Raw genomic sequence first — 276,488 nt, forward strand, 5'->3', positions numbered from 1 at the left:
GCCAATTTTTTTTTAAATAAATCCTTTATTTTAACACTAAATGACAAGTACAGTAATCAACACTGTCACTGTACTTCATATATATGTGACTGACATGTTTCTATCTATCTAATCTATGTGTGATTCTCTATTCTTTCTATTCTAAATTGTCGGGTACAGATGCTGAATTGCCGGCCGGCTTTCTTAAAGAGACGGTGCACGAAAACACTAATATTTTTTTAAATAAATCCTTTACACTAAATGACAAGTACAGTAAGCAACACTGTCACTGTACTTCATAGATATGTGACTGACATGTTTCTATCTATCCAATCTATGTGTGAAGCTCTATTCTGTCTGTTATAAATTGTCGGGTACCGCTGCTGAATTGCCGGCCGGCTTTTTTAAAGAGACGGTGCACGAAAACACTAATATTTTTTAAAATAAATCCTTTACACTAAATGACAAGTACAGTAAGCAACACTGTCACTGTACTTCATATATATGTGACTGACATGGTTCTATCTACCTAATCTATGTGTGAAGCTCTATTCTTTCTGTTGTAAATTGTCGGGTACCGGTGAATGCCGCTGATGAATTGCCGGTTTTTCATGTCATTCTACATTATTCTTAGTTGTTTTACTTCATGTAGAATTAACCTACAAGGAAAGAAAGGGTTTATTTTCATTCCGATATTTGTGTCCCATTGACTTGCATTGGTTTCCGGTATCGGAATCGGCGATATCCGATACTTTTTGGGTATCGGCCCGATCCAATCCGATACGATATTTCCTGATATCGGAAGGTATCGCTCAACACTAGTCACGGGTGATGAGGGAGTTGTGCAAAACCCTGCAGATCACACAACTCAGTACCTCAGTCTACCACCCCCAGACAGATGGCTTAGTGGAGAGGTTTAATAAACCCTTGAAGGCCATGTTAAAGAAGGTCGTGGAGAAAGACGGTCGTGATTGGGACTGTCTACTGCCGTACCTTCTCCATCAGAGAAGTCCCATAGGCCTCTACTGGGTTCTCCCCGTTTGAGCTGTTATATGGCCGACACCCCCGCGGACTCCTGGACGTAGCAAAGGAGACCTGGGAGGTGGAGTCTACATCCTCCAAGGGTGTAATTGAACATGTGGCCCAGATGCAAGAGAGGATTGCAGAGGAGATGCCCATTGTGAAAGAACACCTCCTCAAAGCACAAGAGGCACAGTCGAGGGTGTACAATAGATCAGCGAGGGTGAGACACTTAAACGCTGGGGATCGGGTACTAGTGCTGGTACCTACAGTGGAGAGAAAGTTCCTGGCCAAGTGGCAGGGCCCCTATGAAGTGGTTGAAAAGCTTGAAGACGTCAACTATACGGTCCACCAACCTGGGAGAAGGAAGCCCTACCAGGTGTACCACATCAACCTCATTAAGCAGTCGCGAGACATGGAGCCGGTGGAAGCTCCATGTCTGATGGCAAAGATTGAAACTGACGTGGAGGAAGTCAAGGTGGCAGAGTCGCTGTCACGTGCCCAGAAGCAACAATGTTGAGAGTTTCTGCAGCAGAATAGGGACCTGTTCTCAGATCTACCAGACTGTACTCAGGTCATAGAGCATGAGGTACTTACGGAGCCTCATGTCCGAGTGAATATGAAGCCATATCAGATTCCTGAAGCCCGCCGATAGGTAATCTCGAAGGATGTGAAGTGCATGCTGAATATGGGGGTCATCGAGGAGTCCAAGAGTGGCTGATCCAGTCCCATAGTCTTAGTGCCGAAACCAGATGGAGATTGGCGGTTCTGCAATGACTATAGGAAACTGAATGAAGTCTCTAAGTTTGATTCATACCTGATGCCCAGGGTAGATGAACCTATTGAGAGAATAGGGCCGGCCAGGTACATTACCACCCTTGACCTCACAAAAGGGTATTGGCAGATCCCTATGTCCCAAGAGGCCTAGGAGAAGACGGCCTTTTCAACGCCAGATGGGTGTTTCCAATACATCAGAATGCCGTTTGGATTGCAAGGAGCTCCAGCTATCTTCCAGAGAGCCATGGACCGGATTCTAGCTCCCCACAAGAAGTATGCAGCAGCCTACCTGGATGATATCGTGATCTACAGCCTGGATTGAGGTAGCCTTCTGAGCAAAGCCCAGGCGATATTCGATGCTCTACGGAAGGCGGGGTTTTCCATCAACCCGAATAAATGTGTCATGGGCATGGAGGAGGCAAGATATTTGGGCTATGTCATAGGTAGAGGCTTGAGAAAGCCCCAAATAAATAAAATAGACGCGATCCGGGGTTGGCCACAACCTTTCACAAAAAAGCAGGTCAGAGCATTCCTGGGCATCGTGGGCTACTACCGCCGGTTCATCCTTAACTTAGCCATAACAGCCGCCTCTTTGACAGACCTCGTTGAGGGGACAAAATCGGCTATGGCGAAGTGGTATCCAGAAACCAAGATGGCCTTCTAGGAACTCAAGCAAGCCCTGTGTAAACAGCCGGTGTTGGTGGCACCGGATTTCTCGAAGGAGTTTGTGGTCCAGACAGACGTGTCAAATGTCGGGCTGGGTGCGGTCCTTTCACAAGAGATGAACGGCGAAGAGCACCCCATAATGTCTTTAATCCAGAAGCTAACATCTTGTGAGAGAAATGACTCCATAGTGGAGAAAGAATGTTTGGCCATCAAATAGGCTAGACACTCTAAGATACTACCTCTTATGCAGGAAGTTTCAGGCTGGTGTCAGACCATGCCCCACTTAGGTGGATGAGCGAGAAGAAGGGGAACAATGCTCGAGTGACCAGGTGGTTCCTAGCTCTTCAGGAGTTCAGCTTCCAGGTAGAGCATATGTCTGGGAAACTGCATGGCAAATGGAAATGCTGATGTTTTCTCAATGGTCCACTGTATGTTAGCGGAAGGTGCCAAGCCCCCCGGCTTTGGGCAGAGGGGGGGAATGTAAGATGGCTGCCGGACATATCCTTCAGGGGATATATGTATCGCTCAGGTTGGCAGCTTCAGTGATGTAAAACCGGGAAAGCACGCTCCAGTACACATAGTGCTGAGAGGGTTAATATGGCGTATCAGGGCCGTTTTTTTCGAGCAGTCATAAGAGACGGGTGGGATTGGCTGCTCACATATCCCCACCCCAGGGTGTGTGTATAAAATGGAGACCGAGTGTCTCATTTAGAATCTGTGGCTGGAGGTGTGGAGACCTACAGCGTGTCTGTGCTACAGGACACTGTCTGTGAGCGAGTGAACCCACAGTACTATATGAACTAGTTATTTTCCTGTTTTGTTACTTTGTGTCGGACAAGGCTGTCGTTTGTTTACTTTGCAAGTGCGGTTTATGAAGCCTGAATAAACCTGCCCTGGACATTTTTAAAGAAACTGACCCCTATGTCTACCTCAAAAGCAGCTGAGTGAGTACCAAACCCTACAATATATATATATATATATATATATGTATAGACATTATATATATACATATATATATATATATAGTTATTATATATTATATATATTGTAATACAGCGGCTTGCAGCATTACTGTAATGGTCCAGGGTGTGTTTTGGCTGACCATGTACCTCCCCCTCAGGTGACTGATCACATGACTGTGACATCAGCACAGGTCCTGTGCACACAAAAGGTCTGATCACATGACTGTGACATCAGCACAGGTCCTGTGCACACAGAAGGTCTGTTCCCTGTGTGGGACACCGGTTATAAGCAGTTATGAAATGTAATAAACTGCTGGATTGTGAAATACCGGAAAGACATTGCATGTGTGCTTTAATTGACCCGGTGAAGCGAGTGTCCCCCAGCATGATGACTAGCGCAGCCTTACATGTGGTTGGAGAATGCGGGCAACTGCAGCCCAGTTGCTAGGGGCAACTACAGCCCGGTTGCTAGGGGCAACTACAGCCCGGTTGTTAGGAGCAACTGCAGCCTGGTTGCTAGGGGTAACGGCACAGGACGACGAGTGTGGATACAAGCATCTTGCTGTAACTCGGCGGGGTTACAAAAATTGTCCTCGCACTCAAACCTGGTTTGCTGTGGCTTGGTGGGGCCACGAAAATTTTCCGGGGAGAGCGGTGTGAAGTGTCTAGTGTGAATAGTGTACCGCGATGGCCATGAATGGTGCAGTATCTCCAGATGGAATGGAGAAGGGGTTAGATGACCGGCTGCAAGCATCCTGCAGAAAAATAGAGTGTCCTGAAGAAATGCAGGAGCAGATAAAGATGGCTGTGAAGGGAGCAGCAAAGGAGTCTGAAGCTATTGAGCGATTAAAGTGCCTGTTAAAATCGCAGCAGCAGGCATTTGAGAAACAGCAGGTATTGGAGAAACGACAACAGGTCGTGGTGCAGGAAGGGCAGGAGATGTTTGCCCGTTACAGAAAGGCGGCAGCGGACCATTCCTTGAGTTCTCCTGGGGCGACGGTACTATCCCAGAGTGCCCGGGGAGGTGGTAAGAGATGTTGTGAACTGGGTCCTAAGACTATTGCTGATTTTTTTTTTTGTAAAAATCCCCCTACAGGCGTGGGTGTCCAAAAGGGGGCGGAGTCTCAAAAGGGGGTGGATTTTCAAAAGAGCATGGAGTATAGAAAACCAAAATTTGTTGCTGGTTGTGGGTTGGTACGGCCTAAAAATGACAATTTGACCATTGATAACGGGGTAGCTCCAGTAGAAGGGGTTAACGTCAAGGTGGGAGGTGACTTGTTGGTCCACGACACCATGGGGAGTGACACAGACCCCACAACTGATGGTGACACTATGAAAGTAGAAAGAGAGTCCAGTCAGGAGGGGCTAGACAAGGGGAGAGAGTCCCCCTCTCGTCGTCGACGGCGCAAGGGCCACAAAAAGGTTGCTCCTGTAGTCTTTGCTGAAAGTGAAAATAAAGAAAATGTAATACTGTGTGTCTTTATTCTGAGTGTGGATCCTCCTTTAGAAGCAGAAGAGGAGGTGACGTTGCAAGTAGCAACCTCCGGTAAAGTATCAGACAACAATGAAGAGTTGGATGCAGTTCTGCAGATTCGTTACAAGCAGGATGATCTACTGGGACAGAAGGATCAGGAACCGACAGCCCTGAAAGAGGAGGTGGCCAGTCATGACCAAGAGCTGGAGCCTGTCAGGCAGCAGTATCAGAGTGACGTACAGCAACTAAGGAAAAACCTGGAGAACGGGTCCTCAGACCAGCGGAGTCTGCAGTCTGAACGGCAGAAAATAAACCAGGTTGTAAGGAACTTGCAGCGAGAACTGGAAGAAAGCAGCGAGGAAGTTAACCAATGGAAGGAAATGTTCCAGGAAATTAAGGAGGACCGCCACAAAACCAAGGAGGAGGTTTTTCAATTGGAGATTGGCAAAGCGGAGTGTGAAGATGAGTTGTGCGAGGTGAAAGATCGTTTCACCCTGGTACAGTTAGAGCTGTACCAAGTGAAGAAAGAGCTGTGTGAATCCAAGAAGGAGTATGGTGAACTCAGTGGGGAACTTCAACAAATTAAGAGAGACTATGAGGATCTCCTCAAAGTTAAGGACAAACTAGAGGATGATAAGGCGGATGCAGACCACATGCGCTAAGTGGTTGAGACCACTCTGCAGGACACCCATGATGAAAATGATGATCTCCGCAGAAAGACCCTAGGTCTGGAAGCTCAGGTGAAGGAGCTGCAGACGTTCTGTGATAATCTCCAGAGGGCAGAAACGTGCCTTAAGGAAAGAATCAGCAAGATGGAAGCTGAGCGGAAAAAGATGGAGGAGTCTATCGGAGAAGCCCTAGACCAGGGCCAGGAGTTGGCTACTGGAGATGGGAGGTATGAAGCAAATACCTCCTCGAATAATGCGAGCTCGGATGATTCAGTGGATGTAAGAGCCGAGATCAAGGAGCCCAAGGAGAAGCTACAAGCCCATTTGAAGTAAGAGAAGCTTGAAAGACTGGCTGTCGAGAGCCAAGTGGGCGAATTGGAGACAGAGAGGTCCGAGAGAACTCTACTGTTAAAGGAGCAGTTGAATCAGGAAGAGCTTCAGAGATGGGCTGCTGAGAGGCGAGTAGCTGAACTAGAGGAAGAAATTGTCGAGCTCAAAGGTCGCCTGGAAAAGTACCAATCAGTGAAGGAGGCCTCTTTGGAGAAGGAAAGGGGCAAACAAGTTGCGCTTAATCCTTTATACCATGTGAAGGTGGACCTGAGGAGAATTCTGGAGTTCATAGTGGTGAGGCAGCTCAGGGGAAGTATACAGGGTGAAGAAGCTGAAAGTCAGTTGTCCCTGAAACCTGATCCGGTTGATCGTCTGGAAGCCACTGGTGAGACAGAAACTTCTCGGTACAAGTGCCTCATAGATGTACCCGAGGATTTGAGAGAAGAATGCACCAGTGAGTCCGTGCATGAAGAGTTTAAGAAGGCCATGGGAGCCTGTAAGGTGTACTCGACCTCAGAAGCTAAACAGCTGTTGGTCCTGTCCACAACCGAAGTCATAGTGAAGAGGGTGGCTATCCTAAGTGACGTACACTGGCAATGTATTCTCACAAAGCGGTTTGTCCGGTTGAAGACGGAACAAGCCATTAGACAACTGGAGCTTATAAGAAAAGCTCAAAGTCTGCGTCAAGAGGTCATCCGGGTGCCTCATGCTCTGGTAAGAAAGCTCATTGGGAGAAATGGCCGAGCCATGCAGATGATGGTAAAGAAGTCTGGTGTGATGAACGTAAGCAGTCCACGTGATCGACAGGACTGGATACCAGATGAAGACGCCATGGTGTCATTCTCCGCTGTAGGAACGGAAGAAAGTCTCGCATATATACGCATGCTGATGGAGTACCGAGTGACCTACCTGCGAGAGGTAGAACAGTTGAATCTTGCTAGACTGCGAGTGGAAAGACAGAATCGCCTGAGCAGCAGAAGATGGCAGCGGTCTAGAAATTGTGAGACCAGACAGAGAAAGGGCCCTTCAAATAATAGAACGGCTACAGAGAAGTTAGAGACTTTCCAAGATGCCCTGAGGATAGTGGGTGTGGGTTTAGAGGTAGTGAGACCTCCAGTAACTCAGGTCTGAGTGGCCCATACAAACAACCCAATAGAGTACGGGACAGTAGGGAGTCGAACCGGACCTTAGATAACAGGGCATGTGAGCCACACTGCTGTATTGACCGCTGGGAGCGGGGGAGGTCTGACAAGGTTACGACTGACCGCTGGGAGTGGGGGAGGTCTGACAAGGTTACGACTTGGAAATGTGACTTGACGAAGTCAGTGACAATGACAGATGGTAGGTACCTAAGGAATGGGCTAATGTCATTGACTAATGTTCCAGGGGCTGAGCAGCACAATTGTCAAGTACATGGTCTCTGTGTGAACTGTGAGTTATAATGTGATTGTGTATATTATGTGTTCAACCCCACAAGTTTGAACAGAGGGGGGGGGTATGTAATGCAGCAGCTTGCGGCATTACTGTAATGGTCCAGGGTGTGTTTTGGCTGACGATGTACCTCCCCCTCAGGTGACAGAACACATGACTGTGACATCAGCACAGGTCCTGTGCACACAGAAGGTCTGATCACATGACTGTGACATCAGCACAGGTCCTGTGTGCACTGGAAGATATATAAACCCTGGTAGTTTTGAAACAGGTGAGAAAGGCGTGAGGCCTGTTCCCTGTGTGGGACACCGTTAGAGTGTGAGGCCTAGTGAGGCCTAGTAAAGCCTGGTGAAGCCTGAAAGGCAGAGGCTGGATATTATGTGTGTAAACATACCAGTAGCCTTTGAAGGTATGAGGGCTGGAGACCCCCATCTGGGAAGCCGTAAAGCCACAGCGGTGGCAGAACAAATCTGAAGCATCTAAAACCCGGCAAAGGTAAAACACTGCTTGATGTGGACATTTATATTGGTACCTTGCAGAAGGCTGTATCTGGAGCCAAGTGGACATATCTGTCACTGGAAAGGCTCTTGGACATTATATGTGTAATATGTCGGCGAGCCATTGAGATGGACTCGGTTATAAGCAGTTATGAAGTGTAATAAACTGCTGGATTGCGAAATACCGGAAAGACGTTGCATGTGTGCTTTAATTGACCCGGTGAAGCGAGTGTCCCCCAGCATGATGACTAGCGCTGCCTTACAATATATATATATATATATATATATATATATATATATATATATATATATATATACATTGCTCAAAAAAATAAAGGGAACACTCAAACAACACATCCTAGATCGGCATGAATGAAATATTCTCATTGAATACTTTGTTCTGTGCAAAGTTGAATGTGCTGACAACAAAATCACATAAAAATCAATGGAAATCAAATTTATTAACCAATGGAGGCCTGGATTTGGAGTCACCCCCAAAATTAAAGTGGAAAAACACACTACAGGCTGATCCAACTTTGATGTAATGTCCTTAACCCCTTACTTACCGGGGACGTATTAGCACGCATATTTGCGTACTGCCCGTTCAGTGAGGGCTGCTGCGCTGAGCCCTCACTGAACGGAGCACATGTCAGCTGATTCTTACAGCTGACATGTGCCCGCAACAGCCGCGGGTGAAATCGCGATCCACCCGCGGCTGTTAACATGTTAAATGCCGCTGTCAGTCTCCGACAGCAGCATTTAACGCGCGCTTCCGGGTAGCGTGTCATAAGCCCCGCCCACCGGCGACCCCGTCACGTGATCGCGGGTCGCCGATGGGCGTGCATGACAACCCAGGGTCTGCAGCAGACGCCTGTGGTTGTCATGATCTTGTCGCTATGAGCGCCACCTAGTGGTCGGCGCTCATAGCACAGGACCATTTCTGCTGCATGCAGGGGACCTGCTCGTCCCCTGTATGTAGCAGAGGCGATCGGATAGTTGCTGCTTCTAGTCTCCTATGGAGACTATTGAAGCATGCAAAAAGTAAAAAAAAAAAGTTTTTAAAAATATAAAAAAAAATAAAAAAATATAAAAGTTTAAATCACCCCCCTTTCGCCCCATTCAAAATAAAATATATATATAAAAAAACCTCACATACACATATTTGGTATCGCCGCGTTCAGAATCGCCCAATCTATTAATATAAAAAAGAATTAATCCGATCGGTAAACGGCGTAACGAGAAAAAAATTCTAAACGCCAGAATTACGTTTTTTTGGTCGCCGCAAAATTGCAATAAAATGCAATAACGGGCGATCAAAACATCGGATCTACCCCAAATGTTATCAATAAAAACGTTTGCCCGGTGCGCAAAAAATAAGCCATAAACCAGCCCCAGATCACGAAAAATGGAGACGCTACGGGTCTTAGAAAATGGCGCTATTTTTTTTTTTTTTTTTTTACCAAATTTTGGAATTTTTTTTCACCACTTAAATATGAACCTATACATGTTTGGTGTCTATGAACTCATAATGACCTGTAGAATAAGAAGGGCAGGTCAGTTTTAGCATTCAGTGAACGTGGTAAAAAAAATAAATAAAAAACAACTGTGGTATTGCACTTTTTTTGCAATTTTACCGCACTTGGAATTTTTTTTCCCGTTTTCCCGTACAGGATATGGTAAAACTAGTAATGGCGTTGAAAAGTACAACTCGTCCCGCAAAAAATAAGCCCTCACATGGCCATACTGACCAAAAAATAAAAACGCTATGGCTCTGGGAACAAGTGGAGCAAAAACGAAAATGCAAAAAAAGGAAAATGCTCCGGGGCTTAAGGGGTTAAAACAAGTCAAAATGAGGCTCAGTATTGTGTGTGGCCTCCACGTGCCTGTATGACCTCCCTACAACGCCTGGGCATGCTCCTGATGAGGTTGCGGATGGTCTCCTGTGGGATCTCCTCCCAGACCTGGACTAAAGCATCCGCCAACTCTTGGACAGTCTGTGGTGCAACATGACATTGGTGAATGGAGCGAGACATGATGTCCCAGATGTGGTCAATCGGATTCAGGTCTGGGGAATGGGCGGGCCAGTCCATAGCTTCAATGCCTTCATCATGTAGGAACTGCTGACACACTCCAGCCACATGAGGTCTGGCATTGTCCTGCATTAGGAGGAACCCAGGGCCAACCGCACCAACATATGGTCTCACAAGGGGACTGATGATCTCATCTCGGTACCTAATGGCAGTTAGGCTACCTCTGACGAGGTGGTCCCCACCTGCAGAACCACTCCTTTATTGAGGGTGTCTTCATAATTGCCAATAATTTCCATCTATTGTCTATTCCATTTGCACAACAGCATGTGAAATTGATTGTCAATCAGTGTTGCTTCCTAAGTGGACAGTTTGAGTTCACAGAAGTTTGATCTACTTGGAGTTATATTCTGTTCTTTAAGTGTTCCCTTTATTTGTTTTGAGCAGTGTATATATATATATATATATATATATATATATATATATATATATATATATATATATATATATACAGTACAGACCAAAAGTTTGGACATACCTTCTCATTTAAAGATTTTTCTGTATTTTCATGACTTTGAAAATTGTACATTCACACTGAAGGCATCAAAACTATGAAATAACACATGTGGAATTATATACTTAACAAAAAAGTGTGAAACAACTGAAAATATGTCTTATATTCTAGGTTCTTCAAAGTAGCCACCTTTTGCTTTGATGACTGCTTTGCACACTCTTGGCATTCTCTTGATGAGCTTCAAGAGCTAGTCACCAGAAATGGTCTTCCAACAATCTTGAAAGAGTTCCCAGAGATGCTTAGCACTTGTTGGCCCTTTTGCCTTCACTCTGCGGTCCAGCTCACTCCAAACCATCTCGATTGGGGTCAGGTCTGGTGACTGTGGAGGCTACGTCATCTGGCGTAGCACCCCATCACTTTCCTTCTTGGTCAAATAGCCATTACATAGCATGGAGGTGTGTTTGGGGGCATTGTCCTGTTGAAAAATAAATGATGGCCCAACTAAACGCAAACTGGATGGAATAGCATGCCGCTGCAAGATGCTGTGGTAGCCATGCTGGCTCAGTATGCCTTAAATTTTGAATAAATCCCCAACAGTGTCACCAGCAAAGCACCCCCACACCATCACACCTCCTCCTTCATGCTTCACGGTGGGAACCAGGCATGTAGAGTCCATCCATTCACCTTTTCTGCATCGCACAAAGACACGGTGGTTGGAACCAAAGATCTCAGATTTGGACTCATCAGACCAAAGCACAGATTTCCACTGGTCTAATGTACATTCCTTGTGTTCTTTAGCCCAAACAAGTCTCTTCTGCTTGTTGCCTGTCCTTAACAGCGGTTTCCTAGCAGCTATTTTACCATGAAGGCCTGCTGCACAAAGTCTCCTCTTAACAGTTGTTGAAGAGATGTATCTGCTGCTAGAACTCTGTGTGGCATTGACCTGGTTTCTAATCTGAGCTGCTGTTAACCTGCGATTTCTGAGGCCGGTGACTCGGATAAACTTATCCTCAGAAGCAGAGGTGACTCTTGGTCTTCCTTTTCTGGGGCAGTCCTCATGTGAGCCAGTTTCTTTGTAGAGCTTGATGGTTTTTGCAACTGCACTTGGGGACACTTTCAAAGTTTGCCCAATTTTTCGCACTGACTGACCTTCATTTTTTAAAGTAACGATGGCCTCTCGTTTTTCATTACTTAGCGGCTTTTTTCTTGCCATAATACAAATCCTAACAGTCTATTCAGTAGGACTATCAGCTGTGTATCCACCAGACTTCTGCACAACACAACTGATGGTCCCAACCCCATTTATAAGGCAAGAAATCCCACTTATTAAACCTGACAGGGCACACCTGTGAAGTGAAAACCATTTCCGGTGACTACCTCTTGAAGCTCATCAAGAGAATGCCAAGAGTGTGCAAAGCAGTCATCAAAGCAAAAAGTGGCTACTTTGAAGAACCTAGAATATAAGATATATTTACAGTTGTTTCACACTTTTTTGTTACGTATATAATTCCACATGTGTTAATACATAGTTTTGATGCCTTCAGTGTGAATGTACAATTTTCATAGTCATGAAAATACAGAAAAATCTTTAAATGAGAAGGTGTGTCCAAACTTTTGGTCTGTACTGTATATATATATATGTATATATATATATGTATTTATATATATGTTCCACCAAGAGTCCATACATACTAGACTGAACCACACACACACACAGACCGACAGAAAGAGACACACACACACATCCATTCACATCATTGGGCTGTCTGTGTCACATAGGACGGGTTCTCCAGAGAGAGATGCTCTTTTACCACTTACACTCTGACCAAGAGATTGGGATTCTGAACATAGAACTCTTTATATTAATTAAGAAGTACCTAAAAATGTTTAATAAAATAAGTTTTACAAAACTTGGGAGTCAGTAAGAAGAATGTTTTCATAGGATCATCTACTTAAATGTAATTTTTAACAAAGAGCTCCTATATACATCACGCTAAAGTCTATTTTATACAAAAGCTTCAATTTGAATTATTTAGCACCATCCTGGTGTTCCAAAATCCCTTTGACAACACTACCTGTCTTGTGTTTTTATGGAGTCACCAGAGTGCTCACTAGTGGAAATGTTGAGCTTATAAGTTCTGCCTGCCTGATAACTCTCTACACATTTAGGAGTTAAGGAGGTACCCTGATCCTAATTACATATTATAGATACCGTGGGTACGGAAAGTATTCAGACCTCTTTACATTTTTCACTCTGTTTTGTTGCAGCCATTTGGTAAATTCTAAAAAGGTCATTTTTTTCTCATTAAAGTACCCTCTGCACCCCATCTTGACTGAAAAAAAACAGAAATGGAGAAATTTTTGCAAATTTATTAAAAAAGAAAAACTGAAGTATCACATGGTCATAAGTATTCAGACCCTTTGCTCAGTATTGAGTAGAAGCCCCCTTTTGAGCTAGTACAGCCATGAGTCTTCTTGGGAATGATGCAACACTTTTTTCACACCTGGATTTGGGGATCCTCTGCCATTCTTCCTTGCAGATCCTCTCCAGTTCCGTCAGGTTGGATGGTGAACGTTGGTGGACAGTCATTTTCAGGTCTCTCCAGAGATGCTCAATTGGGTTTAGGTCAGGGTTCTGGCTGAGCCAGTCAATAATGGTCACAGAGTTGTTCTGAAGCCACTCCTTTGTTATTTCAGATGTGCTTAGAGTCATTGTCTTGTTGGAAAGTAAACCTTCGGCCAAATCTGAGGTCCAGAGCAATCTGGAAGAGGTTTTCATCCAGGATATCTTTGTAATTGGCCGCATTCATGTTTCCTTCAGTTTCAACCAGTCGTCCTGTTCCTGCAGCTGAAAAACACCCCCATAGCATGATGCTGCCACCACCATGTTTCACTGTTGGGATTGTATTGGGCAGCTGATGAGCAGTGCCTGGTTTTCTCCACACATACCGCTTAGAATTATCACCAAAAAGTTCTATCTTCGTCTCAACAGACCAGAGAATCTTATTTCTCATAGTCTGGGAGTCCTTCATGTGTTTTTGAGCAAACACTAGGCGGGCTTTCAAATGTCTTGCACTGAGTAGAAGCTTCCGTCGGGCCACTCTGCCATAAAGGCATGACTGGTGGAGGGCTGCAGTGATAGTTGACTTTGTGGAACTTTCTCCCATCTTCCTACTGCATCTCTGGAGCTCAGCCACAGTGATCTTGGGGTTCTTCTTTACCTCTCTCACCAAGGCTCTTCTCCCATGATTGCTCAGTTTAGCTTGGCGGCCAGGTCTAGGAAGACTTCTGGTGGTCCCAAACTTCTTCCATTTAAGGATTATGGAGGCCACTGTGCTCTTAGGACCCTTGAGTAATGCAGAAATTCTTTTGTAACCTTGACCAGATCTATGCCTTGCCACAATTTTGTCTCTGAGCTCCTTGGGCAGTTCCTTTTGAGCTCATGATTCTCATTTGGTCTGACATGCACTGTGAGCTGTGAGGTCTTATATAGACAGGTGTGTGCATTTCCAAATCAGGTCCTATCAGTTTAATTAAACCCAGCTGGACTCCAATGATGGAGTAGAACCCTCACAAGGAGGATCACAAGGAAATGGACAGCATGTGACTTAAATATGAGTGTTTGAGCAAAGGGTCGGATTACTTATGACCATGTGATATTTCAGTTTTACTTTTTTAATAAATTTGCAAAAATTTCTCCATTTCTGTTTTTTTTTCAGTCAAGATGAGGTGCAGAATGTATTTTAATGAGAAAAAAATGAACTTTTTAGAATTTACCAAATGGCTGCAATGAAGCAAAGAGTGAAAAATGTAAAGGAGTCTGAATACTTTCCGTACCGACTGTATGATAATTTTTTTAGTTTGTTAGTAAACCCATCATGAACATCCGAAGAATGAAGCCTGCAGGGAGCTCTTGTGCTGCTATTATTTGGCTATTATGAGGATTTTAACCCCTTCAACCATGGGTGACTTTCAGTTTTTTTCACTTTTGTTTTTTCCTCCTCTTCTTGCAAGATGCATAACTTTTTTATTTTTCTGTCGACATAGCAGTATGAGGACTTGTTTTTTGTGAGATGAATTGTACATTTGAATGACACCATTCATTTTTACTGATACCATTTTGGGGCAGACACAATGTTTTGATCTCTTCTTATTGCATTTTATTGCAATGTTGTGGCGTCCCAAAAAACATAATTCTGGAGTTTTATTTTTTTCTCGTCACTTTGTTTACTAATTGGGTTAATTTACTTTATATTTTGATTTATCTGGCTTTTACAAATGCAGCGATACCAAATACAGTTGAAACCAGAAGTTTACATACACTATATAAAAGACACATATGCATGTTTTTCTCAATGTCTGACACGAAATCAGAATGAACCTTTCCCCGATTTAGGTCAATTAGAATTACCATAATTTTTAATATTTGCTAAATGCCAGAATAATGAGAGAGAGAATGTTTTAAGGCATTTTATTACTTACTACAAAGTCAAAAGATTACATACAGTAAGATTACTATGCCTTTAAACAATTCTGGACTGCCCATATGATGATGTAATGTGTTTGGAAGCTTCTGATAGTTTTTTTTATCTGAGTTAATTAGAGACACACCTGTCAATGTCTTTTAATGCACACCTGAAACACACTGCTGCTTTGTGTAGCATCATGGAAAAGTCTTAAGAAATCAGCCAAGATATCAGGATGAGAATTGTGGACTTGCAAAAGTCTGGATCATCCTTGGGTACGATTTCAAGATACCTGAAGGTGCCTCGTTCATCTGTACAGACAATTATATGCTAATACAAACAAGATGGGAATGTCCAGCCATCATACCACTCAGGAAGGAGACGGGTTCTGTGTCCCAGAGATGAACGTGCTATGGTCCGACATGTGCATATAAACCCAGGGACAAAAGACCTTGTGAAGATAATGGCGGAAGCTGGTAAGATTGTGTCAATATCCACAGTGAAACGAGTACTATATCAACATGGGCTGAAAGGCAATTCTGCCAGGAAGAAGCCATTACTCCAAAAGAAAAAAAAGCCAGATTAATGTTTACAAATGCACACAGGAACAAAGACCTTAATTTTTGGAGACATCTCCTGTGGTCTGATGAAGCTAAAATTTAACTTTTTGGGCATAATGACCATCGTTACGTTTGTAGGAAAAAGGGAGACGCTTGGAAGCCTAAGAACACCATCCCAATTGTGAAACACGGGGGTGGCAGCATCATGTTTTGGGGTTGTTTTGATGCAGGAGGGACTGGTGCACTTCTCAAAATAAATGGCATCATGAGAAAAGAAGATTTTGTGGCAATACTGAAGCAACATCTCAAGACATCAGCCAGGAAGTTAAAGCTTGGGCAGAAATGGGTCTTCCAAATGGACTATGAACTGAAGCATGCTGTCAAAATGGTAAAAAAGTGGCTTAAGGACAGCAAAGTCGATGTTTTGGAGTGGCCATCACAAAGCCCTGATCTCAATCCTATTGAAAATTTATGGGCAAAGCTGAAAAGGCAGGTGCGAGCAATGCGACCTACAAACCTGGATCAGTTACACCAGTTTTGTCAGGAGGAATGGGCCCAAAATAAGACAAACTATTGTGAGAAGCTTGTGGTAGGATATCCCAAACGTTTGACCCAAGTCATTCAGTTTAAGGATAATGGCACCAAATACTAATGAAAAGTATGTAAACTTTTGACTTTGTAGTAAGTAATAAAAATGTCTTAAAACATTCTCTCTATCTCATTATTCTGGCATTTGAAATCAGAAATATTAAAAATAATGGTAATCCTAATTGACCTAAAATGGGAAAGGTTTATTCTGATTTCATGTCAGATATTGAGAAAAACATGCATATGTGTCTTTTTATGTAGTGTATGGAAACTTCTGGTTTCAGCTGTATGAGTTTTTTAATTGTTTTAATTCATAATTATCAATGTAACTCCTGCTGTAGATGCTGGGGGCCCCCAAGGGAGTGAAGGCCCTGGGCAATTGCCCATTTTCCTAGCTCTAACACTGAACCTGTATATAATTTCAAATAAACCCCCATCGCCCCCATTAAAAAATAAAGAAATGAAAAAACAAACATCATTGGTATTGTTTTTTCACAATGTCCTGATTTTTTTTTTAATGTTAAAATATAAAAATGCTTTTGCAAGTTAGGTATCGTTGTAATCATACTGATCTGGAGAATCATGTTACCAGGTTATTTTTGACATATGATGAAAACTGTAAAGAAAAAACAGTCGTAATGTGAGCTAGCTGCCACTAGGTTTTCATGTCATATATGACAAGTGTTTAATTAATTGAAAATATCAAAACTTTTTTTCAGCATTTTCATATTTATACCATTAATAAAATAATAAGGTATTAATTAATAATATTATGATGGATAATCAATATCAGATTGGTGGCGGTGGGACACCTGGTGCTGTCAGGATGTGTTCAGTTGCGGAGCGGAATTACACAGCATCATCAACTGTATAGTGGCCGATGAAGGGTATTGCAGATACACGGTTATTCATTTGAATAGGGGCAGATGCGCAGTACCTGGCAGCGGCCACTATATATTTGACGGAGCTGTGAAGTTTCACTCTGCAACTGATAACATCCAGCCGCCGACGAGTGCCGCACCCTCTCCAATCTGATACTGATGAACTTTCCTGAGGCCATGTAAGCATTTTCTGGCTATTGCAAATTTCTACTCTGTGTAAAATGGCAGCAAGTAGAGATTAGCAAACCTGAACTGTAAAGTTTGTGGTTCTTACCGGATAAGTATTCGGTGCTGAACCAAAAACATGGATTTCTCCTGAAAGTCCATTTTAGTGTTCGGAGTTCTAGGAGAAGAGAGAGAGGAGAGAGAGAAAAGGGGAAAGAGAGAGAAGGAGAGAGGGTAGAAGGAGAGGTAGAGAGAGAGAGAGTGAGAGAAAGGGAGGAGAGAGAGAGAGGGGGCGAAGGAGAGGTGGAGAGAGTGAGAGAGGGAGGCGAGAGAGAGGGGGAGAAGGAAAGGTAGAGGGGGAGAGAGAGTGAGAAGGTGAGAGAAAGGGGGAGGAGAGGTAGAGGGGGAGAGAGAGTGAGAGAGAGGGGGAGAAGGAGAGGTAGAAGGGGAGAGAGAGGGGGAGAAGGAAAGGTAGAGGGGGAGAGAGAGGAGGAGAGACAGAAAGAGGGAGATAGGGTGACAGAGAAGGGGAGAGATAGAGGGAGAGAGAGAGACCTTACTACGACTATTTTACAGCACCAAAGTTTGTGTCCCCATTGACTTCTATTGGGTTTGGGTTCAAGTTCGGGTAGAGTTCTGGTACCTGAACCAAACTTTGGACAAATGGTCAGCCGAACTGGGTGAATCTGAACATCCATGGGTCTGCTCATCCCTATCAGCAAGCATGATTTGACTAGCCTGGTGGGGTATCGAGAAAATCCCTGGTGGGCATTTGCTGAGGAGAGAGGGAAAAAAATATAAAAATATCTATAATATAATCGTCCAAGCGTCCCTCTGTCTGAAGCCTCTATAGACTGCGCATGCGCATTGCGCAGTCTGGCTCCAGACAGAAGAACGCTTGGAGCCGTTACAGGTGAGTGTATGGCGCCGGAGATCGCGGTATGCGTAGACACTGAACGCATACATCGATCTCCGGTGCCGAGAGGAGCGTTGCTGCGACGCCTCTCTTCTGGCCGGAGACTGTGGGAGGAGTGAAGGCGTCGGAATCGGCTCATGCGTATGGTGCTATCCGGCGCCATTTTACTGAAGACACATTTGCAGTGTGTCTTCAGCAAAATGGCACCGGACAGCGCGGTGCTCCGGCGCTGCACTCCTCCCCCGGCCTCCGTCAGAACAGGACACAGCAGCGCTGGAGCACAGGGAAGAAAGGTGAGTATAAGTGTTTATTTTTTTTGTATATGTGCAGCGTGAAAGGGATGAGGGGTACCATACACACCAGGATTGGGGGATGAGGGGGCCACACATACCAGTATTGGGGGATGAGGGGGCCACACATACCAGGATTGGGGGATGAGGGGTACCATGAGGGGTACCATGAGGGGTACCATGCATACCAAGATTGGGGGATGAGGGGTACCATGCACACCAGGATTGGGGGATGAGGGGTACCATGCATACCAGGATTGGGGGATGAGGGGTACCATGCATACCAGCATTGGGGGATGAGGAGTGCCATGCATACCAGGATTGGGGGATGAGGGGTACCATGCATACCAGGATTGGGGGATGAGGGGTACCATGCATACCAGGATTGGGGGATGAGGAGTGCCACACATACCAGGATTGGGGGGATGAGGGGTACCACGCATACCAGGATTGGGGGATGAGGGGTACCACGCATACCAGGATTGGGGAATGAGGGGTACCACGCATACCAGGATTGGGGGATGAGGAGTGCCATGCATACCAGGATCGGGGGATGAGGGGTACCATGCATACCAGGATCGGGGGATGAGGGGTACCATGCATACCAGGATTGGGGGATGAGGAGTGACATGCATACCAGGATAGGGATGAGGGGGCCATACATACCATGATTGGGGATGAGAAAGCCACGCATACCAGGATGAGGGTTTGGGTACCATACATACTAGGATTGGGGGATAGGGGGTGACATGCATACCAGGAATGGTGGATGAGGGGTGCCATCTATATCAATTTTGGGATGAGGGGTGCCATGCATACCAGGATGAGAGATGGGGTGCCATGCATAACAAGATTGGGATGAGGGGTGCCATGCATACCAGGATTGGGGGAAGAGGGGTGCCATGCATACCAGGATTGAGGGGTGAGGGGTACCATGCATACCAGGATTGAGGGGTGAGGGGTACCATGCATACCAGGATTGAGGGATGAGGGGTACCATGCATACCAGGATAGGGATCTGGGGGGGCCATGCATACCAGGATTCGGATGAGGGGCCATGAATACCAGGATAGGGATGAGGGGTACAATGTATACCAGGATAGGTATGAGGGGTGCCATGCGTACCAGGATTGAGGGTGAGGGGTGCCATGGGTACCAGGATTGGGGGTGAGGGATGCCATGCGTACCAGGATTGAGGGTGAGGGGTGCCATGTGTACCAGGATTGAGGGTGAGGGGTGCCATGCGTACCAGGATTGAGGGTGAGGGGTGCCATGCATACCAGGATTGGGATGAGGCGTGCCATGTATACCAGGATAGGGATGAGGGCAGCACATAACAGGATGGGGGAACAGGATTGGGGAGCACAAATACCAGGATGGGGGCAGCACATACCAGCATGGGAGACCATATACCAATAAAAATGTTTGCCACCCGGGCGTAGAACGGGCTCAATAGCTAGTACATATATATTTGTGGTGGAGAGAAGAGGGAGGCCAAAGGCCAAATGATAGACATCCATAATTATAAATATCGAAAAAAAACTTTATTATATTAATAATACATGCAAATTCAGTGGAATAAATAGATACATACAAAAAATTCAAATTTGAAAAAAGAGAGAATGCCGCACAGGGAGAGATATGCATTTATATGCACAAGAAATCATCCTCAACAGCCGGGGGAGCTGGAGTTGCGTGCACTGCCATGTCACCGCAGACCTGTCTGCTGAAAGTGATGTCATGCCGAGCTCCCTGCACTGCTGCTTCATGCCATAGAAGAAACAAGCCAAGGTAGTGTAATAATATTAACACCCCTAATATTTGTGGGTTTATATGCACCTGTATGTGTTGGTCTGCGTGTGTATACATGCACGTCTGCCTGTGCATGTCGGTGTGTATGTCTGCACGTGTGCTTGCCTGAGTGTGCATGACTGTGTGCGTGCGCACGTGAAGGAATCCACCATGGGGGTATCATACTGTGTTAGGGGGGCACTTTTATTGGCATTATACTTTATGGGGCAATAAAAGAGGACTCTGGGACTTCAGCAGGAGGAAAATTACTATGTAAAGGGCTGGAAAGTTGTGAGATCTGCCCTTCTGTGACCCCCCATTGGGAGGGGGGTCTAATTAGATCTTCTGTTATGGGGCCCCATGACGTCTATGTACGCCCCTGCCTGCAGGGGTTCTTGTGAACACTCCCAATTCCCAGCCCTTTCCTTAGTGGTAGGTGATTGGCTAGATCTGCCCGGTTAAGCGCACAGTCAGTCGCCAGCCCAGGCCAATGGCCGCACTGCCTGTACATAGCGCACCTAGAGCAGCGCGCAGAACACTGCCTGCAGCACAGCTGACAGCCGGCTCCGCCCACACCACACACGTGACTGCTCACATGGCATGACGTCAGCGAAGGTCCTTTCTCCCACCAGTGCCTGGTGCTGCTGTGAGGTACTGTACGGCTGTGTGGCCCCGGGGGTGCACGGGAGAGGGCGGCGCTCAGCTTCTCCGCTGTCGGACATGACAGCTCTGATATAAGTATACAGGAGTCTGGTGCGGTGTGACCTGCGCTGTACCGCACCACTGCGCAGGGAGAGTTGCCACAGTGTGTATACACGCAGTCAGTAGTCGCACTGTTAGTGTTTGGGAGCAGCAGAGCTGGTGTTCTGTCACTGTGTGCGCGACTTCATTACCCCATGCAGCAAACTGACAGGGGCAGATGTAACTGTCTTAAAGAAAAGAAAAACTGTCTGTTGCCCCTAGCAACCAATCCGAGAGCAGCTTTCGTTTTACCAGAGCTTTTTAAAAAAATGAGAACAGTGCTGTGATTGGTTGCTGTGGAAACAAAGGCATTCCATGGCTCTGCCCCATAAGAGCGGCTCCATGTACTGTATGGTGTGCTCTATGGAGGCTGTTACATCTGCGGCTTCTGGCTCCTCTAGGACAGCCGAGAAACTGAAGAACCCTCCAGACTGTAATCAGCTGATGCTTAGGAAACCTGGCGCTCATCTTCCCACTTTTGCACCATAACTACTGTCTATGGGGCTCTATTCACACCTACGTCACACATATAGGCCTGTGTAAATGACAGTAGTATACTACTAACATTAAAGGGGTCCTCTGGTGAAATCATGTTGTCACCCATCTGCAGGATATCCACAGGATAGGTGATGACTGCCAGGGGCCTGCACTGATCAGCAAGGTGAGGAACTTGTAACCCCTTTACAAGATGGAGTAGCAGGTCAGACACCTGATCTCTGCTCCATTCATCGTCTATGGGGGGAAAAGCCAGGTCCCCATAGGGAATGAATGGAGCAGTGGTCGTGCATGAACACTGCAGCTCCATTCTACCAGTCCATTCTGCTGATCAGTGCAGGTCCCAGCGGTTGGATCCTACCTCAGGTATGCTGTGGATAGGTGATGGCTTCTTTTCATTGAACAGCCCCTTTAAGGGGCACACACGCCTGTTTGGAGTCACTTAATTCCTGGCAATCAGTGGGGTCTTCTGAACAAGCCACCCCTGATGTAAACTGCAGCACATCGCCAAAGTTACTAGTATGAACAGAAGCCATGACAGATTTCTGATCACAGCCTAATATAAAAAATCCTCTCGAGCCTCATTCAGACGTCCATTTTTTTTATCTTGTACATTAAAAAAAAATTACCTTTTTCTGCTGAATCAGATTTAACTCCAGTTTTAGCCAACTGTATTTCATTTGTTTTTCTCTTAAACAAAATAATCCATTTCCAAGCCTCTCCTACCCATTAACCACCCGGGAATTTTTCATTTTTGCACTTTCATTTTTTCTTCCCTTGTTCCAAGAGCCATAAATAACTTTTTTATTTTTCCATTGACACAGCCGCATGAGGGCTTGTTTTTTGCAGGATGAGTTGCACTTTTTAATGACACCATCCATTTTACCATATCATGTACTGAAAATGGAACAAAAATTCCAAGTGCCACGAAGACCTACAACTCTGTCATTGTTTTCTGAGTTTTGTTTTAACGGCGTTTTTTGTGCTGTAAAAATGACTTGGCCACGTGAGTCTTCAAGACAGTTTGCTCTACGGTGATGCCAAAATTGGCCAGATTTTTATTATTTTTATGTATGCCGTATTTATTGTTATCTTAGTGGTGAAAAAAAAAACATTCTGAAAATTTTTCATAAAAAATTGTCAGCATTTTCTGAGATCTGTAACTTTTATTTTCTGTCGATAAAGCTGTAGGAGGACTTGTTTTTGGGGCGCTGAGTTGACATTTTTATTAATAACATTTTGGGTTACATATGATGATTTGATCGCTTTTTATTGAATTTTGGGGGGAGGTTCAGCAACTGAAAAGCCGGTTGTGGGGCGTTTAGCGTGCACTTTCAATAACTTTATATTTTGATCTGACTTTTTAGACATGATAACAAATATATTTAATTTATTTCTTTTAAATGGAGAAAAACAGTGATTTGAGTTATTATATATATATATATATATATATTTATATTTTTTTTTATTCTTACATATTTTTTTTAGTCCTCCTACAGAACTTCAGCCTCTGATTGTTTGGTGAATTATACTATATACTGCAATACTACTGTACTGCAGTATGTAGAGTAATTACAGTCTCCTATGGAGGTCAGTATGTGACGGACCTTCACAGGAGGACCAAGATGGCAGTTACAGGCTCAGCTGTCATGGTACTCCATTGGTTCCCAGCGATCATGCCAGTAGGGGAAGTGGGGGGGGGGGGCCCGTGATCAATGGAAGCTGGTATGCACTCACTGGCAATAACCTCATTATAATGCCATAGTCAGAGATTGACAGTGGCATTTAAATGGCTAAACTTCAGCGATCAGATCAAGCGCCAACTACTGCGGTAACAGGCAGATGCCAGTTGTGTAACACAGCCGGCATCTGCCTGGGATGAGGCAGGTTCAGCTTCTGAGCCTGATTCACGCTTCCCTTAGCGACTTATTATGATAATGTACATCATTAAGGTGTTAAAAAAAAAGATTTGATTGGGGGAGCTTGATCTGTAACATGAATCAAAAATGGACGGTTCCGTTTTTCTTTTTCTCAATGGATATTTGCTTCACAAAATAGCACAGATATGTTACCTGTCCCATAGACTGAGCAAAATACCCAGACAAAAGCCCCACATGATTACCGGATGTCTTTAATTAAAGGGCTCTCTATGGGTGAACGTTGCTCCTTGTCCTTCTTTGTGTCTGTGGGCACAGTTTTATAATGGCACAGAGCATCAAGGCAAGAACATTGGTTCCTGGGAAGGGGAGAGACAATGATTACCACTCTGTGGCCTCTCTACCTAATATTAGGTGCAATGTAACTAATGTGGGTACACACTAATAGAAATATGTAGTAAACTAGACATTCAGAGTCGTTGCTCAACATTAGGTCCAAAGATGAAGCACACAGAGCCGGCTGTGCTGGTAGCTGTGAAGACCATCCTGGTCTTCATCGTTCTCACATTGTAACCCTATTTTACAGTAGTGTGGAACCCCTTTAATAAGTAAATTGGTACAAAAAGTAACTATGGAAATCCTGTGTACAATGTGTAAGATCACTGACATTTATGATAATTACCTTTAATTCTGCTCTTAAAACCATATTTATCTCTCTGATAGATGGATCTTCAGTTGCCTTCCAGCGACCAAGTTATGGACCCCACTCAAGCAACCTTGTGTGATGCCTTCCAGAGAGACTTTCTGTGTTGCAGGCGTATCGGATCCTTGCCATGGAAGGTGACATTCGACCTGATTGCCTTGTTTGATCAGCAAAGTTACCGCTCCTACTTATGGGGACGGAGTTTCTTCACCCATCAGCGGTGGATAAATATCCATCAGATCCCCAGCTCTAGTTTACAAGCCTCATGTTAGTCAGTGAATTGAAAAGATGTCTTTTGTGATGGGACATTACTTCAGTAGGGGCACATTCACGCATCCATTACCTGTTTTTCATCCATCAGAAACGGAACGTTTCTCTAGCACGTGTCATCCTTGTTTTTCTCAAACCGAAGGAGGTAAACGCTGAACTTTTTTCAGTTGTCACATAGCAATGTATTAATTAAAAATGGATCAAAAACTGATGTAAAACACTACTTCCATTTTTTTTTTTATCTGTATTTAACGGGAACCTGTCACTAGAAAAAATGCTATTAACCTGCAAATATGGGGTTAATCTGCAGGTTAATAGTGTTACTAACCTGCCCAGTGCCCGCACTTACCCAAAGGCTGCGGGGAAGAAATGAATTTTATTCCCCCCGCATCATTCTGGTTTTGGTCATGGGGGCGGCGCAGGTTCAGTCATCGCTCTGAGTATACAGAGCAGCTGCTGTAACCGTCCCCCCGGCACTGACTGACAGCCGGCCGCAATGTAGAGCCATTGTCAGTCAGGGCCGAGGGCGCGGTTACAGCCGCACCGAACAGGTTAGTAACGCTATTAACCTGCAGATTAGCCCCATATCTTGCAGGTTAATAGCATTTTTTCTTGGTATAGTTTCCCTTTAACAAATTTCCATTAATCTTGAATGACAAAGTGTGATCCGCAAAAACAGATAAAAACAGGACAGGTACTGAGGTTAATGGAATGGCTACATGGATTCGGATGTGTGAAAGGTTCCATTAAATTCTATGGGTCTGAAAAGAGGACAAAACAAGAATGAGAAAAATGGATGTGTGAATGCAGCCTAAAGAGCAAATTCTATTGATCCCATGGTAAAGCCGTATCATACTAAGACCCACCTGCCTGGGAAAGGATTGTTCTCTATTAATACTCTTAAAGGGCAGCATGGTGGTTCAGTGGTTAGCACTGCAACCTTGCAGCGCCGGGGTCCTGGGTTTCAACCCCACCAAGGACAACATCTGTAAGGAGTTTGTATGTTCTCCCCGTGTTTGCGTGGGTTTCCTCCGGGTTCTCCGGTTTCCTCCCACACTCCAAAGACATACTGATAGGGAATCTAGATTGTGAGCCCCAATGGGGACTGTGCCGATAATGTCTGTAAATTGTCTGAATTGTAAAGCGCTGCGGAATATGTTGGCGCTATATAAATAAAAAAATATTATTAAAAAGATTATTACTCTTAATACTAAAAAAGCTGTTATTAAGAGTGAGCATTAGAGTCGGGGATCCCTGCATTCCTAATTTGCCCCAAAGCAGAGGACGAAGCAGAGTCTCTGCAGATTGTGCCTATTTATTTGATATTATCACATGCTTCCCTTCTCCAGGAATTGGACCATCAATTGAGCCTACAGCCATCATTTGCTCTCAGTGTTTTGGGAAAGGTAAGAACATACCTCTGCTAGTGATCGTTACTGATGTCCTGTACTTTTCATGAAACCAGCTTACAGCACTAGCTGTGCTTCAGTCTTGATGAAATGTACATAAATGACTGCTGCATCCCGGTGCCTGCATGTTTGTATGCTAACAATAATCTGTATAAGGCCACGGCCCCATTATTAGTATTTGGTCACTATTCGGTCAGTATTTTTTCTCAGGAGTAGGTGATAAATGCAGAATTGGTGACTTGTTTCTATTATACCTTTTCTCTGATTGTTCCTCACCTGGTTTTGGCTCCCACTCCTGAGAAAAAATACTGACCAAATACTGATAGTGGAGCCGTGGCCTTAGAGTGATGAAAGGGGTTGACCAGGATTTTTAAATAAAAAAAAAATTGGTTATAATGCAGGGAATTTTATAAAGGATCTAATAATCTGCAGCTTCGGTAGCCTCAGCTGTTGGCACAAAAACCGGTGGGCCATTTCACGTACACATAGTCGACTTGTCATCACTGCAAAACAGTTTAATACTTGACGATCCAACAGGGCGGCAGGGAATTTGCCAGACAAGTATTAGTTTTCTATATTTTTTTTCCTGCCTTGTGCCTATGTTTTAAATATTGTGGACAACCCTTTTAATCCTTAACCCTTTAAAGGAGACCTTTACTAAGGGGGTGTTTACCTGTACGCAATCCGAAGTTAGCCTTACACAAGTGGGAATATTTTTAATTAAAAAATGGTCTAAAAAAAGCCCTTCTGAAGTCAGTGACATAAGGGGTACTCCAGTTAGAGCAAATGTCTATTTTTCTATAATGAAAAGTTCTACAATTTTCAATTAAAGCTTGGGCATCAATTCTTCATGGTTTTTATGATATTTGCCGCTGTCATTCATTAGAAACCTCTATTGTTTATACAATGGCAATGGTGGATACAAATCGTCCCATGGTTATACGATGATCACATAGCTCTGCTACATGGTACAGTAATCGCTCCATCACATAGAGTAAACCGTAACTGCTCTTCCTCCACATAGCCTTTTCTAGGGGACATGGTGATCCCTCTAGAAACTAATCACACTATTGGGTAATTGTGTCTCATGCAGTCAGGTCATTGTGGAGGTTGCAGTTCTATTCCTAATAAATATAGTACAGTGCTGGTCTATGGTAGACTATGTATTACTTGGTTGCTAATGAGTGCTTTTCTTCTTCACAGACCATCAATCATCCAGTTTGTCAAAAGTGCCCGCCATCATTACAGTACAGAAGACTATTTTTGTCTGAGTTAATCAAAAAGGTGATCATTCACATTGTACATTTTGGTGAAAGGAGGTTCCCAGCTCAGAAACTGCTGAGACCATGTAGAGCCAGATTCCCGCCTGCAATCTTAAAGACCTTGTCTTTAAGGAGCTTTAGGGTTACCAAACGAATTGCAGTGTTGGTTATGGGAGTAAAAGAAAGTCAACTTTGGTTATGTGAAAGAAGTGCACAATTTGTGTACATTAGTCCCTCAAAGTCCCACACCCAGGGACGCGATTGACATTTCACTGATGTTATGCCACTGTTATCAGTTGTGCTGAATAGATGTCAGGTCTTTTAGGGTGGTTCTATGCACAGGATTTTGTGAGAAATGGTGCACTTACAGATTCATTTGCATAAGAATTCAAACTTGTTTTTTTTAGCCATGAAATATCCATTTGTGGCAGAAGAGTTATGTTTGAACTTGTCTTTTACTACCCTACCAGCAATGTATAGATTGCTGGGCAGGGTAGATTGTTAGATTGGTGATACTAAAACACCGGCCAGGTTGCCTTTAAAGGTTTATTCCCACAATCACATTATATTTTACACAGCACAGTAAATGCATATTTATTGCAGACCAGGCTTTACATGAATATTCTTTCTTGTACCTTTGTTTTTTTTTCATCACCATGTGCCTATCTTCACAAAGCTGAGTAGGCATCCTATTCTTTTCTGCTAAAGCTACATTTCCCAGCAGAACCCTTTTTCTCCTCAGTGCTGCACACCCCTCCCTCCCCTGTGTGATCATCACTGAATGGTGGCTCAGAGCTGTGCTGGAAAGCAGCTGACTGATAAATGTGTACAATAGCACTGGCTCCCAGCACAGCTCTCCTATACTGTTCTCAGCTCAGCACCATCGACCACAGGTATTTGGCACATCGTCCAGCTAATCTATGTTTAGAATACACTTTATTCCTCTGTACACTGTATGGTCCTGTACACAAATCTGCTTGAAGGTTTTTATTTTCTGCCGTCAACCTCAACATAGCTACATGTGAGTTTTGACATCATTGTTCTGTTATGTGGGTTCAGCAGCAATCATTTGCCCTGTTCTCTGCTCTGCCTACACATCAGAGCTTGTTATAAGCCGGCACAACAGAGCTGGGCTGTGTCTGATGCCTGCTGATGACAGATCAGTGATGTAAAGCTGCACTCCTGGTGTTGGCTTACAAATTCTGATGTAAAATACTGAACATGTGAATGTGGCCTTATCACACACAGCTCTGCGGAGAGCGGCCATTACACATCACACTGGTAATGCCCCCTTAATTTACAATAATCTCTGGAGGCCGATTCTCATGCAGTTCAGTGTCTGGCCCATAGTCCTAAACATTTCATTTACATATACAAAAAACTTGGATTTTTTCTGGAATTAGACATCCTATCGCAGACATCAAGGTATCATTTTATTCAGCTTCCTACGACCTACATGCCCATATAGACGGCCTAGAAGGGAGCCTTTAAGTGATTTATCAGGTGCTTTCACTGTAAAATGGGCAGACCACGAGTTAAAGCACCACTCCAGCCTGTTTTTTTTTTTTTTCAGTGCTGGAGTGACGCTTTAAATCTACGGCCCCTGCCCCCGGTCATATATTCGCCCTCCGATGTCTTCATAGTTTTTTCGGTGCCGCTCCGGCCCCCCTGCACCATCTTGTAACAGTAGTTTCTGATTGGACGGAAGTCAGAAGCTACGTCACATGCTTTCAGTACAAGTCTATGCGACCCAGAATGAGGCTCTCATAGACTTGTATTGAGAAGTGACCTCCAGCTCACTGCATGAAACACTGGACCTGCAGGCAGGTCACTTTTCGCTGGAGACTGACCGGAGTGACGCTGGAAAATGATGAAGGCGGCGGCAGGTGAGTATCAGACGGGGGCAGGGAACTTACATTTTAAGCACCACTCCAGCAGTGCAATAAAATAAAATGCTGGAGTTGTGCTTTAAAGGGAATCTGTTAGCTGTTTATGCTATGTTATCTGAGAGCAGCATGATGTAGGGGCAGAGACCCTGATTGCAGGGATATGTCAGTTACTAGGCTGTGTGCTATTTCAATACAATCACTGTTTTATCAGCAGGAGATTATCATTAGAGGACTAGGTATCTGTGCAAGTCAGTCAGGCTAATCTGTGTAAATCTGCCCCCACCACTGACAATGCCGACAATAAAGAGTTTACACAGGGAGCTGGCAGTCAGGGGTGTGGACAGGGTTATACACCTCAAGTTAACAAAGCAGCTCTTCCTCTTCCAGTCTACTCTGTTATAAGGAATCTGTTAGCTATGTAATCTGAGAGCTGCATGATGAAGGGATAGAGACCCTGATTCCAGCGATGTGTCACTAGACTGCTTGGTGCAGTTTTTCTAGAATCCCTGTTTACTCTGTTGTAGATGTAGTAGTGGTCAGAATACTGAGCGGTGTATAATCCTGCCCACACCCCTGACTGGCAGCATCCTGTGGCCGCCAGCTGCCAATCATTAGTGAGGGCCCATTTACACAGATCAGACTGACTGGCTTCCACTGGCAGTGATAATCTCTTGCTGATAAAATAATAATTGTATTGAAACTACAGCCCACAGCCCAATAAGTGACACATGCCTACTAACATCTTGCTGATTGACAGCGGGGAGCCGGCTTTCGATCAGCATGACATCGGCAGTGACGCCCTGTTGACAGAGCAGAGCAGAAGAAAAAAAGCTGCTTTGTTGATGTGACGTCACTGAAAGCCGCAGGAGCAGTCCGTTTCCACTCTGAGCCAGCAGAAATCGGCGGCGGGCAGAACAGGCAGGACGTTAGCAACTATCTGTCTGTAAGTTCTTAGTCCCATAGGGAGAAATTAAGCAGTGTCCCGGATAACCCTTTAACTTTATATGGCTTTGTTGTATAATGATTAAAAGTAAGACGCTCCGTAAATCTGCTGTGCTGCGCAGCAGATGAATCATTCTTTGTTTTCCTATATTCTACACATCGTCTATGAATAAAACACGTACATTTCTCTGTGGGTACAACTATATTGTTTCTATTTAAATATGAAGCTGCATAGTGAAGACGTATAATGTGCTGAGAATTATACATATTGAAGATAATATTAAGGTCGTAATTCTTCACTCTTCTCTGCAGCATGAGCGTACAGGAGCAGAACCTCTGGATGATTTATACAGTGCATTGGCGGAAATCTTAAATTCAGAAGACTCTGCAGTTTGCTACAAAAGCTACTGTTTGGTAAGTGGTGGCGTGTACACTAATGAGAGGAACAATGAGGCAGCAGTAACCTTACTGGAGGCAAGAATTATAACCTACAGAGACTTCTCGTCTTTAGCTTTACATGGTGTAGGGATTCACGCTCTCAGGAAAGCATTAGATAGCATTCACACAGGCAATATGGCTTGGTCCAAACATGCAGTTTTATTGCTTTTATAAAGCTCTTAGGGATTCAAAACCAAAAACGGCCTCTTCTTGACACACAGATATAACATCAAATAAACAGTTAATTTAGCAGGGCACATGTTAGTGCTTTCTTCCGGAGCAAACTTCATACACAGAAGAGGCCCAACCCCACCAGTCCCGGTATTCCCTTTAGCCTGAGCTCCAGCAGCTTCCAGCTCCAAACAAGTGTTCAACTCTGGGCACAGTTCACACTGAATAGGCTGCAGCTTCCACCCAGTCCAGTAGACTGCAGAGCTCCAACACACAGACTGCTCAGCTTTCCTAGCTGACCCATGAATTCTCAGTTCAGAGAGAGAGACCCCAGCACATCTCTCTGTGTCTTCTACAGCTCATATTTTGGCTGGTCACTCACAAGGAGCACACTTGACTCTGCTTCATCCTGCAGACTGACACCCCTAGTAACACAGGCCCCTGGTTCTTAGTCATTGCAAGTCAGGTGCATCTAATAAAGACCAGAAGTGCTAGGATCTAACCCTGTCCTACATGGCTTTGCCACATATCCGCCCCCTCTGTCCAAATCTGAGGACTGGCCACCATCTTACAGCACACAGAGTCTACAGGGCTCTGCCACCTGCACATCATGCACACAGGCTCTGCTGCCTATGCATATTACAAAGACACTCACTGCCTACAACATGCAGTCAGTCTAGTACTAGAAGCAAACCTACAAGACACCCAACTCTTGTACTAGTACCATACTGCTCAGCAGACACAGCCGCACACACAGCTCTTCTACACATGCCCTGACGCTGGTCTGTGCTCAGTACGCTACATCCTCCTCTCTAGCCAGTACAGTGAAAGGAAAATCTCGACCAATGACAATAGCATGCAACAAGTCCTTGACCATTCTCACTTGGTGGGACACGAACCACAGTCTGAGATTCATTATAGATCTTTATGCACCTGGTAACTAGTTTGTTTTTGTAGCTTGTGCAATGTCTTTACTAAGTCAGTTCATATGTGTGGGATGGATTACCGTCTCAGAAATGTCTGCGTTGGAAATCGGACACTTATGAGTCCCAGCACAGAATGACTGTTCACACCCAGTACAGGCTCTCGGTGCACCCTTCGTGTGGCCAAACATTTAAGTGCACCTTCTCACCTACTTGTTTCCTTCTATCTCTGGCTCTCTAAAACCTGATCTGTCAATCAAAGAAGAAGGGATGGAGATAGCGTGGGAAGGTGCACTTAAATGTTTGGCCCCCGCCAAGGTGGACCGAGCGTCTGTATGTGGTTTGAACTCTGTCATTCTGTGCTGACATAACCTTAAAGGCACTATGTTCACACTGTGTTTTCTTGGGTGATTGACAAGAGTATTTTTCTATAGTGTAAGACAAAATCAAATAGTATTCACCCTCCCCAGGTCCTGGTAATGTGAGCTGTTGATGTGTCATCACCGCTATAGCTAAAACACTGAGATTGGAGCAGAGAGCCCGTGCTGGACCTGGGGAGGATGAATATCATCTGATTTTGTTAATTTACATTACAGTAAGCCACTTTTCTAAAAGTGGAGATCCCTTTTAACTAAATGTATACGGCTGTGAAATGATTGTTCACAAGTTAATTATTTCTTATACAGTTGTTCAGCTATCCACGTCTATCTAAGGCCTAGTTCACATTTATCCTGCGCTCTTCACTCAGCATTGCACTAGAGTTTCCATCCAAATCCCCAAAAACGGGGTTTCAGACAGAGCCTCTAACCAAGCCATTCAGTTTATTAAGGCAAAGTTATTTCCGTCTCCTTTTGGCTTCGGTCCTGCGGTGTGTGCCTTATTTTTAGGGAGACAACATAGCATGGTAACCTATGGTTTAGTGTTGGCCTTAAACAGATGGGCACTGCCAGAATGGAGGCCAAAGTGACTGTGTACATTATTCTACTAAATGGCTTCATAGAGATTTAGATGCTGACTGAATGCAGTCCTCTATCCTAGCCTAATATGTATGGTCACTTTAGATGTGGTTTACGTTGTGAATGTTTGTTTTTTTACAAATTAAGAAATAAAACAGGTGAATTTTACCTGTCATTCAATGTAAAAGAAACCAGCCCCAATGGTTGCCTGCGTGATTTTCTTAAAAAGTAACCGTCATTTTAATTTTTATTTAATAAATCAATAGCACACATGACAATAAGCAACTTTGTAATATATCTTATTAGATATATCGGATTCTTTCTCCTCCTGGATTGATCTTTCTCTGTTAATACATGGTTAAAGGGAACCTGTCAGGTCCCCCGTGACCCCAGATCTACCAGCAGTTGGGTCTGTATACATAAACTCCCAGCCTAACAGTCCCTCTATGACATTACACACATAAACAGATCTTTAGAAAAAGTATTTCTAATGTCCATTTATGATATATAAATGAGACTTCACCTCCGATCATGCGCAGTGCGCCTCTCTGAAGCTGGCACGTGAACACCCGGCTTTAGAGGCTCAATGTAGTGAGGGAAAGAAGCCGCGCGCATACGTGAGGTTTGTACAGCTCTGGCGATGACACCGGCACTTGTAAGCCGTGTTATGACACCCACAGGGACCTGATAACATGCTAAGCTGGCTGACTAGTCTGGGGACACTAACGCCCCATGGACTAGTCAAAGCCCTCATTTACATATCATAAATGGACATTAGAAATACTTTTTTCTAAAGATCTGTTTGTGTGTAATGTAATAGAGGGACTGTTAGGCAGGGAATTTCCCATAACAGATATAGGAGAGGACAGTTGGTGCTCATAAAATTCTATGGAGGAGGGGAGCAGCTACAGGCAGAAACAGACAAGTTCTCCTAAAACGGCAGATACAGTTCTCCATAAAACTTTATGAGCACTAAGTGTCATCTTCTATCTCAGTAATGGGAAAGTCTGTATCTGAAGACAGATTTTACCCTTACATTGACAATTTTGAAAATGCGTTTTGAGAATGATAGATCAGTCATGGAGGTGAACGAAGCAGATTTCTTATATTACAAAGTTTCTTACTTTCACGTGAACAATTGATTTCCGAGCAACCGGTCACTTAAACCTCTATATCAGAATTTGATGTAGCAATCATTCCAAACATTCACCTTCTAAGATTTAATGAGTGTTGCCTACAGAATGCTGAATCCTGGCTTTTTTTTGCACCCATGTAAAGAAAATTAGTAGAAAATGCAGTCAATGCTCGGATGCTTCACTCTCAGTAACATAATAATATGGCTGCAGTGCAGTCTAATTAATCAAGCTTTCCCCATTGTGACTTGAGAAAAGGGCTCTTACTGTTATGAATTTCAATAAATAAAAGATACCCTTACATGCCTTCCAAACCTCTAAATAAATACAATTATGTAGGGCTCGGGGCATAACTATATGCGGCATCCCACATCACTTAAAGGGAACCTGATAGTGGATACATGCTGCCCCATCCATCATGTATCCGACATAGGCTGTATGATTTCAGCCATGTACAGTGCTCAGCATAAATGAGTGCACCTCTTTTGAAAAGTAAAATTTTAATCAATATCTCACTGAACACAAGAACAATTTCCAAACTTTTGACAAGACTGAGTTTCACAGAACATTTTTTAACCCATAACATGAAAGTAAGGTTAATAATATAACTTTCATTACAAAATCTTCAGTTTTATTCAAAGTGGTTCATGCAAAAATGAATACACCCCACATCAAAAACAACTACATCTAATGTTTTGTATGATATACATGATTTTTAAGGACACCACCGAGTCTTCTAGGCATGGAATAAAGAAGTTGGCGACATATTGCAATATCTTTTTCCATTCTTCAAGAATTACCTCTTTTACAGCCTGGATGCTGGATAGAGAGTGACTCTCAACTTGTCTCTTCACACTTTCCCAGAGGTGATCAGTTGGGATCAGATCAGGAGACATACTTGGCCACTGAATCCGTTTCACCCTGTCTTCAGAAATGTAACAGTGACCTTAGATGTGTGTCTGGGATCATTGTCATGTTGGAAAAGTGCACGTCTACCAAGGGCACAGAGTGATGGTATCATCTGCTCTATAAATATAGAGCAGTATATCTGTGAATTCATGATACCATCAATGAAGTGTACATCCACAACACCAGGAGAAATCATGCAGCCCCACGTAAGGGCACTGCCACCACCATGTTTCACTGTAGACACCATACATTTTTTTTCTACTCCTCACCTTGATGCCATATAGTTTTGAAGCAATCAGTTCCAAAAACAAAAAAAACATCGATCTTGATCTCATTACTCCAGAGTATAAAGTCCCAGAAGTCATATTTTTCAGCATGGGCATATTGTAAGCTGGCTTTTTGTGGGCTTTAGGAGAGGCTTCGTGGACGACACCTATGCATGCCATTCCTCTGCAGTGTGTGCTATATTGTGTCATGGGAAAAACTCACCCCAGTTTGGCTTTCTACTTTTTTAGCTAACTGCATTGACCTTGCTTGTCAATTTTCTTCAACCCTTCTCATCAGAAGATGCTCCTGTTTAAGTGTTAACTTCCATGGCTGACTTGGATGTCTCTGAGATAGTTACAGTTCCATTTTTGTTACATTTTTGTATCCATTTTGCTACAGTTTTCTGACTGATAAGTAAAGCTTTGCTGATCTTTCTGAAGCCGTCACCTTTCTTGTGTAAATAAATGTTTTTCTTTCTCCGCGCTTGTGACATTTCTCTACCATGTGGTGCCATTGCTGACAGCATGAAATTGGAAGGGGTTTTCTTTCTTAAGTAACACTCTTTAATAGTCATCTGTCTTCTGAACACCTGTTTAATTAATAATTAGACTTATCTGTGGTTGAAATCTTAATTAGAATTTTGAAGTCTAAACTCTAGCTTTGCTCCTAAGACTTTCATTGGGGTGTTCTAATTTTTGCAACATGGTCTTGAATGAATGTTAGTAAAATTACTTTGAGTGTGCAAAATAAAAAATGTTGTTTTCAATCAATGGCCCACATTTGTGGGAGTATTTTGTAGTATGGTGTCCTATCCCAGAGAAAATGTTGATTCTGAAAGGAAACAAGGTTTTCTAGCAAATCTGTAGGTGTGTACTTATTTACGCAAAGGACTGTAGGTTTGACTCAATCACTCTGGCGTTGCAGAGAAAAACATAGTTTAAAAGCTGGCGGGGGACCAAGTCGCACTGGAAACTAGTCAGAAAGACACCTGCTTCCCTGGAGTGTCAGGTCTTCTTCCTGTATGCATGTATAGGGAGAGACCTGTCAGTCATGGCTGAAATTATACAGCTATGAATAGGGCAGCATGTTTTCCGCTATCAGGGTCCCTTTAAAGAAGTTGTACACTACTTTACATTACCCCCCCCCCAATGTATCACCCTGGGGCCCCTAAGACTTTTTGTAAATACCTTCCGTTGCAGATACTCCCTGTGAGCGACGGTATTGGTGGCCGCTCACAGGCATCACGTGACCCCACGCTGACGTCACGACAAGTGAGACGTGACTCAGCGCTGGGTTCCCCGCGGTGGCTGCTGGGTTGTGGGCGGGGTTACCCCCGCATCACACCCAGCATCCACCACGCGCTTTCCCAATGACTGTGGAGAGGCAGAGCGCGCGGTGGATGCCAGATGTGACGCGGGGGGTAACCCCACCCACAGCCTGGCATCCACCGTGGAACGCAGAAGTCAGAGATCCCCGGCTGCTGCCAGCACTTGTCGTGACATCAGCGGATGTCAGAGTCTGCTGCAGCGGGGGTTACGTGATGCCTATGAGCGGCCAGTGATGGCGCCGCTCACAGGCAGTATCTGCAACTTAAGGTATTTACAAAAAGTCTTAGGGGCCCCGGGAGGATACATGGGGGGAATATAAAGTACTGGACAACCCCTTTAATGTCAATATCATTTTGTAATTTATGGTCACATTTGGTGACCATTTAGGTGACCGTTTTGAGCCCTTGTTGTAGATCATAGAATACCTTTCCAGTGTAATAAAAGTTGCTTTTCAGCCTACAGGGGACCTCGTAACATTATCTGAAAATGTTGCAATGATCTCAGGAGGAACCACGGGCCTAGTGACATGGGAAGCCGCTCTATCCTTAGCTGAATGGGCAATTGAAAATAATGAAATCTTCAACAATCGGTAAGCAAAGTTTTTGTTTATTCCACTCCCTTCACTAAATATCCTCTATATTGCTTTTGTTTAAAATAACCGCTGCCTAAATACTGTGGCTCTGAATTTGCAGTGATTGAGTCAATTAGTCCAAATAGTAGAGACATAGTCTTAGATAGATTTGTGAAATTCTATAGGAGTTTTTTATTCTACAGAGTTGAAGTTATTTCAGGCCTAAATCAAGATACACTGCTCAAAAAAATAAAGGGAACACTGAAATAACACATCCTAGATCTGAATGAATGAAATATTCTCATTGAATACTTTGTTCTGTACAAAGTTGAATGTGCTGACAACAAAATCACACAAAAATCATCAATGGAAATCAAATTTATTAACCAATGGAGGCCTGGATTTGGAGTAACCCGCAAAATTAAAGTGGAAAAACACACTACAGGCTGATCCAACTTTGATGTAATGTCCTTAAAACAAGTCAAAATGAGGCTCAGTATTGTGTGTGGTCTCCACGTGCCTGTATGACCTCCCTACAACACCTGGGCATGCTCCTGATGAGGTTGCAGATGGTCTCCTGTGGGATCTCCTCCCAGACCTGGACTAAAGCATCCGCCAACTCCTGGATAGTCTGTGGGTCAATGTGACGTTGATGGATGGAGTGAGACATGATGTCCCAGATGTGCTCAATCGGATTCAGGACTGGGGAACGGGCGGGCCAGTCCATAGCTTCAATGCCTTCATCTTGCAGGAACTGCTGACACACTCCAACCACATGAGGTCTTGCATTGTCCTGCATTAGGAGGAACCCAAGGCCAACCGCACCAGCATATGGTCTCGCAAGGGGTCTGAGGATCTCCTCTCGGTACCTAATGGCAGTCAGGCTACATCTGGTGAGCACATGGAGGGCTGTGCGGCCCTCCAAAGAAATGCCACACCACACCATTACTGACCCACTGCCAAACCGGTCATGCTGAAGGATGGTGCAGGCAGCAGATCCCTCTCCACGGCTTCTCCAGAATCTGTCACGTCTGTCACATGTGCTCAGTGTGAACCTGCTCTCATCTGTGAGGAGCACAGGGCGCCAGTGGCGACTTAGCCAATCCTGGTGTTCTGTGGCAAATGCCAAGCGTCCTGCACAGTGTTGGGCTGTGAGCACAACCCCCATCTGTGGATGTCGGGCCCTCATACCACCCTCATGGAGTCGGTTTCTAACCGTTTGTGCACATTTGTGGCCTGCTGGAGGTCATTTTGCAGGGCTCTGGCAGTGCTCCTCCTGTTCCTCCTTGCACAAAGGCGGAGGTAGCGGTCCTGCTGCTGGGTTGTTGCCCTCCTACGGCCCCCTCCACGTCTCCTGGTGTACTGGCCTGTCTCCTGGTAGCGCCTCTGGACACTACGCTGACACATACAGCAAACCTTCTTGCCACAGATCGCATTGATGTGCCATCCTGGATGAGCTGCACTACCTGAGCAACTTCTGTGGGTTGTAGAGTCCGTTTCATGCTACCATGAGTGTGAAAGCACAACCAGTATTCAAAAGTGGCCAAAACATCAGCCAGAAAGCATTGGTACTGAGATGTGGCCTGTGGTCCCCACCTGCAGAACCACTCCTTTATTGAGGGTGTCTTGATAATTGCCAATAATTTCCATCTATTGTATGTTCCATTTGCACAACAGCATTTGAAATTGATTGTCAATCAGTGTTGCTTCCTAAGTGGACAGTTTGATTTCACAGAAGTTTGATGTACTTGGAGTTATATTCTGTTGTTTAAGTGTTCCCTTTATTTTTTTTGAGCAGCGTATATCAGAATAATCTCTCTTCTCCGGGTACAAGAAGAATTTGCCTTGATTCCACATTTACTTTGGTAGAGCTAAAAGCGTCAGGGAGTTAAGTGTAATTTTCAGCAAATTTTTCATGTTGAAATGTACACATGATGTAATTGTGGCTGCAGAGCAAAATAAAACATTTTTTTTTTTTTTAATGCTTTTATGGAATGTAACGTACCTATAGGTCATGGTCGGGAAAGAGATCCCAATAAAAGCTTCAACTCAATCCACAAAAAAAGCAAGTCCCCACTCAGGTCCGTCATCTCTCAATGGAAATATAGGGGGCTTCCACAGTTCTGGTAGCACAAATTCTCTAGAAAAGCGCTATGGATCCTCGCCCCTCCCCAAAAGAAATCCAGCTAATTCAGCGCTCCCAAATCCAAATGCCCCCCCCCCCCCTCCCTTCTGAGCCCCTCAGTGTGCCTACACCATATTTAGCATCCACATGTTTAGCATTTCTGTAGCAATGAGAGCACACTTAATTTACGGGGTCCATGTCTCCAGAAGCACGAGCTGGGCATAATGTACTGGACACTACATCATACTGGGCACTAGAATGGCTGATTTGCAATTTTCACACTTCAACATCCTCTGCTGCTTATTTCTGGAAAACACCTATGGAGTCAAAATTGTCATGACCCTTTTAGATAAATTCCCAGAGAAATGTAATTTCCAAAATGCAGTCACTTGAGGGGGGATTCTGCACTTCTGGCACATAGGGGCTCCGTATATGGAGTCTGCAAACTATTCTATGAAAATTTTTTCTTGAATAGTCAAATAGTGCTCCGTCCCTCCTGAGTCTCACCGTGTGGCTAAGCAGTACTGTACAGCCACATATGGGGTATTGCCACATTCATTAGAAATTGTGTGACAATTTATGGTTTAATTTTTCCCAATGTGCAAATGTAAAAATCTGGGACTAAAACTAAATTTTAGTGATAAAAATGTAATTATTCTTTCTTCACCGCCCAATGGTATAAAATTCTGTGAGGCACATGTGGTGTCAATATGATCACTGAACCACTAGTAGTTTGTAAAATGGGGTCACTTATGGGGGGTTTCTGCTGTGCTGGCACCTCAGGGGCTCTGCCAATGTCACATGGCACCCTCAAACCAGTTCAGAAAAATCTGAACTCCAATATGGCGCTCCTTCAAAAGTAGTTTTCAACCAAATATCGAGTATTTGCGTACTCAGGAGAAATTACTTAACAAATTGTATCATTCATTTTCTCCTATTATCCCTTTTGAAATTTAAAAACTTGGGGCCAAAGCAACATTTTAGTGGAAACAATGGTAATTTTCCATTAACTCCGCCCAATGTTATACAATTCTGTGAATCGCCTGAGGGTTAAAAATGCTAAAACAACATTTTTGTGGGAAAAAGTAAAATTTTCATTTTTTTCTTCCACATTGTTTTAATTCCTGTGAAGCACCTGAAGGGTTAATAAATTTCTTGAATGTGGTTTTGAGAACTTTGAGGAGTGCAGTTTTTCAAATGGTGTCATTTTGGGTTATTTTCTGTTATATAGGCCCCTCAAAGTCACTTCAAATGTGATGTGGTCCCTAAAAAAAAATTGGCTTTGTGAATTTTGTTGGAAAAATGAGATCCAAGGGGAAACGTTTCTTCTCGTGGCGAGTGACATGCCAAGCCTTGCAATGTTTCTCTGGAAAATTAAGTATGCAGATTGTCTCTTCGGAGAGGAAGAGGATGAGAACTCTAGTGCCACCTATTGGAAGTAGCTATCCTAACAGTTTTAGAATTGCTACTTCCTGTAGGTGGCACTAGAGTTCTAGTCCTTTTCCTCTCTGAAGAGACAATTTGCATGTTGTAAGGCTGAGTTCACACGATGCGTATTTCATGCGTTTCCGCGGCGTTTTTGCAGTTGCGTAAACGCCGCGGAAACGCATGAAAAACGCATGGTAGAAGGGAAGCAATGTTCCCCAATTGAAATCCGCATGTGCTGTGCCCATGATGCGGATTTTTCCGCAGCGTAAACGCTGCGCTCAAAAATCCACAGCATGTCATTTAATTTTGCGGAAACGCGGCGTTTTCGCCGCCATTGACTTGTATTAGAACGCGCCAATTCCACAAGACTGCATCTGTACTTGCGTAATTGGTGCGTTCTAATGTGCGGATGGTACCCGAGTGTGGAGGAGAGGAGAGTCTCATCCACACCCAGGTACCATTAAAAAAGCTGTAAAAACAAGAATAAAATAAAAAATATATATATACTTACCATCTGTCGGCCCGCGCAGCGCTCCTGCTTGCTTCCCGGCACTTGCAGTGAGTTGTAGGACCTGCGGTGACGTCAGAGTCATGTGACGGGTCACGTGACGCTGACGTCGGCAGGTCTTTCAATTCAAAGTTGCCGGCAGCCGGGAGAACGGAGTGAGCAGGACAGCGCGGGCCATCGGAGGTAAGTATATACACTCTCTCGGGTCACACTATATAAATCCATGCTGTTTGCATGGATTTATATAGTGTGACCTAGTTGTCAAGCACTTTCCAGGTGATGCTAAAATCGCCTGGAAAGTGCTTGTCAATCTGCATGCGGAAACGCATGTGAATCTGCATGTGAATCCGCATGTATTCTGCAGGAAAAACGCATGCACAATCTGCATGCGTTTTTTCTGCCAGGGAGATGCAGAAATGATGCAGAAATTTTCTGCTTCATTTCTGCATCGTGTGCACATAGCCTAAAAATGAGAAATTGCTGATAAACTTTTAACCCTTCTAACTTCCTAACAAAATATATTGTTTAAAAATGATGCTGATATAAAGTAGACAAGTGGTACATGTTATGTATTAACTATTTTGTGTGATCTAACTCACTGGTTTAAGGGCATAGAAATTAAAAGTTTGAAAACTGCGAAAAATTTTTTTACAAATAAACGCAAAAAATATTGACTTCAATTTACTACCAACATAAAGTACACCGTGTCACGAATAAACAATCTCAGAATCACTGATATATTTTGAAGCGTTTTAGAGTTATTACCTCATAAAGTGACACTGGTCAGTATTGTAATATTTGGGCTAGTCAGGAAGGTTAAAATAGGCTCGGTTTTGAGCGTTGCTGCTTATGATTTGCCAGCATCATACAGGGAGGAAAAAAAGTACACATCCCCAGTGAAAACTGATTACATCGATTTGCTCTACAAGTCACTATTACATCCTGTGCCCAGTTTAACATGAAGGATAGCAGATTTGTTGAAATAAATTCTATATGTGATCATACACTTCAAAGGGGTTGTACCCGGTTTGGACTTAATACCTTATCCATAGGAAAGGGAATAACTTGCAAACCACTGGGATCCTCATCAATTCCAAGAACTGACCTTTAAGGCAGGTTTCACACATCCTGATTTTTCCAGTAGCAAAAAAACCTGTACTGGAGATGTCCGTGTGTGGCACACGTGTAGCACACGTACCGGCGCCTGGGAATCAGCGGTACAGATAGCGCTGTTCCCAAGCACCGGGTGCTGAACGCTGCCCTCATCATTGTCCCTTGCTTGCGCTGTGATCAGCGCAAGGGAAAATATTGGGAGTAGTAGTAGTCTGCTCCCGCAGTATCCATGTGTTAAAATAAGAATAAAATAATAAAATACTTATACGCACCTGTCCAGAGATGTCCCCCACTGTAATCCTCTGACGCCGAGAAGCCGGGGAGGAATGAGCTGCTCCAGCGAGCGGGCCCTAAGCTGTGCTAGGCTCAGGAGCGGTGTCCTGTCACTCAGTGAGAAGATTTTATTCTTAGTTTTAAACATGGACACTGCAGGAGCAGACTACTACTACTCCCAACATTGTCCCTTGCTGGTGCTGATCACAGCTCGAGCAAGGGACAATGATGAGGGCAGCGTTCAGCACCCTGCGCTTGGGAACAGCGCTAACTGTACAGTTTCCAGGCGCCGGTACGTGTCACACTGATGACACATGGATGTCATCCGTGTGTGATCAGCATGGGACATTTTGCGGACTGTGCGTGTAAAAAAAAAAAAAAAAAAAAAAAAAAACGGACATGTCTGTGTGTAGAGCACACGGTCCGTGGAAACATACTGACGTGCGCAGACCCATAGATTTGAATGGTAGTCCCATTGAGAATGAATGGAGCGAAAGTGCCATGCCTGATCGACACTCTTTGCACATGGGGATCTTTAGATGGGGGTCCCAGTCAGAACCTCAGTTGGAAGTTATCATTTGTCCATCCAGTCAAAACAGGGCTTTGCAGAGCCGCATTCCTGGGATCGCAGTCGGACCCCCATTTGTAATTTTGGGGAAAACCCTTTAGCTGAATGACCATTTCTCCTGACACCACCACAATCATGGATACTCAGCCTGGCTGGGTGTGTATGTTTGTATGAGTGGTGAGAGAGAAATCTAGTATGCCCGATCCTGCTTTTCTCAGACATCTACTGCCTGGTGGCCTTTATGCTTATATTGTCTTTAGCCAATAACAAAGAAATCAGTCAGTTCAGCCAAATTTTGGCTGTGTACCTACACCCTTATACTTCCCCTCTGGCTTCACTTTGTAAATCTTCCCTGATCAATTTCATTTTTATGCAAACTATTACCTGAAAATGATTGTCCCAAGCATTAATGATGATGCAATTATCTGGTGTAAATACCCCTTGTGATATGATTTGGCATAGACATACTAGATATCCACGTGCTGTATTTTCCTACTTTTCTAACAATTTAACTTTTGTTCCCTGTGTTTTGAGAACGATTCTAGAACTCGGGAGTGGAGTTGGTCTGACCGGACTGGTCATATGCAAGAGCTGTTATCCTAAGAAATACACATTCAGTGACTGTCACCAGAAAGTCCTTCAGCAGCTGAAAGAAAACATTTGGCTCAATGGCTTTATCCTGAGCGAAGCGCATTCAGTTACCAGCGAAAACCATAAGACTGTTCTATCAGTAACTGAGCTCGACTGGGAATCTGTTACCGAACAACAACTTCTTCACCTGGATGCCGACCTGGTTATTGCATCAGGTACTAACCACCTTAGTAAAGCTTCCTTCAGATACACCTTAGGGCCCCGATTCATTGACATGTTCACTCAGGCTTAATGCAGGTAAGTGCCACCTCCTAAATTAAGCCTCTCTTACAACTACTCTGAGTGGGAGTTGCATCAAATTGCTGAATTGCGCAAAAAATTGCATCATTTCAGTGAATTTTACACCAGCGTTCTAGCAAAAAAAAAACCTTGATTAATTAGGCACCTGGTATTTTAAAAATGCTCGTAAAAAAATATACATATACACTATAGATCATCCATTTTTGGGAATAGAATTTTTCTACATTAATTTTAATGCTGCTTTTTATTTTGTTATATTAGTAAAATGTGTTTTTTTTTTTGTCATTTTTAAGGCCTAATGAGAAGCATATGGGGAAAAACACTGTCTAGAGCATGTAACTTTACAAAAAAAATTATATAAATCATATACGTCATTAATGCCGGTTTAACAAATCCATATTTTGCAGTCCGGGTATGGATGGCATTCCAGTCCCCCGATCTGGAGTAGGTAGCCTCATATAGGCATGTTGAGTGGACCTGCGGATAGATCAGAAGTCATTGTCAATACACTGACATGTGAATGCATCCTAACCCCAAAAACAGCACCAAGACCCAGGGTTCATTAAGACTGTGCGAGTTGCGCAAACGTTTTGTAACATTTCAGAGTTATTCAAGAATTTTGCCGCAAACTATTTGGTGAATCAGGGTGCTCACCTGCATACATGTTATTCAAGGGAATTGGGCAGAGAGAAGCCGCTGGGGACCTGCCTGTCCAATTAGTCTTCATACGGCTCGGTCCCCGGTATGTTTTTCCCTAAAAGGCCGCAGTGGCAGAAATGATACAGCCAGTGTCTGATGCTTGCTGCATGTGGTTCAGGCATTATCTGTCAGGTTCCCTTTGAACAGGTCAAGCCATTGAAGTAAATGTGCTAGTTGTGTGATATATGAACTGACCTGGTCCGTTACAGAACGTGGCTGATGATCATCCTGAAGGGGAACCCCATTTATTTACTCTGAATTCCCTGACAAGTAACCCTTTTAATAATTACATGGAAACGCACTTCTGCATGGGAGTTTTAACATGTCCATGTTACCCATATGTTTTATTGTTTCTAGATGTTGTGTATGATCCAGAACTCATGACTTCTTTTTCAAGAGTATTAAAGAAGCTCTTCCATTGTACAAAAACTGGAGATAAGTTAGACGTTTATGTAGCCTCCACCATTCGTAATCCTGACACCTACAGACTGTTCCAGACGACATTAGGTAAGCGATTTGTGTCTTATTGAAACGACTGGTTGCAGTTACTTTATGAACACTCTGTATTAGAGATGAGCAGTTCATTTCACCCTAGCCTGGTCCAGCATCTGGTCTGGTCCTCTGTGGCAGCCGGTCTTCACCATAAGCGCCAGAGGGGCCCAGAAGTGAAGGTTGACTGGCATAGACGCCTGACCAAGGAAGTGCTGATCAAATTGCTCATTACTGCTCTGTATGTACAGAGTACTGTTATAACCATGTCTAATTAACACAGCACTGTGGTGAAAATGAGAAAGGGACATATTGAGATTACTTGCAGCAGGCTATGGCTAATTTACTGGATCCAGTAAGCAAAAAACGGATGGCTGATTAGCGGATCTGTTTTCCATAGACTTCAATGTTAAAAAAACGGATCCAGCATAGATCAGTTTTTTTAAAATTGGAATAAAGTTGTTGCAAAAAACTTTTGCCAAAGGATTGCTGCTGGATCTGTTGTAACTGATCACTACTGGACATGTGAACACCCCCTAAGGCTGCACAGCAACTGTGGCCACATGACTATTTGGCATAAAGCGCTGACAGATTGCAAGTTGCAATTAACTTACAATGGAGACTTTGAAGGCAAATCAATGTGTGACTTGCGAATGAAAAGCCAATAATACTGAATCTCTTGCAACAGCTGCAGTAGGTTGTGGATTATATTATTTGCCCTCATTGACAATCACTGGCTGCAAGTAGAAGTGCTGCACCTATTGCCATGTAGTGCTAGCATTAGGAAGTGTCGGTCACTTAAATGCCGTTTTTCCTGTATATTTGGGACAATGAGAATGACATGATATATTCTATGCGATGCCCATGATGGTAACTGAGGTCCTTAAGCATTGCTCTGCACTGGTCATTATGTGTGATGCCACTTGTTCTCAATCGTAGTGTTATAGGTGATGACAATCCTCTGTGCAATTTACAATAATGTCTTTTATTCTTCTTTCTCTCCCACTAGATGACACTGGGCTAAGCTGGCAAGTCCTTCCACACCACAGGAGGAATATATTTGCATATGATAAAAACTGTGTAGTGCAAATTCTGAAACTGACTTTAAAAATGTAGATATCTTTCCAAGAGGTTGAAAATGGGGCGTATAAAATGAAATTCTCCAACCAGGTCTCATTGGCCTCCATTGTATGGATCCTCGCATCTCTGGGACAGTTTTCCAGTAATGATCTGCACAGTGTTACACAGATACATACAAGCTGCTGCTGGTTGGCTGCTCTCAAGGAAACGCCTGTGACTATAGAGGAGACACGTACTGAATGACGAGGGCAGGCTGGCACAACGCACAATCTGATTACCACCATGGTTTGTTTTAGAACAATAAGCGACATGATTAGGGTTACACAGAAATTGCCGACAACCTTAATGTTACTGTGATGTAAGTCTCTGAATGTATTATTAAAAAGTTTTATGCTCTCGAAAATCTGGGAAATCAATTCATGAACGTTTCAGAAAACACACTGTATGTAGCATGGGTAGTCACCAAAATAATCTTTAATCTTACAAACCAATCTGATATCAACTCCAGGCAAAGACATGATAGCTGTAAGAAATCCCACCCAAATGACAGTAAGACTAAGCCAAGTAGAAGTGTTTTTGTCCGCTGTACGGCAGTGAGGAGAACCATCAACCATAACTTCAGCTGCTTGCCCTTTGGTCCTTTTCATTGTAACAGGTTTAGAAGTAGAGAATGGATCCAAAAACTGGAGTGGAAACAGTTTCTCAGCTCCATAAGATTTCGCTTTGTTCTCACTTTCCCTATAAAGATCATTGTACCCCACCAGTAGGAGATGCAGGTGTATATGTCCTTAGAGAAAGGATTCCCTCTTATGTTTTGCAGTGGTCTCTAAGTATTGGTAGGACGGTCTGATCCCAGCTTTCATCCCATCTCATTTGTTTCGATTCACGAAGATTTTGGCGAAACTGTTTCAGCTTGCTTGTAAAGGCCATAAATAACATCTGTGAAAAAAATAAAGGCTACATTATTTCATTCTTACAACCTGCATGATCATATATCAATCGATCACAGAGCAGCTCCATTACTGCAGTTGTGTATGTTCCTCCCTGAAAGACTGCAGCATTTCAGAGAAAACACTTTGGGACGACACATCTGGAAAGACTTGCCCGAGTCCACTGCACTCCCCTAGCCACACACACACACGGAGAGACCTGTCAATCCAGGGGAAGAAGCCACTGAAGCCACACCTTTTGGAGTAGTCATCCCAGTAGTAAGGACCCTGGCTGCCCTTTCAAAGACTTTTTTTTTCTATAACTGCCACATTTCCAAATATGTATATGTGGCTGCAATAAGTTGGTTTCTGATTCATCCTGCCCCTGGTTTGGACAGCCTTAATCATCAGACAAGTTCCCTTTAAGTGACCAGCTTATGTTACTTGTTAGCTTTGTCTATTAAAGTGCATCTGTCAGTGTATGTCGTTTACTAAGCAGAATCCTGCTGTCAGGTAGGCGCCGTTACACTGTGTAAAATGATACCTTTGATGATGAAATCCATTCAGTGGTTCTTTTATAATCTTTATTTTCAGTTCTGCCATAATGACATGCTAGTGCTCTGGGGACTGAGGTGTGAAATTGAACAATGCCTGTGCAACTGAATAGCAGACCATAGTGTGAAAGTAAATAGTGTCATACAAACTGAATGAATTGCCAGTGTCTAAACTATTCCTGAACAGTTCACCCCCCCCCCCCCCCACTATGCCAAAACCAGAATGAGATTTATTTTGTTATGTACATAAATAGAGGCAGAAGGACAGCTAAAAAAACGCAGCAAAACATGCGTTTTTTGACGCAGCTGATTTCCTGGCAGAGATCAGTTTTGCTGCAGATTTCTTACTGAAAAAAAAAAAACACAACATGTGGGAACATAGCCTTAATGTGATATGATTTTCAAATGGTAGACAGGTTAGGAGTTTGCAGTCAGTTTCTTTTTTACGTAAATACTGTTTTTTTTTTCTAAACTCCTTTTTATATGGCCAAAATGCTTGCAAAATCCAGCACCTTTTACTTCTCTCTTTAGGATCAACCCCTGATTTTGGCTTCAAAAGGAGAAAAATATAGTACATGATAGAACTGTGTGAATACAAATTTTCACACATTTGCAACACTTATCTATTGAGTTCAACATAGGACATCAGAGAACAAAAAGTTGCTTGAGGGTATGTGCACACGATGCAGAAATGCTCAGGATTTTTTCCTGAGCATTTCTGCATCTCCCTGGCAGGAAAAAACGCATGCGGATTGTACATGCGGTTTCCTGCCAGGGACATGCGGAAATGAAGCGGTCTTCACTTTCATTTCCGCATGCGGGTTGACAAGCGCTTCCCAAGCGATTTTAGCATCACTTGGAAAGTGCTTGTCAACTTCACACTATATAAATCCATGCAACCGGCATGGATTTATATAGTGTGTGAATGTCAAAAAATAAATATATACTTTACCCTCTGATGGCCCCCGGTGTCTTGCTTCGCTCGGTCCCGGCTACCGGCAGCGAAGACTGAAGGACCTGCCGACGTCAGCGTCACGTGACCCGTCACATGACTCTGACGTCAGCGAAGGTCCTTCTTCATTCAACCGCGAAGTGCGGGGAACCTAGCAGGAGCGCTGCGCCTGCCATCAAAAGGTGAGTATATATATATATATTTTTTATTTTATTCTTTTTTTTTTTTTTTTTTTAATGGTACCCGGGTCTGGATGAGAGTCCTCTCATCCACACCCGGGTACCATCCGCACATTAGACCGCATGAAAAGCGCATCAACATATACAGTGATGCGGATTCCATGCGGTCTAATGCAAGTCAATGGCGCCAAAAAAGCAGCGTTTCCGCAAAATTAATTGACATGCTGCGGATTTTTGAGCGCAGCGTTTACGCTGCGGAAAAATCCGCATCATGGGCACAGCACATGCGGATTTCAATTGGGGAACATTGCTGCCCTTCTACCATGCGTTTTTCATGCGTTTACGCAACTGCAAAAACGCAGCGGAAACGCATGAAAAACGCATCGTGTGAACTCAGCCTAAAGGGGTTATCCGGTCAAAACCGATTGACTTCTGAATCCCCACAATGTACACGCTGTGGGGATTTGCCGGTTTCAGACCCAGTAACAGAGGGTATGTATGCGTTATACATACCTCTGGCCAGTGGAGACATGCCCACTGGTCGTCCACATCTCTAGACAGGGCACGGCATCGCTCTATATAAGTGTATGGAGTGAGGCCGTACCCGCTGACCGGGGATATGTATAACTTATACATAACCTTCGTTACCGGGTCTGAAACCAGCGAATCTTTGCAGTGCATGTGCTGGGGGGATTTATAAGTCTGCAGACTTATCTGTTTTGACCGGACAACCCCTTTAAAGTTTGATTCAGCAGTATCACCACAGGGTGTGCCATTCCTGCAGCAGTTTGAATACAGCGTGGTATGTCATTGATGTAGTGTAAACAGATACCAATGGAGGTGCTTGAGATGGATAGAAAAATTGAGGGATTTTAACATTTTAAATCAGCAGTGGCCGGTCTCCTAGGCAATGATTACAAGCTCTTTGCTATAGAGCTTATAAGCCCTGCTCTGAAGCTGACTGGATACAGACAGCTCCTCTGATATTGCAGAAGATCTGGCTCTGCTTGCAGTACCTGGGGGCGCGCACAGCTCAGGCTGGGGGCGCGCACAGCTCAGGCTGGGGGCGCGCACAGCTCAGGCTGGGGGCGCGCACAGCTCAGGCTGGGGGCGCGCACAGCTCAGGCTGGGGGCGCGCACAGCTCAGGCTGGGGGCGCGCACAGCTCAGGCTGGGGGCGCGCACAGCTCAGGCTGGGGGCGCGCACAGCTCAGGCTGGGGGCGCGCACAGCTCAGGCTGGGGGCGCGCACAGCTCAGGCTGGGGGCGCGCACAGCTCAGGCTGGGGGCGCGCACAGCTCAGGCAACCCTTTTAAATGTAGTGTGGGATTTTCTTTTACTTGAAACCCATACAACAGCTACATTCCCTTTCACCCTCCGTCAGAGCTATAATGTGACGAGACAGAATGCATACCTTTAGCTGTGCAGCAAGCTCTTTGGAATCTTCAAATGTCAAACCATTTTCATTGTGTTTTACAAGTTCGTGCAAGCTGTAAAGAAAGCAATCATGCTTATTATTTCAGTGTTTTTGCAGCAATATATTGTGTGCTGCTGAGTAACGACCCACCGAGCCCCTCGTAAATAGCAACATTTTGTTTGTCAGTGAAGCTACATTGCGGACTGAAGAGAAGTGATGCTGCAGGTAGACTCCGCATTGTACGGGGACGCAGCACAGCTCAGTGGTGAGTGGTAGATGCTAGAAAAGCTGCATTTCCCCAGTCTACAGCACTAAGCAGAAATCTGCATACAGACAAGTACACAATGTGCACCGATACAACAGCAGTCACTTTGGGGTACAAGGATACCAGTACTATAGCAATGTGCAGTGGACGATCGCTCTGGAAGGTTCACTGCAGCTAAAATTGGTACATGTATATTTGTAATTTTCTTAAAAGTTCCCTGGTAGCAGAGTAGCATTGTTCATCTGGGTTTATTTAGGCTGATCATCATAAGACTACCATTTCCGACTTCAGGTGCCTCAAGAGTTTTTTTGGCTGGGGCAGTATCCCCACTGCATGCAATGCGTTTCCCCATGAAAATAGATACAAAGTCTCACATCCCTTTTTCTCATCTTTTAGAAGTGTACAACTGATGTCACTTCATCTTGGTAATCTCAGAAGTATATGTATGTACCAGAACAGGAGCAGGGCAGGATTCAACAGGCCAGCTCCTGCCGAAACAGCCGCCATCAGGGAACCCCAGCAGAACCCAAAAAACGTTAGCTATCTCTCGCTCTAGATATCTATCATAGTTGTTTGGGAAACTATATATATTTCCCAGACAATCCCTTTTAACTAGTGAGAACTTGCATAACCAAAATAAAAATTGTAAGAAGGCAAACAGGAAGTCTGGAGCTCAAGATGGACAGGTCATGAGCTACAGATGGAAGGTTGCTTATTGAGTTATTCTGCGAGGTGCCTGACCACACAGCTCAATGTCTTTCTAGGGCCAATGAACATTAGATGAAGGTGTGTGTTGTGAGGGGGCACTTGGAAACCCCTCCGAGCCTGTGCAAAGAGCGGCTGAAAAAAAAAAAAATAGACCTTTTTGTTGGATTCATCTATCCATTAATTACACGGATGACCATTCATCTAAATCAGGCCTGCAACATATGCGGCCCGCACAGCCGTATGGGAGACGCAGATCCCTTCCTCCTCTATCCAAACGTATTCACGTCTTTCAGACACGAATACATTTGAGCACTGGGGCAGAGCAGCACGCGTCAGTCCCAGCCCCGATGTGCAGCAGCGTGATGAGGTCAGCATGCTGCTGCCGGCGCCGCGCAGCCCGACTAGACGTCGCGCCGCGCAGCCCGACTAGACGTCGCGCCGCGCAGCCCGACTAGACGTCGCGCCGCGCAGCCCGACTAGACGTCGCGCCGCGCAGCCCGACTAGACGTCGCGCCGCGCAGCCCGACTAGACGTCGCGCCGCGCAGCCCGACTAGACGTCGCGCCGCGCAGCCCGACTAGACGTCGCGCCGCGCAGCCCGACTAGACGTCGCACCGCGCAGCCTGACTAGACGTCAGGCACTGGTAAGCGCTCCATGGAGGAGCTGAAGAATGTGCTTTAATTTTAGATGAGGGGGCTGGGGAGAGGGAAGGGCACAAAGGGGCAATGGAGGATGTTATGGGGTACATTATGAGGCAATTGGCAGATTGTGAAAGGGGGCATAATACAACGAGGGGCTGTGGGGACAATATGCAGAAAAGCGTTGTCTGAGAGATATGGAAAGTGGCAGTTTGGGGTGATAATTATGGAGAGGAGCTGTGAGGCTGGGATATTTTGCGCAGGAAGCACAATGAGGGGCAATTATTTATTCAGACGCAGCCTAGCAGATATTTATATTTATGGGGCAGTATAATTATACTTTTATTTTTAAGGGCACGGCGTCGGGATGTGCTGCTGAAGACAGAAGAGGGAAGTCTGCAAAGACGAGCTTTGGGCATGAAGGCTCATCATGACGTCTGGACAAAATGGAGAAGAAAAGTAGACTGGCTTCAATAAGAACAGATGTCATCTATAAGGTACGTGGATGTAAATATTTGTGATACTGTCTGTGTCTCATCAGTACTGTGGTTCCTGGATAGTTTGCAGTCTGATAATGACAACTCCCAGCATCTCTTTAAGGACATAATGGGAATTGTAGGTTCTTGCAATACAATATGCATGTATATGGGACTGACCTGACATTGCAAATGATCACTGTACTAAGCTTGGTGCTGTATAAATGTACTGACGGTGGTTCTGGGGCTGCATTCATGTACTGACGGTGGTTCTGGTCCCGCACTCATTTGCTGACAGCGGTTCTGATCTTGCACACATGTAGCAATCCATAACATGCTTCATGGCTATGTTGTTAAAACTTAAAAATCCTGAAAACTTAGAAATTTGAGATTATGAGGAGGATTTGGTGAGTTTCTGCTCCAGAAACTCGTAAAAAAAGTTCAAGTTAGTATGTGTTCATACTTTTTTTTTTATTTTTTAAGCAGAAACTTACCAAATCCTTATCAAATACTCAAAACTTGGTTCTGGTGATGTAACTACCCCTTTACATTTTTTTTGCGGCCTTTGGGATTGGTTCAGTATGGAAATGTAGCCCTTGGACCAAAATTGTGCACCCCTTCATCTAAATGGCCACCTTGTAATAAATACTGTCTTCCAGTATAATCTGCTGATGACAACTTTGTTTCACAAAATTAGTCTGCGGTGGTGGAATCTTCCCTTCATTTCAAGAGATTTTTTGCAATAAGACAAGCCCTCTACTCAGTTACTGACCCATCTGCTTCAGCAGAAATGCAGGGTTCTGCTTCTGATATTGTTAATGCTTCATAATGCGCATGTTCATCTTGGTGATCTAGGACATATAGTCAGTCCACTTGTGAGATCATCAGCGGGAGCATGGCTGGATTCAACAGCCCAGCTCCTGATTTGCAGACATAGAATATCGAACAGACCAATACTCGCCCTGCCCAGGACCAGAGCCATTTTCAGCGGCAGCTCCAGTCTTTGTTGACAGACTGCAGCACTGAAGTCACAATTACAGAGACTATGCCTTATGCAGTCAACCACTTAACTCAGTGATGATATCAATGTAGACAGCTGAGCCCAGTGATTGGCTGCAGCCGGCACATGAACTGTACTCATGGCGTTGCCGCTGCATCCTGTCAATGAAGACTGTGGGCGATTGCAAAAAGGTAGCGCTAGACATGGGGAGGGCAAGTATTGCAGTGTTCATTTTCCATGTCAGTAAGCCTATATTAAAAACGGAAATTATTCCTAGACAACACTAGCTAAAAAGATGACATAACAAGCTTTCTTCTAGGTTACTTACTGTTGTAGAACCAGGTGTGATAAGGAAACCCCAGTAGTCTTGAGAACTGGAACTGACTTTGGTCAATCTGCTGGCTAACAGTACAAAGATACTTTTCTGGAACACATCTACACTTGTATTTTAATTATAAAAAAAAATTACCATTGAAAGTTAACAGCACACACAGGGAGACAGCAGCCGAACATATCAACCACCTTCATGGGAAGGTCCAAGCTGCTAGATGACTTGTGAAGACAGACTCCTAGGTCAGCTGAGCCTAAAACAAAGACTTCTGGTTAAGGCATGGCTATAGTTTGTACAGAGGTAGACAAACATGGCCGCCTTCCATTGTTGTATCTGGTATTACTGTATCCACATCAATAGGATGTACTGTACGACTTGTAGAAGAAAGCAGACATTTCTCTAACATTGGGCCACTTCTTTTAAAATAACCTGAATTGCAGAAATACGTAGTGAAAAAGAAAAAAAAAAAAAAAACACTCCGATTATTTCCCTACCTAGTAATACAGGATAGTCTTCAGCTTCCAGCCAAGGAGTGCAGATCTGTATGTTCTCCAGTTGTAAGTTACTAATCAGCTTACAGTAGTATTCCTTCAGGGGCCCCTTACCTAAAAATGGTACAGGCACAAAATCACCACCAGTACATACATACTAGAATTCCCTCACAAGAATATTAAGTGTCATGGAATATGGTCCATTGTTGGATGACAGGGAGGGGTGAATCAATAAAAACTGATGCATTATGGCTCGTTCACACACGACCGTATTTTTGCTGTCCCTAAAAAAAGTGCGGACAGCACTCGGACCAATGTTATTCAATGGGGCAGTGCAAATCAGCGATTTTTTTTTTTTTTTTTTTTTTACTGACCAAATCAGCATGAGGGAGAGGAAAAAAAATTGCAGCATGCAATAGTTTCTGCCGTAAATCGGACGAGACTCAGTCATTCAGGTTTATGGGTACGAAAACAAAAAATAAATGCCATATGGAGGCACAGTACAGCATCCGTTTATGGGTACAATGAAATACTGTAACTTCGGAAATTGTAAATTGTCCTGTGAATAATTAATAACGTCTGCTGTAAAAAATGGATTGTATACAGACTGCACGCAGATGACGAGTGAAAAAAAAATTGTCAGAGTTTTCTGGATGAAACTAATGATTTTTTTTATAAACTCGTGAACCTACCCTTACAGGGAGGGTGGCTGGCTTAGCTATGAGTAGTCACCCAGCCCCCTTCTCACAGTGATTATATGCAAACATGGGAAACACGGTACTGCGTCAGGGTGCTTTCACACTTTTTTCAGATACCCGTTCATTGCCCCCGTCGGGGCTTACATCCGCACCCCCCACAAAATGGGATTCGGATGTATGCGCGGACGGGGTCATAGACTATAACGGTGCAGGCAGAGTGAATGTGGACTCTGACATGCATCATTTTTGGGCGTATTTCTGAGTGTCAGTCTCCAGTAGGCGTGCACGCCCAAAAATTATGCACGACAGAGCGCACGTTTGCTCTGCCAGCACCATTATAGTCTATGGCCCTTTGGCGCATATGTCTGAATCCTGACAGAGCCACTTAACGAGTGCTTAAACGCAATGTGAATGCACCCTTATTTAAAAGCCAGAAAAAACTCCCAGGAGTGGAGTTGAGGTCTTCAGATGGGGCACAATGGATGCTAGAAGTAGACTAATAAGTTGTAGAACTTTTGTGTACAGCACATTTTTAAAGTATAATATTTGTACCTGGACAACGCCATCAACATATAATTTATACTGAACGATGACAACCAGAAGAGCAAATCTCAAAATATAATGACAGAGTGGTCATTTTTATGAACCAATTTTTTTTTTTTTTTTTTTTTTTTTTTTAAACTATAGATATAATATTTCTGAAGAAAATCAAACTGGTTATATGTGAAAAAAAAAAGTTAATTTACCTGTTATAACACATACTAAAGAGGGAAGCTTGGATCCATTTGTGATAAACGAATCATAATCTAAAAGAGAAAAAAAAAAAAAAAAGTACAAATGTAATAATGTGTTGTCAATAAAATCTATTGGTGAAGCCATTAGAAAATCCACAATTCGATATAGGAGGAGAAATCAGAAAAAAAAATGATTCTGCTTATGGCTCTTACCATTCAGGTGAATCAAATAGCTCAAATCAGTAGACTGAATATTCTTGATGTAGTTTTACCCATGCTGAGACCCCACACATTTTAGTCTCTTTCATAAAAATACTAAGGCACCAGTATAAAAGGCAACATGTCAGAAGTCACCATCAACATTGTTTATACGCTGATCGCAGCATTATAATAAAGCTTTTGAAGGTCCAACTTAACGATTCTGTGTTTTATAAAATTTCTTCTGTTTGTCCTGTGTAAAAGAGCCAGGACAAGTTGGGGAAGGGTGGGCATCAATTCCCACATTCTAATCCTGGTTAGGATTCTCTAATAACACCCCCTGGGCATGAATGACACCTTACACCAACAATTCATAGCAGGACCACCAAAAAATCTCATGCATTTGAGTGACAGGCTGACAGTCCTACCATGACGTGTGGTGTGATTGACCTCATTTATAGAATCCACTCCATGGGAGGACCACCAGCACCATTGCTTTGTCATGCCTGCCATGCAAATTGTCTCTTGTGAAGACACCGGATCTTCTGTGGGCATAATACTACTCAGACAACACAGGGTGAGGGTTAAACAGTGTGGCAATACTTTAATGAACCACCAAACCGACAAAAAACAAAGAGCAGTCTCAGCAAATACCCAAGATGGTACAACATTACACAATCTCACCCTTCTGCTGGCCTGCCGAGAATAGAACACCTGCGACTTTGGGACTTCCAGCGCCGACTACCTCAACCAGTTGCCACCCCCCCCCCCGCTTTTGACGGGCCCCCACAGAGAAGGTAGCGGCAATCTTAAGAAGCCGACAGTCCATCGAGGTACAAGGCCAGGAGACCCGAGAGTTTCCATGGGGCCAGATGACCGGCTGATCCCAATCTGGCTTCTCCGAATGTCTACATGGGTTCCAGGAAACTGGAGGGTCCCACCTGGCAACCCCAAACAACATATCCATGGGGCCAGATGACTTCATCGTTCCAACCTGGTCTCCCCACATGTATCCATGTGTTCTCTGATGGTCAATAGAGCAGATCTGTATTCTTCCAGTCAGGGCCGTATACACTTAGGCCGGAATCATGTAGAATCCAAATCTGTCTCTCTCTGGATGGAGACATGCTACCAAGCTGCTGTTCTGAAGAGTCTCTGATTCTCCGCTTCTCCTTGATTCTCTTTGCACTTTGCAGGAGGATAAAAAAACCGTTTTATATTTACATATGTGGCTAAGATCAGTCACAGGTCAGGGGGAAAGGTGTCATTGTTTCAGCTAATCCCCCTGCTCTTGTAAATAAACTAGCTGGTTTAGTACTATATGCAATTATCATAGTAACAAACATCACTGTTCCCAAACACTGAGGCCATGTTCACACATCTTGGTTTTTTCAGTGTTTTTTTGATGCATTTTTTATGCAATTTTGCAGCTGCGTTTTACAGTACCAGCAAAGTCTATGAGATTCCAGAAATTTCATGAACACATATTGGTTGTTGTTTTTTTTTTTTTATCAGGATTTTGTGCTTTGCATGTTTTTTTGCAAAATAGAGTATGTCACGTCTTTCAGCATTTTTACAGCGTTTTTCACCCATTGGAAGTAATGGGTAGTGAAAAAACTCCTAGTGTGAACATATTTTCACTAAAAATGCAGCAAAACTTGAAGCCAAGTACAACAGTATGTGAAACATTTATTTTTGTGATTTTTACCATCTTGCCTTGGTCATTGAGATGGTAGTTTGTATAAGGAGAGTTTAAATTAAATTAGTGATGAGTACAGTGTCACAATCTGATTGAAAATTGGTTCCATGCCCAATCATTCTGCCTACTTTAGCGGATTGCGGCTTAAAAAAAAAATCTGTCCTGCGGTTCCCTTTTCCTTTTATATGTAGGAGATGGTTCTTCTGCAATTTGTCAAGGAATTGGACAGCGTTCCTCCCTGAAGATTTACCTAGGCCACTGTTACCTGATTGAGAGGATTCGTACATGGTGACCCTGCAAGGAGACTAGGAGCTTCCTTATGGCATATTCTACCGCTAGTAACTCCTTCATGTTCGAAGAAACTGACTTTTCTCCCCCTGTCCAGACTCCCTGGACCAGGTGATCCTCTAAATGGACTCCCCATCCCTTGGGGCTTGCATCTGTGGTAATAATCCTCGAAATCTGGTTTACCCAAGGAACCCCTCTGGCTAGATTTTCTGTGTTCGACCAGTAATGAAGGGAATGGGTCTTTACTGGAGATGATATCTTCCCTTCCAGACATACTTTCAAGGTAACTTCGTTCCTTAGAACATCCCACTGCAACTGTCTGGTATGAAACTGGGCCCATAACACTGCCACGATACATGAGATCAGAGAAGTCAGCAAGGACAAAGCCTTCCTGAGCGACATGGTGGAGACTTTTACCGCCTTGAATACCTTGCTGCATATTTTTTCTATTTTGCGCTCTGGAAAACGACATTCCTGATTTCTGGAGTCCAGCATGAGACCTAAAAAGGTTTGCGCTTTCAGGGGCTTTAGTCTCAATTTTTTTTGGTTTAACAGCCAACCTAAGTTTTTCATGGTAGTGCTGACCTTTTCTAGCTGAACGTTGCAGTGATGAACAAAACTGCCTATAAATTAGGAAGTTGTCCAGATATGGGACTACTAGCACATCTTTCTCTTGAAGGCGAGCAGCCACTTCCGCTATTAATTTTGTTAAGACCCGAGGGGCTACAGCCAGTTCGAACGCAGGCATTGTGTACTGGAAGTGTTTGATTTCTCCTTTTATGGTTAAGGCCACTCAGGAATTTCTGGTATTCAACATGCATCGGCACATGATAATACGCATCCTTCAGATCCAGGACAGCCATATAACAGTCTGGAAAAAGCATCTTTATGGTTGATCTTACGGACTCCATCTTGAACGTCTGAACTTTGAGGAATTTGTTCAGGCCCCTCAAGTTGATTATTGTCCTGAAAGTCCCATCTGGCTGTTTTATCAAAAAGAGGGAAATAAAACCCTTCCCTCTCTTTGTATAGGGTCCTACAAGAGGATGAACTTCTTTACCAAACCTAGGACTTCCTGTTCCAAGGTAGCTGTTCCCACGGTGAAGCCCATGGAGATGTCAGAATAAACTTTCCAAAGGAATAGCTTGAAACTTCAGCCTTGGGCCGGATCTCACTAGGTTGAGAATCCAGCTGCTTGAGGAAATTTTTTCCCAAGCAGAGAAAAAGAGGGATAGCCTCCCCCCTATCTGGGGACAGAAGTCACTGGGAAGATTTCTTTCCTTCATGGAAGGGACCCCCCAAACATAAATCTTCTACTTTTTTTTCCCTCCGATCATCCCATCTATCTTGATCCCTGGAGACTCTTCTAGGGTAATTCCAGCTTATAAAAGATCCTTTTGGAAAAGAATGTAAGGACAAATTAGGATTTTTTTTGCGATCTCCTGCTTTTTCCAAAATGTCTTCGAAGACTGACCCAAATAGGTATTCCCCTTCACCCATGATCGAGCATAGCTTTGATTTCTCTTGAATTTCCCCCGACCAGCATTTCAACCGGAGAGCTCTACGGGCTGTATTAGAAAGTGCCGCTGATCTAGCTTCCAGCCTTGCAGAATCCGCTGAAGAGTCAGATAAAAATGAGCTCCTTTCATTAACGGAATTGTGGTCAAAATACTGTCCCTAGTCACCTTATCCTCCAGCTGACCTTCCAGATGATCCAGCCAACCCATTAAAGGATCTGGAAGTACATGTTTCTGAAATGGGTGATTTCAGAGCTCCAGCTATCCGCCTTCCTATCCAGGGGATCCTTAAGCATCCTATCTTCAAAGAGTAAAGTGAACCTTTTAGATGCCTTTGAAACAGCTACATCTAATTTCAGGGCTTGATCCAAAGATGATGTCAAGGCCTCAGCAAAAGGATATTTCCTTTTAAACGAGGAAGTAAAGGAACCTCTCTTCATGGGGTTTCTTCTATTCTCTTCTGACGAGGGCTTGGATCTTTTCATTAACAGGGAAAGTCCGATGCTTCCTTTGTTCTAGGACCCCCAAACATGATATCCTGGGCAGATTTTTGGGCTTTCGGCTCAACAATACCCATTTTGAATCTAACTCCCATTATCAATTTATTTGTATCCTCTACAGTAAAGCACTTACGCGCCCCTGTACCCCCATCCGATGATGGAGTAAAAGAAGAGGAATTGGAAGACACGTATTCGCCCTCTGACTTGTGGGATTTGTCGGACTGTGGAGATGATCTCCAAGACTTTATAACTTTCCTGCCCCTTTCTTCCTCCCCATGACTTTAGGGAGTTCTTGATGTCCGCCCTAATGAGGAATCTTAATTCTGAGACTGACAAAGTCTTTTCTGGCAAGAACGGAGCAACCCTTCTTTACAAAGCGCACACTCCCTGTGATTAGACTTCATTATATATACTTCCTAGGTTCTCCCTGACAATAAATTGACAAGAGAAGCCTTAGTATAAAAGTGAACTTTCACAAAGATCACTTACCACTTTAATAACTTCTAAAAGGTACCAGATTCGGAGGAATCATATCACCAGACATATCCCCTCTGGAGGCTGTGGATTCATTCATTCTCTCAAGATCCACCTTACTGTAGCTGTGGCTTTGCTGACTGATCCTACTATCACTTGTGGTGCCACGCTTCCCATTGATGTTGCTACCGTTTCCGCTCAACATGCTCCTGCTGGGGCTCCCGCTGATGCTGCTGTGGCTGCTTCATTACTGCTAGAGGGACTGCCGGAGCATAGAATCCGCTCTGCTGGACCTGTGGGACCTGCCAGACACAGCCCATCCCTCCGTTGGTGCCTCTTACAGTCCTATCCCGTAAGTGAAAAATCACCTCCGGGTCAAATATTAGCAGTGCATTCGTCATCAGGGCGCACATCTTTGGTGTGCACCCACAGACCTGGAACGTGCTGGCTGACCACAGGGAATGGCGCCGCTACTCACACCTGCACATCAGTCAAGTCCCCCTGGGCTCACGGTGGTGCTTCCAGGACCCCTGCACCAGCCGCAGCATGGATGGAGCCACTGCCTGAATCGTCTGGCCAGACCTGGGTAAGACTTCTCCTGTTCATCCAGTACCACTGATCCAAATAAAGGTTTCCTAGCCAAGGACAGGAAACCAACTGATGCATGGGAGAGGTACCACCCTTTTATCTTGCTCTTGAAGTGCGGATTCCCTCTCTCTGTGGTGCCGCCATGGTTGAGAGAGGAAAAAAACACAGTATTTATGTAATGACAACAATTTTGTCAAAACGTCGCAGGCACCTCATTCCCACTAGCTGGAATGTCTCCAAGTCCAATTCACACATTGCACTTAAATCAAGTTTTTTAGCTGTTTTCCCTGTCACAGATTTCTTTTAGGTCATATGAATATCTGAAGATATTGCTCCAGATTCATTACCTAGTTTACAACTAGTGGAACACATAGCTACAAAATTTGAAAAAGTAGTTTGGGTCTCCAAATATGATGCAGGTGAAAACAAATCAAGCCTAAATTAAGAAGTTGCAATTTTGGCATAAAGCTACACCCACAAATTTTACACCTGTCAATAAAGTTTGGTGCAAATTACTTCAACTCCTGGTGTAAAATGAGCAACCTCAGTGAATTTGGGTCACATTCTCTGGGTTTTAGTGTTTTGTTTTAATCAGTAATAATACATCATACAGAACATTAAATACAGACCTTGCAGAGCACTTAGCAATACACTGAAGTCTTCATCCTCTGCAGAGACAAAAAAAGAGTGCATTGGGATAAAGTAGGCATTACACGCATATAACAATATGTACAAATTCATGGATCTCATGAATGTGTGGCACAAGAAACAGAAATGCTGCAACAAAGCTACCGAATTTAGGCCACAGTCACAGCACACACACTCCGTTTCATTGACCCATACATATATCCGTGTGTCTGATCCACAACACTCAAGAATATGTCCTATTCTCATACATTTTGTGGATCAGACTCAGCCAAAAAAAAAATCTGTGTATCAGGTAAAAAAAACAGAAGACATCTTTTTCACGTCTGCATTCCATGTTTTTTTTCACTGATCTTTTAAGAATCAATGGATAAAAGTTCAGACAGTTCATCTTCAGTTTTTGAAAACAATTGAGAAAAAAAAAAAACAGATGCAAAACGGATGACACATGGAAGAAAAACCTGTCTGTTTTTTACTGTGTGACTTAAAGAAGTTGTCTACTTCTTGGACAACCCCTTCTCATAGCCCGCGCTTGGCCCCGATGAAATTAAAAGCCTATACTCCCCTCCCGTGCTGGCGCTGTTCCAGCGGCGTCAGCACTCGCTGTCCTGGGGGTCTCGTGCGGTTGTTGAGACACATGACCCCGGCGCCCAATCAGCGCTGCCATCACTGTCTCCGCCTTCGGACAAATCGAACATGAAGAAGTAGTCCGGGCTGCAGCTGATCTCTTCCTCTTAATGTTCAATTCGACAGGAGGCGGGACAGTGATACCAGCGCTGATTGGGTGCCGGGATCACGTGACACAACAACCGCATGAGAGCCCCAGGGAGAGCGAGTGCCGACACCCCTGGAACGGCGCCAGTACGTATAAGTATAAGAGTATAAGCTTTTTATTTGATCGGCGCCAAAGATTTAGATCAAGAAGGGGTTGTCCTAGTCGAGGACAACCCTTTTAAAACTCTAAATAGGATAAAGCAAGTTGCACTCACCAATGGTGTAACTTCTTAATTAGAAATCATTGCAGAGCATTCTAGATGTTGGCGGGTTTGCGTGATTTATAATAAAGACGACGTTACCCCGTTGGTGAGTGCCACTAACTTTTTCCTATTTGGAGTCTTTGGCCACGGCCCCGCTATCAGTATTTGGTCAGTATTTGGTCAGTATTTTTTCTCAGGAGTGGGAGCCAAAACCAGGAGTGGGTGATAAATGCAGAATTGGTGACTTGTTTCTATTATACCTTTTCTCTGATTGATCCTCACCTGGTTTTGGCTCCCACTGATGAGAAAAAATACTGACCGAATACTGACCAAATACTGATAGTGGGGCCGTGGCCTTGGATGAACTCCTAATTTTATATGGAAAGGATTCAATTGTGCCTGTGAAAAGCTAATCGGATAATTGTTGCTCTGGGAATGGTGCCAATCAGTTTGTTTCTATGAGGATGTTTGAAGTTAGCCTTATCTATATAACTATTCAATGTAGAAATACTATTAAAAAAAAAAGTGTAAAAGAAACTTGTCCTAGGTTTTGCTAACCATAAATCACTATGTAGGGGCTAGGAAGACATTTTAAAAAAAATATCCACATATAACAGCAGTGAGAAAAAAAACTCTCCGCGTGATTGCCAAGAGTTTCTTCGACCGGCAAGTAACCAGTAATCTTGGCGGCAGAGCCTCTAATTTAGTCTGGTGTAGACTAACATATTTGTAAAGAACAGTAGATGACGCAGGAGTCAGAATCGTCAGGCCTAGATGAGAGGTGTTGCCATCAAGACCAGAGAATGTCTAAAAAAAAGTGGACACATTGGACCCCAAATCACGGTTTTCACCAGACTAGTAGTTGTGCAAAAATTTTGCAAGTTTTGGCAGTTTTATTCCCGTATCAGTCGTCTGTGTCATTTTTTTCTGAAAATGGGTGCAGTTTGGTGGGTGCATGGTTGAGCTCAGCTGACAAATTCAGCATAATCTACATCACAAGAGTGGAGTAAATTACAATTGAAATGTACTAGACCTATGTACTATAAAAGGTCCTATAAAAATGTACTAGACCTATGTACTATAAAAGGTCCTATAAAAATGTACAAGACCTATGTACTAGAACAGGTCCTAGACCAGGGTACATTTCTTACTCTGGCGCACAGCACCTGAAAGATGCACCAAATTCATTCAGAGCTGCACACCACTTAATGAATTTGGCGCACTTTACTGCAGCACACTCGTCATCAAGACTGGATACAAAATGCTCATTTAAGTGTAATTTGCATACAGCACAGTAGATAGTAAAGGCGTAGCCCAGTGGTGATAAACCAATAACCTATCCTTACGATAGCTCATCAATATTAGACTGGTACGGTCCAACACTCGGCATCAGATCCAGTGCAGTTGACAATAGAGGCTGGGCTGCAGTACCTGGAAACGGCCACTACACGGTGTAATGAGCCACGCTGTTCCAGCTATGTAAACTGTTTACATCCGACCACCGCAGGAGCTGATCATATTATTATTATTATAGGGCCATTTATTCCATGGCGCTTTACATGTGATAGGGATATACATAGCAAAAACATTTACATAATCTTAACAAAACGAGTCAGCGACTGGTACAAGAGGAGCGAGGACCCTGCCCGCGAGAGCTCACATTGTAGAAGGGATGGGTGAGGATACAGTAGGTGAGGGTAGAGGAGGTCATGCAGTAATGTGGTGGGGCGGTGGTTACTGCAGGTTGTAGGCTTGTCGGAAGAGATAGGTCTTCAGGTTTCTTTTGAAGGCTTCCATGGTAGGTGAGAGTCTGATGTGTTGGGGTAGAGAGTTTCAGAGTAGGGGAGGATGCGCGGGAGAAATCTTGTATGCGATTGTGGGAAGAAGAGATAAGAGGGGAGTAGAGAAGGAGATCTTGTGAGGATCGGAGGTTGTGTGCAGGTTAAGTACCGGGAGACTAGATCACACATGTATGGAGGAGACAGGCTGTGGATGGCTTTGTATGCCATGGTTAGGGTTTTGAACTGGAGTCTCTGGGCAATGGGGAGCCAGTGAAGGGATTGACAGAGGGGAGAGGCCGGGAAATAGCGGGGGGACAGGTGGATTAGTCAGGTAGCACAGTTTAGGATACATTGGAGGGATGCAAGAGTGTTGGAAGGGAGGCCACAGAGCAGGAGGTTGCAGTAGTCAAGGCGGGAGATGATGATGGCATGCACTAGTGTTTTTGCAGAGTCTTTGCTGAGGTATGCACGGATCCGGGAGATATTTTTGAGTTGGAGTCGGCAGGATGTAGAAAGGGCTTGGATATGTGGTTTGAAGGAGAGAGCAGAGTCCAGGGTTACCCCAAGGCAGCGAGCTTGTGGGACTGGGAAGAGTGAACAGCCACTGACGTTGAAGGATAGGTCAGATGGGGGATATGAATGAGAGGGTGGAAAGATGATGAACTCGGTTTTATTCATGTTGAGTTTTAGAAATCAGGCAGAGAAGAAGGATGAGATAGCGGACAGAAGACATTGTGGGATTTTGGTTAGTAAGGAGGTGATATCAGGTCCAGAGAGGTAGATCTGTGTGCCATCAGCATAGAGATGATACTGAAAGCCATGGGACTCTATGAGTTGTCCCAAGCCAAAGGTGTAGATGGAGAAGAGCAGAGGTCCTAGAACTGAACCTTGGGGGACACCGACAGATAGGGAGGGAGATGAGGAGGTGTTGCGTGAGTGGGAGACGCTGAATGTCCTGTCTGTTAACTATGAGGAGATCCAAGATAGGGACAAGTCGGTGATGCCGAGAGATGAGACAATCTGTAGTAAGAGGAAATGGTCGACTTTGTCGAAGGCAGATGACATCTGATCGGAGGTGGTGCTGAACCCCACTGATATTCTCCTATAGTCCTGAAACATCTCTCTAGCCTTTATAAAAGCATTTTAGGGTCATCAAGCTGGTAACTTCAATATTACATGTTAACCTGTTATTTATAGCAGAAAAGAAGAAACCAGAATACCTGTCCAGCTTGTACTGCTGATCAGTAGGGCAGGTCGTCCCTCACTGAATGTAACAGTGCCAGATGTAAGGTTTTTCTCTGTAAAAGCAGATTTTTCAATGTGGGCTTCATGGCTCTCTAATCTGGAAAAAAAAATACAGTCCTTTTAAAGCATAGTGAACATGACACTGTCTGTTCTGAAGGAGGTTATCTGCACATATAGATAAAGGGAACCAGTCATTACATTTCCCACCCCACAAGTACCCGCCTATCAGACCGCACGGTACTGATCATACAGGGAGAGCAATGCATAAAGATCATTTAAGAGGTATGTCTATTGAGAATGCACATAATATGCCGACAGTAGTGGGAAATCTGATGTCGGGCTCCATTTCATCACTGTTTTTGTTAACATGCTCAAAGCATATTTTGAACTTAAGTGTATAGACTAAATCTAAAAGTTTTAGTAAATCTGCTCTTTTATTTATGAAATCCAAGAATTTTGAAAACTGTACCGGGCTCTGAAAGGAGCGTAATCCACTGCGAGCTTAACGAAGAGCTGATGCTGGAGCTCCACTGGGGTCTCTTTAAATATGGCTGCTGGCTTATCATACAGAGTGATGGCTCTGCAATAGGAAAGAAATGGACGCAGTGATACAAGTGAACAGAAAATACAGGAATCAGTTCTCTGCATGTACAGATTTACAGTGGTGTGAAAAAGTGTTTGCCCCCTTCATTATTTCTTATCCTTGTGCATGTTTGTCACACTTAAATGTTTCAGAACACAAAACAATTGTAAATATTAGACAAAGATAACACAAGTAATGAAGGTCTTTAATAAGGGAAAAAGAAATCCAAACCTACAGGGCCCTGTGTGAGAAAGTGATTGCCCCCCCATCTTAAAACATAAATTAACTGTGGTTGATCACAAATTTGTTGTGATCTGAAACATTTAAGTGTGACAAACATGAAAAACAATAAGAAATCAGGAAAGGGGCAAACACTTTTTCACACCACTGTACTTCCAGTAGAAAGAACAAAAAAAACTTTATTTACCATAAAATCCTTTTCTTGTCCAATTTATTGGGGAGGCCTAAAGACCACAATCTCTGTTCTAGTTCATCCCAAAGGTAATGAATGGGTCTGCGGTCCAGGCTCTGTGCAGCCGGTCATGTTCTTCCACCAAACATGCCTTTATGGATCTTGGTTTGTGAACTGGGGAACAGAAGAGGGCCTTCCCCAACACAGCCAGAAGCTACAACTGTCCAATATGTCTTCATGTCGTGAACCATTAAAAAAACCTGCCCATGTTGTTCAAACCACGGGCAGCATTAATCAATCATAGTCTGGCTGCACGATTGCAGCCAGGTACATTTTTTTTTTTTTTGCAACACTCCAGCATTTCACAGATCAGTCCAGGGACCATTACCAGAGACAAGACTAGTCCTATGCCGCCACTGACAGGCCTTTCCCAGAGCCACTACAGATGATTGACAGGTCTCTCACTGTGGGAGAGACCTGTAAATCACTTGGAACAGCACTGGGAGAAGCCGGCAGGACTAGTGTCATCTCTGCCTATGGTCTCCGGCTGGAATTTTTTAAACTATATTTTCTGCGAAACACTGGAGTGTTTAAGAGAATATACCTGGCTGCAGTCGTGCAGTGAGACTGATTCTATGGTTTGGGCAGCATGAATTGCAAGACAAGTTCTCCTTTAAGATTTCCCATCACTGGAGCTAAGAGCTTAAAACCCTGAAAAACAACCCTATAACAGTATCCCTCCTCCACCAAACTGTACAGTAGGCACAATGCAGTCAGGCAGGCAACGTTCTCCTGGCATTAGCCAAACCAACACAGACTCGTTCATCAGTCTGCCAGCACAAGTTTTACTCCAAAGTCCTGTGGCGCATACTTTACACCGTTCCATCTATTACTTGGCATTGTGCTTGGTGATGTAAGGTTCGCATAAATGGAAACAAATGCCATGAAGCTCCCGGCGCACAATTTTTGTGATGATGTTAATGCCAGAAGAGGTTTCGACTCTGTAGTTATGGAGTCAGCAGAGCTTTGGTGACTTCTGTATCTCCGCACTCATTGACTCCGCTCTTTAACTTTACATGATCTGAGTATCTGCAGTTCCTAAACGCTTCAACTTTTAAAGGGAATCTGTCAGCAGGTTTTTGCTACCTCATCTGAGAGCAGTATAATGTGGAGACAGAGAACCTGATTCTAGCAATGCATCACTTAGTTTACTGGGTGCTGCAGTTCAGATACAATCAAAGTTTTTGGTTGTAGCAGAGCTCAGAAAGCAGCCCCCACCTACACCACTGATTAACAGCTTTCTGTGTACATTGTATACGTGGAGTTGGACTAGGATCCACATGAGCTCTAGTCCTGAAGTGTTAATCTCCTGCTGATAAAACCTTCATTGTATTGGAACAACAGCATGAAGCCTAATAAGTGACACATCCCTGAAATCTGTGTCTCAGCCCCTACCTCATGCTGCCCTCAGATTACATGTCAAAACCTGCTGACGATTCCCTTTAAATATCATCGCTCTCAGGTAAAGGTAGAATGTTTATTAATAAAGAAATGTCATGAACTGACTAGCTACAATGGAGGCGCCTATTACAAGCTCTCAAATCTTTAATAACATTTGTGACATTGTATCACCTGCCTTCCTCTATGTGCTGCAGCTTTTTTACATCTGAATCTTATACTCAGATACATCACATTTTGGGTCACACTGCATTTAGTCTTACTTTATTCTCCAGTTTTGCAGCAAATCTTCCTTCATGGCATTTGTTACACAAAAATTATAACTCGACAGTCTGCCAAATATTTTCTCATACCTGCAAAAGGAGAATTTTAAAAAATAGATATAAATTGCAGAAAAATTACAGATTTATTTGCAAGAAAAATGATGTAGGAGGTAAATACAGGAGAGTAGAAAAAAAAAAAGACTTCTGAAAGGCTGACTGTGCCTGCAACATCTTACAGCTGTAGTCAACATTATTGGCACCACTAAATATTATAAAATAAGAGGATACTTTCCGAAATAAGTGGATCTGAACCAATTGTGCAGCATTAGAATATTTTAATAACCAAATACATTAAACAGAAAAGAAATAAGAAGAAACATAGTATATGTCACGGATGGATCAAAGTTGTGAAGCCCTATTACTTGGTTGCTTCAAAAGTTTTTTAGAGCCATCTTTGCGCTTCTTGTGCCTGACTGCTGGGGTTTCTTCCACTAAAATTCTATCAAGCCCTCAATTTTCCCATTAACAAATTTCATCACTCTCCAAAAGATGTGAAAACTATATTCAGATCAGGACTCATTGCTGGCGAGTTAAGCCCTACACGACATAGATAATATCATGGCCTACGTCAGGTGGCCACAAAGGGTAGAAGGGTCAGGAGCCGTGCCTGCACCATACAAAACAGATATCGGCACAGCTGGCAACTGCCTATAACAGTGACTGGAGCTAGCTCAGATCACTACTGTCTAACCATTTAAATGGCACTGTCAATCACATACAGTTGCATTTAAATGGAGTGCAGATGGGCTGTTACGGCAGCGAGGGACCTGAAGGGCCCATTCTGTTTAACTCAAACCTAGTTTTCTGACACTTGGCAGCAAATTTCACTCCAAAATTCACCCATATAGTACTTGGATTTCATTCTTTCTGTAACACGCTTAGGGCTACCAGTCTCAGAGATGGCAAAACAGCCCCACAACATTATGGATCCACCATGTTTTATGGTTGGTAGGGTGCACTGTTCTTTATTGACTTCATTTAGTCAAGGAGCTCTAGTTTGGTTTCAATCGTACATAGAAAACGTTCCCAGAAGGATTGTGGTTTGTCTATGTCACTTTTGGCAAAGTTCAGTCACTTTTTTATGCCTTTCTTTAAGCAGTTTTCACCAATAGAGCCCTGTTTTCTTCAGTGTGCGGTCAGTCTGAAATTCTTTGGAGGTTGCATGTGGGTTTTTTTTTTGTTTTTTTTACACATTTTTTAACCAAATTTTCTAGGGTTCTCACCAATTTTCCTCTTTCCACCATGGAAAGTAGCAAACTTCTTCATAACATTTTGAACTGTTGAAAACAAGATGCCAAGGTCTTTGGAGATTGTCTAGCTGCCTTTAGACGGCTTGTGCTTGATGATGATAATATTTCTAGTCTGCTCAGACTGCTATTGCCTTTGCCATTTTGAACACAGAACAAGGAATTAAATTTCCTTTTTAAGGCCACGGCCCCACTATCAGTATTTGGTCAGTATTTTTTCTCAGCAGTGGGAGCCAAGAAGAATCAATGAAAAGGTATAATAGAAACAAGTGCACCAATTCCACATTTATCACCCACTCCTGAGAAAAAATACTGACTGAATACTGACCACATACTGATAGTGGGGCTGTGGCCTAAGCATGAAAGTCACCATGCATAGGCTAATTAAAGGGAATCTCTGAGAAGGATTTCACTCCCCAAACTATATACAAGTTCATGTTTCACTTTCAAAGACAAGTCAAGCATTACTTTTACATGGCCGCCAGTCTGTTCCTCCATTACTGAGAAATCAAGAGTTTGAAATGATATGCAAATGAGGCTGAAGATCTGAAGCCTCTGTCACTCCAGCTCTATTCTCCACCCAGCTACTCTAATTAGCAGATGAATTCTAATAGCAGAAGAATGAGGTGGTATCAGGCGCTGTCAGCTGGTGTTATCAGAATGCGGAGAGAGCTTGATTACTTTCTCAAATTACCTGATGAAGACTTTGGTTCAAAGTCAAAAACTCATTCATGTTAGCACTTTTAATACCTTATATTTTATTGGATGCTTCTATGTTAAATTAGTTTATTGGTTACAAAATGTAACAAAAGTATCAAACTCTACAAATTTTAATAACACCAGCTGACAGCACCTGATACAACCTCATTCTTCTAGTATTTTAATACGTCTGCCTTAACAGCGGTACCCTGACCAGGGAGACCCAAGGCAGGAAATATAGACTGGTGCTGTTCTCTTCCGCACAGACTTTGTCTCCTCTTTCTCTTTTACACTAGTGGTATTTCTCTAGCTGGTGCCTCCCTAGACCTCCCTTTTTGCCTATAGTATTAATCTAAACACTATTTCAGGAGAAATTTCGCATGGTGTACTTAATATTCAGGGGTGACCATGTTGACTACAACTGTGTTAGTGAAGATCCCACCCCTGGCCTAAACCTGTGACAATAACAAAGAGACGCTCCTCCACCCTCTCCATGATGAAGTGGCTGTGATGCCTTCAGGTAGACAACGGAGAGATGGAGGACATACACAGCTCACTCCTAATTTTCCTATAGGTGATAAAGAAACAAAACTCAAGCAAGACTGTTTCCTTAACTCCCAAAGAAGTGTGCTGAAAGAGCCAGGTACATGCACCACTACCTCACCTGGATGAGACAGATGGCGGCTACTTCATCAGGTGAGATGGAGGACTCAGTCACTTATGGCCTAGCCTGTAACAAATGCACTGTAATATCCAGGACAGAGGTATTCCCACCATAGCTAATCTTTAGTATTAAATCTTACACGTATACGAACCATTTTGCAACGCATACAATTGGATGTCTAGGTCCATTTGTGAGACTCATGATAGAGTACCCATAGTTATGCCAGTCAATGATAAGATGACATCTTCTCAGAAGACAAAAGAGCCATGTTACTGCTATGGCTGGTAATCCTGGAGGATTCTACCTTAAAGAAGACAGAAACAAAAATTATCAGATTGTACGAACAGGAAAAGAATGAATCAAGTAGAATCTATCAAGTCACGTCATCGTCCTTGTTAGCGGTGTTCACACTATCCCTTTTAATGAGACTTATCCTGCAGTTTTAACCTGATGGTAATCTGGCAGGAATCCACTGCTGAGCTATCACTGGGAATATGAAGCTGTTCTCAGTGAAATCCATGAGTTTTGTGTGATACAGAGCAAGGAGATCCTAGTAGCCACTCTTGGCGGTGCTTGATACCAGAACAGTAGACTAGCCCCCTTAATAAACTTTTGGACGCCTGCACACCTGCCAGCTTTTCTCTGGTGAAGCCACTTCAGAAAAATGCTAGCATTTTTCGCCATTGTTCTTGCGGTGGCTCCACTGCCAGCTTTTCTTCTCTCCTGCATGATGCTTCCTGCTTATGATTGGTCAACATCCTGCAGGAGAAAAAAAATAAACACTCCCAGTGACAAATATCTGCCAACGCTCCTTGGGTTGAAGGGGAAATTATCATAGAAGAAATACTATCTAATAATGACACGACGGAAAGGACAAATTAAAAAATAAAAACATTTTACTCTCTGCAGCTACTGTTTCAAGATGTCGCCAGTTTAACATGCCCATACCGGTGAAAGGTCATCTTTAAAGGGAATCAGTCACCAGGTTTCTGCTATGTAGTCTGAGAGCAGCAGAGAGCCTGATTACAGTGATATATCACTTACTGGGATGTGCATTGCTGTTTCAATAAAACAAGTGTTTAATTAGCAAGAGATTATCACTACAGACTGGGTGTCTCATGCCTCCTAGTCAATTGCTCTGTTTTACCCAGCTCCTACCACTAATTAGCAGCTGCCAATGTACAGTTTACACAGAAATCTGCCAATCAGTGGTGGGGGCGGGGTTATGCAGAGCAGTTGACCAGTAGGCACCAGACACCTAGTCCTATAGCGAATCTCCTGCAAAGCACTAACTTTGTTGAAACAGCAACACAGTCCAGTAAATGATGCATCACCAGAATCAGTCTCTCTGCCCCTACATAATGCTGCTCTCAGACTTCATAGCAAAAGTCTGCAGACAAAATCCCTTTAAATGTGTTATTCTCATCCATTTGACCTCTCCTACAGTCTGCAGTACAGAAAGACAGCAGGAGTGAAATAACAATTCCCAGCATTTCAGCTAAATGTAGCCCACTCCATACCTGAAGAAGGATAAAGGATGGGGGATCCATCTTCACTAGCTCCCAAAAGAGCTGAACAGCCAACACAATAACCTTTAGGACATACTGAAGTAATCTTGGTCCAACTAAAGAAAAATAGAAAAATGTGTTTTAATTTACTCACTTTAAAATTGGACTAAATTACAATGATAAAGCCTTAAAGGGAATCTGTCACCAGGTTTTTGCTACCTCATATTAGTGCAGCGTAATGTAGGAAAAGAGAAGCGGAATCCAAAGATGTATCTCTTAGATTACTGGGTGCAGCCATTCTGACACCATCACAGCTTTTAGATTAGCAATGAAGCAGAGCTGAGAAAGCTAACCCCGCCCACACCAGGCTCTGTATATACAATATCCATAGACAGTGAGGTGCCTGTCACAGGAGGGGGTGATGTCGGACCAGGAGGCAGGAGCTGATGGCTCACAGCAATGGTAAGCTCCTGGTGCTAAAACAATCATTGCAGGCAGGAGCTTGATAAGAGAGGCATTGTTGAAATCTGTGTTTTAACCCCTATCTCATGCTGTCTTCTTTACATTGCAAATACTTGCTGACAGATTTCCTTTAAAGGGGTATTATCAAGATGTCTCTTGAGCAGCTCAGAGCTATGCGGTCTCCTTACTTCCTGGTTTCTGGCAGGACAGGCTCTCCTCGAGTGACAGTTCCAGTTCTGATCAGCTGTCATGTGCCCCTAACAGCCGCGGGTTGAAAAAAAAAAAAATTGTGGAATGGCATTTTTTTGCAATTGTGGAATTGAGCTTTTCTTCAATTTCACCGCACTTGGAATTTTTTTTCCTGTTTTCCAGTACACTATATGGTAAAATCAATGGTGTCATTCAAAAGTACAACTCGTCCTGCAAAAAACCAGGTCCTCACATGGCCACATTGACGGAAAAATAAAAAAAGTTATGGCCCTGGGAACAAGGGGAGCAAAAAACAAAAACGGAAAATCGCAAAAGGTGGTAAAGGGGTCTTTGCAGTCTTTGTAAGGTACACCACAGCTCATTGTGAATTTGACAAGCAGGGGTTTCCATGCCCCTGCTTCACCCCAAAAGTTGCTACATTTTTGCTGCTTTTCAAAAGTTTTACACCAGTTTTCTGGCAATAAGGCTATGTGCCAACGATCAGGAAATGCTGCGGGTTTGACACTGTGTGTTTATACAGCGTCAAACCCGCAGCGTCCAGATGTTACAGCATAGTGGATGGGATTTCTAGAAATCTCATGTCCACTGTGCGTACATCTGAGGCTGCGAGTCGTGGGCACATAGCCTAAAAGTGTTAATGGATCGGGGCTTTTTTTTGCCATATAGAACGATTGTAGTAAAACATTAGAAAAGAGAGATTTTAGATTATAATATACACTGCTCAAAAAAAAATAAAGGGAACACTCAAATAACACATCCTAGATCTGAATGAATGAAATATTCTCATTGAATACTTTGTTCTGTACAAAGTTGAATGTGCTGACAACAAAATCACACAAAAATCATCAATGGAAATCAAATTTATTAACCAATGGAGGCCTGGATTTGGAGTCACCCCCAAAATTAAAGTGGAAAAACACACTACAGGCTGATCCAACTTTGATGTAATGTCCTTAAAACAAGTCAAAATGAGGCTCAGTATTGTGTGTGGCCTCCACGTGCCTGTATGACCTCCCTACAACACCTGGGCATGCTCCTGATGAGGTTGCGGATGGTCTCCTGTGGGATCTCCTCTCAGACCTGGACTAAAGCATCCGCCAACTCCTGGACAGTCTGTGGTGCAACGTGACGTTGGTGGATGGAGCCGAGACATGATGTCCCAGATGTGCTCAATCAGATTCAGGTCTGGGGAACGGGCGGGCCAGTCCATAGCTTCAATGCCTTCATCTTGCAGGAACTGCTGACACACTCCAGCCACATGAGGTCTGGCATTGTCCTGCATTAGGAGGAACCCAGGGCCAACCGCACCAGCATATGGTCTCACAAGGGGTCTGAGGATCTCATCTCGGTACCTAATGGCAGTCAGGCTACCTTTGGCGAGCATATAGAGGGCTGTGCGGCCCTCCAAAGAAATGCCACCCCACACCATTACTGACACACTGCCAAACCGGTCATGCTGAAGGATGTTGCAGGCAGCACAACCCCCATCTGTGGACGTCAGGCCCTCATACCACCCTCATGGAGTCGGTTTCTAACCGTTTGTGCAGACACATGTACATCTGTGGCCTGCTGGAGGTCATTTTGCAGGGCTCTGGCAGTGCTCCTCCTGTTCCTCTTTGCACAAAGGCGGAGGTAGTGGTCCTGCTGCTGGGTTGTTGCCCTCCTACGGCCCCCTCCGCGTCTCCTGGTGTACTGGCCTGTTTCCTGGTAGCTCCTCCAGCCTCTGGATACTACGCTGACAGACACAGCAAACCTTCTTGCCACAGCTCGCATTGATGTGCCATCCTGGAAGAGCAGCACTACACAAGCAACTTCTGTGGGTTGTAGAGTCCGCCTCATGCTACCACGAGTGTGAAAGCACAACCAACATTCAAAAGTGACCAAAACATCAGCCAGAAAGCATTAGTACTGAGATGTGGTCTGTGGTCCCCACCTGCAGAACCACTCCTTTATTGAGGGTGTCTTGATAATTGCCAATAATTTCCATCTATTGTCTATTCCATTTGCACAACAGCATGTGAAATTGATTGTCAATCAGTGTTGCTTCCTAAGTGGACAGTTTGATTTCACAGAAGTTTGAGTTACTTGGAGTGTTCCCTTTATTTTTTTGAGCAGGGTATACATGTATATGTAACACTTCAATAACACAATGTAACTCCAAGTCAATAACACTTCTGTGAAATCAACCTGTCCAGTTGTGAATCAACTTCTCCTGCTGTTGGGCAAATGGAACAGACAACTGGTAGAAATGATAGACAATTAGCAAGATACCCCCTATAAAGGAGCGGTTCTGCAGGAGGTGACCACAGACCATTTCTGTTCTCATCCTTTTTGGCTGTTATTTTGGTCACTTTTGCATTTTGTCATTGTTCTCACCCCTAGATGTACAGTAGCATGAGGTGGTGTCTCCAGTACAACCCACAGAAGTTGCTGAGGTATTGCAGCTCATCCAGGATGGCACATCAATGCAAGCTGTGACAAGAAGGGTAGAAGTGTCTGTCAGCACAGTGTCCAGAGCATGGAGCAGATACCAGGAGACAGGGCATGTGTACCAGGAGACGTGGAGGGGCATAGGAGGGTAACAACCCAGCAGCAGGACCACTACTTCCTCCTTTGTGCAAGGAGGAGCACTGCCAGAGCCCTGCAAAATGAACTCCAGCAGGCCACTAACATCCATGTGTGACACCCCTGAGGGTTCGGTCGCCACAGAGGTACTGCATATCACCCAGAGGTGTGGTATCTCACTCTCATTTAAGGAAGGAGTACAGCTCGGGACCCTAACACCTGCATCCAACACATACCCGCAATGGGGGTAGGGCGAGATTGCTCCTAAGGGAGAGCACAGTTCCGGGTCTCTAGTTGTTGGGAGGGGCTATGTAGTGGGTGTGGGTGGAGGAAGTAGCTTAGGGGAGCACATGGAGAAAGGTATAAATAGAGAAGCCATCTTGTTTAGAAGAGTCAGAACCGTGAGCAGTGAGTGAGACCAGTCTACAGTGAGAGGAGTGGAGCAGGGCTCTGCAGGAGTTCTGCTCAGGCAGAGGGCCAGAGGAAAGGCCCAGGATTGAAGGAGAGGAGCGGGAACGGCTCCAGGAACGAGGAAGGGACCCCAGGGGTATGGGCAGTGCTGGAGGCCACCCGTACGCCCGAATCTACCAGGAGGTGGAGGGGTCAGGCCACACAAAGGGGACCAGTCCCTCAACTAGCAGAGGACTTTATGACTCAACTAGAAACCGGAGGCTGCAGTATTTCAAGTCCTGCAGCCAACAGTCCATATCAGTCTCACCTATAGAGGACCCAGGGGACGGAACAGACGTCGCCCGACAAGGCCCACAGGTACCGGATTGGGACACTTGGTATGAGGTGCACTGGAGACGGCCAGAGAGAAAATACACAGAAGGGGGTCCCGCTAAGTACTCCGGAGATATCTGAGGGTGGACTAAACCCCTCCCTGAGTAAGCGCAGCATGACGAGGGAAGTTAACCTGGTACCTGTAACTTGGACTGCAACAACTGTGAGTAAAGACCCTGAGGACTGCACCCCCCTGTCTCTGTGATTATTATCTGTGCCATCACCCCTGCACTACAACGCCCAGCATCATCTACTTCACCTATAACATCTATTCTGCCCTGGAGCTAAGCTCTACTTATGGAGAGCCACACCAGCTTTGCTGCACTAACATCAGCTCCAGAGGACCTGCTCCGCAGCGGCGGCTCCCTTTAGCCGCATACGACAGGTGGCGTCACGAACTTCGTACATAAAAACTATAAAATCCCCTTTTTACTGACCGCCCTGGGTCACCGCCACTGTGACATCTCCCTTAGCAACGACCGGCCCGGCACCGAGTACCCCACGGCCCAGGAGGCGCGTCATCTTTGGCGTCATAAACAGGATGTGAACCCACCCGTTATCATCGGGTATTCTGCGCCTAGAGACTGTGTTTTATACTGAATGTGGCGCCCGCCCCAGAAGAACGGGCGCCATTATGTGCGAGCCAAAAGACAACAAGAAACCGCCTCCCATCGTGGGCCGGGTTCCAGAATGGCGCCAAAAGCGAGGCCCGCCCCGAGCAACAGTGACCATGTATGTGGATGTGTCCATCAAGCTGGGGGGGGGCGCCTCAAGGTGTGGCCGACAGCAAGTTGCCATGGATCTGCCCCCGAAAGGGGAGAGGAGAGAAGAAACCTGGGAGACAGGGCGGAGTCTCCAGGATTCCAGACAGACCGCACCCGGAGGGCAAGATGGAGAGTCAGGAGCCAGCTCCCATCCGTGGTCTGCAACAAGCGGCAAGACCTCTCACCTTGGAGGAGGCCACGGCGGAGCTATCCCTGGAGGATACAGAATTCCTCCAGGCGGAAATCCAGGAGTTGGGCCGGAGAATGGAGAGGGCCCAGCAGGACACCATTGCCGGCTGGAAAAAGGAGCTGCTGGAGAAGCTGATGATTCGGCAGCAGCCAGCGCTGCACTCCACCAGCAGCGCCCCAGCCCCGGAGGAACCTGAACGGAGCGAGGCGGAGGACGGCACAAGCGCGGCCACGGGAGCAGGTAAGGAGAGACTCCCTGTCCCGGGCGCTGAGAGTGCTAGCCTGCTCCTGGGCTCCCTGGCGGGACCTCCAATCCCGGGCGCCTGCTCCACCGACCTACCCCTGGCGGAACCTCCAACCCCGGGCGCCTGCTCTGCCAATCTGCTCCCCGGTCTCCAGGCGGAATCTCCTGTCCCGGGCACCTGCTTCACTGACTGGCTCCCAGACCCCCTGGCGGAAACCACGTTCCCGGGCGCTTGCTCCGCCGACCTGCTCCTGGGCCCCCTACCGGAGCCACCTGCCCCCGCACCCGAGTGGGTCTATGGAAACACCGCCTATGACTGGTCTGCCAGATATGAGGACCAGCAAGGACCCCAACTAGCACCAGCAACCCCAGTTACCTGCCCAGGAGGAGAAGAGTTCCGGTGGGATAACCGGGAAGGGGATCTCATGGGGTTCCCGAGGGAGACGCAGGGCCAGGCTCTCCGGAGGGAAGAGCATTGCAGGAGGGAGCTCCTGCAGTTGGAGCGGGAGCGTCACGACCGGCAGGTGGGAACGGACGGAGGCCCGGAACATGGCGGCCAAAACCCGGGCCCGCCAAGCAAGAGCTGCCACCCCTAGTCCCCGTCTGGAGGGGCTCATAGTCAAGTTCGATCTGGACGCGGGGTGGGGCTTTGTGAGGGAACCGCACATCGATCGAGACGTATTTGTCAACCGGCGGGATGTAGAACCCCACCTCCAACAGGGGCATCCCGGCCGAGACCTTTACCCCGGTGACTACGTCACATTTACCCGTCACAAGGGCGAGAGCGGCTGGTATACCCTCCAAGTATATCGAGTGGCGAAAAGGAGAGGCATGTCCCTGCAGCACGAGGCTGAAGACCCGGCTGGGTCAGCCTGCAGGAACCAGGAGTTCCCCCGGAGGGAGCATCCCTGTTAAACTGTTTATAGTTACCTGGAAGGGTACAACCCTGCCAGTTTACAAAGTTAACTTGTATGCATTTTAAGTTTTATAGTTACCCGTTCGAAAAGACTATAAGGTTATGGATGGTGAATGACCAAATAACTTTCATCTGTAAATAATTGCACTTCTTAAAGTGCCCCTTATTGGTTTTATGTAACAACGAATGACCCCAGAACAAAAACCCGTTTGGCGTGGCCGAAGACGTGGTCCAACACCTGGATCATCTATGCCCTGCAGCCACGCCCAGGGCCTACGTTGAGGGTTTTCGGGCGGGTCCCTTATGTTCACTGAATAGCACCTTGTTAAAAAAGGAATGGACACCCGGTTGCAGATCGTGCTGTAACCTGTTGAAAAATGTTTTATATGAAAAATGTTTTATGTGAAGAAATGTTTTATAAGTGTAAAGAAAGATGTTCTTTAAAAAGTCTCATAATGTTTTGATAAAAAAGTAACCAGTAACGTTCAAGAAAAAGTGCCTCCCATAAAAGGAAGAAATGTTATGTTTATGATCTTCTATGTGATGCATCTAAAAATTTTGCATGTCTGTAATGTACCCTATTTTAACTCTGTTCCAGCCTGCGGACATGCTGTGTTTTACCAGGGGGGTATGTGGCGCCCCTGAGGGTTCGGTCGCCACAGAGGTACTGCATTTCACCCAGAGGTGTGGTATCTCACTCTCAGGTAAGGAAGGAGTAGAGCTCGGGACCCTAACACCTGCATCCAACATATACCCGCAGTGGGGGTAGGGCGAGATTGCTCCTACAGGAGAGCACAGTCCCGGGTCCCTAGCTGTTGGGAGGGGCTATGTAGTGGGTGTGGGTGGAGGAAGTATCTTAAGGGAGCACATGGAGAAAGGTATAAATAGAGAAGCCATCTTGTTTAGAAGAGTCAGAACAGTGAGCAGTGAGTGAGAACAGTCTACAGTGAGAAGAGTGGAGCAGGGCTCTGCTCAGGCGGAGGGCCTGAGAAAAGGCCCAGGACTGAAGGAGAAGGAGAGGATCGGGAAGGGCTCCAGGAACGATTAAGGGACCCCAGGGGTACGGGCAGTGCTGGAGGCCACCCGTACGCCCGAATCTACCGGGAGGTGGAGGGGTCAGGCCACAAAAAGGGGACCGGTCCCTCAACTAGCAGAGGACTTTATGACTCAACTAGAAACCGGAGGCTGCAGTATTTCAAGTCCTGCAGCCAACAGTCCATATCTGTCTCACCAAGAAGGTAGCTATAGAGGACCCAAGGGACGAAACAGACATCGCCCGACAAGGCCCGCAGGTACCGGATTGGGACACTTGGTATGAGGTGCAGGGAGACGGCCAGAGAGAGGACACAGAAGGGGGTCCTGCTAAGTACTCCGGAGATATTTGAGGGTGGACTGAACCCCTCCCTGAGTAAGCGCAGCACGACGAGGGAAGTTACTGTGGTACCTGTAACGTGGACTGCAATAACCGTGAGTAAAGACCCTGAGGACTGCAGTCCACTGTCTCTGTGATTATTATCTGCGCCATCACCCCTGCACTACAACGCCCAGCACAACCTATAACATCTACACTGCCCTGGAGCTAAGCTCTACCTGTGGAGAGCCACACCAGCTTTGCTGCACTAACATCAGCTCCAGAGGACCTACTCCGCAGCGGCGGCTCCCTCTAGCCGCATACCACAGGTGGAGTCACGGGCTTTGTACATAAAAACTGTAAAATCCCCTTTTTACTGACCGCCCTGGCTCACGGACCGGGTTACCGCCACGGTGACATCTCCTCTAGCAACGACAGGCCCGGCACCGAGTATCCCACGGCCCAGGGGGCGCGTCACATGCGTCTGCTCAAACTGTCAGAAACTGACTCCATGAGGGTGGTGAGGGCCCGACGTCCACAAGTGGGTGTTGTACTTACAACCCAACACCGTGCAGGACGATTGGCATTTGCCAAAGAACACCAACCTTGGCAGATTCCACATTGGCGCCCTGTGCTCTTCACTGATGAAAGCAGGTTCACACTGAGCACATGTGACAGACGTGACAGAGGCTGGAGACGCTGTGGAGAGCGATCTGCTGCCTGCAACATCCTTCAGCATGACCGGTTTGGCAGTGGGTCAGTAATGGTGTGGGGTGGCATTTCTTTGGAGGGCCGCAAAGCCGTCCATGTGCTCGCCAGAGGTACCCTAACTGACTAATAAATATATTATACATATATATATTCTCAGTTTTGAAAATGGCTGCTGATGAAGGAGCATGTGACCAGAGCAGTCCAGAAGCCTCCTCCAATAGAAAATCAGTGCACAGAGAGGCTGCCTTTCTATTGGAGCAGGCTGATGGTTAGTCTGGTCACATGCTCCTCCATCAGCAGCCATTTTTACAACAGGATCTGTGTGCAATCAGCGAGAAGACCCTGTCACACTTCTATCCTGCCACGGTGTCATCTTCCCGACACATTGGTCAAAATGAAGATAACATGGACAGCCCTGTTAAACCCAATCGAAAAAGTGATGAAAAAAAAGACCGAATTAATAATGAAACCTCCAATGACACTGACCTCTTAGCACCTTGAAGTCGGACAGCGGATGAATTTTTATTTTCTGATTGTTCAAGACATCACTGTGAGGCTCGGTTTCTATTAAAATAAGAAAAAAAATGAACATGGTGTTCTTACATACAACATGCACAGTATATTACGCCTGCAGTTACTGTAAGGGTCTGTACCAGTGGCTTCCACTACAAGATAGCGCTAAAGCCCCATGTACAAGCCGAGCCTCAGCTTAAGTTCCCAGGATGAGATTTTAATGCTGTGCATTTTATCTGTGCACAAAACGCAGCATCTTACAGTTCCAAAAAGTTAAAAGGATTATAGAAATCTCACCCACTGATTTATTTATTTTTAAACACTGCGTGGCCTTAGAAAGACTAAGCACAGAATGACTGTTCCTACCAAATACAGGAGCGCAGTGCATCATGGCGGCCAATGATTTATACACACCTTCCCACCTGCTCTGCTTTCATCCATTTCCGCCTCTATGAAGCCAGAGCTGTCAATCAAAGAAGAGGAGGGATACTGAAGGAAAGCAAGCAGGTGGGAAGGTGCATATAAATGTTTGGCCCACCGAGCGGCGGGACTTAGTTTGAACAGTCACTCTGTGCTGACTGAGTCCCTTTAAAAGGAATCTGTCACCCCCTGGGACTTTTCAGACCGCTAATATGGGCATACAGGTGATAGGTATGTGAATCTATACTTACCTGTATGGCCCATATTAGCGGTCTGGTTGCTGTGTAATAGCTTTTTTATTTAATTATTTCTGCTAAGCTTCGTGTCCCCTAGACGCCAAGAAATCCCCGCCTACTAGCCCTATTTCCATACTCGCCCCAGCTCCCCTGCACATCACAGGGCCCTGTGAAGTGCAGTTCCCAGCCAGATCCAGCGCTGCTTCCTTTGTACGGACGGTGCTCTTCTCCCTGCCGTCAGTGTAGTGTTGTGCAGCAGGGTATTTGTGTGCAGGCGCTGGGAAGGCAGAGTGACTCCGGGGAGGGTGGGTGTGTTCTGACTGCTGGATCCGGGGGAAAGGAGGGGGGAGTCAGACTACTGGATCCAGGGGAAAGGAGGGGGGAGTCAGACTACTGGATCCAGGGGAAAGGAGGGGGGAGTCAGACTACTGGATCCAGGGGAAAGGAGGGGGGAGTCAGACTACTGGATCCAGGGGAAAGGAGGGGGGAGTCAGACTACTGGATCCAGGGGAAAGGAGGGGGGAGTCAGACTACTGGATCCAGGGGAAAGGAGGGGGGAGTCAGACTACTGGATCCATGCTGATCGGCAAAATAGGGAGATTTATCTCCAAACAAAGTGGAGCAGCAGCTCCGCTGATCACTCGTCTCTCCAACTATTCTCTATGAGGCAAACGGAAAAAGCAAATGCATTGCTCAGCAGCCCCACAGGGAATCATGGATCCATAACTGGGCACATACACCGCCTCCACACTATAATGGGCACAGGAGTGACCCGCTCTGGAGGCCCCACCTCCTCCCATTTACACACAGCTCTTCAGAGTCCTGTCCTACCAATCAGTCCCGGTCCCAGCAGTCATACACCCACTCATCAATAAGTTATCACCACTTCTGCGGACAGATACATTTTCTCCAGACAACCCCTTTAATTTGCGGGTAACATTCACTATTAGTTGTGATGTTGATGCACATTGCTCCTAATCCTGTGCAATGTGGCCCTACACCAGGTGACAGGTTAGGGTCACGGCAGCCAGTGTGTACAGGGACCACAGTCACATGACGTGCCGGGTCTGCTCACTAGAACACAAGCCCAAGTGCAGCTCAGCTGTCTCACCACGGAAGCCGGCGAGGGTCACAGTGAAGCCGTTTCTGGCCAGTGATAGGGCATGATATGTCATCCGAGGGCTGCGGCCCAAATCTCCCAGCACCAGCACACACACATGGGACGGACCGGGGGGAAACAGGACGGCGACACACAGCAGAGCGCCCACCAGCGTCACCGCGGGCAGGACACAGGGGCAACCGGACAGGAGCAGAGCCGCCGCCGTGCACCCCGCCAGTAGCGCTGCCCTCAGCCCAGCCATCCTCTATGTACAGCTCAGACCTGCGCCAGCCGACATAGCCACGCCCCCTCCTGCAGATTGGCCACTCAATTTCCGGGAACGTCGTGTCGGTATCCGTGCGACTCATACGTCAGCAGTGCGGGCCTCTTGCACGCTGTACAGTGGTGGCTGGGCACAGGACTGCGCTCACTGTGAGGCGAATGGTAATGGTATGGAGTCGTGTAGTGAGGAGCTCACCGGAGCCATTCAGTGCATTCACGGCTAGAGTGAGGGTGGTTATAGGAGCTCCACATAGACTCCACTCCAGTATTCTCAGTACAGCCCCGGCTGCAGGGAGGGGATAATGAGGCGCAGGACAGTGCCGGAGGGGGCTTTCTTCAATAGGAATTGATATATATTTCAATACTTTGTTCTGTACAAAGTTGAATGTGCTAACAAAATCACACAAAAATCATCAATGGAAATCACATTTATTAACCAATGGAGGCCTGGATTTGGAGTAACCCGCAAAATTAAAGTGGATAAACACACTACAGGCTGATCCAACTTTGATGTAATGTCCTTAAAACAAGTCAAAATGAGGCTCAGTATTGTGTGTGGCCTCCACGTGCCTGTATGATCTCCCTACAACACCTGGGCATGCTCCTGATGAGGTTGCGGATGGTCTCCTGTGGGATCTCCTCCTAGACCTGGACTAAAGCATCCGCCAACTCCTGGACAGTCTGTGGTGCAATGTGACGTTGGTGGATGGAGCCGAGACATGATGTCCAGGTGTCAATCAGATTCAGGTCTGGGGAACGGGCGGGCCAGTCCATAGCTTCAATGCACTCATCTTGCAGGAACTGCTGACACACTCCAGCCACATGAGGTCTGGCATTGTCCTGCATTAGGAGGAACCCATGGCCAACCACACCAGCATATGGTCTCACAAGGGGTCTGAGGATCTCATCTCGGTACCTAATGGCAGTCAGGCTACCTCTGGCGAGCACTTGGAGGGCTGTGCAGCCCTCCAAAGAAATGAAATGCCACCCCACACCATTACTGACCCACTGCCAAACCGGTCATGCTGAAGGATGTTGCAGGCAGCAGATCACTCTCCACAGCGTCTCCAGACTCTGTCACGTCTGTCACATATGCTCAGTGTGAACCTGTTTTCATCTGTGAAGAGCACAGGGCGCCAGTGGTGACTTTGCCAATCCTGGTGTTCTGTGGCAAATGCCAAGCGTCCTGCACGGTGTTGGGCTGTGAGCACAACCCCCATCTGTGGACGTCGGGCTCTCATACCACCCTCATGGAGTCGGTTTCTAACTGTTTGTGCAGACACATGCACATTTGTGGCCTGCTGGAGGTCATTTTGCAGGGCTCTGGCACTGCTCCTCCTGTTCCTCCTTGCACAAAGGCGGGGGTAGCAGTCCTGCTGCTGGGTTGTTGCCCTCCTACGACCCCCTCCATGTCTCCTGGTGTACTGGCCTGTCTCCTGGTAGCGCCTCCAGCCTCTGGACACTACGCTGAAAGACACAGCAAACCTTCTTGCCACAGCTCGCATTGATGTGCCATCCTGGATGAGCTGCACTACCTGAGCAACTTCTGTGGGTTGTAGAGTCCATCTCATGCTACTATGAGTGTGAAAGCACAACCAACATTCAAAAGTGACCAAAACATCTGCCAGAAAGCATTGGTACTGAGATGTGGTCTGTGGTCCCCACCTGCAGAACCAATCCTTCATTGAGGATGTCTTGATAATTGCCAATAATTTCCATCTATTGTCTATTCCATTTGCACAACAGCATGTGAAATTGATTGTCAATCAGTTTTGCTTCCTAAGTGAACAGTTTGATTTCACAGAAGTTTGATTTACTTGAAGTTATATTCTGTTGTTTAAGTGTTCCCTTTATTTTTTGAGCAGCGTATATACTCCTTGATGCTATGGAGACCGATGGCATGGGTCAGAGTGAAAACAAACACGGTATATCAAGTCTTAATAAGTATATTGTAGCAATCAGCAATTTAGTAATAAATGATAAGCAAATACAGTCTCTAGAAACAGATCTGATGTCTGTACAAACCGATAAGTATTCGAGGTCCAGAAATGCAAAGTCCAAAAGATCTGGAGCCCAGGCTGGGCTCCTTGCGGAGAGTAAGCCGAAGTGGAGATAGATGCAGGGCAGATCGGAACGAGTCGAATCCACAGACGAACTGCAGATAAGTAGCAGACGGGAAACCCCGATGATGAGAAGAGGCAAGTAATACAAGTCCTTCAAGCTTGGCAACAGGTGAAGCACGAGATACACAAGCAAAGGTATAGTGGACGGAGTCCTTTTATATTATATACAGCAAACAGGAAGCAGGAAATGTCAGACAGGAAACAAGATGGCCCCCGTGAAGTCGTCAACTCCCATCTTAGTTAAGGGCAAGACCAGGCAGAATGTGTGTGGTTCAGATCCTTACATTACTCCCCCCTTAAAAGATGTCCTCAGGACGACCTCAGTGCCGGTTTATTGGGGTATCTGCTGTGGAACTGTTCGATCAGGCGGGTAGCGTGAATATTCTCCTGGGGTTCCCAGGAATTCTCACATGGATACCCTTGCCATTTTATCAAACACCGAAGCCGTCTCCTATGGATCCGAGAATCGATGATCCTCTCCACGACAAATTCTTGTTGCCCGTCATTAAGAACTGGATCAGGTGGAACAGGTGTAAGTCCGGGAAAGGGATTTGGTACTACCGGTTTAAACAGGGAGACATGAAAAACAGGGTGTATTTTCAGAGATTTCGGCAACTTGAGTTGGCAGGCTACAGAACTTACTATGCTGCTGATTTTGTATGGCCCAACATACTTCTGCCCCGGCTTAGACATTGGAACTCTTAGTCTTAAGTTCTTTGTTGAAAGCCAAACCATGTCTCCTACCTTGTATGTCGGTGCTGGCTTACGGAACCTGTCTGCCACCCTCTTGTATCTCTCTTGGGCTGTAGCCAGCGTTTATTTCGAAACCTCCAAATTCTGTTGAAGAAGCGTAATCCGGGCGGCTACTGCGGGTACAGACATGTCTATCGGGAATCGAGGGAGAATGCTGGGATGGTATCCCTTGTCAGCAAAGAACGGAGACTGTTTGGAGGACGCACTCTGTGAATTGTTAGACGTAAATTCGGCCAACGGGAGTAAGTCCACCCAATCATCTTGTATTTGGCATACGTAACAACGCAGGTACTGTTCCAAGGTCTGATTCGTCCGTTCAGTTTGGCGGTTAGACTGCGGATGGAAAGCAGATGACAACTTTACCTTGATGTCCAGAGCAGCACAAAAGCTTCACCAAAATCTTGAGGTAAATTGAACCCCTCGATCCGATACCGCTTCATCAGGAACTCCATGTAGCCGAAAAACATTTTGTACGATAAGATCCACTGTCTGTTTGGCTGTTGGTAAACCGGTACAGGGAATGAAATGAGCAGCTTTGGTTAACCGGTCGACTACTACTAGAATAGTGTTCTTTCCTTTTGACGTAGGCAGCTCTACGATAAAATCCATTGAAATAGACCCCCCGGGACGAGATGGTATAGAAAGGGGTTGTAACAGTCCAGTAGGTGAGGAGCGGGGAACTTTTGATCTTGCACATACCTCACATGATGAAACGAAATGCTGAACGTCTTTCCGATAGGTTGGCCACCAAAAGAAGCGAGACACAAATTCCTGAGTCTTCTGGACACCTCTATGGCCAGCAATCTTAGAGTCATGCATTAATTTTAGCACACTTAATCTAACTGTTTCTGGGATATACAGGCGCTGTCCTGGGAACCAAAGTCTATTTTTCAAGGTTATATTTACCTGACAGGGTGGTTGAATCAGAAACGGATCTGCAGCGTATGCCTCCTTAATATTCGTTAGTAGATCTTGATTGTGTAACACGCCTGTAAAGTTACCTTCCGAGAGTATGGTTGTCGGAGGTGAAACCAGAGTTATGTCAACCGAGTGAATTCTAGACAATGCATCGGCTTTCCCATTGCGAGAGCCCGGCCTATAGGAAATAATAAAATTAAACTGATTGGGAAAAAGATTCCACTAGGCCTGTCTGGGTTTTATACACCTTGCCGACCTCAGGAATTCAAGATTACGGTGGTCTGTAAGTATGAGAATCTGTTGGGATACCTCCAGTAGTAGGGGTCTCCATTCTTTGAATGCAGTTATAATGGCCAACAGTTCTTTGTTTTCAACGTCGTAATTCCTCTCCGCAGGTGATAATTTCTGCGAAAGAAAAGCACAAGGATGTAAAATCTCTTTCTCACCTGTTCTTTGCGAGAGTATGGCCCCTATAGGACAGTCTGAGGCATCCCCTTCCACTATGAAGGCCCGATCCGGGTCCGGGTGTATGAGAATAGGAGCTGACGTAAACTTAGACTTCAACCTGGAAAATGCTGTCTGCGCTTGTGGCGACCAGACAAACGACGTCTTCTTCCGAGTCAGTTGAGTAATGGGTGCGACGAGCTCCCAAAACTTTTTAATGAACCGTCTGTAAAAATTGGCGGATCCAATAAATCATTGCACCTCCTTCACTGTCTTGGGAATTGGCCACTCCTGAATGGCTTGAGTCTTGCTTGCATCCATGCTGAGACCCTGGGGGGAGATAACATACCCCAAAAATTGGATTTCCGTCTTGTGGAACTCACATTTCTCCAACTTGATGTACAACTGATTTTGCCTTAAACGATCCAAGACTGTTCTCACATGCTGCTGATGATCCTCGATGCTGCTGGAAAAAATTAAAATGTCATCCAAATAAACCACAACAAAAATATCGAGTATGTCTCTGAAAATATAGTTCGCCAAGTGTTAAAATGTAGCCGGTGCGTTACGAAGCCCGAAAGGCATAACGAGATACTCAAAATGTCCATAGCGTGACCGAAAGGCTGTCTTCCTTCATTACCAGGGCGAATCCATACTAGATTGTATGCTCCACGGAGATCTAACTTGGTGAAAATCTTAGCGTGTCGTACCCTCTCAAGTAATTTGGGAATTAGTGGAAGCGGATAAGAGTTTCTAATAGTGATTTTGTTGAGCTCTCGGTAATCAATACATGGTCAGAGTGAACCGTCCTTCTTCACAAAGAAGATTAGGGCACCTGCTGGGGAGGAAGATGGGCGTATAAATCCTTTGGCTAAGTTCTCATCGATATACTCCTTGAGAGCTTTTAATTCTGGTCCGGCCAAAGGATAAATGTTACCAAATGGAATCACGGAGCCCGGTAGCAGTTCCACGGGACAGTCGTACGGCCGATGTGGCAGCTTGTCAGCATTCTTTCTACATACATCTATGAAATCTTGGTATTCTACTGGTAGATTTAAATCAACTGTGCGTGCTGACCTGATTAAAACTAGTTCTCCAGATGCTATCTGTCTTCCTGGAAGCTGTAATTCCTTTGTCTCCCAGTTGATAGTAGGGTTTTGCAGTTGTAGCCATGGTAACCCCAAGATTATGGGAAAGTGAGAAGAAATCAACAAAAACGACAGTCTTTCTGAATGATCCGCCCCCATACGGACCTTCAATGTTTCAAGATCTACCAGCCCGGATGCTAACGGGGACCCATCCACGCTCTCCATTAATACCAGTGAGATCCTCTTCTGTGAACGTATACCGTTTTTTTTTAGCGAATGTAATGTCCATGAAATTGCCGCTGGCTCCAGAGTCAACCTACTAGTCAGGAACTAGTAATCCAGCAGTATTGAATCCATATCTTGATGGGGATATAACAGTGTGAATCCTTCTTTGACCCATCCGAGGCCGAAGTAGTGGAACTTACTGAAAAAACGGCTGCATTCACAGGTGAGGATGCTTCTGAAGTACAATCGGAGAAGTCGGTATTCGTGTCGGTTACTTTATTCCTAGGAGAAATTGGGTGAGAACTTACTGAAGATACTTCTGAAAAGTCGCATTCGATTACCGCAGCCGTATTCCTGCGATTCTTACTGGGACAATTCGAGATATAGTGACCCGATTTTCCGCAGTAGAAACATAGATTTTCTCTGAAGCGATGTTCCTTGCGGGCGTCTGGGGGAGTTCTCCTAATTGCATCAACCTGCATAGGTTCCGACTCTGCCTGGAGAAAGGACTTATTTTGAGCTTCCCTGGAGGGAGAAGGAAGGGATAACAAGTTGTAGAATCTGCCCATCTCTCTTGCCAACGTTCTGCGAGACGAATATCTATCCGGATGCAATGATTTATGAAGTCACACAGGGCAACAGGTGATTCTCCTCGAGCCAGTTCATCCTTAATTGCAGCGGATAAACCCCTCCTAAAAACTGCATATCTTGCCGAGTCGCACCATGTAGTGTCCAGCACCCACCTCCGAAATTCCATTGCGTATTCCATGACAGGACGCTTTCCCTGCTGGAGGGCCAGTAATGCGGTTTCTGCCGTGATATTTCGATTGGGATCATCGAACATCTGACCCATTGCAACAATAAAGTCTTTCAGAGAATTTAAACATGCATCATTGGTTTCAATCAAACGGTTTGCCCAGGCAAGAGCCTTGTTGGTTAACAGAATTATTATAGTTAAGACCTTGTCTTGTTCAGTTAGAAACTGAGCCGCATGCGCTGTAAAATATAGCTGACACTGATTTAGGAACCCTCAGAATTTTTCTCGTTCGCCACCAAACCTGAATGGCGGGACCTTAGGGAAAGCCAGAACCAGAGCTGGAACCGACACTGGAACCGGGGCTACAGTCTCTAGTTGTGAGAGGCGAGTAGCTAACGCCTGAATGGACATATCGGCCACATTAGCATTATGGTTAAGTTGCAACTCCAATGCCACTATTTTTGTTTTAGTAGCCTGAAGCTCCCCATGAAGTCCTGTGATGTATGTGCATATTTTTCTCAAACGCACCGCCACAGAATCTGACCCAGCGAACTCCATTCTTTTAAAGGCTTGTGTATCCTGTCAAGTATATACTCCTTGATGCTATGGCATGGGTCAGAGTGAAAACAAACACGGTATATCAAGTCTTAATAAGTATATTGTAGCAATCAGGATTTAGTAATAAATTATAAGCAAATACAGTCTCTAGAAACAGATCTGATGTCTGTACAAACCGGTAAGCATTCGAAGTCCAGAAATGCAAAGTCCAAAAGATCTGGAGCCTGGACTGGGCTCCTTGCAGAGAGCAAGCCGCAATGGAGATAGACGCAGGGCAGATCGGAACGAGTCGAATCCACAGATGAACGGCAGATAAGTAGAAGACGGGAAACCCCGATGATGAGAAGAGGCAAGTAATACAAGTCCTCCAAGCTTGGCAACAGGTGAAGCACGAGATACACAAGCAAAGGTATAGTGGACGGAGTCCCTTTATATATACAGGAAGCAGGAAATGTCAGACAGGAAACAAGATGGCCCTCGTGAAGCCGTCAACTCCATCTTAGATAAGGGCAAGACCAGGCAGAACAGGTGTATGGTTCAGATCCTTACATAAGCATTATTATTATTAAGATGGGCGCATAAAATGCCAGACATCATGTATTGGGGCTGTGATCTTGTGTAACTGTCTCCCGAGAAATAATGAAACTCCGTACAGCAACTCCATTCTAGCTGTCTCACTGCAGAGATAACGAGATCGGCGTCCAGAGGTTCTTGATTTTTGTGCACACAGTACTATTTATAAGGACGTCCTCTGTACAGCAACTTCATTCTAGCCACCTTACTACAGAGATGATGAGATCGGAGTTGCTGCACTGAGTGAGGTTCATGATTCATGTGCACACAGTTCTGTCTATAAGGAGCAGCAGGCACAGGTGATAGCTGCCTGCTGCATCTACCACGTGTGCCCGCTGCTAAAGGAAATGAATATTCACTCTTCACGTCCATGGGAGTGGAGAGGAGTGAATATTCATTCTCTTTAATAGCGCGCACTGTCAATCGCAGCCGCCGGCTTCCTGCTGCGGCTCCACAATCCTGTGTGCCCGCTATTAGAGAGAATGAATATTCACTCTTCTCCACTGCCATGGGCGTGGAGAAGCGTGAATATTCATTCTCTTCAGTAGCGGGCACACAGCATCGCAAGCAGGAGCTGCGGCCGTGTTGACACTGCGCGCTATTAAGGAGAATAACTATTCACTCCTCTCCACGCCCATAGTCCCGGTGTGGAGAGGAGTAAATATCCCCGCAGCTCACCTCGGCATCTGAGGTCGCATGGCAGTGATGTCATGCGCTGCTCAGATGCTGAGATCAGCTACTGACAGGACGCAGCGCTGGAGCAGAGGGAGGAAGGAAGGTGATTAGAAGTGTTCACTTTTTTCATGTGTGCAGTGATGGGGGGCCATGTATACCAGGATTGGGGGATGAGGGGGCCATGCATGCCAGGGTTGGGACTGAGGGGGCCATGCATGCCAGGATTGGGACTGAGTGGGCCATGCATGCCAGGATTGGATATGAGGGGGCCATGCATGCCAGGATTGGGAGTGAGGGTGCCATGCATACCAGGATTGGGTCTGAGGGAGCCATGCATACCAGGATTGGGGATGAGGGGGTCATGTATACCAGGATTGGGGATGAGGTGGCCATGCATACCAGGATTGGGGATGAGGGGGTCATGTATACCAGGATTGGGGATGAGGGGGCCATGCATACCAGGATTGGGGATGAGGGGGCCATGCATACCAGGATTGGGAATGGGGGGGCCATGCATACCAGGATTGGGGATGAGGGGCCGTGTGTTATGATCTGCAACTAAGGGAGGGGTCCCTAAAAGTACTAAGGACTGGGAAAAAAATGGGACACCTCCTAACAGAAGTTGTTGCAGAACACAAAAGACAAACTGACAAAAAGTACTAGAGGTCCAAGAGGACCAAGCGAACTAGACAGAGATAGGCACTGAAGCACCTGGCTAGAGAGACAGTCAAACAACACTGAAGTCCAGCAAGGCCAGAAGGGCGGAGCTGGAATATATAGGCAGATGGTCACGTGACCGCAAAACACAAGATAGAAAAAACTAACAGGGGGTTCTAACAGTATCCCCTCTTTTATGAGGATCCTCTGGATCCTCCAGGCCTGTCCGGAAACCTCTTGAGGAAAGCTTTAACAAGCCTAGGAGCAGAGACATCATCCGTCCTTACCCAGGAGTTGTCTTCGGGACCAAAACCCTTCCAGGAGACAAGATACTGTAATCTCCCTCTATGCCATCTAGAATTCAAGATATGCGAAATTTCATATTCGCCGTCTTCCACCACAGGGGGAACTGTGACAGTGGCGTCCCTATCAGATACGTCAGCCTTTTTCAACAAGGAAACATGAAACACAGGATTAATCTCCCAGGAAGTAGGGACATCCAACCTAACCGCAGATGGGTTAACAACCCGAAGCACTTTAAATGGACCCACAAACTTAGGACCCAGTTTTTTAGAGGGAATCCTCAACCGCAGGTTCTTCGAAGACAACCAAACCATGTCACCCACAGTAAACAAAACTTCTTTACGTTTCCTGTCAAATTACTTCATGGACTTTTTGTTAGCCTCTTGAAGGTTACAACGTACATTAGTCCAAACTCTCTCCAAATCACCGGAAAAATTCTCCGGCACCGCCGACCCCAATTTGGAAAACGAACGAAAAGATGGATGTCTCCCAGTACAAAAATAAAAAGGAGAACACCCAGCAGCGTTGGATGTATGATTGTTAAGAGCAAATTCTGCGAGAGGCAGAAACTCCGACCACACCTCTTGATTGTCCGCCACAAAACAACGCAAAAACTGTTCAACATCCTGGTTCTTTCTTTCAGTCTGTCCATTAGACTCAGGATGATAACCAGACAAAAATGACAAATGGACTCCCAACCTGTCGCAAAAAGCACGCCAAAAGCGAGCCACAAACTGAGGTCCTCTGTCAGAAACAATATCCGTGGGAACGCCATGGAGCTTGACAATCTCCTTAACAAATGCCTTAGCGAGTTTCTTTGCGCAGGGCAACTTAATGAATGGAACCAAATGACACATCTTACTAAAACGGTCCACGACCACCCAGATGACAGTAAAACCCTCGGACACAGGAAGATCAGTAATAAAATCCATAGTGAGATGCGTCCAAGGAGCACTAGGAACCTCCAGAGGGCAAAGCAACCCCGCAGCAGGAGTATGTGAAGCCTTTGACCTAGCACACACAGTACACTGCCGCACCCACTTGATGACTTCCTTCTGCCATCCAGGCCACCAAAAACTGCGACTGATCAGTCTTTTAGTCTCCGAAATTCCTGGATGACCTGCCAACAGAGACTCATGACACTCCACAAACAAATCTCTCCTAAAGGCTCTAGGCAAGAACAACCTCCCATGGGGAGTGTTAGATGGAGCATCATCTTGAGCTTTCAGAATTCCATTCTCCAAAACGGAGTCCAAAGCCGCCACCACAACTCCTTTCTGTAAAATGCTCTCCTCCTCCTCGGCACCGACCGTAGGAGAGAAGCTGCGAGATAAAGCATCGGCTTTAACATTCTTAGTACCAGGGATATAGGTAACAGAAAAATAAAACCGTGGAAAAAAAAGTGCCCACCTAGCTTGACGGGCATTCAAGCGCTGGGCAGCATCCAGATAGATCAAATTCTTATGATCTGTGAAAACCTGAATAGGAAATCTAGCGCCTTCCAAAAAATGACGCCAATGTTCAAATGCGAGTTTAATAGCCAGCAACTCCCGATTTCCAACATCATAATTCAGTTCGGTTTCCGAAATTTTTTTCGAAAAGAAGGCACAAGGATGTACTCCACCCTTGTTCTCTTGAGACAAAACTGCTCCGACCCCCACCGATGAAGCATCGACCTCGACCAAAAAAGGCTTGGTCTCATCAGGCTGCATAAGGATAGGGGCAGAACTGAACCTCTCTTTGAGATACTCAAACGCTTCAATGGCCTCAGTAGTCCATTGGGCCGTATTCGCACCTTTCCTGGTGAGATCGGTTAGAGGTTTAACAATTACAGAAAAATTCTTAATGAATTTCCTGTAATAATTGGCAAAACCCCAAAATCTCAGTATAGATTTCAAACTAATAGGCCTAGGCCATTCCTGCAGAGCCTGAACCTTCACAGGATCCATCTCAAAGCCATCGCTGGAGACAATGTAACCCAAAAAACTAATTTTCTGCACAGCGAACTCACATTTCTCCAGCTTAGCAAAGAGTGAATTATCACCCAATAACTGCAAAACTTCACGTATACTCTGCCAATGGGACTCCAGATCTGGTGAATAAATCAAAATGTCATCCAAATACACAACCACATTCTTACCAATCAGAGGTCTCAGGATGTCATTAATAAGGTTCTGAAAAAATGCAGGTGCATTGGTAAGACCAAAAGGCATCACCAGATTCTCAAAATGACCTACCGGAGTGTTAAAAGCAGTTTTCCATTCATCACCCTCCTTCATACGTAACAAATTGTATGCCCCCCGGAGATCAATTTTGCAGAACCACTTGGCTCCCACTATCTGGTTAAACAAGTCAGGAATTAATGGTAATGGGTAGGAATTGCGTACGGTAATCTTATTAATTTCACGAAAATCCAGACATGGACGTAAACCTCCGTCCTTTTTCTTAACAAAGAAGAATCCAACTGCCACAGGCGACTTATAAGGTCTAATGTGACCAGCAGCCAGGCTAGTCTCTATGTACTCCTCCAAAGCCTTTCTTTCAGGGATAGTCAGATTAAACAAGAGACTTTTGGGAAGAGTAGCTCCAGGAACAAACTCAATGGCACAATCATAATCACTATGAGGAGGTAAAACTTGCGACTCCTCCGAAAAAACCCTCCAAAAATCTTGAATAGGTACAGGTAATTCCCCTTTTTCCACAGCCGCTATGCGACCATTACAACATTATCATAGCACTTGGGACTCCAAGACTTAATCACATTAGTAGACCAGTCCAATAAAGGATTGTGCAGTTTTAACCAAGGCAATCCTAGAACAACTGGAGAGGGCAAATTATCCAAAACAACCTAGTCCAAAATTTCTTGGTGAACTCCATTGATAGTGAGGGAAAATGCAGCAGTCTTGTGAGTAATACATTTCAAAGGAGTGTTATCAATTGCAACCACAGAAATAGGTGATGACAAAGGTTTGGATTTCAATTTACGGTTTTCCAAAAACCCTATATCAATCACATTAAGTGTTGATCCACAATCCACAAATACCTGACATTCAATCAAATCTCCCTGCAGAGTAGTACTCCCAGAAAGAAACACTCCTGCAGAGCGTAAACAAGCTATACGGGCGTATCTGACCTTTTTTTTTTTCTAAGCGACGCTCACAATAATTAATTAAATGATCAGCTTTACCACAATGAAGACATAAACCCTCGGCGAATCTCCGGTCTCTTTCCTGAGAGCGGAGTGACATTGCCCCCACCTCCATTGGTTCTCCGCTGTCAGAGCAGATTTTCTGGGAACTTGGACCTGACGTTACCGGAGTTTTTACATCATTCACCCTGGACCTCAGTCTCCTGTCCACACGAACAGCTAACTGCATAGCTTCCTGCAGAGTCTCAGGTGCAGGGAATGCAATCAGCAAATCCTTAACCCTTTCACTCAGACCAGCAAGAAATAAACATCTCAGCGCAGAATCATTCCATTTAACTTCTGAGGCCCATCTCCTGAAGTGTGTGCAATAATTTTCAACATCATCTGACCCCTGATTTAAATATCTAAGTTCTGATTCAGCAGATGAGATTCGATCAGGATTGTCATATAATAGCCCCATAGTAGAAAAAGATTCTTCAATAGAACTTAAACACGAATCATTAGGCTGGAGAGAAAAGGCCCAACCCTGTGGTTCTTTGCGCAAAAGTGACATAATAAAACCAATGCGCTGTGATTCATTCCCAGAGGATCTTGGTCTCAAGCGAAAATATAACAAACAAGCATTTTTAAAGGAAAAAAAATCTTGCTGTTTACCATAAAAAACATCAGGCAGTCCTACCTTCGGTTCGACAAAATGCGGTCCAGGACAGCTACTCACGTGTTGCTGAAGCTCGGCCACCTCCAGAGACAATATCTGCAGGCGTTGAGCCAACTTCTGGACGGAAACCATACTGATCCCCGAATTTCTTTCCTTTTAGTTTTTTTTTGGGCTGGACTTACTGTTATGATCTGCAACATAAACTAAGGAAAGATAGGGGAAAGCTGTCCCTACAGTAAGACTAAGCTGAATCCCTATGATGTAGCGGGCTGCCTGTTCCTTGTGAACAGACCCGCCTATGTCCTCGGCTAGTCTGAACGAAGACCTATAGAACTAAGGGAGGGGTCCCTAAAAGTACTAAGGACTGGGACAAAAATGGGACCCCTCCTAACAGAAGTTGTTGCAGAACACAAAAGACAAACTGACAAAAAGTACTAGAGGTCCAAGAGGACCAAGCGAACTAGACAGAGATAGGCACCGAAGCACCTGGCTAGAGAGACAGTCAAACAACACTGAAGTCCAGCAAGGCCAGAAGGGCGGAGCTGGAATATATAGGCAGATGGTCACGTGACCACAAAACACAAGATAGAAAAAACTAACAGGAGGGTTCTAACACCATGCATACCAGGATTGGGGATGAGGGGCCATGCATACCAGGATTGGGGATGAGGGGGCCATGCATACCAGGATTGGGGATGAGGAGCCATGCATACCAGGATTGGAGACGAGGGGCCTATGAATCCCAGGATTTGGGATGAAGGGCCATGCATACCAGGCTTGGGGATGAGGGGGTCATGCATACCTGGCTTGGGGATGAGGGGGCCATGCATACCAGGATTGGGTCTGAGGAGGCCATGCATACCAGGATTGGGTCTGAGTGGGCCATGCATACCAGGATTGGGGATGAGGGGGTCATGCATACCAGAATTGGGGATGAGGGGGCCATGCATACCAGGAATAGAGATGAGGGGGTCATGCATACCAGTATTGGGTATGAGGGGGCCATGCATACCAGGATTGGGGATGAGGGGGCTATGCATGCCAGGATTGGGGATGAGGGGCCATGCATACCAGGATTTGGGATAAGGTGGCCATGCATACCAGGATTTGGGATAAGGGGGCCATGCATACCAGCATTGGGGATGAGGGGCCATGCATACCAGGATTGGAGATGAGGGGGCCACGAATCCCAGGATTCGGGATGAGGGGGCCATGCATACCAGGCTTGGGGATGAGGGGGCCATGCATACCAGGCTTGGGGATGAGGGGGCCATGCATACCAGGATTGAGCATGAGGGGGCCATGCATACCAGGCTTGGGCATGAGGGGGCCATGCATACCAGGCTTGGGCATGAGGGGGTCATGCATACCAGGCTTGGGCATGAGGGGGCCATGCATACCAGGCTTGGGGATGAGGGAGCCATGCATACCAGGATATGGATGAGGGGCCGTGCATACCAGGATATGGATGAGGGGCCATGCATACCAGGAATGGGGATGAGGGGGCCATGCATACCAGGAATGGGGATGAGGGGGCCATGCATTCCAGGATTGGGTATGAGGGGGCCATGCATACCAGGAATGGGGATGAGGGCCGACTGCTGAATGCCCCTCATTACCAGTGTCCCTCTGACAACTCCTTCCAGGGGAGAAAGAAATGGTAAATGGGTGTGGCCAGGGGCGTGGCCAAAACTTGCAGCAGCGCACTACGCATGCCGCGCACTACGCATGCCGCATGATCTGTCCCTCTTTTTCTTCAAAAGTTGGGAGGTATGCTACAGAGATGACTAGATTAGAGTTACTGCACTGAGGATCATTTCTGGGCACAATATACTGTCTAGAAGTACGTCCTGCGTGTAGCAACCCCATTCTAGCTGTCCAACTACAGCAATGACCAGATCGCAGTTGCTGCACAGAGCTTCATGATTTCTGTGCACACAGTACTGTCTATAAGGATGTCCACTGTACAGCAACTCCATTCTAGCAGCCTCACTACAGAGATGACGAGATCGGAGTTCAGAGGTTCATGATTTCTGTGCACACAGTACTGTCTATTCTACAGGTTACGCTAAGGCTTCCATTCACATAAGGTTAAAGTTGTCAGGTTCTGTCAAATCTGATATGTATGGGGCCTCTCGACTCTCCTTCGATAGTGTATGTGAGAAAGGCCACGGCCCCACTATCAGTATTCGGTCGGTATTTTTTCTCAGGAGTGGGAGCTAAAACCAGGTGAGGGACAATCAGAGAAAAGGTATAATAGAAACAAGTCACCAATTCTACATTTATCATCCACTACTGGTTTTGGCTGCCAGTCCTGAGAAAAAATACTGACCAAATACGGATAGTGGGGCCGTGGCCAAAAGAGAAGGATTTGACGTGCTGGAATTGCAATGGTTGATCCTCTTGTTTTCTCTGAAGATAAGCAGCTGCCAGAGGAGCCAGACATCTGCATTCTAATAGCACAAGAACATTTGTCGAAGTGCCCCTGTGTATGTGATAGTCGGGAGAGATAGCTGTTGGCCAAAAGCTGTAGGGCTAACAGCTATCTAATATGTCTGAGGGCCTTAAAGGGACTCCGTCAGCATAGAATGACTGTTCAAACCAAGCACAGGCGCTTGATGCACCCTTGGTGCTGGCAATAATTTAAGCGCATCTTCCCACTTACTTGTTTTCCATCTATCTCCGCCCTTCTCTGGTTCTATAAAGCCAGAGCTTGCAATCAAAATAGAGGGAGAGTGGAAATATAGTAAAAAAAACAAACAAGATGATGAGACCACATAAATGGAGTCTGTCAGCACAGAATGATTGTTCAAACCAAGTACAGGTGCTAGTGATCCATGGTGGAGCCAATCTTTTAAATATACCTTCTCACCTGCTTGGTTTCCAGCTATCTCCACCCTTCCCTGCATCTATGAAGCCAGAGCTGTCAATCAAAGAGGAGAGTGGAGATTGAGGGAAAACAAGCAGGTGGGAAGGTGTATATAAATAATTGGCCTTGCTGTGAAGCACCGAGCGGCGGAACTTAGTTTGAACAGTCATTCTGTGCTGACAGAGTCCCTTAAATGTTTGGCCACACCAAGTGTGTACCGATCGCCTGTGTTAAATTTGAGCAATCATTCTGTGCTGACAGAGTCTCTTTAACTATGGGATAGGTGATAATTTGCTGATCAGTGAGTGTGCAACTGCTGGGACCTGCACCGATTGGCAAAACAAAGAATTTGTATCCCCTTACAAGATGGAGCGGCTGGCTGGATGCCCGAACCTCGACTTCATTCATTCTCAATGAGGTTGCTCGATAAAGCCGAGAGCTTGGTAGCCCTATAGGGCAAGGATGGAGTTCAGATTGATCATGCGTACTACTCAATTCTAAAAGAGATAAAGGTGCCCGATTCTGCCGATCAGTGTAGTTCCCAGCTGTTGGACACCCCCAATCACCTTTATGGATGTGAATAGGTGATAAAGGGGTTGTCTGATGAAAACAAGTTCTCTCTATTCATGCATGTAAGTATTGTTATAAGATACAGATTTCCCTCATAAATAGTGAGATTTTAGTATTATGTATGCCAGGGGTGGGCAACTAATTTTCCCAAGGGTCCACATGAGAGACTGCCACTGTTGTGCAGAATGCAGAGCCACGCTAGTAACATCACTGCACAGCCCCATGCAATGACATTACCTCCTTACCCACGTAGCCGCCCAGCATGCAGCCTCAGGAAAGTGACTTTACACCTTCCAGACGCAGCCCCAAGCTAGTAATATCACCCGCTTCCCCTCACAGCTGGTCAACATGCAGTTCCCCAGTATGTAACGTTACCCCCATTCCCATGCAGCCCTACAACATGCAGCATCATCAGCCCCTTCCCTGCACAGCCCGCAGCATGCAGCATCACCCTCTCTCCACACAGCCCCCCCAGCATGCAGCATCATCATCACTCTCTTCCCCCCCCACAGCCCCCAGCATGCAGCATCATGACCCCCTCGCCGCACAGCCCCTCCTCATACTCATAACCCATTGTTTATTATCGGGTCCATTAAACGTCCATTTTTTTATAACAAAACAAAGTCCTGCATGCTGAACTTTTTGTTCCATTCTAAAAGCAGAACCAAGACAGACCTTATAATAATGAATGCAGCCTGCTGCTTCCCTTGTATAACTGATGCAATACAGGGTCGCACCAACCATAACGGCAGGCCACGCGGCCCCTACAAGGTTTGTAAGCTGAGGGCCCGGCACCTGCTTTTCACCCCTTCTCCTTGGTTCGTCATCACAATTTCAGCGGCATTCACAGCTTGCAGATACCATTGAATAGAACAGTGGATCATGGAGCCAAAGGCTCCGTGATCCACTATTTAGCCAGTGCCTGTGAGTCAGAGACTCCATACAGTGAAGGCACGATTACGTCACTACATCCCTCCTGCAATATAGAGCCTCAGTACTCAAATTGCACAGACCTAATCTTCTTCAACCGGGTGAGGTGAGCAGTGTTTATTTTTTTAATGTCAGTAGCTGTGTGGATCCTCATATTGAGTGGGGGGTGGGCTGTGGGGGACATTATGCTAAGTGGAGGACTGTGGGGACATCGTACTGAGTGGGGGCTGTGGAGGTCATCATACTGACTGAGGGGTGGGCTGTGGGGGGACATTATGGTGAGTCTGAGGCTGTGGTGGACAAAATAGTGAGGGCCTGTGGGACCAGCATGCTGATTGGGGGGTGGGCTGGCATTGGGGGCCATCCTACTGAGCGGGGGGGTGATATTGGGGGCCATCATAGTGTATAGGGGCTGGTATATGGAACCATCATACTTACTGCAGGGGCGGGCTATGGGGACCTTCATACTAACGGGCTATAGGAGTATCATACTGAGGGGCAATAATACTGTGTAGGGTGCTGCGAGAACTATGATAATGTGTGGGGTGGAGGGCTGTTCTACTTTGGTCTCATCTGACCAGATCACCTTCTTCCACATGCTAGCTGTATCCCCTACATGGCTTGTGGAAGACGGTGCTCTGGTCAGATGACTAGAACATTTTGGGCTAATTGCAAAGTGCTACATATGGAGGAAAAATAGCACTGCACATCACCGTGAGAACACCAGCCCCACCATCAAACATGCTGTGGGGATGCTTTTCATCAGCAAGGACAGGGAAGCTGGTCAGAGTTGATGGGAAGATGGATGGAATTAAATTCAGGGCAATCCTGGAGGAAAACCTGTTAGAGGCTGCAAAAGACTTGAGACTGGGGCGTAGGTTCACCTTCCAGCAGGACAACGACCCTAAACATACTGCCAGAGCTAATCCAAAGATATCTGAGGCACCATAGAGATCCTTGTAAAAATCCAATCTTTATTCCAAAATATTTAAAACATCACAGCAGTGAGGAGACAAAAATAAAGTAATGTTTCGGCCAAATGGCCTTTCTCAAGACTAAAATACAGTCACGTGACTATATTTTAGGCTTGAGAATGGTCGTTTGGCCTTTGTATTGCTGCTGTTTTTGGACCTAGTGGGAGGCCCTGCCGAGTAGCACATACTCATCAATGATGCATGGAAATCTATACCATACTGCCAGAGATACAATGGATGGTTTAGATCAAAGCATATTCATGTGTATAAATGGCCCAGTCACAGTCCAGAACTAAATCCCATTGAGAATCTGTGGCAAGACTTGAAAATTGCTGCTCACAGATGCCTCCATCCAATCTCACTGAGCTAGAGCGCGTGTGCAAGAAGAATGGGCAAAATGTCCGTCCCTAGATGTGCAAAGCTGGTATAGACATACTCCAAAAGACTTGCAGCAGTAATTGCAGTGAAAGGTGGTCTTACAAAGTATTGACTGAAGGGGGCTGAATACAAATACACATCACAATTGTCAGCTTTATATTTTTTAAATATTTAGTAAACCATGTGGCATTTCCTTTATACTTCACAAATACTTGCTACTTTGTGTTGGTACATAACAAAAAATCCCAATAAAATATGTTAGTTTGTGGGTGTAACGTGAAAAAATATAGAAAAGTTCATGGGGTATAAATACTTTTTCCAAGCAGTGTAAGTTGAAGCGCCAAGGATCCAATACACAATCTGTAGCAGAGTTTCAAGCTTACCATGGGCTACTGATAGCACTGTCCTTAGTGCCTAGTACTGCTGTCTCAGAAACATTATTTAGGCCCTGTATGGATACATTTACTACAATAGAATTTCATTCTCTTAAGCAGAATTAAAACTAACAATGATTTCTTCTTAAGGAGGCATGAAATATGTAATGTACTGTAAGTGTGGTAATATACTCACCGATCGCCATCTTACCCAATTTCCAATGCTTCTTTGTTCCCCTTACCACTCACGTGGCTGAAAATCTGACTCACCAGATCCCATTGAGGTTTAGGTGTGAGCCGGACGTCGTCTTTATAATGTAAGCCTATGGAGCCTTGTATCTTTATAGAGAACTTGTCATGAAAAAAAGCATTAGAACTGGCTGTCAGTAAGTGCCAGGGGCGCAGTTACAGCTGCCGCTCACTATATACTGAGTGGTGCATAAAGCCGAGCACGCCCCTCTGACTGAAAGCCTGAAGCTGCCAGGAGGAATAAAGTTAATTTCTGCCCTGCAGCAGAGCTTTCAGTGCGGGCGTCGGGCAGCTTCAGAACGATATTAACCTGCAGATTATCCCCTCACCAGCTCCCTGCACCTGCACTGCAATACATGTCGCCGGCAGCTGACATTGACATGCCTGCTATGGCGACACATGACGTCACTGCCATGAGATGCCAATAACGACACACATCCAGCTGAAGTTGGCACCCTCTACCACCACAATCGTTACCCCCCTGCAGCCTGGACTCGTTGATAAAACCTGTATTATTCTGAGTCTTAATTTTGATCCATTTGTATAATTTTGATAATTACTGTATAGTACATTATTGAATATAGTTAATATGATTTTTGAATGTGCTCTATCTTTGTATCTGCCCACGGGTCCACTAACTTTAATGAAGCAGACAAAGTCAATTTGTGCCCCGCCTGATCTAATTTTCATCAGTGTCCACGTGGGATCTAAAATGAAATCAACCATGCTTTGGTGCCATCTCAAAAAGGCCTACACTGCTGAAAATTAGGTCAGAGAGAGCACAAAGTGACTCCATCTGCTCCATTAAAGTCAATAGCCCCATCGGCAGACTTGGCTGAACTCCATTTTTCAGGGCTTCAGATGGAAGTTCAGCATGGGGTGGCTCAGTGGTTATCACTGTTGCTTTGCAGGTAGGTGGGTTACTGATTTCAATTCCTACTAGAGACGACATATGCAAGTAGTTTGTATGTTCTCCTAGTGTTTGAGTGGGTTTCCTCCCACAGTAAAAAGACATGAATTTAGATTTTAACCCACAATGAGGACAGTGATGCTAAAGTCTATAAAGAGCTGTGGATTTAATGGTGCTATATAAGTTAATAAAATAAATATGCCCCACTGGAGCCACTGACGTGTGGCTAAAACGTGATATGGTCTGGCCTTTTGTGAGCTTTCATTTTAATTTTCTTCTAAGGGTATGTGTGTACAAAGTCTTTAAGATGCCAGTAGAGGTGTCAAGTTTTCCAAGGTGAAAACGCTTCAGGACAATGCCGGTAATCATTTTCCTGAAGCGGCGTCTTCGCTGGCATCTTTCAGTTGATTTTGAGTCTTTGCTCTGTACTCTCAAGTGTATAGAGTGGGTGGCTTCCAAATAAAGCCGCCCAAAGAATGAACATATTATTTCTTTTAACCATTTCAATGTTTCTAAACACTGAAGCACTTAAAAGAAGTGACATGAGCTGGAACATGTGCACAGCAATGGGGTTTTTACTAAGCTGTGCACTATGCTCATATTTTGCCGCACTTTTTCAGATGTGGAATCTTTTTCATATGGAATCTGCCTGAAAAAGACTCCGTGTGCACATACCCCAAGGTAGCCTTTACACACAGGTTTGCACTTCCTTTATTTTGGAGCAGTGCCCACTTATTTTGTTTATGCATGCTGCCAAACATATACCGAATGAAGAGTAGTTGGACTTAGTGGATTTTCTCAACGTGTGCACCAAAAGGTGACCATAGACATGGAGTGAACCTGCATTGTATTTACAGGATACATTGCATGTGTTACATCTGCTGATTTAGAGAAAATGTTCAAGGTTTGCTTTGTGGTTAAGCAGAAAATCAATTACTCTATATAACATTAAAGTCTATAGTTTCAAAATCCTTTTTCTCTTTTTAATAAGTGACTTATTGGAAATGAGACGTGTTGTGTTTCCCGCGGCTGCACGCTGAGCATCGGAGAATGAGCTGCACTATAAATGTTGAGAAGAAATACATATTGGGAAAAAGGCTACAAGAGTTTGTATTGAAAGTAAGCGACATGTTCCTATTCATACAGCCAATAATGGTGTATGTGGAGAGCAGCATTAAACTCTTCAGATGAGCCTGAATAGTCCTTAGGCGGCTGTAATGCTCCAGGAGTGTTTATATGGGGTAGGAAGGGTATTCAGACTGCAGTGCTTACAAGGCAGCGAATTGTTATGTAGACTTCATGTCCTTTGTTCCTTTTTTATTAAATTCATTAACCAGTTCACGACTAGGCCATTTACCCCTGTTCCTAACCAGGCACATGTTCGTGTTTTTTCGGACATGTGGTTTAAAGAGCTGTAACATGATTTCTCGTTTGGATATTCAAATAATAATCTTTGCATATTTTTTTCATGATACTTCATTTTTATGTTATTTTCATACTGCCTTTTTTATTCTTTTTACGATATCATAGAATCATAGAATCATAGAATCATAGAATGGTAGAGTTGGAAGGGACCTCCTGGGTCATCTGGTCCAACCCCCTGCTCAAAGCAGGATTCACTAGATCATCTCAGACAGATGTCTGTCCAGCCTCTGTTTGAAGACGTCCATTGAAGGGGAACTCACCACCTCTCGTGGCAGCCTGTTCCACTCATTAATCACCCTAACTGTCAAAAAGTTTTTTCTAATATCTAATCTGTGTCTCCTCCCATTTAGTTTCATCCCATTGCTTCTAGTCTTTCCTTGTGCAAATGAGAATAAAGATGATCCTTCTACAATGTGACAGCCCTTGACATATTTGTAGACAGCTATTAAGTCTCCTCTCAGTCTTCTTTTTTGCAAGCTAAACATTCCCAAATCCTGCAACCGTTCCTCATAGGACATGGTTTGCAGACCAGTCACCATTCTGGTCGCTCTTCTCTGAACTTGCTCCAGTTTGTCTATGTCTTTTTTAAAATGTGGTGCCCAAAACTGTACACAGTATTCCAGATGAGGTCTGACCAAAGAGGAGTAAAGTCCGATAATGACTTCACGTGATCTAGACTGTATGCTTCTGTTAATACATCCCAGAATTGTATTTGCCTTTTTTGCTGCTGCATCACACTGTTGACTCATGTTCAGTCTATGATCTATTAGTATACCTAAGTCTTTTTCACATGTACTGTTGCTTAGCTCTATTCCTCCCATTCTGTATATGCTTTTTTCATTTTTATTGCCCAGATGTAGTACTTTGCATTTTTCCCTGTTAAAAACCATTCTGTTGGTTGCTGCCCACTGCTCCAGTTTATTTAGGTCTTTTTGAATCCTCTCTCTCTCTTCTCTAGTATTAGCTATCCCTCCTAGCTTTGTGTCATCAGCAAATTTAATCAGTTTACCCTCAATTCCTTCATCTAAATCATTGATAAAGATGTTGAACAATACAGGTCCCAGGACGGAGCCCTGTGGTGCCCCACTTGAGACATTCATCCAGCTGGATGTGAAGCCATTTACAACCACCCTTTGAGTCCGATCACTAAGCCAGTTATGAATCCACCTAACAGTTGCCTGGTCCATTGCATACTTGGTCATTTTTTCAATAAGGATGATGTGAGATACTTTGTCAAATGCTTTGCTGAAGTCAAGATATACTATATCTACAGCATTTCCCTGATCCACCCAGTCAGTGATTCTGTCATAGAAGGAAATTAAGTTAGTCTGACATGACTTGTTAGTTACAAACCCATGCTGACTCTGGTTAATCACTTCATTCTTATCCATGTACTTACATACATGTTGTTTAATAATTTGTTCAAAGATCTTTCCTGGTATAGAAGTCAGACTCACCGGCCTATAGTTCCCTGGGTCCACCTTCTTCCCCTTTTTGAAGATAGGAACAACATTTGCTCTTCTCCAGTCTTCTGGGACTTCTCCTGTTCTCCAAGAATTTTCAAAGATTATGGAGAGTGGTTCTAAAATTTCTTCTACAATCTCCTTCAGTACTCTGGGGTGTAATTCATCTGGACCTGGAGACTTGAACTCATTTATGTTAGCTAAATATTCCCTCACAATCTTTCTGTTTACTGATAACTTGGATTCCTCTATTCCTTTAAAAGGACAGTGAACATCAGTTGATGTTACATTTTCTTTCTGAGAGAAAACAGATGCAAAATAGGAATTAAAAAGTTCGGCCTTCTCAACATCCTCTCTTACCATTTCTCCATTTTCATCCTGTAAAAATCCTATAGCATCTTTGACTTTTCTTTTACTTTTGACATACCCCCAAAATCCTTTTTTATTGCTTTTGACATCTCTTGCAAGCCTTAATTCATTGTCAGCTTTAGCTAACCTGATACGTGCCCTGCAGGATCTGCAGACTGCATTATAATCTTCTTTAGATATGCCTCCCTCTTTCCATTTAATAAACATTTCTTTCTTTCTTTTTAGCATGTGTTTAAGTTCTGTGTTCATCCATCCTGGTTTCCTTAAATGCTTCCCATTCTTCCTACTTTTCGGGATTGTTAACGATTGTGCTTTGAGAATCTCATTTTTAAAAATTTCCCATCCTTCCTGGACATTTTTGTCCTTAAGAACATCCAGCCATTGGATCCCTCCTATTCTCTTTCTGAGTCTCTTAAAATCTGCCTTTCTAAAATCTAACCTTGAAGTTTGAGTATTCACACGTCTTCCTCCTCTAGTTATCCAAAATTCTATAATAGCATGATCGCTGCCTCCTAGGGTCCCAGCCACCTTTACCTCCTCAACCATTTCCTCCCTGTTTATAAGAATTAGATCCAAAGTAGCAGATCCCCTTGTTTTCTCCCCTACCTTTTGGAAGATAAAGTTGTCAGCAAGAGAGGATAAGAATTTGCTTGACCTGTTAGTTTTACTTGAGAGAGATTCCCAACAAATGTCTGGATAGTTGAAATCTCCCATGACCACTACGTCATATTTTTTGGAGAACTTGGTCATTTGATACATAAAGAGTTCATCCATATATTCAGCTTGCCCAGGTGGCCTGTAGTAAATGCCTACAATGGTGTCCTTTCCGTTGTTCTCTCCTTGTATTCTTACCCAAACAGTTTCCACAGAACTCCCAGTCTCTGAAGCTTCAATCTCTGTGCAGATATACGCTTTTCTAACATACAATGCAACACCTCCTCCTCGTTTATCAAGTCTGTTTCTTGCAAATAAGTTGTATCCTTTTAGCCTTTTATTCCAATCATGTGTATCGTCCCACCAAGTTTCAGTGATTCCAATGACATCATATTCCTTTTCCTGCATTAGTAGTTCCAATTCTCCTTGTTTGTTGCCCATGCTTTGTGCATTTGTATAAAAACATTTTAGTTTGTGATTGGTTTCTCTTCCTCCCATATTTTTATTATTTAGATTTTTTTGTCTTTGTTCTTCTTTTCCACTTCCAGTAGCAGAGATCTCAATAGTATTTGTCAGCTGTATGGCTTTTTCTGGCCTTTTGCTTCCCTTCCCACATTGTTCTAGTTTAAAGCTCTTCTGATGAGTGTAGCAAGGCGATTTCCAAATACATGTTTTCCAGTCTTCGTAAGGTGCACCCCATCTCTAGCAAGTAGTCCATCGTATAGGTAATTCATTCCATGATCCAGAAATCCAAATCCTTGTTGACGGCACCATCGACGTAGCCAGTTGTTCACCTGTAGAATCTTATTCCACCTCATTGTTCCATGGCCATCCACTGGGAGGATGGATGAGAAGACCACCTGCGCTCCCAATTCTTTCACTTTCTTGCCTAAGTCTTCAAAGTCACTGCAGATGGTTTCCAGGTCCTTTCTTGCGGTGTCATTTGTCCCCACATGTATTAGCAGGAATGGGTAGTGATCTGTAGGTCTGAAGAGTCTTGATATCCTGTCAGACACATCTTTAATTTTTGCTCCTGGAAGACAGCACATTTCTCTTGAGGTTATGTCTGGTCTGCAGATAGCGGCCTCTGTTCCTCTTAACAGGGAATCCCCCATGACCACCACTCTCCGTTTTTTCTTCACAACATTCTTCTTTCTCCATCCAGGAGGATTCTGAGGGCTTACAAGGTTATTCATTGCTGGCAAAGTCTTATCTTGCTGTATTTCTTCATGGTTCTCCTGTGTGAGAGCCTGGTACTGGTTCCTGAGCAGTATGGGTGCTGACTGCCTCTCGATCCTCCTGCTTCTGTGGGTCACATGCTTCCATTCCTCTGTTTCGTCAGGTGCAGTTCGAATTTCTTCTCTTTCTGAATCATGAAGAGATAATTCTGCTCTGTCTAAGAACTCTTCACCTTCCTTAATGATTTTCAAGGTAGTTAACCTCTCTTCTAGATTTCGCAACTTTTCCTCCAACAGGGACACAAGCTTGCATTTCTGGCATGTGAAGTCTGGCTTTTCCACTGGCAAGTCTGTGAACATGTAGCAGGATATGCAGCTCACCAAATGGCTCCTGGACTCTTCCATGTTCTTATTGTTAATGTTCTGAAAACAGTGAAAAAAGCTTAAAAAAAAAGCTTCAAAATGCCGCGGTTTACCGATGTCCTCTTTTCAGCTCCAACAGCCAAAATCCAGTGTTCTTTGAGCTCGCGGAGACTCTTCACTTACCCCAAAATGCAGTGGGAATATGCAAATTATCTCCTCAGGACTCCTCCCCTGGACGACATGGATGGCAAATTAAAGTAAATACACCACATAGGATCACTGAAATACATTGTTAATCTTTCCATAATAGTTACTGTTATGTAACAATTATGAATCCAAAAAAAACAGTATATATGTCTTAAAAAACTAAGGCTATCATAGTAAATTTAGCTTAATGCAATATAAAGACAGACATAGTCAAAATATTCATATATAATCCTAAGAACTACATGTGCTTACTTGATTAGGGATTGATCCAGATGGGGAGAAATTGACATATATACTCTGTTTTTTGGATTCATAGCAATATGCTGCTAAACCATAGGTGATCTTGAGGGGTTATTTCAGCAAGCTTTTTGCATCATTATTTACGTTTACACTTTGCACCTTAAAATTTACCTGGCTGATACCCTGGCCACTGTATAATGGATATATCATAATGTATTTCATATTTCAAATGTTAAGGTAAACAAAATATTACCTCCTGTTCCCCCAGCCTTTCCAGATTTTTCTGAATCCTTAAAGGTGTATTGGCCATTAGAACTCATAGGGTCATAATTCTATAAATTACTATAATTGCTCCTTGATTCACATGTTGGATTTTATCTTTGGTCTTCCCTGCTTATTTTTATGTGTCAATCAACTTTTTATAATTTTTTTTGAACAAAACTTTATTTTTAGCATAATGAAAGCATATATCTCTTCATTCACCAGACTATTATTGTAGTCTGGGGACATGCTTGTTTGCATTCAATAGGAAATTGTATGCACAATATATTCTTTGTTGGACCGTTGTAATAAATGATCACTGTGTACAGAGTAGTGACTGTAGCCGAACTGGCACACCTCCATGGCTGAAAGCCAGAGAAAACTGGCGTAAAGACTTTGATGAATCGGCCTAAGTATTTTATTCAAATAAATATATATACAGTACAGACCAAAAGTTTGGACACACCTTCCATTTAAAGATTTTTCTGTATTTTCATGACTATGAAAATTGTACATTCACACTGAAGGCATCAAAACTGAATTAACACATGTGGAATTATATACTTAACAAAAAAGTGTGAAACAATTGAAAATATGAACCCAATCGAAATGGTTTGGGGTGAGCTGGACCGCAGAGTTAAGGCAAAAGGGCCAACAAGTGCTAAGCATCTCTGGGAACTCCTTCAAGATTGTTGGAAGACCATTTCCGGTGACTACCTCTTGAAGCTCATCAAGAGAATGCCAAGAGTGTGCAAAGCAGTCATCAAAGCAAAAGGTGACTACTTTGAAGAACCTAGAATATACAACATATTTTCAGTTGTTTCACACTTTTTTGTTAAGTATATAATTCCACATGAGTTAATTCATAGTTTTGATGCCTTCAGTGTGAATGTACAATTTTCATAGTCATGAAAATACAGAAAAATCTTTAAATGAGAAGGTGTGTCCAAACTTTTGGTCTGTACTGTATATATATGTATATGGCAGAGTACATAAAGACTTCTAATCTGTAGACACATGTCCACCCAGTGCACTTTGTTTCAACATTTGGATTGTTTTTATTAAGTAGTGAAGATAATAGGCTGCTATACTTTTTAAAACCACAAAAAAATAGAAATTAAAGTGTACTATTTTATACCAAGTCGGTATCAGGTTTTTATTTGATTTGCTCTTTGCCACAACAATGATTAATTACATCTTAATAGACTGTGCCCTTTTCCAAAGAACTTTAATAACCTTCTGGATCTTTCACTCATTGCATCCTGGCATTGTTGTATTGAAAAACTACACTTTGGAGAAATGGCCGTATCACTGTTTCCACCCCCAAATCAAAGCAATGCCGAGTTGTTAGTGTACCTGGAATGAAGACTACAGGGGTCTGGATAACATACATTAAGTCACCCCACATAATCCTGGGAGTAGGACTGTTGTGACGTTCCCTCATGAAGGCTCTCCTGTAAGGTCCTACGCACTGGTATCAGCTCCATGCTCTTGAGGCTGCGCTATGAGAGATAGCATACCTATTTGTGCCATCCTGGGGGAGTTAGACTACAAGTGCAACCTGACTTGGCAGCAGGTACTCATGCTACCAGTAGTGACATTCACATAAAGGACATAAAACACAAAACTAAAGAAAAATCAGTCTTGTGTGTCACCTTGCTGTTGCCTCTCCAGTGCACCTGTGGTCACTTTTTATTTGCTCCAAAGCAGCTGAAATTGATTCACTTCACTTACAGTATGCTTCCAAACTGGAGAGTGACAAGCAGAAGGGTAACAATGTTTTGAACATTTGACTTTCAGACCCCATATCTCACCACCCATTACTGCTTCAAACGTGAGACTACCATCATTTTATAGACAATTATCATGGTATCTCATACATAAATTTGACTTGCAACTATTTAGCATATGATTAGTTATGCAGATTCTTGTCATGTCACTGCATTGTTACTGTTTTGCTCTTAAAAATGTAAATTTAAATTTTTAATATTTTGTTAGTAATTTGTAAATCCACCTTTGACTTTTAACACTGCCTGAATCCTTCTGAGCATGCTCCCCATCAGATTCAAGCTTGTCTCAACTGAAATCTGATCCCAGGTCTCTTATACACGTTCCCAAAGTTGATGCATACTGGTAGACAAACTTGGGTATATATGCAGTTTTTTCTTTAACTCTACCCAAAAGTGATAGATTGAGGTGAGGTCTGGGGACTGTGGGGGCCAAACCAGCACCTCAACTTCATTGTTATTGAACCATTTTTTTGCCAATCTCGGCATATGGTTGTTGTCCTGCTGGATCACTATGTCGTTCTTTTCATACCCATAGTACTCGAGTGTACGAAGTAACTTGTCTTGTAGGATATTCACATATAGCTCAGCATTGAGACCATCATCGATCCTGGTCAAGTATCCAATGCCTTTGGTGGGGAAACAACCCCATACCATCAGGCTTCCTCCACCGAACTTGACAGTTCCTTTAATTTCTCCATCCATTAGCCCCTTTTTTCCCTTGTTTCTTACACTCTTACACTCTCCCACTTGCACCTATCAGAGCCTAGTCTATTGACTTTCGTCTCATCGCTCCAAATCACCTGTTTCCAATCTTCTACTATTCACTTTTCTTACTTTTTTGAAAACTCGAGCCGACACTTCTTATGATGATATTGAAGTCAAGGCTTCTTCACCTTTCTTTGGGCCACCCTTCCAGACTTGTGTAACATGCATCAGAAGGTGCTTGCATGGATGTTTGTGATCTCACTATTACGAAGCATACGAGCCACCTCCACTGCCGTGTTTGTCACACCAGAACTGATAGACCTTGTGATGAGACAACTTGTTGACTCTGATATTTTGCCTGGACGTCCACCTCTTGGCTTTTGAATGGATGGACTGACTTTATTTCGGATTCTTCCAGCTGTCATGTCACTCACATGATGCAGTTTGGCAATTTTCTTGGCCGAGAGATCACTATCAATGAGCTGGATGATGCTGTTTCTCTTTTCTTGGCAAATCTTTTTCATTGTTTCTCTTCGATTCGAACCAGTGACCTTTCACTTGGGAATCAACCTAATAACACACTAAGCTATTAGGGCATGTGAGAACAGGTTGTAATTTGTAGTATACGGGAAGAAAACGATTTTTCCACCATCAAGAGCAAAACAGTAACAGTGAAGTGACATGACAAGAATCTGCATAACTAAATCATATGCTAAATAGTTGTTAGTCAGATTTACATATGAGATAGCCAAGATGAAGGTCTATAAAATGATGGTAGTCTCATGTTTGAAGCAGTAGCAGATGGTGAGATATGGAGCCTGAAAGTCAAAAATTCAAAACATTGTTACCCTTTTTGCTTGTCACTGTATATTATTATTATTATTATTTATTATTATAGCGCCATTTATTCCATGGCGCTTTACATGTGAAAAAGGGGGTATAATACAAGAACAATTTCAATAATCTTGAACACAATGTGACAGCGACTGGTACAGGCGGAGCGAGGACCCTGCCCGCGAGGGCTCACAATCTACGAGGGATGGGTGAGGATACAGTAGGTGAGGGTAGAGCTGGTATGGTGAACCGGTGGTTACTGCAGGTTGTAGGCTTGTCGGAAGAGGTGGGTCTTCAGGTTCCTTTTGAAGGTTTCCACGGTAGGCGAGAGTCTGATACGTTGGGGTAGAGAGTTCCAGAGTAGGGCGGAAGCACGGGAGAAATCTTGTATACGGTTGTGGGAGGAGGAGATAAGAGGGGAGTAGAGCAGGAGATCTTGTGAGGATCGGAGGTTGCGTGCAGGTATGTAACGGGAGACTAGGTCGGAGATATATGGAGGAGACAGGTTGTGAATGGCTTTGTATGTCATGGTTAGGGTTTTGAACTGGAGTCTCTGAGCAATGGGGAGCCAGTGAAGAGATTGACAGAGAGGAGAGGCCGGGGAATAGCGGGGGGACAGGTTGATTAGTCGAGCAGCAGAGTTTATGATAGATTGGAGGGGTGCGAGAGTGTTAGAGGGGAGGCCACAGAGCAGGAGGTTGCAGTAGTCAAGGCGGGAGATGATGAGGGCGTGCACTAGTGTTTTTGCAGATTCATGGTTTAGGAATGTGCGGATCCGGGAGATATTTTTAAGTTGGAGTCGGCAGGAAGTGGAAAGGGCTTGGATATGTGGTTTGAAGGAGAGTTCCGAGTCCAGGGTTACCCCGAGGCAGCGAGTTTGAGGGACTGGGGAGAGTGGGCAGCCATTGACTATGATGGATAGGTCAGTTGGGAGGGTTGAATGAGATGGCGGAAAGATGATGAATTCTGTTTTGTCCATGTTAAGTTTTAGAAATCTAGCAGAGAAGAAGGATGAAATAGCAGACAGACATTGTGGGATTTTGGTTAATACGGAGGTGATATCGGGTCCAGAGAGGTAGATCTGTGTGTCATCAGCATAGAGGTGATAATGAAAGCCATGAGACTCTATGAGCTGTCCCAGGCCTAAGGTGTAGATGGATAAGAGCAGGGGTCCTAGAACTGAACCTTGGGGACACCGACAGATAGGGGGCGAGATGAAGAGGTGGTGTGTGAGTGGGAGACACTGAATGTCCGGTCTGTTAGGTATGAGGAGATCCAGGATAGGGCCAAGTCTGTGATGCCGAGAGATGAGAGAGTCTGTAGTAAGAGGGAATGGTCCACTGTGTCAAAGGCAGATGACAGGTCTAGGAGGAGGAGGACAGAGTAGTGTCGCTTAGATTTGGCGGTTAGTAGGTCGTTTGTGACTTTAGTCAGTGCAGTTTCAGTAGAATGGTGCGGTCGGAAACCAGATTGTAGGCGGTCAAAGAGGGAGCAGGAGGAGAGGTGGGAGGACAGTTCAGAATGGACATGTTGTTCCAGTAGTTTTGAGGCATAGGGGAGAAGTGATATGGGGTGATAGCTAGACACAGAGGATGGGTCAAGGGAGGGCTTTTTGAGGATGGGTGTGATTGAGGCATGTTTGAAACATGAGGGGAAGACACCAGTTGTTAGTGACAGGTTGAAGAGGTGGGCTAGGGCTGGGATGAAGATAGTGGTAAGGTTTGGGATGAGGTGGGACGGGATTGGGTCAAGTTTACAGGTGGTGAGGTGTGATTTGGAGAGTAAGGAGGAAAGTTGATCTTCAGAAATGGTGGAGAATGTAGTTTTGGAGGAGGAGGGTTGAGTAGGTGTGGGGAGGGGCTGTGGGGGCTTTAGGCAAAAGCTTTGTCTGATGGTGTCAATCTTCTGCTTGAAGAATGAGGCAAAGTCTTCGGCTGAAATAAGAGGAGAGGGAGGAGGCACTGGGGGACGGAGGAGAGAATTGAAGGTGTTGAATAGTTGTTTGGGGTTGTGGGACAGGGAGGATATGAGAGATGTGAAGTATGTTTGTTTTGCTGCAGTGAGTGTGGACTTGAAGGTAGTGAGGGACTGTTTGAATGCGATGAAGTGCTCATGGGAGTGGGACCTTTTCCATCTACGTTCAGCAGCCCTGGAGGCCCGTCGCAGTTCTTTAGTTAGGCTGGTGTGCCAGGGTTGTCTGTTGATTGTGCGAGTCTTGGTATGCATGAGGGGGGCGACCGAATCGAGAGCTGCAGCTGTTGTGGTGTTGTATAAAGTGGCAGCAGCATCTGCATCATGTAAGGAACTAATGTCTGTAAGAGGGAGGAGGGATTCAGAGAGAGAGTGTAGGTCAAGGTGTTTGAGATTTATCTCTGAAGTTTAAAAGGAATCTGTCAACAGGTTTTAGTCACTTAATCTGAGAGCAGCATAATGTAGAGCCGAAGACCCTGTTTCCAGCGATGTATTACTTACTGGGCTGTTTGTTGTAGTCTTCATAAAATCACTGATTTATCAGAAGTTAATCACTAGAGGACTAGTAAACTTGGTGCTATAGTCATGAGCTCTATATAACCCCACCCCCACCGCTGATCTACAGCTTTTTGCCTATGCACAGTGTAAACAGAAAGCTGTCAATCAATGATGTGGATGGGGTTATACAGAGCTCAGCATTCAGAAAGATCTGCAGCAGATAAAACTGTGATTTTATCAAAACTGAAGCAAGCAGCCCAGGAAATGATACATGACTGGAATTAAGCTTTTTATCCCTAATATCATGGGGTAGCAAACATCTGATGACATATTCCCTTTTATTGACTTTGGGTTATACTGTCATTCTCAAATGTTTTCTTAACTTTTTGGAACACAAATATGTTTATTTTTTTTTATTTCCCCCATCTATCCTTATTTTTTCTGCCCTTGCCTTTACCTGGGATTTTTTGACAAGACCTTGTCGTCAATAATATGATGCCATGGAAACCTGAGTTTATTCCATCTCACTTCATTCATTAGATTCTACTTCTGATAGTTGTTCATTTAGTTCTTTTCTTTTTTTTATTTTCACAGCAGCTAAATAAATTGCTGTCTTAACTACTTCTAATCCTTACTAGTTATAAGAGGACTGTTCTCTTATGTAATATAATAAAAAATAACACAATTTGATTTAACTTAAAAAAGTAAAAGTTTCTTATTGGGATTGTAAAATAATGCTGAATATAGTAGAAAACCAAAGGAGCACACCATTTAAATACCGATATAAGGAGACAGAGAGGCTCTAACCCACCCCATCCCTTTAAAAAAAAGTCAGAAATACAACAAAAGAGAGGACTAAATAGACAGGTACACTCCAAGAAATAGTTTTCAAAGTATTTATTAAGTATCCAATAGAGATAGTTGAAATCGTTTCATAGGTCCTGTGAATAGGTTAGTATCCTGTGGCCGTTGGATTCGAGTCCTGGGAATTGCCTCCTACCTACCGGCATCTGCAGCTCTTGTTTTGATTAATACAAGAAGCGATGTTATTTAGAAATAAATATTTTTTACAAATCCAAACCTAATTAGATTTTCCATTTAATTATGATATAAAAATATATATTCCTACGTCCGTACTAGAAGACTTAAGGAATTGATCTAACGTCAATTCGAGTAAGCCTCAATTAGAGGAAGGGTAATACAATAATGCCATCATTTACATTTCCTAGCTTTGCTCATTTTCATTTTAACCAAGATCCTAATATCATTATCTGGTCTGTCATTTTTCAGTGTAAATAGTGATAAAAGCCAGATTTGAATACGGAAGATTCATTACGTTGGCATGTATTCCTATATCCACTACCATTATTCATTAAAAAGCATACTATAATATTCTAAATAATTGAAAAAGACAGAGGCATTTACAGTAGACTTTTCACAACTAGATTAAAAGGGAGGGATCAATGTATCCAGGGATAAGAAGAACAAATGTTTACTCTTTTCTTGTGTGTTATTTGCAGAACACGAGAAATTATTTGTGAATAGCAACATGTTTACATGAGACAACAAGTTTCTTCCCTTTTGTCTTCATTTATATCTGCAGCCCTTTAAACTTTATACAAAGTAATACATTATGCACTTTATAAAGGGTTACAAAGGACATTTTGGAAAGGACATTCATTTTTATGTAGAGGAAATACATGTTGTAACTGACCATAACAGAACCACAATATCCATCAATGATTCTCCCAAAACTGGAGCAAGATTTCCAGTGTGAACACAGCCTAATGTATGGCTATGCATATCATTTTATAAAGCTTTGTTCACACTTACGTCATGGCATCTATTTGTAATGGACATATGATAGCTTTAATGGATCCCATGAACAAATCCTGATAGATCCCCCTGACTGATAAAATGGAGTTCATTAGATTTCCTACAGGTGATCCAGTATTTTTGACATTAAGAATAGCCCTGCGGATTTTTTTGCCTTCAAATATACCAGAACCTGTAATGAAAAGTGGTACTGTTAAAAAGAATTTGTCACCAAGTTTTGGCTACCTGATCTGTGAGCACCATAATGTAGGAAAAAAAAACCTGATTCCAGCGATGTGTCACTTAGTTTACTGGGTGCAGCAGTTGTGACACAGTCAGAGTTCTTAAATGTAGCAGAGCTCAGAGAGTTAACCCTGCCCACACCACAACTTTCTATGTACATTGTATATTGACAGTAAGCTGCTAATTAGAGAAAGGGGCATGGTCGGACCACGTGGCAGAAGGGAGCTAGTCTGGCAGTGATAATATCCTAGTGATAATACCTTCATTGTCCGGAAACAACAGCACACAGCCTAATAAGTGACACATCCCTAAAATCATTTTCTTAGCCCCTACCTAATGCTGACCTCAGTTTACATAGCAAAAATCTGCTGAAAGACTCCCTTTAACATTGCCGCACATCTGACAAATCACAGACACAGTGAATTATGCCCCATCTTCTTTTTTCCTTATATTGAAAGACATTAGTAGAGCTAATAACAGATTCTGCAAAACCAAGTTAAAAGAGTTTTTGGGAAAATCGTAAGTGCAGATATCTGATACCATTAATTTTTCGACATTTGATATAAGCATTATATACTGAAAGACCCCCAGGTATGTGCACACAACACCTTTCTCGAGCAGAACCCCCCCCCCCATTGAAAAAGTGGTATCTAAACGCGCAAAAGAATGAACATATACATTTCCATGTAAAAACAAGCTCTTTTGAGCTTCTTTTAAGCTTCATCAGGTTTTCAAAAATGCTTTGCGGTTGAAAGAAGTGACCTAACCATTCTTTGGACATTTTTTGCTCTGAATACGCTAAATAGTTTATACAAGTTAACAGGATGGTTCAAAGATGCCTGGTGTCTCTATGAACATTTGCAGCCATTTTTACTTGAAAAATCGCAAGTTTCATTGTTGAATGGAGTTAAAAAAACAACAACTTGAAAACCCCGGTGAAAAAAGGATGTCACAAAAATGCTGGAAAAAGTCTAGAAAACACCAACCAGTGGTCAAAAATGTCCAAAAAGCGCACAGGAAGTAAAAGAAAAATGCTAAAAAACACGCTTTAGGGGAAAAATAAAGCTGTCTATATATAACAGCCACGAGGTATCTCTTAAAAATATAACCTTTAATAAATCTCTAAAAAGAGTGTATAATAAATATCTCCAAAATCTGATACCAGTCCTTAATTACATCTTATTCATATCAAGATTGACAAATACAACCTCTAAAAAATATATCAGACAAGAGGCAGAAGATATCAGAATAGCCAAATAAATCTAAGACATATAGTGTCTGAACAGCCCTCTTAGAATGCAACCATATGACCTAGAAAAAGGCCAATAATTTCAAACCAATCCTGGTCAGCAAATGAAAAAACATAAAGTGTTATCAAGTATTAGTGACATGTGTAGATCTCACCCATTTTTTTGCACGTGGGCATCATTCAGGTTTCTTCATCCCATTCAGTCCATTGGTTCCTTAGAAGAAAATCTACCCTGTCGTGCCCCTGGTGTTAGCTCCCGCCCTGACAAGGGCAGTACCCAAATATGTCCTAAAACTGTCACCCACAAAAAAATCCCTCCCGACGCGTTTCTTCCTCCTTATCGGGGATTCATCAGGGGAGTGTATTTGGTATTTTTTGGGGAGCACCAGCCATACAAAAGAGTAAAAAAGTGACTCCGTGCCATAAAGTGCCAAGTGACTTAAAAAACTTAATAAACCTCACAATGGTGAGTGTCCATCTCAGTGGTACAGAATGCTGCTACCACTTTCCACAAATGCAAAATTGGGGGATGCTCACACATCAACCTTCTCAAATCAAACCTTTCAAATAAAGCTGGCGTTTCCTGAAGTGTCTTTCTCTTGGAAACTTGGAGGGTTTTCCTACCTAAAAAAGACATGTGCACATATCCTATCTTCTAATGAGCCTGATCTGTGATTCACATAGGTGCCCATAATTATAGGTTGTTGTGATACATAAGATTGAGGTTGCAGTGCCTGCTGAAGAGTGTGATTGAGCAGGTCCATTGATTCCGGAGTATCTCTGCTCTAGAATAAAAGGTTAATAAGCCATTAGAGCGAGCCCTCCCACAAGCAGAACAGAAGTTTTGCTGCATCCTATATACAGATGGTGATCTACTGAGCAAGCAGAGACTCCTACCTCCACTACTTGTGCACGGCAGCTGCAGGTACATTTCAGTTGACAATGCGGCTTCTACTTCTGTCTATGTCTTTAGCGTTATTCACTCCTTGTACGACAAATAATGAGAGCGCTGTAAGAAGTGCTACAACTGCCGTCTGGAAATCTGTACTACTTCTGAAGAGTGAATATGAGGAATTCAATCTAGACGGCGTGGCAGGCTTCAAGATCTTATTAGGTACAGTATGGAATTTACATAACTAACTCCACTTTATAGAAAACTTTTGCTGTAAATATTTGTTTTTGTTTTTTTTTAACTTTCCTGCAAGAACATTTAACACTTGTAGCAGTCATAACTCTGCTACATTGTAATTAAACATTTTTTTTTATGGTTATTTTTAGCAGTTCTCAGACTCATTGTAAAGGTAAACGGCTATATTCTAGTGTGAACTAATATGATAAAGAGACTTATAAAATTATTTCTGAATATCATTTAATAGAGTGGTGTGAACATATCTAGAGCCATTGGCATTCACCCTTTCACCCTCGGGCCATCTTCTGTTTTTGCCTTTTTGTTTTTTGCTCCCCTTCTTCCCAGAGCCATAACTTTTTTTATTCTTCTGTCAATATGGCCACGTGAGGGCTTGTTTTATTGCAGGACGAGTTTTACTTTTGAAAAACACCATAGATTTTACCATATAATGTACTGGAAAATGGGAAAAAAAATTAAAGTGCGGTGAAATTTAAAAAAAAATTCAATTCCACAATTGTTTTTTTTTTTTTTTTTTTTACCATGTTCACTAAATGCTAAAACTGACTTCATTGCTTTTGCTGTATGTTTGGCATTACTGTAGCGAGGAGAGCCCACTTAATGTACAGCGTGCGTGGCTCCAGAAGCACAAGCTGGGCACAATGCACTGGGCTCTACAATGCTTTGGACACTATATTGGCATATTTGCAATTTTCACTCTGCAACATCCAGTCTGTGCTTTTTTCTATAAAAACATCTATGGAATGCTACATTTTAGATGATTTTACAGAGGGGTGTAATTTCCAAAATCTGGTCATTTGAGGGAGGTTTCTGCTATTTTGGCACTTAGCAGGTCTGCAAATGTCTGCAAACTATTTTAGGAAAATCTGCTCTCCAAAAGTCAAACAGCTCTTCTTCCTTCCTGAGCCCTGTTGAGTGGCCAAACAGCTCTGTAGACTCTGTAGAGCCACATACTGTATGAGGTATTGCCACTTTCAGGAGAAATTGTGTTACAAATTATGGCACAATTTTTAGCTATTTTCCCTTGTAAATGTCACGATTCCTCCTATCTGAGTGTCTGGACATAGTGAATGACAGTTCTGCCATCCATTCTGGGAATCTTTCTTCTTTTTTTTTCATTTATATAGCGCCAACATATTCCGCAGCTCTTTACAATTCAGACAATTTACAGACATTATCATCACTGTCCCCATTGGTGCACACAATCTACATTCCCTAACAGTATGTCTTTGGAGTGTGGGAAGAAAGCGGAGAACCTGGGAGAAACCCACGCAAACACGAGGAGAACATAAAAACTCCTTGCAGATGTTATCCGTGGTGGGATTTGAACCCTGGACCCCAGCGCTGCAAGGCTGCAGTGCTAACCACTGAGCCATTGTGCTGCCCTGGGAATGGGATATGCTGAGCTGTCAGCATGGTGATGGACAGCTCAGCTGCCCAATTAGATGCTAGTGTCTGGAGTGACAGTTTAGTCATCTAATCATGACCAGAGTGTGCCGGGACTTCATCCATGTGTCTCTTATCCAAAGTAATTACCTGGCTATTTAATCAGCTCTCTGCCTTTGATTGCTGCCAATTGTATCTTTGCTCATGAGGGGTGCCTGTGCGTACTCTGTGCTCCTTGTCTGGTATTCTAACCTTTGCTGCTTGACATGGGATTTGTCTTGACCATCAGTTTGCCTAGCGCTTTTGTTGTGATCTGGTACCTTCTTGGAATATTGCCCTCAGAGTGTTTCCTGACTACGCCTTCATCTCACCTCTCTGTCTATGACGTACTCTCTTGGCTTTCGACCTCGGACCTCTTGGCTACCCAACATCATGGCTTATCCGTGAGCAGTGACTAACGAGACAGTAAACATGTTAAATCTGGGGCTAAAACTACATTTTATTGCTAAAAATGTAATTATTTTTTCATCACTGCCCAATAGTGTAAAATTCTATGACACACCTGTGATGTCAATATGCTCAATGCACCCCTAGATCAATTCATTGAGGTGTGTATTTTGTAAATTGAGGTCACTTATGGTGATTTCTGCTGATCTAGCACCTCAGGAGCTCTGCCAGTGTAGCATGCCACCCGCAAACCATTCCAGCAAAATGTACATTCCAATATGGTGCTTCTTCCCTTATGAGCATTGCAGAGTGCTTAAAAAGTAGTTCTTGATTACATATAAGATACTGGCAAACTCAAGAGAAATTGCTTAACAAATTATGTGGTCCATTTTCATCTATTACCCCTTTTGGAAATTAAAAATGTCGGCGTTAAACAACATTTTAGTGGAAAAAAAAAATTTTCATTTTCACTGCCCAATGCTATAAACAGCTGTAAATCACCCATGGGTGTAAAATGCTGCACCCCTAGATAAACTCCTTGAGGAATGTAGTTTCCAAAATGAGGTCACTTGTGGAAGGTTTCTGCTGTTTTAGCACCTCAGAGGCTCTCACAATGTAACATGGCATCCATAATCTATTTTATTAAAAATTGATCTCCAAAAGTCAAATAGTTTTCCTACACTTCCAAGTCCTGCCATATGCCCAAACAGTAGTTTCTGTCCACATATGAGGTATGAATGTTCTCAAGGGAAATTACACTACACGTTATGGGGTCCATTTTCTCCTTTTACCCATGTGAAAATGAAAAATTTGGAGCAAAATGAACATTTTAGTGAAAATGTAAAAAAAAAATCTTCTAGTTTCAGGGAAAATATATATTTTTGTACCGTGTTAGCCAGTAGATAGAAAAATATTAAGATTTGAGAGCCCTCAGTGGTTTATACCTTTTAATGGCTAAATAAAAAGATAGTAACAAGTTGCAAGCTTTCGAGACTACTCAGGCCTCTTCATCAGGCATAGAATTTAGGTTATACTATTACTGATGAAGAGGCCTGAGTAGTCTCGAAAGCTTGCAACTTATTACCATCTTCTAGTTTCATTAATTCATGTGATGCGCCTGAAAAGTTAAAAAACTTTCTGAATGCATGAATATGAATGCATGATGAATATGAATACTTTGAGGGGTGCAGTTTGTGGGTTTTCTGACATATAGTAAAAGTCACTTTAAAGTGAAGTGTTAACCAAAAATATAAGTTTTGTAAATTTCATTGAAAAAAAAATTGCTGCTAAATTTTTAACCCTTCTAACATCCGAAGAAAAAAAATGATCTAAAAAAATGACACTGACATAAAGTAGACATGGTCAATGTTATATTTTAACAGTTTTTTTGTGACATGACTATCTGTTTCAACCCCTTCACTCCCAAGCCTTTTTTCACCTTCCTGACCAGACCGATTTTTTCAATTCTGACCAGTGTCACTTTATGAGGTAATAACTCTGGAATGCTTCAATGTATCTCAGTGATTCTGAGATTGTTTTTACGTGACATTGTTTATTCGTAACTTCATATTAGTATTACATTTTTGTTGATATGATTTGTGCTTATTTACGAAAATGTAAAAAAATTTGACAAAATATCTGAACCATAATTTTTTTTGTTAGGAAGTTAGAAGGGTTAAAAGTTTCTCAGCAATTTTTCATTTTCCAGCAAAATTTACAAAGCCTATTTTTTTAGGGACCACGTCCCATTTGAAGTTACTTTGAAGGCCCTATGTGACAGAAAATACCCAAAAGTGACACCATTTTAAAAACTGCACCCCTCAAAGTGCTTAAAACAACATTAAAAAGTTTATTAACTTTTTCACACATAAATATTGCTTTAGCCCCAATTTTAGTTTTTTTTTCAGGCGAAAATGAACTGTATAATTTGTTCTGCAGTTTCTCTTGAGTACACAGATACCCGATATGTAGTGGAAAACTACTATTTGGGCACATGCCAGGGCTCAGAAAGGAAGGGCATCATTCGACTTTTGGAGTGCAAAATTGGCTGGAATAGATAGCGAACACCATGTTGCATTTGCAGGGCTACTGATGTACCTAAAAAATGGTAACTCCACACAAGCGACCCTATTTTTGGAACTACACTCCTCAAGGAAATTATCTAAAGGTGTGGTGAGCACCTTGATAAAACTGGTGCGTCACAGAATGTTATAACGCTGACCGCTAAAAATTATAAAATACATTTTTCCCACAAAAATGTTGCTTCAGCCCCAATTTTTTCATTTTTACAAAGGTAACAGGACAAAATGGACCCTAAGATTTGTTGTGCAATTTCTCCTGAGTACACTGATAACCATATTTGGCGGAAAACTACTCTTTGGGTGCATGGTAGGGCTTAGAATGGAAGGAGCATCATTTGTCTTTTTGGAGTGCAAAATTGGCTGGAATAGATAGCTGATGCCATGTGGCATTTGTAGAGCCTCTGATGTGCCTAAACAGTGGAAACCCCCCACAAGTGACCCCATTTTGGAAACTACACCCCTCAAAAAAACTTATCTAGAGGTATGGTGAGCACCTTGAACTCACAGGTACTTCAAAAAAATTTTATAATGTTGAGCCATGAAACTTAAAAAAATATTTTTTCCAGCAAAAATGTAGATTTAGGCTGTGTGCCCACAATGCATTTTTTAAGCGTTTCCGCAGTGGCAATTCTGCTGCAGAAACGCTTAAAAAACACTTGGTAGAAGGCCTGCCATGTTCCCCAATTATAATCTGCATGTGCCGTGCACATGCTGTGGAAATTTCCGCTGCGGATTATCATTGCAAAAAAAAACGCAGCACTACCAATTATTTTGCGGAAGCGCTGCGTTTTCGCCGCCATTGACTTGCATTGGAACGCATGGAATCCGCATCACTGCATCTGTAGATGCGCATTCCATGCGTTTCAGTGTGTGGATGGTACCCGGGTCTGGAGAGGAGGAGACTCTCCTCCGGACCCGGGTACCATAGAACCTGTAAAAAAAAGAATAAAATAAAAAATAAATATTATATTTACCTTCTGATGGCCCACGGTGTGCTTTTCTTGGCTTGCCAGCAGATCGCGGTGGACTCAAGGACCTGCGCTGACGTCATTTAGTCATGTGATGGGTCACAAGACACTGACATCGGCAGGTCCTTCAGTGTACTGCGAGCTGCCGGCAAGCCGAGAAGCTTCGGATAAAGACTCCGGGGGCCATCAGAAGGTAAGTATGATATTTATTTTTTATTTTTTTTACATTCTCTCAGGTCACACTATATAAATCCATGCTGTTTGCATGGATTTATATAGTGTGACCAAGTTGTCAAGCACTTTCCAAGTGATGCTAAAATCGCTTGGAAAGCGCTTGACAACCCGCATGTGGAAATGCATGTGAAGAACGCTTCACTTCCGCTTGTCCCTGGCAGGAAAAACGCATGTACAATCCGCATGCGTTTTTTCTACCAGGGAGATGCAGAAACGCTCAGGAAAAATCCAGGGATCGTGGGCTCATAGCCTTAGTCCCAAATTTTTCCTTTTCACAAGAGTACCAAGGAAAAATGGGCAGCAAAATTTGTTGTGCAATTTCTCCAAATATGTGGTGGAAAACCACTGTTTCGGTACACGGCAGGGATTGAAAGGGAAGGAGGGCCAACTGAATTCTGGACCGCAATTTTGGCTGGAATAGATTGCGGATGCCAAGACGGATTTGAAGAGCATCTGACATGCCAAAACAGCAGAAACCCCCACAAGTGACACCATTTTGGAAACTACACCTCTCGAGGAATTCATCTAGGGGTGTGGTGAGGATTTTAACTTTCAGGCGATTCACATAATTGTATAACATTGGACTGAGTCAATGGAAAATTACCAATTTTTCCACTAAAAGTTGCTTTGGTCCCAAGTTTTCAATTTTCATAAGGAATAATAAAATAAATTGAACCGTACAATTTGTTACGCAATATCTCCTGAATAATGTTAATAATAATATTTTTTCATTTTATTTATTTATTTTATGATGTTTCAACAATTTTTTGGTGGTCAAAACTACTTTTGACCACAAAAAAATTGGAAAAATATTTTGACAACAGTGCAAAGCTCAGAATGGAAGGAGCGCCATTGAGCAGTGAAGAAAAAAGAATTACATTTTTACCACAAATTTAGTTTTAACCACAAATTTACAAAAAGGGAAATGGGTAAAAATGGCACCAAAATTCGTCACAAAATTTTTGATGAACGTGACAATACCCCATATGTGTCTGAACAGTACTGCTTAGCCACACGACGAGTCTCTGAAGGGAAGGAGCGCTATGTGACTCTTGGAGAACAAATTATCGTAGCATAGATTGCGGACTTCATATACAGAGCCCCTAAGTGCCAGAAGAACAGAATCCCCCAAGTGACTCCATTTTGGAAATTTATACCCCTTTGGGAATTTATCTACAGGTGTTGTGACTATTTTGACTCCATGGGTGTTTTCCAGAAGCAAGCAGCAGTGGATGTTGCTGAGTGAAAATTGCAAATCTGCCATTGTTGTGCTCCGTACGTTGTAGTGCCCAGCTCATGCTTCTGGAGACATGGACCCCGTTAATTAGACAGGCTCTCATCGCTACAGAAATTCCAAACATGTGGACGCTAAATGTGGTTTAGGCACACTGGGGCTCCGAAGGCAGGGAGACATTTGGATTTGGGAGCGCAAAATTCACTGGATTTCTTTTGGGGGGTAAGGAGCCATAGCGCTTTTCTCGAGCCTTTGTGCTATCAGTAACATGGAAGCCCCCTATATTTCCATTGACAGATGACGGACCTGAGTGGGGACTTGCTTGTGTTGTGGTTTGAGTTGAAGCTTTAACTGGGAACATTTTACATAACATTTTGGATCACATTTATCCTGAGCTCTATGCTGAGCAGTTACATCGGGTTTTCCATCTACATTTCCAAATGACATGATTCAAATGAAACCCTTTTGGGATCCAATCACTATAATGAGGCAGCAGAGTTACTCTTGACTCCATCTGGCCTCTGTTCAATGGTGTCCTTTTCAGAAGGGTCTCCATCTGCCTCATTATAGGGAATCTTCTGCCGGGGTTTCGTCTGAATCACATATTTCAGAGATTTACACGGAAATCCTGGTAAAAGTGCTCAGCGTAGAACGCAGAATAAGTGTGAGCCGAGCCTTAATACAATCTTTGAAAGGCAGAATGAACAAGTCAACAGCAGGTGAAGAATTAATTAACTTTATTTATTTTTTATGCCGACTTTATTCTTCAGGTTGGTGCGATTACAGCGATACCATATTTATATTGTTTTTTTATGTTTGGCTGCTAGTATACACTAAAAAATGCTTTTTTTTTACAAAAAAAGTTTTGCATTTCCATATTTTGAGATCTATAATTTTTCTATATTTCTGCCAACAGTATCATGTGAGGGCTTGTTTTTTGCGGGACGAGTTGATGTTTTTATAGGTACCATTTTCGGACACATAACGTTTTTTGATCGCTTTCTATTCTGATTTTTGAGAGGCGGAATGATCAAAAAAACAGCAATTCGGTAATAATTTTTTTTATGCCGTTTACCGTGTTCTAAAACTGATATGACAGCTTTATTCTTCGGGTCAGTATGATTACAGTGATACCACATTTATATAATTTTTTATGTTTTAGCGGTTTTACAAAATAAAAACTATTTTGTAGAAAAAAGAATTGTTCCGAGAGCTATAACTTTTTTATTTTTGCATTGATGGAGATGTATGGCGGCTTGTTTTTTTGCAGAATAAGATGACGTTTTGAGCGATAGCATTTTTATTTACATTTGGCGGCTTTTTGATCACATTTTATTCCAGTTATTTTGGCAGCATGATGAAAAACCATAGTTTTTTTTTTTTGTTTTTTTTTTACAGTGTTCAGTGAAGGGGTTAACTACTGTAACAGTTTTATATATCAGGTTGTTTTGTACACGGCCATACCAAATATGTGAATTTTTTTGTTTTTACATAAATAAACTATTTATTGGTATAATTATTTTTCATTTTGTTTATAGATTTTGATATATTTTTTTTTATATCTTTACAATTTTTTTTTTACTTTGTCCCTCTATGCAACTTTAACTTGTATTACTCTGATCACTGGTATAATGCATCGCAATGCATAATTGCTGTCAGTGTTACACTGACAGAACTCCTTTTAGACCATGCTCCTGACATGGTCTAATACTCCACCATAGCTGGCAGACCCAGAGGTTGTCATGAAGACCTCAGGTTGGCATGACAACAATCGGCAGCCTGTGATGACATTGCAGGGATGCCATTTGCATGGGAGAGGGAACCCCCTACCTCTCCCAGCCTTTTAAACCCTGCAATTGCTATTGATTGTAGTATTTAGGGGTTTAAACCGGCAGGGGCACTGCAGGCACCGCCCCTGGTTGTGGCAGATGGGGTTCGGCTATCAATTAATTAAAGATGTTTTGGGGTTGTTTTGCTGCGTCTGGCACTGGTTGTGTTGACTGTGTGCAAGGCATCATGAAATCTGAAGATCATCAAAGGATTTTGGGTCGCAGTGTAGTGCCCAGTGTCAGAAAGCTGGGTTTGCGTTCTAGGTCATGGGTCTTCCAGCAGGACAATGACCCCAAACATACTTCAAGAAGCATCCAGAAATGGATGGAAACAAAGCACTGGAGAGATCTGAAGTGGCCACCAATGAGTTCAGATCTAAATCCCATTGAACACCTGTGGAGAAAACTTAAAATTGCTGTTGGGAGAAGGCACCCTTCAATCATGAGAGACCTGGAGAACTTTGCAAAACAAGAGTGTCCAACATTCCAGGTGAGAGGTGTAAGAAGTGATTGATTGCAGTTATTTATTCCAAAGGGTGTGCAACCAAATATTTAGTTGAGGGTGCCAACAATTTTGTCCAGCTCATTTTTGGGGTTTTGTGTGAAATTATGTCTAATTTGTCTTTTTTTCAGTTTTTCTGTGTTATTCCAAATCACACAAAGGAAATAAACTTGTGTATAACAAAATATGTGTAATTGCAATAATTTTCAGGGAGAAATACTTAATTTTCTGGAACAGTTTCAAGGGTGCTAACACTTTTGGCCATGACTGTATGTAAGAACATTCCACAGTTATTGCCATATAAAATGACACGTTTGATTTAAAATTCTGCCTGGTCAGGAAGGTGAAAACTGGTTTTGGAGGGAAGGGGTTAAACTACACTGCTCAAAAAAATAAAGGGAACACTTAAACAACAGAATATAACTCCAAGTAGGTCAAACTTCTGTGAAATCAAACTGTCTACTTAGGAAGCAACACGGATTGACAATCAATTTCACATGCTGTTGTACAAATGGAATAGACAATAGATGGAAATTATTGGCAATTATCAAGACACCCTCAATAAAGAAGTGGTTCTGCAGGTGGGGACCACAGACCACATCTCAGTACCAATGCTTTCTGGCTGATGTTTTGGTCACTTTTGAATGTTAGTTGTGCTTTCACACTCATGGTAGCATGAGACGGACTCTACAACCCAGAGAAGTTGCTCAGGTAGTGCAGCTCATCCAGGATGGCACATCAATGCGAGCTGTGGCAAGAAGGTTTGCTGTGTCTGTCAGCGTAGTGTCAGAGGCTGGAGGCGCTACCAGGAGACAGGCCAGTAAACCAGGAGACGTGGAGGGGGCCGTAGGAGGGCAACAACCCAGCAGCAGGACTGCTACCTCTGCCTTTGTGCAAGGAGGAACAGGAGAAGCACTGCCAGAGCCCTGCAAAATGACCTCCAGCAGGCCACAAATGTGCATGTGTCTGCACAAATGGTTAGAAACCGACTCCATGAGGGTGGTATGAGGGCCCGACGTCCACAGATGGGGGTTGTGTTCACAGCCCAACACCGTGCAGGACAGTTGGCATTTGCCACAGAACACCAGGATTGGCAAAGTCGCCACTGGCGCCCTGTGCTCTTCACAGATGAAAGCAGGTTCACACTGAGCACATGTGACAGACGTGACAGAGTCTGAAGATGCCGTGGAGAGCAATCTGCTGCCTGCAACATCCTTCAGCAGGACCGGTTTGGCAGTGGGTCAGTAATGGTGTGGGGTGTGTAATGCAGCGACTTGCGGCATTACGGTAATGGTCCAGGATGTGTTTTGGCTGACCATGTACCTCCCCCTCAGGTGACTGGTCACATGACTGTGACATAGCACAGGTCCTGTGCACACAGAATGTTTGATCACATGACTGTGACGTCAGCACAGGTCCTTTGTGTGTGTACTACAGGATATATAAACCCTTGTAGTCTTGAGACGGCGTGTGTAAGGTGTGAGGCCTGTTCCCGTGTGGGACGCCGCTAGAGTGTGAAGCCTAGTGAGGCCTATTGAAGCCTGGTAGAGCCTGAAAGGCGGTGGCTGGATCCTAAGGTGTAAGCGATCCCAGTAGCCTTGGAGGGCCAGAGGCTTGGAAGGCAAGAGTCCTGGAAGGCAAAGCCTGGATGTGGGATGAGACCACATACCAGTAGCCTTTGAGGGAACCAGGGCTGGAGAGCCCCATCTGGGAAGCCGTAAGCCACAGTGGTGGCAGAATAAGTCTGAAGCAGCTAAAACCCGGCGAAGGTAAAAGCACTGATTGATGTGGACATTTCTATAAGTGACTTTGCTGGGGGCTGCAACTGGAGCCAAGTGGGCCTGTCTGCCACTTGAAAGGCTCCTGTACATTATATGTAATATGTCGGCGAGCCACTGAGTTGGACTCGGTTATAGCAGTTATGATGTATAATAAACTGCTGGAGTGTGAAAATTGGAAAAGCGTGGCTGGTGTGCTTTAATTGATCCGGTGCAGCGAGTATCCCCCAGTATGATGACTAGCACTGCCTTACATGTGGTTTGAGAATGCGGGCAACTGCAGCCTGGTTGCTAGAGGGAACTGCAGCCCGGTTGCTAGGGGCAACGGCACAGGACGAGTGTGGATACAAGCATCTTGCTGTGACTCGGCGGGGTCACGAAAATTAAAGCATCTTGCTGTAACTCGACGGGGTTACGAAAATTGTCCTCGCACTCAAACCTGGTTTGCTGTAACTCGGCGGGGTTACGAAAATTGTCCTCGCACTCAAACCTGGTTTGCTGTGGCTCGGCGGGTCACGAAAATTTTTCCCGGGGAAAGCGGTGAAGTGTCTAGTGTGAATAGTATACCGTGATGGCTGTGAACAGAGCAGCAAAAGAGAATGAAGCTATTGAGCGATTAAGGTGCCGGTTGGGACCGCAGCAGGTATTTGGGAAACTTCTACTGGACATGGTGCAGGAACCGCAGGAGCTGTGGGCACCGTATGGAGTGGCGGCAGTGGACCATTCTGTGAACTCTCCGGGGGCGCCAGTATTGTCCCAGAGTGCCCGGGGAGGTGGTAAGAGATTTTGTGAACTGGGTCCTAAGACTATTGTTGATTTTTTTTGAAAAATTCCCCCTACAGGTGTGGGGGTCCAAAAGGGGGTGGAGTCTCAAAAGGGGGCGGATTTTCACAAGAGCGTGGAGTATAGAAAACCAAAATTTGTTACTGGTTAAAAGGCCAAGAAGCAGAGCATTCCCAAATCAATGTCACCAACCTGGTGATACAGCATATAATATTTCATTGAAGACTGGCAGGAATTAAGACAAACTGTGGGATCAGTTTATAAGAAGATAACAAATTTTATTCAATGTAATAAATATACAGCATAGAAACAGATCAGCTAAAAAGGTTTGGAATGACCAAAATTACTGCAATGGCACTATAGAGGAGGTGATAGAGTATCTATCACAAGAAAGAAATAATAGAGACACATTGGGTCCTATTTAATCTATGTAAGGCATCCTACTAATTATGGTGAACCAAAGGCTGCTCTGGCATGTTGCACAGCAATAAGATACATTCCTAGCGATCAATCAGAAGGATTATATGCAGCCTGATTCTATCTTTGTGCATGTCAATAGAAGACTTGAAAGAAATATAAAGCATAGGAATTACCTTGAGTCATGGTATGGAATAGAGCAAGTTATGCTGGGGACCCGTGCAGTAGCCTCGACGCGCGTTTCACCTTCCGGCTTCGTTAGGAGGCGTGTTTGAAAGTTAAAAGCGGGGGCTATTTAAATGAATGAATCTAGGCCACTAACGAATCGGCGCGCAACACGTCATGTTGCTCCGCCCCGTGGCGCGGCCAGCCGGCGTCCGCAGGAAGTGACGGGGAGGAGGACATGCGTCATCTCCCCCGTCACCCCGGCAACCCGCCCGGCCAGCGACGCCACATGGCGCGAGCAGCGCTTGCACGAGGCGCGTCTGCACTATGTGGAGGCAGATAAGATGGAATTAAGGTGGGTATATCTATATGCCTATGCCCATAACTAGCTGAGTAGTAGATCTCAATAAAGGGAAAGTGCGTCATACTATCTCCCATCAAGGCTTCACCCCTCGATACCTGTATAGTTATATAAGTGATCTTAAGGAATAATATATACCAGGTATTACATGTAATATTATACCCTGATATAAGGTTAATATCATTCATAAAAGATCTTATATCATAGGTGACAGTGCCATCATCAGTATGGAAAAGATCAAACAAGGTTGCACATGAAAAAGCGTATCCCCCACAAATAGCAAGTATATCCCTTTAGTTAGATAGGCAGTCATTCCACCAAAACCTGATATTGTTATAATCCACAGTCATACAACATCAGGAAAAATATAAAAGGGTAGAAATTAATTTCTGAGTATAATGGCTGTTAATCACATATGTACATCCATAAATATCAATAGAAAAATATCAATATAAAAAGTCCCATATATAAATTAAAGATGCGCATGCCAGCACTATATGTATGGGAACAGTCATGCCACAGATATATTATTATTATTATTGCTCCCAATCATATTGATTGCTCAGTCTTGCACATATAACCATGCGCACATAAAGATCGTATGCCCGCACTAAATAATGCGCGCAACAGAACGATGTACATGGAAACAGCCTTATTACGGATAATACTGCTATACACTAAGCAATAGTAAATATATTGACAAAATATTATTGTGTGTATAGCTGACCGCCATATAGTCCAGAATAGTAGTAGTTGCAACATAGTATACAGGTCAGATAAAGGGGTTTTCATAGCAGTAGTAGAAAATCTTCTTTTAGATGCTTGTCGGATGAAAGCAGATAGTTTAGGACTGTTGATCCGAAGACTGAGGGCAGGCAATATATCCTATGCTCTCCAGATAGCTGTATGATGGAAAGTCATAGCCGAGAAAATTCTAATACTAGAAAAAAGTCAGTAGACAAAAAATCAGACACAAATCCACATAAAAATGACATATATAGCCCATGCGATTAAAATAAAATGCAATCAATGTGGGTTGGTACCGCCTAAAAATGAAGATTTGACTGTTGATAACGGGGTAGCTCCAGTAGAAGGGGTTGACGTCAAAGTGGGAGGTGACCTGTTAGTCCACAAAACCATGGGGAGTGACACAGACCCCGTAACTGACGGTGACATTATGAAAGTAGAAAGAGAGGTCAGTCAGGAGGGGCTAGATGAGGGGAGAGAGTCCCCCTCTCGTTGTCGACGGCGCAAGGGCCACAAAAAGGATGCTCCTGGAGTCTGTGCTGAAAGTGAAAATAAAGAAAATGTAGTACTGTGTGCCTTTGTTTCAAGTGTGGATCCTCCTTTAGAGGCAGAAGAGGAGGTGACGTTGCCAGTAGCAACCTCTGGTACAGTACTGAGACAGAAGGATCAGGATCTGACAGCCCTGAAAGGGGAGGTGGCCAGTCATGACCAAGAGCTGGAGCCTATCAGGCAGCAGTGTCAGAGTAACGTGCAGCAACTATGGGAAAACCTGGAGAATGTGTCCTCAGACCAGCGAAGCCTGGAGTCTGAATGGCAGAAAATATACCAGGCTGTGAGGAACTTACAGCGAGACCTGGAGGGAAGCAACGAGGAAATTAACCAATGGAAGGAAATGTTCCGGGAAATTAAGGAGGACTGCCGCAAAACCAAGGAGGAGGTTTTGCAGTTGAAGCTTGAGAAGGAGGCGCTGCAGGATGAAGTTTCTGGGTGTGAACAAACCCTTGAACGACTGCGCGAACAGTTCAACCGGGAGCTGTATGAATCCAAGAAGGAATATGGTGAACACAGTGGGGAACTGCAACAAATTAAGAGAGACTGTGAGGATCTCCTCAGGGTTAAAGAAAAACTAGAGGATGATAAGGCGGATGCAGAGCACATGCGCCAAGTGGTTGAGACCACTCTGCAGTACACCCGTGATGAAAATGGTGATCTCCGCAGAAAGACCCTAGGTCTGGAAGCTCAGGTGAAGGAGCTGCAGACGTTCTCCAGAGGGCAGAGACGTGCCTTAAGGAAAGACTCAGCAAGATGGAAGCTGAGCGGAAAAAGATGGAGGAGTCTATCGGAGAAGCCACAGACCAGGGCCAGGAGTTGGCCACTGGAGATGGGAGGTATGAAACAGATGCCTCCTCAAATAATACGAGCTCGGGTGATTCGGTGGATGTAAGAGCTGAGATCAAGGAGCTCAAGGAGTCACTACAAGCCCATTTGAAGCAAGAGAAGCTTGAGAGACTGGCTGTCGAGAGCCGAGTGGGCGCATTGGAGACAGAGAGGTCTGAGAGAACTCTACTGTTAAAGGAGCAGCTGAAGCAGGAAGAGTTTCAGAGATGGGCTGCTGAGAGGCGAGTAGCTGAGCTAGAGGAAGAAGTTTTCAGGCTCAAAAGTCGCTTGGCAAAGTATCACTCAGGGAATGAGGCCTCCTTGGAGAAGGAAAAGGAAAAAAAAGTTGCACTCACTCCCTTATACCATGAGAAGCTGGACCTGAGGAGAGCTAAGAGAGTGTTAACAGAAGATAAATATGAATTGGAAGTGGTCAAGACGAAAATTCTTGAAGTTGTAGCTGTGAGTCAGCTCAGGGGAAGCATACAGGGTGAAGAAGCTGAAAGTCAGTTGACCCTGAAACCTGAGCTGGTTGATCGTCTGTAAACCCCTGGTGAGACAGAAACGTCTCAGTACAAATGCCTCATAGATGTACCCGAGGATTTGAGAGAAGAGTGCACCAGTGAGTCCGTGCATGAAGAGTTTAAGAAGGCCGTGGGAGCCTGTGAGGTGTACTCGACCTCAGAAGCTAAACAGCTGGTGGTCCTGTCCACGACCGAAGTCACAGTGAAGAGGGTGGCGATCCTAAGTGACATACACTGGCGATGTATTTGCACGAAGCGGTTTCTCCGGTTGAAGACGGAACAAGCCGTTAGACAACTGGAGCTTATGAGAAAAGCTCACAGTCTGCGGGAAGAGGTCATCCGGGTGCCTCATGTTCTGGTGAGAAAGCGCATTGGGAGAAATGGCCAAGCCATGCAGATGATGGTAAAGAAGTCTGGTGTGATGAGAGTAAGCAGTCCACGGGATTGTCAGGACTGGATACCAGATGAAGACGGCATGGTGTCATTCTCCGCTGTAGGAGCAGAAGAAAGTCTTGAATATATACGCATGCTGATGGAGTACCGAGTGACCTACCTGCGAGAGGTAGAACAGTTGAATCTCGCTAGACTGCAAGTGGAAAGACAGAATCGCCTGAGCGGCAGAAAGTGGCAGTCGTCTAGAAATTGTGAGACCAGACAGAGAAAGAACAGAACAGCTACAGCTGAAGTTAGGGACCTTTCAAGATGTCCTGAGAGTAGTGGGCATGGGTTTAGAGGTAGTGAGACCTCCAGAAACTCAGGTTTGAGTGGCCCATACAAACGACCCAATAGAGGATGGGACAGTACGGAGTCGAACCGGACCTTAGATACCAGGGCATGTGAGTCACACTGCTGTATTGACCGCTGGGAGCGGGGGAGGTCTGACAAGGTTATGACCCGGAAATGTGACTTGACGAAGTCGGTGACAATGATGGATGGTAGGTCCCTAAGGAATGGGCTAATGTCAATGACTAAGGTTCCAGGGGCTGAGTAGCGCAATTGTCAAGTACATGGTCTTTGTGTGAACTGGGGGTTATAATGTGATTGCGTATATTATGTGTTCAACCCCACAAGTTTGAACAGAGGGGGGGGATATGTAATGCAGCGACTTGCGGCTTTACGGTAATGGTCCAGGATGTGTTTTGGCTGACCATGTACCTCCCCCTCAGGTGACTGGTCAGATGACTGTGACATAGCACAGGTCCTGTGCACACAGAATGTCTGGTCACATGACTGTGACATAGCACAGGTCCTGTGCACACAGAATGTCTGATCACATGACTGTGACATCAGCACAGGTCCTGTGTGTGTGTACTACAGGATATATAAACCCTGGTAGTCTTGAGAAAGGGTGTGTAAGGTGTGAGGCCTGTTCCCATGTGGGACACCGCTAGAGTGTGAGGCCTAGTGAGGCCTATTGAAGCCTGGTGGAGCCTGAAAGGCGGAGGCTGGATCCTAAGGTGTAAGCGATCCCAGTAGCCTTGGAGGGCCAGAGGCTTGGAAGGCAAGAGTCCTGGAAGGCAAAGCCTGGATGTGGGGTGAGACCACATACCAGTAGCCTTTGAGGGAACGAGGGCTGGAGAGCCCCATCTGGGAAGCCGTAAGCCACAGTGGTGGCAGAATAAGTCTGAAGCAGCTAAAACCCGGCGAAGGTAAGAAAACTGATTGATGTGGACATTTCTATAAGTGACTTTGCTGGGGGCTGCAACTGGAGCCAAGTGGGCCTGTCTGCCACTTGAAAGGCTCCTGTACATTATATGTAATATGTCGGCGAGGCACTGAGTTGGACTCGGTTATAGCAGTTATGATGTGTAATAAACTGCTGGAGTGTGAAAACTGGAAAAGCGTGGCTGGTGTGCTTTAATTGACCCGGTGCAGCGAGTATCCCCCAGTATGATGACTAGCGCTGCCTTACAGGTGGCATTTCTTTGGAGGGCCGCACAGTCCTCCATGTGCTTGCCAGAGGTAGCCTGACTGCCATTAGGTACTGTGAGGACCTGGCCACTTTCTAAATACTTTTCCAGCACTGAGCACCCCTTTTTGTCAATCTTAATTTTTGGTTTTGTTAGAAATTTGCTTGCTGTGTTTTGTTAGTGATTTGTTTGCTCATCAGTTCAACCTCAGGTATCTATTCCATTCAGTGACCATATCTCCGAGACCTTGGACCATTATTCTCTCCATCACCACCTGAGAAAATATCTCCACTAAGGCACAATTAGCTAGGGGAGGGGTGAGCTCTTCTGCCGATTCAGGGGGCTGAACCCTGTGCAGGAGAAAGAGAAGATTCATTGCTAGTCGGACTGAGAGCTGGATGGTATTACGGGCTGCGGTCGTGATATCCATCATCCGAAGGAGCATATGCTGTGACTGCCAATATACCGGCGGGAGATACCAAAAGCTGTGGGCGAACCAAAAGTTGGGGGACAGTGGGTATCACCTGGTACGGGGCAGTGGAACTACTGATCCCAGGTTGGAAACTCTAGGACTAAGAGAATTGCCTGTTGGACATTTACCTGGAATTGCTGTTTACCGTGGTCGGAAGGAATAAAACTAGTTGCATCGATAATCTGCCTAGGTGATTATTAAAATTCACAACCGCACATCTTTACAAGTGGTGGCAAGCGGTGGGAACACCTATCTCTGGACAGTATACCAGGGAAAGTTACTGAGCGGTGACTTGGCAGAAGAGATGGTAGAGTCCATCTACAAGAGGCTCAAAAAGGAGGAGCTGAGAATTCTTTGCTCTGGGCGAGAGCTAGAGTGGTTGCCAGAGGATAACCGTACGAGCCTAATACAATGCTTGGACGATTGGGACCGTGAACAGCCACAGGAGGAGGTCAGTTCAGACGTGGAGGAGGGCATCTCCCTGAAGGGACCACAGCCCAGATGGCAGAGGATCAACGAACTGAGTTGAGGCGGCTGCTGGACGCGCTAAGAGAGCGGTCCACGGAGATGCAGCGGGCGGCAGTGCTAAGCAAATATCTGGGTGTGCATGTAGCGATACTGTTATGATCTGCAACATAAACTAAGGAAAGAATGGGAAAAGCTGTCCCTACAGTAAGACTAAGCTGGATCCCTACGGTGTAGCGGGCAGCCTGTTCCTTGTGAACAAACCCGCCTTCGTCCACGGCTAGTCTGAACGGAGACCTATAGAATAAAGGGAGGGGTCCCTAAAAGAACTAGGGACTGGGACAAAAATGGGACACCTCCTGACAGAAGTTGTTGCAGAGCAAAAAGACAAACTGACAAAAGTACTAGAGGTCCCAGAGGACCAAGCAAACTAGACAGAGATAGGCACATAAGCACCTGGCTAGAGAGACAGGCAAAAAACACTGAAGTCCAGCAAAGCCAGAAGGGCAAAGCTGGAATATATAGGCAGCTGGTCACGTGACCGCAAAACACAAGATAGCAAAAACTAACAGGAGGGTTCTAACAGTACCCCCTCTTCTATGAGGATCCTCCGGATCCTCCAGGCCCAGGCCTATCAGGAAACCTCCTGGGCAAACATTTAACAAGCCTAGGAGCAGAGACATCATCCATCCTTACCCAAGAGTTGTCTTCGGGACCGAAACCCTTCCAGGAGACAAGATACTGTAATATCCCTCTATGCCATCTTGAATTAAAAATACGAGAAATTTCATATTCACCGTCTTCCATCACAGGAGGAACTGTGACAGTGGCGTCCCTATTAGAAACGTCAGCCTTTTTCAACAAGGAAGCATGAAACACAGAATTAATCTTCCAGGAAGTAGGGACATCCAACCTGACAGCAGATGGGTTAACAACCTGAAGCACTTTAAATGGACCCACAAACTTAGAACCCAGTTTTATAGAGGGAATCCTCAACCGCAAGTTCTTCGAGGACAACCAAACCATGTCACCCACAGTAAACAAAACCTCTTTACGTTTCCTGTCAAAATACTTCTTGGACTTCTTGTTAGCCTTTTGCAGGTTACAACGTACATTAGTCCAAACTCTCTCCAAATCACCGGAAAAATTCTCCTCCTCCGGCACCGCCGACCCCAGTTTGGAGAACGAACCAAAAGACGGATGTCTCCCAGTGCAACAAAAAAAAGGAGAACACCCAGCAGAGGAGGATGTATGATTGTTAAGAGCAAATTCTGCGAGAGTCAGAAACTCAGACCGCACCTCTTGATTGTCTGCCACAAAACAACGCAAAAACTGTTAAACATCCTGGTTCTTTCTTTCAGTCTGTCCATTAGACTCAGGATGATAACCAGACGAAAATGACAAATGGACTCCCAACCTGTCACAAAAAGCACGCCAAAAGCGAGCCACAAACTGAGGTCCTCTATCAGAAACAATATCCGTGGGAACGCCATGGAGCTTGACAATCTCCTTAACAAACGCCTTAGCAAGTGTCTTGGCGCAGGGCAACTTAATGAATAGAACCAAATGACACATCTTACTAAAACGGTCTACGACCACCCAGATGACAGTAAAACCCTCAGACACAGGAAGATCAGTAATAAAATCCATAGAGAGATGCGTCCAAGGCGCACTAGGAACCTCCAGAGGGCAAAGCAACCCCACAGCAGGAGTATGTGAAGCCTTTGACCTAGCACACACAGTACACTGCCGCACCCACTTGATGACTTCCTTCTGCCATCCAGGCCACCAAAAACTGCGACTGATAATTCTCTTAGTCTCCGAAACTCCTGGATGACCTGCCAACCGAGACTCATGACACTCCACAAACAAATCTCTCCTAAAGGCTCTAGGCACGAACAACCTCCCATGGGGAGTGTTAGATGGAGCATCATCTTGAGCATTCAGAATCCCATTCTCCAAATCGGAGTCCAATGCCGCCACCACAACTCCTTTCTGCAAAATGCTCTCCTCCTCCTCGGCACCGACCGTAGGAGAGAAGCTGCGAGATAAAGCATCGGCTTTAACATTCTTAGTACCAGGGATATAGGTAACAGAAAAATGAAACCGAGAAAAAAAAAGTGCCCACCTAGCTTGACGGTCATTCAAGCGCTTGGCAGCATCCAGATAGATCAAATTCTTATGATCTGTGAAAACCTGAATAAGAAATCTAGCTCCTTCCAAAAAATGACGCCAGTGTTCAAACGTGTAGCATCGGCATCTCTGCCTTCTTCCAGGCAGAGACGCCGTCCCTCTCACCTCCTCGCTCCCCGCTCTCCTTCCCAGCCTGCTGTCGGCGCACGCAGCCCTGTAGCTTCGGCGTCTCTGCCTCCTGCCGGGCAGAGACGCCTTCCCTCTCACCACGCTCCCCGCTCTCCTTCTCAGCCTGCTGTCTGCGCGCGCAGTCCCCCGGGCACTGTGCTTAGGGCGCGCGCGCGCTCCCCCCCCCTTAAAGGGGCCGCGCGCGCCGTCCTAAGGAGTCCCCGGCCAATAGCCGAGGGTCCTCCCATATATAGGGCACCTCCTCCAAAATGGAGGTGCCCGAGCAAAGTTGTTGCACAGTTTCTGATCTCTGCTTCAGCCCTCAGGTCCCGCTGCTAGCCTGACTCTTCGTCCTGCCTGCCAGCCTGTTATCTGCCCGTTACCTGCCGAGCCTGCCTACCTGCTCACCTGGAGCGCTCACCTGTTACCTGCCCTGTCTGCCGGTCCGCTCACCTGGGAGCATCTGCCTGTTGTAACGGGTCTGGGAGGCGGAACCTCTGAGCTACTATACAAGGGGGCGGTCCTTGTAAGGGAGCGGGTGGCGACCAGGCAGGCAGTCACAGCAGGTGACCGGGACAGTCTCTAGAAGAACGGGCAGGAGGTCACGGCAAATGACCGGGGCAGTCTCTGGATGAACGGGCAGATGGTCACGGCAAGTGACCGGGGCAGTCTCTGGGTGAACGGGCAGATGGTCACGGCAAGTGACCGGGGCAGTCTCTGGGTGAACGGGCAGATGGTCACGGCAAGTGACCGGGGCAGTCTCTGGGTAAAGGGTTGGTACGACCTGTGGCGGCTGATGGTAGACGTGAGCTCCCAGGTGAGCAGGCAAGAGTCTCTGGATAAACGGGTGGTCACAGCATGTGACGGCGGAGCCTCCAGGAAGACCAACAGACAGGCGGCAGATGAGCGCTCCCAGGTGAGCGGGCAGAAGTCTCTGGACAGGCGGGTGGTCACAGCACGTGACGGCAGAGCCTCCAGGTAGGCTAACAGACAGGCAGCAGATGAGCGCTCCCAGGTGAGCGGGCAGGAGTCTCTGGACAGGCAGGTGGTCACAGCACGTGACGGCAGAGCCTCCAGGTAGGCTAGCAGGCAGGTAGCAGATGTGCGCTCCCAGGTGAGCGGGCAAGCTGGTCCATAGACAGACTGACAAGAGTTGGAAGGCAGACCGTCGGACCTCAGGCAAGCAGGCAGGTAGTTGATGTGCGCTCCCAGGTGAGCGGGCAAGCTGGTCCTTAGACAGACTGACAGGAGTAGTAAGGCAGACCGTCGGACCTCAGGCTAGCAGGCAGGTAGCAGAATATCAGGCAGGAATAAGACAGCAAGCTGGCAGGAATCTGGCAGGTATCTGGCAGGTAACTGGCAACGGGACCTGAGGGCTGAAGCAGAGTAGTGAACAGTGCAACAACATTGCTCGGGCACCTCCATTTTGGAGGAGGTGCCTTATATATGGTGAAGTCCTCCGGCCATTGGCCGGGGACTCCTTAGGACGGCGCGCGCGGCCCCTTTAAGAGGGAGGGAGAGCGCGCGCGCGCGCCCTAAGCACAGTGGCCGGGAAGGAGCGCGCGCTGCCAGCAGAGCGGGAGGAGGACGCCGGGCACGGAGCAGAGAGGTGAGGGGAACAGCGTCCCTGCCTAGCAGAGGGCAGGGACGCCGGCGCTACAGTACCCCCCCCCTTTAGGCCCCCCCTTTTTTAGGCCAGACAGAAATTTAGCAAGGATGAGAGGGGCATGGATGTTCTCCCGGGGCTCCCACGTTCTCTCCTCAGGACCAAACCCCTTCCAATCTACTAGAAAAAAGGTCTTTCCTCTTACCCTTTTGGTGGCAAGAATGTTCTCTACCTCAAACTCGTCCTCAGCAGAAACCGGAGCAGGAGGCGTACCTGTAGACTTGGAAAAAGAGTTAAGTACCACAGGTTTGAGGAGAGATACATGGAAGGAGTTAGGGATCCGAAAGTTGGCCGGGAGTTTCAATTTATAGGCCACCGGGTTGATCTGATTGATGACCTCCAGAGGACCGATGAACCGAGGCCCTAACTTGTAAGAAGGTATCTTGAGTCGGACATATTTAGATGAGAGCCAGACTTTATCTCCAGGACGAAATTGTGGAGGATCCAGGCGTTTTTTGTCAGCGTGTCTTTTCATCCGTTCGGACGACTGAAGGAGTGCGGATCGGGTACTCTCCCAAATGGAGGAAAATTTGCTAACGAGAGATTCCGCAGCCGGGTTGTCCACAGAGGTGGAGACAGGAAAAGGAATCCGAGGATGCTGACCGAAGACTACAAAAAACGGGGATTTGGATGAGGATTCGCTCTCGTGATTGTTATAAGAGAACTCGGCCCATGGTAGGAGATCCACCCAGTCTGAATGATGGGCATTAACGAAGTGCCGGAGGTAACTGGTCAGGTTCTGATTGATCCGCTCCACTTGACCATTGGACTGTGGGTGGTAAGCGGAAGAGAAGTCCAGGGTGACGTCTAGCAGTTTACAAGTGGCTCTCCAGAAGCGTGAGGTGAACTGTACCCCACGATCCGACACGATGTGGAGGGGCAGGCCATGAAGACGAAAGATGTGACGAATAAAGTCTTTAGCTAGCTCGGGTGCAGACGGGAGGCCTGGCAGGGGAACGAAATGAGCCATCTTGGAGAAGCGGTCAGCGACCACCCAAATGACCGTACAACCGGCAGAGACTGGGAGGTCAGTTATAAAGTCCATTGCTATATGCTGCCAGGGGGCAGCAGGTACAGAAAGCGGAAGGAGGCGATCGGCTGGCAGATGTCTCGGAACCTTGTTGCGGGCGCAGGACACACAGGCAGAAACAAAGTCTATTACGTCCTTGTGCAGAGTAGGCCACCAGTAGTGCCGGGTAATAAGCTGGAGGGTCTTTTTCTGACCGGCATGGCCAGCCAGTTTAGACGAGTGACCCCAGTGAAGGATCTTCTCCCGATCAGGTACTGATACGAACGTCTTTCCGGGAGGGAGACGATTTAGACTCACGGGAGCCACCTGCATTACTCTGGCGGGATCAATGATGTGTTTTGGATCTTCCTCGAGATCAGACACCAGAAAGGATCGAGACAAGGCGTCCGCCTTGACGTTTTTGTCAGCCGGGCGAAAATGAAGAACAAAATCAAAGCGAGCAAAAAACAAGGACCACCGGGCTTGGCGCGGGTTAAGTCTCTGGGCATGCTGGAGGTAAGCCAAGTTCTTGTGGTCAGTGTAAATTATTACCGGGTGAAGAGCCCCCTCGAGCAGGTAACGCCACTCCTCCAATGCCAGTTTGATGGCCAATAACTCTCGGTCTCCTATGGAATAATTGCGCTCTGAGGAGGAGAAGAGTTTAGAGAAGAAGCCGCAAGTTACCATCCTCCCGGAAGATGATTTTTGAGTAAGTACCGCTCCGGCTCCAGAGGAGGAGGCGTCAACTTCCAGGAAGAACTGCTTGTTGCCGTCCGGGCGATGCAGCACCGGGGCGGAAGAGAAGGCCTGTTTTAAGGAAAGAAAGGCCTCCTCTGCTTCGGGCGGCCACTCTTTGGGATTAGTACCCTTACGGGTGAGCGCGGAAATTGGGGCAGTCCAGGAAGAGAAGTGTGGTATGAAGAGGCGGTAGTAGTTGGCGAAGCCCAGGAACCGCTGAATGGCCTTCAACCCCTCCGGTCGAGGCCATTTCTCGATGGCAGACAGTTTCTCTGGATCCATTCGTAGGCCGGTCTGAGAAATAATGTAGCCCATAAACGGAAGCGAGGTCTGCTCAAAGAGGCACTTCTCGTATTTAGCGAAGAGGTGATTCTGCCTGAGCCTGAGCAGGACCTGACGAACGTCCCTCCGGTGAGTCTGGAGATCCGGAGAGAAGACCAAGATGTCGTCCAGGTACACCACTACGCAGGAGTAAAGAAGGTCCCGGAAGATGTCATTGACCAACTCTTGAAAGACGGCAGGAGCGTTACAGAGACCAAAGGGCATTACCAGATATTCATAGTGGCCGTCCCGGGTGTTGAATGCCGTCTTCCATTCATCCCCCTGACGGATACGAACCAGGTTGTACGCCCCACGGAGGTCCAGTTTGGTGAAGATTCTAGCCCCCCTCAGATGATCAAATAACTCCGGAATGAGCGGAAGGGGGTACTTATTCTTCACCGTGATCTGGTTAAGGCCTCTATAGTCTACACAGGGACGGAGAGAGCCGTCCTTCTTTTTGACGAAAAAGAAGCCTGCTCCCGCCGGGGAGGTAGATTTCCGGATGAATCCCCTGGCCAAATTCTCCTCAATATATTCAGACATCGACCGGGTCTCAGCAGCGGATAATGGATAAATACGCCCACGGGGAGGAGTAGTACCGGGTAACAGGTCGATAGGGCAGTCGTATGGTCTGTGAGGGGGTAGTGTCTCTGCCTCCTTTTTATTAAAGACATCAGCATAAGACCAATAAGGAATCGGAAGTCCAGGTAGATTAGCTGGGGTAGGAGAAGGACGGACGGGATGGACGGGAACCAGACAGGTCTTATGGCAGTCCTGTCCCCAGCGAAGGACCTCTCCGGTCTGCCAGTCAAGCACGGGTGCATGTCTCTGGAGCCAAGGTAGACCTAGCAAGAGGGCGTGAGAGAGTCCAGGCAGAACATGAAAGGAGATACTCTCAGAATGCAGCATTCCCACCTGCAGAGTAATGGATTCGGTGATGAGTTGGATGGGGCGTGGTAAGAGACCCCCATCCACGGCAGCAACAGACAAGGGTACAGCCAGAGGTTTGGTGGGGATGCGGTATTTCTCTACCAGGTACTGTGAAATAAGATTCCCGGCTGCTCCAGAGTCAAGTTGGGCTAGTTCGAAATAATGGTTCTCCCCGCAGACGATTGAGACTGACAGCAGCAGAGATGGAGAGGATTTATTCTTGTCTAGGTCGACCTCTCTGAGCGAACCTAGACACAGGCGTTTCCCGACCTCTCCGGGCAGGCACGGATCCGGTGCTCCTTACTGCCACAGTAGAAGCAGCTCCCCTCGGCACGGCGTAAGTCCTGACGGGTTTTGACCATCTTGGTCTGGTCGACCTGCATAGGCACAGGAGAGTGTACCTGGGGAGAGACGGAGGGAGTGACGGGTTTCTGAAAAGTAGGAGCTAGACGTGGAAACCTCCTCTCACGGGTGACCTCTTTGGCACGCTACTGGAACCGTAGGTCAATCCGGGTGGCAAGAGTTATTAGGTCATCGAGAGTGGTAGGAATGTCCCGACCGGCAAGTTCATCTTTAATACGGCCGGACAGACCCTCCCAGAAGACGGATACCAGAGCGTCGTTATCCCAGGCCAGCTCCGAGGCAAGGGTACGGAACCGTATGGCATATTGGCCCACGGTGAGACTTCCCTGACGGAGGCGTAGCAGAGATGATGCGGATGAGGTCTTCCGTCCGGGTTCGTCGAAGACTTTCCGGAAAGCCGTGAGAAAGGCAGGCAAGTCGGACACCAGGGGGTCTCCTCTCTCCCATAGAGGATTTAGCCAGGCCAGGGCCTCCCCGGTGAGATGGGACATGATGAAGGCAATTTTGGCCCGGTCGGAGTTAAACTGGTGGGACAATAGTTCAAAGTGCAGGGTGCACTGATTTATGAAGCCCCGAGCCTGGGCGGAGTCGCCTCCGAAGCGAGGAGGTGCAGAAAGCCGGGGTCCGGGATAGGATACCATGGTATTAGTGGGCAGCGGAGCTGCCGGATTGCGAGTCATGGCACTGGCGGAGGTTGCTGGCGGAGCAGTCAGAGTGTCCAGGTGAGAATTGACATTCCGCAGGTGACCCAGGATGGACTCCTGTTGGGACCTCTGACGGGACAGTTCATGACACAGGTCCGAGAGCGAGGGAGCTTGGGTGCCACCGGGTTCCATGGCCCGAGCAAACTGTAACGGGTCTGGGAGGCGGAACCTCTGAGCTACTATACAAGGGGGCGGTCCTTGTAAGGGAGCGGGTGGCGACCAGGCAGGCAGTCACAGCAGGTGCCCGGGACAGTCTCTAGAAGAACGGGCAGGAGGTCACGGCAAATGACCGGGGCAGTCTCTGGATGAACGGGCAGATGGTCACGGCAAGTGACCGGGGCAGTCTCTGGGTGAACGGGCAGATGGTCACGGCAAGTGACCGGGACAGTCTCTGGGTGAACGGGCAGATGGTCACGGCAAGTGACCGGGGCAGTCTCTGGGTAAAGGGTTGGTACGACCTGTGGCGGCTGATGGTAGACGTGAGCTCCCAGGTGAGCAGGCAAGAGTCTCTGGATAAACGGGTGGTCACAGCATGTGACGGCGGAGCCTCCAGGAAGACCAACAGACAGGCGGCAGATGAGCGCTCCCAGGTGAGCGGGCAGAAGTCTCTGGACAGGCGGGTGGTCACAGCACGTGACGGCAGAGCCTCCAGGTAGGCTAGCAGATAGGCAGCAGATGAGCGCTCCCAGGTGAGCAGGCAGGAGTCACTGGACAGGCAGGTGGTCACAGCACGTGACGGCAGAGCCTCCAGGTAGGCTAGCAGGCAGGTAGCAGATGTGCGCTCCCAGGTGAGCGGGCAAGCTGGTCCATAGACAGACTGACAAGAGTTGGAAGGCAGACCGTCGGACCTCAGGCAAGCAGGCAGGTAGTTGATGTGCGCTCCCAGGTGAGCGGGCAAGCTGGTCCTTAGACAGACTGACAGGAGTAGTAAGGCAGACCGTCGGACCTCAGGCTAGCAGGCAGGTAGCAGAATATCAGGCAGGAATAAGACAGCAAGCTGGCAGGAATCTGGCAGGTATCTGGCAGTTAACTGGCAACGGGACCTGAGGGCTGAAGCAGAGTAGTGAACAGTGCAACAACATTGCTCGGGCACCTCCATTTTGGAGGAGGTGCCTTATATATGGTGAAGTCCTCCGGCCATTGGCCGGGGACTCCTTAGGACGGCGCGCGCGGCCCCTTTAAGAGGGAGGGAGAGCGCGCGCGCGCGCCCTAAGCACAGTGGCCGGGAAGGAGCGCGCGCTGCCAGCAGAGCGGGAGGAGGACGCCGGGCACGGAGCAGAGAGGTGAGGGGAACAGCGTCCCTGCCTAGCAGAGGGTAGGGACGCCGGCGCTACACCTGTTACCTGCCCTGTCTGTCTGTCCGCTCACCTGGGAGCATCCGTCTGTTACCTGCAGAGTCCGTCAGCCCACTCACCTGGGAGCGCTCACCTGTTACCTGCTGTGTCTGTCATACCGCTCACCTGGGAGCACCTGCCTGTTACCTGCTGTGTCCGTCAGCCCGCTCACCTGGGAGCGCCCACCTGTTACCTGCCTGTTACCTGCCTTGTCGGTCTGCCCGCTCACCTGGCAGCGCCCGCCTGTTTCCTGCCAGCCTGCCTGGAGGCTCTGCCATCACTTGCTGTGACCACCCGCCTGGTAAACCTAGAGACTACTACCTGCTCTTCTGTCACGTACCGTGACCACCTGTCAGCTACCAGAGACTTCTGCCTGCTTGCCGTGTCCATCCGTCATACCGGTCAGTCCCAGCCATCTGACCCGTGGGAGCCACCTGCTCTCTTACAAGGTCATCCCCAGAGTAGCACCTGGTCCCTCAGCCCGGATCCTCCCTGGTCACGGTGTCATTTGCTGCCGTTAGACCAGGGTCGGTTCGGGTTGATACTTAGTCACGCCCCTCTGGGTCCCTCCTTGCACCTCGGCACAGAGGTTCCACCTTCCGGACCCGTAACAGTTTGCTCGGGCCCTGGAACCTGGTGGCACCCAAGCTCCCTCGCTCTCTGACCTATACCACGAAGTCTCCCGTCAGAGATCCCAACAGGAGTCCATCAACTCCCGCCTGGACACACTGACTGCTCCACCAGTAACCACCGCTAGTCGCACGACCCGCACCCTGGCAGCGCCGCTGCCCACCAATACCATGGCATCCTGCCCCGGACCCTCTCTTTCTGCACCTCTTCGTTTCGGAGGCGACCCCGCTCTAGCTCGGGGCTTCATAAACCAGTGCACCCTGCACTTTGAACTCTTGCCTCACCAGTTTATCTCCGATCGGGCCAAAGTGGCATTCATCATGTCCCATCTCACTGGGGAGGCACTGGCATGGCTTAACCCCCTGTGGGAGAAAGGGGACCCCCTGGTGTCCGACCTGTCATCTTTCCTCACTGATTTCCGGAGAGTCTTCGATGAACCAAGACGTAAGACCTCATCAGCCTCCTCTCTGCTACGTCTCCGCCAAGGGAGTCTCACTGTGGGCCAATATGCCATACGGTTCCGCACCCTCGCTTCTGAGCTTGCCTGGGATAATGAGGCCCTGGTGTCCGTCTTCTGGGAGGGCCTTTCCTGTCGGATTAAAGACGAGCTCGCCAGTCGGGACATTCCTACCACCCTGGATGACCTGGTGTCTCTGGCTACCCGGATTGACATCCGGTTTCAATAGCGCACCAAAGAGACCACCCGTGAGAGAAGGTTTCCCCGCCTTGCTCCTACTTTCCAGAGACCTGTCTCCTCTTCTGTCACTCCCCGGGCACACTCACCTGAGCCTATGCAGATCGACCAGACCAAGATGGTCAAATCTCGCCAAGAGTCACGCCGAGCCGAGGGGAGCTGCTTCTATCGTGGCAGTAAGGAGCACCTGATCCGTTCCTGCCCGGAGAGGCCAGGAAACTCCAGTGTCTAGGACCGCTCGGAGAGGTCGCCCTAGACAAAAGTAAGCCCTCTCCATCCCTGATTTTGTCTGTCTCTATCTCCTGGGGAGAGAACCGTCACTTTGAACTCGCCCACCTGGATTCTGGAGCCGCTGGAAACCTCATTTCCCAGTCCCTGGTTGAGAAATACCGGATTCCCACCAAGTCTCTGGCTGAACCATTGTCAGTTGCCTCCATGGATGGAAGACTCCTTCCGGTGACCATCCTGCTCGTCACGGAACATATAACCCTGCAGGTGGGAATGCTGCACTCTGAGGTAATCTCCTTCCATGTGCTACCCGGACTCTCCCACTCCCTATTGCTAGGCCTACCTTGGCTCCAGACACATGAACCCGTGTTGAACTGGCAATCAAGGTGAAGTACTCCGGTGGGGGCCGGCCTGCCATAAGACCTGCCTGGTTCCGGTTCGTCCGGTTCGTCCACCACCTACCCCAGCTAATTTACCCGGTCTTCCGGCTCCTTACTGGCCCTATGCTGACATCTTTGGTAAAAAGGAAACAGAGACATTGCCACTTCATAGGCCATATGATTGCCCGATCGACCTGGTACCTGGCGCCACTCCACCCCGTGGGCATATTTATCCGTTGTCTGCGGCTGAAACCCAGGCCATGTCTGAGTACATAGAGGAGAATCTGGCTAGGGGATTCATCTGGAAGTCTACTTCCCCGGCTGGAGTCGGATTCTTCTTTGTCAAAAAAAAGGATGGCTTGCTACGCCCCTGTATTGACTATAGAGGACTCAATCAGATCACGGTTAAAAATAAATACCCCCTGCCGCTCATCTCCGAGTTATTTGATCGCCTTAAAGGCGCCAGGATCTTTTCCAAGCTGGATCTACGTGGAGCGTATAACCTGGTCCGTATCCGTCAAGGAGACGAGTGGAAAACGGCATTTAATACCCGGGACGGACACTATGAGTACCGTGTGATGCCCTTCAGCCTCTGCAATGCTCCCTCCGTCTTCCAAGAACTGGTCAACGACATCTTCCGTGACCTTCTTTACTCCTGCGTGGTGGTATACCTGGACGACATCTTGGTCTTCTCTCCGGATCTTCCCACACATCGGAGGGATGTTCATCAGTTCCTGCTTAGGCTCAGGCAGAACCACCTCTATGCTAAATACGAGAAGTGCCTTTTTGAGCAGACCTCTCTTCCATTCCTGGGCTATGTTATCTCCCAGACAGGCTTGCGTATGGATCCCGAGAAGCTCTCTTCTGTCCTAAAGTGGCCCCATCCGGAGGGGTTGAAGGCGATACAGCGATTCCTGGGCTTCGCTAATTACTATCTTCTCTTCATTCCACACTTCTCGTCTCGGACTGCTCCCATATCTGCGCTCACCCGTAAGGGAGCAAATCCCAAGGTATGGCCACCCGAAGCTGAGGAGGCCTTCCTTTCCCTGAAGCAAGCCTTCTCCTCTGCCCCTGTGCTGCACCGTCCGGACTGCAACAAACAGTTCTACCTGGAGGTTGATGCTTCCTCCTCTGGAGCCGGAGCGGTGCTCACCCAAAAGTCTTCATCCGGGAGAATGGTAACCTGCGGCTTTTTCTCCAAAATCTTCTCCTCCTCTGAGCGCAATTACTCCATAGGAAACCGAGAATTGCTAGCCGTCAAATTGGCGCTGGAGGAGTGGCGCTATCTGCTTGAAGGGGCTCTATACCCGGTGATCATCTACACAGATCACAAAAATCTGGCATATCTCCAAAATGCCCAGAGACTTAATCCATGTCAGGCCCGGTGGTCTTTGTTTTTTGCCCGCTTTGATTTCATCCTTCATTTCCGCCCGGCGGACAAGAATGTCAAAGCTGATGCCTTGTCCCGATCCTTCCTGTCCTCCGATCAAGAAGAGGAGCCTATGCACATTATCGACCCCTCCAAGGTGATGAATGTGGCCCCCTTGGATTTGACTCGTCTTCCACCCGGCAAGACGTTCGTAGCGGTTCCTGACCGTGAGAAGGTTCTTCGCTGGGGTCATTCTTCTAAACTAGCTGGCCATGCCGGCCAAAATAAGACCTTCCTGCTCATTTCCCGGCATTACTGGTGGTCTACCCTGCATAAGGATGTGGTAGACTTCGTCTCTGCCTGTTCATCTTGTGGCCGCACCAAAGTTCCCAGACACTTACCAGCCGGTCATCTCCTGCCGCTTCCCATACCTGTTGCCCCGTGGCAACACATCGCTATGGACTTCATTACCGATCTCCCTGTTTCTGCCGGGTGTACTGTCATTTGGGTGGTCGCGGACCGCTTTTCTAAAATGGCCCACTTCATTCCCCTGCCTGGTCTCCCATCTGCACCTGAGCTGGCTAAGGACTTTATCCGCCATATCTTCCGTCTCCATGGCCTACCCTTCCACATCGTGTTGGATCGAGGGGTTCAGTTCACCTCACGCTTCTGGAGAGCCACATGTAAACTGCTGGATGTCACCCTGGATTTCTCCTCCGCTTACCACCCTCAGTCCAATGGTCAAGTGGAGCGGATCAATCAGATCCTTACCAGCTACCTCTGGCATTTTGTTAATGCCCACCATTCTGATTGGGTGGACCTCCTTCCTTGGGCCGAATTCTCTTATAATAACCACGATAGCGAATCCTCTTCCAAGTCCCCGTTCTTTATTGTCTATGGCCAACACCCCCGGATTCCGTTTCCCGTCTCTGCTTCTGTGGACAACCCTGCCGCGGAGTCTCTTGTCAGCGAGTTTTCTACCATTTGGGAGAGTACTAGGCCCGCACTTCTTCAGTCCTCTGAGCGGATGAAGAGATATGCTGATAAGAGACGTCTGGATCCGCCTCAATTCCGTCCGGGAGACAAGGTTTGGCTCTCCTCCAAACATGTGCAGCTCAAGATACCCTCCTACAAGTTAGGTCCTCGCTTCATCGGCCCTTTCGAAATCCTCAAGCAAATTAATCCAGTGGCCTACAAGTTAAAACTCCCGGCCACCTTACGGATTCCCAACTCCTTCCACGTATCTCTCCTCAAACCCGTTGTCTTTAACTCTTTTTCCAACAATCCAGGTACTTCCCCTGCTCCGGTTTCCGCTGAGGACGTCTTTGAGGTAGAGAGTATTTTGGCCACTAAGAGGGTAAGAGGGAGAACTTTTTTTCTGGTGGATTGGAAGGGGTTTGGCCCTGAGGAGAGAACTTGGGAACCCAGGGAGAACATCCACGCCCCGCTTCTCCATGAAAAATTACTTCCTGGCCTAAAAAAGGGGGGGGCATAAAGGGGGGGGTACTGTAGCATCGGCGTCTCTGCCTTCTTCCCCCGCTCCCCGCTCTCCTTCCCAGCCTGCTGTCGGTGCGCGCAGCCCTGTAGCTTCGGCGTCTCTGCCTCCTGCCGGGCAGAGACACCGTCCCTCTCACCACGCTCCCCGCTCTCCTTCTCAGCCTGCTGTCTGCGCGCGCTGTCCCCCGGGCACTGTGCTTAGGGCACGCACGCTCTCCCCCCCTATTAAAGGGGCCGCGCGCACCGTCCTAAGGAGTCCCCGGCCAATAGCCGAGGGTCCTCCCATATATAGGGCACCTCCTCCAAAATGGAGGTGCCCGAGCAAAGTTGTTGCACAGTTTCTGATCTCTGCTTCAGCTCTCAGGTCCCGCTACTAGCTTGACTCTTCGTCCTGCCTGCCAGCCTGTTATCTGCCCGTTACCTGCCGAGCCTGCCTGGCTGCTCACCTGGAGCGCTCACCTGTTACCTGCCTGTTACCTGCCCTGTCTGCCGGTCCGCTCACCTGGGAGCATCCGCTTGTTACCTGCCCTGTCTGTCTGTCCGCTCACCTGGGAGCATCCGTCTGTTACCTGCAGAGTCCGTCAGCCCGCTCACCTGGGAGCGCTCACCTGTTACCTGCTGTGTCTGTCATACCGCTCACCTGGGAGCACCCGCCTGTTACCTGCTGTGTCCGTCAGCACGCTCACCTGGGAGCGCCCACCTGTTACCTGCCTGTTACCTGCCTTGTCGGTCTGCCCGCTCACCTGGGATCGCCCGCCTGTTTCCTGCCAGCCTGCCTGGAGGCTCTGCTGTCACTTGCTGTGACCACCCTCCTGGTAAACCTAGAGACTACTACCTGCTCTTCTGTCACGTACCGTGACCACCTGTCAGCTACCAGAGACTTCTGCCTGCTTACCGTGTCCATCCGTCATACCGGTCAGTCCCAGCCATCTGACCCGTGGGAGCCACCTGCTCTCTTACAAGGTCATCCCCAGAGTAGCACCTGGTCCCTCAGCCCGGATCCTCCCTGGTCACGGTGTCGTTTGCTGCCGTTAGACCAGGGTCGGTTCGGGTTAATACTTAGTCACGCCCCCCTGGGTCCCTCCTTGCACCTCGGCACAGAGGTTGCACCTTCCAGACCCGTAACAAAACGCAAGTTTAATAGTCAGCAACTCCCAATTTCCAACATCATAATTCAGTTCGGTTTCCGAAAATTTTTTCGAAAAGAAAGCACAAAACTGAGACAAAACTGCTCCGACCCCCACCGATGAAGCATCGACCTCGACCAAAAAAGGTTTGGTCTCATCAGGCTGTATAAGGATAGGGGCAGAACTGAACCTCTCTTTGAGATACTCAAACGCTTCAATGGCTTCAGTAGTCCACTGGGTCGTAATCGCACCTTTCCTGGTGAGATCGGTTAGAGGTTTAACAATTACAGAAAAATTCTTAATGAATTTCCTGTAATAATTGGCAAAACCCAAAAACCTCTGTATAGATTTCAAACCAATAAGCCTAGGCCATTCCTGCACAGCCTGAACCTTCACAGGGTCCATCTCAAAGCCCTCGCTGGAGACAATGTAGCCCAAAAAACTAATTTTCTGCACAGCGAACTCACATTTCTCCAGCTTAGCAAAGAGTGAATTATCACTCAATAACTGCAAAACTTCATGTACACTCTGCCAATGGGGACTCTAGATCAGGTGAATAAATCAAAATGTCATCCAAATACACAACCACATTCTTACCAATCAAAGGTCTCAGGATGTCATTAATAAGGTTCTGAAAAAATGCAGGTGCATTGGTAAGACCAAAAGGCATCACCAGATTCTCAAAATGACCTGCAGGAGTGTTAAAAGCAGTTTTCCATTCATCACCCTCCTTCACACGTAACAAATTGTATGCCCCTCGGAGATCAATTTTTGAGAACCACTCTGCTCCCACTAACTGGTTAAACAAGTCAGGAATTAACGGCAATGGGTAGGAATTGCATACGGTAATCTTATTAATTTCACGAAAATCCAGATATGGACGTAAACCGCCATCCTTTTTTTTAACAAAGAAGAATCCGACTGCCACAGGCGACTTAGAAGGTCTAATGTGACCAGCAGCCAGGCTAGTCTCTATGTACTCCTCCAAGGCCTTTCTTTCAGGGATAGTCAGATTAAACAAGCGACTTTTGGGAAGAGTAGCACCTGGAACAAACTCAATGGCGCTATCATAATCCCTATGAGGAGGTAAAACTTGCGACTCCTCCTCCGAAAAAACCCTCCAAAAATCTTGAATAGGTACTGGTAATTCCCCTTCTTCCACAGCCGCAATGCGACCATTACAACATTTATCATAGCACTTCGGACTCCAAGACTTAATCACATTAGTAGACCAGTCCAACAAAGGATTGTGCAGTTTTAACCAAGGCAATCCTAGAACAACTGGAGAGGGCAAATTATCCAAAACAACAAAGTCCAAAATTTCTTGGTGAACACCATTGATAGTGAGAGGAAATGCAGCAGTCTTGTGAGTAATACATTTCAAAGGAGTGTTATCAATTGCAACCACAGAAATAGGTGATGACAAAGGTTTGGATTTCAATTTAAGTTTTTCCAAAAACCCTTTATCAATCACATTAAGTGTTGAACCACAATCCACAAATACCTGAAATTCAATCAAATCTCCCTGCAGAGTAGTACACCCAGAAATGAACACTCCTGCAGAGCGTAAACAAGCTATACGGGTGTAACTGACCTTTTTTTTTTCTTTACTTAAACGATGCTCACAATACTTAATCAAATGATCAGCTTTACCACAATAAAGACACAAACCTTCGGCGAATCTCCGATCTCTTTCTTGAGAGCGGAGTGACATCGCCCCAACCTCCATTGGTTCTCCGCTGTCAGAGCAGATTTTCTGGAAACTAGGACCTGAAGTTACAGGAGTTTTTACATCATAGACCCTGAACCTTATTCTCCTGTCCACACGAACAGCTAACTGCATAGCTTCCTGCAGAGTCTCAGGTGCAGGGAATGCAATTAGCAAATCCTTAACCCTTTCACTCAGACCAGCAAGAAATAAACTTTTCAGCGCCAAATCATTCCACTTAACTCTGAGGCCCATCTCCTGAAGTGTGTGCAATAAATTTCAACATCATCTGACCCCTGATTCAAACATCTAAGTTCTGATTCAGCAGATGAAATTCGATCAAGATTGTCATATAATAGCCCCATAGCAGAAAAAAATTCCTCAACAGAACTTAAACACGGATCATTAGGTTGGAGAGAAAAGGCCCAACCCTGTGGTTCTTTGCGCAAAAGTGACATAATAAAACCAATGCGCTGTGATTCATTCCCAGAGGACCTCGGTCTCAAACGAAAATATAACAAACAAGCATTTTTAAAGGAAAAAAAATCTTGCTGTTTGCCATAAAAAATATCAGGCAGCCTACCTTCGGTTCCACAAAATGCGCTCCAGAGCAGCTACTCACGTGTTCCTGGAGCTCGGCCACCTCCACAGACAATCCCTGCAGGCGTTGAGCCAATTCCTGGACGGAAACCATATTGATCCCCGAATTTCTTTCCTTTTAGTTTTTTTTGGGCTGGACTTACTTTTATGATCTGCAACATAAACTAAGGAAAGAATGGGAAAAGCTGTCCCTACAGTAAGACTAAGCTGGATCCCTATGATGTAGCGGGCAGCCTGTTCCTTGTGAACAGACCCGCCTTCGTCCTCGGCTAGTCTGAACGGAGACCTAGAGAATAAAGGGAGGGATCCCTAAAAGAACTAAGGACTGGGACAAAAATGGGACACCTCCTAACAGAAGTTGTTGCAGAGCAAAAAGACAAACTGACAAAAAGTACTAGAGGTCCAAGAGGACCAAGCAAACTACACAGAGATAGGCACATAAGCACCTGGCTAGAGAGACAGGCAAAAAACACTGAAGTCCAGCAAAGCCAGAAGGGCGGAGCTGGAATATATAAGCAGCTGGTCATGTGACCGCAAAACACAAGATAGCAAAAACTAACAGGAGGGTTCTAACAGATACCCCCACCCGTCCCAGTGCAGAGGACAATGGATAACAGGAGAGAGGGGCCTACATCTTTAAGGTACCGAGATATACCACAGTTTAATGAAGACCCCTCAGATATTGATGAACATCTCCGGTTATTTGAGAACCCCTGCCTGCTGCATGAGGTGTCAGTCCGTGATTGGCCCAGATTTTTGAGCGTTGGCCTGACTGGAAAAGCAAGAGAAGCTTTTAATAACTTGTCTTCGGTGGATCAGAGATGTTACTCTACCATTGGCAGTGCATTGCTAGAGAGGTATGCCGTCACGCCGGAAACCTACCGGAGGAAGTTTCAGGAGACTGATAAGCCCACTGCACACACACATAGGGAGTTTGCCAACACGCTACGGATGGCATGCACTCGGTGGATAGAAGGACTGGGGGCTCGGAAAGCAGAACATGTATTGGACATAATCATGCTGGAACAATTTATGTCAAAGCTCACAGGTAATTTAAAAGAATGGGTGGCAGATAGAAAACCACTCAGCCTGGATGAGGCTGCCAGATTGGCTGATGATTGGTCTGCCAATCGACCCGGGAAACGTGGAAGTACAGCCCCAGTGAGTCGGGAACCAGGGCTTACACGGAGGCCAGTGAGACCCATGGACCACCAAGAGGAGGCTCTGCGGGGATTTTGTACTTCACAAAGAGGGGGAGGTTTCCCAACCCCCCAAGTATGGCCCACATCAGGGCAACGAGGGTTAAGTTGCCATAACTGTGGACGCATGGGACACTTTGCCAGGGAATGCTGGGAACGTTCTAGCTCACATCATCCACGTCCCCAACAAATGAACACTGTACAGCAATGGGGCTGGAATACTGAGGGAGAGAGGATTCCACTACCCCGACCAGAAGAGGAAGAGGCACATGTGGTACAAGGACAAATGCAGCCGATCTGGGTAGAGGGCATGGAGGCTGTGGGGCTCCATGACTCCGGAGCCTCAGTCACATTGATCAAAGACCACCTAATACCAGACCAATGTATTGTTCCCGCCAGCCGGATGTTAGTCCATGTAGCTGGGGGAGAATCTCTGAACATTCGAAGGGCCCGACTACATTTAGACTGGGGTCACAGTCATGGAATAGTGGATGTAGGAGTAGTTCGGCACCTACCAGTAGATGTGTTACTGGGAAACAACCTAGGAGCAGGTTTGGTTTGCCACTGGGCCAATGTTGTAACCCGAAGTCAAGGACCAGTTCACACTGCATCAACCGAGAGGGAACAGAGCGATCTTGACATGCTGACAACCCCCCCGCCAGTGGTGAGTAATGCACAAAATACAACGCCTGTTAGCATGACAGAATGTGACCTGGGGGAGGTAAATGACATCAGGGAGGAGTTACAGGGAGATCCATCCCTAGCAGGATTGAGGAGTGCTGCCAAAGGGTCTGAAGAAGAGGGGGTCCGCATTATATGGGAAAGGGGGTTGATGTATCGGGTGACACGAGACACAGAGGGGCGAGATAACAAGCAGTAAGTGGTGCCGGAGAAATACAGAAAGGAAAATTCTGTCCTTAGCCCACGAAGGTCCATTAGGGGGACACTTGGGAGTGAGGAAGACCCAACGCAGGGTTATGAGCAGGTTCTTCTGTCCCGAGGTGACCCTTGAAGTAAAAAAATTTTAAGCTCCTGTGAGACTTGTCAAAGAGTGGGAGGCCCCCCGCGCAGAGCTCCTTTACAACCCATGCCATTAATAGCAGAACCTTTTCAAAGGGTAGGCGTGGATTTGATAGGTCCCCTGCCTCGACTTAGTCGCTTAGGGAAGAGATATATATTAACGGCTGTAGATTATGCCACCCGATATCTGAGGTAGCTCTCCGAGGAATAGATGCAAAAAGGGCGGCCCACGCATTAGTTGAAATATTTAGCAGGGTGGGTTTCCCGAAGGAGGTTGTTTCGGATCAGGGAACCCAATTCACAGGTGAGGTATTGCATACCCTGTGGAGTCGGTCCGGGGTCCGACCAGTGTTCACCTCTGCATACCACCCACAAACAAATGGACTCTGTGAGCGGTTCAATGGGACCCTGGAACGGTTGATCTGCGCATACTTAGAGGCAGAGGGGGGGACTGGGAAGAAGCTCTGCCCCAGCTCCTGTTTGCCTACAGAGAGGTGCCACAGGCTTCTACCGTTTTTTCACCATTCGAACTCTTATATGGCAGGCAGCCTCGGGGCCCGATAGACTTGGTGAGAGAACACTGGGAAGACTGATCCGATTCTGGGGGGGTGCCAGTTCTCCTCTATGTGAGGCAGTTGCGAGAGAGGATACAACACCTTGGGCGTCTTTCACGGGTACATCTAGGGGAGGTACAAGGGCAACAGAAAACTTACTATGATAGGGGCTCCCAGCCCCGAGAATTCACAGTAGGCCAGCAAGTGCTGGTACTATCTCCCTTCCGCCATGACAAGTTACTGGCCAACTGGGAGGATCCTTATACCATAGTCGGCAAAAAGGGTGCAGTCACCTATCGGGTAGCATTCGACACACACCACACCCAAACCAAGGTTATTCATGTTAACCGATTAAAAGCGTACCAGGCCAGAGATACATGTGCAGTAGCTATATGCTGTCCCCCTCCAGATGCCTCAGAACCTGATCCCCTGCTGGACTTATTACAGCACACCAAAGAAAAGGGAGGGGTGGAGCAAGTCACCTTAGGGGATCATCTCTCCCCTGCTCAATCCAGCCAACTACGGGAGTTATTAGACCAGGATTGTGGGCTCTTCTCTAACCAGCCTGGCCGGACCACTCTGACTGAGCATCAAGTGGACACTGGGACAGCAAGGCCGATTCGACAGCCGCTGTACCGAGTGGCACCCGAGGTTCAGCAGATGATTCGGAGGGAAGTGGAAGAAATGTTAGAGTTGGGAGTGGTGGTTCCCTCGTGCAGTCCCTGGGCGGCCAGCGCAGTCCTTGTTCCGAAAAAGGACCAGAGCACAAGGTTCTGCGTAGACTACAGGAGGCTGAACGAGATAACCATCACTGATGCCTACCCCATGCCCCTAATAGATGATCTGTTAGACCAAATGGGGGGAGCAACATTTGTGTCCACCTTAGATCTCAGTAAAGGATACTGGCATATCCCTTTGTCACCAGACGCCCAGGAGCGTTCAGCTTTCCTCACTCCCTTTGGTCTGTTCCATTTTACGGTCATGCCATTTGGGATGAAGAATGCACCAGCTACCTTTCAACGAATGTTGGATGTCATGCTTGCAGGCTGTCAGGAGTTCTCCCAGGCTTATCTGGATGATATTGCCATATTCAGTAAGACCTAGGAGGAGCACTTGCAGCATGTGAGGGAGATACTCCAGCGCATTCAGCAGGATGGGTTAACCATCCGGGCAGACAAGTGCCAAATGGGGATGGCTGAGGTCCTGTACCTAGGACATCGAGTAGGGGGTGGTATGATAAAGCCTGACCCAGCCAAAGTGGAAGCAATAACTCAGTGGCCCCAACCACACAACCAAAAGCAAGTGCAAGCTTTCTTGGGTACCACCGGGTATTACCGAAAATTCATTGCGGGGTACAGTACTATAGCAAAGCCTCTGATTGACCTGACGACAAAGAAATTCCGAAGACAGATAGAATGGACTGAACCATGTGAACAGGCTTTTGTGCGGCTTTAACAAGCCCTGGCGTGGGCCCCCGTGCTGGCTGCAGTCGATTACACCAAGAGATTCCTGGTGCAGACGGATGCCTCAGACAGTGGGTTGGGCGCTATCGTTAGTCAGGTGGATGGCACAGGGCAGGAACACCCAGTGGTATACCTTTCAAGGAAACTGTTAGATCGAGAGAAAGCATATGCCACCATAGAAAAGGAATGCTTGGCTATTGTCTGGGCACTGAAAAAACTATTACCCTATGTGCATGGGAGGGAATTCACCATAGTAACGGATCACAATCCACTGACCTGGCTGCACCGGGTGGCGGGGGAGAATGGGCGGTTATTACGATGGAGCCTGGCATTGCAACCGTTTAACTTTACCATTTCTCACAAAAAGGGGAGAGACCATGGCAACGACAAACTGAGGAAGCCCTGAACCCCAGTAATTGCCGCCAGAGGAAGGTGGATAGTCAATCCCAGGAAATGGAGACCAGCGCTGGGCGTGCTGGAAAAGTGGGGGAGGAGTGTGAGGACCTGGCCACTTTCTAAATACTTTTCCAGCACTGAGCACCCCTTTTTGTCAATCTTAATTTTGGGTTTTGTTAGAAATTTGCTTGCTGTGTATTGTTAGTGATTTGTTTGCTCATCAGTTCAACCTCAGGTATCTATTCCATTCACTGACCATATCTCCAAGACCTTGGGCCATTGTTCTCTCCATCACCACAGGTAGTCTCACATGCAAACCCATGGGATGGGTTCCACCTGAAAAAATATCTCCACTAAGGCACAATTAGCTAGGGGAGGGAGGGGTGAGCTCTTCTGCCGATTCAGGGGGCTGAACCCTGTGCAGGAGAAAGAGGAGATTCATTGCTAGTCGGACTGAGAGCTGGGTGGTATCACGGGCTGCGGTCGTGATATCCATCATCCGAAGGAGCATATGCTGTGACTGCCAATATACCGGCGGGAGATACAAAAAGCTGTGGGCCAACCAAAAGTTGGGGGACAGTGGGTATCACCTGGTACGGGGCAGTGGAACTACTGATCCCAGGTTGGAAACTCTAGGACTAAGAGAATTGCCTGTTGGACATTTACCTGGAATTGATGTTCACTGTGGTCGGAAGGAATAAAACTAATTGCATCGATAACCTGCCTAGGTTATTATTAAAATTCACAACCGCACATCTTCACAGGTACCAAGATGAGATCCTCAGACCCCTTGTGAGACCATATGCTGGTGAGGTTGGCCCTGGGTTCCTCCTAATGCAGGACAATGCCAGACCTCATGTGGCTGGAGTGTGTCAGCAGTTCCTGCAAGATGAAGGCATTGAAGCTATGGACTGGCCTGCCCGTTCCCCAGTCCTGAATCCGATTGAGCGCATCTGGGACATCATGTCTCGCTCCATCCACCAACGTCACATTGCACCACAGACTATCCAGGAGTTGGCGGATGCTTTAGTCCAGGTGTGGGAGGAGATCCCTCAGGAGACCATCCGCAACCTCATCCGGAGCATGCCCAGGCGTTGTAGGGAGGTCATACAGGCACGTGGAGGTCACACACAATACTGAGCCTCATTTTGACTTGTTTTAAGGACATTACAGCAAAGTTAGATCAGCTTGTAGTGTGTTTTTCCACTTTAATTTTGGGGGTGACTCCAAATCCAGGCCTCCATTGGTTAATAAATTTGATTTCCATTGATGATTTTTGTGTGATTTTGTTGTCAGCACATTCAACTTTGTACAGAACAAAGTATTCAATTAGAATATTTCATTCATTCAGATCTAGGATGTGTTATTTGAGTGTTCCCTTTATTTTTTTTAGCAGTGTATAATTAGTGGATGGCTCCAAAGCGTACGGTGGCCGAAGACTAAGAGTGTCACTTCTTTTAACAGCTTCACAGTTTCTGAACCCTGAACTGATTAAAAGAAGTAGCAATAGACTGAACATGAGCACAGCAATGTCGTTTTGACAGTGCTGTGCATGGTCTTTACTTACTGTAGCGGCTTTGTGGCGCTTTTTTCAGGAGCATACTAGCAAAATCACACTGAAAAAGTGCCACAAAACCTCAGCAAAAAGTGAACATAATGCACATCAATGTCAAAATGATATTACTGTGCACATGTTCACTCTTTTGTGCATAACACTGGGTATGTGCCTGAAAAAGAGTTAATTTTACCCAATATATTTCTGAATACCAAAACTATTTACATACTGCACATTGTGACTGTAATGAAAGTTTCCTTGTATTTCTTTTGGAAAGAAGTAAAGAAATGTGGTCCACATTGTATATATAATGCAATGCAGGGAAAGTGAATTATATATCACAGAATGGAAAGTAAATGTATTACAAACCTGAAACTTTTACCATCTTACTAATTATTTACTTAGTGTAATAAATAATGTACATTTTCTGATATTAATTCAACTTGAAAAAATTAGCTATAGTACCAGTTATGACCACTAGGTGGCAGTATGTATCTATATGTCTAAATATGGGCTGGGATGTGGGGCTGGTAATTGGCAGAGCATTGCGCTAGATTTTCAGTCTTGCCTGTCTTCTAATCAACTCAAAAGACAGCACAATTTACATTATTTAGCTACAAGAATAGAGGAACAAAATGCAGCCCTCAGGTTTCAGCATACAAAGAAAGTGGATTGAGATATTTAAAAAATGCCTTAAAACTTTTGTCGTTCATGCAAATACTATGAAATATGTTCATATTCATGCTGGGCCAGTGAGAAAAAATTACAGAACCTGTGTCAACGGCAGCGGGTGTGAGGTGTGCCATTTAGCTGACGCCTTGCTGCAATTTGTGGAATCAGAGCAAAACTCTGATCATGGATAGTGATGAGCGATCACTAAAATGCTCGGGTGCTCGTTGCTCGGGTCGAGCACATTGGAATACTCGTTTGCTCGACCCGAGCAACGAGCTCAATGTAAGTCTATGGGAAACTCGAGCATTTTTCAGGTGGCTCCCCCCGGCGGTCTGCAGAGGGCCTAAAAATTGCCCAAATCGATGGGAACAGTGCTCAAATGACATGGGAACAGCATGGGAAAGACCCCTGGAAGCATCTCTGACTCCCAGGTCACTGCTGTCAACAACGTGATCAGAGTATTACGCCACTTTTACGGACTCGCAATAAAACATGCAAAAAAGAAACCAAAATGAATTTTCCTGGGAAATATTTTATGGAACATCCTTTCCAGGGTAATGACTTGTATATGAGGCAAAATAAATAGCAAAACCAAAAATACTCCTCTACATCTTGAGCTATGTTCACACGTTCATACAGTGCTGAAAAGACATGGGAACAGCATGGGGAAGATCTCTGGAAGCATCTCTGATTCCCAGGTCACTGCCTAAAAGTGTGCCCATCATACGTTATCCTTGGCGCATGCAAAAATGCCTCCCGCTATGCACTTGTCATTGCAGACTTGCAACAATCACCGTCCATGTCCTTGTCCCAGTGCAGCGTTCAGTTGTCCCTACCCCATTCCTTGGAATACAAGCGCAAGTATGCAGCCAGCCGCCCACCCACAGGCTGCAATACTATACTGCCAAATTTTTGACAGCTGCTTGCACTTGAAATGTGGCCTATTAGGCTCGTGGAGGCAGAAGCTGTTCACAATCTTATGGCGGTGGCGACCGGTTATCCATGTCGTCTCCGCCTTCCACAAGCACGGGTCCCACAACATTACCCGTGCCCTCCCCTGTGCACTTACTGGGAAGGAGCGCCTAACCACAAACACGTGGACAGGTGAATGTGGCCAGGGACGGTACGGAGCCAGTCTACAGCTTTTTTTGTTGCTGAGAGTTGTATTTCACCACAGCCATATTCTTTAGCTCAGTGAAAGGACTGGCATAGAGGGAAACCGTATCTACTCTGGGTGTCATTTCTCCCAGGACGTCCTCTAAAGCAGCTTGTTGCAGAAGCAATAGCAGCCCGTCCAACATCAACTCGCACTTCTTGGTGGTACATTGACACACAAACATCTTTCTTTGCGCATTTAATTTCATGACTACAGAGTTGGGCAATGGCCTGATCTGTAATGTGGTTTGAGAAATAACATGCATAAGCAAGTCCGATCCACATTAAAAATACAGCCATAGAGTGTCCGGGAACCTTCCCCCACACTTTTCTTAGCCAGGGCTGCTTCTCGGCAGGGTTGGATGGACCCACCAGAAAACCAGAGACTCCTCCGGTGGGCCCTGGCTTCTCCTTCAGGAGAGTTCATAGTGCCAAGGTGAGGCCATGATGATGATAGAGGCAACCATCTGCTTAGTTTTCTGTTACTTGGAATGCAAGCGCAAGTATGCAGCCAGCCACCCACCCACAGGCTGCAATACTAAACTGCCAGATTTCTGGGCAGCTGCTTGAACTTGAAATGTGGCCTTTTAGGCTTGTGGAGGCGGAAGCTTTTCACAACCTCATGCCTCATGCCTCGTGTCCATACTCAGTCCCCAGCCGTCACTATTTCTCCCGGTGTTGTCTCCGCCTTCTACAAGTGCGGGTCCCTGAACATTACTGCTGGTACTTTTCTGTGGGAATTTGCTTGCTTCCTACCTGCCTGGAATATTTCCAGCAAACTATGGTACGATGCCATGGTATTAGCACTGCCGCCAGTAACAGTAGGGAAGCCATCTCCAATTTCCTTCTCAGGAATTTTATTTGGTAGACTGAGTGGCTGCCCAAATACATTAGTTTCTCACAAAGGAGTTGAAGATAGAGTGGCAGTAGGTGCAAGTTTCTCCAGCCTGCTAGATATTAGATGGTGAACGGCAGCACATTGGATCAGTGTTTAGCACTGAAGCCTTGCAGCGCTGGGATCCTGGGTTCAAACCCCAGCAAGGACAACATCTGCAAGGACTTTGTATGTTCTCCCCATGTTTGCGTGGGTTTCCACCTCAGTAGAAAAGCAGCCGTAGAGTGTCCGGGCACCTTCCCACACACTTTTCTTAGCCAGGACTGCTTCTCAGCAGGGTTGGACAGTCCCACACCTCTGGTGTGCTCTGGCTTCTACATCAGGAGAGTTCATGATAGCGCTAACTTTGCAGCTACTATGGGGCTCCTAAGCGGGGGAGAAAGGTGAGCCCTCAGAATCATCCTCTGGTGGGCCCAATGTTTTTCAATCTGAAACAGCTTCCCAGTGGGAGTTGTATTTTACCACAGCCATATTCTTTAGCTCGGTGAAAGGACTGGCATAGAGGGAAACCGTATCTACTCCGGCTGTCATTTCTCCGTCACCAGGTTCTGCCCATTGTCACACACGACCATGCCGGGCAGTATGTTCAGCGGTCAGAGCCACAGATCAAGCTGCTGTGTTACAGCTTTCAACAACTGTGCAGCACAGGGCGGTTTGTCACCTAAGCATTAAGCATGTTATCTTCAGCACAGCCTGTTGCCGCTTGGCCAAGGCAGTGCTGCAGTGCTTTCAGCTTGTGACTGATGTGGTCATTTCGGAGATGGAGGAGGAGGTGCAGGAGCTGAACAATGTGATTACATTGAGGTTACATTGGCGACTCTGTTTTTATACTAAAGAAAGATGCTACTGTTTTGGGTTTTTTTTACGTTATTTTTTAAGGCAAATGCATTCACCGGGAAATGTCATTTTAACATTTTACAACCTTATCTGCAATGTGGTGTGTGACACATCATCAGACACATCCTGTTTCATTGATGATGGAGGGACTCTGAAACACACATAGAGCAGGACCACAGTAACGAGTACGACATGTTCCCATTAGAAAGGAGAGAGTCTGCTATACAGTTATAGGGTATGCAGTGAGTTCAACAGCTGACCAAATTTAGGAAAAACCCCACTAACAATTTAACCCCTTAACGACATGTCACGTATTAGTACGCGCATGTTGTAATCCCCCGGTTCAGTGAGGGCTGCTGCACTGAACCGAGCACATGTCAGCTGATTATTACAGCTGACATGTGCCCGCAACAGGCGCGGGTGGAATCGCGATCCACCCGCGGCTGTTAACCAGTTAAATGCCGCTGTCAACCAGTTAAATGCCGCTGTCAATCTCCGACAGCGGCATTTAACTCGCGATTCCTGGAAGCGCGTCCTAAGCCCCGCCCATCAGCGACCCCCGTCACGTGATCGCGGGTCGCCGATGGGTGGTCATGACAACCCTGGGTCTGCAGCAGACACCAGTGGTTGTAATGATCCTGTCGCTATGAGTGCCACCTAGTGGTCGGCGCTCATAGCACAGGACCATTTCTGCTATATGCAAGGGATCTGCTCGTCCCCTGCATGTAGCAGAGCCGATCAAAAGAGTGCTGCTTCTAGTCTCCTATGGAGACTACAGTAGCAAGCAAAAAGTGAAAAAAAAAAGTTTTAAAAAATATGAAAAAAAATATATATATAAAAGTTTAAATCACCCCCCCTTTCACCCCATTCAAAATAAAATTATAAAAAAAACAACCACATACACATATTTGGTATCACCGCATTCAGAATCGCCCGATCTATCAATATAAAAAAAGAATTAATCCGATTGGTAAATGACGTAATGAGAAAAAAATTCTAAACACCAGAATTACGTTTTTTGGTCGCCATAAAATTGCAATAAAATGCAATAACGGGCGATCAAAACATCGGATCTACCCCAAAATAGCATAAATAAAAACGTCAGCTCGGTGCGCAAAAAATAAGCCCTCACCTGGCCCCAGAGCCCAAAAAATGGAGACGCTACGGGTCTTGGAATATGGCACCATTTTTTTTTATTTTTTTTTACCAAACTTTTGAATTTTTTTTCACCACTTAAATAAAAAAGAACCTTTACATGTTTAGTGTCTACGAACTTGTAATGACCTGGAGAATAATAATGGCTGGTCAGTTTTAGCATTCAGTGAACGTGGTAAAAAAAATAAAAAAAACACCACAGTGGTATTGCACTTTTTTTGCAATTTCACAGAGCTTGGAATTTTTTTTACCGTTTTCCCGTACATGACATGGTAAAACTAGTAATGGCGTTGAAAAGTACAACTCGTACTGCAAAAAATAAGCCCTCACATGGCCATATTGACCAAAAAATAAAAACGCTATGGCTCTGGGAACAAGGGGAGCAAAAAACGAAAATGCAAAAACGGAAAATGCTCCGGGGCTTAAGGGGTTAAAGAGACATAGAGCAGGGCCACGGTAATGACAAATTCCCATTAGAAAGGAGAGAGTCTCCCATAGTGTTGGCCTATGCAGTGAATGCAAGGGCTGCCAAAAGTTTGGAGGCACTCCAATGCCCCTTGGAAGAGACCTGGAGGAGGGCCTCATAAAAGGAGCCGGCCTCCTATACTTGTAATGCCCATGCACTAAATGTATGGGCTGACAAACATTTACCCCTGGGGGTATACATTAACATACTGTATAAAAAAAATTTTTTACGGGCATCATAAACACCCTTTAAAAAAATTATGTTGGTGTTGCATCACGGACCACGGTCACCCTGGTGATATGGTGGTGGAGGATGAGGAGAAGGAGGAGGACAAGAGCAAATAGCCAAAATCAGGAAGCATATACCCATGTCTGGGTGTGAAAAGGTGCATGGGAATATACCTCCCAAGAAAAGGCATTGGATTTGAGTTTATGTTACTCTGCTATAATTCGGTGGTGTTGAGAAGTCTGGCCCAATCCAGCCCTTGTTCATTTTTATAAGAGTCAGCCTGTCAGCATTTTCAGTTGACAGGCAGATGCTCTTATCAGTTATAATTCCACCAGCGGCACTTAAAACCCGCTCTGATAAAACGCTGGCGGCAGGGCAGGCCAGGACCTCCAAGGCATAGAGAGCCAGTTCATTCCACGGATCCAGCTTGGATGCCCAATAATTATAAGGCACAGCAGAATCACGGAGAACGTTCGTACAGTCGGCAAGGTACTCCCTCAGCATCTTCCCAAACTTTGCACTCCTTGTGAGAGTACCCCGCGCCTCAGGGTCTGTGCGAGGGGAGGGGCTGAGAAAACTCTCCCAGAACTTTGACAGTATTCCCCTGCCTCTGCTGGATAGAAGTTGTGCCTCTCTCGCCTGTACTCCTTGGTTGTCCAATGAAGTGTGCCCTCTGCCGCCAGAGTTTTCAGCTGGGAATTTTTTTAATAATTCCGCAACAAGGGCCTTCTGATACAGCCCCATTTTGGTAGACCTGTCCGCCTCAGGAATAAGAGATATAAAGTTCTCCTTGTAGCGTGGGTCTAGAAGTGTCACCAACCAGTAATGACTGTCACCCAAAATTTTGAGAACGCGAGGGTCATGGGAAAGGCAGAGTAACATAAACTCAGCCATGCGTGCCAGAGTGCTAACGGGCAAGACTTCCTTGTGCTCACCGAGAGGATGACTGACCATGCTCTCCTCCTCCTCCTCCTCCTCTCTGTCCTCTGGCCATCCACGCTGAACAGACGGTATGACAGCTGTGCAGATAGTACCGTCTATAGTGCATAAAACTAGCTCCTGTCCTTCCTCCTCCTCCTCTTCCTCATTGTCACCCAATCCACGTTGGGATGAGATGAGGCTGGGCTGTGTGTAATTACCCTGTATGGTTCCTTGCTCCATCTCATCGTGCTCCACCTGCAATGCATCCTCTTTGATTGTGAACAGAGAACGTTTCAGAAGACAGAGAAGCGGGATGGTGACCCTAATTATGGCGTCATCGCCGCTCACCATCTTGGTGGAGTCCTCAAAGTTTTGGAGGATGGTACATATGTCTGACATCCATGTCCACTCCTGAGGTCTTATGTGTGGAGTCTGAACTGAATACCGATGGCAATTGCCCTCTTCTGCTCACAAATCCTTCCCAACATCTGCAGTGTAGAGTTCCAATGCGTGGGGACATCACACACCAGTCTGTTAGCCGGTAGCTGCAAATGCTGCTGAAACACGGCAAGGGCGGCTGAAGCTATAGCTGACTTTCTAAAATGGGCACACAGGCGGCGTACTTTAACAAGCAGATCCGGCATCTCCGGGTAGGATTTGAGAAACTGCTGAACCACGAGGTTAAGCACATGGGCCAGGCATGGTACGTGTGTGAGCTCGCCTCACCTCAGAGCCGCCACTAGGTTCCGGCCATTGTCACACATGACCATGCCAGGCAATAGGTTCAGTGGTGTGAGCCACAGATCTGCCTGCTCTTTCAGAGCTGTCCACAACTCTTCAGCATTGTGCGGTTTTTCACCTAAGCATATTAGCTTCACCACAGCCTGTTGCTGTTTGGCCGAGGCAGTGCTGCAGTGCTTACAGCTTGTGACTGATGTGGTCATTTCGTAGATGGAGGCTGAAGAGGAGGAGGAGGCTGAGGAGGATGAGATTCAGGAGCCATAGACCATGGGGGCAACCCTGATTGGCCTAGGGCCCGCAATCCTTGGCGTTGGGAGGACGTGTTCTGTCCCAAGTTCCGACTGGGTCCCGGCTTCCACTATGTTAACAAATTGTGTGCCGTCAGCGAGTTGTACCGTCCCTGCCCGCAAGCACTTGTCCACGTTTCCGTGGTTAGGTGCGTAACTGCGTTGTTGAGGGCACGGCTAATGTTTTGGGACATGTGCTTGTGTAATGCGGGGATGGCACACCAGGAGAAATAGTGGTGGCTGGGGATCGAGTACCGAGGGACGGCTGCCGCCATCAGGTTGCGGAATGCTTCCTTTTCCATGACCCTAAAAGGCAACATTTCAAGTGCAAGCAGTCGTGAAATGTGAGAATTTAGTAGTGTGGCCTGTGGGGCGTTGGCTGCATATTTGCGCTTGCGTTCCAAGGACTGGGTATGGACAACTGAACGCTGCGCTGGGACAAGGACATGGACGTGCTTCCTGATGCTGCTACTTGAGAGTGTGCAACGACAGGTGCCGGGCAAGAGGCATCTTCGCGTGCACCATGGACAGGAGATTGGCTTGCATGCACAACAGTGGATGAAGCAATGGTGCCACCCGCAGACTCTGTTGCTGGACCCTGGGGTTCGGCCCACAAAGTCGGGTGCTTTGCTGCCATGTGCCTGATCATGCTGGTGGTGGTCAGGCTGGTCGTTTTGCCACCCCTGCTGATGCTGGCCTGGCAGGTGGTGGAAATGGCCTTTTTGGGGTTATCGGCAGAGTCTTTAAAAAACAACCAGACTCAGGAAGACCTAACAGTTGTACTGGCAACTTCCTTCGTGTTGGTGTTACGGGGAACGGTTGCCTGCCTTCTGTCTGCGGCCACCACACTGCTTCTTCCTGCCTGTTGGGGTGCTCTGCCTCCCTCCCCCTGTGTGATGCTGTCCTCGCTCTGCATGTCCTCCTGCCAGGTTGGGTCAGTTACTATATCATCCACCACCTCGTCTTCCACTTCCGCACCCTGGTCCTCCTCCTGACTTTCTGGTAATTGTCTCATATCATCGTCCACCTCTTGTGACACTTTCCCACCGTCGCCTTCGTGTGACCGTGGCTGCTCAAATATTTGGGCATCGCTACATGCGATCTTCTCTTGCCCCGCTTCAAGTGGACCGGGCGAGAGGCCCTAATCTATAATTGGAAAAGTGAACAGCTCTTCAGAGTGTCCAAGTGTGGGATCAGTTGTCTCTGGGCACTCGGCATGGTGGAAGGAAGGAGGATCAGGGTGAGGAATATGCGGTCCAGACTCACGGCTACTGAGACTTGACCGTGTGGAAGACAGGGTGGTGGCTAAGTGACTGGAAGCATTATCCGCTATCCAACCAACAACCTTTTGACACTGCTCTGGGTTCAATAGTGGTGTGCTGCGGTCCCTAGGAATTGGGTCAGGAAGGTCGGGCGAGAAGATGTGGGTGTTTGTTGTGGCACAATTTCAGCTTGCCCACGGCCTTGTCCTCGGCCTCTGCATGCACCATGACCATCACGTCCAGTTCCTCATCCCTTGCCACGTGCCTTGCCCATTTTAAATGGAGGACAGTATCTTCCACGCTCACTACAAATGACTTAGTTTGGCGCAAACTTATATGTGATCCGTGTGACGGAGAAAACAGAGTACCTGGCCTGTAGGTAAGTAGTTTGAACAGCAAACTGGTGTGAATTGCTTCACTGAGACACTGAAAGAAATTTTTTATGGAGGCCAGAAATGGCAGCATTTTCTGACAACGTATATGTGATCCGTGTGACGGAGAAAACACAGTATTAAATAGCTGGATTTCTAGCGCTGTAATATGGAAAGGACCTGGCTGTATTCTGCACTGCCAACAAGCAAATGGCGCAGAAAAATTGTGTTCTCTGGATTGCTTTTTAAGCAAATAATGAGGATTAAGATCGAAAAAAAAAAGTATTCCTGGCTCCAGAGACCTGGGCCTTTGTATAGAAATATCTAACAGCAGCAGAAGGCAGAATTGGAATGGAGCCTCTTGTATTATATGCACTGCAGTCTGCTATATACACTGCCTGCCTATATACCCTGCCTGCCTGATATCTCTGCAGATGGATTAGTTAGTCCTCAAAAGGACTGTTTGTTAAAATGGATATGTGTAATGTACAGTTTTTCTCCCTACACTACCTAATATACAAGCAAATCTCTCCCTGATGCAGCAGCAGCTCTCCCTACACTGTCTGATCCGGAGTGACTGTGACGAGCACAGTGGCGCCAGGTCTGATATAGGCAACCATGGCTGCGGCATTACAATGAGTGGCAGGTAATCCCTGCATGTTGATTGGCAGTCTAAAGAGCGCCAAACATGCAGGGAGGGGACCCGACCTCCCGCTGAGCAACCCCGGAAATACTCGGCGAGCGCTGAACAGTGAGATGCTCGGGCGAGCACCGAGCAGTAGCGAGCATGCTCGCTCATCACTAATCATGGACATTTAATTCATTTGATGGCAGGTTTAAGAGGTGAAACAGAGTTATCCTGTCGGCTGCCCCGCAGGGTGCCAATGGGATTATTTGGTGTCCAGAGTTGTTATGCATGACAGCACATCACTAGATACACAGGCCAAGAGGATGCCTGTCAGTCTTCAATACACTGCTATATAGAAGTATAGTAGTGAATGATGCAAATCAGCAGTCACATGGTCACATCCCATAGTGAGACTTCTCTATATGAGATAGTTAAGGGGATAATTTCACAATTAACATTAGTCACATGATAGGCGATCAATGACCAATCATAAGCAGGTAGTTTTTTTATATACAGTACAGACCAAAAGTTTGGACACCTTCTCCTTTAAAGATTTTTCTGTATTTTCATGACTATGAAAATTGTACATTCACACTGAAGGCACCAAAACTATGAATTAACACATGTGGAATTATATTCTAGGTTCTTCAAAGTAGCCACCTTTTGCTTTGATGACTGCTTTGCACAATCTTGGCATTCTCTTGATGAGCTTCAAGAGGTAGCTATCCAAACATAAGCTGGCAGCAACATACTGGGAAAATAAGAGCACACCCCAACAATAGCTTAGTCCATGCTCAGTGTGAGACATGTATTGCTAAACAGTGTTAGTCAAGATTAACTGACTGCCACAGATGAGAGCTGAAAGCAGTCAGTTACTCACACTCAGGTCTGCTGTTCTCCAGCACCTGTCATCACTCGATAGTGAGCAGAGCAGACTGTTTGTCAATGCTTGTCTCACACTGAGCCAGTTCTAACTTATTGTTGAGGGGTGTTCTTCTTTCCCCAGTGTGTTGCTGCCTGCTTCTGATTGGCCAGAGTCAGAAAGAGGAAGAAGTACACGCCCCCATGTTCGATAACTGTTCGTGCACCAAAAGCGTGTCCTGCATGTCTGGCGCTATTTAGAGCACCAATCATGCAGTAATTGTCTGCCACTCACTGTAATTTCACAGCCATGGTGGTTGTGGCATTACAGTGGTTGCCCAAATCGATGGGAACAGTGCTCACAGTGAAACATGAAAAGCCGGCAATTCAGCAGCGGCATACACCGGTACCCGACAATTTAGAACAGAAAGAATAGAGTATCACACTTAGATTAGATAGATAGAAACATGTCAGTCACATATATAAGAAGTACAGTGACAGTGTTGCTTACTGTACTTGTCATTTAGTGTTAAAGGATTTATTTAAAAAAATATTAGTGTTTTCATGCACCGTCTCTTTAAAAAAGCCGGCCGGCAATTCAGCATCGGTACCGACAATTTATAACAGAAAGAATAGAGCATCACACATAGATTAGATACATAGAAACATGTCAGTCACATATAGAAGAAGTACAGTGATAGTGTTGATTACTGTACTTGTCATTTAGTGTTAAAATAAAGGATTTATTAAAAAAAAAATTGGCGTGGGGTTCGCCGTAATTTTAGTCTCTAGCGGAGGTTAAGCAGACGGCTGGGGCAGATGTTTGAAGCCTGAGAAGGGGGTAATACCCACGGAGCTTCCCAGGCTACTAATATCAGCCCCCAGCTGAATACCTAGCCTTTACTAGCTATTAAAATGGGGGACCCCCAAAAAAACGACGTGGGGTCCCCCCTATTTTAATAGCTAGCAAAGGCTAGGCAGACAGCTGGGGGCTGATATTAATAGCCCAGGAAGGGTGCCATGAATATTGGCCCCCTGCCAGGCTAGAAACACCAGCCGCCCCAGAATGGTGCATCCATAGGATGCGCCAATTCTGGTACTTAGCCTCGCTCTTCCCACTGCCCTGTAGTGGTGGCAGTGGGGTAATAGGGCTGGGGTTGATGTCAGCTTATAATGCCAGCTGACATCAAGCCCAAGTTAGTAATGGAGAGGCGTCTATAAGACACCCCCATTACTAACCCCATAGTCAAAGTTAAAAAAAAACACAAACACCCAGAATAAAGTCCTTTATTTGAAATAAACACACAATTCTTTATTGTTCTAAATTAAACCATACTTACCATCACGCCCATTCCAGCTGAAGCCAATGTCTTCTGCAATAAAAGTAAAATAATAAAACAACATCATCCTTACCTTGGTTCCCACGACAGCTTCAGCTCTGCTATATTGACATGACAGGCTGGATCGCAGCCGATGGCATGCTTGCGCTCTGTAGTGTCTCTGAAGGATGACAAGCTGGATGGCAGCGCTCAGCTGTGATCCAGCCTGTCATCTCAATGCCATCCCAGCGTGGGAGAATTCTCCTGCTGAAGCGCTGAGCGCAGGAGAGTTTTCCCACGCTGTCAGTGACGTGCATGAGGTGAGCCGAGTTCATTGGACATGACCTCGACTCATCTGGATGCCGTCACAGCGAGACATTGAGGAGCGCAAGCATGCCTGCGCTTCTCAGTGTCTGTGGCGTGGCAAGCTGGATGGCAGCTTTCGGCTGCGATCCAGCCTGTCATGTCAATGTAGCAGAGTTGAAGCTGTCGTGGGAACCATGGAAAGGTAAGGATGAGGTTGCTTTATTATTTTACTTTTATTGCAGGAGATCGTTGGCTTCAACTGGAATGGACATGATGGTAAGTATAGTTTAATTTAGAACATTAAAAAATTGTGTGTTTATTTCAATTAAAGGACTTTATTCTGGGTGTTTGTGTTTTTTTTAAACTTTGACTATGGGGTTAGTAATGGGGGTGTCTTATAGACGCCTCTCCATTACTAACCTGGGCTTGATGTCAGCTGGCATTATAAGCTGACATCAACCCCAGCCCTATTACCCCACTGCCACCGCTACAGGGCAGTGGGAAGAGCGAGGCTAAGTGCCAGAATTGGCGCATCCTATGGATGCGCCATTTCTGGGGCGGCTGACGGCTGGTGTTTCTAGCCTGGGAGGGGGCCAATATTCATGGCACCCTTCCTGGCTATTAATATCAGCCCCCAGCTGTCTGCCTAGCCTTTGCTAGCTATTAAAATAGGGGAGATAGTACGTCATTTTTTTGGGGGTCCCCCATTTTAATAGCTAGTAAAGGCTAGGTATTCAGCTGGGGGCTGATATTAGTAGCCTGGGAAGCTCCGTGGGTATTACCCCCTTCCCAGGCTTCAAACATCTGCCCCAGCCGTCTGCATAACCTCCGCTAGAGACTAAAATTACGGGGGACCCCACGTCATTTTTTTTGGGGTCCCCCATTTTATTAGCTAGTAAAGGCTAGGTATTCAGCTGGGGGCTGATATTAGTAGCCTGGGAAGCTCCATGGGTATTACCCCCTTCCCAGGCTTCAAACATCTGCCCCAGCCATCTGCTTAACCTCCGCTAGAGACTAAAATTACGGGGAACCCCACGCCAATTTTTTTTTTAATAAATCCTTTATTTTAACACTAAATGACAAGTACAGTAAACAACACTGTCACTATACTTCTTATATATGTGACTGACATGTTTCTATGTATCTAATCTATGTGTGATGCTCTATTCTTTCTGTTATAAATTGTCGGGTACCGATGCTGAATTGCCGGCCGGCTTTTTTAAAGAGACGGTGCTTGAAAACACTAATATTTTTTTTAATAAATCCTTTAACACTAAATGACAAGTACAGTAAGCAACACTGTCACTGTACGTCTTATATATGTGACTGACATGTTTCTATGTATCTAATCTATGTGTGATGCTTTATTCTTTCTGTTCTAAATTGTCGGGTACCGGTGTATGCCGCTGCTGAATTGCCGGCAGGCTTTTTTAAAGAGAGTGTCTTCTGAGCAGTTTGTCAGCTTTTCTGTGTTTCTATGTGTTTTTGTTTGCCTGCCATTGGTTTTAACGGTGTTCGACGGTGTTCGACGAACAATTCCACGAACATCCCGGTGTTCGACAAACCGAACCGAACCCGAACACTATGGGGGTGGCTCAACACTAATCATCACCCATCCTGTGGATAAACCAGTTTACATTCTAACTTATATATGGTTTCTTTGGGGTCAGAATTCCCATTATTTTCCATAATCATTGGGCAGACTTTGCATAAGCAACAAATAATTTTTGGAGCCCTGGAAGATTTGTCTTGCAACATGGGTGCTGCGGCGCTTCTGGGTCGCTCCTCCTGCTGGTGGGGTATCGCTTCAGTGGTTCGGCACATGGCACAGCACCTTTATGGTCAAGGACCCACTAAGAGGTTCACTGTGACGTGTCACTGGGCTTCATACAGTCTGATTAGGATGTTAACTGAGAACCTCATGTTCAATTTTGTATATTTTTGCTCAGCTGCAATAAGTCAATGATTAGGTTTTGGAGATGTGGTCCAAGTCTTTTTCTACAGTTTTGTTATATGAATAATAATGTTTTGATTTTACAAAGATTAAACGGTTATGTTCTATAAAAGTTACAGGCAAATGTGAACCTTTTTCATTTGAGCGTGTTTAATAGCAGCAGCAATCTTCTATGACTGCACACGGCATCAAACAATTCTTCAGAAAGCCATGTGAAGATATGCAGCCATCAATAAGATAGAATCCTACACTTTTCCATACTTTTTAATTGTAATTAGGAAGTTTCTGTAATGAGATGCAGATTTCTTTTCTCCTTTTATTTTAGAGCAGATTAAAGGCACACTTGAAAGAGTTGATGCAATGAAGTACCCATACGCTTCCTTACTGATGAAGAGGTTGAAAAATGTATTAAATGAAATACTTGATGAGACTTCCTACTTTACAAAGCTAAGAGACCCCACATACTTTGAAGGTAAGACATCTTTTTATACAAGATTGGCTTTTTTTTATAATATACTTGAGTCTAGGTTTTATAGAGCTTAATACTAGTGTTGAGCCACCCCCGTAGTGTTCGAGTTCGGTTCGGTTCGTCGAACACCCGTGTGTTCGCCGAACTGTTCGTCGAACACCTTCGAACACCGTTAAAACCAATGGCAGGCAAACAAAAACACATAGAAACACATAGAAAACACCTTCAAAGGTGTCCAAAAGCTGACAAACTGCTCAGAAGACACAACTAACACATGGCAAAGTGATAAGTACTTATAGTCATGCGAAAAGAAAAGAGGTGGAGGAGTAAAAGGAGGGGGAGACACAGATATAGGCATGTCATGCCCTTCTAAAATCCAAAAAGTGAGAAGCCGAGACGGCCAGTCCGCTCCTGCCCGTGCCACCTCCGTGTCGCCGGGTTTGTGCCAGAGCCGCGGTGAACCCTGACGGCCAGCCCCCCTCTCCCAATACTGGTGCCTGTCCGCTGGTGGGTCGAGAGAGCCCCCCTGTGGTGGAGGCAGCTCTAAGCTTTTTAATTTAAATTGTCCCTCTAATTTAAATGAATACACTTTAAATCCACTTACAAGGATCTATTGGAGGGCAAGTCTCATGCCAGCAGCCGCGTAATTCCAGCTCCAGTAGCGTCCACTAAAGCTGCTGCAGTTAAAAAGCTTTTATAAGGATCGAGCTCGGCTGTCCACCGCAAGGCATCCTAGTGCCAGTCCCAGCCCCTATGCCTTGGGGTGCCTCCTGAAGCTCTTCACTAAGTATCCCGTGGTCCCGAAGCATTTCCTTTGAAAAAATTAAGTGTCCAAACTACAGGTGGTGTAGCTTGCTTAACAGCCGGGATAATCCGCTGACTAGCAGACACTGCTACTAGGCACAAAGTATTTCCTGGGCTAGATGCAGTTAAAAATTTGTAAGTAGATACTCTCGTTGGATGCTGAGAAAGCATTCCATAGAGTCTCCTGGCACGCCATATATGATTCTCTTAAAAAGCTTAGGGTAGGGGTCTAGGGGACCCTTTTATAGCCAAAATCACGGCCCTGTATCACAATACGTCACCTAGGCTGAAGATAAATGGAACTGTAGCACCGAGGGCTCGGTTGCTACAGACGTATTGCACCTCACCCAGAGGTGTGATATCTCACTCTCAGATAAGGATGGAGTGTGGATCAGGACCCGACACCTGCATGCATTACACCACATTGCCGTGGGGCAGGGCGACCAATATGCCCCTGAGATGGGCACGACAGTCCCTGTCCCTGGCTGGAGTGGGGGGAGGGAACACTGAGGAAGGGGAACCCTGCAGTGCAGGAGCAGGGAGGAAGCAGTTGATGGGTGCATTGAGAAGGGAGTATAAAAGGTGGGCACCATCTTAGTTCAGTGCAGAGAAGTCTGAGCAGAAGTGGCAGGGAGCAGGGGCTCTGCATGAGCTCTGCTCCGGAGGCGGGCCTAGTAACAGAGGCCCAGGCCTGCAAGAGGGAGAAGGAAGGAAGAGGAGCGGAGAAGGCTCCAGGAACGAGGAATGAAGGGATCCCAGGGGTGCGGACGGGCGAGTCGCCACCACACGCCCGAATCCACCTGCGTGGAGGGGTCAGCCAAAGGGGGAGACCGGTCCCCGAACTAGTGGAGGCAGGAAACGACCCTCAGCTAGAAACCGGAGGCTCTGACATTTTATGTGGCGCAGCCCCTTGCTCCACCCGCTAGGAAGGCACCACATAGGGTCAGGGAAACTGGCGCCAAGTTTACCAAGAGGAGGCCCGAGGCAGCCGGACAGAAGTGTTGGTAAGAAAGGCCAGACAAAGGACACACAAAGGGGGTCCTGTGAAGCGCTCCAAAGTTATCTGGGAGTTGTCTGAGCCCCTCACCTGGTGAGCACAGTACGACGTGGGCAGCCGTTACCTGCAGACGTGGTCTGGATAATAAGAACTGTGAGTAAAGGCCCTGAACTGCATCACTGACTCCGTGTCGTTACTGCTGCTGCCCTGCACCATCACCCCCATCCTCCGCATACACTGCCCTGAGGCTATACTCCTCCCGTAGGGAGTTATGCTACGCTCTGCTGCACCCACAACACCAGCCTTAGCGGTCTGCCCTGTAGCGGCGGTTCACTCTGACCGCAATCCACGGGTGGCGTAGTCAGACATTTAAACATCAAAACCACATAAATAGTTCCGCCACTGGTTTGACCGCCCTGAGCCACGGAACCGGATCGCCGCCACGAAGACTACAACCACCAGCATCCACCAAAAAGGGTCCGGCTCCGGGTGTCCCAAGGCCCAGGGGGTGCGTCAGAACATTTTCATCACCTTTCACAATCACCAATGGGACAAGGCAGGGATGTCCTCTGTCCCCTCTCTTATACATCCTAGTGACGGAGCACCTGCTCTCATCAATTCGCCATAACCCCAATATTAGGTGGATTGAGGTGGGAGGCACCGAGTACAAGTGCTCTCTATTTGCTGATGATGTCCTAGTATATATCACTCAATCACATATATCCATCCCTGCTGTTATGGCTGAAATAGATCACTTTGTTACATGGTAAAATTTTAAAATCAATGCAGCGAAGTCTGAGGCCCTCGATGTCTCCCTCCCTAAATCCATATAGGATTCCATCCAGTCCAACTTTCCCTTTGCCTGGCCCTCACAGGGTATCAAATACTTAGGAATTCCTATTCATAGAGACCTCTCCCATCTATGTTATCTTAATTTTGGGCCCTTTATTGAACAATTCCATACAGACCACGGTTGGCAAGTTAGAACTGTAAGATTCACTACGTGAACCACTGGTGTTTTGTGGAAAAGCACATGTACACCGCGTTCCAAATTATTATGCAAAAAGTGTTTAGGAGTGATAAGGGAAGAATTTGTTTGTTTGTCAGTTAAACTCATTGATGGTGATGTGTGTCAGGGCTCTTTATATCACTGTAAGCAATTGCAGACACCTGTGCTAATTAGTTTGGCAGGTGTGTCCAATGAAAGGCAAGACTACTTAAGAAGGCTCTCTCACATTATTAAGCAGCCTACATTTTCTGCCAAAATGGGAAAGAAAAAGGATGTGTCGGCTGCTGAGAAGCAACAAATTGTGGAGTGTTTAGGTCAAGGCATGACTACAATCAACATTGTGCGATGATCAGGATGAAGTGTCTTGGCAATCAAGAAGTATGTAGCTGATTCACAGTACACACGTGTGTGTGCTGATAAGGGCAAATTGAGGACTCTTTCCTACAGGCAATTACGTCAGGTTGAAACAGCAGCGGCAAAAAAGCCTTGTCATAGCAGCAGACAAGTTTTTGAAGCTGCTTGTGCCTCCAACGTCCCCCGAACAACAAGATGCAGGGTCCTTCAGAGGTTTGCAGCTGTGCATATGCCATCCTGTCGACCTCCTCTATCCACTTCACACAAGCAGAAACGGCTCCAGTGGGCCAAACATTACATGAAGACTGATTTCAAAACTGTTTTGTTCACGGATGAGTGCCGTGCAGCGCTCGATGGTCCAGATGAATGGAGTGGAGGATGGCTGGTTGATGGACACCCCACGCAAACACGGCTACAGCGCCAACAAGGAGGAGGTGGAGTAATGTTTTGGGCTGGAATCATGGGGAGAGAGATTGTCGGCCCCTTTAGGATCCCTGAAGGCGCTAAAGATGAACTCCATAATGTATGTGGATTTTCTCAAACAGCACTTCCTGCCATGGTTCAAGAAGAAGAACCGTGTATTTCACAGCAAGATCATTTTTCTGCATGATAATGCACCATCTCATGCTGCACATAAAACATCTGCATCTCTGGCTGATATGGGCATAAAAGGGGACAAACTTATGGTGTGACCCCCATGCTCCCCTGACCTCTACCCCATTCAGAACCTTTGGAGCATCATTAAAAGGAGTGTCTATGATGGCGGGAGGCAGTTCACATCTAAGCAACAGCTCTGGGAGGGTATTCTGTCCTCATGCAAAACAATTGAAGCAGAAACCATCCAAAACCTGACAAATTCAATGGACGAGAGAGTTCAGAAGCTCCTTTCGAACAAGGGGTCCTATGTGAAAATGTAACATCACCTAGAATAAAGTTTTGAGTTGAAAACTGTTTGATTTCAGTTTCTAACAACCTGCTAATGCTTATAATTTCAAAAATGACCATTTTTTTGGTCTTTATTAAAATGAAAAGGTTGATCGAAAAGTTTGGGGGATCTAAGAGTGTGGCAACCCAGTAGTCATGATTACTTCGAATTCTGACAATATGAGGGTCATGCTGCAGGTAGTGCAGCAAGAAGGCACTTATGTGTCTTGCGCATCTCGGAGCCCCAAAATTATTTTCCGGGCTAGATGCAGCTAAAAATTATTTTTAATTTTAAATCTGGTGAAGCTTATTATAGATGGCCTAATAGGATCAGTGCTGCACACTGCTACAAAGCCCAAATTATTTTCCAGTCAAGATACAGATAAGCATGATTAGTAATTTGAAAGCTTAAAACGGTTGGTAGGGTGATTTTAACCAATCATCAAGCTTTTACTCTCCCCAGGATGACACAGGGGTAGAAAAGTCATTTCGGATCCATGATTTGTTCATCTTTATGAACGTGAGTCTGTCTACATTATCAGTGGAGAGCCGCGTGCGCTTATCTGTCAGCACACCACCAGCAGCGCTGAACACACGTTCAGACAGAACGCTGGCTGCGGGGCATGACAAGATCTCCAAGGCGTAAGTGGCTAGCTCCGGCCATTTATCCAGATTGGAAGCCCAAAAAGAGCAAGGGTCCAGTGACACAGTCGTGGCTTCAATGTTTACTTGGAGATACTCCTGTACCATCGTCTCTAGGCGTTGACTATGTGTCAGACTTCTTGTCTCCTGTGGCCTTGCAAAGGATGGGCTAAAAAAGTGGTGAAATGATTCCGCAAAATTGATGTTACCAGCAGATACTGTGGTTCTGTTACGGTTTGAGTGCTGAACACTTGACGGTCCCACGGTTGGCAAGTTGGAACTGTGAGATTCACTACGTGCACCACTGGTATTTTGTGGAAAAGCACATGTAAGATTCTGCAACAGTCTCTGCTGATACTCCTGCATGCGTGCATCCCTTTCTATGGCAGGAATAATTTCTGCAAATTTACTTTTGTACCGGGGATCTAACAGTGTGGCAACCCAGTAGTCAGGATTATTTCTAATTCTCACAATTCGAGGGTCATGTTGCAGGTAGTGCAGCAAGAAGGCACTCATGTGTGTTGCGCATCCAGGAGCACCAAGTCCCTGTTGTGTTGGTGGCGAGGTAGCAATCATGCTTCCTTCCTCTGTCCTCTCCCCCCAACCTCGCACAACAGAAATGTGATCAAGGTCTCCCTCATCTGATGAGTCTTCCATCAGTTCGTCCTCCACTTCTTCCTCGGCTCCTGCACCTTCCTCACTAGTTTGGCTGCTACCATGCGCCCTGGTAAAATCATCTCCCCCACCCTCACATGCCTGCCGCCTTGGTGCTGCCGACCGTCTGGACCTTGCAGATGTTAGCCCTTCCGCATACAACTCCTCCTCCTCTACTTCCTCCACCTCCTCTTGTGCCACCACCTGACTCCGAATTCTGTTTAACATGTGCTCCAGCATGTAAATCACCGGAATAGTCATGCTGATAATGGCATCGTCAGCACTAAACATCTTCGTCGCCATTTCAAAACTGTGCAGAAGGGTGCATAGGTCCCTGATCTGAGACCACTCCTCCAGCGTGATTTGCCCCACCTCTGAATCTCGTTGGCCCAGGCTATACGTCAGAACGTATTGCACCAGGGCTTGTCGGTGCTGCCACAGTCGCTGCAACATGTGCAGAGTTGAATTCCACCGGGTAGGCACATCGCATTTTAGCCGGTGAAGTGGCAGGCCCAACGACTTCTGTAGAGATGTAAGTCGCTGAGCTGCGGGATGCGAACGGCGGAAGTGAGCACACAGCGACCGTGCCCTCTGCAGAAGGCCATCTAGTCTGGGATAGTGGGCTAAAAATTGCTGGACAACCAGGTTCAACACGTGAGCCATACAAGGCACGTGTGTGACATTGCCCCGGCGAAGGGCCGCACCCAGGTTTGCAGCATTGTCGCACACGGCCTTCCCTGGTTTCAGGTCCAGTGGAGACAACCATTCATGAAATTGGTTCTCCAGAGCTGACCACAACTCCTCAGCTGTGTGACTCACATTTCCCAGACATTTCAATGTAAAAACCGCCTGATGACGTTGAGCCCTACTGCCAGCATAGTAAAGAGGTGTGCAGGATCCCTTCTGCGCAGTTAGAAAGCTTGTGGCATGACCAGACAGGCTTTGGGTGCAGGTGGAAGACCGAGAGGAGGTTGAGGAGGCAGAAGCAGTGGAGGAAAAATGACATAAAGAGGATTGACGCACAACTCGTGGGGACGGCAAGACTTGGACAGCAGCCCCTTGTCCTGCTGTCACCATAGTTACCCAGTGCCCAGTCAGCGACATGTAACGCCCCTGTCCATGCCTACTCGTCCAAGTGTCTGTGGTGAAATGCACCCTGTCACACACAGAGTTTCTCAAAGAAGCGGTGATGTTGTGTGCGACATGCTGGTGGAGCGCAGGCACACCTTTCTTTGAGAAGTAGTGCCGACTGGGCATCTGGTACTGGGGCACTGCGACGGACATAAGGTCTCGAAAATCCTCTGTGTCCACCAGGCGGAAAGGCAGCATTTCTGTAGCCAAGAGCTTGCAGATGGTGAAATTCAACCTCTTAGCTTTCTCATGGCTAGGAGGAAATGGTCTTTTACTTGTCCACATCTGAGGGACCGAGGGCTGGCTATTGTGCTTAGACGGGGTTGATAAGGGTGTCCCCGGCAAACTGACGGTCTGTGAGGAAGATGCAGGCGGACATGTTAGGTTGCCTTGATCCAAAGGTGGTGCTATCGATGTCGGACAGCGCTCAAGACCAGCTGGTGTTACCACCTCCAAAGAAAATGATGACCTGCCAATCACGCTGGCTGTTGCGGGTAAAGAGGTGGCAGGTCTGCGCCCCAAAACAGGTGTGACTGCTGTCCCCCCAGTCACAGAGGATGAAGAGGCCGCGGATGCACAAGATATGGCAGACGGTGGTTGGCCCGGCCGGCTAGACCGCATTGTAGCACACTGAGCTTCCCACTGCAACTTATGCTTCATGTCCATGTGCCGGTTCATGCATGAAGTACTCAAACTATGTATTTTTTGGCCTCTACTTAGCTTTTGCTGACAAATGTTACAGATAACACGAGTTGGGTCATCTTTATCGATCTGAAAAAATGCCCAGGCTATGCAAGGCTTAGCACCCATGCGACCTGAAGAGCCACCACGACTTGTGGTGAGAGGCAGAGTTGTGTTTGAGGATGCAGTTGTTGACGTGCTTCCAGTACTACGTCTCTGTCCAGGAAGGCGCAACCTGACCTCGTCGTCACTAGCATCTTCCTCCACCTCCTCTGCTGACCTCATCTCTTGGCTGACTGTGGGTTGACAGTAAGTGGGATCTCCGACCTCATCATCATCACCCTGTGCGTTATCACACCCGTCGTCCTCAGAGCCAACCTGTTCCTGCCCTGACAAAAAACTAAAGTTGTCGCTCCAATCAGGTATTTGAGTCTTATCATCGTCTTCCTCATTGTCTCCACCAACAGGAGTTACAGTTTGGGAATGAGGGTCTACATTATGGTCAGAACCTTCTGCGTCTGGTCCTGGATCCGACTCATAAAGATTCTGGGCATCAGTGCAGATCATTTCCTCGTCTGGATTCACAGAAGCGCTGGAGTCGACCTCTGATTCCCAGGCTATAGTATGAGTAAACAGCTCTGCAGACTCAACCATCTGTTCTACCTCATACTCAGACGGGCAGCTGGAGATTTGGGAGCTGTGAGGAAGCAAGTGCGATTTGGGTGACACCTTTGAGGACTGGAGTATTTGTGATGTTGAAGTTGATGTGGAGGAGAGCCCACTTAAAGGAGCACTTGATATCCGTTGAAGCACCTGCTGTTTTTGTGCCTCATCTGGAATTTGTAGCGATTGGCGTGGCCGTAAGAAAGGGATCTTATCACATTGTCCGCTAAAAGAAGTAGACATTTTAGTTTGGCTGGAAGATGGTCTTTCTTCTGCACCTACCCCACGGACACAACCTTTTTTCCCCTTCCCAACACGCCTATTCCCCTTTCCACCAGCAGCAGGCCTTTTTCCACTCATTTTGGTGGTTAACTAATTCACAACTCTGGAGTTGTTTGCACAAAAAAACAATGGATGGTAACGGAGCAGAGCTGAGTGGCCAAACTGTGGTATTAGGCCAAAACTATTGGCGGGGTTAGATGCAGAAAAAAATTATTTTTAATTTGCAACCTGATGGAGGTCAGTATAGATGGACTAATAGACCAAGTCCCACACACCGCTAGAAGCCCAAATATTTTTTCAGAGCTAGATGCAGAAATTTTTTTTATTCAATTTGCAACCTGGTGGAGGTCAGTATAGATGGACTAATAGACCAAGTCCCACACACTGCTAGAAGCCCAAATATTTTTTCAGAGCTAGATGCAGAAAAAAATTATTTTTAATTTGCAACCTGATGGAGGTCAGTATAGATGGACTAATAGACCAAGTCCCACACACTGCTAGAAGCCCAAATATTTTTTCAGAGCTAGATGCAGAAAAAAATTATTTTTAATTTGCAACCTGATGGAGGTCAGTATAGATGGACTAATAGAACAAGTCCCACACGCTGCTAGAATCCCAAATATTTTTTCAGAGATAAATGAAGAAAAAAATTATTTTTAATTTGCAACCTGATGGAGGTCAGTATAGATGGACTAATAGACCAAGTCCCACACACTGCTAGAAGCCCAAATATTTTTTCAGAGCTAGATGCAGAAAAAAAATATTTTTAATTTGCAACCTGATGGAGGTCAGTATAGATGGACTAATAGACCAAGTCCCACACACCGCTAGAAGCCCAAATATTTTTTCAGAGCTAGATGCAGAAAAAAATTATATTCAATTTGCAACCTGCTGGAGGTCAGTATAGAAGGACTAATAGAACAAGTCCCACACACTGCTAGAAGCCCAAATATTTTTTCAGAGCTAAATGAAGAAAAAAATTATTTTTAATTTGCAACCTGATGGAGGTCAGTATAGATGGACTAATAGACCAAGTCCCACACACTGCTAGAAGCCCAAATATTTTTTCAGAGCTAGATGCAGAAAAAAATTATTTTTAATTTGCAACCTGATGGAGGTCAGTATAGATGGACTAATAGACCAAGTCCCACACACCGCTAGAAGCCCAAATATTTTTTCAGAGCTAGATGCAGAAAATTTTTTTATTCAATTTGCAACCTGATGGAGGTCAGTATAGATGGACTAATAGACCAAGTCCCACACACTGCTAGAAGCCCAAATATTTTTTCAGAGCTAGATGCAGAAAAAAATTATTTTTAATTTGCAACCTGATGGAGGTCAGTATAGATGGACTAATAGACCAAGTCCCACACACTGCTAGAAGCCCAAATATTTTTTCAGAGCTAGATGCAGAAAAAAATTATTTTTAATTTGCAACCTGATGGAGGTCAGTATACATGGACTAATAGAACAAGTCCCACACGCTGCTAGAAGCCCAAATATTTTTTCAGAGATAAATGAAGAAAAAAATTATTTTTAATTTGCAACCTGATGGAGGTCAGTATAGATGGACTAATAGACCAAGTCCCACACACTGCTAGAAGCCCAAATATTTTTTCAGAGCTAGATGCAGAAAAAAATTATTTTTAATTTGCAACCTGATGGAGGTCAGTATAGATGGACTAATAGACCAAGTCCCACACACCGCTAGAAGCCCAAATATTTTTTCAGAGCTAGATGCAGAAAAAAATTATATTCAATTTGCAACCTGCTGGAGGTCAGTATAGAAGGACTAATAGAACAAGTCCCACACACTGCTAGAAGCCCAAATATTTTTTCAGAGCTAAATGAAGAAAAAAATTATTTTTAATTTGCAACCTGATGGAGGTCAGTATAGATGGACTAATAGACCAAGTCCCACACACTGCTAGAAGCCCAAATATTTTTTCAGAGCTAGATGCAGAAAAAAATTATTTTTAATTTGCAACCTGATGGAGGTCAGTATAGATGGACTAATAGACCAAGTCCCACACACCGCTAGAAGCCCAAATATTTTTTCAGAGCTAGATGCAGAAAATTTTTTTATTCAATTTGCAACCTGATGGAGGTCAGTATAGATGGACTAATAGACCAAGTCCCACACACTGCTAGAAGCCCAAATATTTTTTCAGAGCTAGATGCAGAAAAAAATTATTTTTAATTTGCAACCTGATGGAGGTCAGTATAGATGGACTAATAGACCAAGTCCCACACACTGCTAGAAGCCCAAATATTTTTTCAGAGCTAGATGCAGAAAAAAATTATTTTTAATTTGCAACCTGATGGAGGTCAGTATAGATGGACTAATAGAACAAGTCCCACACGCTGCTAGAAGCCCAAATATTTTTTCAGAGATAAATGAAGAAAAAAATTATTTTTAATTTGCAACCTGATGGAGGTCAGTATAGATGGACTAATAGACCAAGTCCCACACACTGCTAGAAGCCCAAATATTTTTTCAGAGCTAGATGCAGAAAAAAATTATTTTTAATTTGCAACCTGATGGAGGTCAGTATAGATGGACTAATAGACCAAGTCCCACACACCGCTAGAAGCCCAAATATTTTTTCAGAGCTAGATGCAGAAAAAAATTATATTCAATTTGCAACCTGCTGGAGGTCAGTATAGAAGGACTAATAGAACAAGTCCCACACACTGCTAGAAGCCCAAATATTTTTTCAGAGCTAAATGAAGAAAAAAATTATTTTTAATTTGCAACCTGATGGAGGTCAGTATAGATGGACTAATAGACCAAGTCCCACACACTGCTAGAAGCCCAAATATTTTTTCAGAGCTAGATGCAGAAAAAAATTATATTCAGTTTGCAACCTGATGGAGGTCAGTATAGATGGACTAATAGAATGATGCTATGCCCAAAAGATTTTACTTCACTAGGTGCAGTAAAAAAATTGGTATTCTATACACAGGTGGTATATCTTGCAACACAGATAGGCTACTCCACTGACTAACACACCCTGCAATAGGCCAAAAAGGATTAGCTTTGCTAGATTCAGCCAAATGCTGTGAAAAAAACTTGCACAGCACTGGCACAGACCTGCCTGGCAAAAACTGATAGGAACTGATGTAACCTAGTCCTGAAAAGGACTCCAATTACAATTAGTCTTTACTCCCACAATCTATCTATTTAAGAGCACAGACCTGCCTGATAAAAGTCGTAGGAAATGCTGTAACCTAGTCCTTAAAAGGACTGCAATCACAACTATTCCCTACTCCCAAGCTATCTGTATATTTGTGCGAAAATTGGCTTGAAATTAACAAGGTATAGCGCACACAGCAACAGCGGTGCCGTCTAACACGCAGCTGCAGCAGTGAGAAAATGGTGGCGACGGGGAAAATGGCTTGGTCTTATAGGGCAAGGACATGTGACATACACTGCCAATGACACATGCCCTTGCTTGTGTGAAAAAAAGCACTTCGCTCCGTGTGTGCGCTGCTGATAGGCTGACAGATTGCACCTCCCCACTGCAAATGCGGGAAAGAGAAAAAAAAATGGAGATCTTCATTGTTCCTGCAGAGATCCATCCCCTGCCCCTCCCCCCGCCCCGCTGTACACTCAAACTGCGTATTAACATTAATTTTCATCATTACTGAGAAAAAATCCAGTTATGATTTTGGTGCACGAACAGTTATCGAACATAACCTCGAACAGCCGAATTTTTCTCAAATTGTTCGTGTTCGCCGATCGGCTCGAACACCGCCCAAAACAGCTCGAATTTGAGATTGGCGAACAGTTCGAGTAGAACAACGCTCATCTCTACTTAATACATTGAAACCATTTGGTTAGATGATAACATTTTCAGTAAAAAAATTTGTACTTTTTGTACTTTCTTAATCTTGGCCGACATTTCATAGATACAGTTATATGAAAAAGTTTGGGCACCCCTATTAATCTTAAGCTTAATGTTTTATAAAAATTAGTGTTTTTGCAACAGCTATTTCAGTTTGATATATGTAATTACTGTTGGACACAGTAATGTTAATGCTTTGAAATGAGGTTTATTGCACTAACAGAAAATGTGCAATCTGCATTCAAACAAAATTTGACAGGTGCATAAGTATGGGCACCTCACCAGAAAAGTGACATTAATATTTACTAGATCCTCCTTTTGCAAAAATAACAGCCTCTAGTCGCTTCCTGTAGCTTTTAATGATTTCCTGGATCCTGGGTGAAGGTATTTTTGACCATTCCTCTTTACAAAACAATTCCAGTTCAGTTAAGTTTCATGGTCGCCGAGCATGGACAGCCCTCTTCAAATGATCCCACAGATGTTCAATGATATTCAGGTCTGGGGACTGGGATGGCCATTCCAGAACATTGTAATTGTTCCTCTGCATGAATGCCTGAGTAGATTTGGAGCGGTGTTTTGGATCATTGTCTTGCTGAAAGATCCATCCCCTGCGTAACTTCAACTTTGTCACTGATTCTTGAACATTATTGTCAAGAATCTGCTGATACTGAGTGGAATCCATGCGTCCCTCAACTTTAACAAGATTTCCGGTGCCGGCATTGGCCACACAGCCCCAAAGCATGATGGAACCTCCACCAAATTTTACTGTGGGTAGCAAGTGTTTTTCTTGGAATGCTGTGTTATTTTGCCGCCATGCATAATGCCTTTTTGTATGACCAAACAACTCAATCTTGGTTTCATCAGTCCACAGGACCTTCTTCCAAAAAGAAATTGGCTTCTCCAAATGTGCTTTTGCATACCTCAGCCGACTCTGTTTGTGGCGTGCTTGCAGAAACGGCTTCTTTCGCATCACTCTCCCATACAGCTTCTCCTTGTGCAAAGTGCGTTGTATAGTTGACCGATGCACAGTGACACCATCTGCAGAAAGTTGATGCTGCAGCTCTCTGGAGGTGGTCTGAGGATTGTCCTTGACTGATCTCACCATTCTTCTTCTCTGCCTTTCTGATGTTTTTCTTGGCCTGCCACTTCTGGCCTTAACAAGAACTGTCCCTGTGTTCTTCCATTTCCTTACTATGTTCCTCACAGTGGAAACTGACAGGTTAAATCTCTGAGACAGCTTTTTGTATCCTTCCCCTGAACAACTATGTTGAATAATCTTTGTTTTCAGATCATTTGACAGTTGTTTTGAGGAGCCCATGATGCCACTCTTTAGAGGAGATTCAAACAGGAGAACAACTTGCAAGTGGCCACTTTAAGTAGCTTTTCTCATGATTGCATACACCTGGCTAGGAAGTTCAAAGCTCAATGAAGTTACAAAACCAAAAAAAGTGCTTTAGTAAGTCAGTAAAAAGTAGGTAGGAGTATTTAAAACAAGAAAATGATAAGGGTGCCCATACTTATGCACCTGTCCAATTTTGTTTGAATGCGAATTGCACATTTTCTGTTAGTACAATAAACCTCATTTCAAGGCCTAAACATTACTGTGTCCACCAGTTATTACATATATCAAACTGAAATAGCTGTTGCAAAAACACCAATTTTTATAAAACATTAAGCTTAAGATTAATAGGGGTGCCCAAACTTTTTCATATGACTGTAGCTTTTAATCAATTTTCTCAGAGATAAGTGTAATGATATTCTACTTCACTGTTCAGTAGGATATGATACAAATATCCGTCTGATATGCTCTGAAGCCTGACTAATGAAAGCCTGCACAGGTGTGGAAGCTCAGTCTGTACAGGGCCATCTGTTGTGTTAAATGCATTAGGACTTCAGAATATTCCTTAAAAAATGGCCACATCTCTACTCATGAAAATGCCGGCGATGTAATCTAGACCTAGGCACCCCATTTACACATTTGGTTCCTATGTTCCAAAATCAAACCATTATGGGAAATAATAAAACATTACATTGAAATAATCTTTAACCCCTTAATAACATCTGACGTACTAATACGCGTCTGTGCCCTGGGACTTAAGAGCCAGACCCGTATTAGTACGTCATCGCGATCGCGCCCGCACACAGGCTGTGCGGGCGCGATCGCTGCCGGGTGTCAGCTGATTGTCACAGCTGACACCCGGTACTATGTGCAGGGAGCGGTCACGCACCGCTCCCAGCACATTAACCCCCGCGATGCTGCGATCGAAGTCGATCGAAGTCGATCGCGGCATTGCGGGGGCAAGGGGAGGTGATCGGCGATACTCATCTCCTCTTCCGGCTTCCAGCGCAGTCTGCAAAGGCTTCCCGGGTGTTGCCATGACGACCTGATGTCGTCATGACAACATCCGGGTCACCAGAGAGCAGGAAGATTGCTTGGACATGCGCAGTGCATCTCCAAGCAATCTTCACACTGTGCACTTCTGACAGCCTTCATGGCATAGGGATGGTGCTCCATTCCTGTGCCATGCAGGCGATCAGAAAAAAAAAAGTGAAAGTCCCAGAGTGGGACAAAGTAATAAAGTGTATAAACTGTGTGAAAGTGGAAAAAAAAAAAAAAAAAAAATGTGCAAAAATATTATAAAAAAATAAAAAAATAATACACCAAAAATAAAAATATAATGTACCCATCAATAAATATTATTATAAAAAAAATTAAAAAAAAACAATAAAAGTACACATATTTGGTATCGCCGCGTCCGGAACAACCTGACCTATAAAACTGTCCCACTAGTTAACCCCTTCAGTGAACACGGTAAAAAAAAAAAAAAAAAAAACAAGCAAAAAACAATGCTTTATCACCATACCGACAAACAAAAAGTGGAATAACACGCGATAAAAAAGACACATATAAATAAAAATGATACCGCTGAAAACGTCATCTCGTCCCGCAAAAAACAAGCCGCCATATAGCTCCATCAGCCGAAAAATAAAAAAGTTATAGCTCTCAGAATAAAGCGATACTAAAAAATATTTTTTTCTATAAAATAGCTTTTATTGTGTATAAGCGCCAAAACATAGAAAAATGATACAAATGTGGTACCGCTGTAAACGTACTGACCCGAAGAGTAAAGCTGCCTCATCAATTTTACCACACGCGGAACAGAATTAAAAAAAAAAAAAAAACAATTCCTGAATTGTTGGTTTTTGTTTATTCTGCCTCCCAAAAATCGGAATAGAAAGCGATCAAAAAATGTCACGTGCCTGAAAATGGCACCAATAACAACGTCAAGTCATCCCGCAAAAAACGAGCCGTCACATGACTGTCTGCCAAAATCTGGAAAAATTATAGCTCTCAAAATATGGCGATGCAAAAACTAGATTTTACAAAAAATGCGTCTTTTAGTGTGTGACAGCTGTCAGTCATAAAAACCCCATATGATTCTGGCATTGCTGTAATCACACCGACCCAAAGAATAAAGTCGTCTAATCACTTATACCGCACAAGGAACGGCGTCAAAAATAAACTCTTGAGTTAGGATTGGGCTAGGGTTAGGGCTGGGTTTGGGGCTAGGGTTGTGCTGGGGCTAGGGTTGTGCTGGGGCTAGGGTTGTGCTGGGGCTAGGGTTGTGCTGGGGCTAGGGTTGTGCTAGGGTTAGGGCTGGGGTTGGGATTTTTTTCAAAAGTAAGAAAAAAAGATGACGATATGGCGACTAGTGTTGAGAGCAAGTGCTCGCTACTTGAGTTTGCATCGGGTGCTCTGGTATGCATTTAGTATCGTGGGTATTTGAGTGACATGCTCGAGTCTCTGCCCCATATGCTTCGCGGCCAAAAAACTTTACGGGGATTGCCTGCCATGCACGAGCGATCCCCGCATGTTTTTTTTTGGGTGTCTAATAACCGTGAAACATGCGGAGCAGGGACTCGAGCATGTCACTCGAGCACACGCTGTACATGGTGCATACCTGAGTACCCGATGCAAACTCAAGTAGCGAGCACTTGCGCTCAAGAATAATGAAAACTTATTCAATATGATGACCTAATGTAAACAAATAATGTGCCGTACCTCTGGGTTCAAAATGTTCACTATACACCTTAATAAAATCTTTGAGGGGTATAGTTTCCAAAATGGGGACACTTGTGGGGGAGCTCCACTGTTTAGGCACATCACGGGCTCTCCAAACGCGACATGGTGTCCGCTAACAAATTGAATGGAAAATCGGCTCAAATTGTTAGCGGACGCCATGTTGCGTTTGGAGAGCCCCTGTGTGTCCAAACATTGGAGCTCCCCCACAAGTGACCCCATTTTGGAAACTAGACCCCCCAAGGCACCTATCTAGATGCATAGTGAGCACTTAGAACCCCCAGGTGCTTCACAAATTGATTCGTAAAAATGAAAAAGTGAAAAAAAAAACACTTTTTCATTTTTATGAATCAATTTGTGAAGCACCTGGGGTTCCAAGTGCTCACTATGAATCTAGATAGGTGCCTTGGGGGGTCTAGTTTCCAAAATGGGGTCACTTGTGGGGGAGCTCCAATGTTTGGGCACACAGGGACTCTCTAAATGCAACATGGTATCCGCTAACAAATTGAATGGAAAATCGGCTCAAATTGTTAGCGGACACCACATTGCGTTTGGAGAGCCCCTCTGTGCCCAAACTTTGGAGCTCCCCCACAAGTGACCCCATTTTGGAAACTAGACCCCCAAAGGCACCTTTCTAGATGCATAGTGAGCACTTGGAACCCCCAGGTGCTTCACAAATTGATTCGTAAAAATGAAAAAGTGAAAAAAAAAACACTTTTTCATTTTTATGAATCAATTTGTGAAGAACCTGGGGTTCCAAGTGCTCACTATGAATCTAGATAGGTGCCTTGGGGGGTCTAGTTTCCAAAATGGGGTCACTTGTGGGGGAGCTCCAATGTTTGGGCACACAGCAGCTCTCCAAACGCAACATGGTGTCGCTAACAATTTGAGCCAATTTTGCGTTAAATTTGTTAGCGGACACCATGTTGCATTTAGAGAGCCGCTGTGTGCCCAAATATTGGAGCTCCCCCACAAGTGACCCCATTTTGGAAACTAGACCACCCAAGGCACCTATCTAGATGCATAGTGAGCACTCGGAACCCTCAGGTGCTTCACAAATTGATTCATACAAATGAAAAAGTGTTTTTTTTTTCACTTTTTCATTGTTACGAATCAATTTGTGAAGCACCTGGGGGTTCCAAGTGCTCACTATGCATCTAGATAGGTGCCTTGGGGGGTCTAGTTTCCAAAATGGGGTCACTTGTGGGGGAGCTCCAATGTTTGGGCACACAGCAGCTCTCCAAACGCAACATGGTGTCGCTAACAATTTGAGCCAATTTTGCGTTAAATTTGTTAGCGGACACCATGTTGCATTTAGAGAGCCGCTGTGTGCCCAAATATTGGAGCTCCCCCACAAGTGACCCCATTTTGGAAACTAGACCACCCAAGGCACCTATCTAGATGCATAGTGAGCACTTGGAACCCTCAGGTGCTTCACAAATTGATTCATACAAATGAAAAAGTGTTTTTTTTTTCACTTTTTCATTGTTACGAATCAATTTGTGAAGCACCTGGGGGTTCCAAGTGCTCACTATGCATCTAGATAGGTGCCTTGGGGGGTCTAGTTTCCAAAATGGGGTCACTTGTGGGGGAGCTCCAATGTTTGGGCACACAGGGACTCTCTAAATGCAACATGGTGTCCTCTAACAAATTTAACGGAAAATCGGCTCAAATTGTTAGCGACACCATGTTGCGTTTGGAGAGCCGCTGTGTGCCCAAACATTGGAGCTCCCCCACAAGTGACCCCATTTTGGAAACTAGACCCCCCAAGGCACCTATCTAGATGCATTGTGAGCACTTGGAACACTCAGGTGCTTCACAAATTGATTCATAAAAATGAAAAAGTGTTTTTTTTTTTCACTTTTTCATTGTTACGAATCAATTTGTGAAGCACCTGGGGGTTCCAAGTGCTCACTATGCATCTAGATAGGTGCCTTGGGGGGTCTAGTTTCCAAAATGGGGTCACTTGTGGGGGAGCTCCAATGTTTGGGCACACAGGGACTCTCTAAATGCAACATGGTGTCCTCTAACAAATTTAACGGAAAATCGGCTCAAATTGTTAGCGACACCATGTTGCGTTTGGAGAGCCGCTGTGTGCCCAAACATTGGAGCTCCCCCACAAGTGACCCCATTTTGGAAACTAGACCCCCCAAGGCACCTATCTAGATGCATTGTGAGCACTTGGAACACTCAGGTGCTTCACAAATTGATTCATAAAAATGAAAAAGTGTTTTTTTTTTTCACTTTTTCATTGTTACGAATCAATTTGTGAAGCACCTGGGGGTTCCAAGTGCTCACTATGCATCTAGATAGGTGCCTTGGGGGGTCTAGTTTCCAAAATGGGGTCACTTGTGGGGGAGCTCCAATGTTTGGGCGCACAGGGACTCTCTAAATGCAACATGGTGTCCTCTAACAAATTTAACGGAAAATCGGCTCAAATTGTTAGCGACACCATGTTGCGTTTGGAGAGCCGCTGTGTGCCCAAACATTGGAGCTCCCCCACAAGTGACCCCATTTTGGAAACTAGACCCCCCAAGGCACCTATCTAGATGCATTGTGAGCACTTGGAACACTCAGGTGCTTCACAAATTGATTCATAAAAATGAAAAAGTGTTTTTTTTTTTCACTTTTTCATTGTTACGAATCAATTTGTGAAGCACCTGGGGGTTCCAAGTGCTCACTATGCATCTAGAAAGGTGCCTTGGGGGGTCTAGTTTCCAAAATGGGGTCACTTGTGGGGGAGCTCCAAAGTTTGGGCACACATGGGCTCTCCAAACACAACATGGCGTCCGCTAATTATTCAAGCAAATTTTACAATCAAAAAGTCAAATAGCGCTCCTTCCCTTCCGAGCCCTGCCGTGCGCCCAAACAGTATTTTTTCCCCAAATATTGGGTATCTGCGTGCCCAGGGGAAATTGCACAACAAATTTTGGGGTCCATTTTTTCTTGTTACCCCTGTGAAAATAAAAAAAATTGGGTCTAAATTAACATTTTTGTGAAAAAAGTTAAATGTTCATTTTTTTCTTCCACATTCAAAAAATTCCTGTGAAGCACCTGAAGGGTTAATAAAGTTCTTGAATGTGGTTTTGAGCACCTTGAGGGGTGCAGTTTTTAGAATGGTGTCACTTTTGGGTATTTTCTGTCATAAAGACCTCTCAAAGTGACTTCAAATGTGATGTGGTCCCTAAAAAAATGGTTTTGTAAATTTTGTTGGAAAAATGAGAAATCGCTGGTCAACTTTTAACCCTTATAGCTCCCTATCAAAAAAAAATTTTGGTTCCAAAATTGTGCTGATGTAAAGTAGACATGTGGGAAATGTTATTTATTAACTCTTTTGTGTGACATATCGCTCTGATTTCAGGGCTTAAAAATTCAAATTTTGAAAATTGCAAAATTTTCAAAATTTTCGCCAAATTTCCGTTTTTTTCACAAATAAACGCAAGTGATATCGAAGAATTTTTTCCACAATCATGAAGTACAATATGTCACGAAAAAACAGTCTCAGAATCAGGGGGATCCGTTGAAGCGTTCGAGAGTAATTACCTCATAAAGTGACAGTGGTCAGAATTGTAAAAATTGGCCCGGTCATTAACGTGCAAACCACCCGCGGGGCTTAAGGGGTTAAAATAGACCTAACCCCTAGCCTAACCTCACTTAACTTAGATACCGAACACCAATTCATAGATACAAAACTCAATAATTCCTCATTTTATCAAGGCCGCCAAAATCATCATTGCAAGATATCGGAAAGATACAGAATCCCCTTAAATACTAGAATGGACGAATGAAACTTAATTACACATTAGAAAAGATTTGATTGTCACATGCCAGAAATAACAAGGCTCTTGAACATTGTAACAAATGATCAATATTTCAAATCTCAACCTAATTCGAATTAACATTATAACTCATTACCCATATTAAATTTTAATCTCAAATCTCATTAAACAAGAAAAATAACAAATAATGTTTAAGAAAAACTCACAATGGTCACTGAAATAACTTGAAACTGGCAAAAGTAAGTTTCAAAACAGACATTGTGTTTTGAATTGTGGTTCAAGAGAAAAAGTAAAAAACAAAATAAAACTAATGAAAAATGATCATACCCCTAGAAAAGATTGGAAATTATTTGGCCATAAGGACATGTTAAACTAAGGTGTGTCCTATAAATAGCATAACAGGTATCTACAAATTTGGATAAGTCATTCTGCCTATTTAAATGGTGAAAAGTAGTCACTGTGCTGTTTGGTATCATGGTGTGCACCCCCTGAACATGGGCCAAAGAAACCTATGGAAAGAGTTATAACCTAATCCCTTGCACCACTAATATAAAAACCTTATTGAACCACCTGCCACAAAAAAAGTAATTCTAGATCCACCACATAATAAAATATATATATAATCTATTAGATTATCTATTCACACATAGTGATATAATACATACAGTTGTACAATATAAAAGCATTCAACATTAAATCAAAGATGTAAATGGCTCAATATGGTGTAGATGTAAACAATCTGTTCCAGAAAAGTTAATACCATCCACAACTTGCTGATTCTATATGTTCCTAAAACACAAGGCAGGAGTATTTGCGGGTAATGCCCCAGCCAGTGGCAACTATCCAATGTGTCCATCTTTTAAAAATGGAGCCGCAGGTCGCCGGTCGTGACTTCACAACAAACTCTTACGTGTTTCAGGGCAGCACTGTTGTTATGCACATGCCCGGGCTGACTGGCGTGTGCGTGATTTAGTGATTCCACTGTGCCATGAACCGGAGAGTGCCTGGAGGGGCGTAACTAAGTATCAAGTCGATCCGACCAAGGTCGCACGACGGCTAACGACGCCGTGCACCAGGGAGGAACCGAGCAGAGGGACCAGGTGCAACTCCAGGCCAGACCCCGGACACGGCTGTTGACCCACACCGGGGAATACAGGAACAGGTAGGTTAGGCTGGCACACAGACAGGTGGGTATTTGCAGGCACGGCTGGCATGCAGACAGGTGGGCACTGGGAGGCACGGCTGGAGTGCAGACAGGAGGATACTGGCAGACACGGCTGGTATGCAGACAGGAGGGTACTGACAAGTATGGCTGGCGTGCAGATGGGGAGGTACTAGCAGGTTGGAGCACAGGCTGGATAGGGTCCAGTACAGACTGGGATTCAGGAACAGAACCGCAGATGCGGTAGACAAGCAGAGCAGAGAGGTACCGCCGGAGCGGTGAGCAAGGCAGAGCAGGCAGGAACCGCCGGAGCAGTGAGCAAGGCAGAGCAGGCAGGAACCGCCGGAGCGGTGAGCAAGGCAGAGCAGGCAGGAACCGCCGAAGCGGTGAGCAAGGCAGAGCAGACAGGAACCGCCAGAGCGGTGAGCAAGGCAGAGCAGGCAGGAAGCGCCGGAGCGGTGAGCAAGGCAGAGCAGGCAGGAACTGCCGGAGCGGTGAGCAAGGCAGAGAGGACAGGGCTCTGTTCACACTGAACAGACTGGAAGGGAAAAGCAGAACCAGATACTGTACACACAAGGTACTTGCAATGAAGTAGCGAGTGGACTCTAAACTCACAACAGAAGTACAGAGACATCCAGTAGGAGTTAGTTGCAAGTTCAGAGACTGCAGGAAAAGGGAAGGTAAGGACACAGAGACAAATAGGCTAGGAGACAGTTCAGACAGGAACTGACACTGAAACAAGATACAGGAGCGAGTCTGGGTATACAGCCTCCAGAGAGGCGGACAAACAGGCTAGGAGAGTGTTCAGACAGGAACTGACACTGCAACAAGATACAGGAGCATGTCTGGGTATACAGCCCCCAGGTTGGCGGAGGGGCAAGAACAGAACGGGACCTGGCACATCAGCTGCAAGGAGCCCTCTGAAGGTAAGAGTTGCTCAGGCACCAGCTTCAGGGTGGAGCTAGTTTAAATATCCAGTGACAGACAGCAATAGGCTGGAGACACATTAGGGGTGTGCCCACAGCAGCTACAAGAACCAGGAAGTAACAGGGCTGCCGCCCTAAGCAGTCAGGACAGGGACAAACAGATAGCAAGAACAGAAGCCAGGCTGGCAGACTGGACTGAAGATTAAGTTTGCGATCTTGCATAGTGGGAGATGGTGCACTATGCAAGTACGCCACCAGGTATGTTACAGTACCCCCCCCCTTACGCCCCCTCTTCTTCAAGCCTGCAAGAGTCATCTGAAGAGAATTTGGAGGCCAATCCTTCTCTTCAAGAGGATTACCTCTTCTGTCCATTAGAGGAAACGAATCTGGTCTCATCATCTTGGTAACTAGGATGCTTCCTCCCATCGAGCCATCCTCAGCAACAAATGAAGTGGGTGAAGTACCGGGAACAGCACACAGAAAAGTCTCTCTCCATTTGTTATCAGGTAGCACTCTGGTGGATTCAGGGGACAACTGGAGGTCCTCCGCCTGGTTGGAGGGGTGCAGAGATTCAGGGGTAACCACCGCATTGACGTTCACTTTGCCAAGCTTACTGGATGCAGTGGGCGGCGTACCAGGTACCGGGTGTAGGAAAGTCTCTCTCCGGTTAACAGGTAGCACCCCGGGGAATTCAGGAGACAACTGGAAGTCCACCGCCTGGTTGGAGGGATGCAGAGACTCGGGGTAATCACTGCTTCAAAGTACATTTTGCCAAGCTTACTGGATGAAGTGGGCGGCGTACCAGGTACCGGGTGTAGGAAAGTCTCTCTCCGTTTAACAGGTAGCACCCCGGGGAATTCAGGAGACAACTGGAAGTCCACCGCCTGGTTGGAGGGGTGCAGAGACTCGGGGGTAATTTCCGCCTTGATGGACGTAGGACCAGATTTATTAGAGACGTAGGGTCCTTGCTTTGGGACCATCTTAAGTCTGGTTTCAGAGATGACATGTCTGTGAGGCGGGATGGTACCTGAAGCCAGATCATTGGTACAATCGTCGAGACTGTGTGGGTACATTGCCTCCGCTTCTCCTCCTTCGGAGACTTCAGCGCACAGCGAGTCAGTGACTAGCAGATCTGGTGAAGAAGAAGAAGAAACTGCTGACTGTCCTGAAGATATGGGGACTTGACACCCCTTGTACCTTAGAAGTCCCCCAGGATACACCATACAGGGTCTCCAGACCTGAGCGGGCACTAGATCTCTCGGCTCTGGACGACTTGTGGGTAAACCAGTCAGCACCTGGAATGTAAGCTTCTTCATGTGTAATGCTCCAATCTGGAGCTTAATTTGTACAGACATATTTTGACTGTTTCTGAGTAGGGCTCGTCCTTCCGCTGACAATGCCCAAACCGGCTTCTGGAGTTTTCGGACGGGAATCAAACACTGACTCTTCAAGGCTTTAAGCCCGAAACTTCCGGTTAATCTGAGGCTTTTACTTTCCACGGAGACAGTCATGGTCATCTGTGGAGAGGAAACACTAAGGCCAAGGGCAGCCTCTCCTACAGGCCTAATGTCTTGGGATTCTCCAACCCTCTCTGGACAAAAACCGTTAGGGGGTCCCAAACAACCACAGTGGGACCGCAGTCCGATTTTGTGACTGAGTTACGGCCTCTGCTTCGCCTGACGAACATGGTCAACCTTCATGGATTCAGTGCGGGTAGCTGCTTCTGCAGGCTGGGGAACAAGGGGTCTTTGGGAGGACAGAACCTGGCGTGATGGTTTGCCTCTACGCCTTGAATGTCTGAACTGCCACTTGAGGTTGGGAAGAGAAGTATTCTGCAGAGCGTAGTCATCCTGTGTGGATTCTGGGTGGGCAGCAGTCTCTTCGGGCTGGAGAACTGGTGAGCTACCCACACACATTACCCATCGGGGCTGCTCCGGGATACTGGGAAGGGAAGCTTTAGCAGAGGCTTCAGGATTGGGGTCATCGAAGACCATTAGAAAGGCCACTAGGAAGGCCACTAGGAAGGCCTGCAGGTCAAAGACGATAGGATCCCATGCTTCACATAAGGGGGTGATCCATTTCAAGGCATCACCCGCTAGGTAGGACATCATAAATGCCACTTTAACCCAATCGGTAGGAAAATAGTGAGGATAAAACTTGAAATGTAGCATGCATTGCTCCACAAATGCACGACTTCGTTTTGGATCCCCATAGTACCGTGGCGGATCCGCAGGAACGAGTGCTGATAGCTCCATTTGGACTAGTGCGTACATCGCCTGGACATCAGCTTGCGAAAAATTTTTTTCTTGGAGCACGTATTCGCCAGACAAGGATTCAAATGTCTCTGAGAGCGAAGGGCCGTGGGGCTCAACGGGAACCATGGCCTGAGCAAACTGGCGTGTGTGTGATTTCGTGATTCCACTGTGCCATGAAACGGAGAGTGCCTGGAGGGGCGTAACTAAGTATCAACCCGATCCGACCAAGGTCGCACAACGGCTAACGACGCCGTGCACCAGGGAGGAACCGAGTAGACGGACCAGGTGCTACTCCAGGCCAGACCCCGGACACGGCTGTTGACCCACACCGGGGAATACAGGAACAGGCAGGTTAGGCTGGCACACAGACAGGTGGGTATTTTGGCAAGCACGGCTGGCATGCAGACAGGTGGGCACTGGCAGGCATGGCTGGAGTGCAGACAGGAGGATACTGGCAGGCACGGCTGGTATGCAGACAGGAGGGTACTGACAAGTATGTCTGGCGTGCAGACGGGGAGGTACTAGCAGGTTGGAGCACAGGCTGGATAGGGTCCAGTACAGACTGCGATTCAGGAACAGAACCTCAGATGCGATAGACAAGCAGAGCAGAAAGGAACCGTTGGAGCGGTGGGCAAGGCAGAGCAGAGAGGTACCGCTGGAGCAGTGAGCAAGGAAGAGCATGCAGGAACCGCCGGAGCGGTGAGCAAGGCAGAGCAGGCAGGAACCGCCGGAGCGGTGAGCAAGGCAGAGCAGGCAGGAACCGCCGGAGCGGTGAGCAAGGCAGAGAGGACAGGGCTCTGTTCACACTGAACAGACTGGAAGGGAAAGGCAGAACCAGATACACACAAGGTACTAGCAATGAAATAGCGAGTGGACTCTAAACTCACAACAGAAGTACAGAGACATCCAGTAGGAGTTATTTGCAGGTTCAGAGACTGCAGGAAAAGGGTAGGTACGGACACAGAGACAAACAGGCTAGGAGAGAGTTCAGACAGGAACTGACACTGAAACAAGATACAGGAGCGAGTCTGGGTATACAGCCCCCAGAGAGGCGGACAAACAGGCTAGGAGAGTGTTCAGACAGGAACTGACACTGCAACAAGATACAAGAGCGTGTCTGGGTATACAGCCCCCAGAGAGGCGGACAAACAGGCTAAGAGATAGTTCAGACAGGCCTGAGAATACAGAGAGGCTTCAGGGTGGAGCTGGTTTAAATATCCAGTGACAGACAGCAATAGGCTGGAGACGCATTAGGGGTGTGCCCACAGCAGCTACAAGAACCAGGAAGTAACCGGGCCGCCGCCCTAAGCAGTCAGGACAGGGACAAGCAGACAGCAAAAACAGAAGCCAGGCTGGCAGACTGGACTGAAGATTAAGTTTGCGATCTTGCATAGTGGGAGATGGTGCACTATGCAAGTACGCCGCCATGTATGTTACAACTGTCTCTTTCATCAGGAATGTCGAGTGCAATATCAGCCTTCTCCATTTAAAGATATCCCTCTTCTGTAAGTGATTGCCAGGATCAGGTGTGCACATACACTTAACTATTATTATTACATTGTACAACATCTAATTTACAAATATTTCTTTATCCCATAAAATGCCTACTCAAAAGCAAAATGTTCTATGATTTAACAAAAGGAAGAAAGACTATACATATAACATTGTGCACACCTATATAAAGAATATATAAACCTACAACTATGAAACACAACAAAGGTAAGTTTGAACAAATAAAAATTTTATTTCAACAAATATACAGCTATAAAAAAGGGGGAGCAAAAACCCCACAAGTGGAATAAAGATTGCGGCGGGTGTGGGATATAGTAGATACGTACCGTAAATATAATCATATGAAATTGATCATTGGGTATAATGGATGTAATACACCATTTAGTACTATTGTAGAATAAATCTATTTATAAACATTTAATTAAGTAGTGAAAATTACATCCATCATTAGTATGGTCAGTAGGTTAATAAGGTTCCATAAATATCTTTGCATAAGGTAAAATGTGCATAATGACAAAGTTATAATGCATTCACATAAATGTATTCACTCTCATTGATAAATAATGTTGATATTATTTTCCTCGTCAAAGCCCAGGTGAAACACGCGTTGGGAGCGGCGGTTTGTGCGTGTTGGGTCATTACATGCTGGTCAGTTGATTATTCCTCCTTCCTATTCACTTGCACTTTACCATCTATTTTGGTTTGTTTTCCTTTTCTTAACTTGCAAAATCTAGTTTATTGTGCAACATCTCTTCATATGAGCTGATTTATATATTATATGTATTTCTCAGATACTGCACTGTCACTTTATTATCAACATTATTTATCAATGAGAGTGAATATATTTATGTGGATACATTGATGGCCTGTCCTTAGGATAGGTCATCAATGATGTCTGATAGGCGGGGGTGCTGGCTGTCGGACCCTGGCCTATCAGCTGCTATCGGTATCAGCAGAGGCCGCCGCTGTCCAGAAGTAGTTACTTGCAGAGCTTGCTGTCTACTTGTAGTGGCAGCCGCAAGGTACTACACATCTTCTTCCTACTCAAATCAGTAGGAGGCGGATGTGTAGTACCTTGCCTCGACCACTACAAGTAGTCGACCAGCTCCGCAAGTAAGTACTTCCTGCGGCGGCAGTCACCGCCAACACCGATAACATCTGATCGGCGGGGTGTCAAGTGTTGGACCCCGACTGATCAGACATTGATGCCCTATCCTAAGGATAGGCCATCAATGTAAAAGTAGTGGACAACCTCTTTAAAGATTTGCTTATTAAGACTATACTTATTAAACAGTTTGTTTTGTATGTTTATGTCCAAACTAACTGCATTTTCATAATTCTGCTAATTCCAGAATTCCAAGATCTTTTTGGAGATCATTTCTGGATTCTCCCCACATCCTGGAACCAGACTACACCAGTATTGGTCTACAGAGATTTGATACCTGATGCATCTTTGTGCCTAACTGAACAATTCAGTGATGAATGTATTTCCTCTGTTTTGGGAAGCCTGTAAGTAAGCTGGTGTATGGTCATGATATTACTACAACTTTACATATCTGTCAAAGAAAAGACCAAACTTTAATGCATAAATGGGACAATCAGAATTAGGACTGAAAATGAATTTATATGGACTCGTTTCACAAAGATTTGTGATTATTGAAAAGCATAGCTTTCAGTGGTTTGATGAGTGTTGATCACAGTTCTACCTACAATAATTATAAGACTAAAAACAATAAGCTTATGTTACCCTATTTAAAGGGAGTCTGTCATCCCCAAAATGCATTTTACATTAGATATACAGTGATACAGAGGACTTTCTTTTATAAGAATCATACTAGCTAAGTACCTGTGTGCAGTTTACTCGTTTTCAAATATTTATATTGATTTATATTATAATAAGGAAAGATAAGGTAAGAATGGGGAAACATAGGAGAAAAAAAATTGGGAAATTAGGGAGGAATGAATATATTGGGATATAATACAGGAAGTCGTTTATATAATTTGGATCAATCAGCGTAATCCTGACAAACTCAAGAATAAGGGTTTTTCATGTTGTTCTTTACTGTTCTTTCCTCAGGTTACCGTCCTGTGCATAAAATAGCAGTTGTCAATGACAAGCATGCTACTCATAAGATGTGCATGCTGATTAACACAGATCAGCGCTGTTTAACACAAGTTACTTTTGCTCAGTAGCTACCAGGATAAATTGAACATATTGTAATATAGGGTCATTGTAAGGAAAGACCATCGGTGTGATGGTCTTTCAATATTTAAATCAATATTTAAAGGGAATCTGTCACTAGGTTTTTGCTACTTAATCTAAGAGCAGCATAATGTAGGGAAAGAGACCCTGATTTCAGTGACGTATGCCTTACTGGTCTGTTTAGTGCAATGTTTATAAAATCATTGTTTTATCAGCAGGAGGTTATCACATGTAGTCTACCCCCCCCCCCCCACCGTTGATTGGCAGCTTACTGCTTATGCACAGTGCATACGGATAGTACTCGGACCAATGTTAATCTATGAGTGACATCTCATCTGCGATTTTTTTCTCAGCTGAAATCAGGCTGAAAAATAAAAAATAAAAAAATCGCAGCATGCTGCGTATTGGCGCATATATCAGACAAGAATCGCCAATGCAAGTCAATAGGTGCGTATAAAAAAAAATCACACGGCACTTGGACCATGTGAGTGCCGTCCAATTTTCACCCATCGTCTCTTTAAAAGCAATTCATCAGCCGGTATATTGTAAAATCACAGCGGTACCCGACAATTTAGAATAGAAAAAAAGAACAACACACATAGAATAGATAGATAGAAAGATGTCAGTCACATATATCATTAGTATAGTGACAGTGTTGGTTACTGTACTTGTCATTTTTTGTTAAATTAAAGATTTTATTTAAAAAAAATTGGCGTGGGGTTCCCCGTAATTTTATACTCTAGCAGAGGGTAAGTGGACAGCTGTGGCAGATGTTTGAAGCCTGGGAAGGGGGTAATACCTATGGAGCTTCCCAGGCTACTAATATCAACCCCCAGCTGTATACATAGCCTTTACTGGCTATTAAAATGGGAGACCCCCCAAAAAAATGATATGGGGTCCCCCTATTTTAACAGCTAGCAAAGGCTATGCAGACAGCTGGGGGCTGATATTAATAGCCCAGGAAGGGTGCCATGAATATTGGCCCCCTCCCAGGCTAGAAACACCAGCCGTCAACCGCCCCAGAAATGGTGCATCCATAGATATCAATCCCCAGCTGTCTGCATTGCCTTTGCTAGCTGTTAAAATAAGGGGACCCCACATCATTTTTTCGGGGGGTCCCCCATTTTAATAGCCAGTAAAGGCCATGTATACAGCTAGGGGTGATATAAGTAGCCTAGGAAACTCCATGGGTATTACCCCCTTCTGAGGATTCAAACATCTTCCCCAACTGTCCACTTAACCTCTGCTAGAGTATAAAATTACGGGGGATCCCACGCCAATTTTTTTTTTTTAATAAAATCTTTAATTTAACAAAAAATGACAAGTACGGTAACCAACACTGTCACTGTACTTATAATATATGTGACTGACATGTTTCTATCTATCTAATCTATGTGTGATGCTCTATTCTTTCTATTCTAAATTGTCGGGTACCGATGTATTGTAACTGTACGGGGGCTGATGAATTGCCGGCTTTTAAAGAGACGGCGCGTGAAAATCGCATAGCATTCGCATGACACTCGGCCGTTTTTTCGGTCCAGAAAACTGAACTTTTTTCACACATATGGGTATGAGCCCGAATAGTCAGTATGGCATGATGACTCAGGAAACACATTAAGTTAAATGGTCAAAGTTGAACAAGCACAAAAAAAACACTACTAATATTGATTCATTCACTTTCATATAAGTCTAACAAATTTAATAGAGGTGAAAAGGTGTCAGTGCAATAAAGTAAAGCAAACGGTTGCAGAAAAAAGAAAATGGATGAAATGCATAGTTTTTAATTTAGAACTGATTTATTTCAAAGTGAGCTCACTACCTGGACCAGCAGGGAGCACTGTGCCCAATGTTTTAAGTGATACATGCAACATGCAACACATAGATAACATTTGGCTCCTTCAGCCTTGGTGGAATTTCAAGAATGCTGTTAATTTATATAAACATATGTATAACATTAGTAAACCTTAATTATTTTTTTTTTACTTAAGCAAAGATGACAAGGAGCCGTGTGTTGTGACTGCACCTTGCAAGAAGATGATGAATCAAAAAGGCTGCACTGGCTACGCATTGTCTCATCAGTTGTTATTTTTTATTGTTGGAAAAATGGTAAGTATATTAATTACAGTATGGTGTATTAGTATTTTGCCATTTTCTATCTATAATGACAGATGTACTTAAAGGGGTGTTCTCATGTATAAAGTTAACTTTAATGAACATTTTAATGAATAGATCTTGGAATAATAATAACTTCCACAATTGGATGTGTTTAAATAAAATGTTCCTGTGCGGAGATAATCTTATAAATGTGCCCCTGCTGTGTACTGTGTAATGGCTGTGTCTGACCGTACAGGAGCATGGTCTGAACATACCACAGCTCCTGGGCAAGGGGAGAAAGAGTACCAGTATAAGTGGATGGTTATGAAGAAGTAACACCAAAAGAACATGTTCTCAAATTCTTCTTGTCAGTAAAGCCGTCCTTTTCTCTGGGCAAAACAGCATACATAAGAAAAAAAACAGGAAAACACATTAAACACATTAAACAAAGATACCAAACACTTAAAGGGCTGGACCGACACTAATAGTGAATTTCATACTATACGTATACCTATTTTAATTACTAATCTGACCACTTTTGTAATGTACTTAATTTACAAATTTCCTACCATTCCCTTTCTACTCTAAATTCCAATGTTTTTTTTTACTCACTTCCAGTGCTCCCAGCATGTACTTGAGATTCTAAAACAGATCACTATCAGGGGGCAGGGTCTGCTGTCACTCACACAACATCCTTTCCTCCTTAGATGGAAGCATTATTGGTAGGCAGCGCTGTAGTCACTCCCCATAGTTGCTTTCCTTGCCCTGAAATGGAACATTGGACATGTCCTTTCCATAGATCAAGCTGTGTCTTTTCTCCGAGCATGCACTGGTTGTCAATTTCGTCGTATGCTCAGTATGGTTTCTGCACTCCTTCGCCGACTCACCGCACTCCTTCTTTGCACTCTTTCACCGGCTTGCAATTTCACTTTACTGTGCATGCAGCACTCTTTGACGCGCCCCCTGGGCCAGTGCTGTTTGGGGATTACCCGGAGCCGGATCTGATGGGGGTTGTAGTCTCCGAGTGGCGGCGACCCGGTCCGTGCCCAGGGTGTCAAACTCAGTGTGTGGCAGTCTTTACAGATGTTATTAGTTGTTCTTAGTGTCGACTACGCCACCCGTTGATTTGCGGTCAAAAGGCCGCCGCTGCAGCAGGGTCCGCTGAGGCTGGTGGTATATGTGCAGCTGTGGTAGTATGACCCCCAACGGGAGGGGTATAGCCTCAGGGGGTCAGGTGTAGAGGATGGTGGTAGTGGTGGTGCAGTGTGGATGGTAAGAAGACTCAGAGTCGGGCTGTGCAGTTCAGGGTTTTTACTTACTGCTGTTCTGTTGGTCACTCTGGCCTTGAGTGACCGCCCGAGCCGTGCTGCGTCCACCAGGTCCTGGACTCGGCCAACCCCCAAGCAATTCTGGAGCGTGGTCCTGAGCTCCCTTTCTGACTGTCCTCTCTACTGGCCGTTCCCACCAGGGGTCCACTTATGTCCGGCTCCCTCGGGTCTCCTGTTGGGTGAACCTTCTTTGGCTTCCCTGACCCTATGCTCGGTGTGCCTTCTTAGTGGACTTGGTGAGGGGCTGCTCCACATGTAATGTTGCAGCCTCCGGTTCTTAGTTGAGGGCAGTTTCTCTCCTCCACTAATTTGGGATCCGGTTCCCTTGCGTGCCAACCCTTCACCCTTCTGGTTGTATACTGGGTTCTTGGGGTTCCTTCTTCTCCCCCTCTGGGTCCTTCTCTTCTCCTCTCTCTCTTCTCTCTGCAGGCGCTCCTGGACCTCTCTCAGGACTGACTGACCCTCTACAGAAGACTGACCCTGATCTAAGATGGTGCCCACCTTATATACTCCCTCTATGTGTGAGCTCAGGTGACCAGCACCCAATGAGCTCCTAGCCTTACCCAGACTGCTCCCCCTATCTGCCCCTACACTACTGGGATGTTCCACCCCCCTCCCACTCCAGCCAGGGACAGACACTGTCGTACCTGCACATATACTGGTGGGAGTACCGTCGGTCTGTCCCCCGGAAATGGGATGTATGTAGTGTATGCAGCTATCTGAGCTCAGTCCCACACTCCATCCTTACCCGGGAGTGGAATACCACACCTCTGGCTTGAGGTGTAATACCCCTGTAGCAGCCGAGTCCTCAGGGTGCTACATCTTCATTTTGATTTTGATACCACATGCACAGTAAAAGATCTGGTGAGTTAGCGATGGAGCGTGGCAAACCTACGAAGGAGAGCAGAAAAAGGAGCTACGTTCAACCAGTGTAAAATAGCAAAAAAGTGGAAAAAAATTTATCAAAAAGACATATGTACCCCAAAATGGTGAAAAGTGAAAACTACAGTTTGTCCTGCAAAAACAAAAATCAAGCCCAGTCTATAAAATGAAAAAGTTATGCCCTCATATAGAATCCAATCCAAAATATATTTTTTTTACAAAAATTAATGGGAAAAATATATGTAGACAATTACATAAATTTGATATTCTTACGATCTTATCGATTCAGGGGAATAGAGTTAACGTGAATTATAGTCAATTTTTTGTCAGTCTTCCAAAACGCAAAGTACAAAGCTATTAACAAGCACTCCCAATAATTTTTTGTATTATCTAAACCTGTCTAAATGTGTATGTAATGTAGCGTAAGTGCAATAAAATACGTACCGATCACCATTTCCCCTAGTTTCCAGGGCTGCTTTGGTCCTCTTCTGACTCATATGACTTCAATTCCAACTCCCCAAATCATACAGGGGTTTATGTATGAAACCAGAAGTCGCTTTTACAATATAAGCCTATGACGTTTCGTTCTCACTACTCTGTAAAAGCGTCTTCCGATTCATACTTAAACTCCTGTCTAATCTGGTGAGTTGAAATTTTGTTTTTTTTAAATAAAGAATATGATCCACTATCATATTTTTGAGTGACAAAAGTATGTGATCCTTTAGGATTAGCAGATTTGAAGGTGAAGTTAGTCTGGTGTTTTCAATCAAGTGGATGAAAATCAGGAGTGAGTGGGTGACCTGTTTTATTTAAAGAACAGGGATGTAACAAAGTCTGATCTTCACAACTCAAGCCCCTGGAAGTATATCATGACACAAACAAAGGAGATTTCTAAGGACCTCAGAAGAACAGTTGTTAATGCTCATCAGATTGGAAAAGGATTCAAAACTATTTCTAGTCAGGCAGATGTTCAAATGGAGGAAATTCAAGACCATTATTATCCTCACTGGTCAACCAACATAGATCACTCCAAGAGCAAGGAGAGGTCACAAAGGAACCCAATGTAACCTCTAAGCAACTAAACCCTCTCTCACATTTGCAATACTAATGTATTATGAGTCCACCATCAGGACACTAAACAACAATGGTGCATATGGCAGGATTGCAATGAGAAAGCCACTGCATTTCAAAAAGAGCATTGCTACCCACCCGCAGTTTGCCAAAGATCACACGAACAAAGCCATAATACGATTATGATAAGGTTTGTGGACGAATGAGACCAAAATAGAGCTTTTTGTTTTAAATGAGAATTGTTGTTATGTCTGAAGAAAGAAAACCACTCAATTATAGCATAAAAACCTTATACTGTCTGTCAAACATAATAGTGGTATTATCATGGTTTAGGCTTGTTTGTTGCATTTGGCAGAGAACAGATTTCCATAATTGATGGAAATGAATATTTTTTTATGCCCAAAAATAACAAAGGTATTCTAGGAGTGATACCTTTGTCATTTTTGGGTATAAAAGTATCTACATCTGGCTAAAACACGTTACCACAATATAACTTTGTATTGTACATCATCATAATTGATGGAACAGTGAATTCTGAATTTTATCAGCAAATCCTATTAAACATGTCAGGACATCTACACATGAGTTGAATGTCAAAAAAAGTTGGTCGTACAGCAACACAACGACGCACAAATTGTTCTACAAAAGAATGGTTAATGAAGAATAAAAGTAAAATTTTGGAATGGCCAAGCCAAAGTTCGAATCATAGTCCTACATATAAATGTTCTGGAAGGACTTGAAGCGAAAAGTTCATGGAAGAAAATTAACCAACATAACAGGCTTAACTGTTTTGTAGGAAGGAATGGGCTAAAATTCCTCCAAGCTGATGAGCAGGACTTATAAAATACCGGAAAAGTTTTTATGCAGTTATTGCTACACAAGGGGGTCAAACCAGATACAAAAAGCAAAAGTTCACATACGTTTGTCAGTTACATGTAGGGGTGGTGGAGGCTATGGTCTGCTACCTGACACTCTAAGGGGTTAAATGTGTGTTTCTGAAGGTAGAACCCTCTGGGGCTGCAGTTTGGCCTAGGTAGGGATAACTGTATTGGCCGGCCCAGTTGAGAGAGGAGGGAACTGAGAATTGGTATCAAGTTCAGGATGTGACAGTGAGTCAATCGTGAGTGGTGACAAGCAGCAGGCTCAGGTCAAGGGCTGCTAGGGACAATGTGGGCCTAGAACCTTGGGGCAGTGGATTACCAGAGAATCCCTCCGCATGAATCCCCTTTCCTGGCCTGGGAACCTCGAGATAGACGTCGGGGCCTGGGGGCACATTTTCCTGTGAAGCTTCAGGAGACACAGGACTCAAACTCTCAGAGGCGGAGTGAGATGGAATCCGAATATATGGCTAGTGGTGGAGAAGAATCCCTAGGGCTAGAGATGTTAGCAAGTGGGATGCTCTACCCATACCTAGAACCAGTGCTGAAGTTGTGTCTGGTACCTGTGGGAAAGATGACAACTCATTGGGCCTTATCCTTTACATCTGCCTGTAAATATTGCCAGCCACCAAGTAAAAGTTTGGTTGTTTTTATGGATCTCACGTCCCCTGGGTTGATTGCTGTTCTGGTTCCAGTAGAGGAATTCCTGGAGTCAGAAGAGGTCTGTGGGCCAGAAGTAAGTGGGAAGCACCACATACAAAGCTGCACACCGGGACGGGGACACGTTTGGCCTGTTGGGTGCCAGAGCGAGCAGAGGCAGCAGCTTGCCTACGACTACCCCGCACGGGCACCTTACATACAGATGTGATATCGGTCATTTCTTCATATTAAAAAGGACAAAATCTGATACTTTTTACTTCTTTGTTTTATTTGGTTCTCTTTATCTACTTTTAGGACTTGTGGGAAAATCTGATGTAATTTTTAAGTCAAATTTGTGCAAAAATATAAAAAATTCTCAAGGGTGCACAAACTTTCAAGCACTACTGTATATGTTCATATTGCAGCTTGTAGCATGTAAATATCTGCAAAACAGACAAGAGAATCGAAAGAGTATTAGGCACTTTTATACAATAAAAAATAACAAAATACGGGTGTCCTTAAAAAGATGTATCAAAATGGAAGTGGATTATAGCATGCTGTTGAACTCTGACATCCACATGAACCTTTAAAAATGAATAACTAAACAAAACACTATTTCCACTAAGAAGAGCAATAAAAAAAATAAAATTCATTGATTCTTAATATATATGAACACTGCTCAAGGCTGGAATGCTGTGGGCTAACCTTTCTTGGATGAGATACCACTAAAGATGACCCTGGAGACTTTTTTCGGTATGTTTTATATGACTGTTTTATTTATTTTATTCACTCATTTAGCACCATTAATTTCACAGCACTATATTGACCTCATCATCACTGTACCTATTAGGGCTCATAATCTACATTCCCTATCAGTATGTCTTTGGAGAGTGGGAGAAAATGGAGTATCTGGAGGAAACCCATGCAAACACGGGGAGAACATACAAACTCCCTGCAGATATTGTCCTTGGTGGAATTTGAACCCCGAACCTTAGTGCTTCAAAGAAACTGTGCTAACTACTGAGCCACCGTACTTCCCAATGTTTTGTGCAAAAGGAAACTTTGTGATCCTTCTTCCATCATAGTATAAAGCCTGTCTCTCCGATTGTGTCTGAGTTTATTGCAAGCCATGTATGTTTATGTGGTCTACGGGAGAAGATTCTACATAGACGGAAGAAAGTTATGATAAAATGTAAGAATATATCCTGAGCAAAATAGCTTCTCATTTGCAGTTTTGGATAGTCACAAACCTTTTTATCCCTGTCTGATTCATATATAGGATACACAATACATACATAAAGAAATTACTTTTGTTTTTCTCTTCCACAGATACGCTGTAAGAATGATCTTTTTGTGAAGGATGGCGGATATTACACCAATGTATTTTGCTCCAATATGATGAAAAGCAACATAGAAATTCAGAACAGTGGTTACCCTTTGCATCATCAAGACCTTTTCATGGAAAATAGTAAGAACAATTGAAACATATAAACAAACATACAGCAAGAATTGATTTTTTTTTGCCTTAAAGGGATATTCCCATCTCTAAGATCCTATCCCAATATGTAGTAGGTGTAATAATAATATTATTAGCAAATACCTCCAATTAGAAATGTGTAGTTTTTCAGATTCGCCATGTCTCTTTCCTCATGTCCAGGCATTGCAAGACCTTAGGTATCCATGGTTATGACCACTAACAACTAGCTAACTGTCACTATATCAGTGGTCGTAACCAAGGATACCTAAGGTCCTGCAATGTCTGCACATGAGGAAAGAGACATAACGAATCAGAAAAACAAAACTACTTTTCTAATTGGAGGTATTTCCTAATATTATTATTATTACACTTACTATATTGGGATAGGATCTTGGAGATGGGAACATCTCTTTAAGGCTGTTTCCCCATGACCGTGAAAGGCTCACGTCCTTAGATTGGAAGACCTTGTCTGACCGCTGGGTCTCAAGAGCTGAGATAACTGGTTCATATATGCCTATGAGGCATTCAGCTCGGGTCAGGACACCTGCCGGTCAGGCTGTGTCGTCAAAGCACCTTCCGTGAAACCGGCCTAACAAAACATTCACTGGAATGTTTCCCCCTTTAAGTGTATGTAGGAAGTATGAATAACCTTCCACTTTACATCTTATGTGTTACTTGGGAAATGCAGTGAATTGAGCAGAAATGATTACTCCCAAAATTGTAAAAAATTGTGCCTATTGCCCTTCATATACTTTTCCTTTCTGCTGTTATAAATAAGATATGAACGTGAGTGACTAAATCTTCATAGATTGTTTTTCGGCTGCGCATATTTGACATGTAAACATGTTATTTCGGATTGATGCTCAGCGGAGAGAGAATAATGTTTGATTTACAGATTGTAATTTAATTGTGTGTCTGCTTAGTAACATGAAATATAGTAAGAAAACTAGGTTATCTAATAAGGTTTCCTGTCTTCTCTGTTGGGTATCACGGTTGGTGTCGGGAAATGACCTAATAATTATTAAAAAGTTGTGTGCTTTTTGGAAGAATACATTTTGGTCTTGAAAAATAACAAGACAATTATAACTAAATGATGTCTGGATAGAGTAATTTATTCTAATTCCACAATTTTTTTTTTGTCAAGTAACTAGCAAATACATGTTGTTCACAGTCAGAGTGGAAAAAAAGACATATCTGACCATCTGGACCTTACTTATAGTCCAACTATGAGTAAGTACCGGATAGTCAGGAACGCGTCAGTTCTAGATATGTCTTTTTCTCCAGTCTAACTGTGAACATTAGTGATGAGCGAGCATACTCGCAAGTACTCGGTACTCGCCCGAGCATCTCAGTACTCGAGATGCTCGGAGCTCGCCGAGTACTTGCGAGATGCTCGGGCGGATGCTCGGGTCCCCCCCCTGCAGGTTTATCGCTCTTTAGAGCACCAATCAACATGCAGGGATTGCCAGCCACTCATTGTTATGCCGCAGCCATGTTGGTTGTGGCATTACAGTGATTGGCTGACCACACAGCATCAGCAGGTTTATATCAGACCTGGCACCGCTGTGCTCGTCAGTCTACTCAGGCAGTGTAGGGAGAGATGCTGCTGAGCTAGGGAGAGATTTGGTTGTGTATTAGGTAGTTTAGGGAGAAAACAAGTACATTACACATATCCATCTCAGCAAACAGTTCTTCTGGGGACTAATCCATCTGCAGAGACCAGGCAGGCAGTGTATATAGGCAGGCAAGCAGTGTATATAGCAGACTGCAGTGCATATAGCACAATAGGCTCCATTCCAGTTCTGCCTTCGACTGCTGTTAGATATTTCTAGACAAAGGCCCAGGTCTCAGGAATAATTTTTTGGGGATCTTAATCCTCATTATTTGCTTAAAAAGCTATTGAGAGAACACAGTTTTTCTGCGCCATTTGCTTCTTGGCACTGCAGAATACAGCCAGGTCCTTTCCATATTACAGCGCTAAAAATCCAGCTATTTAAAACTGTGGTTTGTCCGTCACACGGATCAGATATAATTGCGCTGAAAATAATGCCATTTTTGGCCTCCATTCAAATTTTTTTTCAGTGTGTCAGCAACGTTTTCAACACCGGTTTGCTGTTCAAAATAGTTACCTACAGGCCAGGTATTTAAAACTGTGGTTTCTCCATCACATGGATTACATATAACTTTGCTCCAAATTCAGCCATTTGTAGTGAGCGTGGAAGATATTGTCCTCTATCTATAATGGGCAAGGCGCACGGCAAGGGACGGGGAACTGGACATGATGGTGATGATGATGGTGCATGCAGAGGCCGAGGCCGTGGGCAAGCTGAAATTGTGCCACAACACCCACATCTTCTCACCCGACCTTCCTGTCCCAATTCCTAGGGGACCGCAGCACACCACTATTGAACCCTGAGCAGTGTCAAAAGGTTGTTGGTTGGCTAGCGAATAATGCTTCCAGTCACTTAGCCACCACCACCACCACCACCCTGTCTTCCACATGGTCAAGTCTCAGTAGCTGTGAGTCTGAACCACATATTCCTCACCCTGATCCTCCTTCCTCCCACCATGCCAAGTGCCCAGAGACAACTGATCCCACACTTGGACACTCCGAAGAGCTGTTCACTTTTCCATTTATAGATTCGGGCCTCTCGCCTGGTCCATTTGAAGCGGGGCAAGAGGAGATCGCATGTAGCGATGCCCAAATATTTGAGCAGCCACGGTCACACGAAGGTGACGGTGGAAAAGTGTCACAAGAGGTGGACGATGATGAGACACAATTGCCAGAAAGTCAGGAGGAGGACCAGGGTGCGGAAGTGGAAGACGAGGTGGTGGATGATATAGTAACTGACCCAACCTGGCAGGAGGAAATGCAGAGCGAGGACAGCAGCACACAGGGGGAGGGGGGCAGAGCACCCTAACAGGCAGGAAAAAGCAGTGTGGTGGCCACAGACAGAAGGCAGGCAACTGTTCCCTGTAACTCCAACACAAAGGAAGTTGCCATTTGCACCACCTGCCAGGCCAGGATCAGCAGGGTGTGGCAAAACTAGCAGCCTGACCACCACCAGCATGATCAGGTACATGGCAGCAAAGCACCCAACTTTGTGGGCTGAACCCTAGGGTCCAGGAACAGTATCTGCGGGTGGCACCATTGCTTCTTCCGCTGTTGTGTATGCAAGCCAATCCCCTGTCCATGGTGCATGTGAAGACACCTCCTGCCCTGCACCTGTCATTGCACACTCTCAAGTAGCAGCATCAGGAAGCACGTCCATGTCCTTGTCCCAGCGCAGCGTTCAGTTGTCCATAACCCAGTCCTTGGAACGCCAGCGCAAATATGCAGCCAATGCTCCACAGGCCACACTACTAAATTCCCATATTTCACGACTGTTTGTGCTTGAAATGTTGTCTTTTAGGGTCATGGAGACGGAAGCATTCCACAACCTGATGGCGGCAGCCGCCACTATTTCTCCCGGTGTCCCGTCCCCGCATTACACAAGCATATGTCCCAAAACATTAGCCGTGTCCTCAACAACGCAGTTACTGGGAAAGTCCACCTAACCACGGACACGTGGCAAGTGCTTGTGGGCAGGGACGGTACATCTCGCTGACAGCACACTGGGTTAACATAGTGGAAGCCGGGACCCAGTTGGACCTTGGGACGGAACACGTCCCCCCGACGCCAAGGATTGCGGGCCCTAGGTCAATTAGGGTTGCCCCCACAGTCTACAGCTCCTGCACCTCATCCTCCTCTTCAGTCTCCATCTCCTAAATGACCACATCAGTCACAAGCTGGAAGCACTGCCTCGGCCAAGCGGCAACAGGCTGTGCTGAAGCTAATATGCTTAGGTGACAAACCGCACAATGCTAAAGAGTTGTGGACAGCTCTGAAAGAGCAGGCAGATCTGTGGCTCACACCGCTGAACCTACAGCCAGGCATGGTCGTGTGTGACAATGGCCAAAACCTAGAGGTGAGGCGAGGCATACCATGCCTGGCCCATGTGCTTAACCTCTTGGTTCAGCGGTTTCTCAAATCCTACCCAGAGCTGCCGGATCTGCTTGTTAAAGTACGCCGCCTGTGTGCTCATTTTAGAAAGTCACCTATAACTTCTGCCGCCCTTGCCTTGTTTCAGCAGCATTTGCAGCTTCCGGCTCACAGACTGGTGTGTAATGTCCCCACGCATTGGAACTCTACACTGCAGATGTTGGGAAGCATTTGTGAGCAGAAGAGGGCAGTTGTTGAGTACCAGCATTAACAAGGCCGTCGATATTCAGTTCAGACTCCACACATAAGACCTCAGGAGTGGACATGGATGTCAGACATATGTACCATTCTCCAAAACTTTGAGGACTCCACCAAGATGGTGAGCGGCGATGATGTCATAATTAGCGTCACCATCCCGCTTCTCTGTCTTCTGAAATGCTCTCTGCTCACAATCAAAGAGGATGCATTGCAGGCGGAGCACGATGAGATGGAGCAAGGAACCATACAGGGTGATTACACACAGCCCAGCCTCATCTCATCCCAACATGGATTGGGTGACAATGAGGAAGAGAAGGAGGAAGAACAGGAGTTAGTTTCAAGCGCTATAGACGGTACTACCTGCACAACTGTCATACTGTCTGTTCAGCGTGGATGGCCAGAGGACAGAGAGGAGGAGGAGGGCATGGTCAGTCATCCTCTTGGTGAGGACACAGACTTCTTGCCTGTTAGCAGTCTGGCATGCATGGCTGAGTTTATGTTATTCCGCCATTCCCATGACCCTCGCGTTCTCAAAATTTTGGGTGACAGTCATTACTGGATGGTGACACTTCTAGACCCACGCTACAAGCAGAACTTTATATCTCTTATTCCTGAGGCGGACAGGTTTACAAAAATGGGGCAGTACCTGAAGGCCCTTGTTGCGTTACTATTAAAAAAATTCCCATCTGAAAATGCTGGCGGCAGAGGTCACAGTTCGTTGGACAACCATGGAGTACAGGCGAGAGAGACAACTCAACTTCAATTCAGCAGAGGCAGGTGAACACTGTCAAAGTTCTGGGAGAATTTTCTCAGCTTTTCCCATCACACAATCCCTGAGGCGCGGGGTACTCTCACAAGGAGTGCAAAGTTTGGGAAGATGCTGAGGGATTACCTTGCCGACCGTACCAATGTCCTCCGTGATTCCTCTGTGCCTTATAATTATTGGGTATCCAAGGTGGATACGTGGAATGAACTGGATCTCTCTGCCTTGGAGGTCCTGGCCTGCCCTGCCGCAAGCGTTTTATCAGAGCGGGTTTTTAGTGCGGCTGGTGGAATTATAACTGATAAGCTCATCTGCCTGTCAACTGAAAATGCTGACAGGCTGACTCTTATAAAAATAAACAAAGGCTGGATTGGGCCAGACTTCTCAACACCACCGAATGATAGCATAACATAAATTCAAATCCAGTGTCTTTTTTTGGGAGGTGTATTCCCATGCATCTCTTCACATCCACACATGGGTATACGTTTCCTGATTTTGACTATTTGCTCTTGTCCTCCTCACCCTCCACCACCATATCACCAGGGTGACCGTGGTCCGTGATGCAACACCCACATAATTTTTTTAAAGGGTGTTTATGATGCCCGTAAAAAAAATAAATTATGCAGTATGTTCATGTATACCCCCCAGGGGTAAATATTTGTCAGCCCATACACTTAGTGCATGGGCGTTACAAGTATAGGAGACCTGCTCCTTTCTAATGTGAACATTTTTTTATGAGGCCCTCCTCTACGTCTCTTCCAAGGGGCATTGGAGTGCCTCCAAATTTTTGGCAACCCTTGCATTCACTGCATAGGCAAACATTATGGGAGACCCACTTCCTAATAATGGGAACATTGTTTTCAGGAGGCCCTCCTCTAAGTCTCTTCAAAGGGGTATTGGGTGCATTCTAATTTTGGACAGCCCTGTCACTCACTGCATACGCAATAACAGTATAGGAGACCAACTCTTTAGTAATGGGAACAATAAAACATAGCCAGCTGATGGCTCTCTAAGAATAGTGAGGGCTGACTCATGGCCCTTTAAGAATAATAAAGGCCGCCTGATGGCCCTATAAAAATAGGCTTTGTGACTTTCAGAGTCCCTCCTTCATAAATGAAACACGATGTTTCTGATGACATCTCACACACCACATGGCCAGATAAGGTTGTAAAATGTTAAAATTACATTTCCTTGTGAATGCATTTGTCATGGTTGAAAAGAATGCAAAAGTGCAAAAACGCATCAAAAACGCTACATGTGAACATAGCCCAAGGTGTGGAGGAGCATTTTAGTTTTTGGTTATTTATTTTGCTTTATATACAAGTAATTACCCTGGAAAGGATGTTCCTTAACATATTTCCCAGGAAAATCCATTTTGGTTTCTTTTTTGCATGTTTGATTGTGAGTCCGTAAAAGCAGCGTAATACCTCTGACAACGTTGTTGACACAAGTGACCTGGGAGTCAGAAATGCTTCCATTGGTCTTCCCCATGCTGTCCCCAAGTCATTTGATCACTGTTCCCATCAATTTGGGCAATTTTTAGGCCATCTGCAGACCGCCGAGGGGAGCCGCCTGAAAAATGCTCGTTTCCCCATAGACTTACATTGGGCTCGTTGCTCGGGTCGACCACCCGAGTATTCCAATGTGGTCGACCCAAGCATCGAGCACCCGAGCATTTTAGTGCTCGCCCATCACTAGTGAACAGGTTTTTAAATATTTTCTTATGAAGAAATAAAGACTAGAATGTTACTGAAAGTTGTACTTGTTGAATTTTTATAATTTACAATGGCTCCATCAAGTTTATGGGGCTACAGGTCGTCCATGAGTTTGTAGGTTTGGTCATTACCAGAATATGTATGTAAGTTGTAACAGCACTTGGAAGAAAAAAAAATTATAGTCTCCTCACCACTGACCACTCTGACCGTCATGCTGCTTGCCGCTCGCCATCATCTGGTCCTTTTCTTTCCACTGTTGCCTACCGCATCGCCGGTCTCTTCCGGCCGCATTCAGGCCACAGATGTTACTGTGCGTCATAAGATCACAACGTCAATGTGCAATAACTTCCAGGGCCTTGTTATGGCAAGAAGTCTTGGCCGTGCGCTACACTTTTTTTTTAACCAGTACTCACCTCTTTGGCAGTCTGCTAATTGCCATCTGGTCTTTTTTTTCCATCGTTGACCACACCGCCCTGGAGCTCACTGTGCGTCATAAAGTTGCAATGACAATGTGACTTTATGATGCTCAGAGAGCACCAACCCTGATGTGGTAAGATGTCCTGGCCGAAAGTAAGAGGCCGGGAATGAGGCGCATGATGTTGGAAAGAAGAGGAACAGTCAGTAGATGGAGAGCTCAGCGGTGAGGTGTATATTAGCTTTTTTTGTTTTTTTATTTAACTTACAACTAAGGGTCGAATGTAAGTTGGATGCTCATAAGAGCGGGATTGCTTGTGTAATAATAGGAAAGATTTAGTCTTTTGTATCTTTCTTGTTTAGCCATATTGAATGAATAGCATGATTGTGTAGACATTTATATTATACTAGATGGAGATCCGATGCTATCGTAGGGCGGTAATGTCACAATGGGGGCAGGCTTTGCAGCTTTGAGAATCCCCCCCTCACCCCATGTGCTCACCCACCTATCCACGCTCTCTTTCCCCCATGTGCTGACTTCTCCCGTCTGTGCTCTCTTCTTTGACCTGTCTACCCTATGTGCTATCCCCCTTGTTTGCTGTCTCTCTCTTTCCTGTGCTGTGTTCTGCCCTCATGTGCTGTCCCGTTTGAGCTTTCTCTCCCCCTGTGCTCTTTCTCTCTCCCCTCATGTGATCTCTTCTTTGACCTGTGTACCCCATGTGCTCTCCCCGTTGTCTGCTCTCTCTCTCCACCCCTATGCTGCCTTCTTCCCTCATGTGTTCTCTCTTTTGAGCTTTCTCCCTGCGCAGTAAATCAGACTGCCGCCATCTTTGTGCATGCAGATAGCAGCGGTCACATTAAAACTGCGCATGCGCTCCTCCTGTACAAAGATGGCGGCGGTCAGTGAATCATTCGGCTGATCCCGGCAGTGGTGTGTGCGGCGTGTTTGCGATGGTGTTCCGCTGGTGGTACCGCGCAAGAGGCTGGTACCACCAGCGGTTTCAATATTGAGACACCCATCACTTTGGGTGTCCCAATATGGTGAAATTCTGGGATCCAGACACATCTGCATGGAACAGGATGTGAAGACATTACAAGGTAAGTATATTTATAGATAATATTATAGTAATTACAGATCAAATTTGATTTCTATAATCTGCCTAGATACATGTTCTTCCTATGTATGTAGCTCCTTGTGCTAAAGAGAGAAACCTTGAGCTTTTTTTTTTTTTCTTTTTAAGATTTTTCCCTTATTCCAATTTATGGTTATGTATTTTTTATGTCTCTTTCAGCAGTTCTCTTTTATCTTTAGAATCTCACTTGGACAAAAGGATTACAATATGCAATACATGTGGCTGTGCTGTTTTATTAGAAGAAAGATGTGCTAGAATGGTTTCTTTAAATTAGGTGAAATCTTAAAACCTTCCATAAGAAAGGTACTGAAATTGTTTTACTAAATGTAGCGAGGTCTTCAAGGTGTCCTTGAGAAAGACCTTATGAACAATTCCAGGATTTTGGTTGACAAAGATTTGAAAAAGATATCACAGACAAGTATGAAGAAAAATGAAGACTACTTTGTGTGATTTACTAGAATATTCAACAGAATGAGAATACAGTGAGAATATAATACCATACAAAGCCTCAATTATCTCAAATTTTCTATTGAGTACAATAAACACTGTATCATATAGGCATTATACAAATGGAATTGTACAAAATACTAATTGCTAAAAAGGATATTTTTTTGAAAAGTCAGACTCAGGCCTCATTCAGACATTGGTGATTTCTCTCGTACACAAAATACCGGAGCAGGCGAAGAGTTTGGTGGTGAGATGAATATTATTATTATTGTTTTTTTGAACATCTGACATTCGGAACTAGGGGTCGTACATAAGTTGGATGTTCATAAGGCTGGGACTACCTGTATTCTAATAGGAAACCTTTAGCTATTTGTATCTTCATCGGTGTTTTGGATCGGATTTTCTTTTTATCCGCATTTCATCAGTAAAAAAAAAAATACATTGCAAATCTTCTCTCATCCATTACAATGTTAATTGTGGACAACACATGGATTAAACACGAATGTCAAAGTGTGCTATCAGTGACTTTCCACAGATCAATAGACTTGTATGGGTAATTTTAATCCTTGACTCGAATTAAAACAAAGTGTCTCCTTGATTTTTTTGCGGATACTGTGTCTGCAAAAAAACACAGACACATGAACAGCTCCATAGATTTTAGTAGGTATGTGATCAATCTGTAAAAAACATGGATAGAACACTCAAAGAGAATCTGTCACCAAGTTTTTGCTACCTTATCTGAGAGCAGCATAATGTAGGAAAAGAGACCCTGATTCCAATGATGTATAACTTAGATTACTAGGTGGAGCAGTTGTGACACAATCAGAGTTCTTAGATGTATCATTCAGGAGAGCTGAGAAAGTTGCCCCCACCACAGCTCTCTGTGTACATTGTCTATTGACAGTGAACTGCTTATCTGAGTAGGTGGCGTGGTCAGACAACTTGGCAGGAGGCAGCTAGTCACAGCAATGATAATGTCCTAGTGATGAAACCTTCATTTAAGTAAACAACATCACACAGCCTGATAAGTGACACATCTTAAATTATTTATTTTAACTCCTACCTCATGCTGTGCTCAGATTACATAGCAAAAATCTGTTGACAGATTGCCTTAAAAAGAAAAATGGACGTTTGAATGAGGCCTCAAAAGAAGTATGTCAATTTATTTGATAAATATAAATTTTAGCGTTTGCCAGCTATCATTAATATTGATTTCTTGATGAAATTGAACTTTTTGTTGTAATCTTATAAAATAAAACGCTTTTTTTCTGTCATTTAACCCCTTTACCCCAGAAGGCTGTTTGCATGTTAATGACCAGGCCAATTTTTACAACTCTGACCAGTGTCACTTTATGAGGCAATAATTCTGGAACACTTCAACGGATCCCACTGATTCTGAGACTGTTTTTTCATGACATATTGTACTTCATGATAGTGGTAAAATTTCTTCTATATGACTTGCATTACTTTGTGAAAAAAATCGGAAATTTTGTGAATTTTTGGAAAATTTTGCAATTTTCAAACTTTGAATTCTTATGCCCTTAAATCAGAGAGATGTGTCACAAAAATAGTTAGTAAATAACATTTCCCACATGTCTACTTTACATCAGCACAATTTTAGAATCAAATTTTTTTTTGTTGGGGAGTTATAAGGGTTAAAAGTTGACCAGCGATTTCTCATTTTTTCAACAAAATTTATGAAACCATTTCTTTAGGGACCACATCACATTTGAAGTGACTTTGAAAGGGTCTATATGACAGAAAATACCAAAAAGTGACACCATTCTAAAAACTGCACCCCTCAAAGTGCTCAAAACCACATTCAAGAAGTTTATTAACCCTTCAGGTGCTTCACAGGAATTTTTGGAATGTGGAAGAAAACAATGAACTTTTAACTTTTTTCACAAAAAATTTAATTTAGACCCAAATTTTTTTATTTTCACAATAGTAACAGGAAAAAATGGACCACAATATTTGTTGTGCAATTTCTCCTCAGCACGCCAGTACCCCATATGTGGGGGAAAACCACTGTTTGGGCGCACGGCAGGGTTCAAAAGGGACTTTTTGAATGTAAAATTTGCTTAAATAATTAGCGGACGTCATGTCGCATTTGGGGAGCCCCTGATGTGCCTAAACAGTGGAAACCCCCCACAAGTGACACCATTTTGGAAACTAGGGGAACTTGTCTAGATGTGTGGTGAACACCCTGAAACCCCAGGTGCTTCACAGAAGTTTATAACATTGAGCTGTAAAAATAAGATTTTCACATTTTTCCCACAAAAATGTTTTTCAGGCTCAAATTTTGCATTTTCCTAAGAGTAACAGGAGAAATTGCACCAGTCCATTTGTTGTGCAATTTCTCCTGAGTAAGCCTAATTTGCTTGAATAATTAGCAGATGCCATGTCGCGTTTGGGGAGCCCCTGATGTACCTAAACAGTGGAAATTCTCTACAAGTAACCCCATTTTGGAAACTAGACCCTTCAAGGAACTTATCTAGATGTGTGGTGAGCATTCCCAGGTGTTTCACAGAAGTTTATAATGTAGAGCCGTGAAAATAAAAAAAATCTAACTTTTTCCACAAAATGATCTTTTAGGACCAAATTTTTTTATTTTCACAAGGGTAAGAGGAGAAAATGGACCCCAAATATTGTTGTGCAATTTCTCCTGAGAACGCCGTATGTATATGTATATGATACCCCATATGTGGGGAAAAAACACTGTTTGGGCGCACGGCAGAGTTCAGAAGGGAAGGAGCACTGTGTGATTTTTTTAATCCAAAATTGGCTGGAATCGAGAGCGGACGCCATGTCGCATTTGGAGAAGCCCTGATGCGCCTAAACAGTGGAAACCCCCCACAAGTGACCCCATTTTGGAAACTAGACCCCTCAAGGATTTTATCATGGGGTATAGTGAACATTTTGAATCCAAAGGTACGACACAGAATTTGATAACATTAGGTCATCATATTGAATAAGGTGTCATTAGTCTTGAGCGCAAGTGCTCGCTACTTGAGTTTGCATCGGGTACTCGGGTATGCACCAAGTCTCACGAGTGCTCGAGTGACATGCTTGAGTCCCCGTCCCACATGTTTCACGGTTGTTAGACACCCCAAAAAAAAACATGCGGGGATCGCTCGTGCATGGCAGACAATCCCCAGTGTTTTTTTGGCTGTATAACAGCTGCAAAACATATGGGGCGAAGAACTTGAGCATGTCACTCCAGCACCCGCGATTCTCGGTGCATATGTGACGCCCCGAGGGCTCGGTTGCCACAGGGGTATTGCACCTCAACCAGAGGTGTGATATTCCACTCCCAGGTAAGGATGGAGTGTGGACCAGGGCTCAGTTAGCTGCATACACACACTCACCCCATTTCCGGGGGACAGCTCGGCGGTGCTCCCATTTATGCAAGCACAACTGACCATGTCCCTGGCTGGAGTGGGGAGGGGGGAGAGAACCCAGTGATGTAGGAGCAGTAGGGGACGGTTTCTGGAGCACAGGAAGGAGCTCATTGGGTGCAGGTCACCTGAGCTCAGAGACAGAGAAGCAGATAAAAGGTGGGAGCCATCTTAGTCAAGGGGAGAAGTCCAGTTCAGAGTTCAGTTCAGTCAGAGCAGACAGGGAGCCAAGGCTCACCCTGAGCTCAGCTCCACGAGGCAGGCCTAGAGAGAAGGCCGGGGCCAGAGAGGAAAAGAGAAGAATGAGAAGGAAGGAAGGAGAAGAGACAGAGGAGTAGAAAGGCTCCAGAAACAAGAAGGCTGAAGGGACCCTAAGAGAGCAGAACGGATAGCAACCGTTGCAAACCCGCGTTATATCGGGTGAAGGGTCAGGCTGTGGAAGGGTACCGGATTCCCAAGTTGGTGGAGGTAAATCATCCCTCAGCCAAGAACCGGAGGTCGTGATCATTTATTGGTGCGACCCCCCGCCAAACCTGCTAGGAAGGCGCGATATAGGATAGTGGGAAGCGGAGGCCAACGCTTACCCAACACGGTCCGCGGTAGCTGGACAGAAGTTTGGTCACTGGTGGGGCACGAGAAGCCAGAGAAAGGACAGAAGGGGGTCCTGTGCCATACTCCTTATTTGCCTGGGGATTGACCGAGCTCCTCACCTGGTGGACGCAGCACGGCTTGTGCAGTCATTGCTGACAGAAGTGACTTGGATAACAACTGTGAGTAAAAACCCTGGACTGCACCATTGGACTCAGTGTGATCTTTGCTGCGCCTGCACCATCACCCCCAGCATCCACCTACACTGCCCTGAGGCTACACTCTTCCCGTGGGGAGTTATCCTATCCCTGTGCTGCACACCAACACCAGCCTCAGCGGTCTGCCTCGCAGCGGCAGTTATCCCTGACCGCAATCCACGGGTGGCGTAGTCGGACATTCAAAACACTGATAAATAGACTGCCAGAATTTGGTCTGACCACCCTGAGCCACGAGATCGGGTTGCCACTACTACCCCCATCAGCACCGTACACCAGAAGGCCCGGTTCCTAGTGCCCCACGGCCCAGGGGGCGAGTCACATACCCAAGCACCCGATGCAAACTCAAGTAGAGAGCACTTGCGCTCAACACTAGTCGCCATATCGTCATTTTTTTTCTTTACCTTTGAAAAAATCCCAACCCCAACACTGCCCTAACACAGCCCTAACCCCAACACTAATACTGCTCTAATCCTTCTCCTAACCGTAACCCTAACACAACTCTAACTTTAACACAACCCTAACCCAAACATAACCCCAACACAACCCTAATCCTAACCGTAACTCTAATCCTAGAGTTTACTTTTTACGCCGTTCCTCGTGGGGTATAATTGATTAGACGACTCTATTCTTCGGGTCGGTGCGATTACAGAGATACCAGATTTATATCGGGTTTTTATGATTGACAGCTGTCACACACTAAAAGAAGCTTTTTTTTTTTGCAAAGACTAGTTTTTGCATCGCCATATTTTGAGAGCTATAATTTTTCCATATTTTGGCAGACAGTCATGTGACGGCTTGTTTTTTGCGGGATAAGTTGATGTTTTTATTGGTACCATTTTCGGACATGTGACATTTTTTGATCGGTTTCTATTCCAATTTTTGGAAGGCAGAATAAACAAAAATCAGCAATTCAGGAATTATTTTATTTATGCCATTCCGTGTGTGGTAAAATTGATAAGGTAGCTTTATTCTTCAGGTCAGTACGTTTACAGCGGTACCACATTTATATATTTTTTTATGTTTTGGCGCTTTTACACAAGAAAAACTACTTTATAGAAAAAATATTTTTTTTTTGCATCGCTTTATTCTGAGAGCTATAACTTTTTTATTTTTTGGCTTTTGGAGCTGTATAGCAGCTTGTTTTTTGCGGGACAAGATGACGTTTTCAGCGGGACCATTTTTATTTACATTAATGATTTTGATCGCGTTTTATTCCATTTTTTGTATGGCGGTATGATGATACAGCACCGTTTTTTGTGTGTCAGCCTGCTCTCAAAATGCTGCAATCGACTTCGATTGCAGCATTTCGGGGTTAAGTGTGCCGGGAGCGGTGCGGGACCACTCCTGGCACAGAGTGCCGGGTGTCAGCTGTCAGAATCAGCTGACACCGCTTCTGTGCGGGCGCGATCGCCGAGGTGTAATAATACGTACCTGTTATTAAGGCACATGGATGTATTATTACCCCTCACGTCAGAAAGGGGTTAAAGAGGTTATCCACTACTTTATCATTGATGACCTATCCAATTCAAATCAATAGGAGGCAGATATGCAGTACTCTACCACGGCCACTATCAGAAGATTGAGCAGCTTTGCAATTGAGCAGTACTAGCCACGGCTACCGCAGACACCGAGAACAGCTGATCGTCAGGGGTGCTGGGTGTCGGACCCTGATGGATCAGTCATTGGTGACCTATCCAAAGGATTGGTCATCAATGATAAAGTAGTGGACAGCCTATTTAATGTTCTGTTCATGATGTTTCTATTCTAGTATGGCTGCCTCAAACTAGCGCAAACACTCAAATTTTATAAAAATAATTGTCTATTGTCACCATTGCTCCAGTGTATAATACACTTTTCACTTCTGGGCAGCTCCATCTCCCATTGCTCCTTTATAGAAGCTTTGTGTAGGGTCCAAGCATCCTTAATAAAACTGTTATCCATATATGTTTCCAAGGGGTAGATGCGCAGGGAATTTGTATGCAGAACATTTGCGGCATATTATAATAGCAGCATTGTGATTTATTGAGATTTCTCAAAGTCTCATGCACTCTGCACAGAAAATCTACAATGTAAATTAACTGGCAATGCAAATTTGAAATTCAATTACAAACTAGAAAACATGTCGGCCCAACAACCACCAAAAGTCATACAATGTAAAAATATATGTTTTATTAATTACAATGACAAGATTTAAAATGGATCACATAGATCAAGGATGGCATATACAGCAGGAGAGAGTAAGAGGGAAAATGCCCAACACAATGTCTATGGGGCTAAAGGCACCAAATCCCAAACTAGAAACAGTTAAAAAAAAGATGTTGTTTATATACACTGAATATATTATACACAGCATAATATTGCACCAATTATATGGGTAACTGCAGTTCAAGAAGTTAATATAATACATACCATCCAAATAGAAGTTAGAGGACTCCCAGGTGGAGAGGGTGGTATGGATATGTGTCTACCATATTTCTTACTATGTGAGTGACGTGCATTATGTTAATTTTTTGGACTCTGGTTACCTATTTTATTGGTGCACTGTTATGCTACAGTCTTGCTGCTTAATTCACATCTCCATTGACACTGTACTTGGCATTTCCCCTCCTCCCTCTTCTTCGGTGTATGCCATCTTTGCCTCGTAGGATCCATTTTTAATCATGTCATGTAATCAATGTAACAAATATATTTTACTTCTTTTCACTTTTTATGGTCATTGGCAGAACCTGTTTTTTTAGTTTGCAGTTAGTTGCTGGTAGCAGATAGACCTATTTAAATGTCCATAATGTACCCTACTCAGTATTAGCACCCTGCCAAACATTTCACATAAATGTTTATAGCAGTGAGGGGCAAACTGCGGCCAGCGGGCTAAATCTGGTCCTCTGGGTGTTCTGAGACAGCCGAAGGGCTGAAACAGTGGTCCATGGGCCGCACCATTCCCTCGCCCGCCATTTATCCACCACCACGACCCGCTGTCACTGCTATCTGCATCCTCAGGATGCAGACAGTGGTGAATACATTGGTGGAGGACGCAGTCGCCAGCTCCTTCTTCCACCAACCATTTTTTTCATATGTATATGGGATATTTTCATGTGTATAGGTAGGTATGTAAGGGCTCATATTGTATACAGGAGGCTATGTGGGGGCTCATACCGTATTTAGGAGGCAATATGAGCGCTCCTAATGTATATAGGAGGCTTAATGGGGCTCATATGGTAAATAGAAAGGCTATGTTGGGCTCATATTGTATATCAGAGGCTATGTGGGGCTCATACTGTATATACGGGGCTATGTGAGGGCTCATATGGTATATAGAAAGGCTATGTGGGGGTTCATTATGTATACAGAGTGTTATTTGGGGGTCTTATACTGTATAGTTCTGGCAGCTAAATAGGAAAGGATTCTTTAAAGTTAGAGCTGTCAGACTCTGGAATGCCAACCACAAGAGGTAGTAATGGCAGACAGTATACTAGGTTTTAAAAAAGGGCTGGATGCTATTGACAAGAGAATATATAATTGGTGGAGAAAGGTTGAACTTGATGGATCTGAGACTTTTTCAACTTCTGTAATTATATATAGGAGGCTATGTGGGGGTTCATACTGTATATGGGGGGCTATGTAGGGGCTCACACTGCATATAGAGAGGCTATATGGGGGCTCATTGTATACAGAGAGGCTATGTTGAAACTCATACTATATATCAGTGGCTATGTGGGGCTTATACTGTATTTAGGAGGCTATGTATGGGCTCATACTGTATACAGGGGCTATATGGGGACTCATATTGTGTATAGAGAGGCTATGTGGGGGCTCATTCTGTATATAGAGGGTTATGTGGGGTCTCATACTGTTAAATTTCCAGGTTTTACTGCTGCTGTGCCCTGGGAAACCACAGACTAGATTTTGGAGAATGCTGGTTAAAAAAAACACTTGTCTAACATAACCGGCATAATACAACTGATCTATTTTCTTTCTTACAGACATTTCTAACTAATTTACCAAAATATTGTAATGCAGATTCCAGTTGCCATATTGCTTCCGGAAAGCACACTGGTCTTCTACAGTGGGGTGCAGCATGGCAGTATCATTTCCTGGAGTCTAACCCTATTCTGGGCAGTAAGCAATACACACAACCTACAGATAGACTGCATCTCCTGGTGGAGGTTCATATTATGTCCGTCAGGCCCTCAACTCATTTTATAAGTCTTTACGCCAAAAAAATGGCATGAATAACACCAGAGGGAAAAACTTTGGGTTCTTCTATCATATATTTTTACCTGGGACTGTAGTTCAGATTTGCATGAAATTTCAAAAAATAAAAGCACAATCACTTCACTGCAGAAATATTTTACGTTTTCAGACAATTTACTGGTTTGTCTTGCAGTCATGCTGTGCGGTTTATGTGGGTATTCAGACTTTTACAAGCTAGAATGGATGAATAAAATTATCAGCTGGCAACATCCGATCATTGGCTGTTTTGGTAATATAGGTAAGATTTATGGCTGTCATTTCAGCTCTCTGCATATACAAATTGTTCATCCATATGTTTCATTATGTTACTTAGTCTAGCAATTCCATTCCAGTAACAATTATCTTTTATTGCAAAAATTTCCTTGTGAAGCCGGATTCTTTTCAGCTAATTTTTAGAGCAAATGTATAATCACCGAGTTATTTGGAAATGATCAGTCTTACAATTTAATCAGTAACCTCTATAATTATATTTTTAAAATTATAAGTCAATGTCACACTGATTGTGTCAACCAATTAGGTGATCCCGTCTCCTCATTGAAATAGTTTGGCATAAACACAAACACCTGCCGTCACTGTAAATAGCTAGAAATACAATCTTAGAAATATAACTCATATAGGCAGCATTTGTAAATGGATTGTGATATTATACAAAACTTTCATCATGATTCATTATATAAATACAGTATTTAATACATATAGTGTGTATAATATATATAGAAATGGATTACTTCTAATTCTCAATAAGGGAACTAGCTATATTTCTCTGTTGGGGAGTGACTGCTAAATAACTATCTAAAGCCACGTTCACACGTTCAGTATTTAGTGAAATTTTTATCTCAGTATTTGTAAGCCACAACCAGGAATGGAACAATCAGAGAAAAGTTATAATAGAAACACGTCACCACTTCTGTATTTATCACCCACTCCTGGTTTTGGCTACAAATACTGATGTACAATACTGACCAAATACTGAATGTGTGAACGTAGCCTTATATATCTGTATTGTATCCTTGGTATATGGGCAGAAATTGATCTCCTCAAGTAGATAGGTGTCCAGTTTAACACCAATATACGTCCAGAATTTATTACCAATATTTCATTCTGCCCTAAAAATTAGTAGAGTCAACCCCAACCTCAACATTAGGGATCTTCTAATTATCATATAGCAGTATTGCACTGTACTCTTGTATAGTGTTGAGCCACCCCCGTAGTGTTCGAGTTCGGTTCGGTTCGTCGAACACCCGTGTGTTCGCCGAACTGTTCGTCGAACTGTTCGTCGAACACCTTCGAACACCGTTAAAACCAATGGCAGGCAAACAAAAACACATAGAAACACATAGAAAACACCTTCAAAGGTGTCCAAAAGCTGACAAACTGCTCAGAAGACATAACTAACACATGGAAAAGTGACAAGTACATATAGTCATGAGAAAAGAAAAGAGGTGGAGGAGTAAAAGGAGGGGGAGACACAGATATAGGCATGTCATGCCCTTCTAAAATCCAAAAAGTGAGAAGCCGACACGTTCAGTCCGCTCCTGCCCGTGCCACCTCCGCGTCGCCGGGTTTGTGCCAGAGCCGCGGTGAACCCTGACGGCCAGCCCCCCTCTCCCAATACTGGTGCCTGTCCGCTGGTGGGTCGAGCGAGCCCCCCTGTGGTGGAGGCAGCTCTAAGTTTTTTAATTTAAATTGTCTCTCTAATTTGAATGAATACACTTTAAATCCATTTACAAGGATCTATTGGAGGGCAAGTCTCATGCCAGCAGCCGCGTAATTCCAGCTCCAGTAGCGTCCACTAAAGCTGCTGCAGTTAAAAAGCTTTTATAAGGATCGAGCTCGGCTGTCCACCGCAAGGCATCCTACTGCCAGTCCCAGCCCCTATGCCTTGGGGTGCCTCCTGATGCTCTTCACTGAGTATCCCGTGGTCCCGAAGCATTTCCTTTGAAAAAATTAAGTGTCCAAACTACAGGTGGTGTAGCTTGCTTAACAGCCGGGATAATCCGCTGACTAGCAGACACTGCTACTAGGCACAAAGTATTTCCTGGGCTAGATGCAGTTAAAAATTTGTAAGTAGATACTCTCGTTGGATGCTGAGAAAGCATTCCATAGAGTCTCCTGGCACGCAATATATGATTCTCTTAAAAAGCTTGGGGTAGGGGTCTAGGGGACCCTTTTATAGCCAAAATCACGGCCCTGTATCACAATACGTCACCTAGGCTGAAGATAAATGGAACTGTAGCACCCTGAGGGCTCGGTTGCTACAGAGGTATTGCACCTCACCCAGAGGTGTGATATCTCACTCTCAGGTAAGGATGGAGTGTGGATCAGGACCCGACACCTGCATGCATTACACCACATTGCCGTGGGGCAGGGCGACCAATATGCCCCTGAGATGGGCACGACAGTCCCTGTCCCTGGCTGGAGTGGGGGGAGGGAACACTGAGGAAGGGGAACCCTGTAGCGCAGGAGCAGGGAGGAAGCAGTTCCTGGGTGCATTGAGAAGGGAGTATAAAAGGTGGGCACCATCTTAGTTCAGTGAAGAGAAGTCTGAGCAGAAGTGGCAGGGAGCAGGGGCTCTGCATGAGCTCTGCTCCGGAGGTGGGCCTAGTAACAGAGGCCCAGGCCTGCAAGAGGGAGAAGGAAGGAAGAGGAGCGGAGAAGGCTCCAGGAACGAGGAATGAAGGGATCCCAGGGGTGCGGACGGGCGAGTCGCCACCGCACGCCCGAATCCACCTGCGTGGAGGGGTCAGGCCAAAGGGGGAGACCGGTCCCCGAACTATTGAAGGCAGGAAACGACCCTCAGCTAGAAACCGGAGGCTCTGACATTTTATGTGGCGCAGCCCCTCGCTACACCCGCCAGGAAGGCACCACATAGGGTCAGGGAAACTGGCGCCAAGTTTACCAAGAGGAGGCCCGAGGCAGCCGGACAGAAGTGTTGGTAAGAAAGGCCAGACAAAGGACACACAAAGGGGGTCCTGTGAAGCGCTCCAAAGTTATCTGGGAGTTGTCTGAGCCCCTCACCTGGTGAGCACAGTACGACGTGGGCAGCCGTTACCTGCAGACGTGGTCTGGATAATAAGAACTGTGAGTAAAGGCCCTGAACTGCATCACTGACTCCGTGTCGTTACTGCTGCTGCCCTGCACCATCACCCCCATCCTCCGCATACACTGCCCTGAGGCTATACTCCTCCCGTGGGGAGTTATGCTACGCTCTGCTGCACCCACAACACCAGCCTCAGCGGTCTGCCCTGTAGCGGCGGTTCACTCTGACTGCAATCCACGGGTGGCGTAGTCGGACATTTAAACATCAAAACCACATAAATAGTTCCGCCACTGGTTTGACCACCCTGAGCCACGGAACCGGGTCGCCGCCACGAAGACTACAACCACCAGCATCCACCAAAAAGGGTCCGGCTCCGGGTGTCCCAAGGCCCAGGGGGTGCGTCAGAACATTTTCATCACCTTTCACAATCACCAATGGGACAAGGCAGGGATGTCCTCTGTCCCCTCTCTTATACATCCTAGTGACGGAGCACCTGCTCTCATCAATTCGCCATAACCCCAATATTAGGTGGATTGAGGTGGGAGGCACCGAGTACAAGTGCTCTCTATTTGCTGATGATGTCCTAGTATATATCACTCAATCACATATATCCATCCATGCTGTTATGGCTGAAATAGATCACTTTGTTACATGGTCAAATTTTAAAATCAATGCAGCGAAGTCTGAGGCCCTCGATGTCTCCCTCCCCAAATCCATATAGGATTCCATCCAGTCCAACTTTCCCTTTGCCTGGCCCTCACAGGGTATCAAATACTTAGGAATTCCTATTCATAGAGACCTCTCCCATCTATGTTATCTTAATTTTGGGCCCTTTATTGAACAACTCCATACAGACCACGGTTGGCAAGTTAGAACTGTAAGATTCACTACGTGAACCACTGGTGTTTTGTGGAAAAGCACATGTACACTGCGTTCCAAATTATTATGCAAAAAGTGTTTAGGAGTGATAAGGGAAGAATTTGTTTGTTTGTCAGTTAAACTCATTGATGGTGATGTGTGTCAGGGCTCTTTATATCACTGTAAGCAATTGCAGACACCTGTGCTAATTAGTTTGGCAGCTGTGTCCAATGAAAGGCAAGACTACTTAAGAAGGCTGTCTCACATTATTAAGCAGCCTACATTTTCTGCCAAAATGGGAAAGAAAAAGGATGTGTCGTCTGCTGAGAAGCAACAAATTGTGGAGTGTTTAGGTCAAGGCATGACTGCAATCAACATTGTGCGATGATCAGGATGAAGTGTCTTGGCAATCAAGAAGTATGTAGCTGATTCACAGTACACACGTGTGCGTGCTGATAAGGGCAAATTGAGGACTCTTTCCTACAGGCAATTACGTCAGGTTGAAAGAGCAGCGGCAAAAAAGCCTTGTCATAGCAGCAGACAAGTTTTTGAAGCTGCTTGTGCCTCCAACGTCCCCCGAACAACAAGATGCAGGGTCCTTCAGAGGTTTGCAGCTGTGCATACGCCATCCTGTCGACCTCCTCTATCCACTTCACACAAGCAGAAACGGCTCCAGTGGGCCAAACATTACATGAAGACTGATTTCAAAACTGTTTTGTTCACGGATGAGTGCCGTGCAGCGCTCGATGGTCCAGATGGATGGAGTGGAGGATGGCTGGTTGATGGACACCCCACGCAAACACGGCTACAGCGCCAACAAGGAGGAGGTGGAGTAATGTTTTGGGCTGGAATCATGGGGAGAGAGATTGTTGGCCCCTTTAGGATCCCTGAAGGCGCTAAAGATGAACTCCATAATGTATGTGGATTTTCTCAAACAGCACTTCCTGCCATGGTTCAAGAAGAAGAACCGTGTATTTCACAGCAAGATCATTTTTCTGCATGATAATGCACCATCTCATGCTGCACATAAAACATCTGCATCTCTGGCTGATATGGGCATAAAAGGGGACAAACTTATGGTGTGACCCCCATGCTCCCCTGACCTCTACCCCATTCAGAACCTTTGGAGCATCATTAAAAGGAGTGTCTATGATGGCGGGAGGCAGTTCACATCTAAGCAACAGCTCTAGGAGGGTATTCTGTCCTCATGCAAAACAATTGAAGCAGAAACCATCCAAAACCTGACAAATTCAATGGACGAGAGAGTTCAGAAGCTCCTTTCGAACAAGGGGTCCTATGTTAAAATGTAACATCACCTAGAATAAAGTTTTGAGTTGAAAACTGTTTGATTTCAGTTTCTAACAACCTGCTAATGCTTATAATTTCAAAAATGACCATTTTTTTGGTCTTTATTAAAATGAAAAGGTTGATCGAAAAGTTTGGGGGATCTAAGAGTGTGGCAACCCAGTAGTCATGATTACTTCGAATTCTGACAATATGAGGGTCATGCTGCAGGTAGTGCAGCAAGAAGGCACTTATGTGTCTTGCGCATCTCGGAGCTCCAAAATTATTTTCCGGGCTAGATGCAGCTAAAAATTATTATTAATTTTAAATCTGGTGAAGCTTTAGTATAGATGGCCTAATAGGATCAGTGCTGCACACTGCTACAAAGCCCAAATTATTTTCCAGTCAAGATACAGATAAACATGATTAGTAATTTTAAATCTGGTGGAGCTTATTATAGATGGCCTAATAGAATCAGTGCTGCACACTGCTACAAAGTCCAAATTATTTTCCAGCCAAGATACAGATAAACATGATTAGTAATTTGAAAGCTTAAAACGGTTGGTAGGGTGATTTTAACCAATCATCAAGCTTTTACTCTCCCCAGGATGACACAGGGGTAGAAAAGTCGTTTCGGATCCATGATTTGTTCATCTTTATGAACGTGAGTCTGTCTACATTATCAGTGGAGAGCCGCGTGCGCTTATCTGTCAGCACACCACCAGCAGCGCTGAACACACGTTCAGACAGAACGCTGGCTGCGGGGCATGACAAGATCTCCAAGGCGTAAGTGGCTAGCTCCGGCCATTTATCCAGATTGGAAGCCCAAAAAGAGCAAGGGTCCAGTGACACAGTCGTGGCTTCAATGTTTACTTGGAGATACTCCTGTACCATCGTCTCTAGGCGTTGACTATGTGTCAGACTTCTTGTCTCCTGTGGCCTTGCAAAGGATGGGCTAAAAAAGTGGTGAAATGATTCCGCAAAATTGATGTTACCAGCAGATACTGTGGTTCTGTTATGGTTTGAGTGCTGAACACTTGACGGTCCCACGGTTGGCAAGTTGGAACTGTGAGATTCACTACGTGCACCACTGGTATTTTGTGGAAAAGCACATGTAAGATTCTGAAACAGTCTCTGCTGATACTCCTGCATGCGTGCATCCCTTTCTATGGCAGGAATAATTTCTGCAAATTTACTTTTGTACCGGGGATCTAACAGTGTGGCAACCCAGTAGTCAGGATTATTTCTAATTCTCACAATTCGAGGGTCATGTTGCAGGTAGTGCAGCAAGAAGGCACTCATGTGTGTTGCGCATCCAGGAGCACCAAGTCCCTGTTGTGTTGGTGGCGAGGTAACAATCATGCTTCCTTCCTCTGTCCTCTCCCCCCAACCTCGCACAACAGAAATGTGATCAAGGTCTCCCTCATCTGATGAGTCTTCCATCAGTGCGTCCTCCACTTCTTCCTGGGCTCCTGCACCTTCCTCACTAGTTTGGCTGCTACCATGCGCCCTGGTAAAACCATCTCCCCCACCCTCACATGCCTGCCGCCTTGGTGCTGCCGACCGTCTGGACCTTGCAGATGTTAGCCCTTCCGCATACAACTCCTCCTCCTCTACTTCCTCCACCTCCTCTTGTGCCACCACCTGACTCCGAATTCTGTTTAACATGTGCTCCAGCATGTAAATCACCGGAATAGTCATGCTGATAATGGCATCGTCAGCACTAAACATCTTCGTCGCCATTTCAAAACTGTGCAGAAGGGTGCATAGGTCCCTGATCTGAGACCACTCCTCCAGCATGATTTGCCCCACCTCTGAATCTCGTTGGCCCTGGCTATACGTCAGAACGTATTGCACCAGGGCTTGTCGGTGCTGCCACAGTCGCTGCAACATGTGCAGAGTTGAATTCCACTGGGTAGGCACATCGCATTTTAGCCGGTGAAGTGGCAGGCCCAACGACTTCTGTAGAGATGTAAGTCGCTGAGCTGCGGGATGCGAACGGCGGAAGTGAGCACACAGCGACCGTGTCCTCTGCAGAAGGCCATCTAGTCTGGGATAGTGGGCTAAAAATTGCTGGACAACCAGGTTCAACACGTGAGCCATACAAGGCACGTGTGTGACATTGCCCCGGCGAAGGGCCGCACCCAGGTTTGCAGCATTGTCGCACACGGCCTTCCCTGGTTTCAGGTCCAGTGGAGACAACCATTCATGAAAATGGTTCTCCAGAGCTGACCACAACTCCTCAGCTGTGTGACTCACATTTCCCAGACATTTCAATGTAAAATCCGCCTGATGACGTTGAGCCCTACTGCCAGCATAGTAAGGAGGTGTGCAGGATCCCTTCTGCACAGTTAGAAAGCTTGTGGCATGACCAGACAGGCTTTGGGTGCAGGTGGAAGACCGAGAGGAGGTTGAGGAGGCAGAAGCAGTGGAGGAACTTTGACATAAAGAGGATTGACGCACAACTCGTGGGGACGGCAAGTCTTGGACAGCAGCCCCTTGTCCTGCTGTCACCATAGTTACCCAGTGCCCAGTCAGCGACATGTAACGCCCCTGTCCATGCCTACTCGTCCAAGTGTCTGTGGTGAAATGCACCCTGTCACACACAGAGTTTCTCAAAGAAGCGGTGATGTTGTGTGCAACATGCTGGTGGAGCGCAGGCACACCTTTCTTTGAGAAGTAGTGCCGACTGGGCATCTGGTACTGGGGCACTGCGACGGACATAAGGTCTCGAAAATCCTCTGTGTCCACCAGGCGGAAAGGCAGCATTTCTGTAGCCAAGAGCTTGCAGATGGTGAAATTCAACCTCTTAGCTTTCTCATGGCTAGGAGGAAATGGTATTTTACTTGTCCACATCTGAGGGACTGAGGGCTGGCTATTGTGCTTAGACGGGGTTGATAAGGGTGTCCCCGGCAAACTGCCGGTCTGTGAGGAAGATGCAGGCGGACATGTTAGGTTGCCTTGATCCAAAGGTGGTGCTATCGATGTCGGACAGCGCTCAACACCAGCTGGTGTTACCACCTCCAAAGAAAATGATGACCTGCCAATCACGCTGGCTGTTGCGGGTAAAGAGGTGGCAGGTCTGCGCCCCAAAACAGGTGTGACTGCTGTCCCCCCAGTCACAGAGGATGAAGAGGCCGCGGATGCACAAGATATGGCAGACGGTGGTTGGCCCGGCCGGCTAGGCCGCATTGTAGCACACTGAGCTTCCCACTGCAACTTATGCTTCATGTCCATGTGCCGGTTCATGCATGAAGTACTCAAACTATGTATTTTTTGGCCTCTACTTAGCTTTTGCTGACAAATGTTACAGATAACACGAGTTGGGTCATCTTTATCGATCTGAAAAAATGCCCAGGCTATGCAAGGCTTAGTACCCATGCGACCTGAAGAGCCACCACGACTTGTGGTGAGAGGCAGAGTTGTGTTTGAGGATGCAGTTGTTGACGTGCTACCAGTACTACGTCTTTGTCCAGGAAGGCGCAACCTGACCTCGTCGTCACTAGCATCTTCCTCCACCTCCTCTGCTGACCTCATCTCTTGGCTGACTGTGGGTTGACAGTAAGTGGGATCTCCAACCTCATCATCATCACCCTGTGTGTTATCACACCCGTCGTCCTCAGAGCCAACCTGTTCCTGCCCTGACAAAAAACTAAAGTTATCGCTCCAATCAGGTATTTGAGTCTTATCATCGTCTTCCTCATTGTCTCCACCAACAGGAGTTACAGTTTGGGAATGAGGGTCTACATTATGGTCAGAACCTTCTGCGTCTGGTCCTGGATCCGACTCATAAAGATTCTGGGCATCAGTGCAGATCATTTCCTCGTCTGGATTCACAGAAGCGCTGGAGTAGACCTCTGATTCCCAGGCTATAGTATGAGTAAACAGCTCTGCAGACTCAACCATCTGTTCTACCTCATACTCAGACGGGCAACTGGAGATTTGGGAGCTGTGAGGAAGCAAGTGCGATTGGGGTGACACCTTTGAGGACTGGAGTATTTGTGATGTTGAAGTTGATGTGGAGGAGAGCCCACTTAAAGGAGCACTTGATATCCGTTGAAGCACCTGCTGTTTTTGTGCCTCATCTGGAATTTGTAGCGATTGGCGTGGCCATAAGAAAGGGATCTTATCACATTGTCCGCTAAAAGAAGTAGACATTTTAGTTTGGCTGGAAGATGGTCTTTCTTCTGCAGATGTTACTGTTGCTTTAACACCTACCCCACGGACACAACCTTTTTTCCCCTTCCCAACACGCCTATTCCCCTTTCCACCAGCAGCAGGCCTTTTTCCACTCATTTTGGTGGTTAACTAATTCACAACTCTGGAGTTGTTTGCACAAAAAAACAATGGATGGGAACCGAGCAGAGCTGAGTGGCCAAACTGTGGTATTAGGCCAAAACTATTGGCTGGGTTAGATGCAGAAAAAAATTATATTCAATTTGCAACCTGATGGAGGTCTGTATAGATGGACTAATACAACAAGTCCCACACACAGCTAGAAGCCCAATATTTTTTCAGAGGTAGATGCAGAAAAAAATATATTCAGTTTGCAACCTGATGGAGGTCTGTATAGATGGATTAATGGAACAAGTCCCACACACAGCTAGAAGCCCAATATTTTTTCAGAGGTAGATGCAGAAAAAAATTATATTCAGTTTGCAACCTTATGGAGGTCAGTATAGATGGACTAATAGAACAAGTCCCACACACAGCTAGAAGGCCAAATATTTTTTCAGAGGTAGATGCAGAAAAAAATTATATTCAGTTTGCAACCTTATGGAGGTCAGTATAGATGGACTAATAGAACAAGTCCCACACACAGCTAGAAGGCCAAATATTTTTTCAGAGGTAGATGCAGAAAAAAATTATATTCAGTTTGCAACCTTATGGAGGTCAGTATAGATGGACTAATAGAACAAGTCCCACACACAGCTAGAAGGCCAAATATTTTTTCAGAGGTAGATGCAGAAAAAAATTATATTCAGTTTGCAACCTCATGGAGGTCAGTATAGATGGACTAATAGAACAAGTCCCACACACAGCTAGAAGGCCAAATATTTTTTCAGAGGTAGATGCAGAAAAAAATTATATTCAGTTTGCAACCTTATGGAGGTCAGTATAGATGGACTTATAGAACAAGTCCCACACACAGCTAGAAGGCCAAATATTTTTTCAGAGGTAGATGCAGAAAAAAATTATATTCAGTTTGCAACCTTATGGAGGTCACTATAGATGGACTAATAGAACAAGTCCCACACACAGCTAGAAGGCCAAATATTTTTTCAGAGGTAGATGCAGAAAAAAATTATATTCAGTTTGCAACCTTATGGAGGTCAGTATAGATGGACTAATAGAACAAGTCCCACACACAGCTAGAAGGCCAAATATTTTTTCAGAGGTAGATGCAGAAAAAAATTATATTCAGTTTGCAACCTTATGGAGGTCAGTATAGATGGACTAATAGAACAAGTCCCACACACAGCTAGAAGGCCAAATATTTTTTCAGAGGTAGATGCAGAAAAAAATTATATTCAGTTTGCAACCTTATGGAGGTCAGTATAGATGGACTAATACAACAAGTCCCACACACAGCTAGAAGCCCAATATTTTTTCAGAGGTAGATGCAGAAAAAAATATATTCAGTTTGCAACCTGATGGAGGTCTGTATAGATGGATTAATAGAACAAGTCCCACACACAGCTAGAAGCCCAATATTTTTTCAGAGGTAGATGCAGAAAAAAATATATTCAGTTTGCAACCTGATGGAGGTCTGTATAGATGGATTAATAGAACAAGTCCCACACACAGCTAGAAGCCCAATATTTTTTCAGAGGTAGATGAAGAAAAAAATATATGCAGTTTGCAACCTGATGGAGGTCAGTATAGATGGACTAGTACAACAAGTCCCACACACAGCTAGAAGCCCAATATTTTTTCAGAGCTAGATGCAGAAAAAAATTATATTCAATTTGCAACCTGATGGAGGTCAGTATAGATGGACTAATAGAACAAGTCCCACACACAGCTAGAAGGCCAAATATTTTTTCAGAGGTAGATGCAGAAAAAAATTATATTCAGTTTGCAACCTTATGGAGGTCAGTATAGATGGACTAATAGAACAAGTCCCACACACAGCTAGAAGGCCAAATATTTTTTCAGAGGTAGATGCAGAAAAAAATTATATTCAGTTTGCAACCTTATGGAGGTCAGTATAGATGGACTAATAGAACAAGTCCCACACACAGCTAGAAGGCCAAATATTTTTTCAGAGGTAGATGCAGAAAAAAATTATATTCAGTTTGCAACCTTATGGAGGTCAGTATAGATGGACTAATAGAACAAGTCCCACACACAGCTAGAAGGCCAAATATTTTTTCAGAGGTAGATGCAGAAAAAAATATATTCAGTTTGCAACCTGATGGAGGTCTGTATAAATGGATTAATAGAACAAGTCCCACACACAGCTAGAAGCCCAATATTTTTTCAGAGGTAGATGAAGAAAAAAATATATACAGTTTGCAACCTGATGGAGGTCAGTATAGATGGACTAATAGAATGATGCTATGCCCAAAAGATTTTACTTCACTAGGTGCAGTAAAAAAATTGGTATTCTATACACAGGTGGTATATCTTGCAACACAGATAGGCTACTCCACTGACTAACACACTCTGCAATAGGCCAAAAAGGATTAGCTTTGCTAGATTCAGCCAAATGCTGTGAAAAAAACTTGCACAGCACTGGCACAGACCTGCCTGGCAAAAACTGATAGGAACTGATGTAACCTAGTCCTGAAAAGGACTCCAATTACAATTAGTCTTTACTCCCACAATCTATCTATTTAAGAGCACAGACCTGCCTGATAAAAGTCGTAGGAAATGCTGTAACCTAGTCCTTAAAAGGACTGCAATCACAACTATTCCCTACTCCCAAGCTATCTGTAGATTTGTGCGAAAATTGGCTTGAAATTAACAAGGTATAGCGCACACAGCAACAGCGGTGCCGTCTAACACGCAGCTGCAGCAGTGAGAAAATGGTGGCGACGGGGAAAATGGCTTGGTCTTATAGGGCAAGGACATGTGACATACACTGCCAATGACACATGCCCTTGCTTGTGTGAAAAAAAGCACTTCGCTCCGTGTGTGCGCTGCTGATAGGCTGACAGATTGCACCTCCCCACTGTAAATGCGGGAAAGAGAAAAAAAAAATGGAGATCTTCATTGTTCCTGCAGAGATCCATCCCCTGCCCCTCCCCCCACCCCGCTGTACACTCAAACTGCGTATTAACATTAATTTTCATCATTACTGAGAAAAAATCCAGTTATGATTTTGGTGCACGAACAGTTATCGAACATAACCTCGAACAGCCGAATTTTTCTCAAATTGTTCGTGTTCGCCGAACGGCTCGAACACCGCCCAAAACAGCTCGAATTTGAGATTGGCGAACAGTTCGAGTTGAACAACGCTCATCTCTACTCTTGTACTTTCCTCAAATCACACTACTAGAGATATTACACCCTGCCCATCCAGCACAATACAACTCCATGTCACTCTCATTTACATAATGTTCCACCCATAAAGATATAAGTCACTGTTCCTAGCCTGTCACAGCTTAATAGAGGGCACTTTTCAGGTATACAGTGATATCACTACTCCTTTTGTGTGATACTACAGTATCTCATGTATACACAGGAATTCCTTCTCATTAATCACTGTTTGGATCACATGAGTAAGTCCTGCCTCACATACTTAAATCCTGCCTCAACGCGTTCCACCCTCCTCAGAGTGGTGACTGAAAGCGAATGCTGGCGGGGAGAATAAAGTTAATTTTCTCTCCACTGCATTTGGCTGCGTGCAGGCGCCGGGCAGCCTAATAACGCTATTAACCTGCAGACTAATCGCATATCTGCAGCTTAACAGCGTTATTTCTGGTGACAGATTCCCTTTAAGCACACCCTTTTCACAAGGTGATGGAATCAACCTGTTATTTTTACCTTTGGGATAACAACATTTTTTCATAGAGTTTTAGAGAAATATTTATACATTCATGGGAAATATGTAATTTCATTGGGAAATACAGGCATTCATATAGCCACATGAGAAGATTTTTAAGATCAAATGTATCAAACACCCCCAATCTCTCCACTGACCCCATGCCAAGTAAATTTCACTTCTCTAGCATACCCCTTCTTTTGGCTCTTCTGGCAATTTGTGTAATGTCTGTAACCTGCATGTGTTAATGATTCTTTGCATAGAAAGAAATTCTGTTTTTATGAGTAAGAGAAACACCAGTAAATGCATAAAAGGCTATATGAATGGAGGTTCATGTATTGTATTATTTAACATTCACCCTAGGACACGGTTTTAATTTTATTTCAGAGAATGCTGCAGATGAAAATCATTCACCCAAAAGGGTTAAAAGAAGAGAGAGAATGTTTTTAGGTAAGGTACAAAAGAAAAAACGCTTAAAAGGGGGTTATCCTCTTTCAAAGATTATTGCTCAACAAGCTCTGAAGGCAAAAAAAAAATAAAATGAAAAGCTGAGATGTTACTCTCCCTCCCAGAGTCCAGTGCCGCCTCTTGCTACTGCTCCAATGACTGTGTACAAACTGCAGGGGTGATGCCATGTGGACGGTGCAGCAGCCAATCACTGAGCTCAGTGTCTTATACCATCTACATCGGCAGTGCCATTGAAGAAGTCCTCCAATCAAAATTTTTATCCTCTTAATATATTGCAGTTATCATATTATATAGCACTGCTTTCTTACAATTGCTCATTTTGCCTTTCTATCCAGTTAATTTTTCTCCTCTATGTAAAAAAAGAAAGTAACTTTTCCCTGCATGAGTCATAAGTCACTGCAAAATTTCATGCCAGAGGGGAGGAGGGAGCAGCTGCGTCAGGAGTTGAAGAGGGGGATGACTCATGCAGCAAAAAGAGATTTGCTGTTTTTACTTAAAGAAAAGAGAAGAATTTACTGGGCAGAAAGGCAAAATGAGCAATTGTAAGCTCACAGTGCTGTATAATATGATGATTGCAATGTATTAAGAGGATACAAACATTGATGGGAGAGGTTCTTTAAGTACATTGATTGCTCACATAACTGTCAATATCACATCACTTCTGCAACCTGCATACAATCAACAAGAGCAGCGGCGAGAGGTAGCACTTGACTATGGGAAGATAACACCTCTGATTTTTTGCACGTTTCTGAGCCTCTGAAGCATTAATATTTGAAAAGAGACATCCCTTTTAAATATCATTGTACTGTAGATTCTTTAATAAATTGGCTACTGTATGTTTATATTAGCCAGTTATTTTAAGGGCTTATACCTGTATTATATTATTACTTCATACAACCACAAAGCTGTGTACAGTCGTAATACTGCACCCATGGAAGATGAGAGGCCCTAACATTTCTGAAGGCATACAGCATCGCCTATTAGGAAGAATATATCAGACATGGGTGTACTCTGTCTTCATTCTTCATAAGGCTCTGAATAAACAAATATTCTGTATACACTAGAACTTCATATATCCCCAAAAAGTATCTTTCAAACTACCACCAAACCAGGTAACCTTTATATGTAAAGGTTTATCCACATAGAAGTGTTTGGCCTATAATGGATAAAACCCAGTCTATTGTTTTATGTATTTGTGAGACTAATACCTGTTACATTGTGTTCTGAATTGTACAACATAGTATGTTTTCTGTTTGCCCACAGATGTATGTCTGAGCCACAAGACAGCAGTGGCAGTAGGAGCTCTCGGAGGGTTTTTGTATTCCTCTACATTCATCTAACTTAATATTGTAATAAAACGTTATAAAATAAAGTAATGCATTTAAATAAAAGTGTGAAAATGTTAGCTTCATTGCATCCTCCAGGAATAAATCAGCATAATATAAGAACCTATAGTATTCAGACTACGTTATTACCACCAGAATTTCATTTAATTTGGCTGAAAGCCTTACAGATATAGAATAAGAAGTATGTAGGGTATGAAGAAAAATTTAAATACAACCCCAATTCCAAAAATGTTGGCGTTCATGTTTTCAAATGAAATGGAAAAGTGTCTGACTTTCAACTTTTGATATCTGCTCTATGTTCTACAGTGTAATAAGCTATGGCTGTAAGAGATTTCCATATCATTTTTACTTTACATTTTACACAGCGTCCAAATCTTTTTGGAATTAGGGTTGTACATATTGTTAGAGGGCTTATATATAAAGCCCCCAATGAATGGTTAAAAGCTGAAAATTATTTTATGAAGCTAGATATGTCCCAATGTGCTAAATGCCGCCTCTTAGAAATTACATTTACCTAATGCAACATCTTTCTAGATTGAGCCTGTAGCTTTTCTTCATGTTGTATTTTCTACATGAAACTGTATAAAATGTTTTATTTAAAGTGGCGCACTTTTAAAGGAGCTGTGCATTGTAGTTCTGTTCCATCTGGCTGACCCCAGAGTTAAGAGCAGCCGATTGGACGGGGACCGAATGTCCGACCCCACCTATCTGGTATGGATGACTCACAATGATCACCTGTTCCTTAATAAGTGCAATCATGAGATTACCAGCTGTGGAATTCTGTTCCCTGCTCCTCTGAAGCTATGAAGAAGGTGGAAAAATTGGAATTGATTAGACATGTGCTGACGGCCACGATGCATACTAATTGGATTAGGCAATTAGGAGTAGGACAAGTTCTCTCAGCACAAAAGCCATTGAACAAAAAGTTGCGAAAGTCCATGCAAATAAGTAAATTGTACACACAATGCATACACTCTGCAGACATACAGTTAGGTCCATATATATTTGGACAGAGACAACATTTTTCTAATTTTGGTTCTAGACATTACCACAATGAATTTTAAACAAAACAATTCAGATGCAGTTGAAGTTCAGACTTTCAGCTTTCATTCGAGGGTATCCACATTAAAATTGGATGAAGGGTTTAGGAGTTTCAGCTCCTTAACATGTGTCACCCTGTTTTTAAAGGGACCAAAAGTAATTGGACAGATTAAATAATTGTAAATAAAATGTTCATTTCTTGTACTTGGTTGAAAACCCTTTGTTGACAATGACTGCCTGAAGTCTTGAACTCATGGACATCACCAGACGCTGTTTCCTCCTTTTTGATGCTCTGCCAGGCCTTCACTGCGGTGGTTTTCAGTTGCTGTTTGTTTGTGGGTCTTTCTCTCTGAAGTTTAGTTTTTAACAAGTGAAATTCATGCTCAATTGGGTTGAGATCAGGTGACTGACTTGGCCATTCAAGAATATTCCACTTCTTTGCTTTAATAAACTCCTGGGTTGCTTTGGCTTTATGTTTTGGATCATTGTCCATCTGTAGTATGAAATGACGACCAATCAGTTTGGCTGCATTTGGCTGGATCTGAGCACACAGTATAGCTCTGAATACATCAGAATTCATTCGGCTGCTTCTGTCCTGTGTCACATCATCAATAAACACTAGTGACCCAGTGCCACTGGCAGTCATGCATGCCCAAGCCATCACACTGCCTCCACCATGTTTTACAGATGATGTGGTATGCTTTGGATCATGAGCTGTACCACGCCTTCGCCATACTTTTCTCTTTCCATCATTCTGGTAGAGGTTGATCTTGGTTTCATCTGTCCAAAGAATGTTCTTCCAGAACTGTGCTGGCTTTTTTAGATGTTTTTTTAGCAAAGTCCAGTCTAGCCTTTTTATTCTTGATGCTTATGAGTGGCTTGCACCGTCCAGTGAACCCTCTGTATTTACTTTCATGCAGTCTTCTCTTTATGGTAGATTTGCATATTGATACGCCTACCTCCTGGAGAGTGTTGTTCACTTGGTTGGCTGTTGTGAAGGGGTTTCTCTTCACCATGGAGATTATTCTGCAATCATCCACCACTGTTGTCTTCCGTGGCCGCCCAGGTCTTTTTGCATTGATGAGTTCACCAGTGCTTTCTTTCTAAGGATGTACCAAACTGTAGATTTTGCCACTCCTAATATTGTAGCAATTTCTCGGATGTTTTTTTTCTGTTTTTTTGCAGCTTAAGGATGGCTTGTTTCACCTGCATGGAGAGCTCCTTTGACTGCATGTTTACTTCACATCAAAACCTTCCAAATGCAAGCACCACACCTCAAATCAACTCCAGGCCTTTTATCTGCTTAATTGAGAATGACATTATGAAGAGATTGCCCACACCTGTCCATGAAATCGCTTTGGAGTCAATAGTCCAATTACTTTTGGTCCCTTTAAAAACAGGGTGGCAGATGTTAAGGAGCTGAAACTCCTAAACCCTTCATCCAATTTTAATGTGGATACCCTCAAATGAAAGCTGAAAGTCTGAACTTCAACTGCATCTGAATTGTTTTGTTTAAAATTCATTGTGGTAATGTCTAGAACCAAAATTAGAAAAATGTTGTCTCTGTCCAAATATACAGGGGTTGGACAAAATAATGGAAACACCTAACGTTTTGGCATCATAATCTTCGAACATGTTATAAACATGCAAACCGTGACATATGGTAATGTTTTGTAGTTGATTATTTGTGTTATGTGATATGTGTATGTAAATTAACTGTTTGTTTGGCAGAATTGTAAGAACATTGATGAGAACCTGATACCAATGGCAGACCTCTCCGATTTTCAAAGATGACAAATTGTTGGTGCTCGTATGGCAGGCGCTAGTGTAACCGAAAGTGTCCAAATGCTTGGCGTGTCAAGAGCTACTGTCTCCAAAGTAATGACTGCGTTTGAAAGAGAAGGAAAAACGTCCGCAGCAAAGCACAGGTCCGGCCGAAAGTCGAAGTTGACTGAGAGAGACAGTCGGACTCTAAAGCGAATTGTGAGAGAGGATCACAAGACCACGGCTCCGAAATCACTTCTGAGCTCAATGAACACATACAGAACCCAGTTTCCATGAAAACTGTTCGTTGGGAGCTGCACAAATCTGGATTCCACGGAAGAGCTGCAATTAGAAAACCGCTTCTCTCAATGACAAATGTTTCCAAGCGTTTAGAGTGGTGTAGAAACCTCAAGAATTGGTCCCTCATGCAGTGGAAACATGTTATTTTCTCCGACGAATCATCATTTGCCCATTTGCCGACCTCCGGCCGAGTGTACGTTTGGAGAGAGCCGAAAGAAGCCTTCCATCCAGACTGCCTTCTCCCAACCGTAAAACATGGCGGAGGTTCTGTGATGATCTGGGGTGATATTTCGTGGATATCCGCTGGGCCAATGATATCCCTTCACGGAAGAATTAACAGCCGAGAGTATTTAGGCATTTTGGGCGACCAAGTGCATCCTATGGTTCAAGCACTGTTCCCGGAGGGGAACGCCATCTTTCAGGATGATAATGTGTAGCACCCTGAGGATTCGGCTGCTACAGGGGTATTGCACCTCAACCCAGAGGTGTGATATTCCACTCCCGGGTAAGGATGGAGTGTGGAACTGAGCTCGGTAGGCTGCATGCACTACACACATCCCATTTCCGAGGAGCAGACCAACGGTACTCCCACTTAGAAATGTGCAGGTACGACCGAGTCTGTTCCTGGCTGGAGTGGGAGGGGGGGTGGTACATCCCAAGTAGTGTAGGGGCAGATAGGGGGAGCAGCCTGGGTAAAGATAGGAGCTCATTGGGTGCTGGTCACCTGAGCTCACACATAGAGGGAGTATTTAAGGTGGGCACCATCTTAGATCAGGGTCAGTCAGCCACAGTCAGTCAGTCTGTCAGAGTAAGAAGAAGAGGAGCAGAGCAGCCCCAGAGAGAGAGAGAGGATAAAGAAGGAAAGACCCAGAGAGGGGACAAAGAGAGGACTCTGAGAACCCAAATTTAATCCCCGGGTGAAGAGTCGGCAATAGGGTACCGGATCCCAAGCTGGTGGGGGCAGAAGCACACCCTAGCCAGAGACCGGAGGCCGTGGGCAGGATCTGCCACGGCCACCCACCACATCCACCCCGAAGGCAAACCACGTGGAGGGTCAGGGAACCCAAGGCCAAGGGTCTCCCAACAGAAGGCCCGAGGGAGCTGGACCTAGGTGGATCACTAGTGGGGACGGCCAGAGGAAAGGACAGAAGGAGAGCTCAGGGTCACGCTCCGGACTTGCTTGGGGGTTTGCTGAATCCAGGACCTGGTGGACGCAGCACGGCTCGGGTGGTCACTTGAAGCTGGAGTGACCGGAACATCAGCAGTGAGTAAATACCCTAAACTGCACAACCCGACTCTGTCTTCATTTAACATCTATGCTGCACCACCACAACCCCCATCCTCTGCACCTGACCCCCTGAGGCTATACCCCACCCGTTGGGGGTTATACTACCAAAAGCTGCACCAACACCATCAGCCTCAGCGGACCCTGCTGCAGCGGCGGCCATAGTGACCGCAATACAACGGGTGGCGTAGTCGACATTAAGAACTTTATAACATCTGTAGGACTGCCACATACTCTGAGCTTGACACCCTGGGCACGGACCGGGTCACAGCCACTCGGAAGACTACAACCCCCATCTGATCCGGCTCCGGGTATTCCCCTAAAGAATATGGCCCAGGGGGCGCGTCAACTTTGGCGTAGTCGGCAGGATTACGTGCCCGCAACACCCGGGTACTGCGTGCCTGAAGAAAAGAACAAGTTTACCTCAAAAAGAAGTCTCCTGCCGGTTCCGGAGGGTCCCCGCCATCGGACTCCGTCACAGATCGATTCCCGCCGGTTGTCCGCCATTAACAGCTTTTTCCCGCCATCTGCAGAGTTTCCCGCCACTGGGAGACGATTCCCGCCATTTCCAAAGGTTTCCCGCCTTGGAGGAGCGGACGCCATTATGGGCGTGCCAGAGGATGGCAAGAGGCCGCCTCCCATCGTGGGCCAGGACCGAAAATGGCGCCAAAAGTGGAAACCGCCCCCACCAACAGAGACTGTGATGCTAGAGGTGTCTGTCAGCGTGAAAGAACTGCCCCTGGAGCTGACAATCACCAAGTGGCCCCGGGACCGCCCTCGATGTGGGAGGACTGAGAAGGAGAGAGCAAAGATGGGTGTCGCCTGGAGCAGTCTGGAGCGAGCGCACCCGGAGGCAAGAAGCCTGGAGAAGAGTATCGGAGGAGCTTACCCGGAGATGGCGAGAAAGCAGAGCAGCACCGGCCCGTTGGCCAGGAGCCTGCTAGAAACAGAGGAGGGAGAGCAGAGCAGCACCGGCCCGCTGGCCAGGAGCCTGCTGGAGACAACAGGAGGAGAGCAGAGCAGCACCGACCCGTTGGTCAGGAGCCTGCTGGAAGCAACGACCCCACTAGGCCTAGTGGAGGTCCTAGCACAGCTCCCCCGAGATCGGGAGTGTGCGCAGACCGCTCTGGAGGGCCTCGCAAGGAGGATGGCCCGGGTGCAGCGAGAGACGTTGGCGGAGTGGAGCCGTGAGATGGCCCAGCAGACCGAGACCCGTCAGCGGAGCACGCCACCCAAGACGAGGAGACAGACCGCCTCTGAGGATGGCGCAGGAGGACTGAAGGCCGGAGACGGCGCCGAGAAGGGAGCCGAACGAAGGGAGGCAGGTAAAGGGGACGTCTCTACCCCAAGCCGGGAAACCGCGTGCCTGCCCCAGCTCCCCGTCGCAGAGCCCGAAGTACCCCCTGCCGTGCCCGTAACCGCAACGTCACTGCCACAGACTAGGCCTCAACCGGAAGCCGCAGCCGCGACCCCTGTGACGTCACACGCCTCGACCCCGAGCGTGACCAAGCAGGAAGTACCACCAGCCTGGTCGCAAGGCCTAGAACCCCCGGGCGCCGCAATACTAACAGCGCCCCCTACCTCCGCGGAGCCACCGGCCTGGTCGCAGGGCCAAGTAGCCCAGGGCGCCGCCGTCCTTACGGTGCCCTTCACTTTCCAGGTGCCCCAGGCCTGGCCGCAAGGCCTGGGCAACCCGGGCGCCACCACCACCGCGCCCATAAAACCAAGAGTGCCGCATCTGGGAGAAGATCTATTTGCCCAGCATACGTGCCCGAACGGGTCTGAAGCTAAAGGTAACCACAAAGAAAGAGCAGGAGGACGTCGTCGTTAAGTACAGCAGAGTACAAGCTGTATATAGTTGCCCGTCGGGGCACAGTGAACTGTTGGTAATATAGTCCCCGTTGGGACCAGCATGTGTGAACTGTTACCCGTATTTCCCTTAATTCCCACTGACCGAGGACTGAGAGCGGTCATCCCTATTCCCATTACCTGGCCGAGGACTGAGAGCGGCCACTACCCCTTTATATATAGTTGCGCTTCCTAAAGCGCCCCCTACCGGTTTTATAGGAAAACCATTTTTCTAAGAGACTGTCGCACTTTTCCCGGACACACGTTGCACAGTGTCCGGAGGAGGAACCAGAAAAAGAAGAAAGAATGTTTATATGAAAAGTTTTATATGATGTTTTATATGTTTATGCAAAAATTTGTATGTTTTGTGGTGTTTTGTTCTTACAGCCCGAGGACGTGCTGTGATTTACCAGGGGGGAATGTAGCACCCTGAGGATTCGGCTGCTACAGGGGTATTGCACCTCAACCCAGAGGTGTGATATTCCACTCCCGGGTAAGGATGGAGTGTGGAACTGAGCTCGGTAGGCTGCATGCACTACACACATCCCATTTCCGAGGAGCAGACCAACGGTACTCCCACTTAGAAATGTGCAGGTACGACCGAGTCTGTTCCTGGCTGGAGTGGGAGGGGGGGTGGTACATCCCAAGTAGTGTAGGGGCAGATAGGGGGAGCAGCCTGGGTAAAGATAGGAGCTCATTGGGTGCTGGTCACCTGAGCTCACACATAGAGGGAGTATTTAAGGTGGGCACCATCTTAGATCAGGGTCAGTCAGCCACAGTCAGTCAGTCTGTCAGAGTAAGAAGAAGAGGAGCAGAGCAGCCCCAGAGAGAGAGAGAGGAGAAAGAAGGAAAGACCCAGAGAGGGGACAAAGAGAGGACTCTGAGAACCCAAATTTAATCCCCGGGTGAAGAGTCGGCAATAGGGTACCGGATCCCAAGCTGGTGGGGGCAGAAGCACACCCTAGCCAGAGACCGGAGGCCGTGGGCAGGATCTGCCACGGCCACCCACCACATCCACCCCGAAGGCAAACCACGTGGAGGGTCAGGGAACCCAAGGCCAAGGGTCTCCCAACAGAAGGCCCGAGGGAGCTGGACCTAGGTGGATCACTAGTGGGGACGGCCAGAGGAAAGGACAGAAGGAGAGCTCAGGGTCACGCTCCGGACTTGCTTGGGGGTTTGCTGAATCCAGGACCTGGTGGACGCAGCACGGCTCGGGTGGTCACTTGAAGCTGGAGTGACCGGAACATCAGCAGTGAGTAAATACCCTAAACTGCACAACCCGACTCTGTCTTCATTTAACATCTATGCTGCACCACCACAACCCCCATCCTCTGCACCTGACCCCCTGAGGCTATACCCCACCCGTTGGGGGTTATACTACCAAAAGCTGCACCAACACCATCAGCCTCAGCAGACCCTGCTGCAGCGGCGGCCATAGTGACCGCAATACAACGGGTGGCGTAGTCGACATTAAGAACTTTATAACATCTGTAGGACTGCCACATACTCTGAGCTTGACACCCTGGGCACGGACCGGGTCACAGCCACTCGGAAGACTACAACCCCCATCTGATCCGGCTCCGGGTATTCCCCTAAAGAATATGGCCCAGGGGGCGCGTCAAATGCACCAATTCATACAGCTAGAATCGTTAAAGCAATGCACAAAGAACATTCTAATGAAGTTGAGCATCTCATCTGGCCCCCACAATCCCCAGACCTCAACATTATTGAGCATTTATGGTCGATTTTTGAGATTCAAGTTAGACATAGTTTTCCGCCGCCATCGTCGCTCAAAGAACTGGAGGGTGTATTAACTGAAGAATGAGCTAAAATTCCTTGGGAAAGAATTCACACCTTGTATGAATCCATACCTCGGAGAATTGAGGCTGTAATCGCCGCAAAAGGTGGTCCTGCACCATATTAAACAAACTTTTGTTGATGTTTCAAGGTGTTTCCATTATTTTGTCCAACCCCTGTATATGGACCTAACTGTATACACACTGCACACAATGTAAAGACATTCCAGACATCTGCATGTACTCCAGACACACACTGTGCACCTCTACATACACTGTGTACACTTTACACACTTGAGATAAGCACCTTGAACACACTAGAGACACACACACTTTGCGCAATTGTATATACACTCACTACACAACTGCATACTCTCCAGATGTATACTCTGCAGATACATCATACCTGCTCACACTCATCTTCCATACATCACCTGCAATGCGCCATGCGCAGAATGTGCACCACACATTTTGTTGAGGAACAGCAGGCTCTATCACACATTGTGAACTCAGCCTCATCCCCCCGATGACAAATAGTATCCATAGTTAATACTACAATATATGCACCGTAATACAGCATAAATAAAACTTATAAAGTGAATACAAACCCTGCAAGAAATATGCAACTAAGCACCCAATTTAAAGTAATGTCCGTTCACATTTCTCATGGCAGACTACAAGATATGTTGTATAGAAATATAAAGAGGAAGGGTACATAGAACTCAGATAAAACAACCAAACTTTATTAGACTATTAAAATCACTACTAAAAACAACATGTGGGCCAGTGGTTCATAATGATGAGTCAGGGAAAACATATATAGTGGTACCACAGGTTGGCAGGCAAACAAATCTTCAACAGCAAATTTGGATGTTATCCATGATTAAATCATACTATAAAAAAGGTAAGCACATACAGTAGTAATTGTTAAATCTAATTTACAATATCAAAAAAGTGCCCAGTGCATCATAGTAAACAGAGACGAATACATCTTACTGTACTAACTCATACACCATTACATGATATGCTGTGAGAATACCTCAATGGGGAGGTTACCTTAACCAAGCGATGGTGTCCCTACCACTACGCTCGTTTCAGCAATGTGCCTTCGTCTGGGGGAGTGGCGCCATCCCTGTTACCCTTAAATACACCCATTCTCCAATCATCATGCTGATATCATAAAAACCCTTGTGTTAAAACGAGTGCTTTGATTGGGAGCATGAAGCGCCGACGTCACTGCATTCAGGATCACTGAGGGCGTCAAATGGGGGCTGATCGCCACAACTCTCAGTGCCGCCTACATGGTCACATGAGCGGAGCCGGAGTCACGTGACCAGCCCACCGCCGACTACAAGATATGTTGTATATAGACAGTAGGATACACACCAGAGATGAGCAATTGATTTTCCCAATGGGCCACATGAGAGACCATGACTGTTGTGGAGTCCGAACCAAAATGCTGAACTTAAAAAATAATTATAAAAAAAAGCAAAATTATCTCCTAATATTGAGCAGAATTAAGTATTCTGAATATCTGCTAATTAAAGCCATAGAATTTACTGCTTTTCATAAAATGTATATGATAAGTATAGATTTACATTGATCTACAGCCCCCCACATTATAATGCCATCGGTGACCCTCACATAGTATGATGCCACCAAAGCTCCCCACATACAATTTGATGCTCCCAACAACCCCCATAGTCCACTACACTATATAAAACCCAACAGTCGCCTCTTTCCCCCAATGCACTGCTTTGTTCTTTGCAGCTCATGGACTGAGGCTTAGCGCAGGCAGCACAGTCTAGTGACATCATCGCGCCTGCTGCTGTTAGACTCAGATGCACAGTCTGAATAGTGGGACTGGTATGCAGATACTATTGAATTTGAGATATCTGATGGGGGGGTTGGAGAGCGGCCGTGTGGTATGATATGCCGCTCTTTCTAATAATTTGAGGGGTGCAGTTTTTAAAATGGTATCACTTCTGGGGTTTTACCGATATATAGATCTCTCAAAGTTTCTTCAAAACTAAATAGGTCCATAAAAAGTTGGATTTGTAAATTTACTTGAAAAAATTATTATTTTTTTAAAATTTGAACCCTTTTAAGATTGTAACGAAATAAAAGGACGTTTGAAAAATGACGGTGACGTAAAGCAGAGTAATGAGAAATGTTATTTATTAAGTATTTTGTGTAGTATAACTATCTTGTTTAAGGATATAAGCACTCAAAGTTTGAAAATCGCGAATTTTTCCACATTTTCATCACATTTCAGATATTTTTGCAAAAAAACAAAATACTTATCTATCTAAATTTACCGCGAACATAACATACAATGTGTTACGAAAAAACAGTCTTAGAATCACCGGGATATATAAAAGCAATCTAGAGTTATTAGCAGAAAGTAACACTGTTCAGATTTTAAAAAATAAGGCTTAGTCATTAAGGTTAAAATTGGCTCTGTCACTAAGGGCTTAAAGGGAACCTGTCACCAGAAAAACGCTAATAACCTGCAGATATGGGGTTAATCTGCAGGTTCATAGCTTTATTAACCTGCCCGATGCCTGCATGCAGCTCAATGCTGCGGGGAGAAAATGAACTTTATTCTCCCTAGCAGCATTCTGTTTCAGTCACACAGGTTCCACAGGCGTGGGTTCAGTCACCGCTCAGAGTATACAGAGCGGTTTCTGTAACCACACCCTCGGCCCTGACACTCGCTCTGCATAGGGGTAAGCTGTTAATCAGTGCCAAGGGCGCTGTTGATAGCGTTTTTTCTGGTGACAGGTTTCCTTTAACTAAGTAAATGGTTCCACTTTGAAGAACTGGTTTGATTTCCAGTAATAAAACCAATAATGAGACTTACCATGTGTGTCATCTTGCTGGGATCCTCTGGTGACACATGAGGTGTGGTTCATGAGCTGCTGCTTAAATTGGGAGGAGATTAGAGTCCCAATATAAAAGATAGAGCCTTTCCGCAACAGAGAGTGTTGGGCATATTCCTTTGGTGTAGTTGTAATTAAAAAAAAAAAAAAAAATCAGCAATGCATGGTCCAGTAGTTTATGGTGAAGCAGCACCAGACAAAAAAAATTTTTTTAGAATGCAGCAAAATTCATGTGTATTGCTGTTGAACAAAAAAGGAGAAGCTGTCAAATCTGCAGACACTTAATTTCTGTGGATGCGAGATGAGCCACAAAGACTGCGTGGAGTGCAACACATCACCATACCTTTTCTTACCAGTGTCGTGGGGCTGCGTTAACCAAACATTGACCGCGTCCTGAGGATCCACCTTTAATAAAGATACTGTAAAAGCAATGTTGGGTTATGTGGGTTGGCCACTGCTTTTTTATTTATTTAACCAAAAAACCACCATACATACATTGCCAAAATCCTTCCTCGTCCATGCTCATTTTCTGATTTTTAACCAACAATAAAAATACCAAAGGCCAACCGTTGATTTACAGCAGGCCTTGCGAATAAAACTTATCAAGCATGAACGAGAACAGCCACGGAGGATGGCAATGTTTACCTACATTGAATTGCGACCAACCCCACCCGAAAATAATAATGCTCTTTCCAACCCATCCTGTAATCCTGACAGAAAAATATCCATACCTATCTCATTAAGATGAACCCCATCACTCCCAAGTAAATCCTTGTTGTCTCCTTCTAACTCCCTATGTCTCACTGCCACCCCGCCCAAAGCCTGAACATGTTTTGAAATCCTAGCATTCAACAATCATCTTGCTCTCTCGACCCCAGCTATGCTCCTGGCCTCTCGCCAATTGCTTCTAGGCACAATTTCTGACCATACTATCATTGCACTTGAAAAGAATTCTTTAAATCTGTCAAAATCCTGCTTCATCGAGGACAACAAAATGTCCTACCTTCACCTTGCACAGGTCATTATCCCCTGCGTGAATTATCAAAATTACTTTGCCTCCAAACTGTCGGCTGTATTGTACCACCATAGGCAGCACCTGTGTCCATCGAAGACCTCTGACCCCCTTCCAAAAGACTGAAACCTGTGAAGACCCCAAATTAAAACCCAATGGACGGATACCTGCTCTTTTTTCCGCCCAAAAAATGAAAGAATGTCCTATTACAAAAACAATTTGTTTCAGCATGAAACCTGATCCACGCCAAACTGCAATTTCTCAACTTTCTCCAAGTGCAACCGCAAAACAAACTGCTCCATGTCTATCTCTATCCCTAAAAACATAAAACAACTCACTGGGCCCTCTGTCTTCTCCTCTGACAAAGGGACACCCAATGTCTTCATCAACTTACGAAAAGTATGTAACAAGTACCGACAAATCTGGGAATCACCTGAACCTACGAACAAAAAATCATCAAGATAATGCGTCAAGGAACATAACCCTGTTTCCCACTTCAGCAACCATTCTAAAAAACAACTAAACATTTCAAAATAAAAACAAGATATAGAACATCCCATTGGTAGGCACATACAGTATCTACAAAAAACTCTCCATCCAAATGGCAACCCAGTAAGTGTATACCATCCACATGTATTGGCAAGAGCCTAAAGGCTGTTTCAATGTCTGACTTTGCTAATAAAGCACCTTTACTTGCTTGTTTGACCAAGAAGATTGCCCTATCAAAAGATGTATATTTCACGCTTGCTTCCTCTTTCGATATACCATCATTGATGGATAACCCTTGTGGAAATGACAAATGATGAATGAGGCGGTACTTGCCAGGCTCCTTCTTTGGTACTACACCCAGAGGAGACACTCTCAGGTTTTCAACTGGAGGGACCGAAAATGGTCCCGCCATTCTGCAAAGCTCCACCTCCTTCATCAGTTTCTCCTTCACTATATCCTTTTTATCTTCAATTGACTTTAAGTTTGAACTGAACAGAGACAATGCTGAAAATTGAAAAGGTATCCTGAAACTCTCACAAATCCCCTCCTGCAGGACCTTTGCTTCCTCCCTCTTATGATACCGATCTAGCCAATACAGTAGAGCTTCCTTTTTCACTGGTGTTCTCATTTTCACCGTCAGAACCCACTCTGGTATTCTGTTTTTGTCTCTGGAAACACCGAAATGCGGCATATGCTCCCCCACATACTGTGCATTCATGCTTAAATTTGCACGTGGCATAAAATCGGCAGTGTCCCTCATTGTATAACCAACATGTTCCGCTAGGCTTTGGTGTAGCTGACACATGGGACTGACTGGTGGAAGATGAGCTAACGGGAAAGGACCACTATTGTGGTCTCTGGGCCAAAATTAATTGAATCCATACATCCGTTGCTTTTGTGGCCCAACCAACCCCTGGACAGTGCCATGCGTTGGCGGAATTCCTCATCGTATTTCCACCAGGCCAATCCCCTGAGTAATTTATGGGCACTAAATATGGTGTCCATGTAAACCATCAATTCAGGACCTTTTTCCGGCTGTAACCGACAGGTCTCATGAGCCAAGACAAGAAAAGCCTGTAACCAATTCCCGAATGTCTTGGCCACTTTAACCTTTTTGTCGTTCCTTTCAAAAGAACGTTCCTTATCAATAGTCACCTGATCAGCGGAAACAAGAGACCAAATATCAATATATTCACCGCGCCTGATCTTCTCCCTTGTTTCCCCAACCAAGTGAGTACCCAAAGGCGCTAGTCTGCAATAAACGGAGTCCCTGAAAATCAAACCCTGTGTTATAGAATCCACCCCAGGCTGAGGAGGACACTCCCCACCCGGTGTTAATGGTGGGTTACACTGCCCACTTTCCTGTTCCAAACTGATCACATTTTTTAAAACCGCAACTAAATCCTTATTTGTATTATGTGTTTGAAGCGGTGTGGACCATGCCCGTAGCACGGGACACTCACCCTCCATACGACTCCCAATCTGTGTCCTTGATGTTGCACTGGCCGGCTCCCTGAGTTGTATATCCAGCTCTGTTCTCTGTGTAGATACTCCCGTCACCGACCTTGCAGATGCTCCATCTCTCCTTGCCGTGAAGCGATCACCCCTGCGTCCACAAGGAACCGTGTGCCACCTATGTCGTCCTTTTTCAGGTGAAGAGACCAAAGTGTCAGACCGAGTGGATAAGTGGCTATCGACCGGCAAAATTCTTTTCCCCTCATGTCGTCTTCTACCGTAACTGCGATGTCCCCTTATCACACTTCGTCTATGCCTTCCTTTCCGTAATTCTGCTGGACCCTGCAAAAGAATGATCCAAAGAAAAAACTGCTTCCGAAATATCTCTGTTCATGCGATGAGAGCGGCAACGCCCGCGATTCCATTTACATAACTCCTGAAGGGGTTAACATTGTATTGCCTGCTGTCACATCCCCCCTCCAGTTCTCTAGGCAGCTTGCTCCTCCCCTTGTCTCATCTCTCTGGCAGCATGTACCAGCTCCCCCCTTATCTATATCATTAAACTGCTCCCTGTGCTGTGGCAGCAATACATTGTCCTCCTGCTCACCGGACTTCTCCTGCTCAGCTGCATTTCTCTCCTGTCCGGTCCTGGTAGATGAACGTCCTTTTCTTTGAACTGTTCTCCTTCCGCTGATGTCATCCATGCGAGCCTGACGTCTTCCTGTACATGGACCTGGACTTGGGCTAAGACATGTTGGAGGCCTTGCACGCCGTCTGGGACGACCCTGCTGTAATTTGATGTCCTTTTTTTCACCCACGGCCTCCGGGTGGTGAGGGGGGTTTAGCTATGAATGCCTGCAACCAGCCGACTCCTTCCTGGGCAATTTTCTCCCTTAAAAGCTCTTCCAAGCCTGACATCTTCTTTCTTCTTGTCAGGTAAGACACTGTGTGACTGATCTTTGCCGCCTTTCCCTCATATGTATAACCATTTGAATACCACATCCCCAAATCTATCGTGCATCCCCAACCACTTCCCGTACTTTTATTTAAACCTCGAGGGACCCCCCCACAACTCCCTCACAGTCCTAGGCCCTTTCCTTACTTTATTCAGGGCCTTATAGACTGTGTGTAACAATCAAGATTTGTGACACAACCTGTGTCAACTCCTATGTATTTGCACAATTCCTCTGCAAAACCCTTCACTCTCACCCTTAGCCCAAACTACCGTATTCAAATTTTCTCATAGTCAGCCACGAACTAAAGCACAGGTAGTGTAAAGTAGTGTAACCTTACTTCTCTCATTGATGTGCTCTGTCCTAAAACAATCAATGTGCTTCTCAAGCTGCAAGCTGGGCACCTCCCCTACACTAAGCAAAACCACCTGAATGATTGAAGCAGGCACCTGTCTTATAAGAATATGTTACAAGCACGCCACTAGGTTCAGATAGAGGCGAGACAGGTTACATGAATTCTTTGGAACCCTGGGGGAACTGTTACTGAGGGCGACCATAGACCTTGTGCTGCAGCTTCTCTCAGGCACACAGGGGTATTGACTCTCAGGCACAGACACGTAGGTTGTTTCAGTTGCTGATCAGACACACTTGACAAGAGTCCTCAAATGGTAGAACAGTAGCATTTAATAAGAAGCCGCACAGCCAGTGCAAGTTTAGTCTTATGAGCAACAGGCTACAGTGGCAAACAGTACAGTTTGCTTAGCAGCACAGCAGTTCACAGTCTTCTCAGTAGTACAGGACAGCACAGTTCTAATGCAAAGGCACATTAATGAACACAGCATTCTTTACAGCACAGCGAGATGGAGGAGGGGGGAGGGTTTGCTGAGGGAGATGATCCCTGTGACACCATTTCTTCCAGTCCTTATCTTTCTGCCTGACAATATTCTGCACTGTTAGTTCAGGAACTCTACCTGACCTGTGCTTAGCTTCACTCCTGACTTGAATCCATTTCACTTGCAGGGGCGCTTCTGTGAGATAGAGAACACACACACCACCTTTCTCTTCAGCTCCAGCCAGACATTAAACAACTTCCCCACAATCCCCCTGGGGCTCTGCTAAAACACTCCCCTTCTCCTGTGACTGTTAACCCCTCTAGTTGCTGGATGCTTTGGAGCACAAGACTTCCTGCCTCATGTGCTAGTGTTACTTCTAATAGTTGCTGAATGCTTTTAAAGCAACAGCACTACTTCTGGATATCACAAATATTCTTAAGTTTAGAAATTATCCCCTATCTATTGGGACCCATACTGATCCGGACAACTGGGGCTCTGAAGAGCCCCAGGAGAATGGAGTGGTTTTTAATCATGCCCACTGCCGTTCATTATGGGAGTGCTGAAGACCAGCTAAGCACATCAATCTCTAACACACTCATTAAAAATTAATGAATGAAAATAAATCCTCCTAGATGAATATAAAACTTCACCTTCAATCTTGCATTAAAACATGTTGCGGTTCCTCCATACACATCACAGACCTACGCGTTTCGGCTGTTACACAGCCTTACTCATGCTTGTTGGGGATGAGCTCATGTCAGTTAAGCAGGATCCAGAGAAGCGTAGGAGGAGAAAAATAACTGCCACCTGGCAGTGCAAACAGACATAGCCCCCAGTCACAGAGGCCTCACCACTAGTGATGCGCGAACGTCCTCGGATAAGGAGTTATCCGAGCATGCTCGGGTGCTAACCGAGTAGTTTCGACGTGCTTGAAAGCTATGTTCAAGTCACCGCGGCTGCATGTCCCATGGCTGTTAGACAGCCGCAACATATGCAGGAATTGCCTAAAAAGCAGGCAATTCCTGCATGTGTTTCGGCTGTCTAACAGCCGCGAGACATGCAGCTGCGGTGACTTGAACATAGTTTTCAAGCACGCCGAAGCTACCCAGTTAGCAGTCGAGCGTGCTCAGATAACCCATTATCCGAGCACGTTCACGCATCACTATTCACCTCCTGTCCCAGATGCGGTGGTGCATCACTGCCACTGAAAACATTTACCCAGTGAGCTGTGAAATTCATATTTAATCCCTGGCCATAGTTGATGTTCCAGGTATCTATAGTGCAGGGCACTTTGGAGTTCAAGGACAAGTCCAGAGAGTGACCTATGTTCTCCTGCACATTAAAGTAGAGAGCAGGAATCCCCAATTCTTCAAGAAATAATGGTGGCATGCAGGGGTGGATTAAGAGTAGCAAGGGCCCCGGGCAGTTTAGAAGGCGCCCCACCCCCACACACACACACACCTGATTTATCACGTGACATGTCACATGATCCCCTGTGATAGATCATGTGATAGTTCATGGGAAATTAATTTGGCACAATATTAATTGTGCTGCCCCATCTGAGAGCAGCACAATATAGGGGCAGATACCCTGATTCCAGCGATGTGTCACTTTTTCAGCTGCTTGTTGTCATTTTGAGAAAATCACTGTTTTATCTGCTGCAGATCTAGCAGCTCTCTGAATGCTGCGCTCTGTATAGCCCCACCCACACCACTGATTGGCAGCTTTCTGCCCATGCTCAGTGTACACAGAAATCTACTGATCAGTGATGGGGGTGGGGTCTTACAGAACTTACTAGTCATCTAGTGATAGTTACCTTCTGACAAATCAATGATTTTATCAAAACAACACTAAGCAGCCCAATAAGTGACACATTACTGGAATCAGTGCCTCTAACCCTACATTATGCTGCTCTCAGATTAGGTGGCAAAAACCTGATGACAGATTCCCTTTAAAAGAGCTGTAAGCACAAAAAAAGTTTGTATTAAAAAAAATACAAGCCATTTGTGAAATTAACTTTTTTTCATTGTTAATTCACATTAGACTGTATCTTCAACACTTTTGACAGCAGTTCTTATTACAGACTCTGAATAGGGCAGCTCTCTCACTCTCCCTCAGCAGAAAGTCACAGCATGGTTAAAAAACGGGATCTTTTATGATTTTCTCATAATAAATAAAAAAGGACATGCAAGTCCTCCAAACTATTTTCCGTTTCTCTATAGGGGAGGTCCTAAATCTTTCTTGTTCTTTAGTTGATCACATGTCAAAAAGGCAAAGCATTTACCATGAACTCGCCTAAAAAAATATGCACTTGGAGAGTAATATCATCATCTGCATGTAAATATTCCTTGACTCTAAGGGCTCGCTCACACTGTCATATAACACGGCCGAATGCTATGTGATGTTTTATCGGATAGGACTCGGCCCTATGTTATACTATGGGACAGTGCAGATCTGCGATTATTGGCATGAGAAAATAATCTCATTCGATATTCGGACCATGTGCACCCATACAAGTCTATGGGTGCACGTAAAACATTGGACTGCACTCGGATGTCATCCAAGTGCAGTCCGATGAACACTCACAGAGACTATGGAAATTAAGTTCTCCATCTTCTCCATATCTGTGCTGCGAGAGAATCGGATCACACTCAGTTGAAGCTCTGACAGAGTTTGAGCCAAGTGTCATTAGCATAATTGGCCCTATTCTCTTGCATGAGAGAATATATGGCTTAGTGAGTGGACCCTAAAACTGAATAGTAGTGACGGACAGGCACCTCACAAGCGGGATCCATGTAGCTCTCAGATGTCATGTAGGTAGGGCTTCATTCCATGGGGTAGGACTTAATTTTAAGGTATTTAAAAAAAATGGACTTCAAATAAAAATTAAATGAACACAAAAAGCACTAATTGAATTATTATTTTCGTATTTATGTTTGCAGCCCCTTTAAAAACCCTTTGAAGACCAAGGCACATATATGTCCCATAGTTTTAAACTGGAAAAAAATTTGATTGAATAAAATTTAAGGTCCTCCAAGGTTTAAGTAGGTCATAAATTCATATGAATACTTGCTCATACAATTGCACATGCCAAAAGATGAAGAACAGAATCAAAAATATGACATTAAGTGGAGCACTTACAGGTATTCAAGGTGAAAGAGACCAGCAAAGGCATCGTCTCGAATGACAGTAAATGAGTTAGAATTCAGCAAGCTGAAAATGAAAACAGCAGGTTAGAAGTGAACCAGAATTTATGGTGCTCAGAATTAGTCAAGCAGAATTTATTGACTGCTCTTGCAAAGCACTGAGACTCCTGCTGTGTATAGATGGCGCCGTGCCGCCTCCCGCTGTGTATAGATGGCGCCGTGCCGCATCCCGCTGTGTATAGATGGCGCCTTGCTGCCTCCCGCTGTGTATAGATGGCGCCGTGCCGCCTCCCGCTGTGTATAGATGGCGCCGTGCCGCCTCCCGCTGTGTATAGATGGAGCCGTGCCGCCTCCCGCTGTGTATAGATGGCTACGTGCCGCCTCCCGCTGTGTATAGATGGCTACGTGCCGCCTCCCGCTGTGTATAGATGGCTACGTGCCGCCTCCCGCTGTGTATAAATGGCTACGTGCCGCCTCTCGCTGTGTATAGATGGCTACGTGCCGCCTCCCGCTGTGTATAGATGGCTACTTGCCGCCTCCCGCTGTGTATAGATGACTACGTGCCGCCTCCCGCTGTGTATAGATGGCTACGTGCCGCCTCCCGCTGTGTATAGATGGCACCGTATAGATGGCTACGTGCGGCCTCCTGCTGAGTATAGATGCCGCACGGCGCCCCCCCCAGAGACAGCAGAAGGCCGCACAGCACCATCTATGCTCAGCGGGAGGCCGCATGTAGCCATCTATACACAGCGGGAGGCTGCACGGCGCCCCCCCCAGAGACAGCAGGAGGCCGCACGGCGCCATCTATACTCAGCGGGGGGCCGCACGTAGCCATCTATACACAGCGGGGGGCCGCAAGTAGCCATCTATACACAGCGGGGGGCCGCACGTAGCCATCTATACACAGCGGGGGGCCGCACGGCGCCATCTATACACAGCGGGGGGCCGCACGGCGCCATCTATACATAGCGGGGGGCCGCACAGCACCATCTATACACAGCGGTGGGGCCGCACGGCGCCATCAATACACAGCTGGGGGCCGCACGGCGCCATCAATACACAGCTGCGGGCCGCACGGCGCCATCTATACACAGCGGGGGGCCGCACGTAGCCATCTATACACAGCGGGGGGCCGCACGTAGCCATCTATACACAGCTGGGGGCCGCACGTAGCCATCTATACACAGCGGGGGGCCGCACGTAGCCATCTATACACAGCGGGGGGCCGCACGGCGCCATCAATACACAGCGGGGGGCCGCACGGCACCATCTATACACAGCGGGGGTGCCGCACGGTGCCATCAATACACAGCTGGGGGCCGCACGGCGCCATCAATGCACAGCTGCGGGCCGCACGGCGCCATCTATACACAGCGGGGGGCCGCACGTAGCCATCTATACACAGCGGGGGGCCGCACGTAGCCATCTATACACAGCGGGGGGCCGCACGTAGCCATCTATACACAGCGGGAGGCCGCACGGCGCCCCTCCCCCAGAGACAGCAGGAGGCCGCACGGCGCCAACTATACTCAGCCGGAGGCCGCATGCAGTCACGCACACACACAAACATATACAGACACGCATAAACACATTTGAAACACAAAAATACATACAAACAGACATCACACAATGACATCTGCCCACCCACACACACAAACAGACAGACATCACACACACACACACATACAAACAGACAGACATCACACACACACACACATACAAACAGACAGACATCACACACATACAAACAGACAGGCATCACACACACACACACACACACATACAAACAGACAGACATCACACACACACACACACACACACATCTGCCCACATACACACACATCTGCCCACACACATCTGCCCACACACACACACACACACCTGCCCACACACACACACCTGCCCAAACACACACACACACATCTGCCCACACACACACACACACATCTGCCCACACACACACATCTGCCCCCCCCCACACACACATCTGCCCACACACACACACACATATCTGCCCACACACACACAGACACACATATCTGCCCACACACACACACACACACACACATATCTGCCCACACACACACACCTGCCCACACACACACACACACACCTGCCCACACACACACACCTGCCCCCCCACACACACACACACACCTGCCCACACACACACACACACAACTGCCCACACACACACACTGCCCACACACACACACACCTGCCCACACACACACCTGCCCCCACACACACACCTGCCCCCCGACACACACACACACACATACCTGCCCACACACATACACACACACATACCTGCCCACATACATCTGCCCACACACACACACACACCTGCCCACACACACACACCTGCCCACACACACAACTGCCCCCCCACACACACATACCTGCCCACACATACCTGCCCACACACACACACACCTGCCCACACACACACACACATACCTGCCCATGCACACGCACACACCTGCCCCCACACACACACACACACCTGCCCACACACACACACACACACCTGCCCACACCCACACACACACACCTGCCCACACACACACACCTGCCCACACACACACACAACTGCCCACACACACACACATACACCTGCCCACACACACACACACAACTGCCCACACACACACAACTGCCCACACACACACACCTGCCCACACACACACACACCTGCCCACACACGCACACACCTGCCACACACACCTGCCCACACACGCACACACTTGCCCACGCACAAACACCTGCCCACACACACACACACCTGCCCACACACAAACATCTGCTCACACACACACACACACCTGCCCACACACACACACACACTGCCCACACACCTGCCCACACACACACACCTGCCCCCACACACACACACACATACCTGCCCACACACACACACATACCTGCCCACACACACACATACCTGCCCACACACACACACACACACCTGCCCACACACACACACATATCTGCCCACACACACACACACATATCTGCCCACACACACACACATACCTGCCCACACATACCTGCCCACACACACCTGCACACACACACACACACCTGCCCACACACACCTGCCCACACACACACACACCTGCCCACACACACACACCTGCCCACACACACACACCTGCCCACACACACACACACACCTGCCCACACACACACACACTGCCCACACACCTGCCCACACACACACACACACACACCTGCCAACACACACACACACATACCTGCCCACACACACACACATACCTGCCCACACACACACACACACACACATACTTGCCCACACACACACACACACACACCTGCCCACACACACACACACACACATATCTGCCCACACACACACACATATCTGCCCACACACACACACATACCTGCCCACACATACCTGCCCACACACACACACCTGCCCACACACACACCTGCCCACACACACACACCTGCCCCCCCCACACACAACTGCCCACACACACACACACACTGCCCCCCCACACACACACACACACTGCCCACACACCTGCCCACACACACGCACATCTGCCCACACACACACACCTGCCCACACACACACACCTGCCCACACACACACAACTGCCCACACACACACACACAACTGCCCACACACCTGCCCACACACACACACACACCTGCCCACACACACACACACATAGCTGCCCACAAACACACACATCTGCCCACACACACACACCTGCCAACACACACACACCTGCCCACACATACACAATTGCCCACACACACACACACACAACTGCCCACACACACACACATACCTGCCCACACACACACACCTGCCCTCCCCCACACACACAGACACAACTGCCCCCACACACACATACCTGCCCACACACACACACCTGCCCACACGCACATACCTGCCCACACACACACACACCTGCGCACACACACACACACACACACCTGCCCACACACACACACCTGCCCACACACACACACAAACCTGCCCCCACACACACACACACACAACTGCCCACACACACACACACCTTCCCACACACACACACACACACAAACCTGCCCACACACACACACCTGCCCACACACACACACAACTGCCCACACACACACACCTGCCCACACACACACCTGCCCACACACACACACAACTGCCCACACACACACAACTGCCCCCCCCACACACCTGCCCACACACGCACACACCTGCCCACACACACCTGCCCACACACGCACACAACTGCCCACACACGCACACACCTGCCCACACAGGCACACACCTGCCCACACACACACACACCTGCCCACACACACACACACACACACTGCCCACACACACACACTGTCCACACACACACACACCTGCCCACACATGCACACACCTGCCCACACACGCACACACCTGCCCACACACACACACCTGCCCACACACACACACTGCCCACACACACACACACCTGCCCACACACACGCACACACACAACTGCCCTCACACACAACTGCCCACACACACAACTGCCCACACACACAACTGCCCCCACACACACACCTGCCCCCACACACACACACCTGCCCACACACACACACCTGCCCACACACACACACACCTGCCCACACACACACACACCTGCCCACACAGACACACACACCTGCCCAAACACACACACACAAACCTGCCCAAACACACACACACGCCCCCACACACACACCTGCCCACACACACACACATCTGCCCACACACATGTGCCCACACAAACACATCTGCCCACACACACACACATTCCTGCCCACACACACACACACACATATCTGCCCACACACACACACACATACCTGCCCCCCCACACACACACATATCTGCCCACACACACACATATACCTGCCCACACACACACACACACACCTGCCCACACACACACACACCTGCCCATACACACACACCTGCCCACACACACACACACACACCTGCCCACACACACACACCTGCCCCCACACACACCTGCCCCCACACACACACCTGCCCACACACACACATACCTGCCCACACACACACACACCTGCCCACACACACACACCTGCCCACACACACACACACCTGCCCACACACACACACACCTGCCCACACACACACACACACACACACACCTGCCCACACACACACACACCTGCCCACACACACACACCTGCCCACACACACACACACACACAACTGCCCACAAACACACACACACACTGCCCACACACCTGCCCACACACACACACACCTGCCCACGCACACACATACCTGCCCACACACACACAGACATACCTGCCCACACACACACACACACATACCTGCCCCCCCCACACACACACATACCTGCCCCCCCCCACACACACACACCTGCCCACACACACACATACCTGCCCACACACACACACACACCTGCCCACACACACACACATGCCCACACACACACACCTGCCCACACACACACACACCTGCCCCCCCCCACACACATACACCTGCCCACACACACACACACTGCCCACACACACACACACACAACTGCCCACACACACACCTGCCAACACACACACATACCTGCCCACACACACATGCCCACACACACACACACACTGCCCACACACACACACCTGCCCACACACACACCTGCCCCCCCCCACACACACACCCACACACACACACCTGCCCACACACACACATACACTGCCCACACACACACACCTGCCCACACACACACACACTGCCCACACACACACACACCTGCCCACACACACACACCTGCCCTCCCACACACACACTTGCCCACACACACACACATACCTGCCCACACACACACACACATACCTGCCCACACACACACACACATACCTGCCCACACACACACACACACACATACCTGCCCACACACACACATACATACCTGCCCACACCCACACACACACATACCTGCCCACACACACACACACACACATACCTGCCCCCCCACACACACCTGCCCACACACACACAACTGACCACACACACACAGCTGCCCACACACACAAACCTGCCCACACACACACACATACCTGCCCACACACACACACATACCTGCCCACACACACAACTGCCCACACACAAAACTGCGCACACACACACACCTGCCCACCCACACACAAACACCTGCCCCCCCACACACACACAACTGCCCACACACACACACACCTGCCCACACACACACACACACCTGCCCCCCCACACAACTGCCCACACACACACACAAACACTGCCCACACACACACACCTGCCCACACACACACACACATACCTGCCCACACACACACACACACACACAAATACCTGCCCACACACACACACACACCTGCCCACACACACACATACCTGCCAACCCCTACACACATACCTGCCCACACACATACCTGCCCACACACACAACTGCCCACACAAACAACTGCCCACACACACACACACACCTGCCCACACACACACACACACCTGCCCACACACACACACACACACAACTGCCCACACACACACACACTGCCCACACACACACACCTCCCCGCACACACACACACATACCTGCCCACACACACACATACCTGCCCACACACACACACACATATATGCCCACACACACACACATACCTGCCCACACACACACACACACACATACCTGCCCACACACACACACACACACATACCTGCCCACACACACACACCTGCCCACACACATACCTGCCCACACACACACACATACCTGCCCACACACACACACATACCTGCCCACACACACACATACACCTGCCCACACACACACACCTGCCCACACACACACACACACCTGCCCACACACACACACCTGCCCCCACACACACACAACTGCCCACACACACACCTGCCCACACACACACACCTGCCCACACACACACACCTGCCCACACACACACAACTGCCCACACACACACACACACACAACTGCCCACACACCTGCCCACACACACACACACCTGCCCACACACATACACAAATACCTGCCCACAAACACACACATCTGCCCACACACACACACACCTGCCCACACACACACACCTGCCCACACATACACAACTGCCCACACACACACACACACACAACTTCCCACACACACACACATACCTGCCCACACACACACACCTGCCCAAACACACACACACACACACACACACAACTGCCCACACACACACATACCTGCCCACACACACACACCTGCCCCCACACACACACAAACCTGCCCACACACACACACACACACACACCTGCCCACACACACACACACAACTGCCCACACACACACACACCTGCCCCCACACACACACACACAACTGCCCACACACACACACCTGCCCCCCCCCCACACACACACACTGTACACACACACACACTGTCCACACACACACACACCTGCCCACACATGCACACACCTGCCCACACACGCACACACCTGCCCACACACACACACACCTGCCCACACACACACACTGCCCACACACACACACACCTGCCCACACACACACACACACAACTGCCCTCACACACAACTGCCCACACACACAACTGCCCACACACACAACTGCCCACACACACACACCTGCCCCCACAAACACACACCTGCCCACACACATACACCTGCCCACACACACACACACCTGCCCCCCCACACACACACCTGCCCACACACACACACACACCTGCCCAAACACACACACACAAACCTGCCCAAACACACACACACACGCCCCCACACACACACCTGCCCACACACACACACATCTGCCCACACACATGTGCCCACACAAACACATCTGCCCACACACACACACACATACCTGCCCACACACACACACACACACATATCTGCCCCCACACACACACACATACCTGCCCACACACACACACATATCTGCCCACACACACACATATACCGGCCCACACACACACACCTGCCCACACACACACACACACACACCTGCCCACACACACACACCTGCCCCCACACACACCTGCCCCCACACACACACCTGCCCACACACACACATACCTGCCCACACACACACACACACCTGCCCACACACACACACCTGCCCACACACACACACACCTGCCCACACACACACCTGCCCACACACACACACACACTCCTGCCCACACACACACACACCTGCCCACACACACACACACACACAACTGCCCACAAACACACTGCCCACACACCTGCCCCCACACACACACACACACACCTGCCCACGCACACACATACCTGCCCACACACACACAGACACATACCTGCCCACACACACACACATACCTGCCCCCCCCACACTCACATACCTGCCCCCACACACACACACACCTGCCCACACACACACATACCTGCCCACACACACACACCTGCCCACACACACACACCTGCCCACACACACACACACCTGCCCACACACACACACACAGCTGCCCCCCCCACACACATACACCTGCCCACACACACACACACTGCCCACACACGCACACACACAACTGCCCACACACACACCTGCCCACACACACACATACCTGTCCACACACACGCACACACACACATGCCCTCACACACACACACTGCCCACACACACCTGCCCACACACACATACCTGCCCCCCCACACACACCCCCACACACACACACACACTGCCCACACACACACACCTGCCCACACACACACACACTGCCCACACACACACACACCTGCCCACACACACACACACACACCTGCCCCCCACACACATACCTGCCCACACACACACACATACCTGCCCACACACACACATACCTGCCCCCACACACACACACATACCTGCCCACACACACACACACACATACCTGCCCACACACACACACACATACCTGCCCCCACACACACACACACATACCTGCCCACACACACACACACATACCTGCCCACACACACACACCTGCCCACACACACACAACTGACCACACACACACAGCTGCCCACACACACAAACCTGCCCACACACACACACATACCTGCCCACACACACACATACCTGCCCCCCCACACACACATACCTGCCCACACACACAACTGCCCACACACAAAACTGCCCACACACACACACACTTGCCCACCCACACACACACACCTGCCCCCCCCACACACACACAACTGCCCACACACACCTGCCCACACACACACACACACCTGCCCCCCCCACACAACTGCCCACACACACACACAAACACTGCCCACACACACACACCTGCCCACACACACACACACCTGCCCACACACACACACACATACCTGCCCACACACACACACACACACACAAATACCTGCCCACACACACACACACCTGCCCACACACACACACATACCTGCCCCCCCCACACACATACCTGCCCACACACATACCTGCCCACACACACAACTGCCCACACAAACAACTGCCCACACACACACACACACCTGCCCACACACACACACACACCTGCCCACACACACACACACACACAACTGCCCACACACACACACACTGCCCACACACCTCCCCGCACACACACACACAAATACCTGCCCCCACACACACACACACACACATACCTGCCCACACACACACACACATATATGCCCACACACACACACATACCTGCCCGCACACACACATACCTGCCCACACACACACACACACACATACCTGCCCACACACACCTGCCCACACACATACCTGCCCACACACACACACATACCTGCCCACACACACACACATACCTGCCCACACACACACATACACCTGCCCACACACACACACCTGCCCCCACACACACACACACCTGCCCACACACACACACCTGCCCACACACACACACAACTGCCCACACACTCACATGCCCACACACACACACCTGCCCACACACACACACCTGCCCACACACACACAACTGCCCACACACACACACACACACACACACAACTGCCCACACACCTGCCCACACACACACACACCTGCCCACACACACACACACATACCTGCCCACAAACACACACATCTGCCCACACACACACACACCTGCCCACACACACACACCTGCCCACACATACACAACTGCCCACACACACACAACTTCCCACACACACACACATACCTGCCCACACACACACACCTGCCCAAACACACACACACACACAACTGCCCACACACACACATACCTGCCCACACACACACACCTGCCCACACACACACACAAACCTGCACACACACACACACACACACAACTGCCCACACACACACACACACCTGCCCACACACACACACACAACTGCCCACACACACACACCTGCCCACACACACACACAACTGCCCACACACACACACCTGCCCACACACACATTGCCCACACACACACACTGTCCACACACACACACACCTGCCCACAGATGCACACACCTGCCCACAGATGCACACACCTGCCCACACACACACACACCTGCCCACACACACACACTGCCCACACACACACACACCTGCCCACACACACAAACACACAAAACTGCCCTCACACACAACTGCCCACACACACAACTGCCCACACACACAACTGCCCACACACACACACCTGCCCCCACACACACACACCTGCCCACACACACACAAACCTGCCCACACACACACACCTGCCCACACACACACACACCTGCCCAAACACACACACACAAACCTGCCCAAACACACACACACGCCCCCACACACACACCTGCCCACACACACACACATCTACCCACACACATGTGCCCACACAAACACATCTGCCCACACACACACATACCTGCCCACACACACACACACACACACATATCTGCCCACACACACACACACACACATACTTGCCCACACACACACACACATATCTGCCCACACACACACATATACCTGCCCACACACACACACACACCTGCCCCCCCACACACACACACACCTGCCCACCCACACACACCTGCCCACACACACACACACACCTGCCCACACACACACACCTGCCCCCACACACACCTGCCCACACACACACACCTGCCCACACACACACTTACCTGCCCACACACACACACACACACACCTGCCCACACACACACACCTGCCCACACACACACACCTGCCCACACACACACACACACACACCTGCCCACACACACACACACACCTGCCCACACACACACACCTGCCCACACACACACACACAGCTGCCCACAAACACACACACACACTGCCCACACACACACACACACCTGTCCACGCACACACATACCTGCCCACACACACACAGACACATACCTGCCCACACACACACACACACATACCTGCCCCCCCCACACACACATACCTGCCCACACACACACACACACCTGCCCACACACACACATACCTGCCCACACACACACACACCTGCCCACACACACACTCCTGCCCACACACACACACACACCTGCCCACACACACACACACACCTGCCCCCCCCCACACACATACACCTGCCCACACACACACACACTGCCCACACACACAACTGCCCACACACACACCTGCCCACACACACACATACCTGCCCACACACACACACACACACACATGCCCACACACACACACACTGCCCACACACACACACCTGCCCCCACACACACACCTGCCCCCCCCACACACACCCACACCCACACACACCTGCCCACACACACACATACATTGCCCACACACACACACCTGCCCACACACACACACCTGCCCACACACACACACCTGTCCCCCCACACAAACACACCTGCCCAAACACACACACACACCTGCCCAAACACACACACACGCCCTCACACACACACCTGCCCACACACACACACATCTGCCCACACACACATATGCCCACACAAACACTTCTGCCCACACACACACACACACACACATACCTGCCCACACACACACACACACACACATATCTGCCCCCACACACACACACATACCCGCCCACACACACACATATCTGCCCACACACACACATATACCTGCCCACACACACACACACACCTGCCCACACACACACACACCTGCCCACACACACACACCTGCCCCCACACACACACACACCTGACCACACACACACACCTGCCCCCACACACACACCTGCCCACACACACACACCTGCCCACACACACACATACCTGCCCACACACACACACACACCTGCCCACACACACACACCTGCCCACACACACACACACACCTGCCCACACACACACACCTGCCCCCACACACACCTGCCCACACACACACACCTGCCCACACACACACATACCTGCCCACACACACACCTGCCCACACACACACACCTGCCCACACACACACACACCTGCCCACACACACACACACCTGCCCACACACACACACACCTGCCCACACACACACACACCTGCCCACACACACACAACTGCCCACAAACACACACACACACTGCCCACACACCTGCCCCCACACACACACACACCTGTCCACGCACACACATACCTGCCCACACACACACAGACACATACCTGCCCACACACACACACATACCTGCCCCCCCACACACACACATACCTGCCCACACACACACACACACCTGCCCACACACACACATACCTGCCCACACACACACACACCTGCCCACACACACACTCCTGCCCACACACACACACACCTGCCCACACACACACACACACCTGCCCCCCTCACACACATACACCTGCCCACACACACACACACTGCCCACACACACAACTGCCCACACACACACCTGCCCACACACACACATACCTGCCCACACACACACACACACACACACACACACATGCCCACACACACACACACTGCCCACACACACACACCTGCCCACACACACCTGCCCCCCCCACACACACCCACACCCACACACACCTGCCCACACACACACATACACTGCCCACACACACACACCTGCCCACACACACACACACACCTGCCCACACACACACACCTGTCCCCCCACACAAACACACCTGCCCAAACACACACACACACCTGCCCAAACACACACCTGCCCACACACACACACATCTGCCCACACACACATATGCCCACACAAACACTTCTGCCCACACACACACACACACACATACCTGCCCACACACACACACACACACACACATATCTGCCCCCACACACACACACATATCTGCCCACACACACACATATACCTGCCCACACACACACACACACCTGCCCACACACACACACCTGCCCACACACACACACCTGCCCCCACACACACACACACCTGACCACACACACACACCTGCCCCCACACACACACCTGCCCACACACACACACACCTGCCCACACACACACATACCTGCCCCCACACACACACCTGCCCACACACACACACCTGCCCACACACACACACACACACACACACCTGCCCACACACACACCAGCCCCCCCCACACACCTGCCCACACACACACACACCTGCCCACACAGACACACACATACCTGTCCACATACACACACATACCTGCCCACACACACACACACCTGCCCACACACACACACACACCTGCCCACACACACACATACCTTCCCACACACACACACATACCTGCCCACACACACACCTGCCCACACACACACACCTGCCCACACACACACACCTGCCCACACACACACACCTGCCCCCCCACACACACACCTGCCCACACACACACACACTGCCCACACACACACACAACTGCCCCCACACACACACATATACCTGGCCACACACACACACATGCCCACACACACACTGCCCACACACACACACCTGCCCACACACACACACATGCCCACACACACACACACACCCACACACACACACACCTGCCCACACACACACATACACTGCCCACACACACACACCTGCCCACACACACACACACACTGCCCACACACACACACACCTGCCCACACACACACACATACCTGCCCACACACACACACATACCTGCCCACACACACACACATACCTGCCCACACACACACACACACACACATACCTGCCCACACACACACACACATACCTGCCCACACACACACACCTGCCCCCCCACACACACACAACTGCCCACACACACACACACACACTGCCCACACACACCTGCCCACACACACACACACACATATCTGCCCACACACACACACACACATACCTGCACACACACA

The 276,488-nt window shown here is 45.9% G+C and overlaps 3 protein-coding genes across 7 annotated transcripts; 2 read left to right on the forward strand and 1 right to left on the reverse strand.

Moving 5' to 3' along the window:
* The first annotated feature begins 20,445 nt into the window (after positions 1 to 20,445).
* EEF2KMT (eukaryotic elongation factor 2 lysine methyltransferase) lies at positions 20,446 to 45,863 on the forward strand. The gene is made up of 9 exons (XM_073647799.1): positions 20,446 to 20,653; positions 23,839 to 23,955; positions 25,438 to 25,494; positions 26,701 to 26,781; positions 29,903 to 30,004; positions 36,171 to 36,304; positions 42,836 to 43,107; positions 44,249 to 44,398; positions 45,390 to 45,863. The coding sequence occupies exons 1-9, from the start codon at positions 20,603 to 20,605 to the stop codon at positions 45,494 to 45,496; spliced, it is 1,071 nt and encodes a 356-aa protein (XP_073503900.1). The 5' UTR covers positions 20,446 to 20,602; the 3' UTR covers positions 45,497 to 45,863.
* Positions 45,864 to 45,916: 53 nt separating this feature from the next.
* On the reverse strand, positions 45,917 to 82,455 carry ALG1 (ALG1 chitobiosyldiphosphodolichol beta-mannosyltransferase). Of its 5 annotated transcripts, none has more exons than XM_073647794.1 (13): positions 82,382 to 82,455; positions 80,318 to 80,395; positions 71,649 to 71,752; positions 70,280 to 70,428; positions 67,459 to 67,548; positions 65,212 to 65,322; positions 64,718 to 64,839; positions 60,724 to 60,762; positions 54,843 to 54,902; positions 53,402 to 53,512; positions 53,046 to 53,160; positions 49,487 to 49,562; positions 45,917 to 46,399 (listed from the first exon to the last, which is right to left on the reverse strand). In XM_073647794.1, exons 1-13 carry the CDS (start codon positions 82,395 to 82,397, stop codon positions 46,268 to 46,270), a joined length of 1,203 nt encoding a protein of 400 aa, XP_073503895.1. In that variant the 5' UTR covers positions 82,398 to 82,455; the 3' UTR covers positions 45,917 to 46,267. The 5 variants fall into 5 exon arrangements, with proteins under 5 accessions (XP_073503895.1, XP_073503894.1, XP_073503897.1 ...); XM_073647793.1 differs by having other exon boundaries at positions 82,112 to 82,435; XM_073647796.1 differs by lacking the exons at positions 80,318 to 80,395; positions 82,382 to 82,455 and having other exon boundaries at positions 70,280 to 70,432.
* Positions 82,456 to 118,594: 36,139 nt separating this feature from the next.
* On the forward strand, positions 118,595 to 243,385 carry CUNH16orf89 (chromosome unknown C16orf89 homolog). The gene is made up of 8 exons (XM_073645746.1): positions 118,595 to 118,894; positions 174,777 to 174,923; positions 201,977 to 202,133; positions 204,816 to 204,933; positions 211,049 to 211,187; positions 228,497 to 228,601; positions 241,923 to 241,985; positions 243,267 to 243,385. The coding sequence occupies exons 1-8, from the start codon at positions 118,723 to 118,725 to the stop codon at positions 243,341 to 243,343; spliced, it is 978 nt and encodes a 325-aa protein (XP_073501847.1). The 5' UTR covers positions 118,595 to 118,722; the 3' UTR covers positions 243,344 to 243,385.
* Positions 243,386 to 276,488: the final 33,103 nt, after the last annotated feature.

Source organism: Phyllobates terribilis, unplaced genomic scaffold (assembly GCF_046119375.1).
Source record: "Phyllobates terribilis strain yellow unplaced genomic scaffold, ASM4611937v1 Scaffold_9__5_contigs__length_417890890, whole genome shotgun sequence".
NCBI lineage: Eukaryota > Metazoa > Chordata > Amphibia > Anura > Dendrobatidae > Phyllobates > Phyllobates terribilis.

Coding starts and splice junctions, on each gene's coding strand:
- CUNH16orf89 (XM_073645746.1), top strand. CDS start 118,723: ATGCGGCTTCTACTTCTGTCTATGTCTTTAGCGTTATTCACTCCTTGT. Junction 202,134..204,815: donor TCCTCTGTTTTGGGAAGCCT/GTAAGTAAGCTG, acceptor TTTTTACTTAAG/CAAAGATGACAAGGAGCCGT. Junction 241,986..243,266: donor AAGAGAGAGAATGTTTTTAG/GTAAGGTACAAA, acceptor GTTTGCCCACAG/ATGTATGTCTGAGCCACAAG.
- ALG1 (XM_073647793.1), bottom strand. CDS start 82,361: ATGGCTGGGCTGAGGGCAGCGCTACTGGCGGGGTGCACGGCGGCGGCT. Junction 80,396..82,111: donor GACCCTCGCCGGCTTCCGTG/GTGAGACAGCTG, acceptor TTATTTTAATAG/AAACCGAGCCTCACAGTGAT. Junction 70,429..71,648: donor CATCCTTTATCCTTCTTCAG/GTATGGAGTGGG, acceptor TCTTTAAGGTAG/AATCCTCCAGGATTACCAGC.
- EEF2KMT (XM_073647799.1), top strand. CDS start 20,603: ATGACGTCAGCGAAGGTCCTTTCTCCCACCAGTGCCTGGTGCTGCTGT. Junction 36,305..42,835: donor AATGAAATCTTCAACAATCG/GTAAGCAAAGTT, acceptor CTGTGTTTTGAG/AACGATTCTAGAACTCGGGA. Junction 43,108..44,248: donor CGACCTGGTTATTGCATCAG/GTACTAACCACC, acceptor TATTGTTTCTAG/ATGTTGTGTATGATCCAGAA.